The sequence below is a fragment of the Podarcis muralis genome, chromosome 11 (genome assembly GCF_964188315.1).
Source record: "Podarcis muralis chromosome 11, rPodMur119.hap1.1, whole genome shotgun sequence".
NCBI lineage: Eukaryota > Metazoa > Chordata > Lepidosauria > Squamata > Lacertidae > Podarcis > Podarcis muralis.
In genome coordinates, this window is record NC_135665.1 from 60012922 (window position 1) to 60301279 (window position 288358).

General features: G+C 45.6%; 1 protein-coding gene and 1 long non-coding RNA gene across 3 annotated transcripts; both read right to left on the reverse strand.

Moving 5' to 3' along the window:
- Positions 1–4823: 4823 nt before the first annotated feature.
- Positions 4824–125828, reverse strand: PIK3C3 (phosphatidylinositol 3-kinase catalytic subunit type 3). Of its 2 annotated transcripts, XM_028748636.2 has the most exons (26): positions 125671–125828; positions 122817–123005; positions 120839–120982; positions 117809–117938; positions 112776–112802; positions 106182–106268; positions 104602–104697; positions 101500–101571; positions 101016–101120; positions 99357–99449; positions 98473–98658; positions 96080–96234; positions 94615–94705; positions 93703–93770; positions 90237–90342; positions 87545–87661; positions 85054–85185; positions 80779–80907; positions 79105–79174; positions 78720–78784; positions 75823–75907; positions 73017–73091; positions 52433–52601; positions 46385–46475; positions 12193–12318; positions 4824–5348 (listed from the first exon to the last, which is right to left on the reverse strand). In XM_028748636.2, exons 1-26 carry the CDS (start codon positions 125736–125738, stop codon positions 5334–5336), a joined length of 2691 nt encoding a protein of 896 aa, XP_028604469.1. In that variant the 5' UTR covers positions 125739–125828; the 3' UTR covers positions 4824–5333. The 2 variants fall into 2 exon arrangements, with proteins under 2 accessions (XP_028604469.1, XP_028604470.1); XM_028748637.2 differs by lacking the exon at positions 112776–112802.
- A 44647-nt stretch (positions 125829–170475) lies between these two features.
- Positions 170476–192080, reverse strand: LOC144329159 (uncharacterized). The gene is made up of 3 exons (XR_013394582.1): positions 191251–192080; positions 185949–186059; positions 170476–172343 (listed from the first exon to the last, which is right to left on the reverse strand). It is a non-coding gene; the product is annotated as an uncharacterized LOC144329159 (long non-coding RNA).
- Between the last annotated feature and the right edge of the window lie 96278 nt (positions 192081–288358).

Consider the following 288358-nt stretch of genomic DNA (forward strand, 5'->3'; position numbering starts at 1 on the left):
TGCCCCACGCAGGGGAGTCTGAAAATGTGTTGTTCTTCTCCTGCCTATAGGGAAAAATCTGTGACTCAAATGGTAGGTGGTGTATACTTGCAAGATAAAAGAAGATAAAAGAAAGAACTTTGCTGCCAAAAATGTGGTCCAATATTACAGTGAGCACCTTATTTAATGATGTAGGTTCCCCCATTGCCTTACAACAGCTAGAATTTGCACAGCTCTCTTTGACATCACAACAGTTGAGCCAAGAACCTCAGCCAGAAGCATGATTCTTGGGCAAGCTGAGTCACTCACAGGAGCAACGAGGACCCACTGCAACACCAATGGATCTCTGAAAGACACAGAATAACTGTAACTGCTGGTGGTGTTTCAGCACTAAAAGCAAGAAATCACCCGCACCACTGTCTGGTCTTAAAAAACAAAACAAAACAAAATTTGACTGTTCAATTATCTACCTGCCCTTCCACCTTCCTCACGAAAGCATCATATTGCATTAGTTCCTCTAGCTAATTTGGTCCATAGCTGTCAAGCGTCCCTTATTTGGTGGGGCAGTCCCTTATCCCAGCGTCATGTCCCGCTGCTGTCCCTTATTGATGATGTCCCTTAAATTTCCCAGGTTTCAAAGGAAGCAGCTCCTCTCCCTCCCTCCCTGCCGGCCAGGGAGGAGGGAGTCTCCAACTGTGTTGCTTGGCTGCATTGCTCACCCAATAAGGAGTCTAAGAACGACTGCGGGGGTGGAGCTTGCATGCCTTGTGCCAATCAAATCGGCCGCGTTGCCTGGGGACTCGCCTTTGCTCAGTGCTTCCCAGCGGAGAGGTGACGGTGGTTTCCCTTGCTGCATCCCCTTTGCCGGGTTGCTGCACTGTGGGAACCACCGCTTGAGGCTTTGTTTGGCTGCTGGCTGGGCTTTCTGCCTTTGGCTTGGAGGGGCTCAGAAGTCGAGCATACCTGTGCTGGGAAAATCCCTTATTTTGGCTGCTGATCCCTTATTTTCAAGGTTACTGGTCCCTTATTTTCAAATCTGTAAGTTGACAGCTATGATTTGGTCACATTGAACACTTGGTTACCCCCCACACACACCTTGAAAAACAAGATCCCTTCTGCACTGACTTGACCTTTTGCTCTGTTGCCTCCATCAGCTTGCTTTGTACACCTGGGTACTGCCTTGAAATGACTCCCAGACATTCTGCTCAGATAGCGAGACTTCAAAGAGATGGAGAGCCGATGAGCATAGCTAGGTTTCTTTAGCAGCATCACCATTTTATTGTGGGGAGAGAGATACTATATATTAATGAAGGAAGGTATCAAAAATGGTGGGGTCTGAAACATAATGTTTCAGGGTCCAAACTCCACTGAAAATCTGGGGATGCCTCGACTGTTTCACTCCCCCGAGCTACAACCTTTCTCTTGCACGAGGTGACATGAAAAAAGAAATGTATCTATTTATGCACGGAACAGAGAAAGTGGAGAGAGAAGAGCTTTTCTCCTTCTCTCCTAACACAAGTGTGCTGGTCCCGTGGGTGGGGGTTACTGTGCAGGGGTTACTGAGTCCGGTCCTAGGTCGAGGGTATGGAGGCTGTCCATCAAGGGTGAAGCGGAGTCCAAGGCAAGGAGCCGGGCGTGATCAGGAACTCTGGAAGAGCAGGACAGGGTGCCGGCAGGAACAGGTTACCAACGATGTTGCTCCCACAACCTGGAACTGGGCGGGCTGACCTTTATCTCCTCTGAGGCATAGGGCAGCCCCAGTCCACAGGTGACTCGCCTCTCCTGGCCTGGAGGCGAGCACTCCTCCTGTGAGAACTTAGTTCCCTCCGCCTCTCTGCCCTGAGCCTGTGCAGCTCAGGAGAGGCTGGAGTGTTACTGAACCCAGAGGCAACCTCACCTTCCCCTGACAGGGCTGGGAGAGGAGCACCTGCAGGCAACGGGCCCTCAATCACCTCCGGAGCCAGAGCGGATTCAGCTGGTGTTTGCTCCTGAGGATCTGGCACAGGTGAGGGCCCTTCAGGTTCCAGCCCCTGCCCCGGCTCAGCTGGCCCTGAAGGCGGCGACTCCTCTGCAGGCTGGGATTCCTCAGGTTCAGCCTCTGAATCAGATTCCCAGGCCATCACAACAAGAACCCATGGAGCTGAATGCTGGACTATTCTGGAGAGATAAAAGAAAGTATTTCTTCATGAAGTGCACAGTTAAACTGTGGCGCTTGCTCCCACAGGAGGCAGTGACGGCCAACAGCCTGGGTGGTTTTGGAGAAATTCATGGAGAACAAAGACTATCAATGGCTCCTAGCCATGATGGTAACGCTCTGCTTCCATGGTTGGAGGCAATAATACTTATGAATAATGAGCGGCAGTGAACAGCCCAGCAGTAGAGGCTACCATGTGTTCCAGCCCACACATAAGGGACCACTGCACTGGAGAACAGGTCAATCATAACAAACCAAGAAGCTTAGCATAGGAAGGTGCCTTTTCCTACAGCAGTGCTGGCTGACGCTGATGGGAGTTGTAGTCAAAAATATCTGGAAGAGACCAGGTTGAGGAAGGCTGCCTTAAAGGTTTGTGGGCAAGCAAGAACATGCTATAAATACAATGCACAGACCCACGCAGGACAGGCTTCCTAGTTGTCTTGGCAGCAAAGTTATCCACCGTCAAGTAGGAGTAGGTGGTTTAACTCATTGAAATGTTTCTGATAAATCTGGAATAAAACAGTGGCCAATAATTTATCCCAACAATTGCATCTCAGGAGAGCCAGTGTGGTGTAGTGGTTAAGAGCAATAGACTTGTAATCTGGGGAACCGGGTTTGCGTTTCCGCTCCTCCACATGCAGCTGCTGGTGACCTTGGGCTAGTCACACTTCTCTGAAGTTTCTCAGCCCCACTCACCTCACAGAGTGTTTGTTGTGGGGGAGGAAGGGAAAGGAGATTGTTAGCTGCTTTGAGACTCCTTCGGGTAGTGATAAAGTGGGATATCAAATCCAAACTCCTCTTCTTCTTCTTATGTCTTTTGTCCATAGGTGTTGAAGAAATGGCTGCTGTCCAATGTCCTGAAACAGGACTTTGGTTTCTAGCCATGCTGCTATCCGAGGTGCTGAAACTCAATTGGATCCCTCCCTGGCATTGCTCAAATCCCTTGAACCAACTGAAACGAATAACCATTGGTGTCTCTTAGTGTGATAAGCTGGCTATTTTGGTTAGAAAGGTTGCCTTGTTCTCAGAAAACCCTTCAGTATTTCTGTCTGGGTTTTTATAGTTGGGGGAGAAAGCCTCTTTTGCAATTAAAATCTCTTCAGAAGCCTCTGCAGTGGCGGCGGCTGCTGAAAGCAGCAATATTGCTATATATAGCCCAGGAGAACAATCTAATTTTACAGTTTCCACTTCCACCCAAAGGCAACATGTTTCCAGCACTGGAGAAAATAAAGATGGCACAAAGGTGACACTTGGATAAGAGGGGCGGGGGGAGTTGATAATAGAACTATTACATTAAAAAACCCCAAAACCCACCCCAAAATATTTTGGATCGGTATGGAAGATTTTATACACACACACACACACACACACACACACACACACACACACACACACTGTCCTACAAATTGAAGCCTCGCAGTAGGTTCCCTACCCCATATTGTCCAGTTCATCTAATCCCATGGTTTAATAAGATTTTGATGCTGGGTTTCTCTGCCTCAGCTAACGTAGGAGGCTGCATTGTATCAAGTCAGTCTGTGGGTCCATCTAGTTCAGTACTGTCAGCACTGACAGGCAGTGTCTCTCCAGAATTTCAGGCAGAGTTCTCTCTCCCAGTCCTAACTGGCGATGCCAAGGGTTGAACCTGGCAGTTTCTTCATGTAAATCAAATGCCCTGCCACTGAGATATAGCTCATCTCTAACATAGTAGAGAAGTAAAATGTTCACTGCAAGACTGGCTTACAGTAAGACTGGCTCAGCTGTATTCAGAGTAGGCGCATTGAAATAAATGGACAGTAACGTAATTGCAGTGGGCCTAGTCTGGACAGAACTTCATTGGATACAACCTATTGACCGCATAATATACTCTGCTGGAAATATGAAATAAATCAACATTTACTGTGTTTTGCAACAGAGGGCAGATGCATACTGACAAATGAGCATGGAAAAGTTACAGGGATTTTTTTACAATGTGGCAACGTTCAGCTGTAAGATATGGTGGTGTAAATATTTTTCCATCTGGAATAGAGATCATCAGAAAATTTAAGAATTTCTACCCAAGAGCTGAGAAAGACCAAGGAGGAGTCTTAAAATAAGAGAACTTTGCTCCCCAACATAAAGGACTGGCAGATTAGAATGGTAAACTATGCTGAGCTTGACAAATTAACAGGTAAAATAAGAGATCAGGATGAACAGAATTTTCTGAAAAATTGGAGCAAATTTTGGAAATATATTGGAATAAATGTTTAAAGTGAACTGACGGGGTTAGAACAATACGACCAGCGAGTGAATTTAAGACTATAGATTGAAAATCAAATACGTAATGGAAGGAGATATTTGATGCTTATCAAAAGGATGGAAGGAAGTTCAGATTGTGTGTTTTTCTTTTTTCGGATGAGTGTTTTTTTTCCTCTCTTTTCTTTGTAATTTTCTCTTTGTATTTTCTTATATGTCTGTTTTTGTGTATAACTTCAATAAAAATGCATTAAAAAAATAAATAAATAAAATAAGAGAACTTTGCATCAAAAGAAATTTATTAGTCTTGGAATATTTAGTCAATGTACATTATTTTTTATTGAGAGAATGAAAGCATTGAATCTCTCTATCTTTAAGGGCTTTTTAAGACCATCAGTGATATTTAGCTTTTTCCCCCCATTGTGGGTGGGCTCTTGCTGATACTTTGGAAGACAGCTGTCGCCAAAAGAAAGAACCACACAGCTGCTTATTCCCAATGACAATTTGGACAAGTACTATCAGTGAACCCCAAACTTCAGTTCCCAAGTCCATAAACAGCTTCGACAATGCTTTTCTTTCCATTAATTAAAATGGACATTTTGTAACACGTGCTCCTATAGACACCAGCCAAGTTAAGCGCAGTAGTAAGCTTCAGTTTCTGACTCCAACATCAGGTGTAGAGAAACACTTAGAAGGCCATGACGCATTCTTCTTTTCATAGTATTTGCATTTGGAGGGATGCTGCTCTCTTTTCCAAACTTCATGGTGGAAATGTCTAGGCACCAAAACACATTCTTGAACTTGTCTTAATGGAAACCCAGACGAGGCAAACTATCTGAGCTGCTAAAATGTTCAGTACACTCTGCTGGGTGCCATCTTGAACAGCTTAACACACAGCCATGTGGTTTCCTCCAGAAGCTGATGGGGCTCATTTTCTCCAGTACTAAATAAGAGAGGGAAAGAGAGAAAGAAATCAAACATAAAGTAAGGCATCAATTTGGCTTGGATGTTGTAGGTCGCTTTACTTGTTGCCTTCCCCAAGATTAACTGCACCGGGGGGAAACGTTTATTGGGCTGGTTCTGAAAGACTTCAGAAAGGTGGATGGCAACCCACAAGTGGGTGTTCACGCACGGGTGTCTAATTTCCAAGGGAAGTCATCATTAAAAATCTAATGGGCTTAAAAATAATAATTTAACAAGGTTTATATATTGGTTAGTACTAACACCCACACCCCTAAAAGCAATTTATTTTAAATAATATAAAATATTGATAAGAAAATACCAACAATATCAACAGACTTGGAAAGCAAGCAGACATAATCTAAGTACCAAAACACAGTTAAAACCTACAGCTTTAAACAAGTATTGCACAATGAAATTATATGTCAAACAAACAAGCAAAATGGTTTTAGCAGCTGGTGAAAGCAACATAGCAAAGACTCCTGCCTAGTGTCAATGAGCAGGGAGTTCCAGAGGTGCTGCTGCACCAAAAGATTCACTGGAAGTGAAAAATAAACATTGTATGGCAAATGAGAAGGCAAATGTCCAACACTTTCAATAATAAGCTAGTTTTTGTGTCATCATGGTTTAGAGGACTTAGCCCTTTCTGCTTGGTTACCCTGTCCTTTGAGCCCTCAGTTATTTTGTAGATCTTTCATATTCTGGCCTTGGGGTGCAAGTCATAGTACACCAAGTCAAGGCACTTAGCACTGATGTAGCAGATTGAAGAGTCCAAAATGCTTCTTATGATTTATCTCAAAGTGGTTGTTGCAATAAACCTATGGAAGTAGAGCTGTGTTATTAACTCCACATCACCAACAAGTAAGGTAAAAAAAGAGAGGTAAAGGACCCGTAGATGGTTAAGTTCAGTCATAGGTGACTATGGGGTTATGGCGCTCATCTCACTTTCAGGCTGAGGGAGCCAGCGTTTGTCCACAGACAGCTTTCCGGGTCATGTGGCCAACATGACTAAACCACTTCTGGTGCAACAGACACTGTGACGGAAACCAGAGCACATGGAAACGCCATTTACCTTCCCGCCACAGTGGTACCTATTTATCTACTTGCTTTTGAATTGCTAGGTTTGCAGGAGCTGGGACAGAGCAACGGGAGCTCACTCTGTCACAGGGATTTGAACCGCCGACCTTCTGATCGGCAAACCCAAGAGGCTCAGTGGTTTAGACCACAGCGCCATCTGCCTCCCTGCACCGACAAGAATGAGGAATGAGGAACTGAGGAACAGTTGCTGGGAACTGGAGAGTGGAGACTGTTCTTGTGGCTTGATGGTTTGCCATTGGAGCATCTGCTTGGCCACTGTGAGAACAGGATGCTGGAATAGCCTTTGGTCTGATCCATCAGGGCTTTTATTATGAGGAGATGAGGCTGAGGGACAGCGACTCAGGCCAACTGGTGAACTCCCAGCAAAGCACACAAATCACTTGGCAGGGCTTTTAATTTGGGTCGTCTTACAATCCTAATGGGTAAAACTGGGTCGAATGAACCATTCAGACACATCCCTCATTTGCAATGCTGCTTAACCCAATAATTCTGGGAAGTAACCGAATCCGAGGATGTAATTTATCAATATCTATCAAAGACGGCAAATCAGTTTTGGGCTCCGTTCATTTGGGAATGGCAAAATCAGATTTAGACACCTCTTCTCTGTGAAAAGAACCAGCAGCGATACTAAAATGAAGAGAGTGGTAGATGGAGACTAGAATTTAACATTATTAACAACAGGTTTCCCACTTTTTTTATTGGGAGCGACAGCACAGGACTTGCCCAATAACACTAGCGCACAGCACCTCTTTATGCAGAGATTCCCAAATGGTATTCAGAGGCACGCACTTGTGCTGTGAGCCAGGTTTAAGTTTGCTATGAAAAAAGAAAAGAAAAACTAGGGCTGAGCTGAATATTTCCCCCCACTCTCAAGGGATCACTCACAAAAGCAATTCAGTTTTACATTGAAAGCTGGGAAGTGGCTTGCCTCTTCGGCACACGTGTTCCAAGCACGAAAAAGAAACTTCTGATCCTTTAATAGTTTCCTCCATTGCATTTGTTGGAAACTTTTGGCTCTCCCTGATGCTGTTGCTATTGTTGAAATCATTTCAAGAGGAAACACCAAGCAAAATAACTGAAACAAACCAGTTATAAAATACAGCTACCTACAATTAAAATACACAATAAAGCAACCACATTAAGACATCCATAAAGGTAAAGGAAAAGGACCCCTGACAGTTAAGTCCAGTCGCAAACGACTCTGGGGTTGCAGCGCTCATCTCCCTTTACTGGCCGAGATGCAGTTGTACATTGCGGATACCATCTCTTTGCCGTGTCCCTTTGTTGTTAGGAGGAGGTTTTCAAAGTACAAAATCCTACTCCAAAATCCCACAAACCCCCTAGTCCAGCCTTTCTCAACCTGTGGGTCCCCAGATGTTGTTGAACTACAACTCCCACCACCCCTAGCTAGCAAGGCCAGAGCTCAGGGATGATGGGAGTTGTAGTCCAACAACATCTGGGGACCCACAGGTTGAGAAATGCTGAATTCGAGACCAACTCCCTGCAGTGCAGGAATACTTTGCCCAAAGTGGGGCTTGAACCCACGACCTCGAGATTAAGAGTTTCCTGCTGTACTGACTGAGCTACTCCTCATCAATCAGGAGTTGTGTAGATGCTGATTTACACCCCTGTCTGTTTTGCCCTCTTTTCTACAAATCTGTAATAAAGGGATTTCACATTCTAAGTTGGACACATGGCAATTCCCCCAACTCTCCACTCTCAGTTTTAACCATTCGAAGCACATGCCTCCCCAGCACAACTTTCGTCTGATACCTGCATACAACAACTATATTTTGCAAAGGCATATGTTAAGATCTTTTGTATCTTTCGTCTGATACATGCATACAACAGCTATACTTTGCAAAGGCATATGTGGAACATTACAAAGAAAAAGTTCATTTCCTGCAAGCACTGCTTTTCAAAGTTGTTGCGTCTGACACTTGTGTCCATAAAGCCCTATGTGGAACACGAAAAAGCTTCTATTTGGACATTACATATATAAGAACTGAGCTATTTGTATTTCCTGTTCAAAATGTTGGTCTTTAATTGCGTCTTCTTAATTTGATAATGTGAAAAGAGGTATGTTTATATGCTGTATAAAGAATTCATATGGTTAAACACAGCCAGTTATGTTGTGGGTGTTATTATTATCCCCAGCACAACATGCAGGCCAGAGTGCCAACCACAAACTTTCAAACTTTGTTGCAGCTGTAGTGCGTCTCTCTGCTTTTTAAAAAGGCTGCATTATCTTGCAGGCGGGCTTCCAATGAGAAACCGTCAATGGTTGGTCATACTGTAGCACTGAGGCCACGTGGAACTTGATGCTTTCCAGTTAATTAAACTCGATACCCATCAGTAATAATATATATTTACTTCTGGAAAATAAAATAAAAAATAAAAAATAAAGAGCCTCGTAAAATGTGGTGATCTGGAATAATAGCTGGGGCTGCTGGTTTCGCCGGTTGAGATAAGAGGCTTTAATAATGTCAGCGGCTACAGAAGCCCATTGTATTTCAACAGCGTCACACGCCAATTTGCACAGGATTTAAAGCAGCAATTATTTTTGCCCCTAATTAATATAAGTCCTGGAGAAAGCCATGGGAAGCATATCCAGTCCCAAGAATAAACAACTGAAGCCTGTGGACTGGTACAGCAAACTTCTGCTACATCCTTCTTCCTTGAAAGATGAACACAAGTTGACTAGTTGTCATTGCCTTCATCATCCTGATGCCCTGTGTATGTCTTGGACTACAAACTCTCCCAACATCAAGTCATCTTCAAGCTCAGCCTCATCTACAGCACATTACAATAAATCAATCTGGAAGTTACCAGAGCATGGAGTACAGAGGACAAGTCACTTCTGTCCAAAAGGGGATCTAAGTGGTGAACCACCCAGGGGTGGAAGAAAGCTCTTCTAGCCACAGAGGCCGTCTGAGTCTCCACTGACAAGTGATGATTCCAGGAGCTTAGATGCAAGTAATGCTGGAGATCTGATGCTTTAAAAGCACCACCAACAAAACAGCAGCAGCAGCAGCAACCACCACAACAGAAGGAAGTTGAAGATCTCATGTACTAGCAAAGCACAGCCTGAGAAAACTTTCAATTGCACCATAACAGAATGGTTTTGCAGTTGTAAAACTCCTGGCAAAAGGAGGGAGTGAAATGTTATGAATGAATGAGACCGACTGGAAAAATAAAACACGAAGAAGCAAAAATGGATGACCAAGATCAAATCTGTAAAACTCTTGATTTATTAGCCCAACCTGGAAAGAACATTAATGTGCTGCTGGCACAAGAACTCTTGAGAAATGAGAACCCATCACAAAAGAATCTGCTACCTTCCACCCACCAACCCTTGGGGAGGGCAAATGGAGAGGACTGTGGGTAGCCTTTTTCTTTTGACCATTAGGATCTAATCCATGGTCTTTGGTGTGCCAATGTCATTTTTAAAAGGGGGAAAACAGGGCAGCACTTCATATCAATAATGTGCATATCCAGTTACTGCAGTTGTGTGTTTACATCACAGTGTTCGAGATACAAGTTGTTTGAGGACAAACAACAGGAAAAAGCTCTCACACTGTACTTAAGGTCTGCCTGGAAGTCTCTGGTTGGGCATTGCTGGAAATGAGATGCTGGTATAGAGAAGCTTTTGGTCTGATGCCGCAGGGATCTTTAGGTGTTGTTGCTCTGGTCCAAGATTCCTGCCATGGACTGAGATATAGAAGGCTAAGTGACCATGACTGCACATTCAGATGAAAGCTAACTATGCTGTAGTGTGCCACTAGAGAGCATCTTATGGGACCCTGAAGTAAAGGCAGGTTTTTCTCTCCTCTTTGGGGGGTCTCCATCTGGAACTTGAGGAGCAGGAAGCACTCAAATTTGCAAGGTGAGCCAGGTTGGGTGACCCAGCACGAGCTCTGGAGGCACCAAATTCCAGCTCAGAAAGTGAGCCTGAACATGACAGCCCTGGGCTAGGAAATCCTAGATGCAGCACTTCTGAGCTAGAATCCCCAGAGGAACCAGGGACTTCAGGGTTTCCAGTTCCTTGCTCATCACATGGGGGTGCCTCTTTAAGGCTCCCCATTACGCAGCTGAGGGACACATGTCATATGGAACCTGGGGAATGGTAGGAAGGATCAAAAGGTAGAAAAAATGCATTTGGGGGCAAGGTGCCTTCAGAACATGCAATCAGCTCCTAATGACCTGTCCAGGGTCCTGAAAGCTGGGCACCACCATGCCCTCCCCTGCAGTTGTGCTCCAGATCAGAGATTCCTTCCAGCCCTGCTGATTCCTCCTCATCTTCTTTGCTATGCCCTCTGCCTCCCCTGGGTGGCTCTGCTTTCTTGTGACTTGACATTCTCATCTGTATAGCCTAGTTGACAGAGACAGAGTGTTCTATTCTGGCTACGCCACAAGCTTCTCCTGGACAGGAAGAAATCAGACGCAATGAAAACAGCACGCCTGGATCCTCTGCCACAGACCTGCTGGGATGTGCAGTGAGTTACAATGCAAAATCTGACTCGGGTGCCAAAGAATCAATTGTCCCAATTGCTAAGCCAGGAGACCTTGACAAAGAGTTCTGTTGCCACTGTGAATGCTGGCAGACTGGAATTCTGTAGCTTGGCAAGGGGGCTGTGGAGACCACAGGGCCTCTGAAATATAGAATCATAGAGTTGGAAGGGAACCCCAAGGACCATGCACTGTATTTTTCGCTCTATAAGACGCACCAGACCATAAGACGCACCTAGTTTTTGGAGGAGGAAAACAAGAAAAAGAATATTCTGAATCCCAGAAGCCAGAACAGCAAGAGGGATCTGGCTTTAGGGATAGCCTCTTGCTGTTCTGGCTTCTGGGATAGCCACTGAAGCCTCTCCCGGGCAGCGGGATGAAGGTTCCCCCAAGAGCCCACTCCCTTTAAAGAGCGCGCGGAGCGTGTGTGCGACTCTTGGGGGCTTTCTCCCTCCTCGGGGAAAAGCCCCCAAGAGCCGCACACACGCTCCACGGGGCTCTTTAAAGGGAGCACTGAGCAGAGCCTCCCGCCTGCATTCGCTCCATAAGACGCACACATATTTCCCCTTACTTTTTAGGAGGGGAAAAGTGTGTCTTATAGAGCGAAAAATACGGTAGTCCAATCCCCCGCAATTTAGGAATATGCAACTGCTCCATACGGGGACTGAACCTGCAACGTTGGTGTTAACAGCACCATGCTCTAACCCAGTGTTTCCCAACCTTGTGCCTCCAGATGTTTTTGGCCTACAACTCCCATCATCCCTGACTAGCAAGACCAGTGGCAAGGGATGATGGGAGTTGTAGTTCAAAGACAGCTGGAGGCACAAGGTTGGGAAACACTGCTCTAACCAACTGAGCTATCCTCTGAAGTGATCTGCTTCCCAAGCTACTGTTTTGCTTTTTAGATGGTTGTGTTTAGATGAGTGAGAGTGTGCATGTTTGTGAGTGTGTGTGAGTGTGTGTCTCAACCAAATCAGCTTGAGTGTCTCAGGTGATAAAGAACTAAGATTATTCAGGGCAGACAGGGAACTGCATTTTCAAGTTTATACACTGTATGATTGACTTATGGAATTCACTGTTAGAATGGGTGAATAGGTACGGTATCCAGACAGCTTTTTTTTTTTTTTTTTAAAGGAATAAAATTAATTCAGCGAGGAGTGACCTACTGGCAGCTACTACCTAAAAAAAGAAAGACTTTTGGGCTCTTCTAATGTTCTTACCTGAGCAAACTTGTGGATCTGCTCCACCATCGCAGCAAAGAGAGCATGGACACTTTCATCTATCAGGCTCTGCATGTAGTGCACAGCCTCCTCGTCAGAGAGATCCAGGCGGAACTTATCTTGCACCTGGGAAGGAAAGAAGAGAGCAGGAGAATTTTAAAAAAGAAATGTGATTCTGTACCATCTCTTTGCCGTGTCCCTTTGTTGTTAGGAGGAGGTTTTCAAAGTACAAAATCCTACTCCAAAATCCCACAACTCCCCTACACTTAATCAAAAACAACAACAATGGGAGGACGACATAGGCTATGAGATTAACCCCACTCAGTGGACCAGAATGTGGTCTAAACCTGTGGTGGCTTGTGTATGCTCTTCACAATAAGCACCTTCTGCTCACTCAGAGAGATATTTACAGTTTTTTATTTTACATATGTACAAGCAGCACATTACGATCATGCATCCAAATTGTCCAGTTCAGATTTGGGGAGTGGTTTTCTCCAACTTCTCCTCCAACAGAAAAGGCGGGGAAGTTTCATGGGACATCTCTGATCCTTTCGTTTTAACCCTCTCCTTTCCCGAGCAGACGGCACGGGGACAGGCTCTCTGTCTGTTCCTGAACTTCCTGTGCGGTGCTGGGGCTCTGCTTCAGCATCGGAGAGCCTTCCCGCCTCCTGGCTCTCTCCCTCTTCCCCATCCATCACTCCCTCTGACTGTTTCCGCTCCTCAAAGGCGTTCCCTGGCAGCCCCGTGACAAAACCTCCCTTTAAATCCATATCAGCAAAAAAGAAATAACTTGCTCTGGAACTCCCTTACAGATAGTACCTAATACCAAGGAAACCAGCGCTAACACACCCAGGAACCTCACCAAAATGCTGGAGAGGATGCACCTCCACAGGAACATACTTCCACATGTGGTGGGAATGCCCCCAAATCCAACTATTTTGGACAACAATCATACAAGAAATATGCAAAATAACTAAGCAAGTATTAGAAGTCACCCCAGAACTGGCTCCACTAAACACCTTCCAAGATAATAATGCCCACTCACATCATAAAGAGCTCATAACCTACCTACTCTCAGCATCCAGAAACATCATAGCCAGATATTGGAGAGACCTGTCAGGAGTAAGCATGGACCAATGGTATCAAATAGTATGGGAAACAGCCTTACAAGAAAAGCTAACCAATAGACCGAAACTGACACGGGGACAAATAGAAGAAGATGCCTTCACCCTGGTATCACATACACAGCCCAACAGGACGACAAGAATCCACCAACAGCATGTGAATCTATATCGCTTACCTGATTCAAAAACACCCACCCACCCCACTCACACATGAAAACAAAGGTCGCCACAGCCAATCACAAACAAGCAACCACACCCAACCTCTCTCACCACCAAAGGAACACAAGCGAATAGTAAAGCGAATGTACCACCTGAAGACCTTGCCTTTTCAACAAGCCTTTTGAGTGGAGATCTTCATCTCCATTGGAGTTGAAACTGATTTTACATATGAAAGTTTCTTTTTAACATATGATTTTTTAAAATGGTTTTAATTGATTTTAAATATGAAATTGTGCAAGTGTTTTTTATTGCGGATGCTTTTATTGTCAAAACACATCAAGGTATTTTACTCAAAGCAATTCAGAAATGGAATTAGTGGCAGAAATACAATCTTGACAGGCAACACGCCAGGTGTATGGGCACAGGCATAGGCAAACTCGGCCCTCCAAATGTTTTGGGACTACAACTCCCATCATCCCTAGCTAACAGGCCCAGTGGTCAGGGATGATGGGAATTGTAGTCTCAAAACATCCGGAGGGCCAAGTTTGCCTATGCCTGGTTTTGCATCTACACTTAATAGCTGTACAGTTTTGGGTCTTGCTGGGGAGGTTGTGGTGGTGGCTTCACTCCTTGCCCCTAGATATCTTCCCCTCATGTAACAAGGGTACAAGGGACAGGCCTTACTCTACAGGGGATGGGGTCCAGTGGTTGAACATCTGCTTTCATGCAGAAGGTTCCACATCTGGGCATGTCTAGGCAGGGCTGGAAAAGACTCCTGGTCTGATATCTTGGGAGAGCTGCTGCCAATACTGCTGACAATACTGAGTGAGTTGGACCAAGGGACTGACTCAGTAGAAGGTGATATTCCTAGGTTCCTAAGCCAAGCAAATGCCATTTTCAGCTGGGATGGGGAAGAAGAGATGTTTGTTGAGGTTGGTCAGGCTGAAAATGCACACGCTGGAGCTTTTTTTTAAAATAAGAAAGTGCCTTTTAGAAAAAACCCTACGGCTGTTCAGGGAAGCAGCATGGAAGCAGCACATAAGAGATGACAACAACAGTTACACCAAAGCCATCTCTGTATGGTGGGCAAGAATTAGATTAGCGGGGATTACATTTTTCATCTGTGAATTAGTTACTACACTCATTCAGTTTCTTTCCGCTGACAGCTGGGAGGCTTAAAAAGACTGCTCTGAAAAGTGTCAATGCTGGGCTTACATGGTGCGCAAGCCAAATGCCTGGAGTCCTAAAACTAAAAAAAAAAGGGGGGAGATGCAGGAACTTCCAAGTGTTCCTGATTCGCCCTTGCAGGCAATGCCGTGACCACTCACTGTATGGAGGTGGTGGAGGAAAAAATATATCCATCAAGCGCTTTTCAAGGTTTTTGCATCCGAGGGCCAGAAAAGTGATCAGTAAAGTAACACCGGTCCTGAAAGATCTTCATTGGCTCCCAGTACGCTTCTGAGCACAATTCAAAGTGTTGGTGCTGGCCTTTAAAGCCCTAAAAGGCCTTGACCCAGTATACCTGGAGGAGCGTCTCCACCCCCATCGTTCTGCCCAGACACTGAGGTCCAGCTCCGAGGGCCTTCTGGTGGTTCCTTCATTGTGAGAAGTGAGGTTACAGGGAACCAGGCAGAGGGCCTTCTCGGTAGTGGCACCCGCCCTGTGGAACGCCCTCCCAGCAGATGTCAAGGCAATAAAAAACTGTTTTACTTCTAAAAGACAACTGAAGGAGGCCCTGTTTAAGGAGGTTTTTAATGTCTGATGCTGTATTGTTTTTAATATTCAGTTGGAAGCTGCCCAGAGTGGCTGAGGAAACCCAGCCAGATGGGCGGGGTATAAATAATAAATTATTATTATTATTATCACCACCAGCCGGCCACCCAGAATCTCATAAAGAACATGGAAGGTGTCTGCAGCAGGATTCCATTTTTTTCAAGGAATCTCAGAGCTGGTGGGAAAGTGTGAAAGGGCATCTAATGCAACCTCCTTCCCCCAACGGGTTTGACCTACACAATCCAGGTCAGGAGTTTGGTGAAGGAAGGAGACAGAGCAAAGCTCAGCCATATGGCTCCAGGAAAGGGCAATGGAAGCTCTGCACCAGGCTCTCTCTATATGCCTGCATTTTGAGTAGGCTTATTCACACATTGCGCCAAACACAGTGAAGAAGCTGTCTTGACAATGTACAAGTGCTTGTGTGGACGAGTGCACAGTTGTTGATTTCCACAGCTAAAATACTGGGGGTACGCTCTAAACAGACTGTACGGGTGCTCAACGTTACATGTGAACATTGGTGTGAGTGCACAAGTGTTTGCATGAAAGATCGCACCCCTACTATACAGCTGAACGTGCACAATGAGAGCCCCTGCTCCTCCCTCCACACACACCCATACCCTCCCCAGATCTGCTCCATAGATTTGGGGTTGTCAGGAGTTCAGACTGCACTTGAGTAGGTCCCTGGCAGAGACACATGCCTGACTGGCATGTTTTCTCCCTCCTGGTTGATCGTTCGGGAGCTTCATAAGCTTTCTTCAGCCTGAACATCACAGCGACCAATGCCAACTGACACCGGCACACTTAGGGATCAGCAGAGTTTGCGCACCTTGCATGACAGACCTCAGCGACTCTGCATTTTGGCTAATCTACTTTATTTACATATAAACACACACGGAGCACTGCAACATGGTTCCCTCTCTCTCTAGCATCAGACAGCAAAGAGAAAAGAACAAAAGACAAGAGTCCCACTTCAAAGAACACAGTAACACAAACATCCTGTCTTCGTCACTTCCCACTCTGTGGAGTCAAAATATACACCATCATGTGATAGACAAATATCCCATGACTGCAATCATAGATCAGGAATTCTAACAGTGGGAACCCCTAAAGCAGATATGGGGGTGCATCAGGCAGGAATCCTTGAGCTGATGGAACATTCACATAGGATGCAACAAATTATTATTATTATGGCTTTTCACAAAATATGCCCGAGTGACTTACAGGATGTGATAAAAATTCCAAGCACTTGTCAACCATTTAAAATCAGATACACAAGAAACAAATAAATAATAACCAAGGATTCTGGGATTCCCTCTGAAAGCCACAGGGAAATCATAAGGCTTCCACTCTGTATAAAACTGGCACTCTTATTGATTATCCAGTTCTGAAGGAGATGTCTGACCAATATCAATGTTTCACACCCGCCGTATAAGAGTTTCCCTCGTTGCGCCCCTTAAGGCAAGAACCCCAAGCACACATTTGCGTAATCCTCCATTTGCACAGAGGTAAATGGAAGAGCATCTCTGCAGCTTAGCATCTGCTGAGGAAAACCTGGCTTCGCTCATCCTGTTCTGTGCATAAGCCACACAACACATGCATAAATGTTGACTTATTGCTCCACTTATCGTACGTGACATCAGTGGCCATTTCAATTCAGCCCTCTCAGACCTCAGCATGGCTGTATTTTACTAGCCAAGTTTCACCACCGCGGGACAAAGAGAAGGTATCCTCACCGCTTGCTTTAACTTAAGATTCTGAACGTAAAGCCAGCCGTTCCCCGAAGAGCCTTGGTTGGGCAGAAAATGGTCTCGATTTATAAAGGTCTTGTCTGTTCCACTGTCCAAATATAAGACTTCTCTCCTGAGTGCTTTATTTTATTCCCGCTAATAGTGAACAGAGTTGAGCGAGTGAAAACAAGAACTGTAACCCAAAGAGGGACACTGATCAAGAATTAAGTATCAATATGCCCAGCTGGATGAAGACCAAGGTTAGAAGAAGTAGAAAGAAGCTCAACCTCCTTCTGAAATCTGAGCAGGTTGTGGTAAGCCCTAGAGCACATTTAGGGGGTGCACCAGGAGAGAATGTTCCACTGGGCAAACAGCACAATTAAGTGTGTTGGTGCTGACCTATAAAGCCTTAAACAGCCTTGGCCTGGATAACTGAAGGAGCATCTCCACCCCCATCGTTCAGCCCGGACACTGAGATGCAGCTCCGAAGGCCTTCTGCTTTGTTTCCTCATTGTTAAGTCACAGGGAGCCAGACAGATGGCCTTTTTGGTAGTGGCACCTGCCTTGTGGAACGTCCTCCCATCAGATGTCAAAGAGATGAAGAACCACAAAACTTTTAGAAGACATCTGAAGGCAGCCCTGTATAGGGAAGCTTTTAATGTTTGATGTCTTAGTGTGTTTTAGTTTTTGGAAGCTGCACAAAGTGGCCAGGGCAACCCAGTCAGATGGGAATAATAATAATAATAATAATAATAATAATAATAATAATAATAATAATACTGACATAACATTCACTACTTAGGGCTATGTAGGATGCAACCCACTAAAATTATTATTGCATTGGTTCATGGCTTTCTACAAAAATCCCCGAGGGGGTTACATAATTTTATAAACAAATTCCAATCCCTTCTCAGGTATTTAAAATCAGGTACCTAGAAATAAATAAATGATGATAATTAGATATAGATATAGACATAGATACAGTGGTACCTTGAGTTACATACGCTTCAGGTTACATATGCTTCAGGTTACAGACTCCGCTAACCCAGAAATATTACCTTGGGTTAAGAACTTTGCTTCAGGATGAGAATAGAAATCGTGCTCTGGCGGCGCAGCAGCAGCAGCAGGAGGCCCCATTAGCTAAAGTGGTGCTTCAGGTTAAGAACAGTTTCAGGTTAAGTACGGACCTCTGGAACAAATTAAGTACTTAACCTGAGGTACCACTGTATAGATATAGATAGGTGTTCAATACAAGAAGAACAAAAAAGGGGGGGAGAATATCCCACCTCTACCCACTAAATGACAGCAAAAGCAGGTCATATATCACACCAGAGTACAATTTAGGGCCAAGAGGAATGCATTATCCTGGTGAAGGGAAGCTGACAGGGCTGGGGCCAGGTGTGCTTCTCTGGGGAGAGCATTCCACAGCCAGAGGACCACTTTGCTGCAGATACTTTGAACACCTTTGATTCACTGCTTTGCTTTAAAACTGCCCTTGCCCTATCAGAACTTTTTATCTCTCTCTAGTGCCTTGCTCACTTTCAAGAAACATGGTAGAAAAGTTATTTTATTATTATTTTTAAAACAAGACTATTCTTCCCACTTGTGCTGCTAACATGTCTGCATTCTCTCTTCCTTTTGGCAAATGTGCAATTAAAAAGAGGAAGGGAGGAGGAAGTCTGTGAAGCCCAGAGAGGAAGAAGACTTGCCAAGGCAACAAATTATTTCTCGGGGTCATTGTACGACCAAGATTAATGAACACACGAGTCCCACTTGTGAAGTGATCCACAAGACAGGCAAGATCTCAGAAAAACTCTGCTCAGTGGTACAGGAAGTGAAACTAATTTTGTTTCGAATCTTTGAGCGTTTGCAAAATCAGTTTAGCCGAATAATTAAAAAACAACACACACACCCCAGTCATGTTGCAAGTGGTCAATCCCCCTACCCAAGCTCTTTGCTTTGCACGTGCGAAGTTGCCTGCAACTTTTTGAATTCCTATTAAAATCAGCCTTTGTTTGTGCAGCCGTTAAAATTATTAATGCCTCACAAGCAAACTGTATCTTAGATGCAGAAGATGGGGAAGAAATTGAGATATAATTTTCACATTGCTTCTACAGAGGCCCTTGCAATTATCTTTCCTCCAGCATCTAATTAAATATGGATTTTAGACCATTTGTAAGTCCTGAGACTAAAGTGGGGAGGCGGGAAGGGTAAAAACAAACAAACAAACCAGCACAAGAACGTAAGTTATTGTTCCAATATTGGTCCAAGAATAAATGTTAACACATCTTCCATTGGGCCAAATACCATTGTAGAAAAAACATAGAAGCATTTTCATTATGCTATCCTTCAGATGGCGCAGTCTGGTGTTAATTCACAAGCCCTCCTGCACCTAATACAAACTTTGCCCAGATGTTTTATTTTTGGACACCAATTTCCTCTGCATTCAAAGCAGAGGCACACTTCATGCTTAAGCCCAAACATGATTAGCTCTCAAAACAAAAGGGAGGAAGCCTCATTGTAGCCCTTGGGAAATCTGATTGAATCCTAGAGTTCGCTGGATTTAGTTCCATTCTGGACATAGGAGGAATAAGTTAACATTGGCAATTACAGCTTTTGCCAGAATAGTCTGGCATCCCTACCCACCTCTGAACGTATCTCCTGGGAAATTGCTCCTTTTCACATGTTATTATTGGTGCAATATGTGGACGGAGAGGTGTGTGCCCTATTCTGGTAGTGGCCCAAAGGGCCATAATGAATGTGATAAAGTAAACCTCTATAAATCCTTGAATATGCTTCTAATAGAGAAGTTATGGTAAAAAGGTAAAGGTAAAGGGACCCCTGACCATTAGGTCCACTTATGGCTGACTCTGGGGTTGCGGCGCTCCTCTCGCTTTATTGGCTGAGGGAGCCAGCGTACAGCTTCCAGGTCATGTGGCCAGTATGACTAAGCCACTTCTGGCGAACCAGAGCAGTGCACGGAAACACTGTTTACCTTCCCGCTGGAGCAGTACCTATTTATCTACTTGCACTTTGACGTGCTTTTGAACTGCTAGTTGGCAGTAGCAGGGACCGAGCAACGGGTGCTCACCCCGTCGTGGGGATTCAAACTGCCGACCTTCTGATCGGCAAGTCCTAGGCTCTGTGGTTTAACCCACAGCACCACCCATGTCCCTTTTATAAATCCTTGAAAAGATTCGACTGTAACCTACTGCTTTGCAATAAACAACAATGGACTCCTAACTCCTCTCATCTCTGAGTTTTATTGGAGTAAACTCAGAAGATAAGCCATTTTTTGCTTACAACACTATGATATTGTTTGGCATGTGGACTGGACCAGCATTGGAGAATCTGGCCTTGCAGATGGACTCCAGCTCCCATCAGCCCCTGCAGCCAGCATGTCCAGTGGTCAGAGTGGTAGCCCCAGGACATCTGAAGGGCTCCAGGGTCCCCTGCCTCATTTGCCTCCAGCCTAAAACTACAAAAGCCATACTTGGTACTTGTAACACATTGACGGGAGGAGATGTACTGCATTTTCTAAAGCGTTATCCCCCCGCCTCCCCCAGGGCTTTATGTGGACTTAGAAAGTACAGCAACCATGAAGGTAGTTCTTTAACTGATACGCATCAAAGCTCCCCAGGATGCATTCCATCAGTGTCAGAATAAACTGCAGATTCTCTTCAGTAACTCGGGAGATCACAGATAAAGCAGCTTCCTCTTTTCCGCTACTCCTAGCACACAAAACAAAGCTTTTGACCAAAAACTCTGCCGTCTTCTTCTTCTTCCTCCCCACCTCTTGGAAGAATTACAATGGAATTATTGAGATCAAAACTCCTTCTGCCTACCGTTAAAATTCCGGAAATGTAAACAGAATGGGTTTAGGCGAGGAAAAGTGGCCTGAGGTTTGCTCCACAATGAGAAGGTAAGGGGCACTTTAACTACTCCACCTGTTTCCTGGATATTTAAAGTGTTCGTTCATGAGCAATAACGATTCTTGAAACTCCAAGACTGTGTGCAAGGCTTGATCTTCTTCAGCCACTGCCGACCAAGGCATGTTATAAATATAAGAACCATAGTACAGTGGTACCTCGGTTTTCAAGCATTTTGGAACCTGAACGTTTCTGTTTTCGAATGATGAAACCCCAGAAGTAAATGCTTCCGTTTTCAAATGCGTCTCGGAAGTCGAACGGCTTCCTCTGTGCCCCCCCCCCAATTTTCTCCATTGACTTTGCAGACCACCCTTTGTGCCTCGTTTGTCAAATGTTTCAGAAGTCGAACGGTCTTCCGGAATGGATTACTTTAGACCAGTGTTTCCCAACCTTTTTTGGGCAAAGGCACACTTGTTTGATGAAAAAAAATATCGAGGCACACCACCATTACAGCCCCGTGACGTCAGCGCGCAGCGTCACGCCGGGAGGGACGCACGAAAGTGTAACTTTCAATTTTTTTCCCTCCCCCTTGCCGGGGAACCTCCAAGCTTTAGGGGTGGGGGGGGAGGAGGCAGCAAAGCGAGGGACTGAGGGACTCCTCCAACGACAAGGGTTGGGGAAGAAGAGAAAGTTATAGTTGTTTTTTAAAAAGTGATAATTTCATTGTTCTGTTTTTTTGTAAACCGCTTTGAAGGGTTCCTTCTCGGCACGCCCCCCCCCCACCCGACAATCAAGCAGCGTATCAATTCCATGAAGCACCAAATGCAGGCGCGCCTCAACTCACGTCTCGGAAGTGGGCGAGGCCGCGCTCGCCCAGGGCGCTGAGGCACTCGTAGGCCGAGCCCGCCTGGAGGAAGAGCTGCGCCCGGCACATCGCCTCGCTGCGGAAGAGGGAGCCCATGGCGGAGGGCGCCCAGGCCGGGCCTGAGGAGGCGCAGCGGCGGGAGCGGCAGAGGCGGCGTCACCGCTCTCCTCGGCGCCGCCTCCGCTCCACCGTCGCCGCTGCTGCCGTCCCGCTGCGGAGGCGGCTCCGGGGACTGGCGGGTCCCCCGCTGCCCGGTGCCATGGAGAGGAGGCAGGCGAGGGAGACGGAGACCCGAGTGGCCCCGAGTCCCGCGGCTTCCGGCTTCTCCTCGCAAGTCCAGGCGCCGCCGAGAGAGAAGGGGCGGGGAAAGCCTAGAGCGGCCAACCGCACGCTCACCTCGGAAGTTCCGGTCAATAAGACAGCGCCATTGGCCCGGGCGCTCTGCCCCTCGGCACCTCTATGGCTGGCCCGAATACCGAAGTGAGTGGGAGGCGGCGTTGCCGCTTTAACCCACGTTTCCTTTTTGAAAGAGAAACCAGTGTTTCCCAACCTTTTTTGGACTCGCTTGCGGCACACCAGGCAACATATCGCGGCACACTAGTGTGCCGCGGAACACCGGTTGGGAAACACTGCTTTAGACAACCGAGGTACCACTGTATTATTGTAGATGTCATCTTCTTAAATGTTAGGAAGAACTTTCTGATGGTAAGAGCTGTTTGACAGTGGAACAGACCACCTTGGGAGGCGGTGGGCTCTCCTTCGTAGGAGCTTTCTTAAGCAGAGGTTGGATGGTCATCTGTCAGGGATTCGTTAAATGTGATTCCTGCACTGAAGGCGGTTGGACAGACTCTATAATTCTGTGATTCCATGATCTTCAGTTGCTGAAGCCCCAGGTGCTTTTGGGCAATAGAGCTCCAGCCAGTCATCTCATGGCTAGATACGTATCTTGACGCAAACCTCTCCCCTTTTGCCTGATATCTGGCTCCGATGTGAGAAAGCTGGCTTCACCTATGGATATAAGCTCCAGTCTTGTGTAGAGCCTAGTCATTGGTCCACCTGGAATGCCTGCTCTGAGAATTGTCTACTCCAGGAACGGGGAGGTGGATCTGGCTGGTGGGCTGATCTGTATCTCACCCAAGAGCCAAAGCTGAATTGTGGGCAGGCCACTCGCCTGTCAATCACATGACACCACAATGTCATTGGGGGGCATTTGGGTACCAGTGGTCTATGGTCACTCCTGACAGGTCCTTCCGGTGTCTAGTTACGTAGAAGCAAGCTACACTGGAACCAGCTGAAATCAACCAGCCAAGCACTGGACCCCCCTAACCCAGCGGTGGCCAAACTCGGCCCTCCAGATGTTTTGAGACTACAACTCCCACCATCCCTAGTTAACAGAACCAGTGGTCAGGGATGATGGGAATTGTAGTCCCAAAACATCTGCAGGGCCGAGTTTGGCCACCACTGCCCTAACCTCTCGCAGTGATGCTGGCACAAACCCCTACACTAACATTATGCAACAGAACCAAAGAACAACCTCCATCTCTCCCTCCCTTCTCTTTCCCCCAAATCGCAAGATGACCATGATGAAAGCATCTCTCACTACATGTAAATGAACTGTGAAAAAAGACTCAATAAACTGAAAGTGGAGATGAAAGATGTACTCCCCCCTGTTTATAGCACAAGAAAATCCTTAAAAACCCCACTAATTATTTAAAAAAAATGACACCAGGAGACTTTTTTTTGCCTGTTTGGGTGATCAGCTCACTGCAGCAAACCTCCTTTGGCCCAGTCACATCCTTACTTGCCCCACCTCTGTAATGACCCCAGGTGACCCCAGGCTTGGCCCAAATGGCCTCGTAGCCCAATCAGGCCCCCAGGTTTCCCACCCCTGGTCTATTTTGCTCTCCAGGTTCCAGAGAGGGGCCTTTGCCACCACTCCCTACCTCGTTCTTTTCAGCTGGAGATCCTGAGCTCTGTCGCTGGGACCTCTTTGCTTGCAAAACACATGTTCTACTACTCTACCCTCTACCTTTAACCACCTAACAACAGTAGGGGAAACAATAATAACAGATGCAAGAGATTAGACATGGCAGTATTTGCTCCCAAGAAGCAAAAGCAAAACATGAATTTCCAAGGGTCATTCAACCAAGCCGGGGCAAGGATCTCCCCTTTTCTGGCTTCAGACATTAGGCTGCCCATAAGGCAATAACCTGCCCCAAAGGAATGAAGGATTAACAAGCTAGACTGTGTAAGCCCAGACCCTGCTTTTCTGAGGCAGAGGCTAACAATGCCTGAGTCAGCTACTCTGGGCAATTTGGTATCAATGTTTAATGACTACATGTTGCGAACTCAAGAGTTAGGTAGGTAGAAAGAAAGAAAGAAAGAAAGAAAGAAAGAAAGAGAGTCCACACCAAGTCCCAAAGCCTGTCTGGCAAGCTTCTGTTTTCCCACACCCCTTGATATTTCATTCACAAGACTAATTACAAGTCAACCATTCTGAAAGTTATCTGTTGCTACAGCGCTCTGCCTCCAGCAAGACTACCAGGCACTGCTGATTCACGCTATGATGAATGAACAGCTTAATAGACATCTCATCACTTTGCTCATTGCAAAGGCAGCAGGCCCCAACACTCCATCATGTCGGAAGGAAGTCCAGGGTTGTTTCCACCAGGGCTCAAAGTCACCGGGGAAGGGCCTTAGCTCAGTGGAAGAACATCTGGCCTGCATGCAGAACATCTCCAGTTCAACCCTTGGCAGCTCCAGGTAGGGCTGGCAAGCTGGCCTGGCCTGAAAAGCTGGAGAGCTGCTGGCAGTCAGTGTAGACAACACTGAGCTGGGTAGATCAATGGTGTGGTTGGTAAAAGGTTCCTATCACACAGTGTTCCTATCACACAGTGTCTTTCTTCTGGAGCGAGGGGTGGCAGCCTTTGATGGTTCAGGGGTCATGTTCCATTCTGGGCTGGGGGGATGCACAAGTCAGTGGTGACTGAGGCCAGAGGAAAAATGGGGTGAGTGCGGATCTACATTGGAAGCAAGGGTGGGAGAAGATCAGCAACACCTCCTCTCTCTTCTGAGAGCCAGTGTGGTGTAGTGGTTAAGAGCGGTAGACTCGTAATCTGGTGAACCGAGTTTGCTTCCCCGCTCCTCCACATGCAGCTGCTGGGTGACCTTGGGCTAGTCACACTTCTCTGAAGTCTCTCAGCCTCACTCACCTCACAGAGTGTTTGTTGTGGGGGAGGAAGGGAAAGGAGACTGTTAGCTGCTTTGAGACTCCTTAGGGTAGTGAGAAAGCGGGATATCAAATCCAAACTCTTCTTCTTCTTCTTCTTTGTGGGATGTAACATAAGCAGTCAAATACAATACTTCCTGTTTGCCCAGAGTGGACAAGCAGGGGGTGTTACTCTAGCCAGAATGAGACTTCCTGTCAAACCTGGTCTGGAGCTTCGTTCCCCTGTCTGTGACCAGGTAGGTGGGTGTGACTCTGGGAGACCCTATAAAAGGGGCTGATCACACAGCCATCGTTCTTCTTCTTCCATGTACTTCTCTTGGACTGCATGTGGGATGAGTTCTCATATGGGATGAACTCAAACCCTCTTCTGTAACTCTAAGCAAAAGCTTGCCTTCAAGGATCCAACTGTGAACTGAATGTGAGTAAACTTCTTGTTATACTTTTAAAAGAAGACTATTGTGTCTTTCTGGGACACGGGTGGCGCTGTGGGTTAAACCACAGAGCCTAGGACTTGCTGATCAGAAGGTCGGCGGTTTGAATCCCGCGACGGGGTGAACTCCTGTTGCTCAGTCCCTACTCCTGCCAACCTAGCAGTTCAAAAGCACGTCAAAGTGCAAGTAGATAAATAGGTACGACTCTGGCGGGAAGGTAAACGGTGTTTCCGTGTGCTGCTCTGGTTCGCCAGAAGCAGCTTAGTCATGCTGGCCACATGATCCGGAAGCTGTCTGCGAACAAACACCAACTCCCTCGGCCTATAGAGCGAGATGAGCCCGCAACCCCAGAGTCGGTCACGACTGGACCTAATGGTCAGGGATCCCTATACCCTTTACCTTTATTGTGTGTTTATTCTTTTTAGGAGGGATAAAAGGGGACTTCCCAGGAACAAAACCCAATCTGAACAAAGCCAGATTGGATTGCTTAAGTAAAGAGATTCAAACAAATCTACCAACGAGCTTCCTGCTATATATTGGAGAATGCACTCTGCTGCTGACTCACAAGCATGAGTTAGGAAGGATACTATTAAATCAATATATCCTCTCCTAGTGTCTGCAACATTCCCACACTCTTTGCCAAGAGGCCACTATAGTTGGCAGATCCGGCCCCCAAGGAGCTTGCCGCAGCTCTCAATGCCACAGCAACTGCGGCAGATGGTGCACTCCTTGGAGGCTGGATCTGATGCCCCTGTGGATCCTGCCACCTGAGGCAGCCAAGTCACCTTGCCTTATGTGTGGGCCGGCCCTGGATATAGGCTGAAACACAGAGAGACACAACCTCTCCTAATCAGGAGCCAATGGAAGGTAGAGCCAAATTAGTTCTAGTTTTGTCCCCATCCTCCTCCTTGCTTTGTTCTACAAGTGCAACACTGGGATGAAGTGCAGAGGAAGCTGTAGGGTAAAGGGTCCTTCTTCCTGCGCCTCCTCAGAGATGGAAGTAAATGTCAGGTAGAGAAACCTCAACTACCTCTTTGCCTTATTCTGGTAATTTCCCACCACCTCTCCTGCTCAGGTCTTCCTCAAAAACAAAAAGGAAAGCAGTGGAGAGATATGAGTCATTTTTTAATTTTATCTTTGCACGGGGGATTTGTCTGTGCAAAATGTTTAGCAAACGCTGAGCACCGTCATATCCTACGAGCAGAAACTTGCGGCTCCTTTGGGATCGCTTGAACCTTCCTGCTGTCACTTTCCGTCAAGGAAACGGATGCTATCAACAGTTAAAACAGGGCTACTTTTTCTATTCTTTTTTTTTTTTTTTACAGGCATTGCTGGGCTAGAAGAAAATAGATGGCCTTTATCATCCATCCCCGCTCCTGAACTCTCGATTTTTATTTTTATTTTTTTAAAAAAGCACACAATGCAGCAGCGGCCCCTGCTGTAAGTCCAGGGATGTTTCACCGGAGAGAGCCCAGGCGGTCAGAAGCATTATGTTTCTGAAACCCGCCTGCGTTTCTTTTGTCTGGCGAAGAAATCATTGGTCCCAGATGCTCTCTCATTTAAAGGTCATGTTTGCTAAGAAAGACACATGCTGAACTCTGAGGTCGCTTGGCTCAAAGGCTTGGGGAGGGGGGGAGGAGACTAGTTTTGTTTTGTCTCCTTTAGATTTGACAATAGGAAACTTGCATCCAAGCACAGAACAATACTACCCAGTGCCCCCAAGCACTTTCGTCTCCAACAACAACAACAAAATCTGTAGTTATTATCATCCAAACCATTATTCATCTTGGAAGCTGGAGAGGGAGACACTTAAAGGAGAAACAAAGAGGATATTTGCAAATCGCTGCATCGAATTCCTCACACAAGGCAGCGTTGGCTGAATTTCTTTTAATTTTTTGGTAAAAAAGGGAAAGTGCTGGAAAACTTCTTTTGCAAAAAAAAAAAAAAAAAAAAAGTAGAAACAACACATTCTTTTCCAGGAGCATTTTTAGAAAAAAAACCTGCCTTCTCCTGAGTCTAACCGGTAGTCCATCTAAGCTTAGATTGTCTGGACTGACTGCCTCCCCAAGGTTTCAGGTAGGGGAAGATGCTGGGGTACCTGAAGATGCTGGGGGCTGAATCCAGGAACTTCTGCATGCAATGTAAAATGGGGAACGTTAAAAACCACCCGCTGCACGTCTGTTTTTTGCACGTACCAATTTTGAGGAACTAGCTGGTGGTTAAAGGACGTGGGTGGTGCTGTGGGTTAAACCACAGAGCCTAGGACTCGCCGATCAGAAGGTCGGCGGTTCAAATCCTCGCGACGGGGTGAGCTCCCGTTGCTTGGTCCCTGCTCCTGCCAACCTAGCAGTTTGAAAGCACATCAAAGTGCAAGTAGATAAATAGGTACCGCTCCGGCGGGAAGGTAAACAGCATTTCTGTGCACTGCTCTGGTTGCCAGAAGTGGCTTAGTCATGCTGGCCACATGACCCGGAAGCTGTACGCTGGCTCCCTCGGCCAATAAAGCGAGATGAGCACCGCAAACCCAGAGTCGGCCACGACTGGACCTAATGGTCAGGGGTCCCTTTACCTTTTACCTAGCTGGTGGTCATATTATTTGTTATGACCTGACTGTGCAGGAAAGTGTGAAGATGTCTGAGTTGGGCTTGTAAGTTTCAACTGAAATAATACCAGCTGATCAATACCACTCCATGGACTGTCTCACCAGAATGGTGCATGCTCTAGTTATCTCTCGCTTGCGCTCTACGTGGGGCTACCTCGGAAGGTGACCCGGAAACTACAACTAATCCAGAATGTGGCAGCTAGACTAGTGACTGGAAGTGGCTGCCAAGACAATATAACACTGGTCCTGAAAGACCTGCACTGGCTCCCAGTACGTTCTGAGCACAATTCAAAGTGTTGGTGCTGACCTTTAAAGCCCTAAATGGCCTCGGCCAAGTATACCTGAAGGAGCGTCTCCACCCCCATCGTTCAGCCTGGCTGAGGACCTTCTGGCGGTTTCCTTACTGTGAGAAGTGAGGTTACAGGGAACCAGGCAGAGGGCCTTCTCGGTGGTGGCGCCTGCCCTGTGGAACACCCTCCCATCAGATGTCAAGGAAACACAAACAACTATCTGACTTATAGAAGACATCTGAAGGCAGCCCTCTTTAGGGAAGCCTTTAATGTTTGATCATGTTTTTAATCTGTTGGGAGCTGCCCAGAGTGGCTGGGGAAACCCAGCCAGATGGGTGGGGTATAAATAATAAACAATAAATTATTATTGTTATTATATTACACTGTCTATTACAGGGGAGGTCATATGAACTTGGGAAGTGTGCTGTTGGATCAAGTCAAAGGACCATAGTTCAGCATCCTCAAGCAGAATCCGAGCAAAAGAACAATGGGCTTTCAGGAGCATTGCTGCCTCTACCTGTGATATACAACCACATCACAATAAATTTTATATGGGGCGGGGGAAATGAAATTGCAGTGCAAAACTCTTCTGATTTCCTGTCTAATGGGGGTTCCAAGTCAATTTTTCCCCACCCTGTCCTAAGTGAATCAATGAGAGCCAGTGTGGTGTAGTGGTTAAGAGCGGTAGACTCGTGATCTGGTGAACCGGGTTCGCTTCCCTGCTCCTCCACATGCAGCTGCTGGGTGACCTTGGGCCGGACACACTTCTCTGAAGTCTCTCAGCCCCACTCACCTCACAGAGTGTTTGTTGTGGGGGAGGAGGGGAAAGGAGATTGTGAGCCGCTTTGAGACTCCTTCGGGTAGTGATAAAGAGGGATATCAAATCCAAACTCTTCTTCTTCTCTTCTTCTTGATTGGACATTGCTTGCTGTCCAGGGGGAGGGTCTACTCCCAAAGGTTCTGCAATACTCTCCAAAAACCCACAGGAAAATGGCAAAGCTCCCACTCAGTATAGTAACGATGCTGTCCTTGATTATCCATTTCCGAATGAGACGCCTGATCAATGCTGCACACCCACCGTATAAGAGTTTCCCTCGTTACGCTCCTTAAGGCAAGAACCCACAAACCCACAGCTGGTTCGTAATCCTCCATTTGCACAGAGGTAAATGGAAGAGCATCTCTGCAGCTTAGCATCTGCTGAGGAAAGCCCGGCTTCGCTTATCCTTTTCCACATATGCCATGCCACACAAAGCATGCTCCCTCTCTGTGCATCATTTCTTTGTCTACCCATAGGTAAAGGGACCACTGACCATTAGGTCCAGTCGTGGCCGACTCTGGGGTTGCGGCGCTCATTTCGCTTTACTGGCCGAGGAAGCCGGCGTACAGCTTCCGGGTCATGTGGACAGCATGACTAAGCCGCTTCTGGCAAACCAGAGCAGCGCACGGAAACGCTGTTTACCTTCCCGCCAGAGTGGTACCTATTTATCTACTTGCACTTTGACGTGCTTTCAAACTGCTAGGTTGGCAGGAGCAGGGACCGAGAAACGGGAGCTCACCCCGTTGTGGGGATTTGAACCGGCGACCTTCTAATTGGCAAGCCCTAGGCTCTGTGGTTTAACCCACAGCACCACCCGCGTCCCTTCTTTGGCTGACCATAAAAGATCTCAAAGCAATTTCGCAGTACATGGAAATGGATCCGAGGGCAGGTATTTTCTCGATCCAGCCCATGGGTCTCTAAGCACGCACCAGTAAAATGCGAGCAAAAGTGCCCTGCCTGCCTCACAAGGTTGTTGTTAAGGGCAACATGACAAAATCTTTTAAAATCACGGTGCAATTTAAACACAACTAGTTTATAGTAATAATCAAATGGAGGCCTTGCCCTTTTTACGCACCTCTGCATTGATAAAGGCTTCCCCTGTGCTGTAACAATCGCAGGAAACGGAGAGCTCTAATTTATTCACAATCTTTACTCTGTTGGTGTTTAAAGCTTAAGGGTAAGATGATTTCAAACGTCTTCAGTACAAAAGCAGTCCTCTCCGACACACTTCTGTCATTCTCCTGCCTTTGTCTCCATAAATAGGCTAATTTATACCCACTGATACTTAAGAGTGATGTAGGGTTTTGTCTACCAAAATATTTCTCTGCGTTGGATCACTATAGCAACTGTATCTTCATTAAAAATAATCAAAGCACATACAGTAAGCTGTTCTTACACACGACATACTCAGGTCCCTGCCCCCCCCCCCATTGCCATCTTCTAATCATCTTGATATTATTCCTTTCCAAATAATTGCAATAGAAATCTACTGTTTTCTTTGTTAATGTTAATGTTTATGACCCTGTCCTTATATTTGACAGGGATCTGCTCAGCTCTGACAGCGCGATAGCAAGATGGGACCTCCACGTCTGGCGGCTTTGCACCTCTGAATGACAGGGGCTGGAGTCAAAACGATGAAAGGGGCTGCTGTTTATGGGGCAGCAGTCTGCCCACCTGCGAACCCCAGCAGCTGGTATTCAGAGACATATTGCCTCTGACATCCTGGCCAGTAGCCACTCATAGCCCTCTCCTCCATGAACTAATCCAATCCGCTTTTAAAGCCATCCAAGTTGTTGGCCATCACTGTCTCCTGTGGCAGGGAGTTCCGTAGTTTAACAATAAATAATATTGTATAACGAAGCATTTTCTCTTATCTGCCCTCCAACTTCCAGCTTCACTTCATGTCCATGAATTGTAGAGAGGGAGAATTTTTTCCCCTCTCAATCCACTTTTTCCATGACGTGAATACAGTGGTGCCTCGCAAGACGAAATTAATTCGTTCCGCAAGTTTATTCTTCTTGCGAGTTTTTCGTCTTGCGAAGCACGGTTTCCCATAGGAATGCATTGAAAATCAATTAATGCGTTCCTAGGGAAACCGCTTGCCAGGCTGGCGGTGCGGAGAAGGGCTTTTCTCCCCACCGCAAGCCTTCAGGACAGGTACGGGAACAGAGGGGAAGGCGCGCAGCGCTTTCCCTCTGTTCCCGGGGCTTGCGTGGGAGGAGGGTTTTTCCTCCCCACCGCCAACATTCAGAACAGCATTCTGAATGTTGGCGGTGGGAAGGAAAACCCTCCTCCCACCCCAAGTCTTCAGGAAAGCCATCCGAAGCCGGGCGGCGGGAGAAGGTGTCCCCGCCCCCCCGCCCGGCATCGGAGCTTCGTTCCGATGGCGGGCGGCGGGAGAACGCGTTCCCGCCCCCCGCCCGGCATCGGAGCTTTGTTCCGATGGCGGGCGGCGGGAGGAGGTGTCCCCGCCCCCCCGCCCGGCATCGGAGCTTTGTTCCGATGGCAGGCGGCGGGAGAATGCGTCCCCGCCCCCCCGCCCGGCATCGGAGCTTCGTTCCGATGGCGGGCGGCGGGAGAACGCGTCCCCGCCCCCCCGCCCGGCATCGGAGCTTCGTTCTGATGGCGGGCGGCGGGAGAACGCGTTCCCGCCCCCCGCCCGGCATCGGAGCTTCGTTCCGATGGCGGGCGGCGGGAGGAGGTGTCCCCGCCCCCCCGCCCGGCATCGGAGCTTTGTTCCGATGGCGGGCGGCGGGAGAACGCGTTCCCGCCCCCCCACCCGGCACCGGAGCTTCGTTCTGATGGCGGGCGGCGGGAGAACGCGTTCCCGCCCCCCGCCCGGCATCGGAGCTTCGTTCCGATGGCGGGCGGCGGGAGGAGGTGTCCCCGCCCCCCCGCCCGGCATCGAAGCTTCGTTCCGATGGCGGGCGGCGGGAGAACGCGTTCCCGCCCCCCCGCCCGGCACCGGAGCTTCGTTCTGATGGCGGGCGGCGGGAGAACCTTTCCCCCCCCCCCGCCCGGCATCGGAGCTTCGTTCCGATGGCGGGCGGCGGGAGGAGGTCCGAGGACAGTGGGGAAGACACGCTGCGCTTCCCCGCTGTCCCGGAGATTTCCCTATGGGCTTTCGTCTTGCGAAGCAAGCCCATAGGGAAAATCGTCTTGCGAAGCAACTCGCAAATGCAAAACCCTTTCGTCTAGCGGGTTTTCCGTCTTGCGAGGCGTTCGTCTTGCGGGGTACCACTGTAATTCTATTTCAGTTATATTTTATTAAATTTTCAAAAAAAAAAAAAAAATCACATATACATTCCAATACATAATAATATATTTTTGCTTTGCTTTGTCGACTTCCCACCTCATTTTTGTGGTGTTTTTATTTATTTATTACTCCCTCTTGCTGCATCCTGTCTTCTCTCTCTTATATCATAACAATAGTACAATAATCTCGAATTCCTTATGTTGCTCATAGTTTAAATCCTGCTTGCAAATTCACCATACCATAATATTTCTTTAAATAGTCTGAAAAAGGGCCATGCATAATTTTATAAACTATATTATTATAAACCATGTCTCTAAATGGAAAAGTCACAATGCAACCTTTCCTCAAAGGTGGGTCGCTACAATCCCTTGGTCATTTGGCTGCCCTTTTCTGAACCTTCTCTAATTCTACTATATTTGGGGTGAGGGTGAGTGGAGTTACGGCCTTTGTATGTTACTATATTATGTATACATAGTATGCATGTGAAACATGGACCACTTATAAACACCATCTCCAACTCCTCGAAATATTCCATCAATGGTGTCTTCGAAAATTTCTACACATCACTTGGGAAGACAGGTGAACCAATACCAGTGTACTGGAAGAAGCAAAGATCACCAGTGTCAAAGCGACGATTCTTCAACATCAACTTTGTTGGACTGGCCATGTTGTGTGAATGCCTGATTATCATCTTCCAAAGCAACTACTCTATTCCGAACTTAAAAATGGAAAGCGTAATGCTGGTGGTCAACAAAAGAGGTTTAAAGACTCTCTCAAAGCAAATCTAAAATAAATGCAGTATAAACACCAACAAATGGGAAACACTTGCCTGCGAGTGCTACAAATGGAGAACAGCCTTTACCAAAGGTGTCATGGGCTTTGAAGACACTCGAACTCAGGATGCAGGGGAGAAAAGAGCCAGGAGGAAGGCACACTTGGCAAACCCTCACCGTGATCAACTCCTGCCCGGAAACCTATGTCCCCACTGTGGAAGGACATGTGGATCCAGAATTGGCCTCCACAGTCACTTACGGACTCACTGTTAAAACCCTGTTTATGGAAGACAATCTTAGTCGGCTATAAGTGATCGCCAAAGAAGAAGAAGAAGAATGTTACGTATGTCTGAGTTTTTATATTGTAAATCGCCTTGTGATTCTCGAATGAAGGGCGGTCTAGTAATTAAGCAAACACCGTTTTGGACTATTTAAAGAAACATTATAGCATGATGAACTTGCAAGCAGAATTTGAGCTATGAGCAACAGAAGTAATTAGATTATGATATTTGTGGCTACGATTTGATAGATAGAACAGCAACAGAAGGGAAGAGTAACAACAACTCTGTGGAAAATGGGGAGGAAAGTCAACAAAAATAAGAGGAAAGATGAAATTGTGTTATGACTGTAGATGTTAAACATGCTCAAGCTTAATAAAACTGGGGAAAAATAGAAATCATATAGTCATACCTCTTGTTACGTTTGGTTCAGGTTACATTCTTTCAGGATACGTCCCGCGGCAACCCGGAAGTAATGGAACGGGTTACTTCCAGGTTTTGCCGCTCACGCATACGCAGATGCTCAAAATGACGTCACACGCATGCGCAGACGTGGGTTGCATTCTGCTCATGTTGCGAACGGGGCTCCAGAACAGATCCTGTTCGCCATCAGAGGTACCACTGTATATATGCTTGAGGTGAGAACTATACACAGTATTTCAAATGCAGCCACACCATATATTTGTATAAAGGCATTATGAATCTACATCAGTGAAAGTTGTGCGACATCAGAAATATATCACCTGAAAAACGGGCCCTGGTCAAACCTGCAGCTGAAGTTTCTGAAGAGTCCCGCAAGCACCTGGAGTCGCAGGATTTTATTTTATCTTATTGTTTAAAATAATGAATTTCAGCGACTCTTTGTTTCCCTTTTCTGTCATCCTGGTGCTCTAGGGAGCACTTGCACCAGGAGATGAGAAAATTGACTTAGAACACCCATCTGCATAAAGCAAATAGCAGCGTTTGTCTTGTAGCCAGGCAAACATCGCATACTTTACAAGTCTTCGCCCCCAAGCCTTCCATGAAAATGATATTATGGCTGAAAATGGGCTATTGACTTCATTCAGGCACCGACAGGTAATTTAATTTTACAGGTCAAGGCAAAATGGATCCTTATCTTGTTTGAGTTTCTCGAAATATATATGGATTTCTTGTTTAAAGCTTTGAGGAGGGGGACGGGGGGACAGGACGAAAATCAATCAAGACACCGAAAACATCTGTTTAAATTCTCCTCAACACAATGTACGTGGCGTTATCTTGTTTAAATGAGTTTGAGCAAAGCTGCCCACTTCAGCCAGGAGAAGTTTAAGGCAACTGTCTCCGCTCTCGACTCCACTCACGAGAGCTGAAACGTGGCCTTGTTTACAACGCATGAGAATAGTCTCTTATAACAATGAGGAATTGATGCTTTTGAATTCTGGTGCTGGAGGAGACTCTTGAGAGTCCCATGGACTGCAAGAAGATCAAACCTATCCATTCTGAAGGAAATCAGCCCTGAGCATAGCTGTCAACTTACAGATTTGAAAATAAGGGACCAGCAGCCAAAATAAGGGACCTGCAACCTCACCTGTTCCAGGCACTCCAGTCTTCCTGTCCTCCTGCAGTCTGGTCAAACTCATGCTGGTAGCTTCGAGAACACTGTCCAACCAACTTTGTAACCAGGGGTTCAACTGAACAGAATCTGAATCACATGCACCACAAGGCCTATGCAGCCTCAACTTAAGATGGCTCCCCGGCCTGGCTTTGCACTGCAAAGTTTGCAGCAGCACGTGCAACAAAATGGTGTCCAGCGTTCAAAAAACCCCTCAGCTTGCATTAACTAGCCACACACAAGGCATGCAAGCTCCACCCCCCAGTCGTTCTTAGACTTCTTATTGGGTGAGCAACGCAGCCAAGCAACACAGTTGGAGCCTCCCTCCTCCCTGGCCGGCAGGGAGGGAGGGAGAGGAGCTGCTTCCTTTGAAATTTAAGGGACATCATTTAAGGGGCATTTAAGGGACATCCATCAATAAGGGACAGCAGCGGGACATGGTGCTGGAATAAGGGACTGTCCCTTCAAATAAGGGACACTTGACAGCTATGGCCCTGAGTGCTCACTGGAAGGACAGATCCTGAAGCTGAGGCTCCAATACTTTGGCCACCTCATGAGAAGAGAAGACTCCCTGGAAAAGACCCTGATGTTGGGAAAGATGGAGGGCACAAGGAGAAGGGGATGACAGAAGATGAGATGGTTGGACAGTGTTCTCGAAGCTACCAACATGAGTTTGACCAAACTGTGGGAGGCGGTGGAGGACAGGGGTGCCTGGCATTCTCTGGTCCATGGGGTCATGAAGAGTTGGACATGACTAAACAACAACAAAAAACAATGAGTTTGCCTGGATGGGGGACAAAGACGGGTGTGTGAAGAAACAAAGGCAAAATTCGCCTTTATTTGCTCCACCCACTTTTGCCACCGGCCCCACCCACAACTGGAATCTGGCCCCCGGAATACTGCCCTGAAGGGAATGTGGCCCTCAGACTGTGGAAAAAAAGTTCCCCAATCAGTTATATGGCAAGGGGTGATAAAATACTATCAGATACTGGAAAAATCTGGCTCTTTATTAGCAAAGAGATCCCAATTTAGATCTAGCCCAAACACATTGCTTCATAGGAATGATGTGCCAAGAATGGAAAATTCTCTTCTGTAACAAAGAACAAAAGAGAAAGAAAAAGAGAGAGAGAGAGAGAGATGATATTGCTGAAAATCAATGCAACTGTAGCATTAGATAAATATAGATTTTTCCTGATAGGGTTGCAGAAAAAAAAGCTTTGCCACAGGGAGCGGAAAAATAATATAAATTCGGTTTCAAATTTCTTCCAGAATACCTGATGATTTTACAAGACATCATTCTCACTTCAGACTGAGCAGCCCATACAAAGTAAAAGCTATTGAACTGGGGAGAAGTGGAAGTCCTCCTTGCGATCACCGTGTACTGAGATACCAGCCGTCACCTTCAAGACTTGGAAGTTTAAGGAGATTCAGCATCACTTGGGGACTCCAGCTATTTCAATGGTGATTTCAGCACAAGGCTTTTTGCTATTGGTGAGCAAGTGCAACACTTTCATTGGCCATGTTTGGGTCTAAACCACTGAGCCTCTTGGGCTTGCTGATCAGAAGGTCACCAGTTCGAATCTCTGCGATGGGGTGAGCTCCCATTGCTCAGTCCCAGCTCCTGCCAACCTACCAGTTCAAAAGCACGCCAAAAAGTGCAAGTAGATAAATAGGTAAAATAGGTAAAAAAGATAAATACCTTCCAGCAGGAAGGTAAATGGCATTTCCATGCACTGCTCTGGTTTTGCCAGAAGCGGCTTAGTCATGCTGGCCACATGACCTGGAGCTGTACGTTGGCTCCCTCGGGCTGTAAAGCGTGATGAGCGCCACAACCCCAGAGTCATCTGCGACTGGACTTAACTGTCAGGGGTCCCTTTACCTTTACAGTGGTAGCTCAGGTTAAGAACTTAATTCGTTCTGGAGGTCCGTTTTTAACCTGAAACTGTTCTTAACCTGAGGTACCACTTTAGCTAATGGGGCCTCCCCCCGCTGCCGTGTGATTTCTGTTCTCATCCTGAAGCAAAGTTCTTAACCCGAGGTACTATTTCTGGGTTAGCAGAGTCTGTAACCTGAAGCGTCTGTGAGCTGAAGGATCTATAACCTGAGGTACCACTGTATCTGACTTTTAGAAGACATCTGAAGGCAGCCATATATCAGGAAATTTTTAATGTCTGATGTTTTACAATTTTAATGTGGTGTAAACCACCCAGGGTGGCTGGGGAAGCCCAGCCAGATGGATGGAGTATAAATAATAAAATAAAATAATTAAAGCACATATGATCAAACTTTGTAAAAGACAGTGCAGCCTGGAGAGCTATGGAAATTAAATAAGAACATCATAACATCAGTAACCTTTCCAGATCTTCAGTCTTATGACATTAAGACAACATATTGTCACACAAGATCAAGAGCGACTCACTGTTCCAGAGAGAAATTGATTACTAAACTTCAAAGGCATCACAAGGTATCACACAAACTGATTCCACTCTCCCTATCCCCACCCCAGAAGAAAGTGCTTTGGGATTTATTCTATTAGACTTTCCATTAAAGTAGACTTTGAAAAATGGAAAGGAGACACCTCCATTAAAACAAAGGGAACAAAAAAGGCTGTGATGTGAAGGACTGACAACATAAATAAGATTCCAAATGCAGAAGCATAGATATAATATAATAAGATGAGTCTTTTACAAGATCGGCAAAACTCAGAAGAAGACGCAGCATTCGAAAGACCTCAGAAACGCTTCTTAGCGGGACTTCCGGCGGAGCGCGTCCTCGGAGCGAGAAGGGATTTGGCTGAGAGCGCGAATCCCGCCCTACAAGGGGAGGAAAAGGGGGGTGCTGAAGGGCGAAAAGCACCCCGGTACGCCTCAGGAGTACGTCCAGAGGTGCTGGGGGCCAGCGGAGACCTGTCGCGCCGTCAGGTAACCTCTAGAAGAGGCGAAGAGCACGGCGGTGTCGGGGAATAGGTCCGGCGGCCATTACTCCCTCCCAGGTAGCGGAAAGCCCTGTTCTCGCCGAGGGTAAGCGCTCCGTTCTCAAAACAGAAGGAACCGGGGAGTAAACCAGTGTTTGGGGATTAGTCTTATAGACAACAGAGAAACCCGGTGGAGATATTTTGACTGCTGAGTTCAGCCTTTATCCGAAATCAGCGAACACGCATAGAGGAGCAGAGCGTGAAAGAGAAGTGAATGCCCCTAGCGATACTTTGTTTCTTTGAAAAGACATTACTGTTACATTATCAGGCTTTTGACTAAAACAGAGAACAGAAGAGTAAAACTGCACAGCAATATTGCTGAAAGCAACTAAGGGGGAGCGAGGAGGGAAGCGAAGAGGAGATTGCCTGAGAGTAGAAAAGAGCTGACGCTGCCAGGAGAAGCGGAAGTGTCGCGGAGACCATTTTACACTGTACCTTAGCAGCGCGACTTCGGGCGTCCTCCAGCCTCTCTTGGCTCCCCACATACCCATTCTCTTGCGGACTTCATAGACTCAGCAACAATTTGGTATGGACTGTACATCTTGTGGATTTGGAAAATAGTCTCTCCGCTGCAGGCAGACCCTCCAGGTAACCACTTAGGTTGCTTTAGAGGATAGATAGATCTCAGTAAAGATCAGCAGCGCAATATCAGAGGGAGCCACCTGGTGGACGGAGTATAATATTGCAACTCTGAACCCCCCTTGTTACCTATTGGTATACTTCTGCTGTTCTGTCCTTGTTTTTCCCTCTGGTTTACTTTTGTTGTTTCTCTCTGGTTTACTTTTGCTGTTTGCTATTTCATAAGTGCTTACGAGTCTCTACATAAACGACAACTCCTAAAACCACTTTACCTCGTATACTTTATATATTCTATAATTACAAGAGAGTACTGAAATACAAGAACCTATCTCCTCCTCCAAAAAAAAGAGGTCATTGCAAAGTCATCGAGCCACCGAGTTGATGCTCCAGGTCAGCCTAAGGACAATTTAATATTTTGAAAATCTGAATAATCTATATATAATAGGTGGGAGTTATAAAGGATAAATGGACACTGTTCAACGAGTTCAACGGTCCAACGGCTACTAAAAATTTGGATTTTGGACATTTTGCTTTGCGTACCTCGGACTTATTGTATTGGGGGTGTATTAGAAACGCATATCTATCGTGTGTTGCTATAATTTAATTTATTGAGTATTGATACCTGTACGGTTACCCAATACCTACTTAATACTGGACACTGTTCAATACCTCATAATGTCTAATACGGGGAAAAGACCAGAAGGGGGAACACCAGGGGATAGGAAGGGATCGAAACAAGAAACTGATTTCAAAGCAGACATTCTAAGAATGTTTGCGGAGATCAGACAAAGCGAGAAAAACCTTGAATCTAAACTAGAACAAGTAGATACTAGAATTGGGAAGATGGACAAAAAGATAGATGAAACAGTTAATGAATTGAAAGGTCAACTGAAGGAGGTATTTAGGAGGACGCAAGCGGTAGAAGAGGGTCTAAAAAAGACAAGGTTAGAAATGAAAGATGTAAGACGAGAGGAAGATAAGATAAAAGCCGAGATTTTAGATCTGAATAAGAACCAAGAGGAAATGAAAGATTTGATTGCCATGAATGAACTAAGACAGAAGGAAGTTAATTTAAGGTTAAGAGCAGTGCCAGAAACCCAAGGTGAAAATATAAAAGCGAAATTAACAACAGAATTAGCTTCATGGCTGGAGATTCCAGTAGAAGAGATGGCAAATGCAATACAATCGGCTTTTAGATTAAAAACCAAATCAGCCAAGAATAAGAGGTTTGTAGGAGACTGTTTAGTTGTATTTAAAGAAAGGGAAACGAGGAATATGATTCTCAAAAAAAACAAGGAAAAAAGGCTGAATATTGGTGGAAACTACATCATAATCTTTAAAGACATTCCTGTCAGGCTGCTCAAACGTAGAGATCCATATAAAGAACTAGTACAGGCGCTGAAGAGGACAAATATTGAATTCAAATGGGAGTTCCCCGAAGGAATCTCATTTACCTATAGAGGTAAGAGGCAAAAATTAACGAGCCCAGAAGAGACTAGCAAATTCTTAAGGAAGTACAAAGAACTGAGAGTTCATAAAGAGGAAGACAAAAGTGAGGAGATAGAAAGAAAGGTAGATTCAGAAGAAGAAACAGAGAGGTCAGGGGGAGAGGAAGAGGAAGAGGAAGAAGGAGGAGAAGGTAAAATTTAAAGAGGGGCGGTAGACAGCTACACAGGCAACCAAAATGTCATTAAAAATTTGGAGCTGGAACGTTAATGGAATGAATGATAAGAAAAAGAGGAATAAAATTGAGCATATCTTAAAAAAGGAAGGTTTAGACATCATATGTCTTCAAGAGACCCACATAGCAAGGAAACATAAAAGAATTCTGATTAATAAAAGATTGGGAAATGAATTTGTATCGTTGGACAAAAGGAAGAAAAGGGGGGTGATTATTTATATAAGGAAACAATTGGAAGCACAACAAATATATAAAGATGAGGAAGGGAGGATAGTAGTAGTCCAAATTAGATGGCAAGGAGAAAATGTAATAATAGTGGGGATATACGCACCAAACAATAATAAAGCAGAGTTCTTTAGAATGTTAGAAGAGAAATTAAGCGAATATGCGGACCAGAAAATAATATTATTAGGGGATATGAATGGAGTGGTATCGCTGAATATCGATAGGCTAAGGGAGGGAGAAGGTATGGTAGGAAAACTACCACAGACATTCTTCTCATTGGTAAACAATCTCAATTTGGTGGATGTATGGAGATTTAAATTCCCCCTAGAAAAACAGTATACCTTTCACTCGGAGCCACATGATTCCTTTTCCAGACTAGATCAGATATGGGTATCGACAGAGCTAGTGCCAAGAGCTACTAAGGTCGAGATTCTCCCCAAAATGATCTCGGATCACAATGCAGTAAAACTGGAATTGAAAGGGTTGGAAGAAAGACCATTCAGATGGAAAATGAAAGATTATCTGCTAGATGATCTAGAGATCATAGAGAAAGCAAAGAGAAAGTTAAAAGAATACTTTGAGGACAATTTGGGTAAAGGGACTATGATGAAGGTGGTGTGGGACGCAGGCAAGGCGGTGATGAGGGGATTCTTCATCCAACAAAACGTTATTAAGAATAAAAAAAGAGATAGAGGGAAAAAAGAAATCTTACAGCAAATAATGGACAACGAACAAAAATTAGTTGAAAATCCGAAAAATAAGAGGATAAAAGAAAATATTAAGATCCTACAGTCGCAATTGGCATTGCTGATAAATAGAGAAATAGAATGGAAGGTCAAAAAACTAAGACAAAAAACATTTGAACACGCCAATAAATCAGGAAAGCTTCTAGCTTGGCAACTAAAAAAAAGGAAAGAACAGAATACAATAAATAAGATCGTGGTGGAGGAAGAAGTGAAAAGCAATCCCAAAGAAATAAGAAAGGCCTTTCTGGACTTTTATAAAGACCTTTATAAAAATAGTGAAAATGATAACATAAGAAGCATAGAAGAGTATTTAAAAGAGAAGGGCACCTACAAGATTACGTCACAGGAGAAGGAGAAACTGAGCGCTCCAATAGAGGCAGATGAGATTAAAGATATAATAAAGGATTTAAAAAAAGGGAAAGCGCCAGGCCCAGATGGGTTTACTGGGAGGTATTATAAAGAAATGGAGCCAATTTTGTTGGCTCCGATGCAAGAGGTGATGAATAATATCCTTAAAAAGAGAGAATTACCTGAGACGTGGAAGGAGGCTCTAATTACCCTAATACCAAAACAAGATTCAGACTTACAACAGATTAAAAATTATAGACCGATCTCCTTATTAAACATAGATTATAAGATATTCGCGGGAATCCTAGCAAAGAGATTGAAAAATATATTGAGAAAAAGTATTCACAGAGACCAAGCCGGCTTTTTGCCGGGAAGGCACATGAAGGATAATATAAGGAATGTGGTAAACATTATAGAATACTTATCGGACAGATGTGATAAACAAGGGATATTGTTATTTGTGGACGCAGAAAAAGCGTTCGACAATCTAATTTGGGATTTCATGCTAAAACAACTGGAGTTTATGGAGGTTGGTGCTGAGTTTTATAACGGGGTAAAAGCAATTTATACGGAACAGAAGGCCAGACTGACAATAAATAGTGTGGAGACCTCAGAAATAAGAATTGCTAAAGGAACAAGACAAGGATGCCCTCTTTCCCCACTGTTGTTTATTATGGTGTTAGAAGTTTTGTTAAACTCTATAAGAGGAAACAGAGGGATAAGAGGGATAACAGTTGGGCAGAATGAATACAAAACAAAGGCGTTCGCGGACGACCTGGTAATAACAATGGAGGACCCACTAAACTCAACAAAAGAGGTACTTGAAGAATTCGAACAGTTTGGGAAAGTAGCCGGTTTCAAATTGAATAAAAAGAAAACAAAAATCATTGCAAAAAATATGGAGACAGACAAAATTGAAGAAATACAAAATGCAACGGGGATAGAGGTGACCGGGAAAGTTAAGTATTTGGGAATATGGGTAACACCAAAAAACATAGATCTTTTTAAAAATAATTATGACATAGTATGGAAAGGGGTTAAGAAAGATATGGAATCATGGGGCAGGCTGAAAATTTCATTTTGGGGCAGAATAGCTATAATCAAGATGAGCGTTCTCCCAAGAATGCTATTCCTTTTTCAGAACATTCCTGTTATCAGGGGTACAAAGATATTTAAGGAATGGAAGAAGGTGATTTCGAAATTTGTCTGGCAAGGCAAGAAGCCAAGGATTCAATATAAGTTATTGACAGACGTGAAGGAAAGGGGGGGCTTCGCCCTACCTGATCTAAAATTATATTTCGAGGCAGCTTGCCTATGCTGGATCAGATCTTGGATCAAATTGGAAGACAGGGAGGTGTTAGATTTAGAGGGATATAATATTAGGTTTGGGTGGCACGCTTACCTATGGTATGGGAAGAGGAAAATACACAGGGGCTTTGGAAATCACACCTTCAGAGGTCCACTGATTGAGGTGTGGGAAAGGAACAGAGAGGTGCTGGAACCCAAAACTCCCCACTGGTTATCGCCGCTAGAAGCGATGAGTGTCAGCAAAATAAATAGAGGAGATAACTGGCCTACATACGAGCAACTGTTAATGAAAGAAGAGGGGAAATGGAAACTAAAGCCGTACGATCAAATTAAGGAGAAAGTTTATGACTGGTTGCATTACTTTCAGCTAAACGGAATGCTCAGAAAAGATATTGCAGACAAAGGGTATGCCGATAAAGACTCCAGATTCCAAACCGAAATACTGAACAACAATTATAGAACTCTATCTAAAATGTACAACCTGTTGTTAGGCTGGAATCTAATAGATGAAGAAGTAAAGGCAGTAGCGATTCACTGGGCGAGAGACATTGGCCATAACATATATGCTGAAGAGTGGGAGAAACTTTGGAAAGTACACCTTAAGTTTACAGCCTGTGTGACATTGAAAGAAAACTTAATGAAAATGTTCTATCGCTGGTATCTAACCCCTGTAAAGTTAGCCAAAATGTACGGGATCTGTAACAAATGTTGGAAGTGTAGAGAAAGGGAGGGGTCCTATTACCACATGTGGTGGGAGTGCCAAAAGGTTAAAGAGTTTTGGGAGGGGGTGTACAACGAATTGAAAAAAATTCTAAGATATACTTTCGTTAAAAAACCTGAGGCGTTCCTGTTGGGAATGATAGGGAGGGAGATAAGAAAGAAAGATCATAGGCTTTTTCAATATGCAACAGCGGCTGCAAGAATCTTAATAGCTCAAAATTGGAAATCTGAGAAACTGCCGACAATCGAAGAATGGAGAGCAAAACTGTTAGATTATGCAGAGATGGATAAGATGACAGGGAAAATAAGATACTCTAAAGATCAGAGGTTTATTGAGGAGTGGGAAAATTTCACGAATTATCTGGAAAACTTGAGTGAAGGTCAGATAACGCTAGTGGGTTTTAAAAGAGCTCTGTAAAAAGGAAAAAAAGGGTACTGTCAGAGAGAAAGAGAAGAATTACAGCGGTTAACGACAATACAGCATAAGAAATGCGAAGTTTTATAAGAACATAACGGATGATTCACGGGAAGGCTGAAGGAAGTTGTATTATATAATTTGTGAATATGAGAAGTAACTTTTATGTTTTGTATTTTTTATTTGCAATTTAATAAAAATTACGAATGAAAAAAAAAAAGAAACGCTTCTTAGCAAGTGGAACATTGAAATGTAGTCTGAATGGAGAAAGAGAAATTGGGATGGATGGCTCTCTCCAGCCAACACGAAAACGTGTATGCCGTTGCCCAAATCAAACATGAAAGTTGTTGCCCACATATTAATAACAAGCCGGTTATGTTCTGCCTTAATTGGCATGAAAACACAAAGGAAGAGACTCTCCATTTGATACAGGAAGAGTGTCAGATTGCTCGCAAGACAGAGTCCAGGCCAAACACAAACACCATCACGTCAAGCAACACTGAACTCCTGACAGAGATGAATGGGATTAAACTAAGTGGTAAGTCAGAACTTGAAGTCTGCAGATGAGGAAAAAACAAAAGAAAAGAAAATAAGCAAGACCCCTGAAATCCAGAACAACTGCCAATTTCGTTCTTTGATGGCCAGGTTTCTACCAATTATATATCCTTGACGACTGCATCTCAGTGCAGTGACGAGGGTTAGGAAACGTAAAACCCCCCACCAGAGAAATCAGAACGGTTTCAGAAGTGGCTATTCCCCCTCCTCCGTCAAATTAAAAAGAGACCAGGCTGGAATAAGATGGGTTTCTGAATCATCAGAAGACAGAGATGAGATTGCTCTTGTTTGGCAAGCTGCCCTCCTGCTTCTTTTATAGACTTCCTTCGGATAATGTCTAGGATCACTTCCAACATTACATTTCTCACTTCGCAAGGGTCCCTGGGCCAGTTCATACTGCTAGAGTGTTCTGTGTGCCTGAGTTCAAGCACACAGCCGCACAAGGGATTATCACAATCATCATCAACAACAATGACATTTCTACCCAGCTCTTCCTCTCAAAGCAGCCCAGGGCAGCAAACAACAATACAATTAAAAAACAACAACGCAATGCAATTAAAATAATCTGAAACATCTTTGAAAGACATAAAAACAAATTAAAAGAACATCTAAACTAGGGTTTACTGTTTGAAATATGGCAACCCTAATCTAAACACTTTCAAAAACACTATGAGCATCACAAAACATTTGAACACAGCCAGATACTCTCACAACCAACTAATCCAAGGTTGTCAGGAATAGCGTCATTCAACCTGAGAGCTGCATTTTCTTCTGGGTGATTTTCCTGGGGTGGAACAGCAATGATTGGCAGAGCCAGAGGCAAAAAAGAGGGTGGGACAATGGACGTGTCTCTTACCTTTGTACTGCAGGCGATACTGCAGTCACATAAAAGCCAGAGGTTTCGACAGAACCCCTTCACATCTCTCCAAGCAGGCAAGCAAAGGTAACTCCATGGCTTGAGGTGATATTCCAACATGAGGAGGAATGTGGAGCAGGATTGGCGAGGGCCTCAGCTTGGGAAGAGTTTCAAAGCTCAGACAGAGAAGCCTGGCCAGTGCGTTCCTTGCTTCTGAACCAGCAGAAGCGAGGAAAACTTGATTGGCACCCTAAGCCCTTTTTAAATGTGTTGTTGGGTTGCTGTTGTCTTTATTTTGATTATGCGTTTTGTGGTTTTAGATTCTGATTTTGTGGAATGATGTATGGAAGTGAGAGCTGGACTATAAAGAAGACTGACCGCCGAAGAATTGATGCTTTTGAATTATGGTGCTGGAGGAGACTCTTGAGAGTCCCATGGACTGCAAGAAGATCAAACCTCTCCATTCTGAAGGAAATCATCCCTGAGTGCTCACTGGAAGGACAGATCCTGAAGCTGAGGCTCCAGTACTTTGGCCACCTCATGAGAAGAGAAGACTCCCTGGAAAAGACCCTGATGTTGGGAAAGATGGAGGGCACAAGAAGAAGGGGACAACAGAGGACGAGATGGTTGGACAGTGTTCTCGAAGCTACAAACATGAGTTTGACCAAACTGCGGGAGGCAGTGGAAGACAGGAGGCCTGGCGTGCTCTGGTCCATGGGGTCACGAAGAGTCGGACACAGCTAAACGACTAAACAACAACATTCTGATTTTATCTCGAGAACCACCCTGAGACCTGCGGCTATAGGGCGGAATATAAATTCAATCAACAAATACAACAACCACCGTTTCATGGGAACAGTGCATGTGTGCTTTGACACACAATGGCAGGGGGCTGAGAAGTGAAGCACAATGGAGGGAAGAAAAAATGAAATGGGTTTGGGAGCCCTTCTCTATGGGCAGAGCACATCTCACAGTGCACACACTTTGTATTCAATTCTTACCTTCTTTACAGTCTTGTCTGGCTCAAGAGCTATGTCCGGGATGTTGGCATCGACCATGAGGGAGAACAGGTTCAAAATGAGGTTGGAATACCTGTGGAGAAGAAGAGGGCAGACATGGTAAGAAAATAATAACTCAGAGGGGAAGCCAATTTAGCCACAACCAGAGAGTATTGTGGCACAGGCTTATAGGGACTTGATGCATGAAGTGGATTCTTAATTGGCAGCCAGCCAGCCAAAATTTTAGATACAGTTGGATGCACAATGTGGACAAAATGAGACACCCGAAGGTCAAATTAATCGCACTCAAAAACGAACCTACAGCAAGTAGAAAATGAGCAACCTTAGCTTTTTGTTGGCATTAGCTGAAGCATTACCTTCGCAAGATGGGTGAGGAACTTTTTTCTTCGTCTTGTCAGATGCAGTTCCCAACGCTTGCATTACACCGCTTGTTTTGGGCAGTGCGAAATCCCTGCTGCCTTGCCCAAGGAGCAGACTCGGACGTGGGTGGCACTGTGGTCTAAACCACTGAGCCTCTTGGGCTTGCCGATCAGAAGGTCGGCAGTTCGGATCCGCGTGAGCTCTCGTTGCTCTGTCTCAGCTGCTGCCAACCTAGCAGTTTGAAAGCACGCCAGTGCGAGTAGATAAATAGGTACCACTGAGGCAGGAAGGTAAACGGTGTTTCCGTGCGCTCTGGTTTCCATCAAGGTGCTCTGTTGCGCCAGAAGCGGTTTAGTCCTGCTGGCCACATGACCCAGAAAGCTGTCTGTGGACAAACGCCAGCTCCCTCGGCCTGAAAGCGAGATGAATGCCGCAACCCCATAGTCGCCTTTGACTGGACGTAACCTTCCAGGGGTCCTTTACCTTTATACCTCTGACTGAGCCTTTGGGGATAGTTTAAAGAACTTTTCTTTAAAAGGGCGTTTCAGGGGCTGGACGGAAATATTTCTGGCACTTCCAGTGTGTGGACCTCAGAGCATGTCTCCTGTCCAACGTTAGCACCCGGCCAAAGTTCTGTGAATTATGTGAACCAACCGTTTTACACCTATAACTTTGGAGATCCAAAAGCCATTTGTAACCATTAAAAATGAACAGCCTGACAGCCGCCTTGAGCTTTACAACTGAAGTCTGTATGCTTGAAACAGCTGCTGGCATTTCAAGGGAATGCACTTAACATTTTACTTTCTTAAAAGTAAAATACAGTGTGTGGGCTTTTTTTATATATTAAATTTAATTTAAAAATTAAATTAATAATAGTACCAAGATTTGAAAGAGCTTCTACTGTGAGTGATTATTTGAACTGACCTATTTAACAGTAGAGGAGAAATCCAAATAAGGGAAAATGTTTTGTTTTGCTGTTTTAATAATAATAATAATAATAATAAATAATAATAATAATAATAATAATAATAATAATAATAATAATAATAATAATAATTTATTTATTTATACCCCGCCCATCTGACTGGGTTTCTCCAGCCAATCTGGGCGGCTTCCAACACAATATTAAAATACAATAATCTGCCAAACATTAAAAGCTTCCCTAAACAGGGCTGCCTTCAGATGTCGTCTAAAATTCTGGTAGTTGTTGTTCTCTTTGACATCTGGTGGGAGGGCGTTCCACGGGGCGGGCGCCACTACTGAGAAGGCCCTCTTCCTGGTTCCCTATAACTTGGCTTCTCGCAGTGAGGGAACCACTAGAAGGCCCTCAGAGCTGGAACTCAGTGTCTGGGCTGAGTGATGGGGGGTGGAGACGCTCCTTCAGATATATGGGACCGCGGCCATTTAGGGCTTTAAAGGTCAGCACCAACACTTTGTTAGGGACACGGGTGGCGCTGTGGGTAAAAACCTCAGCGCCTAGGACTTGCCGATCACATGGTCGGCGGTTCGAATCCCCGCGGCAGGGTGCGTTCCCGTCGCTCAGTCCCAGCGCCTGCCAACCTAGCAGTTCGAAAGCACCCCCGGGTGCAAGTAGATAAATAGGGACCTCTTACTAGCGGGAAGGTAAACGGCGTTCTGTGTGCTGTGCTGGCTCGCCAGATGCAGCTTGTCACGCTGGCCACGTGACCCGGAAGTGTTTGCAGACAGCGCTGGCCCCCGGCCTCTTAAGTGAGATGGGTGCACAACCCTAGAGTCTGTCAAGACTGGCCCGTACGGGCAGGGGTACCTTTACCTTTACCTTACCAACACTTTGAATTGTGCTCAGAAATGTACTGGGAGCCAATGTAGGTCTTCCAATCTGAGCACAGGTTCACCTGTCCGTAGCTGGGGTTGAAGAGCTGTCTGGGATTGATGGCAAGGGATGATAGGAATTGTAGTCCAAAACTTCCTGAAGGGCACCAGGAAGAGGAAGCTGGTTTAGATGAACTCAGGCTCTGATCTGCCAAGGTTGCTCTCATGTTCTTGTGCTTTTCAAGTGTCTCCTTGCACAATGGGTCATTAAGGTAAGGAAATGAACTCCTCAATAGATCAACTGCAGTTAAGCTGCATTTATCTTCCTTCTTCCTGCGCCACAGAAGACACAAAGCCTTAAAAAATTGAGACTTTTCGCCAGCCTTTGCTAAACACTACCAATGCTGAACTGAAACGCAATTAATTAGCTAGCAAAGAACAGAAAGCATCACCGTTGAACACTGACATTTCCCTGTGACAGGAGCAGGGGGTGGTGGGAATCTCCCTTGAAGACAGAAGATGAAGACAGAAAAAAGGCAGGAAAATAATTCTTTTAACAAATTATTCCCTTTCTTTTCTATCTCAGGGTGTTTTCATTTGAATTGTGTTCTCTCTTCCCCCACCAGCTTTCAGCATCTTTTTAATATATTTATACAGCCATTCAGAGTTATTTGAGAGACTCCCCAGACTGCAGTCTGGTTTTCAGAACAGATATCTCCCTGATTCTTCCTAGACGCTTTATATATATTTAACGGAAAAAGATTGTGGGTTTATTCCCCCCCGTCTCCCGCTACCTTCTTGAGCAAGCTTCTTCGTATCTCACCCCACCCTGAAACGAATTCCTTGGGCACAAATTCCAAGTGTCTTTCTCTCCAACTATTATCTTTAATATTCCTCACTTTTGTGCATTTTGTTCCACATACATCATAAAAAAAGATCCAATCAAGGTGTCGAGCCATTTAAATTCATTCCCGTTCAGGCTTTCTGGAGACAAAAGGCTGCGCCGGCAAAGGTTTTATTATTACACATTATTAGGAGAGTTTAGAAAGGCAATCAAGTTGTAAGCGCTAGATCCTCAACGCTCTTCACCTTTTAATCTTATTGTCTATTAGCGCTTCTTTGCACAACTCCGGACATCCAGCTATCCATAAATTAAGAGAGAAGGCAATTCCTCAGCACCTGGGACCTATTCGTAAGTAATGCCCCTTTAACCTTGCTCTGATCATCTCGTATCTATAATGTCCTCTCTGTGGGCCCAACCTCGTGGCACATCACTCCTCTTTAGTCAGCGCACAACAATTTTGCTCAAGTCATCTTTCTCTCCGGACGCTATCGCCACCATCACCTCTTCCCTGAAGACTGAACGGTAGCTCTCAGTCACTGTCGGCATCTATTTCCAGTTTGTCGTCTTCACCTTTAAAGCTCTTCACACCTGTTCCCTCTTTGCTCACGTTGTTCCTTAGACCTGTTGCTCTTCCCTATGAGTTCACCTCCCAGTGGAGCCCATCTGGCTCCCTTCCTGACACTTCTGGGTACATAGGAACACACCCACAAAGCTCCTTTATACAGTTAAGATTCATAGAACCGTAAGAGTTGGAAGGCACCCTGAGGGTTATCCAATGCAATGCCTTACAATGAAGGTGTCAAATTGCATTTCTTAGTAATAATAATAATAATAATAATAATAATAATAATAATAATAATAATAAAAGGCTGATCACCGAAGAATTAATGCTTTTGAATTCTGGTGCTGGAGGAGACTCTTGAGAGTCCCATGGACTGCAAGAAGATCAAACCTATCCATCCTTAAGGAAATCAGCCCTGAGTGCTCACTGGAAGGACAGATCCTGAAGCTGAGGCTCCAAGACTTTGGCCACCTCATGAGAAGAGAAGACTCCCTGGGAAAGACCCTGATGTTGGGAAAGATGGAGGGCACAAGGAGAAGGGGACGACAGAGGATGAGATGGTTGGACAGTGTTCTCGAAGATACCAGCATGAGTTTGACCAAACTGTGGGAGGCAGTGGAAGACAGGAGGGCCTGGCGTGCTCTGGTCCATGGGGTCATGAAGAGTCGGACATGACTAAATGACTCAACAACAACAACAACAACAAGAACAATTTATTATTTCTACCCCACTCATCTGTTAAACATTAAAAGCTTCCCTAAAAATGCTTGGGATGGGGGTGTATGTTTTTAAAAACATTGGAAATGAAATCTGACAGGTGTTGCCAGAGATACAGTGGTGCCCCGCAAGACAAATGCCTCGCAAGACGAAAAACCCGCTAGACGAAAGGGTTTTCCGTTTTTGAGTTGCTTCGCAAGACGATTTTCCCTATGGGCTTGCTTTGCAAGACGAAAATGTCTTGCGAGTCTTGCAATTTTTTTTCGTCCCCCCCCCCCTTTTTCTAAGCCGCTAAGCCGCTAATAGCCTTTTAGCCACTAAGCCTTTAATAGCCGCTAAACCGCTAATAGTGCTTATCCGCTAAGCCGCTAATAGGGTTGCTTCGCAAGACAAAAAACCGCTAGACGAAGAGACTCGCGGAACGGATTATTTTCGTCTTGCGAGGCACCACTGTAAAAGAAAATTCCGGACCTGTGCAAGGTGTACTTATTCTCTCTTTCTCAGACACACAGAAGCATTTTGTCTACCAAGTTTCCTATTAGGATATATGTAACTGATGCTCTGAATGTCACCTGCACAGGTTTATCCAGTTGCAATGATTCTTGGGAAAGATGGGAGTAACCGAGCTCTCCGATTAATAACTTTGTTTTCTCGTTCTGCTGAATTGCTTCTAATGCATTATCAATGACAGCTTATCAAAGGCATTTCTTTCTCCCTCCCATCTCTACTTTTCAAAAAGACGGAGCACTACTTCCCCAGACATCCTTTCACATTATCCCCTCACATCCGTCTCCCAAGGATCGCCACTAAAAGGCTGCGTTCAGGTATCACTTTCGTCTATCTTCCCGACACTGCCTTACCTGCTTAATTCCTAGTTTTACGTGACCTTTAATATGACAGAAAAGCCACTCATGGAAGTTTAGTGTAAAGCTTAGAGGACTGCTTGCAGTGATTTCCACGGATCATTCTTTCCAAAAATAAAAGAAAATAAAACCCACCTGCAACCCTGTTAATTTAAAAATAAAAATAAAAATCATGGGAGTTTTGCACCGTAGTAATTTCGTGGGATGAAATTTGGATCCGTCTCCATATCCCCCTGCGATTTAAAATTTAGCATGACCCAATATCGATCCAAAGGCCACATTTGCATAACAGGTAATGAAGTGTAAAAGGAAAATTTGAAATTAGGATGTTAGAATTATAACCACGATTTTTGCTTTTCACATTTTTTTGCTGTATATTTGTGGTCTGCCGCTTTGTTTTTTTTATGGAATAGAGCAGACATGTCCAACCGGTCGACCGGAATGTCCAACCGGTCGATCCCTAGGGTGCTTCAGGTCGATCACTGGATTAAGAAAAGTGATCACCTGTGTGCTCCTGATTAATCGCTCTGCGTCCCTGGCGCTATGTTCCATTTATGCTGCCGTTGCCATAAATGTTCCCCCCAAAAAGCTCAGCAACTTTTGGCAATAACAATGGGTAGATCACTGCCAGTTTTATTATACTAGGAGTATACCGTAGTCTCTAGAGAGTTGGATGTGCCTGGAATAGAGGAACATTTTTTATTTGTTTTTTTTTTTTTTTATAAAAACGATAAAGAAATAAAGCAAGAGCAGGGGCAGAAGAAGAGTGTGATGGTGAAAATGAAAAGATTGTGTTTGTGATTGTGATTGTGCCAGCCAGACAGCCTCTCTGCTCAAAAGCAAAGGAAGAGCCGGCTGGCCAGCCCAGCAGCGGAAGAACTTAAAAAGATTACCTGCGCAGGTGAAGGAAAGCTGTGTAGCACTGCTTGCGGAACTCCTGGTACTGCTCGCTTTGCGTCCCCCCCATGCCTTCTACCATCTCTTTGTTCAGTTTCATGGGTGGGGGGAGAGGTTTTGGGTCGCGGCCCAGGATGTAGCCAAAATCGATGTGGAAAAGTTTGCCTGCATTTGGAGAGAAGGCGGATCATCATGAATTATTATGGCATCTTTATTTATTATCAGAGCCCCACGCCAATCATTTGGGGGTTCCTTTTTTCAGTCAGCAGGAGGGACGCGGGTGGCGCTGTGGGTTAAACCACCAGAGCCTAGGACTTGCCAATCAGAAGGTCGGCGGTTCGAATCCCTGCGACGGGGTGAGCTCCTGTTGCTCGGGCCCTGCTCCTGCCAACCTAGCAGTTTGAAAGCATGTCAAAGTGCAAGTAGATAAATAGGTACCACTCCGGTGGGAAGGTAAATGGCGTTTCTGTGCGCTGCTCTGGTTCGCCATTAAAGCGAGATGAGGGTCGCAACCCCAGAGTCGGCTATGACTGGACCTAATGGTCAGGGGTCCCTTTACCTTTACCTTCCCACGTGGGAATAAACACCTCACCCATTCCAGTTATGCTTGAATAAATATGGAATAAATAAATGTTACAACGTATACAGCTACTGGTCTAAGGAAAATAAAGTAAAACAATGAAAGTGGAATGATTTCTCCTCTCTGCCTTTCAGCTGTCTGGACAGAATAACCAGCCTTGAACTCGCTCTCCTCTAGAGCATGCCTTATAAAGAAGTCTGTTGCCAAGGCAACCCTGTTGCCGGGCAAAACTTGTTGCCAGGGGCAAAACTTTTCAAGGATCATTTCAGGCCTTTAATTAAAAGAAGTCAGCTCCCCAAAGCCTTTTGGAACAAGGAAGTTTTCCACCTGCTGGCAGGAAAGCAAAAAGGAGGGAGCTAGTTTTGTTTATCCAGGGACAGAGTTCCAAAGTCTAGGAGCCACCACCAAGGAGGCCCGCTCCCACATCCCCACCAAGTGTGCCTGTGAGGAGGGGGGGGAGACCGAGGGAAGCACACCCCCAGATCTCAAAACCTGGGCAGGTTTGCACAAGGGAATATGCTCTTTCAGATAGCTTGAAATTGTCTCTGTGTATATGCGCGTGCGTGTGTGTTATACAAAACTTAATTTTGGGGTTGTGGATTCGAGAGCCATGTTGGACAAAATATTATTTCATGCCACACTTCTAAGGAATACGTCAGACAGAAAAATACAAGAGAAGATGAAGAAATCAGAAAAGAATATTCTACAGCACTGACAAAATAGGATTTATATTTTGTACATACAGTGGTACCTCGGGTTAAGAACTTAATTCGTTGCGGAGGTCCGTTCTTAACCTGAAACTGTTCTTAACCTGAGGTACCACTTTAGCTAATGGGGCCTCCCGCTGCCTCCGCTGTGCGATTTCTGTTCTCATCCTGAAGCAAAGTTCTTAACCCAAGGTACTATTTCTGGGTTAGCGGCGTCTGTAACCTGAAGCCTCTGTAACCACTGTATTGGACTTAGTGGTCAACTGAAAAGCTACATTTTAATATATTATGTCACGATGTTGATTTTGACATTATGAGAAGCTATATCTAATTTTTGAGAAGTAGCCTCTAGTAAATAACTTTGCGATTGTTACTATACGGCCTGTTCCGTTGACGTGTTTTGTCAATTGGATTTCGGTAATATAGGCATTCTGGTGGTTTTGGACAAAATATTCCTGCATTACAGGGGGAAAGACTAGATGACCCTGTCACTCCCTTACAATTCTATGATTCTACAATATGTGTGTGTTTCTCTGTGTTTTGCGTAACTGTGTGCACATGTGTATATGTATGTGTATGTATATTTATGTATGTATTTATTTGTGCATTGATAGATAGATAGAGTGGCCAGCCCTACAACAGACAGAGCACACAAAACACAGACAAAAGCAACAAAAAAATAACGAAATAAGATGCTGCTGCTGGGGTGGGGGCTACAGAATGAAAACTGAGGATTTCTTCATTTATATTGTCAGTTGGTTGACTATGAATCATTTATGAGAGCATTCCACCTTGGCTCAAAGCAATGAGAGCTCATTATTCTACCTGAAGTTGTGATTATTTTGCATTTTTCATGGGGGGGTGGAGAGCACACTATGCCCTTCAATCTCCCCACTCCCCCTTATGAGGCATACTCCTTTTCAAATGATAATAAACCAGCTGACTTTCAAAAGAGGAAAGGCCACGCCAGTTAAATGCAACACCCCAAAACAAATGAAAACGGAGGAGCGGTAAACATTTCCAGCAGCATGAAGAACAAACGCACGCACACACACACACACACGCGCACACATTGGGCACCACTGGCGCCAACTCCAGGGAGCCGTGGATGCTTTGGCACCCGCAATAATATATTTGTGGGGGCTGAGCCCCTCAGCCAAGTTGAAGCCCTTGGTTGTGGGCACCCACAATCTTTCACGCGAGATGGCACCTATGGTGGGCACTGGGGACGAGTTTATGGAACCAAAGGGGTGGCAGCCCAAGGTTTTTTTAATTATTATTATTTGGTAACCACTGGATTAGGCAAAACAGATGGAATAAAGTTCTGCCAACAGCTACTGGGGCAAGATTGCCAAGATGAACCAAGTTACGCAACGAACAGGATATTCCTGGTTGGGTGGCCAACTCCCAAGAGACTGCGATCTACAGTTAAAAACTGGCAGTGATCTACCCCCCTTGAGCTTTTTTTAGGGAGGAGGAAGGCCTGTTTTTTAGGGGTTCAGGTCAAAGTTGTTGAGCTTCTTTGAGGGGGAGCCAATAATCTACCAGTGATCTACTACAGACGTCCAATGATCTACTGGTAGATCACGATCTACCTGTTGGACGTGCCTGTCCTAGACTACAAAGTGCTTTGAGAGAACTACAAAGTGCTTTGAGAGGTCCACCTTCTCCATTCCCTGTTTGTGGGTTCCAGAGAGCATACAATTTATGCTTGAGGGGAGAAAGCTCTTAGACTGGTGAAGCAAAGGAGGAACATATTCAGGACCTTGGATAGCTCTAAAGGAACTTGCTAAGGAAACTACTAAGGGAGATGCTGTTTCTGCAGGGAGCTAGAGCCAACTGTAACCTTAAGTAGGCTGTCAAGGCCTGTACAGTGGTGCCCCGCAAGACGAACGCCTCGCAAGACGGAAAACCCGCTAGACGAAAGGGTTTTCCGTCGCGGAGGCGCTTCGCAAAACGAATTTCCCTATGGGCTTCCTTCGCAAGACGAAAGCCCATAGGGAAATCTCCGGGACAGCGGGGAAGCGCAGCGCCTCTTCCCCACTGTCCTCAGACCTCCTCCCACCGCCAGGCTTCGGAAGGCTGCTCCGAAGCCTGGTGGGGGGGCGGAGAGGTTTTTTAAAAACCCGGGACAGCGGGGGAGTTCTCCGCTGTCCGGGGCGATTTTAAAATGCTGCCGGGCGGCAGCGCTGACACCCGGCAGCATTTAAAAAAACCCGGGACAGCGGGTTTAAAATCGCCCCAGGCGGCGCGTTTCTCCGCTGTCCCCGACGGCTTTTGAAGGCAGGCGGGGGGAGCAAAGACTTTCACCCCCCGCCCACCTTCAGAAGAGGTCCTGGACCTCTTCTGAAGGCGGGCGGGGGGCAAAAGTCTTTGCTCCACCCTGCCTGCCTTCCCGGGAGAGCGGAGAAAGGCAGCGCGTTTCTCCGCTGTCCCAGACGGCTTTTGAAGGCAGGCGGGGGAGAGCAAAGACTTTCGCCCCCCGCCCACCTCTTCTGAAGGCGGGCGGGGGGCGAAAGTCTTTGCTCCCCCCTGCCTGCCTTCCCGAGACAGCGGAGAAACGCGCTGCCTTTCTCCGCTCTCCCGGGAAGGCAGGCAGGGGGGAGCAAAGACTTTTGCCCCCCGCCCGCCTTCAGAAGAGGTCCAGGACTGCCTTCCCGGGACAGTGGAAAAACGTGCTGCCTTTCTCCGCTCTCCCGGGAAGGCAGGCAGGGGGGAGCAAAGACTTTTGCCCCCCACCGGCCTTCAGAAGAGGTCCAGGACCTCTTCTGAAGGCGGGCAGGGGGCGAAATTCTTTGTCCCCCCTGCCTGCCTTCCCAGGGGCTTTTAAATCGCCCCGGACAGCGGAGAAGTCCTCCGCTGTCCCGGGCGATTTTAAAATGCCGCCCGCCAGCATTTTAAGATCGCCCCGGACAGCGGAGAAGTCCTCTGCTGTCCCGGGGTTTTTTAAAATGCTGGGGGTGGGAAGAAAAGCCCTTCCCCCCCTCCAGCCTTCAGAAGAGGTCGGGGGACAGACTGTCCCCGGACCTGGTCTGAAGTCGGTTTCCCTAGGAACGCATTAATTGATTTTCAATGCATTCCTATGCGAAACCGTGCTTCGCAAGACGAAAAACTCGCAAGAAGAAAAAACTTGCGGAACGAATTAATTTCGTCTTGCGAGGCACCACTGTATTGTGGTGGGGTCCACCTCCCTGGAGGAGCTGGCTGAAGGGCTGTTGACTTATTTTGTGCTTACAGGTTTCAGCAAAGGCTGTGGAGACTGCAGGGACCTCATATGCTGCGTCCAAGGACAGCAGCAGGCATGTGACCTTGTGGTTGGCCACAAAGGACTTAAATGAGGTAGTGAAGGTTCTCCCCCAAACCGAGGAAGTAGCTTGGGCCTGACACTCCATCTGAGTCTTTAGATCAGGCATCCCCAACCTTCAGCCCTCCAGATGTTTTGGGCTACAATTTCCGTCATCCCTGACCACTGGTCCTGTTAGCTAGGGATCATGGGAGTTGTAGGCCAGAACATCTGGAGGGCCACAGGTTGGGGATGCCTGCTTTAGATTGTGGACTATGGTAAGAATAGCCTGCTGGATCAGGTTGATTGTCCATCTAGTCCAGCATCCAGTTCTCACAGTGGCCCACAAACAGAACTCAAGAACATGAACACAAGAGCGCCATCCCTTCCTGTGGTTTCCAACAATCAGTGTTCAGAAGCACTGCTGCTTTCAACCATGGAGGCAGATCATAGCCATCATGGCTGGCAGCTATCAACATGCCTTGGTCCAGTATATCTGAAGAAGTGTCTTCACCCCCATCATTCTACCCATACACTGAGGTCCAGCACCGAGGGCCTTCTGGCAGTTCCCTCACTGTGAGAAGCCAAGTTACAGGGAACCAGGCAGAGGGCCTTCTCAGTAGTGGCACCCGCCCTGTGGAACGCCCTCCCACCAGATGTCAAAGAGAACAACAACTACCAGACTTTTAGAAGACATCTGTGGCTGGGGAAGCCCAGCCAGATGGGTGGGGTATAAATTATTATTATTATTATTATTATTATTATTATTATTATTATTATTTAACATTCCTCTTAATGAGCATATTTACTACGAAATAAATTATAGGGGACTCACTGAGTCTTAGTTCTAAGTAAAGATGCTTACATCAAGCTCCTACGTAGGGCTGAGAAAGAAGACAGTATGCAGTGGACGGAAAAATCTTGCAAATATTAATTCTATGTATGGATTGCTCTCCCAGCGGCCCTACTGTACATGCTGGGGGTCTTCTTTTGCCTCTGCTCTTCCAGGCTGCTCTGTGATTTTCCTTCCTAGCTTTTTCCCTTCAGCACTGTGTCTGAAGGGAAAACACACACAGGCTGGGTGTGTGTGTGTGAAAGAAAAACTGTTGTGTCTGAATTCTCAACTGGAAGGTCCACGCCTGCTTGGCTGGGAGGCAATTGTTGCTTGCTGCAAGCAACCAGTCTGAGGTTGAAGACAGTGGCATTGGCCTTGATAACGAACTGCGATATCCAAGTTCATGGTTGGGGAGAAACAGCAGGAGAGGGCTGTTGCCATCGTACCACCTAGACAACCACAGCTGGAAGCAGCATGCTGGACCAGACAGACCTTGAGTGGATCCAGAAAGTCTCTTCAGATGAAGGAGACTTGGTACGATGCCCTGATTGGAAATGAAAGCCTTGGATGGATGGTGATGAATTTACAGATGAAGGAGACCACCAAGTTCCATAGTTTAACTATGCAATGCACAAGCACTTTTAAGAGCAAGGTTTATATACCGCTTAATAATGCCATCTAAGCAGCTTAAATAAAGTTAAACATTGAGAAGAAAATACCAATAAAATGAATGGATTTAAAGGAGAAGTTGACAAAAGAAAATTATCAAAATCTGATAAAGTTCCATAATCCGAGGGGAGTATTTTCTGTTGAAAGATCTCAGCAGTGGGGGAAACCTCAGCTAGGAGGGCTAGAGTCCATGCTGCTCAAACATCAATGATGTAACAGGCATGGTTCAATAGGTGCTGATTACTTGCATTGCTCTTGAGAGTCCCATGGACTGCAAGAAAATCAAACCTATCCATTCTTAAGGAAATCAGCCCTGAGTGCTCACTGGAAGGACAGATCCTTAAGCTGAGGCTCCAAGACTTTGGCCACCTCATGAGAAGAACTAAACAACAACAAGTTGCATTGCTACATTCCACACTGCTGGCAAATGGCGTGGATCCCTATTACCTACTTTATAGGACCCATTTAAGGATGGGTGTGATTTTTAAAAAGGCACAATCCCACACACAGACAGATATGTTTAAGCCACACTAATCTCAAATTTTCCTGGGTTACCTCCACTCAAGAGCAGTAAAACATATTACCCACTTAAAATAACACATACATCTGAAAAAAAAATATTTGAAAATCAGCAGGCTTTGATCTATGTTGCAGAGTTACACTAGTTATTTAATTAAGAACATTTAGAGGGATTCTTCTCTCTACTCATTTATTTCAAGACTGTCATAATGATGAGTCTAGAGATACATGTATTAAAAAAAAAAAAAGACAGCAGAATAAGTCTTGTGGCTGCAATTACATTTCTCATCCAGTTCTGTACACAGGGAATAAGAGGTGTTAATTAATCTTAGCCTCATTTGCATATGTAGCTAGTTCAGTAGATCTGTGTAGCACACTTCAAAAGCCGTCAGATCAACAAGAAGGATTGGTGGAGGAGTGCAAAAATTAAGGACTGAAAAAAGAAATATTAATATTTCTCTCTCTGTCTGTCTTTCTCTCTCACACACCATTTGTGTACCTTGCAATTGCATTAAATGCTTGTTAGGCCATCATCAAACAGAATAGAACACGTTATACCTTCTGTTCCATAAATAAAAATAAAGATTTGCACCATGCCCAATCCTGCACCTTAGGTTACAATATCTGCACTGTTCCTTATGTTGCACAAATGCTTTTGTCTTGTTTTTATTTATTTAACAGAACTTATATACCACTTGGGACGCGGGTGGCGCTGTGGGTAAAACCTCAGCGCCTAGGACTTGCCGATCGCATGGTCGGCAGTTCGAATCCCCGCGGCGGGGTGCGCTCCCGTCGTTCGGTCCCAGCGCCTGCCAACCTAGCAGTTCGAAAGCACCCCCGAGTGCAAGTAGATAAATAGGGACCGCTTACTAGTGGGAAGGTAAACGGCGTTTCCGTGTGCTGCGCTGGCTCGCCAGATGCAGCTTGTCACGCTGGCCACGTGACCCGGAAGTGTCTGCGGACAGCGCTGGCTCCCGGCCTATAGAGTGAGATGAGCGCACAACCCTAGAGTCTGGCAAGACTGGCCCGTGCGGGCAGGGGTACCTTTACCTTTTATATACCACTTGACTGCAAGAAAATTTCTAAGCAGCGTAACCCCCCCCCCCCAAAAAATAAAAATAAAAATAAAAACCTGCTTGCCCCAAGCCTTTCTCCTCCCTGCTCAATCATAAAGCCATTTTAAAAGAAGGGGAAGAGTATCACAACAGTTTCCAAACCACTCTGTGAAGCACACCCCCCCCCCACCGTTAAACCTCACTGCAGGAATGTTTAACAGAGGGGAGGAGATGTTTCACAGTGCTCCCCCCTCCCCCAGTTAAACCAGCTTGTCTGGGCTGCCTGCCACCCACACAGTTTGCTTAACTGCCTGCTGTTCCTCAACTGCAGCGTGACGACAGCCTTCCCCTTTTATGTATATAGGAAGAAATGTTAAAAATCACTGACAATAAACAGATATTTGAAACTATTCAAATGGTGATTAGAACTAACGTTGGCTTAAAAATAAATGAAACAAGTGTAACTTCTGGGTGTCTTGACAGAATCATAGAATCGTAGAGTTGGAAGATACACCAAGGATCATCTAGTCCAACCCCCTGCAATGCAGGAATCTCAACTAAAGCAACCATGACAGGATAGGCATTCCTAAACTAATATATTTTAAGCAGCTGAGAAAAGAAGGTGCCTACCTACAATAGGCTCATATCTGCCATAAGGAAAGAGGGAAGAAGCTAAGTTGTAGATTGGAATTGTACCCCCTGATCTGCACGGCCCAGAAAGATGGCTTTTTTCATTGTACTCCGACTTTATCTTGTACAGTTGTACCTTGGAAGTCATACAGTTCGTTTCCGAATATTTTGGCTCCCAAACAACGCAAACCTGGAAGCGACTGTTCCGCTTTGCGAACTATTTTTGGAAGCCGAATGTCCAACAGGGCTTCTGTGGCTTCCGATTGGCTGCAGGAGCTTCCTGCAGCCAATCCGAAGCTGTGCTTTGGTTTTCGAATGTTTTGGAAGTCGAACGGACTTCCGGAATGGATTCCATTCGACTTCCAAGGTACAGCTGTACTGTAGATCCAGACATTTGCATTTCATTGCTTTGTCGCAGTTGTGTCTGTTGCATGTGTGTGTATTTGCATTTTATGTAAACTACTTCCAAGAACTAGCAAATGGTATAAACATGAGTCTAATCGCCGCAAGTCATCCTGCATGTCTGTCCACACATGCAGTCCAGGAGAATTGGTCTTCTGTTTCGAAATATTCATGAGCAGCACAACAGCACGACACATCCGTACTGAGTTAAGGACTGCAAATAATCAGCATTTCATATCGCGGGGCTCCCGCCGCCATTCATAGACCCCAAGATGAGAGCCTTTCCTGACCCCTCTCACTCTCAGCCGTCTCCCCGGATGAATATTTGCAGGGAAAGGGGTTAAAAGGGCCACCAGAAATGCCGCCAAGCTATTTGTCTCTGTCAGTTTAATCAACTGTTTCCTCCCAAAGAACGAGCATTTCTTATTTCAAATTTGTCAGAGTCAACAGTCATGACAATGCCTGAAAAACAGCTTAAAATAAAGAGGGAGAGGGGGCAAGCAATGGGAACTCAAGGCTTTGTCTTCTTTTTTTGCAATGAAAAATTTGGTTTAGAAGCAACAACAATATAGGTTACAGACGCTTCAGGTTACAGACGCTTCAGGTTACAGACTCCGCTAACCCAGAAATAGTACCTCGGGTTCAGGATGAGAACAGAAATCGTGCAGCAGCAGCGGGAGGCCCCATTAGCTAAAGTGGTACCTCAGGTTAAGAACAGTTTCAGGTTAAGAACAGACCTCCAGAATGAATTAAGTTCTTAGAGGTACCACTGTACTGTAATAATCTTGGCCGAGTGAATTTAATGGCAAGCAATGGGACCTCAAGGCTTCATCTTCTTTTTTTGCAATGGAAAATTTGGTTTAGAAGTAAAGCAACAACAATACAGTTGGAGTCTTGTGAGCAGGAATTGAGATACAGTGGTGCCTCCTGCTGCCGCCACGCCGCCGGAGCACAATTTCTGTTCTCATCCTGAAGCAAAGTTCTTAACCTGAGGTACTATTTCTGGGTTAACAGAGTCTGTAAGCTGAAGCATCTGTAAGCTGAAGCGTCTGTGTCAGGGCACTGCCATCGGAAGGACAGGAGGTGGAAGGGCTCACAGAGGTTGAGAGAGACTTAGCAGCTGAAGAGGGAACCAGCAGGGGGAGAGAAGGAACTCCAAGGGAAAGTGAGTCGGAGGGATGGCTCAGAGACACTTCCAGCGAAAACAGTGGGGAGGTTTCAGGACCTCCTATAGGGACACCCACTCCTCGCCGGAAACTGTCGCGCCGAGAGTCCAGAAGACGCATTTCCGTTAAGGAGCTTTTATGCTGGAAGAGATTCCGTAAGCGCCCACTGTCGGATTCTGCTAGCGACTGACGGAGCCATGCTTAAGGGGCTCTGTTATAGACAGAGGTTTGCGGACTTAACCAAACTCTGAGGGACTAGGATTTTACGCACAAGCAGCTCATCATCCCATTACAGTCTGTAACCCGAGGTACCACTGTAATAATCTTGGTTGAGTGAATTTAATCCAAAGACTCATGGCAGCATTTTTAGCTCATACAGAAAAGCTCAGGAACGTCAACACTGACCGGTTGAGACTCTGCATCCGACCTTGAGATGCTAGGAGTTGAACCCAAGACCTTCTGCAACCACGGCTGATGCTCTGACATTGAGCTACAGCTGGCAAATTTCTTAACAAATAAAATACCATTGTAAGACTCTAAGACGAGATTGATGCTTTTGAATTATGGTGCTGGAGGAGACTCTTGAGAGTCCCATGGACTGCAAGAAGATCAAACCTATCCATTCTTAAGGAAATCAGCCCTGAGTGTTCACTGGAAGGACAGATCCTGAAGCTGAGGCTCCAATACTTTGGCCACCTCATGAGAAGAGAAGACTCCCAGGAAAATACCCAGATGTTGGGAAAGATGGAGGGCACAAGGAGAAGGGGACGACAGAGGACGAGATGCTTGGACAGTGTTCTCGAAGCTACCAGCATGAGTTTGACCAAACTGCGGGAGGCAGTGGAAGATAGAAGTGCCTGGCATGCTCTGGTCCATGGGGTCACGAAGAGTCGGACACGACTAAACGACTAAACAACAACAACAAAGACGAGCCTGCTGGATCAGGCCAATGTTCCTCCAAGTCTAGCATCTTTTTCGCCTGGTGGTCAACCAGGTGCCTATGGGAAACGTGCAAGTAGTATCCGAGCACAGAAGGACTCTCCCATCCTGTAGCTTCCAGCAACTGGCATTCAGAAGCATTTCTGCCTCTGTCTATAATTTGTCTGGTATACAGGCTGAGACCCTATCTGCCTGCGGACTGCCTCGCCAGAGTGGTGCATGCTCTGGTTATCTCCTGCTTGGACTACTGCAATGCGCTCTATGTGGGGCTACCTTTGATGGTGACCTGGAAACTACAATTAATCCAGAATGCAGCAGCTAGACTGGTGACTGGGAGTGGCGGCTGAGACCATATAACACCAGTCCTAAAAGTCCTACATTGGCTCCCAGTATGTTTCTGAGCACAATTCAAAGTAGTGGTGCTGACCTTTAAAGCCCTAAATGGCTTCGGCCCAGCATACCTGAAGGAATGTCTCCACCCCCATCGTTCTGCCCGGACACTGAGGTCCAGCTCTGAGGGCCTTCTGGTGGTTCCCTCGCTGCGAGAAGCCAAGTTACAGGGAACCAGGCAGAGGGCCTTTTCGGTAGTGGCACCCGCCCTGTGGAACGTCCTCCCACCAGATGTCAAAGAGAAAAACAAATATCTGACTTTGAGAAGACATCTGAAGGCAGTCCTGTTTAGGGAAGTTTTTGATGTTTGATGTTTTATCATGGTACCTCAGGTTAAGAACTTAATTCATTCCGGAGGTACGTTCTTAACCTGAAGCTCCACTTTAGCTAATGGGGCCTCCGGCTGCCACTGCACAATTTCTGTTCTCATCCTGAAGCAAAGTTCTTAACCCGAGGTACTATTTTGGGTTAGCGGAGTCTGTAACCTGAAGTGTCTGTAACCTGAAGCATCTGTAACCCCAGGTAACACTGTATTTTGTTGGGAGCCGCCCAGAATGTTTGGGGGAACCCAGTCAGATGGGTGGGGTATACATAATAAATTATGATTATTATATCTAATACTCTCTTATCCACTACAGGAAATCCTATTGCCATTGCCGGTGCCAGGGATTGAAATTTGGGCATTGTGCATGAACAGTATACTTTCTATCAATTCTTTTGCCTCAAACTCCTATGCCATGCTAACTCTCTGAACCGCATATATACATACTTCGATGGTACTGATCCCCACCTTGATTATGTAATTAAAAAAACAAAACAAACCTGACTTATAGATCAATAAATAAATGCAAAGATCTAACATATATTGTAGCATTTTCAGGAGGACAGACATGTAACACACACAGAGGCTCATGTCTATGTCAGTTCAGTTGTGAAAGTGGTTCTGCAAATAGTAGTATCAGGCATCCTATTTCTACATAATACCCATCATCTCCCTTGTAAGATGTGGAAAGCATTTCACGTGTATCGTCTCAGCACCCCTTTCAACAACCCTGCAAAGTAGGTGAACGTTCTCCCCATATTGCAGACAGAAGGACTGAGGCCCACAGACAAGACACTGGCTTACCTAGTGAATGCATGGATGAATCAAGATCTAAGCCAGCCTTGGTCAACTTGGTGACCTCCAAGTGTTTTGCATTATGACTCCTAATACAACCAAGTTGGCTGTGGGGTCTGAAGCTAGATCTCTTGGACTTCCACAGAAGGCTAATTTAAGCTAAGGACTCCCCAGCTCAAACTTTTAGCGAAATCGCTGCACCAGGGAGAGAAGAAAATGCATCTCTAGATTGTTGCAGTGAAAAGAACGCTCAGCTTGGACTGGGCAGACCCTAGAGTTCAATTAACCACTCAACTCTGAATCTCACTGGGTGACCTTGGGGCAGCCATGAGCTCTCAGGCTAATCCACTCCTCAGAGTTGTTGTGATACAAACTACCCTGAATTCCTTGAATGAACAGGAAGATACAAGACGGGAAATATCTAAAATAAAAATAAAAATAAAAATTACCAATGATTTTTTGTTGTTGTTGAGAAGTCAAGGCTTGGAATAATATCTGAGCGGCTCTACAGAGGCTTGGGGAGCAGTTGTAGGACTGTGAGTTGACTTTTAGTTACCATATTTTTTGCTCCATAAGACACACTTTTTACCTCCTAAAAAGTACAGTGGTGCCCCGCAAGACGAATGCCTCGCAAGACGAAAAACCCGCTAGACGAAAGGGTTTTCCGTTTTTCGATGCGCTTCGCAAGACGAATTTCCCTATGGGCTTGCTTCGCAAAACGAAAACGTCTTGCGAGTCTTGTGATTTTTTTCGCTCCCCCCCCCTTTTTCTAAGCTGCTAATAGCCTTTTAGCCGCTAAGCCTTTAATAGCCGCTAAGCCGCTAAACCGCTAATAGCGCTAATCCGCTAATAGGGTTGCTTCGCAAGACGAAGAAACCGCTAGACGTAGAGACTCGCGAAACGGATTATTTTCGTCTTGCGAGGCACCACTGTAAGGGGAAATGTGTGTGCATCATATGGAGCGAATGCAGGCGGGAAAAGTCCCCAAGAGCTGCACACACACTACACACGCTCTTTAAAGGGCTCTTGCTGGCTTTTGCGGGAGGTGGGAGAAGGGACAGAGGACAGCCCCTCAGTCTCTTCCCCCACCTCGTAGAAAAGCCCGCAAGAGCGCTCTTGGGGGCTCTTGGGGGCTTTTCCCCCGAGGAGGGAGAAGGGCAGCCTGTCAGGGAAAAGCCTGCAAGGCTCTGCTCAGTGCTCCCTTCAAGGTATATATTTTTTCTTGCATTCCCCCTCTAAAAACTAGGTGTGTCTTATGGTCAGGTACGTCTTATGGAGCGAACAATAAGGTAACCAACATCGCGGATCCAGGACACACATTTACTCAGAAGTAAGTCCCACAGTGTTCAATGGGATTGCACTGGATGACAGCCTGATATCATGAAGGGTATGGCTGCAGCACAATGTTTCGTTCTATGCCACAAAAAAAGAGACGTAAGCTTTCTGCAAGCAGGAGCTTTCAAGATTTGCCTGGCAGAATCTATATGCCAGTGCTGTAAAAAACAACAACAGAGGCTTTACAGAGCCACTGCGCTCCCTGACTTTCTGTTTACTGCTACAGGCCAACACAACTGCTCCTCAGTAATCAGTAAAAAAAGAGAATTTTCTTCAGATTTATCATGTTCATGCACTGCCCCCTACTGTACTCTTTGTGGCTTCCCAGTGCAAAAATCAAAACACAAAACACGATGGGATGTATATGGATGTGTGTGTAGTAATTTGCTATGCAAATATACAGTGATCATCGTAGGAACATGGGGAACTGCTTTGTATCAGTCTGGTACAGTGTTTCTCAAAGTTGGGTCTCCAGATGTTTTGGGACTACAACTCCCATCATCCCTGACCCATGCTCCTGCTAGCTAGGGATGATGGGAGTTGTAGTCCAACAACAGCTGGAGGCCCCAGTCTAAGAAACACTGATCTAGTACCATGTACTGTGGCAGGGAGTAGCTCACAGCTTTCACCTGTGGTTCCTAGAAGCTGTCGCCATCCTTCGACTGGCCAGTTAAACCAGGTGAGGGTAGCCAATGGAACTTGAATACTTCGTGACTTGCGGACTTCCCCTGCATGCAAAGACACAGACTCTGGCAGATTGAGCAGACCAATAGTGGGTCCAATGGTCAAGAAGGTGGTTTCTGCACGTGCTGTAGAAGGAAGTGTGGGGCAGATGGGGTTTGTCCACCTGGGAAGGCAGCCCACCTAGGAGAAGGAAAACTCTGATCCTAAACCTCCTCTGCATTGTGGGAAAAGAAAACAGTAACGAGTAAACCCTACACAAATCTAGAGTGGAGTCCTTAAGTAAAAAAGGTAAAGGTAAAGGACCCCTGGATGGTTAATTCCAGTCAAAGGCGACTATGGGGTTGTGGCACTCATCTCGCTTTCAGGCCGAGGGAGCCGGTGTTTGTCCACAGACAGCTTGACTAAACCGCTTCTGGCTCAACAGAACACCGTGACAGAAGCCAGAGCACATGGAAATGCCGTTTACCTTCCCACCACAACGGTACCTATTTATCTACTTGCGCTGGTATGCTTTTGAACTGCTAGGTTGCCAGGAGCTGGGACAGAGCAACGGGAGCTCATCGTGGGGATTCGAACCACCAACCTTCTGATTGGCAAGCCCAAGAGGCTCAGTGGTTTAGACCACAGTGCCACCCACATCCCAGTCCCTAAGATGGTCTGTTGGCACCTTGTATGTCTCCTTCCAGCAACTCCTGCAGCCAAGCTGGTTACAAACCAGCTCAGCTTTCCTTTGGGCTGTATCAGCGAGGCCAGGATGGGGGTTTTGTCGTTTGGGCAGCCCAGGACCTCCATACACACTGCCCAGGCTTGTGTCACTACAGTGAGGTCTGACTTCACCCCGGCAGGTGAATTCTATTGCCTCTCGAGACAGACAGATGCCAACAACAGCAGACCAGATTCTCTGAAACACCGCTCTCCAGACAAACAAGAGTCCGGTATACTTCAGCCAGGAAAAAAGGGGGTATGAGAAATAGGGATAGTAAGAGATAGACCTGGAGAGAGAGCCAAATAGAGAGCTGGAGACCTGCATCTGGCCTCTGGGACTGAGCTTCCCAATCTCTGGTCAACACTTACCAGCCGGAGGTCTCTTAAGAGAAGCTGCATAGAGAAGCTGGAGCTAAACCTGGGTCTGCCTTACATGCAGAGCAGATTCTCTACAACTGAGCTATGACCCTTCTCTACATGCCAGGGGTTGAACCAGAAATCAACTGTGCATGTCTTCTGCCCCTGAGCTAAGGCAGAGTCCCACAGAAGTTATTTCTGTGCTTAGGGCCCTCATATTTATGGGACTGCCTCTCCTGGTATGCCCTGCGGAGGACCATGAATAACCATAGTTTAGAAGTCCCGGGCCCTAAGAAAGTCAGATTATCCTCCACCAGGGCCAGGGCCTTCTCAGTGATGGCTCTGACCTGGTGGAATGCTCTGTCCCATGAGAACAGGGCCCTGCAGGATTTAACTTCCTTCCGCAGGGCCTGTAAGACAGAACTATTCCCCCTGGCCTTTAATTTGAATTCAGCCTGATCTTTTATTCCCCTTCCTTCCCCCCCTCCCCTTTTTATGAAGATTACCTACTCTGGGATCCCACAGCTAATTCTCCCCTGGTCTCCTCGCTGGCCCAAATGGGACTAATCCACCCAGCTAGCCCTGGTGATCAACTAATGTTTATTGGATGGATTTCCCCCCTAAATTGATTTTGAATTCTGAATTTATTGTTATTCACATTTTATACTGTATTTTATGCTGTTTTCTGTTGCATCAATTAAGTGTTTTAAATTTGTTGTTAGCAACTTTGAGCCCAGTTTTCTGAACTGCGAAGGGCAGCGTATAATTTATTTATTTATTTATTTATTATTATTATTATTATTATTATTATTATTATTATTATTATTATTATTATTATTATTATTTCTCCTGCAGGTTGGGAGGGAAGCTGCCCACCACTAATTTGAAAGTCAGGTGAAATGCCCAATGTTCTCCTGTCCCACAGGGATGTAAATTCTCTCTCACACACACACACACACACACACACACACAGCAGCTACTGTCTTTAAATTTAAAAGCAGAAGAACAGCACAACCTTAGGCTTCGGAATTTTTTGGGGAGAAAGCTGCCGCCATTGAGAATGCTTATCTGTGCACACTTGGGGTGGGATCTGCTTTGGCACACAAATAGCGTACTGGCCACAATGGCTACGCTCTGCCTCCATGCTTGGAGGCAGAAATGCTTCCAAATGCCAGTTACTGGAGACCACAGGAGAGGAGACTGTTCTTGTGCTAAGGTCCTACGCTTGAAGGTTTTCCATAGGGATCTGTTTGGACACCACGAGAAGAGGGTGTTTGACTAGATGGGCCATTGGTTTGACCCAGAAGGTTCTTCTTATGCAGTAGTTTGGGCCACAACTCTAGCAGCGGACTTTTAAATGTTGGGATTCTGAAGGAAGCGCTCCATTTATAGGACAGAGAATTCAGCTGCATTAAGGTCTGATTAATACCATAATTGAAGATCCGGCGGAAAGGAAAGAATCTCTTTGTTCAGTACGAATGTGATTATGGCCAATATCAATCTAATTAACTAGTACTAATAAATGTTTTTAAATACACACTGTATTTGGAATGCAGTTGAGTGTATAATAGCTACTAAATCTGTCGAAGGCCTTTACAAAATAATAATAAAAAACCCACCACAAAGGCATATAATTAACAGATCTTGAAATTGCTTTTGTGATAGCTTGTATATATAAAAGGGTCTGCCAAACACCAATTAGCTACATTATTTTATAAGGAACAAATTAGGAGTTTTGGAAATGATACCAGCTTTACTTCGTTTATTTTGTGAGGTTTGGTTTTTTTACTTCTACTTTTTCATCTTAGCAGTTTAAGTGGGCTTACCAGTGTTGTCCCTGTAAGCATTTGACACTGGTTATGACCAGCTTTTCCACTTTCTATGTAAGTGAATTGATATTACATGCACAGCAAGATCCCATCTGTACTATACATTTAATGCAGTATTTTACCACTTTAAGAGTCCTGTGGTTTAACAATCAATCCCTCTTCCCAGGGAACCTTGGGAACTGCAGCTGTGGGAGGGCAACAGGGGTCTCCTAGCAACTCTCAGCACCCTTAAACTACAGTTCCCGGGATTTTTTGGGGGAAATCATATTTGTTTAAAGTGGTTTGATACGGCTCTTGATGCGAGGTGCAGGTGGGGCCTTATTGTTGCATACATTCAGCTCTTAAGAGGAGTCCGGTTTTTAAGGGAACAGGAGTCTTACAGACGAGATCTCAAGAGTGGGAAGGGAACTATACTTTCCCCCTGTTTCTGAAAACTTCCTCCTTCTGTGCTGTAACAGTGTCAAAGGGCTTTGCTTTTTCATGAAGCACCAGGAGATGTTGTCGAATGCTTTTTCTGCAACAATTAACATTAATGCTACCTGTTTGTCGCTTTTAAATTCTAAATATTCCAATATATCGACAATATTTCTTTGCATGGCCAGTTCTGAACCCGAGAGGTTTTGTACAGTGAACTTAAGAATATATGAAGAGTCTGCTGGATCAGGCCCATCTAGTCCACTATCCTGGTTTTACCATGGCCAACAGGGAAACCTGCAAGCAGGATCTGAGCACAAGAGAACTTGTGGTTTCCAGCAACTGGTATTCAGAAGCATTGCTGCGATAGTGGCTAGTAGCCACCCATAGCCGTCTCCTCCTCCATGAACCAGGTCCAATCCTCTTTTAAAGCCATCACTGCCTCCTGAGGAAGTGAGTTCCATAGTTTAAACTACACACTGTGTGAAGAAGTACCTTCGGTCACCTGCCCTGAATCTCCCGACATTCAGCTTCACTGGACGTTCATGTGTTCCGGAGTTAAGACATAAAGGTAAAGGGATCCCTGACCATTAGGTCCAGTCGTGGCCAACTCTGGGGTTGCGGCGCTCATCTCACTTTATTGGCCGAGGGAGCTGGCGTACAGCTTCCAGGTCATGTGGCCACCATGACTAAGCCGCTTCTGGTGAAACCAGAGCAGCGCACGGAAACGCCGTTTACCTTCCCGCCGGAGCGGTATCTATTTATCTACTTACACTTTGATGTGCTTTCGAACTGCTAGGTTGGCAGGAGCTGGGACCGAGCAATGGGAGCTCACCCCGTCGCGGGGATTCTAACTGCTGACCTTCTGATCAGCAAGTCCTAGGCTCTGTGGTTTAATCCACAGTACCACCCAAGTCCCCGGAGTTAAGAGAATGGGACCTTTCTCTACACGGTGCATAATTTTAGGGTGTGTGTTGGTGGTGGGTAACAGAGGTGACAAGAGCATGAGGAACAGAGGACAGCTTGTTTCTGCTTTCATGGTATGCTTCAACCCTTAAAACTCAGCTCCAGCATATGGCAAAGTGTGAGGGGATCAGCAAGGTAAATTCTGCATTTCCTTTCTCTGGTTACTTCCTCCCACCCTGCCTCTCTCTCTCTGCCTCTCTCGCTCTCTCATTTTTATTAAAAGGATTTTCATAGTTCTCAAAGGCACATATACACCTCTGTTTTCAATTCACAGAGTCCTTTCTACAGGTCAGTGACATTCAGTGTGAGACACTGTGAGGTTGGGAGGGAGAGTGGAAGAGAAAGAAGGTGGGGTTGTGATTTCTCCATTCTTTTGCTTAGCGTACATGCAGAGTTTTTGTGTCAGCGTTTTGCGGATAGGTTCTTTACTGAGCTGTTGGTTTCCGCTGGCGGTACGAGAGGTTGGAGAGGGGAGCCATGTCGGAGTGAAGACACTCTCCTTTATTTGTCTCCGTGTTAGTTTCAAATTTGTTGGTCAGCTTTTTTAGTAGGGCTGCTTCTCATACAGTTTGGTACCAGTGGTCCGTGTTTATTCCTGACAGGTCTTTCCAGTGTCTAGTTATGACACTCCTCGCTGCAGACAGCAGGTGGCTTATGAGTTCTTCATAGTGTGAATGTGCATTGTTGTGCACCCTACTTAAAGGTAAAGGGTAAAGGGACCCCTGACCATTAGGTTCAGTCGTGACAGACTCTGGGGTTGTGGAGCTCATCACGCTTTATTGGCCGAGGGAGCCAGCGTACAGCTTCTGGGTCATGTGGCCAGCACAGAGCAGCGCACGGAAATGCCGTTTACCTTCCCACCGGAGCGGGAAGGTAATTTATCTATTTATCTACTTGCACTGTGACATGCTTTCAAACTGCTAGGATGGCAGGAGCAGGGACTGAGCAACGGGAGCTCACCCCGTCACCTTTTTTAAAAAAGTAGATCTGGGGGTGAAATCCCCAAAAAGGATGTTACTTTTTTCTGTATGCCACAACATGTATGCGACAATATTACTAGCGAAGAATTGGAAGAAACAAGATTTGCCAACTATCGAAGAATGGCAGATGAAGATGATGGACTACATGGAACTTGCCAAACTGATCAGGAGACTCCGAGACAAGAGAGAAGAAACGGTGGAAGAAGATTGGAAGAAGATTAAAGAATATTTGAAAAAAAATATGTTAATATTTAAATCTTAGAATAGCTTTGGAAGTGGATATAGGCTGTAGGATTAGAAGTAGAAGATAGTGTATTTTAAAATAGTATTATCTGTAAGTGATAAAATGTGAAGATTTTTATGCTAAAAGTAAGTGTGATTAAAAAAATGGTTAAAAATTCTGATATATGTAAACTGCTAAAGATGAGGTAAAATGAAAATCAGATAGGGGGGACTTGGGGAAGCTCACTTAACAACGTTTAGATAAAATAAGGATAAGACAAGAGCTTGTTTGTATTGTTTGTGTTGTTTAGTTGTGTTATAAAATTAATAATATTTTTTTTGGGGGGGGACAAAAAAGCAGATCTGACTCCTTCAACATTTCACGAGTCCAGAATGTTTCAAAAGCATTCTAGTTACGGAAAAGCACTATGGAAATAGTTCTCAAATTTCCTTTTTCCCTGAGCCAAATATGCAACAGGTAAAATATAATTCAGTTTTATAGACGATTAGATTGTTAACCCTGCAGGCCCGGTTAATTCGATCTGTACACCACTCTTAGCTGTTCTTGTCATGGCAGATGTAATGACACTGAAAATTATTACAATTATGCCGGGGAAGGAACCTACCGAGTCTCACATATCCTTCCTTTAAGTGGAAAGCAGAAAATGATTTTGCAGCAAGATGCAAGCTTCACAAAAGCAATAATAGTAATAATAACAGTAAAAACAGCAATAACAAATGACAACAACAAATGACAATAACGATAATAATAAGAAGTAGAAGAAGAAGTAGTTACCTGTTTTGGTTAGCAACAGATTGTCCAAATGCCTGTCTCCAACGCCAAGGATGTATGTAATTACACAATATCCAGCTGGAAATTAAAAAAAGCAAATAATTGTCAACTGGCACAATCTCTCTCTCTCTCTCTCTCTCTCTCTCCCTCAGAAATCACAAAGAAAGGTCTACACTGAGACAGGATCACTGGGAATATTATGGAGCGAGACTCTGAAAGCTGACCAAGATTTCTGTCACAGGAAGGACCAGAGGCTTCAGGAATAGTTGTGTATACATGAGGTTACCCCACAAAATAGGCACATATGGCCATGTAGGTTTAGGGATAGACCAAAGGAAGGGTCTTCTCTGGAGTTAAGTCATAGAATTCGTTTCCGGTAGATGCAGTGAAGGCTACCCTAGTGGGTAGTTTTGAAAGGGTTTTTAAAATAAACTTATGGGGAGGATAAGAATATCAAAGGTTTCTAGCCATGATGGATACTGACTACCTTTACTATCATAGGCAATATCCCTCTGGATAACATTTGCTGGGGAGAAAAATGCGGAAAGGGCTGTCGCCTCCAAGTCCTGCTTCTGGCCTTCCCATAGGTATCTGTTTGGCCACTGAGGGACTTGTTCGTTTAATTTGTTTATATATATATAATATTTGTGTTCCGAAGATCACAGGGCACAACATAAAAATCCCGCAAAACAAGAACACAAACCACGGGATATTACACAAAACGTGCAATATAATCAATTTGTTTTGTTCAATGAAATCTGTATACCACCTTTCGCCCATAGAGCTCAGGGAGGTTCACAGCATAAAAATACAAGCTAAAAAAAAATACAAAATATGCTTTAAAAGCAAGAACAAAAACAAACCGATAACCCCCTCAACGCCACACATTTAAAAGAGCATTGGAAGTTCATCTGCCAAAGGCCTGTTCAAAGAGGAACATTTTCGTCCGGCCCTTAAAGGTGCATAGTGAAGGCGCTAGGCGAGCCTCCCTGGGGAGAGCATTCCACAGATGGGGAGCCACTGCAGAAAAGGCCCTGTTTTTGTGTTTCCACCCTCCGGACCTCTTGAGGAGGAGGCACACGAAGAAGGGCCTCAGATGTTGATCTCGGGGTTCGGGTAGGTTCATATGGAGAGAGGCATCGTTCTTTGCCCTTGCTAATAAATAACACCACTGATGTTTAGTTAGTTCTCTGACTTTGCTAGGAATACAGGAAGCTGCCTTGCACCCAGTTTGTTTGTTGGTTTTTGCTTTTTAAAATGCTTTATTGAAATTAGAAAAAAAGTATATAGCAAAATTATCCATAGAAAAAAATATAAAAATATTAGTGTTTGTTACATTGTATCGTGTTCTTCTTAAGATTCCAATGACTTCCCGTCAACCCCTCACGCTTCTAAACATTGTTCTACCTATTGCACTATTTATTTCCATTTTCTTTTCTTAGATTTCTTAAATATTATGTTTTCTAATACTCATCCAACATATCACAGAAGTTATTCAAGAGCTGCCACAGACTTCATGCCATTACAATAATCCTTGAGATACTTTTTAAACATGCCCCAATTCCTAATAAAAGTTTGTACAGCGCGATCTCTCAGTTTTTCTGTTAATTTTGCCAACTCAGCATATTCCAACAATTTATTCCGCCAATCCAGCTTTGTCGGTAATTTCTCACCCTTCCAATTCACAGCTATCAATATTCTTGCAGCCATCGTGGCATACAAGAATATTTCCCTCGCATTTTTTGCATAGCTGTCAACGTTTCCCTTTTTTTAAGGGAAATTCCCTTATTCCAAATAGGATTCCTTGCAAGAAAAGGGAAAAGTTGACAGCTATGATTTTTTGGTATGTCAGGGCCTAGAATGCCCAAGAGGAAAGCCTCTGGTTTTTATATCTATCATCTATCTATCTACAGTGGTACCTCGCAAGACGAATGCCTCGCAAGACAAAAAAACTCGCTAGACGAAAGGGTTTTTTGTTTTTTGAGCTGCTTCGCAAGACGATTTTCCCTATGGGCTTGCTTTGCAAGACGGAAATGTCTTGCAAGTTTGTTTCCTTTTTCTTAACACCGTTAATACAGTTGCGACTTGACTTCGAGGAGCAACTCATAGAACGTGGTGTGGTAGCCTTTTTTGAGGTTTTTAAAGACTTTGGTGATTTTTGAAGCTTTTCCAAAACTTTCCCGACACCGTGCTTCGCAAGACGAAAAAAATCGCAAGGCGACAAAACTCGCGGAACAAATTAATTTCGTCTTGCGAGGCACCACTGTATCTATCTATCTATCTAGATACACACACACACACACACACACCCTAAACATTCTTTTAAGTTCATTGTAGATTACATCCCCAAATACCTTAATTTTCTTGCATGTCCACTACATGTGTAACATTGAGCCTTCCCCGTCTGCACATCTCCAATGTTTACTTGGAATGTTCTTATGCATTTTAGATAATTTTAGTGGTGTCAAATACCAACGGTATTGCATCTTCGTAACATTTTCCCTCAGAGTGTAACCTGCGGTGAACTTCATGTTGACTTTCCATAAATTTTCCCAGTCCTCCATTGGGATGTTACAACCAAAATCCTGAGCCCATTTGACCATAACAGATTTTACCTTGCGCCAAGTTTGAACGTGCTCCATCTAACTCAGTGCTCCCTACACTGACTGACAGCAGCTCTCCAGAGTCACAGGCAGGAGTCTCTCCCAGCCCAGGGATTGCTTGCAAGGCAGACACTCAGCCACTGATCCACAGCCATTGCCCTGCTTTAATGCAATCTGTGCCCTCCTAATCTCCTGCCATCACTTACCACAGCTTTTGACGTAAGTGTCCATAACCTCTGCGCTTATTCCGTGGGGTCCCGTTTCGCTTGGTGCGTGTTTTCGGAAGAAGTTCTGAAAAAGAACATCACTCTAATGTTTATTTCTCCTCCCACGTAAAGCTCTGAAAGAGTCTCTGGGGGCTGGCTAAGCTCGTGGCTCGTTGGTGGCCTTGGATAAAATCCATTACTGAGTGTTACTGGTGAACACAGCCCCCCTCTCCTCACCCCGAAGTATCAATCTTGATATTTAAAAGGCGTCCAAGGCTCATTGCAGAAATAGCCTATATTTCTTTTAAAAACGGCAGATAACATTAAGCAAAGAACAATCAAGCAAATTACATTCCCCCCCCCCCCCTTAGTGCTAACATCGCAGCGCTCAGTTGATATCTGATGGAATTTTCTTAACCTCCGCAACGGAAAGATTTAAAATCACTTTGCATTATACACACACACACACACACACACACACACTCAAGGGCCTCTCGTTCTTTAAAATAATCCCATCCTGTTGAATTTCAAAGGCAAAGTTATTGCATAATTACAGAGAGTGCTAAATGCTTCAAAAGTAGATATATTCCTTTTGTGCCTGGGTAGCAAAATTTAAATAGCATTAGCAATTCAAAGCAATTGTGAATGAAGATAGAGGAAACGAATTGCAAAGTGGGCATTAATGTACTTTGTTTAGGGGGAGGGAGGGGGCTACAAGTAGAATCCCAAGAGTGAATTGGCCTAGAAATATGAACACGGCCCCCTGGAGAAGAAAATTCAGCTTTAAAAAGTAGGAGGTCAGAGGAGCAGAGGATCCCCTTTGCCCCAACACTAACATGTTGCTGGTCTTCAGCATATTAGTCACCACAACAAACAGATTTTTAAAACATGCAACTTTCAGAAAGGTTTTGACAAAGTCCCACACTGAAAGCTCCTGAGTAAGCTTAGCATTCATGATCCAGGTGGATGTGGTTATCAATGGCTAATAGCCATGATAGTTAAAGCGATGACAAACCTAGACAGCATCTTAAAAAGCAGAGACATCACCTTGGCAACAAAGGTCCGTATAGTTAAAGCTACGGTTTTCCCAGTAGTGATGTATGGAAGTGAGAGCTGGACCACAAAGAAGGCTGATTGCCGAAGAACTGATGCTTTTGAATTATGGTCCTGGAGGAGACTCTTGAGAGTCCCATGGACTGCAAGAAGATCAAACCTATCCATTCTGAAGGAAATCATCCCTGAGTGCTCACTGGAAGGACAGATCCTGAAGCTGAGGCTCCAATACTTTGGCCACCTCACGAGAAGAGAAGACTTCCTGGAAAAGACCCTGATGTTGGGAAAGATGGAGGGCACAAGGAGAAGGGGACGACAGAGGACGAGATGGCTGGACAGTGTTCTTGAAGCTACCAGCATGAGTCTGACCAAACTGCGGGAGGCAGTGGAAGACAGGATTGCCTGGTGTGCTCTGGTCCATGGGGTCACAAAGAGTCAGACACGACTAAATGAGTAAACAAAAACAACAAAGTTATGGTCTGCTTCCATAATCAGAGGGAGCACTGCTTCTGAACCCCAGTTGCTGGAAACCACAGGAAGAGAGAGTGCTCTTGTGCTTGAATCCTGCTTGCAGCTGTCCCACAAGCATCTGGTTGGCCGCTGTGAGAACAGGATGATGGACTCAGTGGGCCATTGGCGTGATCCAACAGGATCTTCTTCTGTTCTTGCCGATGTGGTCCAAAAGAAAAGAGAGCAAGACGTTTGGCACTAGCTTGGCTGCAGGAGTTTCCGGAAGGAGGAGCCTAAGGTGGTCTCCAACCATCTTTTAAGAACGCCACTCTGGATTTTTGTAGGGTTTACTCCTTAGCCTTTTCTTCTCCTGAAAATTGTTAGAATATTCCGTTCCACCTCAAGAGGAACAGGCATGGCTGTTGTGTGTCACTTGTCTGTTTACACTCCAGCACAGCTTGCTGGGAACTTCCGTTTCGTGTATAGCTATTGCTTATGCTGCTTGCTTGGACATGAAAGGGGGAAGACATGAAAGGGAGAAGAGGTTTACGATCAGAGGTTTCCTTCCCAGGCTGATAAGCCCCAACTGCCCCCTCCACTACTGCGCTAAACAATGGCATAGACCTACCCACCTAGGGTGGCGACCTGAATCTCACCCTAAAAAGGAAACCGGCCTTAAGGAGTACACATGGAGAAACATTAAAGGGACCCCTGACCATTAGGTCCAGTTGTGGCAGACTGTGGGGTTGCAGCGCTCATCTTGCTTTATTGGCCAAGGGAGCCGGCGTACAGCTTCCGTGTCATGTGGCCAGCATGACTAAGCCGCTTCTGGCGAACCAGAGCAGCGCATGGAAACGCCGTTTACCTTCCCGCCGGAGCGGTACCTATTTATCTACTTGCACTTTGACGTGCTTTCGAACTGCTAGGTTGTCAGGAGCAGGGACTGAGCAACGGGAGCTCACCCTGTCACGGGAATTTGAACCGCCAACCTTCTGATCGGCAAGTCCTAGGCTTTGTGGTTTAACCCACAGCGCCACCCGCGTCCCTATGGAGAAACATTACAACCAAGCAAAAGCATTTATTTGGGTCATTCCTTTTGCGGTCAGTTGTGGGTGGTGGGCAGCAGAAGAAATATTAATCAATAAGGGTCTCACACACACACACACACACACACACACACACACTCTACTCAGTTTTTATTTCCTTCCTTGGAATTTTGGTATCCTAACAGCCTTATACAATGCAGAGTTCCTTCTACACACTGCTTTATCCTTGAATCTCCCACATGTGACACAATCGCAAGGGAAGAAGGCCGCTGCCAACTTCAAGTGGGTGAAATGCAAGAACGAGCAGATGCTGAATCCAGTACAGGCAACCCAAGTCAAAACACAAACCTGTATACTTTCTTCGGTTGCAAGAACCTCAGCCACAGGGACTGACTGAATGAACTGCATGAAACCTGGAAAATAGCAGGGAGGGTGATAGAGAGAAAGAGACTCAGGGTCAGAAAATCTCAGGCGTAGGTGCTAAGAAGCCAACCTCAAATTCCTGTAGGCTTTTAAAAGCAGTGGGGTGGAATTACCGGTAACCAAGTCTTAATCAGGCTGGAGCACTGTTCTTTAGAGTTTGCATTTTATCAAATTTGTATCTTTGCTGTACCCCACTTTTAAGGGCACCAAAGCGATTGAAAGGTTGATTAAAAATAACATTTAGCACTGAGAGTTCCCTAAATACTCATCGCTCCTGTTATGATGAGTGTGTTTTGGGAGGTAGGCTTACCATGTTTTGTACTAGTGGCCAAGACCTTGTAAGGGGTCAGCTTCAAATCCAGATTCTCCTTGCGTAAGAGCTACAAGAAAAACAGAAGAGACAAGCATAAGGCAGGGGCGAGAGAGAGAGCAAAGAAATTATTGCTGCATTGGAAGACAGCATACAGGTATCTTCTATCATATGTGGTGGCAGTGTAAGGTAATCAAAACTTTCTGGGAGATGATAGATAATGAACTGAAAAATAATGTTTAAAATAACTTTTGTAAAAAAAACAAACCAGAAGCCTTTTTATTAGGAATTGTAGGTACCGACATCCCAAAGGAGCAGAAAAGACTTTTTATGTATGCAACAACAGCCGAACGGATCTTACTGGCCCAGAGATGGAAAGAAGACAAAGTCCCTACCAGAGAAGAATGGCAAACTAAGCTGTTGGGACTACGCCAAAATGGCAAAACTGACCAGAAAGCTCAGGAACCAAGAAGACAAATACTTCAAGAAAGAATAAATTATATAATTATAATTTATATAATTTATTGATATAAATAAATTATAATTTATTTAGGAGACCACTGTGAGCAGATGAAAACATTAGGAGGATTTTAACCTCACTTGTAATGTATCAAACTCTATGGATAATATGGATAGATCTAAAATATAGATTTGATATAAGATGCTGTCGAAAACACTGACATTAGGACCCACGGTCTTGAGATTCAGAGAAATCTCTGTATATGGAAATGTATTTGGTTTTGTTATAAATCTGTATTTGAAAAATCAAATAAAATGGCTTGCAGAATGGCTCAGGTGACACGTAAGGAAAGAAACTGGCTTTGGTTCACAGAAATCTCCTGCCACTGTTGATGTCTTGAAAAGGGGTTTGGACAAATCTATGGAGGACCGTAAGGCTTTCAAAAGTTACAAGCCATGCTGGAAGTTTGCCTCTGTATATCAGGTGCTGAGAATGGCAAGTGGGGAAAACGATATTCTGGTCCTGCCCTGCTTGTGGTCTTCCCATCTCTCTGGCTGTTCTGAAAACAGGGTCGGGGACTAGCTAGGCCTTTGGTTTGTGCCAGCAAGGCTTCTAGGTATAAAAACACCTCCAACGTCACATCTTCACCATTCCTGATTTAAAGGCTCACCTGCTCTGACCTTCCTGTATGGATGGGCTCCCTTCAACCATCACATTTCTAACCTTTATCCATCCGTGTGAATCATATAAAACCACAGAGTTCCTGAATTCCTGGAATCTTTTCTGCGCAACATGAGACTTGAACCCACAGCCCTGAGATTAAGAGTCCCATGCTTTTACCAACTCAGCTATCCAGTGTTTCCCTTTACATCCCTCCAAATATCTCCGTAAGACGCTTAGATCACTTTTAAAAATAAATTTTATTACGGTTTATAGAGAAAAATACTAAAATTTCCCTTTTTTTAAAAAAAAAACCAAACCAAGACTTTTATCTAGATACAATAAAAGCACAAAAGTGGGGGGGGGGGGCAGGGAGCAGGAAGGAAGGAAGGAAGGAAGGAAGGAAGGAAGGAAGGAAGGAAGGAGAAAAGAGAAAAACAGAAAAATAAAAGCACTCAGATCATTTTTTAAAAGTTGTATAAAGAATGAAATTCAGGCTGCCGTGTTTACAAAGACCTATTCACAATCTCCATCCCACCCTTAGCCATTGTCACCTTGTCCATGAGCGAAATGATCTGAAGTATCAGTTGATCCTGACGCAAATCATCCCCGTGTTTAAATATAACAGGATACTTGTCCCCGTCTTCAGTCTTGAAAAACAACTGGGCTGGCATTAGGGCGCTCTGGTTAGAGAAACGGAAAACGCGGCAAATTAAACCGTGACTATAAAAGGACGGCAGGGTTGGAGAGGGAAAGAGATACGGAGCTGAGGTTTCTTCAGCCTCTCTAGCTCAGAGGGAGAGCTTTTGCTCTGCATGCAGAAGGTCGTAGGTTCAATCCCTGGTATCTCCAGGTAGCGCTGGGGATATTCCCTGTCCGAAACCCTGGAAAGTATCTTGCAGTCAATGCAGAAAATACTGAACTAAATGGATTCTGTATAAAACAGGTTCCTCTGTTCCTAAGGCAGATCATGGAAATGTCATTTGCATGAAATGTATTAAGGGAACGCTATACATTCTTCTCTCCCACCAGCCTCACAAATCTGACCGTGGAGAACCTATATGGACTGCCAATTTCCCCCCCAAATTATTATTTTTTATTAAGATTTTACAACAAGTTTTAGCATAATCAAATGTTCCATTTTAACATTTTCAATTGAACACACACACACCCCGGCGACTTCCCCCAACTTCCCTCTCTGGTTTATAACATATTCAATAGAAAAATATAAATATATGGTTAAAATGTGAAGAATAGATCAATAAGGTACCATTTTAATTTCAGTACAGTATATGGACTGCCAATGTTTTAAGACCATGTAAAATGACATTTGCTTGGCACCTACTTCATATGATATAGGCAGGTTGTTAAAAATTTGTTTTGTTTTCTCTTTGGAACACCCTTACATTTACAGAGCAAAACATCCTCTTGAATTATATGTCCAGCACATGGAACCTTACAAAAGGACAATAGTAGTGGATTCTCCGTGTGCCCTTACCACAGCAAAAAGACTGATACTGATGAACTGGAAAAATAAAAATGAGGCTCCCTTCTACGATTGGATTGAAGACTTATATAAACTCGCAACCTATGAACAACTTGCATATAAACGCAGACTAGCCATGGACAAATTCAATGATATTTGGAATCCATTCTTACAATATTAAGGTTAAGATCAGGTGAAGTACAATAACAACCTTGTAAAAAATACAGTTTTGGGTTCCCCTCTCTCTTCATTTCCCCTTCTACACGGGTTCTGTTTCTCCTTTTCATTTTCTCTTTCTATTTATGCCTCACCATGTTCAGTGCACATATAATTATGTACTTTTTGAACTTTCAACTTTTTTTTATTTAAAAAAACCCTATTTTATTTTCTCAGGTTTTAATCAACACATTGTGGCTGGCTTTTTTCTGAGCTGCTTTGGAACTGCTGTTGTTACACTATGCATTGCTTTGTGCTGTGTTCTCTGTTATATTAATTAAATCTTAAAGAGAGAGAGGGAGAAGATACAGATAAGCAAATGATAAAAAAGGATGGAGAGGATGGAGGACTTCTGTATTGCACGATCAGGAGTGCAGGTCACAATCCATACTAGCTTTAACCACTCCTCAGTCTAGTGAGAAACATTCTAAATCCATTAAGCGGTGGAAGGCTGTGCTGACTCATCCCCAATCCAGACATCCACTGAGATGCCCTGAATATACTCCTGAACTACATCTCCCATCACTCCCAGGCAGAATGGCCAATAGTCCAAGGTGCTGGGAGTTATAGTTCAGCAATATTAGAAGGGCACCAGGTTCCCTATCTCTGCCATAAAGCAAAGGATCCACTCCTGTTAAGACGGTGACTGAGCTTGCTTTGGCCTGAAGGCATACAAGGCCACCTGCTTGATGAAGCTATGCAGATCTGGATCTTGTCAGTGTCTGTTGCTGTTGGTTTTTTTCTATCTTTATTTTAGACATTGTGATTTACATGGAAATTGTTCAGTCTGGTTTTGCATTTAATGCTTTAATGTACCGTATAGGACTATTTTTGTTATGTTGCAGTTATGTGTTTTTGTCACGTTGTAAGATGCCTTGAGCACTGTGGAAAGGGAACATACAAATAAATAAAAAAATTGTATATATGTATGCATGTATTTATGGGTTCCATCTTTGGCAGTGGCGTAGCGTGGGGGGCGGGGGGGGGCGGCCACACCGGGCGCAACATCTGGGGGGGGGGGGGCGCTCGCCGCCTCCGGAGTCGCCGAAGAGCCTTGGGCGCAGGCTGTAGCAGAGCCCCATGTCTCACGGAACCGACAAGCTGGCAGTGGCTCTCAGCGCTCGCCGCGGTCCCCGCGCGTCAGGGCCGCGGAGGGCACGCCAGGCAGCCCCTCCTCACAGCCCCACCGCCACCGCTGCTGCTGCAGCTGCTGGGCCATGTTGCATTTTCCTCGCCTCTCTGCCCTCCTCCTCCGGGCAAGCGGCGTCATTTGGGCGGCAGCGCCAACTCGCCTCAGATCACCTGACACGGACCCGCCGCCGCCGCCGTGGCTACCTTACCGTAAATACCCCAGCCCAGGCAGCAGCAAGAAGAAGCTGGCAGCGGTGGCAGGTTAGGGGTTAGGGGGCGCAAATTAATTGCCTTGCCCCGGGTTAGGGGGCGCAAATTACTTGCCTTGCCCCGGGTTAGGGGGCGCAAATTACTTGCCTTGCCCCGGGTGCTGACAACCCACGCTACGCCGCTGATCTTTGGTTCCAGGAAAGGTGGGATACAAACACGAGGAAAATAATTAATGTTTGCACAGGAGAAAACAAACGTACTCAGAAGTCCATCAGCTTCTGTGTGCATCCAATATACCCCCTATCATCTGAACAGTACTTGAAAGAGCGAGATAAAACAAGTGGCACTGAACTGAAACCTAAAAAAAATGCTAAGGGGAAGGATAGCTTTAAAGCAATTAGCTGCCCTCCCTAATTAACTTAGTGAAAATGGCAACTCTCTTTAAAATGCCCTTTCCGAAAAGGCCTGATTTGTTTAGCTGGCAATTCGTCCCTCGTGAAAAGGATGGGAATGAAACCAATTAGCCTCTACAAAATAAATATAGTTATCTTTTTTCTTTTTTTTTTACATTATCCAGTGTCCTTATTCTCTGTCGCTGAGTCTCAAACAAAAAAATATATATGCCTGCTTGCCCACATCTTTGCACAACATATCCAGGGTGAGGTAAGGGTACCACACAGAGGCCCAAACATACATGGGCCTCATTTCTGCTGTCTTCCCCCAACCCTTACTAAGGCCATACACCTTTGCACCATTCATTTAAAGCACCAGGGTGCCATTTTGAACAGTCATGGCTTCCCACAATGAATTATGGGAGCTGCAGTTTGTTAATGGTGCAAGGAGTTGATAGGCAATCCCTATTCCCTTGACAGAGCTACGGTGAAGAGAAACTGAATGTCAGACCACTCTGGGAACTGTAGCTTTGTGAGGGGAACCGGGATCTCCTAACAACTACGGATCCCATAATCCCTTTATCTCCTACTTCCTCATTCATCAACAGCGCCACCAACTTTACGGTTGCCGCTTAGGGCCATTTGTCTCCAAGCCCTTTGCTCTCCTACTTTTAAGGCTCACCAGGTTCTGGGAGATGGTAGGTCTGGAATGCTTTCTAGTGATAATGTGTCAGCCAGCTGCTCCGGCTCTGCCTCCTCCTCCTCCTCCCCCATTATTTCCCAACTTTTCTGCTCCTCTTCCTCTGAGCTGTGACCTCTCTCAAACCCCTATTGGGATTTGGAACTGTCTTCTTCTCTGGAAGGGTCAGGATGAGGAGGTGGTCTCTACCATTCTTCCTTGGCCCAGTCCCTGAGAGTTCATTTCTGAAGCAGTTCCTTTAAGAAGAGGGCACATCCCGCACCCCAACTGGCCTCAAATATGCCTGCTCCCACCTCCGAGCCCCACTTCTTCAATCTTCCTAAATGTGCCTTCTTAAATCTTCTTAAATGAGCCTAACCCCAGCCCTTCTTGCAAAAAAGAAAGATTCTCTCCAAGTGTACAAACTCACAGAATCACAGAACTGTAGATCTGAGAGGTTCGTTCAGCTGAACCCCTTACAATGCAGGAAGAACAGCTAAAGGATTCCCGGCAGATGGCTATCCCACCTCTGTTTAAAAAACCTCCCATGAAGGAGAATGCACCATCTTCCGAGGGAGTCGGTTCTAGTGTGCAAGCATAAGCTAGCAAGCTTTACCAGAGGATGCTAAAACAACAACAACAACAAAATCCTGGTTGACATGCTTGCATCCCGCTCACGGAACATGGACAACAGACAAGACGGTAGGTGATTTACCTTGAACAGTGTTGCTTTCTCCGGGATTATCCCTCGGATTTTCACCTGAGGTTCCAGGGGCAGGGGAATAGGCTCAAAATCTGATAGGGTCATCTTCTCGTTGTCTGCCAGGAGTGCCTGCAACCTCTCGTTCTAAAAGCAGAGCAGGGGGAAGGAAGGGACAACATGACTTACTGAACCACGTGCTAATGCCAACCACTCCAAAACCGAAGACATTCACTAGGAGCTGTTAGAAATCCTGCCCCATGATTGCAGTCATGGGATTGTTGTCTATCACATGATGGTGTATGTTTTGACTCCACAAAGTGGGAAGTGACGGAGACAGGATGTTTGTGTTACTGTGTTCCGTGAAGTGGGACTATTGTCCTTTGTTCTTTTTCTCTTTTCTGTCTGATGCTAGAGAGAGAGGGAGCCATGTTGCAGTGCTCCGTGTGTTTTTATATGTGAATAAAGTAGATTAGCCAAAATGCTGAGTTGCTGAGGTCTGTTACGCAAGCTGCAACGACTCTGTGGATCCCTAAGTGTTCCGGTGTCTGTTGGCATCGGTGGCTGTGATGTTCGGGCTGAAGAAAGCTTCTGAAGCTCCTGAATGATTGACCAGGAGGGAGGGAACATGCCAGTCGGGCATGTGTCTCTGCCAGGGTCCTACTCGAGTGTAGGACGAGCTCCTGACAGGAGCTGCAGCATGTAGGCTAACTCGTGAATGGAGGAAGGGAACCAACTGCAAAGTAGCTTGTTCATCAATGGGCAAACTCACAAAGACAGAAAGAGAGAGAAATTGATGAAAGTAGGTTCAAATGTGCCTGCTAACGGTTTGTCCATCACATGTTGTTGTTGTTGTTGTTTATTTGACAAAGTAATCATCATACATAAATAAGAATAAAAATGTGCACCCCATTACCAAGACCATTCCATTGTAACTATCCAAATTTGAGCACCTCTTGCGATGGTTTGACCCCTTTCCGTTTTAACAGTACAAATTTTACAAACACCCTCAATATCTCCTCAAAACCATTTCTCCTGCATATTCCCTGTCTTATCTTAATGGCACATGTTAATAGAACATAGCTATATACCACACTTCTCTATACCACTGATCTATTATTTTATACAGTGGTACCTCGCAAGACGAATGCCTCGCAAGACGGAAAACTCGTAAGACGAAAGGGTTTTTGGTTTTTTGAGTTGCTTCGCAAGACGATTTTCCCTATGGGCTTGCTTCGCAAGACGGAAACGTCTTGCAAGTTTGTTTCCTTTTTCTTAAAACTGTTAATACAGTTGCGACTTGACTTTGAGGAGCAACTCATAGCACGCGGTGTGGTAGCCTTGAGGTTTTTGAAGACTTTGGTGATTTTTGAAGCTTTTCCAAAACTTTTCCGAAACCGTGCATCGCAAGACGGAAAAATCGCAAGACGAAAATACTCGCGGAATGAATTAATTTTGTCTTGCGAGGCACCATTGTATTCTGCTTGCCCCTTCCACTTCCTAGCTGTCATAATTCGTGCAGCTGTCAATTGATTGATTGATTGACATGGCCTTTCATTAAACGTTCTCCGCAAAGCAGCTGGAAATCGACATGTACATGCACACAAACACACGCACCCAAAAATTCAGCACTGGGTGCAAAATCGTAGCTTCTTGGAGAAGAAAGATTAAGCAGGTTTCTAGTCCTTATCGCTACAAATACATGTGGGAAATGACTATTATTTCCCATAAAGATTTTTTGTTAGCATTTCTGTCGTTCTTACTGTTTACTGGCGGAGAAGGAAGGCTATGCTAAAAATCAGAATTCAGATCGGTTACTCCAAGGCTGGGGAAGGTGCAAAGTTCAACACCCTGGGTATTTGGTGCAGTCATGTGTCCAGCACAAATGCAGAAATTAACAGCAACGCGAACGGAATAAACAGCTGTGTGAATGTAGCCTATGGCTCTGAGTTCCAAACTGCACATTCTTTCACAAGAAACTCTCATTAAAAGAGGAATACATTTGCAATGAGAAACACAAGTATGGACAAAATGGCTTTTTTTGGGAGGGGGGAAGGAATATAGATATATGCATATAAGTAAAAAAAAAAAGATAAAGCACCCCTGACAGTTAAGTCCAGTTGCAGACGACTCTGGGGTTGCGGTATTCATCTCACTTTACAGGCTGAGGGAGACGGTGTTTGTCCGAAGACAGTTTTTTCGGGTCATGTGACCAGCATGAGTAAGCCGCTTCTGGCGAAACCAGAGCAGCGCACAGAAATGTTGTTTACCTTCCTGCCGGAGCGGTACCTATTTATCTACTCGAACATTTTTGGCGTGCTTTCGAACTGCTAGGTTGGCAGGAGCTGGGACGAAGCAATATCTATCTATCATCTATCTATCATCTATTTATCTATCATCTATCTATCTATCTATCTATCTATCTATCATCTATCATCTATCTATCTATCATCTATCTATCCGCATGTATATCTGTATGTATCCCTATACAATTCTGCCATTTTACCTTTTTTTTACGATTGCCACTTTCACGCTGCACTGCTTTCATGAGATGAACGAGCCGATCTACAAACGTCTGCTGGGCTGCCAGCAAAGACCGCATCACCCTGACAGACTTATCACCCTGCGTTAAATTAGAAGGCGGGAAAAAAGAAGGAGAAGGAGAAAAGAATTAGTTCTCTCTGCTGTAATTATTTTGCCTTGAGTGGAGCTCTCGGCAATCATCACGGCTCTCGGAGTGAGCGGATAATAAACACCGACGTTCGCTCAAAAAAAAAAAAAAAAAAAAAGGAAGTTTCTCCCGGGCAAACCCCCCCCCCCCAACCCTCCATAAAATGCAATCAAAGTTCTCTGTAGCAGGTAGTTGGTTCCCTGACCTTTCAGGGCTTTTTGGTTTTGTTTTTTTGTACAACTGCGCCAACAACAATCATTATGGAGGTGAGGACTTATGTGACACGAGTCAATTTATACAGCTGAGAGAGAGGGAGGGAGGAGAGACCCCCAGAGCCCCGATGAACGAGAACTCCAAACAAGCACAAGGCTCTTTTCAGGGATGAAGATGATAATTAGTATTAGTGTACCACCTTTCAACCGAAGACCAGAGGGTGGTTCAGAACACAAGAATACAAAATGAGAACTGTACTTTCAGTTTACTTTTAAAGAGTGTCATTCACGGAATTTCTAATTGCCCGAATAGCTTCCCAGGAGGACTCCCTGGTCCTGAATGGGGTAACTGCCCCTGAAGGACCAGGTGCGCAGCCTGGGAGTCATTTTGGACTCACAGCTGTCCATGGAGGCACAGGTTAATTCTGTGTCCAGGGCAGCTGTTTACCAGCTCCATCTGGTACGCAGGCTGAGACCCTCCCTGCCCACAGACTGTCTTGCCAGAATGGTGCATGCTCGCTTGGACTACTGCAATGCGCTCTATGTGGGGCTACCTTTGAAGGTGGCCCGGAAACTACAATTAATCCAGAATGTGGCAGCTGGATTGGTGACTGGGAGTGGCCGCCAAGACCACATAACACTGGTCCTGAAAGACCTACATTGGCTCCCAGCACGTTTCTGGACAGAATTCAAAGTGTTGGTGCTGACCTTTAAAGCCCTAAACGGCCTCAGCTCAGTATACTTGAAGGAGCGTCTCCACCCCCATTGTTCAGCCCGGACACTGAGGGCCTTCTGGCAGTTCCCTCACTGCGAGAAGCGAAGTTCCAGGGAACCCAGCAGAGGGCCTTCTTGGTAGTGGCACCCGCCCTGTGGAACGCAATCCCTTCCGATGTCAAAGAAAAAAAGACAACTATCGGACTTTTAGAAGACGTCTGAAGGCAGCCCTGTTTAGGGAAGCTTTTAATATTTGATGCATTACTGTATTTTAATATTTTTCTGGAAGCCGCCCAGAGTGGCTGGGAAAACCCAGCTGGAAGGGTGGGGCATAAATAATAAATAATAATTATCTTCTCTAGGACATTTAAAGCACCAATCCAGCCTAGGGTGTCTGTTATTTCTGAGTGTCCCAATGCAAAGTCTTACAGCATCATGTTGTTGTTTTTCCTCAGAAAGCTATTATCAGTCTTGTTCCATGGTTTAGGCTCCAAGAACATAAAACACAAATTGCTCGCACAGCATCACCACTACGGATTTTTGCCCCAGGCGAAGAGCAGTGCTTTTCTTAACCTGTGCAACAGCCTGCTATTCTTAAAATATTGTGCAGCTGAATAAATAATATAGAGAAGCATTTCATGTTTCCAAGGAAAGCATGGAACAAAACGACTTATTGTCCCAAATGGGGAATTCACCTTAGATGACCCCCGTGGTTGAAAGCAAGTGTGATGTTTATCACAATGCACTTTGTTTGCTGAAGTATTAAGAATCAGAGAAGGAGGGGGGGGATTTAACCCAGGGTTGTGGCAGGTGTTTTACAGAAACAGATGGGCATAAGTAAGCCAAAATATTTATTTCTATACTTTACTAACAGTGCTTCCAACTGTTAGCTTAGAAGCTTTTCCTTTTTCTTCTTTGCAGTTAACATAATAGAGAGTGTCAAATGTTTGGTCTAATGAGTAAAAGAGAGAGAGGAGAACTTCTTTCTATTCACATTCTCTGGGAATAATTTTATATACTTCTATTGTGTCCAGGGCCGGTTTAAGGTTTGATGAGGCTCTAAGCTACTGAAGGTAATGGGGCCCTTTATATGTCCACCTGTCCTTTGTCAACAACAAATTGTCTCTTGTTTTTTTTTTTGTGTGTTGAATATATGCTATATGGTAATTTATGGACCTAATAGTGATATTTTAGGGAGCAGACTAGCAGGCGGAGCCCATTACTTACATCATAGGAGCCTACACAACACAAAACACTGTTGCCGCATGTAGGTTTTATTTTATTTGTTTTTTATCTTATATTTTGGAAATATACACCCAGTATTTTTTTCCTTTACATTTTTGGGGGCCCCTAAGAGTGGGGCCCTAAGCTATAACTTGTTTAGCTCATACGTAAATCCAGCACTGATCGTGCCCTCACTTACCCACCCTTTCTCTGCGTGAAAAAAGGCCCAAATGCTGTAATGTTGACCCATATGGGCATTAATCCACCCCACCCACCCACCCCGATCTTTGGAGTTTCCCATTTTATTGTGAGGTGCGCATGCAACCTTTATAATTATGCTCCAATACCCACTAGCCTCCGCACGGCACAAATTTCACCTTTAGCAGAGCTTGGCTGAACCTCCTCATGACGTTCAAGTACATCTCGTGAGTTCTGGGGTCTCTCTGCTGGGTGTCCTGGTCTTCACACTCCACAATCACGTACCTTGCATGGAAGATGAGAATGAGTGAGAGCTTAGACTAAAAGGAACACCTTTTTGCCCTGGGCTTTTAATGCCCGAGATATAGATATCTATGGGCCCATCTACACGGTATATCTGAAGCAGTCGTGGCTTGTCACAAAGAATCCTGGGCACTGTTGCAAAGGGTGCTGAGAGTCGTTTAGAAGCCCCTGTTCCCAGAACAGGCTCCAATAAGTTTTGGAAGTGCAAAGAAAAAGAGGGCATGGTTGTTTTTTTTTCATATGTGGTGGAACTGTAAAATAATTAAAAAATATTGGGAAATGATTTATAATGAAATGAAAAGAATGTTTAAGATAACCTTTGTTAAAAGACCAGAAGCTTTCTTATTTTACTAGGCATTACAGGTGTAATGGAAATTGGGGTTGCTCGTGTGTAAGTTGCCGCCACTCTTGGCAAGGTTGCCTGGTTAAACCTTTCCCTGGCTGGACAGCCCTGACTCCGCGACTGTCTCAGTCACTGGCAGAATCCGTCAGTGGGCGTTTCCTGAACTTCTTCCAGCATAAAAGTTCTTTGACGCCAAGTCTCCGCCTAGCCTCCCTGCGCGGAAGTCTTCTGCGCAGGGTGGGTGTGGGCAGCGGAGGACCCGTGCTCTCCCCGCTGGTCTCTGGTGAAGAGTCCTGGAGCCATCTCTCCGAAGCCCTCCTCTGCCCCCCTTTCTCCCTGGTGTCACGTTGATTTCCTTCCCCGGCCGATGAGTCCCCTCTCTCCCTGCTGGGGCCTTCTCCGGCATCGCTTGGGAGCCTTGCCTCCACTCCTGGCTCCGATGGCAGTTCCCTGACAACAGGTCAAGACTTGCCAAAAGAGAAGAAGAAACTTTTCATGAATGCCACAACAACGGCTAGAATATTGCTAGCCCCAAAATGGAAAAATGATGAGATACCAACGAAAGAAGAATGGCAAGAAAAACTGATGGAATATGCTGAAATGGCGAAGCTAACTGAAGAGACAATAGAGACTTTAAAAAAGGCTGGGAACCATTTATGTTTTATCTACAGAAACGTTGTTAAGAAATGGACTCCCTAGCAGGGTTTGAGTAAACACTTACAATTTACAAAACAAAAATAGAAACTACAAACATTGTGTTAGAATGATAAGAACATAATAATTTTTAATTTAGAGAATACAATGTTAAGGCATAACAAAACAGGCAGGAGAAGTCAATATGTAAAGTTGAGGGAAGTCGCGGGGTGGGGGGGAATTTGGTTTTTTTCTTTGTATTTGATATATTATTGTGATGAAGATAAAAATGTAAAATTCAATAAAAAAGAGAGAGAGGGAGATGGAGAGAGAGAGAGATGGGGAGAGAGAGAGAGAGTGATGGAGAGAGAGATGGAGAGAAAGAAAGAAAGAAAGAGAGAGAGAGAGAGAGATGGAGAGAGAGAGAGAGATGGAGGTACAAAAACTGTCTCAAGGCAAATCTAAAAAAATGTAGTATAAACACTGACAACTGGGGAACACTGGCCTGTGAGCGCTCCAGCCTTCACAAAAGGTGTCATGGGCTTTGAAGACACTCAAACACAGGACGAAAGGGAGAAATGAGCTAAGAGGAACGCACACTTGGCAAACCCTCACCATGATCAACTCCCACTCAGAAACCTAACCTATGTCTTCACTGTGGAAGGATGTGTGGATCCAGAATTGGCCTCGACAGTCACTTACGGACTCACTTTTAAAACCGCGTTTATGGAATACAATCTTACTCGGCTACGAGTGATCGCCAAAGAAGATACTGTTTTAGATGGGGCCTCTGTGTATCCTCACTCTCCAGACTGAGCTCCTCTCTCTCCAGAGCCTTTCAAAATAAGGCTTTTTGTATCTCTAGCTCCTTTCGCCCTTCCCTGTATCCCAGCCACAGATTACAAATCAAACTCCAGGTTTTCATCAAGGGTTAGTACATCCAAACACCCCTTTGATTATTTCCAACTCCTGCTGAGGCTGGTCGGGCAAAACACACCATTGATCAGCAGACGCGAGGATTTATAGCTAAGTCTGCCAGAACTGTAGCTGTTGACATTCAGATTTTGGCACTGAGAAATGGAGGAGTCTGGATAGGGGAAAGTGTGTATTTGTGGGGTGGGGGAAGTATAATAATAAACTGGCCAATTCTGTCACCGGTAAAGGAAGCAGAAAGTGTTTGGGGCAGGGAGCCATGAATATGGGGGGTGGAAAGCCCCTGACTGATATCTCCACACAAGAACTAACGCTTAATTTTTTTTTAAAAATACAGCATTAGGTACATTGTGGAATGACACCTTCTTTTGACTACTATGCATTCAATGGACCACAACTGGGATTGTTTCTGTTATATTTACCCTTTGTGGTGACAGCCCTGTACTCTGACTTGTTGGTATTTTATTATTATTATTTTTTTATATTTACTGGTGCAACCCAGTCAGATGGGCGGGGTACAATTTTTAAAATCATCAACATTACTGGTCTTATCCCCCCACCCCACTCTAATTCATTTGTAACTGAATATCAATAAAACACATTTTTTTAAGAAAAGTGGTCAGAAATCTTTCCTGGGGGCAGACTGAGCACCCAGACCAAGTCTGAGGGAGAAACAGCAGGTCTATAGCACCTTTCTGACCTCCCGAAAAGGTTGGTGTTTAGGGAATTCAGAAGTAGCAAAACTATTGTCAGGGAACTGCCATCAGCTCAGAGGCGAGAGGTGGAAGGGCAGTTGGGTTACAGGGAGCCTCCGAAGATCGTGAGAAGTAGCTCTTCCTCCGTGGAGTAGGAAAGCCACGCCTCTAGTGGGGAAGAGATGCAGGGCTCGGAGGATGAAAGGGCACCGTGCATGAGCAAAGCGTGGGGGGGGAGGCAGGTCCCCCTTTAGCCACGCCCTCTCTGTGCAGTCGGTTTATGCGCAGAGAGGGGAGGCGTAGGATGGGGGTCAAGAGACTACACTGCTGGGGAAAGTTTAAGGACCGCCCACTCTCAGATTCTGCTAGTGACTGAGCAAGACATGGAATTGAGACGCTCTGCACTGTGAATGTTTTTGCACCGATAATAAAGCCATTGAAAAGACCTGTGTGAGTCTTGCCTGTTCGCTCTCGAGCAACCACGCCGGCAGGCATAACAACTATGGTATAAGAAACATGATCCAAACACTCAGTTTTCCTGAGGTCGAGGGGTCTAGGTTTGGTGAATGTCTGGGCTGGGTGGGGGATAAGGGTGAGGAATACTAAGCAGGGGAGAAAACGGAGAAGCTTTTGCTCTCCATCGCCTTGCTGGTAACGCACTGCGTCCCACTTGCCAGGAAGCTAGAGCGGCAACTGTTTCCGGCGCACAAAGGCATCAACCCCCTTTTCTGCACTTACCAATACAAGTAGTTTGCCAGCGTGGAATTCTTGCAGGCTCGCGAGATCAGAAACGTGCAAAGGTCTTGCTGAAAGTACAGGGAAATGTCGCTTAAAGGTTGTGAAACGGAGAAGGACCTTTACGTGTTTGAAACGCACAAACAGCTCTTTGGGATATTTATGTGATGGATATGTGCCACTCTGCTTTCTCCTAGGTAGAGAAAGCTGGAGGGAGAAAAGTCGCGCGCGCGCACACACACACACACACACACACACACACACACACAGAGGTCAGGTTCAAACATAACACCGGTCACAGTTTGGCACTAAAGAAAGCAATGTTGTGCTCAGAAACTCCCTGGATAAGGGATACCTATTGCCTTATACACTATACTGCAAACTATGAAACACCTAGGAAAAATATTTAGAGAAAAAGTTAGCAGTAGTAGCTCGACAATAAGGATAGGATTAAATATTTGCTGTCTGGTTCGGACAGGTTTGTGATGTCTAATATTCACAGTGAAGGTTGCTCAACTTAGGTTTCCCTCGTTATTTAAGATTCTGTTTTTTTATGCATGTTTTCTTTATTGCGTAGGTCAACAGAATTTCCCCTCCCTCTCCGCACCTGCCCTCTAAATCTGTTCTAGGGCTTTCCCCAACCTTTGGGGGCAGATTTGGGGTACATGGGGAGAGGAGAGGGCAGGGAACTTCCATCACAGAAATGGAAATCCTTGCAACTAGTAGGACTACTTTGTTGGAGATTGCCCTCTGAAACCCAAGGCCCCTGCAAAGTAGGCCACAGTATAATTCAGGTGGGGTTGAGGCTCCTCTGAGAGATCGTGGTGGAGCTCAGAATTGAAAACCGGAACCTCCCGGTCTCCAACAGAGCCCATTCGCTTATAACTTAAGGGTTCCTGTCAGTATTTTACTCACCTCAAGGTTTTCGCTGTCAGCAGGCTCCTTTGATTTTGCTGCAGAAGGTGGGGAGGAGATGAGAGGCAAGGGGCTCGTGATGATCTGAGAGCTGACAGGAGAATGGAAATACATGGTTTTTAAGGCTTCTTTCTCATGGGAGGCTGTCTTAACCCAAGGCAGACCCTTGAGTCCATGCAGTCTAGTATACAGTGGTGCCTCGCAAGACGAAATTAATTCGTTCCGCAAGTCTCTTCGTCTTGCGAGTTTTTCGTCTTGCGATGCACGGTTTCCCATAGGAATGCATTGAAAATCAATCAATGCGTTCCTATGGAAACCGACTTCAGACCAGGTCCGGGGACAGTCTGTCCCCCGACCTCTTCTGAAGGCTGGGGGGGGGGGGAACAAGGGCTTTTCTTCCCACCCCCAGCATTTTAAAAAACCCCGGGACAGCGGAGGGCTTCTCCGCTGTCTGGGGCGATTTAAAAGCCCCTGGGAAGGCAGGCAGGGGGGACAAAGACTTTTGCCCCCCGCCAGCCTTCAGAAGAGGTCCTGGACCTCTTCTGAAGGCGGGTGGGGGCGAAAGTCTTTGCTCCCCCCTGCCTGCCTTCCCGGGAGAGCGGAGAAAGGCAGCGCGTTTCTCCGCTGTCCCGGACGGCTTTTGAAGGCAGCCGGGGGGGGGGGCAAAGACTTTCACCCCCCGCCCGCCTTCAGAAGGTGTTCCCGCCGCTCGGCTTCGGAGCATCGTTCCGAAGCCGGGCGGCGGCACCAACCCCTCTCGCTCTCCAGGCTTCAGGAGAGCCCCAGCGCCAGCACCACAAGGTCGGGGGACAGAGGGAAGCGGAACGCCGCCATCCCGCTGTCTCCCGAAGTGGTTTGGAGGCTGACGGCGGGGAGACCCCGCTGCCTGCCCCGCAAGCTCCTGGTACAGCTGGGAGACGCAGCGCGTCTTCCTGCTGTCCCCGGACCTGATCTGAAGGCGGGCGGCGGGAAGAAGAGCGCTTCTCCCCGCTGCCTGCACCGCAAGCTCCGGGGACAGCTGGGAGGCGCAGCGCGTCTCCCCCGCTGTCCCCGGACCTGATCTGAAGGCGGGCGGCGGGGAGCCTTCCGAAGCCCGGCGGCGGCGAGAGGAGGTGTCCCCGCCCCACCGCCAGGCTTCGGAGGAGGTCCGAGGACAGTGGGGAAGACGCGCTACGCTTCCCCGCTGTCCCGGAGATTTCCCTATGGGCTGTCGTCTTGCGAAGCAAGCCCATAGGGAAATTCGTTTTGCGAAGCGCCTCCAAAACGGAAAACCCTTTCGTCTAGCGGGTTTTCCGTCTTGCGAGGCATTCGTCTTGCGGGGTACCACTGTATTTTATTCTACTTCTTATTTTTTGGGGGGAGAACCTCAGGTCCCACCTGCTCTCCCCAGGAAGACAGGATGCAAAACTATGCAGTCTAGAAAGTTGAGTAGGCAAGACTATGAGAGGTTAAGCCTCTCGCCTACCTGTCTATTTCTGCAGGATTTGCCCCAGACGTCGCCATGCTTTCCGTCATGGATCCCTGACTGTCTTTCTTCGTAGGTTCCAACCCATTCTTGATGTCGTCAAAGTTTTCATACTTCAAGGCCTGGACCAGCTGGAGCAGATACATCAGGAGATCCTGAATAAGGAAGAGGACAACAGCGATTTGTTAAGCTGCCGGGATCCCAGGAGTTTTGGAAGCTAACCTATCCTGCTTATTTCCTTGCTTCTTTCCCTGTGTGTTTAGGTAAAAAGTCCTTGTGCAGTTGGGTTTCCCAATGGCGCCTTCGGTTGGCCACTGTGAGAACAGCATGCTGGACGAGATGGGACATTGGTGTGATCCAGCAGGGCTCTAAATGCTATTGGACTATAACTCCCATCATCCCTGACCACTGTCCATGCTGATGGGAGCTGGTGTGAATTACAATTTGCATCATTTGGAGGGGACCTTTTAAGCCACCCTTCCATTAGGCAACTATACCAACTACAATCAATGGAATCAAAACCATCAAACCCCATTGCACTCAGGCATAGGGCTAGGGCATTTTAAAACCAGCATTGGGCACACGGCCCAATCGTTGGACACATGGCCCAACTGTCCTAACCCAACAGCTCACATTCTAATGTCTAAACACCACTCTGAAGAAAAGTATGTCTTTAGAGCTCGTTCCACAGAAGGCAGTAATGTAGCTCACCTGACTTCCCCTGGAACTAAATTCCATAAATATTGAAAATTAGGAAAGGGGTGGATGAAAGGGGATGGATGCAGTGCTGGAGATGAAAGAAGGAAGCAAGAGGGTAGGGAGGAAAGAGGGGAAAGGGAGAAAACACATACAGTCATACCTTGGAAGTCAAACGGAATCCATTCTGGAAGTCCGTTCGACTTCCAAAATGTTCAAAAACCAAGGCACGGCTTCTGATTGGCTGCAGGAAGCTCCTGCAGCCAATCGGAAGCTGTGGGAGACCCGTTGGACGTCCGGCTTCCAAAAATAGTTCACAAACCAGAACACTCACTTCTGGGTTTGCGGCGTTCGGGAGCCAAAACGTTTGAGAACTAAGCTGTTCGAAAACCAAGGTGCGACTTTACTGGGATAGCTCAGTCGGTAGAGCATGAGACTCTGACTGTCAGGGTTGTGGGTTTGAGCCCCACGTTGGGTGAAAGATACCTGCATTGTAGGGGATTGCCACCCGTCCATCAGATGTCAAGGAGATAAATAACTCCACAACTTTCAGCAGACATCTGAAGGCCGTGCTGTATAGGGAAGTTTTTAATGTCTGGTGTTTTATTATGTTTTTATAACTGTTGGTAAGCTGCCCCAAGTCAGATAGGCAAGGTACAAACAAACAAACAAAATGATCCTTGTGGTCCTTTCCAACCCTACGATTCTATGATTCAGGTGTGGTACGCTGGTTTGACATCAACTGATAGGAAGTGCCTACAGAGGGTGGTGAATACAGCACAAGATATTATGGGTTGTCCCGTGAATCCAGAGTGTGAGGGAAATTATCAGAGATGATTCACACCCTGGCCGGCACTTTCTTGATCTCCTGCCCTCGGGCAGAAGATACGGAAGCATGATTAGTCACACCAACAGGGTCAAGAACAGCTTCTATCCGTGGGCTGTTAGGCTGCTGAATGAAAAGATATCAACAGGGCAACTGACTTTCAGGTTTGGTGGGTGTGTGTCAGTAAACGAGGGGAATTAAGACTAAGAGAGTTGCATGGGGCGTGCTCGTGTAATCTCACTGTATACAAGTTGTACAAGTAACAATAAAGTATTTCAATTTCAAAAAGTATTTCAATTTCAAAAAGTATTTCAATTTAAATTTCAATTTCAACTTTAATAATAATAATAATAATAATAATAATAATAATAATAATATTTTTTTTATTTATACCCCGCCCTCCCCAGCCAAGGCCGGGCTCAGAGCGGCTTACAAGCAATAATAAAAACAAGAAGAATGATTACAACTTAAAAACAAAAATAAAATACAACATTAAAATAATGGAACATTAAAATATTAAAATGTAGCCTCATTGCAGGAGGAGAAGGAAAAGAAAAAAGAAAGAGAGGGAGGGAGGGAATCAAATTGGCTCCAAGCCAAAGGCCAGGCGGAACAACTCTGTCTTACAGGCCCTGCGGAAAGAAATCAGATCCTGCAGGGCCCTGGTCTCATGAGGCAGAGCGTTCCACCAGGCCGGAGCCAGTGTTGAAAAGGCCCTGGCTCTGGTTGAAGCCAATCTAACTTCCTTAGGGCCTGGGACCACTAGGGTGTTGTTTGATTCTACATGCCAACCTATGGAAAAAGTCAGTCACATGTGTCTGGTTGAATCTAACCGGAACGCAGCACAAGCAACAGCGGGGCATTCCCACACCTCGTCATCTGCCTGCTGCAACCTAGCGACGGCGTAACGCCGGACTGTGGTGTTGGTGAAGTGCGAGGACAAGAGCTCCAGCGAGTCCTCCACGTCCATCGGCTTCCACTTCCCCAGGAGCTCCAGTGCCTGCTTCGCTTCCTGCGGGAGGTACCAGTTGACGCACTTCAAGAACTTTGTCAGCGCCTGGAAGACAAAAGCTGCAATCACACAGGGCCTCCTTCCTCCTACTGAACTAGGCATTTCTAACTTCATCCCTGCCTTTAAAACAACAGCAGCAACACAGCAATGGCAACCATAAAGGCCCGTGAACAGGATCCGGACCACAGCGGGATCAAATGCTTTTTTATTGGCTTAGCTACAATCCCATGCAACTGTCCAAGAGTCGTTGTCGTTTTGTTTCTTTTCTTGTCTAGCTGCCCTTCTTTTTCCTCACTGTCCTTCCACCTCAGGTTGACTTCCAATCCCAGGGTACAAAGCCTACAGACTACAGGGGCTGTGGTAGGATATTCAGCGTTTCACATGGTTGCAGGATAGCAGAACATGCAGAACAGCAGAATATTTTAAAATATTTCAAACTGCACACATCCACAGAGGAAGGATTTTTAAAAACACCCACCCACATGTTTCCATGTTTTGATGCCTGCAGCATTAAAACACACATATAATTACAGTGGGACCTCTAGTTACAGACTCAATCCATTCTGGGGTGCCGTTCACACCCTGAAAAGTCCATAACTAGAGTACCGCTTCTGCATTCACATGCGGCGTCAATACAGAGCTTCTGCACACGCGTTCGCAAGCTGAAAAGACGCAACATGAACCCAACACAACATGAGTTATGACTGTAATTATAAGAATATAAATTTAATTCGGGCACTCGCCTTTTCCTGATGAGTGAGATAATATCGGAATTTCCAGACGAGGTCCTGCTCTTCGTAAGTCAGCTGCTTCGTCGGAGGATAGCTCACAATGATCTAAATAAAAAGGCACTTATGGGTTTCTTTTATTTGGACCCAAGGGGTGGGGTGTTGTGCGTCACGTCTTAAGCACAGAAACACCAAACCTCTAAAATAATACCTATTAATAACATGGAGGAGGTCAGAAGTGCCTCCTCATCTTCTGCCTCATTTGTATTTATTTATATACTGCTAATTCCTAAATAAAATATCAACGCAGTACACAAACCCATACAATTAAAAAAATATATGAAAAGTTAAAATCAGAAACCAGATTTTACTATTGTGGAAAGGTGTATTCTTAACTTGTCCGTATAAGCCTGACAAAAAAAGAGAAAAGTTGAGAACTGCACTTTCAGTTTACAGTGGTACCTTGGTTCTCAAACGCCTTGGTACTGAAACAACTTGGAACCCAAACACTACAAACCCGGAAGGAACGGTTCCGGTTTGCAAACTTTTTTCGGAAGCCGAACATGCTCCGTTTTGAGTGTCACGCTTCCGATTTGAGTGCCACACTTCCGTTTTGAGTGTTACGCTGAGGTCTGTCTGTTTTTGCTATTTATTTTGCGTTCTTGTGGCTCTTTTTGTTTTGTTTTTGTGACTGTGTGGAACCCAGTTCAGCTACGAATTAATTGATTCTGTGACTGCAGTACACGGTTTATTGCTTTCATTTTATGGATCCATGGTCTCGTTAGATAGTAAAATTCATGCTAAAGTGCTGTTTTAGGGGTTGTTTTTAAAAGTCTGAAACGGATTACTCCATTTTGCATTACCTTCTATGGGAAAGCGCACCTTGGTTTAAGAACACTTTGGTTTTGGAACGGACTTCGGGAACAGATTAAGTTTGAGAACCAAGGTACCACTGTTTAAGAACCGGGAACCTTCTGTTCTTCAGCCAAACAAAATCTGCATTGGGAGCTACTTGCTTCTGCTATGGGTTCTCTTTGCACCAATTAGCCCCACTTCTAGCAGGAGACTATCTTGAGCATTCTCCCCCAACCCGCAACTGCTTTCAGGCTGCTCCTTAGTCCTATCACCAGGGGCTTATCTCAGGTGGCCCCTTGAAGCTGATACTTCAGTTCAATTGTATTCTACATCCAAATAAACTGAAGTCACGACTCCAACATCTCCAATATCCAGGCTACTGAGACACCAGAGAAAAGCTGGTGCTGGATCTGCAATCAGCCGGCAAAATGTGGTTGAAGAACAATGTGGTTTGACGCAATGATTGCAAACCATAGTTTCGGCTAACTTTGAAGTCAGAACGAACAAACCATCGCCATGCCCTCTGGAAGCTAACCTCCTGCAGGACTGCGGAGAGGCTGGGAATTGCAAACAGATAAGGTGCTCTAAACTACAGCTTGCCTGCAGTGTTTAGAAGTCTTAACCAAGGTTTAGGTTTGCAAGCTGTGGTCAGCGCTAGCCATAAATCAGTGTGTGGTGCCTTAATCTAGTCAGTTTGAGAGGGTGAGGCTGAAAATCAGGGTACAGGTGGCACACACAATGTCTTGAGTTTGCATTTCAGGAACTGCCGGTCAATAATAGCCAGCATCCGTTCACAGGTGTGAGGGAACAGCAACATACGTTGAGCTGATCTCGGGTAGCAGCGTTGGGTTTGAGATCGTGGTCAGAAGGTCCGCTTCTTAAACTCCGAGCAAGCTTGTGGTGTTTCCTTTCCACTAGGTTTTCCTTCAGGAAACAAAAGTTAGTTGAGAGAGAAGGAAAATAACCTTGCATTCACACAACAGTTTATTCCTCAACGTTCCCCTAGTGCTAACTTCTGCATTATATCTGAGTGATTGCATGACTTAAAAGCCACCTTTAGAAGCTATCTGAAGACACCCCTGTACAGGGAGATTTTTTTATGGTTTATGTTCTACTGTGTTTTTAATATTTTGTTGGGAGCCACCCAGAGTGGCTGGAGCAATCCAGTCAGATGGGTGCCATATAAATAAGAAGATTATGATTACTTATGGAAAACTGAGGCATCCTCATTAAGGTGCATGAATACACCATTTCAGCATACCCTTGCCGTTCCATGGACTACGTTGCGCAGAAAACCACTCACCATAGACATCTGTGGATCTGGAACCTTGACGATCTCAGAGCTCGTTAAAATGGGCGATGACTCATCACCGTCCTAAGTCACAAAGAGAAAGGAACATTAAATCTCTCAGCTGATAAAGATCAACGCGGCTTGCCAAAGGGACTTAATGTGTTCCAGAGACAAGATTTGGAAACTCAGCTCTTAAGCCGCAGTACCTTAAAGAAAGCCACAGCATGGGTGGAAGTGAGGGGGAACATGGAAATCTGACCTTGTGGGGAAAGAGACAACACAACAAAGCAATGGAACGGAAACACATTTTGAAATATGCAATGGCTAGGATTTGTTTTTGAATAATCTAGCAGGTTCATCAGTATAAACCCAGGGTGAAGGCTATTTTAAGAGATTTCCCTTCCCTTCTGTTTTGAACAGCAAATCCCCAGCTCAGGCACATCTTGTTGCGCATTCATGAGAATGCCATCAGAGCAAAAACCACACGTTCCCTCTCCATTTTCATGACACAGAGAGCAGGACTATAGCAGAGCATGCAGTCTGTATTCTGGCCTTCCTCTGAAGGAGGTCCATAGGGGAGCGCCATACAGAAGGTGATCCCAGTCCATTCCCAGTTACATCAGCCCTGTAAGATAGGCTAGTTTGAGAGAGCGAGAGAGACTGGGTCTTCCAAGGCCCACCCGATTTGCTTCGCTGCTTGACAGGAGATTCAAACTCAAGTGTTCCTTTGGGCCCTGCTAGGACCACAAAACCATCAGCTTCAGCAAGCAGTTCAGGAGTCGCAATAAACCAAAAACAGAGGGACGCGGGTGGCGCTGTGGGTTAAACCACAGAGCCTAGGGCTTGCCGATCAGAAGGTCGGCGGTTTGAATCCCCGTGACAGGGTGAGCTCCCGTTGCTTGGTCCCTGCTCCTGCCAACCTAGCAGTTCGAAAGCACGTCAAAGTGCAAGTAGATAAATAGGTACCGCTCCAGCGGGAAGGTAAACGGCATTTCCGTGCGCTGCTCTGGTTCGCCAGAAGCGGCTTAGTCATGCTGGCCATATGACCTGGAAGCTGTACGCTGGCTCCCTTGGTCAGTAAAGCAAGAGGAGTGCCGCAACCCCAGTCGTCCGCAACTGGACCTAACAGTCAGGGGTCCCTTTACCTTTAGGACCACAAAACCATCAGCTTCATCAAGCAGTTCAGGAGTCACAATAAACCAAAAACAGATGTAAACTTCAACCCTCTGTCATCTTGTGCCGGCTGCCTGGAACTTTGTACGGAATTTCTGTGACAGTTACATGAGACCAATAGAAGTACACATATAAAAATACAAAGGGTAAAGGACCCCTGGATGGGTAAGTCCAGTCAAAGGTGACTATGGGGTTGCAGCGCACATCTCACATTCAGGCAGAGGGAGCCGTCGTTTGTCCACAGACAGCTTTCCAGGTCATGTGGCCAGCAGGACTAAACCACTTCTGGCACAACAGAAACACCGTGATGGAAACCAGAGCGCACGGAAACGCCGTTTACCTTCCCGCCACAGTGGTACCTATTTATCTACTTGCACTGGCATGCTTTCGAACCGCTAGGTCAACAGGAGCTGGGGCAGAGCAACGGGAGCTCACTCCGTTGCGGGGATTTGAACCGCCAGCCTTCTGATCGGCAAGCCCAAGAGGCTCAGTGGTTTAGACCACAGTGCATACTTCTGTTGTCTCTTCTGAGACAGACGAATGCCAACCACACCTGAGACCTTTGAATGAAGAGATTAAAGGAAACATCATGTAATTGGCATAATAAGATGCTATAAATTACTCAAAAAAGGAAACAACAATGGTTCCTTAGCCAATGTGAGGATGATAACATTACCGGACTGTTTCGGAACACAAATCCTGGACTATGTAAAAGTGACCAGAAGGAAGAAATATTATGGGGTCTCAGATACATTCTGCACCCCCAGATAGTTTAGGGACATCCATCGTCTGCCTACACAAGTAGTGAAAATAGCATAAATGAAAACTGCATCCCTTTAGTCCAGTTCCCAATCAATATAAGGTTTATACAATCATGTTTTCTTCTTGTCTGCTTGCTTACTGCTTATTTATTTCTTATCCAACTCTTCTTCACACACTCCTACCCAGCTGAAAAGAACAACAGGATTCTGGAAAGCAGTTACTGACTGGGCAACAATCAACATTCCTACCAAAATACTAGGATAATTGATTTTGTTAAGGGCTGAAGGAAGTTAGGAAGAGGCCAGATCTTCAGTTAGGGTGGGAAAGAGCAAGCACTTGATTTAATTGCTTGTCAATATATCTACCAGAAAATCAGTGCAACCAACACACCCCCAAGCAAATGCCATTTCTAAGCTATGTCATTTTCAAAGGTGCTACATTTTTAGATTACAATGCTTTAAGTTGCTTTTCCCACTCTTTAAATTTCATATTATGATTATGAAGGTAGTGAACAAGCCTTACAATTTTGTGTCTTTGGTTATAGTTATGTCTCATGCCCTGCCACTCTGGGTTTGCAAATGAGCAAGGTCAAACCTTGAATAGAGACCCAAATCAAGACCCAAATTAACGTACATCAATTGATTAATGAAATAATTAATTACTTTAAAAAATGTGTAAGAGCACGACCATGTAACATGGTCCTTGATCATAGCCCATGCATTTTTGTAAAATGCATCCTCTCCAACCCTCTAATCATTTGAAATAAAAGAGTCTTGCAAGACTTATCTGCACAAGTTTTAAAGTTGTGATGGTGGGGGTGTTTATTAGAAGGGGTTTTTGTGGGGGGGGGGGGTTGAGGGCAGGAAACAAAGGAGGAAAGCTGGGCCGGTGAATCTGAAGATTCTTAAAATTACTTGCACTTATCAAAATTCTATAAACCTGAAGTGCATCACATGAATGGCTGGAACACGCAATCACAAGACAGCTTCTGTATTTGATTTGCATGCTCACATAAGTGTCTGCCACCTGGCAGCTGTGTCTGCTAGGCTGTCCTGGAAGGGCGGGGGAATAAGTATTCCACCACCAGCCCCGGCACGAAGGGAAACATGCAAATTTGTTTGCCTGGCGCTTGAGATGCAAAAATAAACAAAAACGTAAAAGCTCGTGAAAGATGCGTACCTTCTCGTAATAAACTATCCCGTATTCTTTGTCATCGCATTTTGCGCAGCGGAATTCAATCATCAGATACATAAAGTTGGAACTGCGCTTCTCACTCTGAAAGCAAAGAGAGAGGGGGGAGGAAGAGATTTAATGCTAGGATAAACTACACTGAGAAACACCCGTTGTTTGTGGAATGGGGAAAGAATGAATTATCTCCTGCGCGGGCAACTTATAGATCAGATCTCAATGCTGTTGCTGCAGAACCTTGGTTTGTAGTAACCCAAAAATGGGACAGCTAAACTGACTGAAACTTCCAAAGTTGCTACAAGGAAGGGGTTTTTTTGGCGGGGGGAGAAGCACAATGATGACAGGCTGTAGATGTTATAAAGCATGGAGGTTTGGAGTCTCTGCTTCTCTGTAGACCCACTAATCTCATGTTTTGTGAACTTTGTTCTCCAGTTGTTGCTGGACTGCAACGCCCATCGTCCCTGACCACTGGTCCTGCTAGCTACAGATGATGGGCTAGACTTGGACGACAAGTCTAAGAAACACTGCACTAATCTGTTGGGTATTGGGGACCAACTATCAGGTCACAGCTGGATCTAAGTTGGGTTGCAAGAGAAGCACTATAATGCAAATATATGGTAAGAAAGGGGAAGAGGTGGGTCTCCAAATTCATGTGTTGATTAAAGATGGGCCCCTGGTCAGAAAAGACTGGGGACTACTGCACTAATGTGTCCCCTCCTTTCCAGGCTAAACATACCCAGCTCCTTCAACCTTTCCTCATCAAGCTCGGTTTCCAGACCCTTGATCATCTTGGTTGCCCTGCTCTGCACACGTTCCAGCTTGTCAATATCCTTCTTAAACTGTGGCACTCAGAACTGGACACAGTATTCCAAGTATGGTCTGACTAAGGCAGAATAGAGTGGTACTATCACTTCCCTTGATCTGGACACTAGACTTCTATGGTGCAGCCTAGAATCGCATTAGCTTTTTTTGCTGCTGCATCACACTGTTGACTCATGTTAAGCTTGTGGTCCACCAAGTCCCCTAGATTCTTTTCACATGTACTGGTAGTAAGCCAGGTGTCCCCCATCCTATATTTGTGCACAGAAACTGACCCATTTCCAGCCTTTGAACTGAGAAACCTCAGAGCCCGGAGGGCTGAGTCTTTAATTTAACACCCTAATCATCAGAGTTGCAGTTTTCAGCTCTATAATCAACTCCCAGCCCTTGTTTTTATCCCTCTCTTCCGTTTTACTTTTTAACTTTTTTAAGGGCTTCCTCTAGCGCTGCGTCCTGTTGTTTTAATATTGTTTTATCTCGTTAGTTTTATTGCTCTAACTCCCCCATATTGTGAGGCTGCAAGAAGCTGGGCTAGGCTAAGCACCTTGCCAGGCACTGCCAAATGAAAGGTCGTGTCAAACTTTATTAGATACAAGCTATAAATTAAAGAAGAGAAACACCCTAAACATTTGCATGGAGTGCGGGTGGAGACTGGGTGCACCCCCTGAATTACAGACATCCTGGTGCGCCGAGGTTTTTGCATCAGCAAGGCTCGAAAGCTCATTAGAAACTCAGTGCCCCCTATGACCTACCTCATTGATCATCTCGATCTCCCGAAAGGTCAGTCTGTCCAGCCAGTCGACTTTGACCATGTGGCCTTGTCGGTGAGATTTGGTGAGCTGCCATGGGTGGAAAGAGAAAGAGAGAGGAGTCATTCTGAATTCTGATCACAGAATCGTAGAGTTGGAAGGGATCTCCAAAGGTCATCCAGTCCAATTCCCTGCAATGCAGGAATTGGGTGTTTTGAAGACAACCGAAAATTGCTTTAAACTGACATGTATTTCAAGCCTCGGAAAAACAGTTCAGCTGCCTTTATAACAGCCAGAAGAAGAGTTTGGATTTGATATCCCGCCTTTCACTCCCTTTAAGGAGTCTCAAAGCGGCTAACATTCTCCTTTCCCTTCCTCCCCCACAACAAACACTCTGTGAGGTGAGTGGGGCTGAGAGACTTCAGAGAAGTGTGACTGGCCCAAGGTCACCCAGCAGCTGCATGTGGAGGAGCGGAGACGCGAACCCGGTTCCCCAGATTACGAGTCTACCGCTCTTAACCACTACACCATACTGGCTCTCTCAGAATGTTCCCAAAATTCAGAGCATGTTAATCAAAGGAGCTGGGGGGGGGGGGGGAGAGACAGTCAACCTATTCAGAAAGGTCACAATCCACCTTAAAAAACAGTGTTCAGTAACAAGGGTTTTGATGGGAGAGGTGCTCAGTGGAATTCCAAGCTTGCTTCCCCAAGAATTAATTACAGCACAGAAAGTGTGCTTAGCATTGCAACTTTGCATGCTCGATCCTCTTTCTGGAATCCATGAGACTGGGGGTGGGGGGGAGCATTCCCAAATTGTTCATTACAGAGAACCAAGGCTGCGTTGAGATGGCAGTTCGTTCCACTACTCTGACACTTCTCTGTCGATTTCCGCATCTCAGCTGAGCTTTCACACAACGCACCAGCCAACTCCTGCAAATATGGCAGAACGCAAAAGAAGTTGAGCACTTCCAGGGAACAACCTGCTTGCAAACTGGGCAGAAATGAGTGCTTAAGCTTGTGGAACATATTCCCAGGAGTAGCTTCTGTGCAGTGTGAAACCTCAAATACAATACTGAAATCAACAGCTGGGGGGAATGGAATAAACTGTTGAGTGGACGCAGCCAACGTTGGTGATGTCAGGCGTCACAGGGATAGTTTTCAATTAAATCATTGCATAGATTAGCATGAGTGCAAGAGGATTTTTCTCCCTCCTGCCTCTGTGCATTCTCTATGTGGTATCCAGATCTGCAGGAACTTCCAGCAGAGATTTAGGGGGTGCATGGGGGGCTGATGGAGGAAAACACTGTGTTGTGCACGGATAAATCTTTGTGCTGATGGGACGTTCACCTGAGCACTATGTTGGATAAAGCCCAATATTACTTGCAGTGAACCGGTCTCTGGACATAAATTACAATGGCAGGGAAAGTGAGCCGCAACCATCTCAGTTGAGCCACATTCATGGGTCTTCTCCAGCAGCTGGACACAATATCCTTTTGCAAGATACAGAGAGGTAAACCCACATTGTGTCTACAATCTCTGAATCTGAGGCTTCCTTTAACTCTCGCAAAGAGTGGGCTTTGACACACATACTGCCCTTATTGACGTTTTAAAGGAAGCTAAGTTAGCTCGGTCCCAGCACCTGCCAACCTAGCAGTTCGAAAGCACCCCCGGGTGCAAGTAGATAAATAGGGACCGCTTACTAGCGGGAAGGTAAACGGTGTTTCCGTGTGCTGCGCTGGCTCGCCAGATGCAGTTTGTCACGCTGGCCACGTGACCCGGAAGTGTCTTCGGACAGCGCTGGCCCCCGGCCTCTTAAGCGAGATGGGCGCGCAACCCCAGAGTCGGACACGACTGGCCCGTACAGGCAGGGGTACCTTTACCTTTACCTTTAAGTTAGCTTCAAAGGTGAATCATGTGTTGCGTCGGTGCAATACCTGGTGGTTGCAAGATGCGTGCAGGACCGGATTTAGGTTTGATGGAGCCCTAAGCTACTGAAGGTAAAGGGGCCCTTTATATGTCCAGCTGTCTTTTGTCAACAACGAATTGTCGCTGCTTTTTTGTGTTCAATATATGCTATATGGTAATTTATGTACCTAATAGGTATCTAACTAGTGATATTTTAGGGAGCAGGCTAGCAGGTGGGGCCCATTACTTACATCATAGGAGCCTACACAACACAAAACGTTGCTGTACATAGGTTTTATTTTATTTTTTATCTTATATTTTGGAAATGTACATCCAGGTGTTTATTCCTTTAAATTTTGGGGGGCCCCCCCAAGAGAGTGGGGCCCTCAGCTATAGCTTGTTTAGCTTATACGTCTGCTCAGTTGACAAAGAGGGTTTGAATTGCAACCTACCTAATGATTTCCCTTTTGCAGAAGATTGGAAAACATTTATTGAATACATGGGGAAAAACTGAAAACGCTGGCAGCATTAAGATAAATTCAACCGAGTAAATAATTTTTGATGGATGCAAAAGTGGGAAATTGATTTGAACGGTTATCCAGGGATGTAAAAGATGTAAAATGACCCATGGAAAGAGAAGAACGGAAGTCGTTGGGTATTTTAAAGTCTGCAAAATGTTTATTTGAAATTGTGAAACAGAAAATGTAATAAAAAATATTAAAGAGTAAAGGTTTTCCTTCTGCAAAACAAAAACAAAACAAAAAACACCCAATAACCCAGACACCAAGTCGAAAACAAAAGCGTGAGCTCGACCCTCTATAAAGATTTGCAGATCTATAATTTGTGGAAGTAAATTCTGTGCTGCAATATAACATTCACCTCAACTGTCCTCATTGCTAAGCACGATGGCTGAACCTTTAATATTTATCATTTACATTTTCAAGAGCTTCGTTAAGGTAGAACAATACTCAAAATTTACCGAATTAGGGGGGAATGGTATATAATGAGATGGTTCAATTTGCACAATGCAGCTCATCTGCAAGAATCCGCTAGGGCCAGAGGGTGCAGTTACTCAATCAAGAGTAATACACACTTCCAAAGGCCCCAGAGAATTGGGCAAAACAGCCTCAACGAACCCCCACTGTGCCTGCGTCTCAGAAGGGGACCCTCTCTTGGTAGCTTCGGACCCAAAGGCGGTCTACAGAGGATTTCAACAAAACATGCGAGACAGAAACACACATGCTCCACTCCCCACCCCTAGTGAACTCGGCCCCACCGGCCACGTATTATGCTTGACAACCGCTGGATTTTGCAGTCCCGGACACACAGCCCAAACACATTAGCATAATATCGCTCGAAACAAGAGGCACTCGGGGATAAGAAGCTCGAAGCAAACACAAATCCATACGGGTCAAGAAACCATGCATGCCACTTCTGGTGTCAGTTTTTAGTCTGTATTATTATAAAAGGCAACAAACCCAACGGGGAGGGGAACAACGACAAGGGAGGTACCACTTCGTTTAACTCTCCTATGGTGGTTTTTTTTTGGGGGGGGGGGAGGTCACAACTGACCCACCAAAGCGTAGACCAAAAGTGCACTGCTGTCCCCTGCGCCACACGCATTGAGTTGGCGCATTGGGTTGACCGTTCTCCGTGGTTTCGGGCACCGCTCCCATTTCCCATGTCGTGAAAATTAGATTTGGGCCAATCAGACCTCAGCTAAACTGAATTCGGGAAGGTGGAGTATTGGACATCAAAGGCGGACGGGGTCTGAATGACCCCCAATGTGGGGAATATTGTCCTTTAACACAAAAATCGCTATTTCACGTCGATACCGTAGTTGGGATGTTGGGAGTGCTGTATTTATCATCCTGATGCTTTGCTGCATTTTACTTAACATCCCATAGTCTTCTGAGTTAAAGGAGAAGATGTGTAAGTAATGGGGTCTGAGAGAGCCTACAGAAATTAGGCCAATTGAAGACCAACGGCATCCCTCTGTAGCGTTAAACCTTTCTGACCACAATTACCCATACAATATATCTTTTTCTTTTCACATATACAGTCATAAAAAGTAAAGGTAAAGGTACCCCTGCCCGTACGGGCCAGTCTTGCCAGACTCTGGGGTTGTGCGCCCATCTCACTCTAGAGGCCGGGGGCCAGCGCTGTCCGGAGACACTTCCGGGTCACGTGGCCAGTGTGACGAAGCTGCTCTGGCGAACCGGCACCAGTGCAGCACACGGAAACCCCATTTACCTTCCGACTATAAAGTGGTACCTATTTATCTATTTGCACTTTAAAGGTGCTTTCGAACTGCTAGGTTGGCAGGCGCTGGGACCGAACGACGGGAGCTCACCCTGCTGCGGGGATTCAAACCGCCGACCATACGATCAGCAAGTCCTAGGCACTGTGGTTTTACCCACAGCGCCACCCGCATCCCTATACAGTCATATCTCGGGATAAATACGCTTCAGGATAAGTATTTTCGGGTTGTGCTCTGCGGCAACCCGGAAGTAACAGAGTACGTTACTTCCGGGTTTCGCCGTTCGCACATGCGCAGATGGTCAAAAGGACGTCACGCACATGTGCGGAAGCGGCAAAACGCGACCTGCGCATGCGCAGATGCGTCTTACATTCTATTCAGGATGCGAACAGGGCTCCGGAACGGATCCCGTTCGCATCCCGAGGTACCACTGTACATAGAAAATTGGAATCATTGTCCAATGCACTATGCTTTAGACCAGAGGTTTTCAACCTTTTGGGGTCCATGGCTCCCTTGACCAACTATATTATTTTTGTGGCACCCCTGTGGGGCTCAGGAGCCCAGTTAGGACCCCCCTTGCCTGCAGAGCTGGCAGTCTCTTACCCTTTTTCCAACACCCTCCCTTGTGGAGTGTGCCTTCACCCTCTGTCCTTGGGAGTGCTTTGGGCAGCTACTGCCGCCCCCCCCTGCCCCAAAGACAGGTGCCCCCTCACACTGCCCCACAGGAGTCTGGGAAGCACCCTCTGGCCAGCCCCAGAGGCACCATTCGCCTGGGGACCTTGTAGCCAGGACTGCTGCAACAAACAGCTGTGTGAGCCTTTTGGAGACAGAGACACAAGAGGGTATCAGAGGAGGGAGGGAGGGAAGGAAAGAGGGACAGAGGCCAGTGTTGCCCACGGCAACCCTGACCATCCTTCAAGGCACTCCAGGGTGCTGCGGCACACTGGTTGAAAACCACTGCTTTAGACAACGCCACATCATGTCAGTTCTGTGACAATGAAGAGCATGGCATTTTCATGTGGAAATACCAATCTATGGAACTCCTTGCCCGTGGATAAGAACCAGTGAAGGTGGTGAATGTCCTGTGTGAGTGTCTGGAGGCGGTTGGAGGATGGATGGCGGCTAACAGATTGAGGTTGAATCCTGACAAGACAGAAGTACTGTTTTGGGGGGACAGGGGGCGGGCAGGTGTGGGGGATTCCCTAGTCCTGAATGGGGTAACTGTGCCCGTGAAGGACCAGGTGTGCAGCCTGCGAGTCATTTTGGATTCACAGCTGTCCATGGAGGTGCAGGTTAATTCTGTGTCCAGGGCAGCTGTCTACCAGCTCCATCTGGTACGCAGGCTGAGACCCTCCCTGCCCGCGGACTGTCTTGCCAGAGTGGTGCATGTTCTAGTTATCTCTCGCTTGGACTACTGCAATGCGCTCTACGTGGGGCTACCTTTGAAGGTGACTCAGAAACTGCAATTAATCCAGAATGTGGCAGCTAGACTGGTGTCTGGGGGCAGCCGCCGGAACCACATAACACCAGTCCTCAGAGATCTGCATTGGCTCCCAGTGTGTTTCCGAGCACTGGGTGCTGACCTTTAAAGCCCTAAACGGCCTTGGTCCAGTATATCTGAAGGAGAGTCTCCACCCCCATTGTTCTGCCCAGACACTGAGGTCCAGCGCAGAGGGCCTTCTGGTGGTTCCCTCATTGCGAGAAGTGAGGTTACAAGGAACCAGACAGAGGGCCTTCTCAGTCGTGGCGCCCACCCTGTGGAACGCCCTCCCATCAGATGTCAAGGAAATACACAGCTATCCTATTTTTAAAAGACATCTGAAGGCAGTCCTGTTTAGGGAAGTTTTTAATATTTAATGCTGTATTGTTTTTAACACTCGATTGGGAGCCGCCCAGAGTGGCTGGGGAAACTCAGCCAGATGGGCGGGGTATAAATAATATATTATTATTATTATTATTATTATTATTATTATTATTATTATTATTATTATTATTATTATTTATCTCATACATTTCAGGTGCTTTTGAAGGATGCAAGCTTTCCCCTGCACACAGCTGTATGCTTTTATGAAAAACAGCCTAAACACTTTCCACAGCAATTCACACTGTTCTTTTCACTTACATTAGCTTCCTTATGACTCAACCGTATATAAATTGGCAAATAAATACATTTCGGAAGGAAAACGAAACGCCCTGTGGTTAAATCCAGGCCTGTCTGACCCGTAACAGCAATTCATAAAGTTCATTTAGAAGCATAGGTGGGTTAATACGCACTAAGGCAGCTTCCAAGCAGTATCTTGCAGCATAATATATGCAGCACGGAGAAAGCTTTCCAGTGATTAAGACGTTAGTCACCCAGAAGTTGCAACATGCATTTTTTTTTTCCAAAGACAGGCGCCAGCAAACCGTGGCTTCTTGGTGTTGCTACTTACTTCCTCCAAATGTTCCTTGCCAGAGGCCTACATTAAAGAGACCCATTCATTAGTTGTGAGCTGTGAAGGGGCAGCCATCTCTAGACCATTAACCGGAATCTACTATTCTGCTTTCTCAGAAATTTTGCATCACAGCCTAATTGGCAAAAGGGAATTCCATCTCAGCGTAACTCTATCGCAGCATTAACAGAGATATGAAGGGAGTCGAAAGCGTGAGAAAATAGGATGTTGCTGTACATTCACAACCATCCATTTAAAGAATTACTGTATTTTCTCGTGTATAAGACTAGGTTTTTTTTTTATTAAAAAATAATGTTTAAAATTGGGGGTTGTCTTATACACGGTTATATCCTCCCCCTATTTTCCTAATTTGGAGAACCCCAAAATAGGGGGTGTCTTATACACGGGAGCATCTTATACATGGAAAAATGTGGTCATTTATAGTCGTATATAGTATATAGTCATAGTTCCCCCAAAGAATTATGGGAAGTGTAGTTTGTTAAGGGTGCTGAGAGTTATTAGAAAACCCCCATTCCTGTCCCACAGCTGCAATTCCCAGAGTGGTTTAACAATCAATCTTTCTTCTCCAGGAACTCTGATGGCTAAATCGCTCTGGAAACTGTATATCTGTGCGGGGAACAGAGATGGGTGTCCAAACATGTCTCACCACCCAAACTACAGCTCCCAGAATTCTTTGGAGAAAGCCACATATGTTCAATATGGTATCATAGTGTTTTAATACTGCAGAACCTCGAGGAACCAAAATGCTTTTCCTGTGCAGCATGAGCAGGAGCAGTGAACGATGTCCTAGTCAACAGTTTTTGCTGATCTTCACTTACCCCAAGCTATTGCCCTGCTCACAGCTGTGAAGAATATCCCTCCGTTATGAATGGTCCATGTCACCATTAAGAAAAAGAGGTAGGGACGGGCCAATATATATGTGGAGTGACTTTTGAAGGTCTCAGAATTCTTAACCTTGCTCAAGGTTGTCTTCTGAACTAGCCAGATGTTTAACTGAGAATCAACCACAGTCTGTCCACCATTTGAAGAATAAGCCTTTAGAGCTGTCTTTCTTGCCCCTAAGTGGCAACTAAACATTCTGTTTTGCCGACTGCAACCTTGGTCTAAGGAGCCATTTGGTGCCTAGCTGTCAGGGAACTGCCATCAGTGCCGGAGGGAGAGAGCAAGCTCCAGAGGGATCCCAGAGAGCGTCCCGGGATTGGGAGAGGCAGCCCATCTTCTGGGGAAGGGAATCAGCTTAGCTCCAGTGGAGAAGGGGGGCAGATGGGGGAATCAGAGAGGCGGTCACACGACTCCTTGCCGGGGACCAGCGGGGAGAGGAAGGGTCCTCCGCTGCCTACGCCCTCCTTGCGCAGAAGGCTTTCGCGCAGAGAGAGTAGGAGGAGACTGGGCGTCAAAGAACTTCTTTGCTGGAAGAAGTTTAAGAAACGCCCACTGACGGATTCTGCCAGCGATTGAGACAGCCACGGGTGAGTGGCTGTCCGGGCAGGAAAGGTTCACTCAGGCAACCCAGCCAGGTGTTGGCACAGGCTTACGCACGAGCAACCCCTAGAACCATTACAATAGCTTATATATCTGAGTTTCTAACACTGAATAGAATCATAGAATCATAGAAAATAGATGATGAGGAGGACCCAACCAAAGAAGAATGGCAACTGAAGTTGACAGAATATGCGCAGCTTGCAGACTTAGCATACAGAATAAGAGAACAAGAAAAACATACGTTTAGAGAAGATTGGAAAACGTTTATTGAATGTATGGGAAATAACTGTGAACAGCTGAAAACGCTGGCAGCATTAAGGTAAATTCAACAGTGTAAATAAGTTATGATGGATGCAATAATGGAATGCTGAATGGCATAGTTTCTGTAAAATATGCAGGGATTTATTATATGTAAAATGAACCATGGAAAGAGAAGAAGGGAAGTCACTGATATTTTAAGGATGTAAAAATGAATACTTTAAATTATAAAACAGAAAATATAATTAAGAAGTTGTATACAAAAGAAAAGAAAATAGATGATGATGATAAATGGACGGCATTGTTGTTGTGTCCTATGCCAAACCACCTGCCCATCTATCTCAGTTCAGAAACAAACCCTGTCTGAGTTTGGTAGCATGTAAGAGTAACTAGACTGCTGTCTCCCTCTCCTGTTCATAAGCCAACTGACACAGCTGCACATAGACTTCACATCCTCTTAAAGAGGGACTGTGGCGACATCTTAAGGAGAATCCCAAAATCACACGTGCTTCTGTGGCTAAGAGTCAGCTACTGGGCGGGACAGAGAAAACGTCCTCCAGGCAGCAAAGTCCTTGTCACCAGTTCTGGTCCAATTGCTTATTCTTTTAAAAAGTCTGAATGTCAACCGAAGGTCACATACGTCTCCTTTGGACAACATCGTTCTCTCTAGCTGCCCAGATGGCCTTTCGTTGCAAAATGGTTCGCTTTCAAAGCAAAAAAAACTTCTACTCTGCTTTAGGGAACGGACCTTCCTCCGCAGGAATGCTCCAGCTGGCGAAACTATAAATCTTATACCCTGCTAAGAATGTCGCCCAAGGCAGGCAGAAAGTGCAGTGCTACTCAGTTTGGTGCTCCAAAGGCACCCCTCACCTGACAGGAATGAGGAATCTGAGGCCCTCCAGAGGACCGATGGCCAGGATAATGGGAGTCATGGTTTGCCAAAATCTGGATTAAGAATCACATAGCTTTGCATTTGTGTTGTGTGATTTATGCTGGCATGGAAAGGAGAGCGAAGGATCTCCACAAGTCAAGTCAGTTTGTAAGAGTCCTGATTTGCCACACTCCTGTACAACAGCTTGCCCAAACGCTTTGAAGTCTACCACTGCAAGAATACAAAGGGACTAGCCACTTACTTTTTTAAAATCGACTTTTGCTAGACACCCTAACCAGCTTAAAATACTTTTAGTAGATTTTACAGTTCCTCCAATACTAACTTGTTATATTTGTTATACAGTTTCTCCAATACTATCTGCCAGCACAGAGTGGGAACAGGGATTGGCTGGCCGATGCCGCAAATATTTTCTCTCGAGTTCAACCTCGGCAATGTCGCAGTGACCTACCGACTAGAAATGTGTGGATTATAATGCTTTTTTTTTTTTGTATTAGAATCCCAAGGTAAACTAGCTTTATAAGAGGTATGTGCAACTTTAATGCAAGTTAAGTTTATTGCCATGGTAAATCTCCAAAAGATCAAACTGACATATTTATAGCCCCGTTCCAGATATTCACTTCAATTTGCACAAAGCCATGGAGAGTTGCCTTGAAACCATGAAATCTGACATCCATATTTTGTAAAAAGGAAAAAGGAAGGGGGAAAAAAGATTTAACAAGGTCTATTGAACTTGGTGCCAAAAGTGAACGATATCAAACTGTCACAAAAGCAGGAATCAACACCTCCCAGAGCGCAAGGGGAAAACACTGCACCAGATCTAGGACCTCAGACCCAACGTGCAGGGTGGAAGGTGTTACTACAGCTCAGAACTTCCTTTCCAGACTGGAAGGGGAATAAGGAGAGTTCCTATAGTTCAAACTTTCTAATATAGGGTGTAAAGTTGAGTGGCTAGAGAGTTACTACAGCTCAGAGCTTCCTGCCCAGGGTAGAACGTAAGAGTCAAGGAAATTGCTACAGCTTAGAACTTCCTTTCCAGACTGGAAGGTGAATAAGGAGAGTTACTACAGCTGATCGCCATAGAATTGATGCTTTTGAATTCTGGTGCTGGAGGAGACTCTTGAGAGTCCCATGGACTGCAAGAAGATCAAACTTATCCATTCTGAAGGAAATCAGCCTTGAGTGCTCACTGGAAGGACAGATCCTGAAGCTGAGGCTCCAGGACTTTGGCCACCTCATGAGAAGAGAAGACTCCCTGGAAAAGACCCTGATGTTGGGAAAGATTGAGAGCACAAGGAGAAAGGGACAACAGAGGACGAGATGGTGGGACAGTGTTCTCGAAGCTACCAGCATGAGTTTGACCAAACTGCGGGAGGCAGTGGAAGACAGGAGGGCCTGGCGTGCTCTGGTCCATGGGGTCATGAAGAGTCGGACACGACTAGACTAAACAACAACACTACAGCTCAGAGCTTCCTGCCCAGGGTAGAACATAAGAGGTAAGGGAATTGCTACAGCTCAGAGCTTCCTTTCCAGACTGGAAGGAGAATAAGGAGAGTTCCTACAGCTCAAACTTTCTTATCTAGGGTGGAAAGTGAGTGGCTAGAGAGTTTCTACAGCTCAGAGTTTCCTGTCCAGGTTAGAATGTAAGAGACAAGGGAGCTCATAACTTCTGATTCGGGATGGAAGGTGAAAAATGAGAGTTACTTCAGTTCAAAGCTTCTTACTAGGGTGGAAAGGGAATGACTGGTGTTACTACAGCTCAGAGCTTCCTGACCAACACACACACACACACACACACACACACACACTCCAGGCAGAGCTACAATACAACATATGGTCTGAGTGGTTGCTAACCCCAGATCTCTCTCGTGTAACATTAAATGAGGGAGGGAGGCATTAAATACTTCCCATGGAAGCTAGCCTCCCCCAACCTCACCTACTTTTATTAAAATTGATAAAGAAACTATTTTTAAAGGAAAGAAGGGGAGTGTAAAATAATCTGAAACGTGATAGGAAAGATGTAGCGCTGTATCACACTATAATGGGACTTAATGATAATCACTGTACATATTTAACCAGAATGACAAAGAGACTCTCAGGGAAAGTTTGAGACAATTGCTGGTAATTGAAAGATGAAAGTATTAAGACACCAATCAACGACAAAAGAATCCTATCATCTTGCTTATTAAGGGCATGAATTTGTTTTTCTTAGATATCCCATTAGAAACAAGGACCATTTTTGCCTGTGCTGTCCTTCCCCCATCGGGTGTACAGGGTGCATCACACTAAAATTATACTTTCACACACGGAGGAAGTGCACTGCAGAATAGCAGGACACTGAGGACTAGCGCCACAAAAGCAAAAGCCGAGAACTTCCCCTCACCTTGGCAAGTCGACTCATTTGATCCTCCGAAAGAGTGCTGCTGGTCCTCCCAGGGGTCTTGGTGGGCTCTGAACCGTCTGCCTCCACGTTGGGCCAGACCTTCAGATCGTGCATTCCCTGGCGGAACATCCTGTGAGAAAAGTGCAGATTTAGGACAACACCCACACGAGCACAGACAGTGAGCACAGGGACGCGGGTGGCGCTGTGGTCTAAACCACAGAGCCTAGGACTTGCCGATCAGAAGGTCGGTGGTTCAAATCCCCACGACGGGGTGAGCTCCCATTGCTCGGTCCCTGCTCCTGCCAACCTAGCAGTGAAGAAGCACCTCAAAGTGCAAGTAGATAAATAGGTACCACTCTGGCGGGAAGGTAAACGGTGTTTCCGTGCACTGCTCTGGTTCGCCAGAAGCGGCTTAGTCATGCTGGCCACATGACCCAGAAGCTGTACGTCGGCTCCCTTAGCCAATAAAGCGAGATGAGCGCCGCAACCCCAGAGTCGGTCACGACTGGACCTAATGGTCAGGGGTCCCTTTACCTTACCACACGAGCACAGACAGAACACCCACATGCAGAAAGATCACCGGAGGATTTGGTACGACAGCAGCAGATCACCGCAGGTGTTATTTCCTTACTATTCATCATATTTACATTCAACCTTTCATACAAGGAGCTGAAGCATGGTTCTCCACGCTCCTAATTCAAAGCCCACAACAACTGTGTAAAGTAGGCTAGGCTGAGAGGCAGTGACTGGCCCAACTACTTCTTACGGATTGTGCCAATTACCTAAAAGACCTATGCCCCGCGGAGGACCTTAAGGTCCACAAATGACAACATTTTGGAGGTCCCAGGTCAAAAGGTGGTTAGATTGGTCACAACTAGGGCCAGGGCCTTTTCAGTACTGGCCCTGACTTGGTGGAACGCTCTGTCACAAGAGACCAGGGCCCTGCGGGACTTGACATCTTTCCGCAGGGCCTGCAAAACAGAGCTGTTCCTCCTGGCCTTTGGTTTGGACTCAGTCTGACCCTTAAGTTTCCCTCCCCTTATGGTCTTTGATTTATCAGCTATTTTAAAATGAGGCTGCATTTTAAATTGCATTTTAACCTGTATTTTAAATTGTGTTTTTTTCCCCTCTCTCTCTTTCCCCCACCCCCATTATGTTTTTACTGTGATTTTATTGGTGTTAGCCGCCCTGAGCCTGGCTCTGGCCGGGGAGGGCAGGGTATAAATAATTTATTATTAGTAGTAGTAGTAGTAGTACTACTACTACTACCTTCCCAACGAAGAGCTTTTATGCTCACAAGACTAAATGCTTTCCCCTCCACAGTGACCACAGGTAAAGGTAAAGGGACCCCTGACCTTTAGGTCCAGTAGTGGCCGACTCTGGGGTTGCGGTGCTCATCTCGCTTTATTGGCCGAGGAAGCCGGCGTACAGCTTCTGGGTCATGTGGCCAGCATGACTAAGCCGCTTCTGGCGAACCAGAGCAGCGCACGGAAACGCTGTTTACCTTCCCGCCGGTGTGGTACCTATTTATCTACTTGCACTTTGACATGCTTTTGAACTGCTAGGTTGGCAGGAGGTGGGACCGAGCAACGGGAGCTCACCCCGTCGCGGGGATTTGAACCGCCGACCTTCTGATCGGCAAGTCCTAGGCTCAGTGGTTTAACCCACAGCACCACCCAAATTCCTTATCAAGCCCGCCTGTGTGTCTGCAATCAGGGAGTACCAGATTCACTGGACCATATTCTTTTTGGACTGCCCTTTGCACAGCAGACTCCGCAAACAGATGCTGAGCAAGATGTTGGACCTGCCACCCACAGCTCTGAGAGAAAGTCAAATGAGGTTCCTCCTAGCAGATAGGGACAAGGACGTTACTGCCCCAGTGGCTTCCTTTCTAACCTTCATCTTACCCAGAAGGGTTCTTAATGAATCATCCCTCTAGGGAATGGACAGGGTGAAGCAGAACAATCAAGTACCTTGTGATCATTGACAGCCTCACTCCTGTGCCTTTTAAATTTATCCTAGTGTTTTGAAATGTTTTAACTCATAATGCCAATAAATGTAACCTGGAAGAAGGTACAGGGTTATAAAGACTAGGACTAGCTGCCTGAGAAACAGTATCTATCCAAATGTGATTTTGGTTTTAAACACAGTGTACGGAGTCTCTATGGGAGTATATTGTATTTAAAATGGGGTATCAGAGTTTTTAGGGGGCTAACCAGGTTGGGATAGCTGGGATGGCAGGCTTGTTGGTTTCTGAATGTCTTATGTAGATTTTTTCAATTTCATTGTTCTGTATGGAACAATGACAATAAAGATTATCGAATCATATTTGTATTTGTATTCGACTGGCCCAAGGTCACCCAGCGAGCTTCATAGAGAATGCGGCAGCTACACTGGTGACTGGGAGTGGCCACTGAGACCGTATAACACCTGAAAGTCCTATATTGGCTCCCACAATTCAAAGTGTTGGTGCTGACCTTTAAAGCCCTAAACGGCCTCAGTCCAATATACCTGAAGGAGCATCTCCACCCCCATTGTTCAACCACTGAGGTCCAGCGCCAAGGGCCTTCTGGCAGTTCCCTCACTGTGAGAAGCCAAGTTACAGGGAACTAGGCAGAGGGCCTTCTCGGTAGTAGCACCCGCCCTGTGGAACGCCCTCCCATCAGATGTCAAGGAAATAAACAACTACAGTCATACCTTGGAAGTTGAACTTCCGTTCGACTTCCAAAACGTTCAAAAACCAAAGCACAGCTTCTGATTGGTTGCAGAAAGCTCCTTCAGCTAATCAGAAGCCGCGTCAGATATTCGGCTTCTGAAAATTGTTTGAATACCAGAACACTCACTTCCGGGTTTCGATCATTCGGGAGCCAATTTGTTCAGGAGCCAAGGCATTTGAGATCCAAGGTATGACTGTATCTGACTTTTAGAAGACATCTGAAGGCAGCCCTGTTTAGGGAAGTTTTTAATGTTTGATGTGTTTCAGTGTTTAAATCTGCAAGGCACAGAACACATGAAAGCCGAGCCACATACCCATACTTTCCGAAGAGCGAGACAGTCGTTCCCCCGACAGGGATGGCTTTGCCAGGTCCATAGACATCCCAAATTGTCAAGGCCACTTGGGCATTGCGTGGCAAGTCCGGATACTTGACCGGCAGTTTTAACCACTCGTTCCAGCTGAGGAGAGATTGTGGGTATTAGTTTGGACTTACAAAACCATACTATTGTGGAGCTGGTTAATCTAGTCCAACTTGCTGCAATTCAGGATTCACAGCTAAAGCACCAATGGCAGATTAAAGCCATCCAAACTCTGTTTAGAGACCTCCAATGTGGGAAAGCCAACCACCTTTCACCAGTGCCGGATTTATGTATAAACTAAATCAGCTATAGCTTAGGGCCCCACTCTCTTGGGGGCCCCCAAAAAAAAATTAAAGGAAAAAAACTGGATGTACATTTCCAAAATATAAGATAGAAAACAAATAAAATAAAACCTACATACAGCAACAGTGTTTTGTGTTGTGTAGGCTCCTGTGATGTAAGTCATGGGCCCCGCCTGCTAGCCTGCTCCCTAAAATATCACTGGTTTGCTCATTTCTATATATAGGGTGCCTACATTCTGCATGGATTGGTTGCATGGCAATATGTGCAAATGGCTTTAGATACCTATAAGGTCCACAAATTACCATATAGCATATAGCAATAGTGACAATTTGTTGTCCAGCTGTTGACAAAGGACAGCTGGACATATAAAGGGCCCCATTACCTTCAGTAGCTTAGGGCCTCATCAAACCTAAATCCAGCCCTGTTCAAGGTGGTCTGTTGTTGTTTTTTGTTTTTAAATCAATAAAAGCAATCAGTGCTATAACCCCATAGTGTTGTTTCTCCCATAACAGCCCCCTAGATTGATTCAAAAGCACTTTTTCAGGTCATAGATTTTTTTAGGCTCCCAAAAATACCCTTCGAGAGTAGACTTTGCTCTTGTGTCATGAATACACCAGATAAAATATATCATTTTTTAAAAAAAAAAAATTTTTTTTGAATGCCCTGCCTTTGACATTCTTCAGAGAGAGATCTACTGGCGACTCCCTTGAAGCTCAAAGTATCTACTTGCAAAGAATCTGTAATCCAGTATCTGCTGAGGGATGATATTCCTGAAACTACTGAGATTGTTTCAGGATATTTAGCCGAGATTTTTAAAGTCAAATCTAAAGCTACTTAGATTTACTTAACGGTGGCTACTAAGTCTTTTGTATGTTTTATGTGTTTAATATGTCTGGAGGTAGTAGGTAGTAGGTAGCCGTGTTAGTAGGTAGCCGTGTTAGTAGGTTGCCGTGTTGGTCTGCCATAGTCGAAACAAAACAAATAAAATAAAATAAAATAAATCCTTCCAGTAGCACCTTAGAGACCAACTAAGTTAGTTATTGGTATGAGCTTTTGTGTGCATACTTAGTTGGTCTCTAAGGTGCTACTGGAATGATTTTTTATTTATTTATTTTTTTATGTTATTTTATTTTGTTTTGTTTGAATTACTAATGTTCCATGGAAGACTTTTCTCTTTCTCATCTATGCCAATTTATGCCAATAAAGGCTGAATGATCGAGGGGCAGGGTCTGTACCACTGTCAAACAGCTCTTACTGTCAGAGGGTCACCAACTTGGATGACTTTGAAAGAGGATCAGACTAATTCAAAGGAGAGGGCTATCATCACTGGCTACTAGCAACAATGGCTATGCTGTCTCCATGGTCAGAGCCAATAAGGCTTCTGAATGGTCACAGGAGGGGAGAGGGCTCCTTCGCTCAAATCTTGCTTGTGGGTTTCTTACAGGCATCTGGTCGGCCACTGTGAGAACAGGAAGTTGGACTAAATGGGCCACTGAGCCAACAGGCTCACTTATGTTCATTATGACAGTGGAGATCATGGCTAATAGTCATTGCTTACCCCAGGGTCAGTTAAGTCTCACAAAGAGGTACGGCAGCCAGCTTTCCAAAATGAAAGGCGAAAGGCACTTACTTCCACCTGGTGCTAAAAGCTTTGTAGGACGTCCGAACCGGAAGGGCAAGAGGTTTGCCCTCTGCAAAGACCTGGCAGGTGACGTACAAGTCGGAACAGGTCTCCTGGTACAAGCCTGAGAACCTCAGCATGGGATTTTCCAAAACCGCTTTGTAGCTCTTCTGCTCTCTTTTCCCCTCCAAGCTTCCTCTAAGGAAACAATGAAAAAAGAAAAAGATCACAGCAACAAGATTTTCACACAGCCAGAGGTAAATACAGTGAGGGGGGGAAAGTATTTGATCCCCTGCTAAATTTGCCCGTTTGCCCTCTGATGAAGAAATGACCAGTCCATAATTTTAATGGTAGGTTTATTGCAGCTGTTCGAATCCCCGCGGTGGGGTGCGCTCCCGTTGTTCGGTCCCAGCGCCTGCCAACCTAGCAGTTCGAAAGCACTCCCGGGTGCAAGTAGATAAATAGGGACCGCTTACTAGCGGGAAGGTAAACGGCGTTCCCATGTGCGGCTCTGGCTCGCCAGAGCAGCGATGTCACGCTGGCCACGTGACCCGGAAGTGTCTCCGGACAGCGCTGGCCCCCGGCCTCTTGAGTGAGATGGGCGCACAACCCTAGAGTCTGTCAAGACTGGCCCGTACGGGCAGGGGTACCTTTACCTTTACCTTTTTTACTAAGTCATCTTGCCGACAAAGGTCCGTATAGTTAAAGCTATGGTTTTCCCAGTAGTGATGTATGGAAACGAGAGAAAAACATTGGCGGAGGCAGTGGAAGACAGGAGTGCCTGGCGTGCTCTGGTCCATGGGGTCACGAAGAGTCGGACACGACTAAACGAGTAACAACAACAACAAAGTCATATTTTGCAAAGGGATCAAATACTTATTTCACTCGTTATAATGCACACCAATCTCTGACGTTTGTCTTCTGGGTGTTTTCCTGTTGTTATTCTGTCTCTCACAGCTACAATAAACCTACCATTAAAATTATGGACTGGCCATTTCTTCGTCAGAGGGTGAACGTGCAAATTTAGCAGGGGATCAAATACTTTCCCCCCTCACTGTAAGTCCATCTACTGGAGAATTGTTCCTTGCCTAAAGTAGGCTTGTGCAAGAGACAAGGTAGCAAGCCTATGTCTAAGACCATTCCACTTCCGACCGTAGGTTATGGCTCCAGTGTCTGAACGGGGTGTGCGCGAGAACTCCCTGCATGTAGAAAAGTAGCAATAAAGGGGAAGGGTTGACCTTCTTGATAAGCTAATTTCTATGGGCAAGGCCCATTATGCTTTTAAATGGGAAAGCATTCAGACTCAAAAGGAAAGGAAAGGAAGAAGTCGCTGTGCATTGCTCACATGGACAGCAGCAAGTTCTCCAGGCTGTCAGGCAGGGGACGTTCCCAACTCTACTTAGAGGTGCCACTGGGACCCTCGGCTTGCAAGGTAGGTTGCTGCCCTGCTAATACCTCTTGCTGCAATTCAAGCCTTGTTTTAAAGTACATTTGGAGCCCTTGAGCAAATGTCGAATTAATCGCACCGACAAATTATTTGTTTTAATAATAATAATAACAAAACAGACAAGGGAAAAAAGATGCCTTTGCCCCAAAAATGTCCCGTTCCTTATATCAGCAAGCTGCATTATACCGAGCCCATCCAGAACAGCATTGCCCACACGGACTGGCAGCAGCACCTCTCCTAGGTTTCAGGCAGGGGACGTTCCTAGCGCTCCATGGAGGTGTGATTGGGAACTGAACCCAAGACCTCCTGCTTGTAAAGTAGGCGCTGCTCTACTGATACCTAATGCTACAGTTCAAGCCTCTCGGCGCTGCGGTCTAAACCACTGACTTGCCGATCAGAAGGTCAGCGGTTCGAATCCCCGCAACGGGGTGAGCTCCCGTTGTTCGGTCCCAGCTCCTGCCCACCTAGCAGTTCGAAAGCACACCAGTGCAAGTAGATAAATAGGTACCACTCTGGTGGGAAGGTAAACAGCGTTTCCGTGTGCTGCTCTGGTTTGCCAGAAGTGGCTTAGTCATGCTGGTCACATGACCCGGAAGCTGTACGCCGGCTCCCTTGGCCAATAAAGCAAGATGAGCGCCACAACCCCAGAGTCGGTCATGACTGGACCTAACAGTCAGGGGTCCCTTTACCTTTACATTTGGAACCTTCGAGCAAATACAGAATTAATTTAATGTAATGACAATAATAAAACAGACTAGCAAAGAAAGAAAGAAAGATGCATTGCAGAACATTAGCAATCTTCACTTCAAAAACATCCCATTCCCTACATCAGAAAGGAGCATGGTACTGAGTTGGATTATTGGTCTGTCCAGTTCAGCATTGCCCACAGGGACTGGCAGCAGCACCTCTCCTGGGCAGGCAACGTTCCCAGCACTTCCTGGAGGCGCCACTGGGGATTGAACCTGATGCTTTCTGCATAATAATAATAATTTATTATTTATACCCCGCCCATCTGGCTGGGTTTCCCCAGCCGCTCTGGGCGGCTTCCAGCAAAATATTAAAACGCAATAATTCACCGGATATTAAAAGCTTCCCTAAAGCAGGGGCTCTGACACTGAGATGATGACCCATTGCCCCTATGGCAGACAGAGGCAACATTGGCCCTCCAGATGTTTTGGGACAACAACTCCCATGATCCCTAGCTAGCAGGACCAGTGGTCAGGGATGATGGGGATTGTAGTCCCAAAACATCTGGAGGGCCGAGGTTGCCTCCCCCTGCCCTATGGGACTGCACACACCCCCACCAGCACCCATATATCTTGCCCACCCCCCCAAAAAAGCAAGCCTCTAGACATGCAGATAAATGTGCACTGATTGATTGATTGATGCATGCATGCATTCCTCCCTCCCACTCACATCTTGAGCTGCACATTGATGTCCAGGTCGCAGCTGTAAACATAATAGAACTTCTCTGCCTCCCCCATGGCGGCTGCTCCGGGATCCCTCCCTCCTCGCTCGCCCTTCTGCTCCTTTCCAAGCAGCTGGTGGCTCCTCGGGAGCCCCGCCCACAGCCCGCCCCCCGCGCTTCTCCAATCAGAAGTCGCCCGGCCTCGGAGCGGCCGTCTGGTTGGAGCAGGAGCTTCCTCCGCTGGCGTTCCAAAAGGGCACAGCGAAGCCTGCCCGGAAGTTTCCTGCTCCCTTCGCGGCCGGCTTTACTGCCCGGAATAAAGATGGCGGCGCCGCGTACGGAAAACGGCGAGGAGAATGATAATGATGGCCGCGCCCAAGGATGGAATGGGGCGGGGCAAAGATGGCGGCGCCCTATGGGGGAAGCTTTTCGGTGCTGCTCAAAAGGGGGGAACGTTGAAGGTGAGGGACTTGGGTGAGAGGGGCTTAGCTTTCGTCGGAGCCCATGAAAGCTGTGTTAAATTATGCCGCACACCCATTCCATCCCAGTAAATGTGTTGGAAGCCGCCCAGAGTGGCGGGGAATAAATGAGAACATTATTATTATTATTAGTAGTAGTAGTATTAAAATAAATAATGTAAGTAAAATGTTTAAACATAATTAAATAATAATATATTGTAATATATATATTAATATATACACACATATATATACATATATAATGCTAGTTTTTACTTGCACGGGAAAACTAAATATTTAGCAAATTAAATATTCACAGTACACTCCTGTGCTTTGCAAGCTCCAAAACTCCACTGTGGCACAGAAAAGTTAAGATCTCAAATTTAAAAAAAATCTAATTGCGTGTTTAACGTCTTGGCATTTGTGGCAAGGCTTGCTAGCTCTTGTTCACGTGCTGCTTCTCCCCCTCCCCCCCCCCTTTATATATAATGGAGTGAAAATATCTATCCTCAGTGCTTTTTTTCAAAAAAAAAACTTTGTTTAGGGGTACTCTCATTTTGACTCAAGAAAATCACCATTTTATAGTTCAGATCGGGGAAAATAAATACAGTAAATGGACAAAAGTACAAAGATTCACAAAATGTTTAGGGGTATGTGTACCCCTGCGTTCCCCCAGAAAAAAAACACTCTCTATCCTTATCAGAGCAACGACAAATTTAAACAGCATCTTAAAAAGCAGAGACATCACCTTGCCAACAAAGGTCCGTATAGTTAAAGCTATGGTTTTCCCAGTATGTATGGAAGTGAGAGCTGGACCATAAAGAAGGCTGATCACCGAAGAATTGATGCTTTTGAATTATGGTGCTGGAGGAGACTCATGGACTGCAAGAAGATCAAACCTATCCATTCTTAAGGAAATCAGCCCTGAGTGCTCATTGGAAGGACAGATCCTGAAGCTGAGGCTCCAATACTCTGGCCACCTCATGAGAAGAGAAGACTCCCTGGAAAAGACCCTGATGTTGGGAAAGATGGAGGGCACAAGGAGAAGGGGACGACAGTGGTCGAGATGGTTGGACAGCGTTCTCGAAGCTACCAGCATGAGTTTGACCAAACTGCGGGAGGCAGTAGAAGTCAGGAGTGCCTGGCGTGCTCTGGTCCATGGGGTCACGAAGAGTCGGACACGACTAAACGACTAAACAACAACAACAATCATCCAGAGATTTTCCCAGTATGTATGGGTCACGAAGAGTCGGACACGACTAAACAACAACATCCTTATCAGAATATTGGGAGGGGAACGGGACACACAAACAATATATTGTTGTTGATTTCCTCACAGAAATACAGATGGAGAAGCAAGACAGATGGCTAGTTTGTGAGTTCAGCCTACTCACTAAAAGAGGGGAGGACATTCCTGAGATCTTTTAGACTGATGGGAGTTGTAGTTTGAAACATCTCTAGGGCACTAGGCTGGGGGCAGATGTCTTTGTGGACGCCTCCAAGCAACAAAACAGCAGCAATGCAATACAAATGTGGTGTCCAAAAGTCTACAAAATCTCCCCAGTTGCTCATATAAAAGTATAGAATTGTAGAGTTGGAAGGGATCCATCCAGAGGTTCTCAACCTGTGGGTCCCCAGATGTTGTTGGACTACAGCTCCCATCATCCCTGAGCTCTAGCCTTGCTAGCTAGGGGTGATGGGAGTTGTAGCTCAGCAACATCTGGGGACCCACAGGTTGAGAAAGGCTGATTCTAGTCCAACCCCCTGCAATGCAGGAATATGCAGCTGTCCCATGCGGGGATCAAACCTGCAACCTTGTCCTTCTCAGCAACCTTGTCCTTCTCAGTCCTTCTCTAACCAAATGAACTATCCTGTTGTGTTCTAACTCTTAGCTATGGCTGCTAATTAAAAAAAGTTTTGCAATAAATTGACTAAGGATTCCCCGATCAGTCCACAAGTCGTAACAATGAAATGGTGAAACCATTTTTTTTTTAAAAAAAAGGCACCATCATAATATCACCAGCCTAGAATGCAAAATTACACAGATACCACTAGATGGGGGTAAAACACAAGAGTTGGGACCTTCCTCCACCAGAAGGGTCCTCTGCTAAGAAGGCAAGTCATTCATAGATGGATAGATAGATAGACGTTTTTCAAACTTCACATCAAATGGGGGAAGAAGAAGAAGGCAGGAAGGAAGAAAAACAACCCTAACTAAATCTCTTCCCTGCCTTTTTTTGACTTCGAAAGAAAAATGGGCATTTCAAAAATGTTCCTGATTAGATTGGAACAAAAAGATGATGCATCCGTTCAGGATGAATCACAAGGCGCGAAGCTTTCTGTCACCCTGATATAGACCTGAAATGCTTAGCTTGGATTTATAGTGCCGTCTGAGAGCCACAAGACTCTGTTTACTCATATGGGAAAACTGGGCTCCGTTTCCAGCCTCTCCTTCGGCCTGATCTGTTACTTTATCACCTTGATGGATCCGGAAGATACAATAACTCTCCCTTCTAATACGCGGGGCTACAATAGATTCTTTATCAACTGTTTCTGGTTTTAATCTCATCTCTTGGGGATAAAGCCCCCCACCCCACACTACCGATCTCTCACTTTGAAATGCAGACACATTAGTGCAGCTCCTTGTGGCAGAATAATCCATTTTTTGGATGGCGAACATGAGGATAGGTCCTCTGCTACCAAAATCAGAGGTGGACCGTTTTGCTGCCTGAGGAGTTAAAAGTAGATTGCATTCAATGGGTGGCCCCATAGCTCTGTGGCCAGACACAAGCCTTAGAAGGACAAAGTCCCAAATTCAGCGTTTATTTCATTTCATTTATTTATTTACTCCTATTTAACTAACTGTATGTAACCACTTAAGAGAAAACCACAAAGTGTTTTACAGAGGAGGGTGTAAAAACATATGCAAACATTAAAAACTAGTTAACATAAACCTTACAGAATCAGTAATGTCCAAATGTAATAAAATCACATGTGGTGAAATTACATGTGAAAAATCTAAGATTGCAGGGTGGCAAAAGCCGCCAACTGATGACCACCAACCGGAGGTCTTTAAAAGATGATGGCTATGGTCTGCCTCCATAGTTGGAAGCTGTGGTTCTTGCAAATACCAGTTGCTGAGAAAGCACATTGCTCTTGCGCTTGGGTACTGTTTGTGAGTTTCCAATCTGGGCATCTTGTTGGCCACTGTGAGAACAGGATGCTGGACTAGTGAGGCCATTGGTCTGACCTAGAAGGCTCTTCAGTTCTCAAAGAGCTCTATCTGAAACTTTGCACTGACACCAAGCAATCAGAGATAGAAGGACCGTTCTGATAGAAGGATGTTCTGATATCATAATATCACATCTTTTTAACTGGGTGCAGCCCTGTTGCCTAGGTCAAGATGAACCTACTAGAACAACAGTTAAGTGTTCCTTGACACTGAAAATGGAGCAAGAAGCAAAGTCAGGAATCCAAGGGTACCCAGATCACTTTCAGCACCACGGAGAGCTCCCAGAGGCATCCAATTACCAGGGCTGGCTTAGGAATTTGTGCAACTTCAGACAAAACAGAAAATGCTTCAACAAACACACATGGCAGGTGTGGTGGTGTCTGCCTGCTGTAATGGAGGTGGAGTGGCAGGGGTGTGCAAGGGCAAAGGTAGCTGGACTTGCCACCTGAGGTGACTGCCTCACCTTGCCTCATGGGCAGGCCAGCCCTAAAATCCGACACTGTCGAGAACGTGATGCTAGACTCGATGGACCAGCAAGGCTGGAGGCAGTATGACTGTGAATGACAGAAGTGCAGTAACCTACTGCTGCTGGGTAAATCTGTGGTGTGATTGCATTTGATATTGCATAGAGTTCTGGCTTCCTAATACGAAGAGGGTATTGTAGAGCTGGAAAAGTGGCCACCAAAGTGATTGTAGGGCTGGAGAAGCTCCCCTGTGAGGAAAGGTTACAAGACGAAACAGTAGGAGCTGTTTGACAGTGGAATGGACTCCCTTGGAAGGTAGTCATGGCTCCCAATATGGATAGCTTTAAAAGCGGTTTAGACAAATTTGTGGAGGATGAGGTCATTGCTGGTTGCTATCCATCATAGCTCTGTGTACCATCTACTACTACTACAACAACAACAACAACAACAACAACAACAACAACAACAACAACAACAACATAATAATAATAATTTATTATTTATACCCCACCCATCTGGCTGGGTTTCCCCAGCCACTCTGGGCGGCTTCCAACAGAACACTAAAATACAATAACCTATTAAACATTAAAAGCTTCCCTAAACAGGGCTGCCTTCAGATGTCTTCTAAAAGTCTGGTAGTTGTTTTTCTCTTTGACATTTGGTGGGAGGGCGTTCCACTACTGAGAAGGCCCTCTGCCTAGTTCCCTGTAACTTGCCTTCTCGCAGGAAGGCCCTCGGAGCTGGACCTCAGTCTCTGGGCAGAACGATGGGGGTAGAGACGCTCCTTCAGGTATACTGGATTGAGGCTGTTTAGGGCTTTAGAGGTCAGCACCAACACTTTGAATTGTGCTCGGAAACGTACTGGGAGCCAATGCAGATCTCTCATGACTGGTGTTATATGATCTCGGTGGCCACTCCCAGTCACCAGTCTAGCTGCCGCATTGTGGATTAGTTGTAGTTTCTGGGTCACCTTCACAGGTAGCCCCACATAGAGCGCACTGCAGTAGTCCAAGCGAGAGATAACTAGAGCATGCACCACTCTGGCGAGACAGTTCACAGGCAGGTAGGGTCTCAGCCTGCGAACCAGAAGTTTGAATGTCAGTTGCTGGAAACCAGAGGAGGGGAGAGTGCTGTTGAATTCTGGTCCTGTTTGCAGGTTTCCCACTAGCACCTAGTTGGAAGTAGAGTTGGGACTAAATGAGCCTTTGACCCCATCCACCAGGCCTCCTCTGATGTCCTTATATTCGAATGCATTCCTTTCTTTCCCCAAAGTCTCCCCACCCACACGGATAGGTCCTCCTGCAAAGGGTTTCCAATGGCACAATTTATTTGTCCCCTTCCTCCCTCTCCCCCCTCCCCTCCTTTTTTGTGTTTGCGCTAATGTTCTGAACATCGACGCCGCATAGCCGATGATTATTTGCCAGACAGAGTGACTTAACGCAGATCTGCAAGCTGTTCCCATTTGTTAAATGTCAGAAAAACACATGCGAGTCAGTGGCTTTAGCACTTAGCTGCCAGCTGGTTCTTCTGAAAGGAGGGGACGGGTGACACTCTATCAAACAGCAGGCTTTCAAAAGAAGAGGAGACCTCTTCCAGAACTGCGGTTCAGATGTTCTTTTAACAACATAAGCAAAACAAGGCGCTCGGCTCCCCTCCCTCATTGCACACACAAACACATCAAGTCTCTCACCCACTATTTTCTCTTGAGATCTGATCTTCTGTTGCTGTGGGGTTTCTTAGCACCCAAAGTCTTGCACAGCAGGGAGGAGAGTGTGTTTGACATCATTGCACATATACTTAAGAACATAAACCGAGCCTGCTGGATCAAGCCAATAGCCCATTCAGGTCCAGCATCTTTTTCTCACAGTGACCAACAGGATGCCTGTACACATGCCCTCCAGCATTTCTCCAATGAAAAGAGGGGTGTCCTATCCCTTCTCCTTCTTCCTCTTCTTCCTCTTCTTCTTCTTCTTCTTCTTCTTCTTCTTCTTCTTCTTCTTCTTCTTCTTCTTCTTTATATCCCAACCTGACTGGGTTGCTCTACACTCTGGACTACTTCCAACATATATAAAAAACATATTAAATCATTAAACATTTAAAAAACTTCCCTACACAGAGCTGCCTTCAGGTGTCTTCTAAAGGTTATTTATCTCCTTGGCTCAAGGACTGCATATCTCCAAATCCCCCAACATTGTTCCAATGAAAATAGCGACGTCCTAAGGAAAACCGGGAGATTCTGGGATCAAATTAGAAACTTAGAGGGCTTCTGAGAGCCAGTGTGGTGTAGTGGTTGAGAGCGGTAGACTTGTAATCTGGTGAACCAGGTTGTTGTCTCTGCTCCTCCACATGCAGCTGCTGGTTGATCTTGGGCTAGTCACACCTCTCTGAAGTCCCTCACTCACCTCACAGAGTGTTTGTTGTGGGGGAGGAAGGGAAAGGAAAATGTTAGCCACTTTGAGACTCCTTTGGGTAGTGATAAAGCGGGGTATCAAATCCAAACTCCTCCTCCTCCTCCTCCTCTTCTTCTTCTTCTTCTTCTTCTTCTTCTTCTTCTTCTTCTTCTTCTGTAAATCTGGGACTGCAGAGACTCCAAGTGTCCATATTTTCCAGGGACAGTTTTATATATGTTGGAAGCTGCCCAGAGTGGCTGGGGCAACCCAGTCAGATGGGTGAAGTATTGTTGTTGTTGTTGCTGCTGCTGTTATTATTGAATAGGACATACCTATTTTCATCGGAGAAATGTTGGGATGGTATGGGACTGCCCCTGGAAAATATGGACACTTGGAGGGTCTGCTGTACGAGGCCTGCAAGCTAGACATGAGTGCAACACTTGCACTCTCCCTGCCCCACACCTCCGTGCTTTCCAGCCAGTGGTATTCAGAAGCATTGCTGCAATTTAATGTTGAGGCAGAGCATGGCCATCATGGGAAACCAGTTCAAGGGAGAAAGGTGAGACACAGATGCAGAGGTAGACATATGAGGAACATAATATATAGACAAATTCTCTATACGTGGGGGAGATATTTTCAGCAATATGGCTTCAAGATCCCCTACAAAAAGTAATCTCACTTCATTAAAGTGACGAGGGGAGGCAGAAGCGGCCCCTTCTCTGCACTCCCCCAATATTTTTAAACTCCTGACAATCCTCATAAGTCAAGGGAGCATCTGCAAGTGGGTAAATGTTAAATAAGTGTTCACAGTTAATTTTTAATCAACCAACAACAGCAATGTGTTAATTGAATACCATTACACAAATGTAACACGATGCGTCAGCTATGTTCTTAAAGCGGGGAGATGTTACCCTTTTGTTTATCATTCCAGGCTCCTTGGAGAAATAAATGAATGTGTTGTTTATCTGATCTGTGTCGACTCGGAAAGCTGGGCCAATTTCAATCCTGAAGTTCTCGCTCTGCTTCAGAGAGGTGATGATGCAGCTGCCGGGAATAGACCAGCTTGATTGGTTTAAAACAAACTGAACTTTCTCTCTGAGGGGAGCTGTGAGTATGAAGCCTCCTGCTCTAGCAAAATGCTCAGGGGTTTGGCACCAACGACCAAGTGTTTGAATCATGCTTCAAAGGCGACCTGAACAGATTTCTCTGGGCCTAATTTTTAAACATAGCTTCCGATTCCCTTGCCTGTTTCGAAAAATTAGTTGGTAATTTGTGTGTGTGTGTGTATGTGTGCTACTTATTTAATTACTTAGTTCATCATGGAATTGGAGAGTTGAATGGGACCCTGAGAATCATCTAGACCAACCTTCTCCAATGCAGGAATCATAGCTAAAGAACAGTGTTCGAAATTCCCACTGTTCTATGCACGTTTTGCGACAGGGAGTTTCATTAGGGCGAGCAGTTTCTGAGCTGCTGCGCATAAGATTTCAGATCAAAACTGCAGGGTGGAAGGAAAGGAAGACCTTTTTCTGCCTCCCCACTTCCAGCTACTCTCTGAAGACTGGAGGAGAGACCCTCTTAAGAATATTAGGGGAATGGGCCAGGGGAATGACTAGACTATGTGAAAAATGAACATAATATTTTAGCTGGAGTTCATTCATCTTCAGCTTTGTATTCTTCTTATAAAAATGTGAACCTAGACATTCTGTTGTTGTGCCCATAACCAAGGTTAAAGGTGCCATTTAGCTTCTAGCTTTCATAACTCACTTTCTAACACTGCTAAATAATCCTGGAGAGATGGCAGTGCAACTGTTTAAAAACCTCTAAGAAAAGAGAGAAAAGTTCTTCCTAAGGTTGCATCAGAATCTCATTTCTAGTGTTATAAGAATTTTAAGGTCTTAGATATGTAATAAATGTTCATAAATGTACGAAGCAAGCACGTACATAAATATATAAACCACATGACTGAAACCCCACAGAAAAAAAGTCCTGAACAAATATTTCTCTGCAAGGTCAAAGTGGGAAACCTCCGCATTGTCTCTTTCCTTACAAATCCTGTCTTAAGGGCACATTTAAGATATGAATAGGGTGTGAGCCTGTGACCTGGCTCAGGAACTTAGTATTTATCATTACAAAAGACTGGCCAGGCTCCCCAGGCAATCCAATCAAGTGACCATTAAACAGGTAACCTGCCAGACAGGAAGTAAACAACACACTCAGATTTCTGTTGTAGACCACCTTTTCTGTGATGTAGGTATGATGTATCTGGGGGGTGGTCTTGGGCTATACCCCTTCTGTGATGTATGTATGATGCTTCTGGGGGCGGTCTTGGACTCAAGGGTGGGCAATTTTAAATGTCTATATAAGGGCAGGCACGCTTTTGTTAGGGGTTCCTCCTCCTTTCTCCTGTGTGTGAGAGGGCACCCTGTTGCAATAGTTGAATAAAGATCAAGCTTACTAGCTGCTTTGCTTCTCAGTATTCTCTGGTTGGCCTCTGTTATTTTCTCCTACCGATGGAGAACCCACAAAAGACTCTACAAGGGCTCTTGTGTACCCCATAAGGGAATAAGGGCAGAGTTTGTTTATTACACTAGTCATTTGAATCCATTGATTCAGGTCCTATCCTCTGGAGCAGCAGAAAATAAGCTTGCTCCATCTTCCATGTGCATCTCCATCCTGGCCTAAGAAGATTGTCAGTTCTTGGCAGATGTTCCTTTCCTCTTGACTTCTTTCACCTTCTCTGCTTCTCTACTCACACTGGATATTTGTTTTCCCCAGCAAGAGTGGGTGTTGGACCATTGTCAGGTTAGGATTGGGGGGAAACCAAAAAAAGGTTCTGCAAATAACAAAAGACAAAATTCCTCAGAGCAGAGGTGAGCTTCCATCTTTGCTTTGTATCAGAAGCAGACTCCCAGTCCTCACCATAACTTGAGAAACCTCGCCCGGACAGGAGCTTCCCTCCCCGCACCCTTCCAATATTGGTCGCTTGACAAAAAGCCCTGTCTCTCCTCGGCTCCACTCCAGGAGATGAAGCTCTGTCTGATAATGAGACCTCTTCTCTCTGTGTCCCTCATTCTCTGACAGTGCTATTAACAGCTACAAAACACACCTCGGCAGCTCAGATTTAAAAATAACCCAGTGTTTTCGCCCACCTTTCATGCTTGAAAAGGAATTTGTAAATTGTCAGGTTGACTTAATTTTTTCCTCTAGACTCACACCTATTTTCTGTAATAAGAATTTCCCCCTTGAGCTTCACTCAGCTTGCAGAAGGCGGTGGGAGAATTGGGATTAGGGCTGGTATTTGTCTACCTTTATTATTATTATTTTTCTTATAAAAAAAAAGCTGCTACTCTTTCAGCAACTCGGCTATCCATTCTGGCTGCCAAAACAGCATTTTAATATTTTGCCTTGAGGGTCAAGTGCTTTATTTTAAGTTAGCTTTATGCCTCTGCCAATGTTTTTCTCCCTGCACTATCCTGTTTACTTCAAAAGCTCGATTCCTTGCCACTCTGCTTATTATTTTCCAGGTAAACAAACACACAAATCTTGATTAATATTTATTTTTTCGTTGCTAAAAGGCAGTGTGCATTTGGGCACAGGGGTGGGACAAATCACCACTCACCTGGGTGCTGAGAATCCTTGAGAGGTTCCTTCGTTTGTTTTTAGGTGCTTTTAATTTTGCTGTATTTTTAATTGTTACTACTTTGCTCTTCTTTAGGCCCAATTTGGCCTGACATTTCCTGAGATCAAGGAGGAGCTTTTCATCTATGTTTGGATACCATTTGACGCCATCTTGAATCAAGATGGCAGGCTGAACCTTTCCAGTTTTGGTTACAAGCAGTGCAGGAGTTGACAGTATCTGTCAGCTTTCCCTCTCCCGTGTCTCGGTGTTCCATTCATAGAAGTACACAGGGAGACTCTGCCTGTCATTGGCTCTGGCGCCACCTACTGCTAGCCTCCTGCCTTACACCTCACCAGGCCCACCAGGCCCACTGTTCAATGTTGTGTAAACACAGGTCTCGCTATCCGAACACTATGCATTCTCAGGAAACTATACGTTAGGCAAGCATTTGCATAAAGAGTTGAAGATTTCCACTGAGTCCTATGGGGAAAGTTCTAATTCATTCCCGACCACAGAACTTTCAACACAATGATGGGGAAATCCACGAAAACCTTCTGAAACCTTGCAAAAGACAAAGAAGGAAGGAAAAAATGTTTCTCTTTTTTGTCCAATCATTCCCCTTTCTCCCCAGTCCTCGCATGGTTTCTGGTGAAACTGCTGCCACGGACCAATAAAACACACAAAGTAAGGCCTGTTTAATACTGCTTATTTGTACTACACACAGGTCTGGCTGTTTGCATAGAGATTCATAGAACTGTAGAGTTGGAAGGGACACTTAGGTCTGGCTGTTTGCATCATCTAGTCCAACCCTCTGCAATTCCTTCTTGGAGCTCCCTCTGGTGATAAAGAACTACACAACTTTTAGAAGACATCTGAAGGCAGCCCTGTATTGTGCAGTTTTTAGTGTTTGACATTATATTATGTTTTTATATTTTGCTGGAAGCCTCCCAAAGTGGGTGGGGTATAAGTAAGGTGATGGTGATGATTAAGGAATCTCAGCTAAAGCATCCAAGACTGATGGACTTCCAACCTCTGCTTAAAAACTTCCAAAGAAGGAAAATCCACAACCTCCTAACAAAGCCCATTCCACTGTTGAACAATGGTTGGTCTAGACCACTCTTGGGCTTGCTGCTCAGAAGGTCAGCAGTTCAAATCTGCGTGATGGGGTGAGCTCCTGTTGCTCTGTCCCAGCTCCTGCCAACCTAACAGTTTGAGAGCATACCAGTGCAAGTAGGTAAATAGGTACCTCTGTGGTGGGAAGGTAAATGGCATTTCCATGCACTCTGGCTTCCGTCACGGTGTCCCATTGCACCAGAAGTGCTTTAGTTATGCTGGCCACATGACCCGGAAAGTTGTCTGCAGACAAACGCCGGCTCCCTCAGCCTGAAAGCTGAAAGCAAGATGAGAGCCTCACCCCATAGTCGCCTCAGGAAGTTGTTCCTGATGCTTAGTCAAAATCTCCTTTCTTGTAACTTGAAGCTACTGGTTCGAGTCCTACCCTCCAAAGCAGGAGATCTGTGGTATGTATAGGGAGGTTCTGGGTACTCATTTGTCATGTTGGATAAGTAGTTTTACATATAATGAGTATTTGTAGTACAGGACCTGTGTGCATTTCACAAAGCCACTCCTGACATAAGGAGGGGAGGGTTTGCGGGCTCACGCCCACCAAAATCAGCGTGTGGCTGGCTGCGGCCCTGCGCGACCTGGGGAATCCTCGGGCCGCGTCAGCCCCAGGGTCAGCCAATCGGCTGGCTGCAGGGGCGGGGCTTGGGCCACTTAAGGTTGGCACCGCCCAGGATCGCCCCTTTTCCTTCTTCACCCCAGCTGTGGTTTCCCACCCACCCTCCCGCTAGGTTTTCCCTCGGATTTTGCTATGGACCTCGGTTGGTCACCGCAAGGGGCCTGGTAGGAATTTTTCCACTTGGCTAATTGGCATTGATTTAAAGCCATTTGCTTTTTTCGCCTACCTCGTAGCAAATTGTCACAGTGCCTTTGCTTTGGCGGTTAGGCATTGGTAGGGACATTGTTATGCAGATGAGTTGGGGGGAGGAGCGCCATCACCTCCCCCAAATATTTAAGGGTAGTCCGATAAAGGATTCCGGGGGCGTTGCTTTGTCTGAAACCTATGGAGGCTAGGGCCTAAAGCGCCCCCCCCCCGAGCGGTGACCCCTCGGGGAGTGCCTAGGGATGTGCATCTCAGGGGCTCCCCCTGCTGTTGTTAACCCTTTCCGGTTCTCATACCGGATAGTCTGTTAGGACCAATGCCTAAAGCCAATACCGCTCTTACCTGTAACCAATAAAGTTGTGGCCATTTTTCGCCCATTAACCTAAAACCTTGGTGTCCTGTGTCTTTATTTATTCCAACTGGTGGGGAGCGGGAATCGCCACGCAAAGTATGGTTCTTCTTGGTGCTACCATTGAGAGTGAAAAGAGGGATCCAGCTCTCCAACACACACTTGCTGTGAATTCTGGTGCTGGCTGCACCCTCACTGTCAATCATCTCATAGCGACAAGAGGCTCTGCTTTTCCAGCCTGGCTCTGCAGAGATTGTCAACCTTGACAAATGCCTGACAAATGGCAATTGCAATCCAGGGTCTTGATTTAGAGAATGGAGAAGGTTTGCAAAAGGAGCTCTCCCTCGGGGGGTTGCTGGCCAGTTCTATTCTCTTTTTGTTCAGGCCCATAGTTTTCCAGCCACAGATGAATGGCAGCTCACTATCCAATAACTCATGATCAAAAGCCAAAGCTTTCTGACTCAGCACAATGAGAATTTCTTTCGGGGGTGTGTGTGTGTGTGTGTGTGTGTGTGAAAATGGAGCATAACCTTTCACCCCCTCCACCTAAAGAAAGAAAGAAAGCTATTTCCAATATCTCCAAATCAAACAGGGTTGGGTACATTTTTTTACATTAATTGCCTGACTGAGACGGACAGAAAACAAATATATGCACCATTCAGTGAAAGAGATGGAACCCTACCTGAGTGGAAGATGTAGTAACCTAGATGGAGGGATCCTGCATTACATTTCACTATGATGCTGTCTTGAACTATGGAATTTGCTCCTCTGGGAAGCAGTGGTGGGCACCAACTTGAATGGCTTTAAAAGAGGATTAGACAAATTCATGGAGATGAAGGCTATCAATGGCTTCTAACCATTCTCTGCCTCCACGGTCAGAGGCAGCAATGCTTCTGAATGCTATTTGCTGGAACCCACAAGTGAAGGGAGTGTTCTTGTGCTTTCACGTTTCCCAAAGCCATCCAGTTGGCCATTGTGAGAAGAGGATGCTGGACTACGTGGGCCATTGGCCTGATCCAGAAGACTCTTCTTGTGTCCCGAGATGATCAAGGTTCTGGAGACTAAGCCTTATGAGGAACGGTTGAATTTGCTGAGTATGTTTAGCCTGGAAAAGAGGAGACTAAGAAGAGATATGATAGCTATCTTCAAATAGCTGAAGGGCTGTCCCATAGAAGATAGAACAAGCTTGTTTTCTCCTGCTCTAGAGAGTAGGACTCAAACCAATGGCTTCAAGTTACAAGAACTAACTTGGACTTCGGACTAAACATACGGGAGAAACTTTCTGGCAGTAAGAGATGTTTGACAGTGGAACAGTCTCCCTCATGAGGTTTGGACTCTCCTTCATTGGAGGTTTTTAAGCAGAAGTTGGATGGCCATCTGTCTTGGATGCTGAGATTCCTGCATTGCAGGGGGTTCAACCAAACAACGCTTGGTGTCCCTTCCAACTCTACAATTCTATGATTCCTTAGGTAAGAGCTGGGGAAACATTTTCAGCCTGAAGACCACATTCCATTCTGAGCAACAATCAAATCTACGCTTCCAGGTGCCATAAGAAAGCTGCAGAGATAGCGCAGGACAGTGCGCACCCCGGAAATGATCTCTTTCAGCTTCTGCCTTCTGGAAGAAGGTACAGGGTTATAAAGACTAGGACTAGCCTCCTGAGAAGCAGTTTCTATCCAAATGCGATTTTGGTTTTAAACGCAGTGTAAGGATTCCGTATGGGAGTATATTGTATTTAAAAATGGGGTATCAGAGTTTTTAGGGGGTTAACCAGGCTGGGATAGATGGGATAGCAGGATCGTTGGTTTTTGAATGTCTGATGTAGATTTTTCAATTTCGTTGTTCTATATGGGACAATGGCAATAAAGATTATTGTATCGTATCGATGGATGCTGTTCCATCACCAGTGTGGGAGTCGGATTCAGCTACCCATCTGATCAGCTTCTCATAGAATCATAGAGTTGGAAGAGACCACAAGGGCCATCGAGTCCAACCCCCTGCCAAGCAGGAAACACCATCAGAGCACTCCTGACATATGGTTGTCAAGCCTCTGCTTAAAGACCTCCAAAGAAGGAGACTCCACCACACTCCTTGGCAGCAAATTCCACTGTCGAACAGCTCTTACTGTCAGGAAGTTCTTCCTAATGTTTAGGTGGAATCTTCTTTCTTGTAGTTTGGATCCATTGCTCCGTGTCCACTTCTCTGGAGCAGCAGAAAACAACCTTTCTCCCTCCTCTATGTGACATCCTTTTATATATTTGAACATGGCTATCATATCACCCCTTAACCTCCTCTTCTCCAGGCTAAACATGCGCAGCTCCCTTAGCCGTTCCTCATAAGGCATCGTTTCCAGGCCTTTGACCATTTTGGTTGCCCTCCTCTGGACATGTTCCAGTTTGTCAGTGTCCTTCTTGAACTGTGGTGCCCAGAACTGGACACAGTACTCCAGGTGAGGTCTGACCAGAGCAGAATACAGAATTCTGTACAAGGTTGACCATTTTACCTTTTCCGCAGGCAACAAAATGTATTGGGTGAGCCTTGAGTAAGACACATGGCCGTTGTAACTGTGTCGGATGTTGAGGGCAGGGCTTGGGTCCCCCGAGAGGGGCTGAGTTTGGACAGCTGGAGATCTTGCCAAACCTAAGACGCAGCCGTGTCATCTGTACTTCTGCAAATGTACCAACACAGCCTCTGTGGTCAACATATGCATTTCTGGGTCTTAATGGCGTTCTCGAGGAGTGCTTAACAGGACCTATTTTACAAGCTGGCTGAACTGCACCACTTAAATGCTATTATGTTGATGGATCCTGCTGACAATGGTTTAGGGAAAGACGAGGCGTCAGACAAAACAGAATGAATGTTTTATTGCAGCGGGGGTAAGGGGGAGCACGGGGGATTTAATATCATTGTTCCTTGGAACTTCCCCTTCTGCTAACACAGCACAGGAACCTTTTCACCTCTCAGTGAGTGTGCTCTTCCACTTTTAAAGATGTGACACATTTGCACAAAAATCACCTGTTTTGTCATGGAAATGGAATGCATAAATGAATCCAAAGTAAGGCACTGACAGCTCTCCAACATCAGCGTTTTCAGAATGCAGGCAATTGTGGTCCTTAAAAAAAGAAATGAGTAGCTGTATAGGCAATATCCCTATTTACTCCAGGGTAGCTCTTTAAAATGGGACGCGAGTGGTGCTGTGGGTTAAACCACAGAGCCTAGGACTTGCTGATCAGAAGGTCGGCAGTTCAAATTCCCGTGACGGGGTGAGCTCCCGTTTCTCAGTCCCTGCTCCTGCCAACCAAGCAGTTCGAAAGGATGTCAAAGTGCAAGTAGATAAATAGGTACCACTCCGGCGGGAAGGTAAATGGTGTTTCCATGCACTGCTCTGGTTCGCCAGAAGTGGCTTAGTCATGCTGGCCACATGACCCGGAAGCTGTACGTCGGCTCCCTCAGCCAGTAAAGCGAGATGAGCGCCACAACCCCAGAGTTGTCCATGACTGGACCTAACGGTCAGGGGTCCCTTTACCTAGTTCTTTAAAATGTGCTTCTCCATCATCACCATCATTGTCATAATTCAACTTTTCTTCATCCAAGGCCTTCCTCTCTTCCCAATTCCTCACAACACTCCTGTGGAGGAGGCTAGGCTGAGAGAACAGTATCAGCAGGTTTCAAACCGGTGTTTTCTTTTATTCTAGCGGAAACAGAAAGTACAGGCTTCTGGCCGCCAGCATTGTGCCACGCAGCTTGCTCAATATCAGACATCAAAGCGTCTGCTGGCCCTAGTCATTTGGGCACCTGAAGCGACCCACAAAATGGTGCCTGCCGCTTGCCAGACTAGGGAAGGAGAAGTGGGTGAAGATCTACATTGGGAACAGGATGGAAGCTGAGTTGGGAACGGAAGATCTACATTGGGAACAGGACAGAAGCTGAGTAAGCTTCAGCTTCAGGGGCCCTGATCCCAGAGGGGCCTTAGAAGTGACTTTAGTCGACACTGCTTTTTTTTAATAAAAAAGAAAATGGGTCGACTCAAAATTACACGACTCAGATTGATCCATTTTGTATGTATTTCAATAATCCCAAGAATTTGAGAGTCAGTAGCACAGATGTTCTAAACAACCCAACTGAAGAAAATAACAGTGGTTACCCAGAACTTGTTGCTGGTTTCAAAGGGATCCCTGTAACAGTTCGAATTTAAGCACCCCCAAAACTGATTGGAAACAAACGGGGAATCAAATCAACCTTACCCTCTGGTTGCAGTGGGAATCAAAGGCTGTGGTGGTGGTTGGGGGGCATGTGACCCGTTCTGAATCATACTGGGCAGGTGCAGGAAACCCCAAACGGCAGCCCCTTCCATTTCCTCTCTAGGGATGAGAGAAGGGCAAGAGGCTGCTGTAGAGGCGGCATTAGTTGGGCAGCTGAGAAGGTAGCAGATCCAAGCCTCTGAGCAATGTGCCACTACTATTGCATTCCTTGGAGGCTGGATCCGCTGGATCAGCTGGATCCACTGCTCCTGTGGATCCTGCCACACCTTCCTCATGGGTGGACCAGACCTCGCTTTAAAGCACCAAGTGTTTCAGTGAGCCAGCGTGGTGTAGTGGTTAAGAGCGGTGGACTCGTAATCTGGTGAACCGGGTTCGCTTCCCCGCTCCTCCACATGCAGCTGCTGGGTGACCTTGGGCCAGTCACACTTCTCTGAAGTCTCTCAGCCTCACTCGCCTCACAAAGTGTTTGTTATGGGGGAGGAAGGGAAAGGAGATTGTGAGCCGCTTTGAGACTCCTTAGGTTAGTGATAAAGCGGGATATCAAATCCAAACTACTACTCTCCTCTTCTTCTTCTTCTTCTTCTTCTTCTTCTTCTTCTTCTTCTTCTTCTTCTTCTTCTTCTTCTTCTGTGTGGAGGCCACACAATATTTTACAAGGAATTGATAGCTGCCTCTTATAGGAAGAAGAAGAGCCCGGCGGCAGATTTTCAAAGAGAGTGAGAGGTCAATTGGCTTGAGCCGCAGTTGTGGCAACGCTGATGAAATACACCACTTGGGCTACATTTACATGACAGTTTGTTCCATTTTGCTGACATGTCCCTAACTGTTAATATCTGAGCTTTCATGTTATGTAAAGCCCACTTCCAGAAATGTGGTGGAATAAAGTGGGAGTGTAGTGCTCATTTCTGTGTTAATTGCTTCCAGGGGAAAAAAAATCTCCTTAACCTGGAGAGCAGTGGTGAACTTGGGGTTGGTATACTGCCATGCAGTTATTTCCTGTCCTTTTCATGGGCGAAGCATAGAAACATGCATGTTCAGAAAGTGTGAGGCCATTGCAATGTCCTCAAATGACATCCGTTGTTTTATCGCACCACACCCACTGGTGCGAATGAAATTTAGCACAAATGTCAGCATATCAGTCAAAGAAAACCACAGTTCCATAGGACAGCAGGTGCAAAAAGAACATTAGAAAACAGGGCAGAAATGCTAATGTATAATCAGGAAAGCTAATGCAATATGCCCCATATCTGAATGCAATATAACTAAATATAAAACTAGCACTACATTTCTAACTGTGGTACTCTGAGAAACTATATACTTCCCCTGGTTTCACAGTGCAGTCTCACAACTAACTATTGATGGTTGCTCTAGTTTTGTAGCTGCTAGTATCATGAACCTTATTTTATGTAGGTCGGTGAAATTTCCCCAAATATCCAGTGATGGGAATTGAAGCTTAAAAAATGACCCTTTGTTTTCCCTTTGTGTTTTGTTTGTTAGATTTTACATTATTGCATTGTTTATTCCCCTCCTGCCGCAACAGTGATAGTCTTGGGCGAGAGAGGTAGAGGGAATAGCTTGGCCTTTGAAGGAAGGCAGTTGTTGCAGGTAATTGTTGAAATATCAAGGGTATTGCGTCCTCCATTACTTAAACTTTCATTTGTGGCTTCCATGGTTTTGAAGAATGTTTATGACTGACAATCCTTTCTTTACGGCTCTATCCTTCAAGCTCCGTCTGATACCATGGAGAATGACTGCATGAGTGCTTGATAAAATGTCAAGATGCCATTATTTCCAGGAGCAATGAGGTCCCCTTCAATTTATCTCAACCAGCTGACTTTAAGGCTCTGGGATTTCACTTCCTGGGCCACTGGCACAGACGCACAGAAAGGAAGACTTTCCGTCGCCCGCTGCACCTGCTGCTATTGTGGTGCAGGTGGGTAATAACCAACAGCATTTGCTTCGGATTTCAGGTAACAATATTTGTGTTTTAATTAATCGCCCGTGTGAACAAGAGTTTGTGCATGATAATAACCACATTTTAACACACTTGAAATGCCAATGAAGAAGAAGAAGAAGAAGAAGAAGAAATAATCAGGCAAGGCAGGTGATAAGACCTGAGTGTGCAGAAGAGTGGAAGAGATAGATTTGCATGCCGCCCCAGCAAATCTCCAAGTGCAATCTCAAGATTTTTGCCAATCTTGTTTTCCCCCCACTGAGTTGGTATCACGTTTGGGGAGCGCACAGAGAATAAATAATTTGTTTTCGGGGTGGGAAGCCACCATGAATTATTTCCCAGGGCAATTAAAGCAGCGGAGTCTGGTCCATTTGGGTAAATTACAGTCTGAGCCCAGTTGGTTAGACTTGAGCATGGTGGTGATAATGCCAAGGTTGCAGGTTTGATCCATGTATGGCACAGCTGCATTTTCCTGCATTGCGGGGGTTGGACTAGATGGGCATCAGGGTCCCTTCCAACTCCACAATTCGATGATGATGATGATTGATGATGATTATTTTATTATTTGTTCCCCACCCATCTGACTGGGTTGTCCCAGCCACTCTGGGCAGCTTCCAACAAATATTAAAGCATAAAAAAACACCAAACATTAAAAGCTTCAAGATACAAGGCTGCCTTCAGATGTCTTCTAAAAGTTGCATCTTTATCTATTTGACATCTGAGAGGATGGTGTTTCACAGGGTGGGCACCACTGCCAAGAAGACCCTCTGCCTGGTCTCCTGTAACATCACTTCTCACCGTGAGGGAACCTACAGAAGGCTCTCGGAACTGGACAATAGGGGATAGAGATGCTCTTTCAGGTATACAGTGCATTCCCTCATCCCAATATATTGACTCAGATAGATTGTGGATCAGGCCGTACATCACCTTCTCCCAAAGGAACACAGAGGTTCCGAACATTATTTGGAATCTGACCCTCCTCAGCCTTTTACTCCATAAATACAACACTGTCTGAAGCTCTAGATGTGTATCCAGCCTCCCACCTCAAAATGCTTTCAAAACCAAGTAACTAAACAACTAAAAAATCTCTTATATGAACAAAGGTTGGGGGTGGGTTGGGGGGGGGGAGAGAAGGAAGGGGAATGGAGGATGAAAAAGCACTTACCTGGTCAACATTATTTCATAAGATGCCAGGATATAAATCAAGAATGGGTCGACCTTCAGAGAAATTTCAGACTTATTTACAGTAGGATGCACTGATCACTTTATCTACCCATAGCTCTGTTTCCCTCCCCCCTTCCCTTGGCGACTCATAAGTAATGTGGTCCACACAACCCCCGTGTAAATAGACCCAATATTTCAAGGAAGGTCATGGTATATACTCCTTTCCTCTCTTATGAATATATGATGGTGTACTGCAGGCCTGCTACAGCATCTGTCTTCATGAGCAAGGAGCTCGGTTGTGTGACTCCTAATGCCAGTAGGCATGGCTAGTGGGCTCCGGAAGAGAATGAAGTATGGGCCAGGAATGTGTCTCGAGAGCCTTGTACCCTGGAGACTGAGATAGAGGAAGCTCTGCTGCAAAATTGGGGGAAACTGAACCGAAACAAAATGGCAACTTCAGAGCAGAAGGAGGGGAACTGCAGGCCAGATGCCATCCTCTGAGCCACAGCTGCTACCAACCCTCTAAAATGTGTTTTTGCCTGGCTTAAATATGTAATTGTTCTCCGATAATGACTCTTGCTTGCCTGGATGGAGGACGGTGACAGAGGGTATGCTACCGCCACCCAGGATGGGCTTCTGGGTGGCAAGGCACGCAGGGAGCCTGCTGTGCCCCCAGATCAGAACTGACCCAGGAGTGGAGTAGCAGCTAGACACAAGAAAGCTGCCCATCTGTTAACCCTCTCTCTCTCAGTGTTTCTTCTCCTAGCTGTTTCCCATCCAATATTTCCCAGCTTCTGTCTTCTGAACTATGCCCCTCTGCAAACCACTGTTCCAAATCTATACTGTCCTGCTCCTGGGAAGATTCAGGAGCAGGAGCAGGGGGAGGAGGAGGCTCCCACCATCCCTCCTCAGTGCAGCCCTCCTCAGCACAGTCCTGAATGTAGAGATGCATCCAGGGAACGGGGGCAACTCACAGGCCCCCAGCTGGCTCCAGCCCTCTGGCTGGCAGCCGGGCAAACTCTGGTTCCCTTGGAACAGCATCAATCAGTGACTCATAGCTTCAGAAGCCTTCAGAAACTTGAGCACGCTCTAATCAGCAGATTGAATAACTCTTCACAACAGAAGTGGCAGACAGAGGCATATGTAAGCATATTTACAGCATTTTATTCAGCAGCAGGACAAAGGAAAAACATGTCTGCTTCCCTTCGTGTCCAAGCAAACAGCAGGATAGGCAAAAGCTGTATACAATGGAAGTTCCCAGCAGACTGTGCTGGAAGTAAACAGACATGTGACATACAACAACTCCACATGCCTGTTCTAAAGGTGGAACGGAACTATATCCTAACATCGGACACATGAACTTCAAGGGCAAGTACAGAAGCAGACTGCATCCGCTCCCCCATTCCTGCAGCCCCACTTCTGGAGCTTCACCTGTGTCAGGAGCTGGCAGGCTGCCAGCTTAGATAAACAGCACGCAGTGGTGGTAATTACAAGAAGAGTTATTGTATACAGTCATTAGCCTCAGAGCCACTCCCACTAGCGACTATCCATCACAATTCAGTTGACGCACCTGAGCTATCATCGCGTCTCCAACAGGAAACACTAAAACGTCTGCCCCTCCTCCTTTTTGATGGATGCCTCTCTTTGACCTTTGTTCTTCTGCGAACCCTTGGACTTTCAGGGTCAGCTCCCACCCCTTCCTCTGCCGAAGATTCTCCCCTCCCCTGAGATGTGACTAATGGCTGCTCTACAGAGGGTTGGCCTCCGTCCAGCCTGCTCTCACTGTACTGATAAGGTACTGTCTCTCCTCCTTTGGGAAAGGGGGGCTCTAGCCCACTGCTTTTGGCTGGCTGAGAGAAAGGCATGTCTCTCTCTTCCCCTTCTGAATAACTGCCCCCTCCCCGACTGGTCCTCTGGACTGTGGGAAGCTATGTCCACGACAACCTGAGTCTGAAATGGGCTGGAGTGGATGGGTGGATGGGGACAATTCTTTCAAAATGGCAACTCTCCAAAAATGCCGTTGAGACCCCAGAGCTGCTCAGAATGTATTGGAAATGCCACACTTAGCCAAATGATTAAAGCCTACATCATGCAAATCCACCCAGGCTTTGATGGCTGTTGATAGAAGACAGTTAGCTGTAGGCAGTATCAATCCCTGCCTGTATCTGCTTGAGGACTGTGCCTGCAAGGCCAGAGAGATGCAAATACCCTTGTCGTATGCTATCCATCAATCCGAGAAGCATGTACTTTGTAGCCACCCCCGGCAACAGAGAATCAATATGTATGAATTTTTGTCACTCAGCTGGTATTTATCTTTGAGGGAGAGAAGACAAACACCAGGGCTGTAACTCCAATGCTCAGCATCCGAGCCCGGGTCAGAGTTGCGAGATGGCGTTAGCATCGCTAAGGGAAAGCAGGTTGACAGCTGGCAAGGAGAGGGGTCAGGTGCTGTTGACTAGCTGGAGGTAAAGGGGGAGAGGAGGAGGGAAGATCAAAGGTGAGCTGGGAGCCTGGAGGGATGGAGCCGGTGACCTGAAGGTGAGGAAGTGGGAGGGAAACTCTCTTCAAAGCAAAGATTCGTGTCCAGGACTGGCACACATGACCTCTGGAGTGTCAGCAAGTTCCCCCCCCCCTTTCCCTGGAAAAAAATGGCAACAACCTAAAGGCAAGCACTTCGGGAAGAAAATGGCTGAGTTCGTGGAAAGGATGATAAGATAGTTTGGTGGAAGAGTTTTCAGGTGCAAATCCCAATGATGGTCAAAGCATGGAGGTAAATTCTCCAGGACTGGGGACAGGGAACAAGGATACATCAACTGTTCTGAAATCTGCCCCCTCCCCCTGGTTTCTCAGACATTTTCGTCTCCTGCAAAATAGACTTTCATTTTTCTGCCTTGTTCTCAGGGCACTGAATAATAAAATTCCGCTTGGTGTTTGAGCTTATCTTATTTTTGCAAAGTGGCAAATTTTGCAAATTTTTGCAAAGTGGCAAAGAGTGGTTTTGTCCATGGAGTTTTCTTGGCAGGGATACTGGAGTGGCTTGCTGGTTCCTGCTCCAAGTTTTGAATTATGCTTTTGAATTATGGTGCTGGAGGAGACTCTTGAGAGTCCCATGGACTGCAAGAAGATCAAATCTAACCATCCTTAAGGAAATCAGCCCTGAGTGCTCACTGGAAGGACAGATGGTGAAGCTGAGGCTCCAGTACTTTGGCCACCTCATGAGAAGAGAAGACTCCCTGGAGAAGACACTGATGTTGGGAAAGATGGAGGGCACAAGGAGAAGGGGATGACAGAGGACGAGATGGTTGGACAGTGTTCTCGAAGCTATGAACATGAGTTTGACCAAACCGCTGGAGGCAGTGGAAGACAGAAGTGCCTGGCGTGCTCTGGTCCATGGGGTCACGAAGAGTCGGACACAACTAAACGACTAAACAACAACAACAAAAGAGTGGCTGATGTGCTTTCCTTCCCTAGTAAACATATTTTCTAGCATTTTTCTACCATTCTCCTATACTTTGCCTTCCCAGTCAGAGGCAGTGAATACCAGTTGCTGGAAACCACAGGAGCTCAGATTGTGCTCAGAGCATCCGGTTGGCCTCTTGTGAGAACAGGGTGCTGGACTGCACAGTAGATGGGCCACTGGTCTGATGCAGCAGGCTCTTCTTTTGTTCTTATGCAGCCTCCCTGGGTGCTTTCAGATCTGGAGAAGCCCCATAGGAGCAGCTCCTTTATGAAGTCTCCTCCTGGGCTTTAACTGAAGCTGGAGCAGCCAGGAGGGCTGCAGGATGCAGACGGCTGGTGAGATGGTTTGTAGAATGAGAGAAAAGACACAAGCACCCCAGGGCCAAAAGTAAGGTAAGCAAGACATAAATGTTTCATGCCACCCATGAGAACTAAAAAAAAGAGTCTCCCTTTGAGTAGTTCTGTGAGGGACATAGAAGTATCCTAAACCACAGAGCCTAGGACTTGCTGATCAGAAGGTCAGTGGTTCGAATCCCCGCAACAGGGTGAGCTCCCATTGCTCGGTCCCTGCTCCTGCCAACCTAGCAGTTTGAAAGCACAAAGTGCAAGTAGATAAATAGGTACCGCTGTGGCGGGAAGGTAAACGGCGTTTCCGTGCGCTGCTCTGGTTCGCCAGAAGCGGCTTAGTCATGCTGGCCACATGACCCGGAAGCTGTACGCCGGCTCCCTCGGCCAATAAAGCGAGATGAGCGCCGCAACCCCAGAGTCGGCCACGACTGGACCTAATGGTCAGGGGTCCCTTTACCTTTACCTAACAATACTCAGCACCCACAGTGACAGCTCCCACAGTTTTGGGGGGAAACCATGGCTGTTCAAAATGGAATGATACTGCTTTAAATGTACTCCCCGCCCATGTGAACCACTTTAGGATACAATAATTGGAAAAAAATGGAGTAAGAATATAAGGTTTTTTTTCAACTATCTAGCTAGAGCTGTAAACAAGGTGCTGGCCTGAATGGACCTTTACTCTGAGCTAGCCAGGTTCTCTGCATTCTTAATTGCGCAGAGCTGATTCCTCAGCACACCTAAGTTTTCTGCTGCCCGCTTCCGACTCACAGAGTGGAACGGCTGCCCTCTTCAAGTATTTTAAAAGGCGTAATGATTTTTGCTCCCCTTTCCCCAGTAGAGAGTACATTCATCCAGGCAGATATGATTTAAATATAAAGGAGAAGTTTACTAGAATAGAATTTAAGAATATTAAGAAGGGATTTGGTTCTGAGAGAAATATTAGCAGCGGAGACATGGATAAGGATTTTGAAGGAATTTAATTAAAATTTAATCTTCTTTCTAATTAAATTTCCTTTTAATTAAACTTAGAATTAAATTTGCTTTGTTTAATTGGAGGAATTTAAAAAGTATTACCTTGGAGTGTCAATCAATTATTTTAAATATATATTTAAAAGTTGACTTTGGTTCACCCGGTTTAGAAGATGAGATCCCACATTGATTTTATTATTTTTTTAAGGGAGGGAAAAGGAAGAAAATTAAAAAAATGTATATTTCTCCATTTTGTAATTACTCTTCCTTCCGTTTACCTTCCCAGCTCAGTGAACAAAAATGTGTTTTGCCCTCGTTTATTGACCGAATTCTGCAAGGTGTTTAAAATTATGTGTGGTATAGAGAGGGAGAAGTTTTGCTCCCTCTTTCACAATACTAGAACTAGGGGTCATCCAGTATAGCTGAAGGTTGGAAGACTCAGGACAGTCAAAAGAAAGCCCTTCTTCATACAGCTCATAGTCTATGGAACTCACACCCACAAGATGTGCTGATGGACACTACCAACTTAGATAGCTTTAAAAGAGGGATTAGACAAATTCATGGAGGATAAAGCTACCAGTGTCTTCTAGGCCTGATGGTTATGTTCTAATCTATGTCTACGGGACGAGGGTGGTGCTGTGGGTTAAAGCTTCAGCGCCTAGGACTTGCCGATCGAAAGGTCGGCGGTTCGCATCCCCGCGGCGGAGTGCGCTCCCGTTGCTCAGTCCCAGTGCCTGCCAACCTAGCAGTTCGAAAGCACCCCCGGGTGCAAGTAGATAAATAGGGACCGCTTACCAGCGGGAAGGTAAACGGCGTTCCGTGTGCTGCGCTGGCTCGCCAGATGCAGCTTGTCACGCTGGCCACGTGACCCGGAAGTGTCTGTGGACAGCGCTGGCCCCCGGCCTATAGAGTGAGATGGGCGTACAACCCTAGAGTCTGGCAAGACTGGCCCGTACGGGCAGGGGTACCTTTACGTTTATGTCTACCATCAGAGGTTGAATGTCTCTGCTGGGTGAGAATGCTGTTGACATGCTCCTGTAGGCTCTTCTTATGTTCTTATGTCAAAGGTTAACCTGGCTTGCTGGCCTCTATACAGACCAGCAGCCTGTAGTAGCTGGGTGGGCTGCTTCTCCTTTAACTCATCCTTGCACGCTCATTTTGACCCTCTCTCCCACTGTGCGACTGAATTCTCCCCCACCCTTTGGAGAACTCCCAATACATCAATTGGCAAGGCAACAGAAATCCCAGGCTTACAGATTCCACTTGTCCTCCATTCTTTCCTTCTGCCTAAATCCAGGAGAGTTAATTTTTTGCTTCTGCTGTCTAGACTTCTGCATCTCCAATCTCCTCCTCCTCCTTTAATCTGCCTTCTTCCCTACACGACAGACTCACAGATGAAGGAGATTAAAGCCCTCCTTCCCATTTAACAAACACCTAATGGAATCTTGCTTTCCTCGGTCTCTTCCTGCTGCCTTCACTCTGGTTCATATCCTCTTGCTTGCAATCTAGGACTGTCTAAGGCAGTGATCATCCCTAGCTAACAGGACCAGTGGTCAGGGATGATGGGAACTGTAGTCCCAAAACAGCTGGAGGGCCAAGTTTGGCCATCAATGGTCTAAGATTTGTACATACTGTATGGCAGATCTTCAGCCTTTGGTCTCCAGGTGTTGCTGCATTCACATCATCCCTAACCATTTGCTGTGCTGGGCGAAGATGATGGGAGTTGTAGTCCAACAACATCTGGGGACCAAAAGTTGAACAACACTGCTTTAGGGCAGGCCACAAGCCCGGGTCTGGCCCTCTGGATGCCTGGCTGCCATTCCCTGCTCCCTAGTATCTGCCACCTGAGGCAGCTGCCTTAGTCTGCCTGATGGTAGAACTGGCCCTGTCTGGCTCACATGGGTCTGTGTTTGCACAGGGGGAAGGAACCACAGCTACTTCCTAAATCAGGGGTTGGCAACCTAAGGCCCATGAGTCACAAGTGGCCCACGGGGGTTGCTTAACCGGCCCCTGAGCCACCCCCAAACTGAGCCACCCACTCGGTGAGTCCCTGCGTGCTGCTCTAAACCGGCGTGGCACGGTGTGTGGACTCGCTTCCATGGCACCGGACATCATGTCTGCGCAGACACAGATGCCAGAAATTGCCTCTGCACAGACTCAGATCCCAGAAACCACCGGCGCAAGCACCCACGTGCCTGCGCTATCCAGCCCACGGAGGGATTTCTGCTGTTGTGAACCAGCCCAGGCGAGGTAAACCTTGCCAGCCCCTGTCCTAAATGATCAAAAATATTCTTTTGGAGCCAGATCTGCTCACCTACTTCCTGTACCTGGGTCTTGCCCAAGCCTGCACTTTTTATATAGAAAGGTATTGATGGCACAAATGGCATCTTCTCAGGTTTGTCCTGAACTCTGCCTACAGAAAGAAAGTGGTCATAATAATAATAATAATAATAATAATAATAATAATAATAATAATATAATAATAATAATAATAATAATAATATAATAATAATAATAATAATAATAATAATAATAATAATAATAATAATAATAATAATAATAATAGGACTTGGATAATAGGACTTAGGGCTGAATAAAGTCCTCCGTATTTTGTTATATTAACTGTCAGCTGAAGGAGGCAGAAGATGCAGGTGATTTCTTCCCCTTTAATCGGTGAAATCAGCCTCCCCTGCGATCTAACCTCGGTCATTGCTTATTAGAGATTTCAGGCACCAGGATGGCCTCTTTGCACTTGAATATATTTTCATAAGAAAAGCTCTGGCCCCACGTGCAAGGATTAAATGAGGGTGGCGTAGCTCTTCTATGCAAATTTTTGACACCTCCGCATTCATAATTTATGGCAAGTTGTTACAAAGGTAAATAGATTTTTATTTACCGTGGTTCCCCCCACCTCCCCACCAGCTGGGAGCCCTCTCATTTGTTTTCCATCCCATCTTAGGCGGGAAGCTAAATAAATAATTAGACTCTCTCTCTCTCTTTTTGTGGCACGCAACATCTTTTCTTACCCGTGTGCAGTATAAGTTACATGTCTCAGGGTGGAGACATGTGTAACATTTAAAGCAGGCATCTCCCAAACTCGGCCCTCCAGCTGTTTTGGGACTAGAGTTCCCACCATCCCTGACCACTGGTCCTGTTAGCTAGGGATGGTGGGAGTTGTAGTCCCAAAACAGCTGGAGGGCTGAGTTGAGGGATGCCTGATTTAGACAGTCACTTGTGGGGAGGCGGAACTGCCTAGCTTACCTGGATAGGACCATGATAAGGCATACTGGAAGCAAGGTCTCAGCTTTGTGAGGGAACCAGTCCCTCATTCTGATTGTTGTGTCTTCTGAGCCCAAACTTGCCTCTGCTCCTGAGACCCTTCCAGGTATTATTATTATTATTATTATTATTATTATTATTATTATTATTATTAGAGTTTATATACCGCCCTATACAGTATGGGACATGGGTGGCGCTGTGGGTTAAACCACAGAGCCTAGGGCTTGCCGATCAGAAGGTGAGCTCCCATTGCTCGGTCCCTGCTCCTGCCAACCTAGCAGTTCGAAAGCACGTCAAAGTGCAAGTAGATAAATAGGTACCACTCCAGTGGGAAGGTTAGGGTTTTCTTCTAGAAAAAAGTGCCGGTACTGTATACCCTTTAGGACCCCCAGGAAAGAAAAAAAGCAACGAGAATACCTCTGGTGGATCAGGTCCCCAGTGACCCATCTAGTCCAGCGTCCTCTTCTCACAGTGGCCAAGCAGAGCCTGAGTGAAGCTCACAAGCTGTCCTGGCCCTCGGTGCAGGAGGAAAAACTCAAACTTGGGCTTCTGCTAATTTTCAAAGCAAATTAAGCAGCCCTGCAGTAGCTCAAACACACCAGGCCCAAGCACCAATCCATTAACCCTGTAGTATGGACTCCCAGATGTTTAACAATTATATGATAAATGTAGGACTCACATGTCTCAGGCTCCTTCCTTTTGTGGAGAAATTGGTTTCTTAAAGGGTCAACGCTCTGTCCTGAAGATGGACACTCTTTCACAGCCTTTGCTCCATGACTGGAGAGGTACTTTGGGAGGTATTTGGTTCCTGGGGCTCAGGGGAAGGCAGATCTGAGGGTCCTTACTCTGGGTCTAGAGATGCGGGTGGAGCTGTGGTCTAAACCACAGAGCCTAGGGCTTGCCGATCAGAAGGTCGGTGGTTTGAATCCCCGTGATGGAGTGAGTTCCCATTGCTCAGTCCCTGCTCCTGCCAACATATGAGTTCAAAAGCACGTCAAAGTGCAAGTAGATAAATAGGTACTGCTCCGGCGGGAAGGTAAATGGTGTTTCTGTGCGCTGCTATGGTTCGCCAGAAGTAGCTTAGTCATGCTGGCCACATGACCCAGAAGCTGTATGCTGGCTCCCTCGGCCAGTAAAGCGAGATGAGCGCCACAAACCCAGAGTCGCCCATGACTGGACCTAATGGTCAGGGGTCCCATTACCTTTGCCTTTACTCTGGGTCTACAGGCCCCATTGCTCTGGGAGGTTTGGGGTCCTGCCTGTGTCAGCCTCATTATCAGTGACCTCCTGATTTCCAGAGGAAGGTGCAGACCCCCTGAATCTGATCTGACTACTTATAGCATGTGACTTGGCAGCCTCCAACTCTCTATCTCGATCACTGCTGGACCCTGGAGTCACACCAACAGGGCCTCTGTTAATTGCCAAAGCAAATTCAATTAGGGCTGCACTAATTTGGACATGCCAGGCCCAAACACCAATCCATTAGTGTAATGGCCCTCAAAAGCTTAACTTCAAAATTTTATGTAGGGGGTGGATCAAGCTGTGGGTCCTCCTCCATCGCCAGAAAGCAGACAGCTCTGCAAGACAGGGCCAGCTGCCATTTTCTTTTGGGTGGTGCAACAAGTCTCCCTCCTCCCACCAACATGCTGAGACTCCAACTTTCCTCTATCAAATGTTGGAGACCCTGATTTCCCAAACCTCCTTTGAGAGGTCTTCACACAGTTCCTCAGCACAAGTGAAGCTCAGAACAAGGAACCACCACAGAACTTGTCCCAACAAGCAACTAAGGAAGCCTTTTCTTCTTCTTCCTCTAATATCTCTCATCGTTTTGCTCTGGAAGGAGAAGAAAAATAACTTGCAACTTCAGCACCTAATTCCATAAAATTATCTGTCAAAAGTTGATATTTAATTCCCTAAGCTTGCATTTCTTTTGTAAGATCTTGGAACATTAGGCTACATTTACCATTAAATACTTGCTTTTTCTTTTCTTGTATATGTCAGAAATTTATCTCTATTACCCACAAAGTGGAAAGGGGAAAAAAATCTTTAAACTGCTCCAACAGAGGCTAGTTCAAACCCAAGGCTTCCTGCTGTCTTCACAGAATATTCTCCACAGAATGGGGCAACCCAGACTCCTGATGCTGCATTTATGTGCACGAATAACTTTATGCAGGCTAAGGAACTTTATTCTTTTTTGCTGAGTTCCAGTGGAACTTGAAGTTGAAATACTTCTCTTCCGCCTAAGTCTGCTTCAAAATGGAGGCGGGAGGATTAGATACAGAAAGTTTCCCATCCAGTTGGCATAACTGCCTACAACAGCGAACATTTTTCAACCAGCAAAAAGCATACATTGTGGACCGTCTTCTTGGGGCAATAGTGGGTGGAGCAACAAGGGAGATGTTTGCCCCTGAACAGTAGACCACTTTCTGAATGTACCAACATACCTGTCTCATAGGAACACAGAAAGCTGTCTTACGCAAAGTCAAACCATTGGTCCACCATTCTCAGGACTGCTTACACTGACTGGCAGTAGCTCTCAGGGATTTCAGACAGGAACATTTTGAAGATGTTGAGGGTTGAACATGGGTCCTTCTGCAAGTGCTGTGTTACAGAGCTATGTATCTTCTTCATCATCCATCCATCCATCCATTGGCAGATGAAGGTGGGGACGGGGGGGGGGGGCAGTTCGCCCCAGGTGCTATCCATGGGGGTGACAGCGTGGCCACCCCCCCAGAATGCTCGGCACTCATCGTGCCCCCCTGGATGCTCGGCGCGCACTGCGCACCCCCAGGACACTCGCTGTGCATGCCCCGGGACACTTGCCACTCACCGTGCAGCCCCCAATGTGCACCACCCCCCCGTAGGTGGAACGCCACACCTCCTGGGGTGAGCGCCAGCCATGTCCCCAGATGTACGCCCCTCCCAGTGCCAGAGCAGGTAGCTTTGCCACTGCATCCATCCATTCAATCAAAATCCCAGGATACAATCTCAGCAAGGCCAAAACACTTGAGGATTGATGGAGGGCCAGTGAAAGGAATTCCAAGAGCACTAGAGGGCCACATTCAGCCACATGGCCTAAGCGCACGCCACCCCGCTGGACTGTTCCCAACTTTGCCCCTGTCTCATTGTAGGAACAGACAGAGAACAATGTCAGTTTCATACAAATTTATTCAAAAGTTCGTTCCCCAAAAGTTCATTGGTCAGATCTAGCAGGGGTCTTCTTCCGTTAATTTCACTGACTTCACCAGTTTACTCCCAAACCCAATTTAAGGTGCTAGAAGGGACTACGGGAGAAAAATTGCCTTTGGGGGTTCAGTATGAAGGCTTGCACCAGATTTGCAGCTTGTCAGACTTCTTTCAGTAGCACATGTTAGAGCATCCCATTAGCACATACCCTTATAAAGGAAAAAAAATACTTCCCCCTGGCTGTATATTCTCTAGCCAGACACTTTCTGCCACCAGAACACATCTCCACTTCTTCAACCACTCACAGTCTTTGAAAACACTTACTCAACCCTAGTTTTTTGCTATATGTGCAGAGTCCTCCTTGCACCTTATGTGGAGATGGTTTTTTCCACTCTGTTAGCATCAGGCTAACTACTGGGCAGAGACATCACTATGCTGACAAAGGTCCACATAGTTAAAGCTATGGTTTTACCAGTAGTGATGTATGGAAGTGAGAGCTGGACCATCAAAAAAGCTGATCACCGAAGAATTGATGCTTTTGAATTATGGTGCTGGAGGAGACTCTTGAGAGTCCCATGGACTGCAAGAAGATCAAACCTATCCATTCTGAAGGAAATCAGCCCTGAGTGCTCACTGGAAGGACAGATCATGAAGCTGAGGCTCCAAGACTTTGGCCACCTCATGAGAAGAGAAGACTCCCTGGAAAAGACCCTGATGTTGGGAAAGAGAAGGGGACGACAGAGGACGAGATGGTTGGACAGTGTTCTTGAAGCTACCAGCATGAGTTTGACCAAACTGCGGGAGGCAGTGGAAGACAGGAGTGCCTGGTGTGCTTTGGTTCATGGGGTCACGAAGAGTCGGACATGACTAAACGACTAAACAACAACAAGCATCAGGCCCTGCCTTAACTGGTTGTCAACAGTTTTGTGGTCAGACCACACTCCTGTGTGGTGACACTGGCCTTGCTGATAATGGGTACTGTGGAATTTCTCCCTCAGAAGTTACCTTTAAAGTCAAGGTCTGCAACCTAGTATGTGGGGGGGGGGGGAATGGCTGCCCACGAAAAAGTGGCCCCTGGAAGCAGCTAGGGAAGTCCCTCCAAGGTCATTTTTATAGCCTGGTCCATCATTATGAGGGAGAAGATCACTCTCAAGGGACCTTTCAGATCTGGAGCTGGCGTGGAATTAAACTGAGGAGAATGGTATGATGTAGCCAGTGAATTGCCCTGCGGTCAAATGGAAGGCCTATTACTATTTTTTAACTAGATCCACAGTCAAAACCTTGGGCCCACATCTGCCCTTGGAATATACGAATATTGTAAGCGTCTCTCTCTGTTCTTTTGGCATTGCTTCACCTCAGAGGAGACTTCTGAAGGGGCGGGGAAGGAGAGAGATTGATTTAAATGGAAATACATTCAAATAAATGGATTTTTGGTTTGAAGGTTGTTCCTGAGCAGACTTTCCTGTGTGGGTAAAAGGCCCATTTGAAAGTATGATGCCTGATCTGCAGGGGCAATGCTGTATCTTAATTTCTTCTCATTTCAGAGGGTATTTTTATATAAAGTTTATTGAAATGTTATGCAAAGCAGGGGCTGCTAGCTGTAAGACAAGACAGGGAGGGAATTGCAAAGATTTGATGGTTTTTTCGGAGCTATGTGATGGCGAGGCTTATGATTTCTTCATGTTTGCGGCCAATATTTCATTTCCCAACTGGAACCGCACGAGCGGAGCGGCTTCATATCAAACTTAAGCCCGCAACCACAGCCGCCTTCTTCAGAGAGGAAATAATAACCTCACTCAAGATGAAGTTGGATGCAACAGTTCACCAAAGGTCTTATCAGGAGTGTCCTGGTTTCCCTTGCACATGCACATGCACACCCTAGCAAACTGAATGTTGGTTCAGCCAGGGGCCTACCATGGTTTGCTGGTGCCCGGGGCAGGACAAATGCCATGTTCCCCCTGTGGATTGGGCAGCAGTCAATCCCTTCACCATCTAATCAAGGGAGTCTCTCCTTGCAAACTAGCCCCAACCTGGGAGCAGAGAAACGTGAAGACAGGAGTGCCACTGTGTCGCCTCGCCCTCTGGTCCTTCAAGCAAGGAACTCTGGGAAATGCACGTGGCTCTGGCGGTACTTTCCCACCTTCTTCTTCCTTCTTCCCTTCTTAGTGGGTTACCTCTTCCTCTCTCTCAGGGAATGAGAGAGGTGTCCATGGTGAGTTCTGGCACTTCTTTTTCTAGAAAAATAGCACTGGATGTACAGTGGTACCTCTGGTTACGAACTTAATTCATTCTGGAGGTCCGTTCTTAACCTGAAACTGTTCTTAACCTGAGGTACCACTTTAGCTAGTGTGGCCTCCCACTGCCACCGGGCCGCCAGAGCACGATTTCTGTTCTCATCCTGAAGCAAAGTTCTTAACCTGAGGTACTACTTCTGGGTTAGCGGAATCTGTAACCCGAAGTGTTTGTAACTCGAGGTGTTTGTAACCTGAGGTACCACTGTATTTATTTATTTACCAATCAATGTACATCTTTCTCTTCATCAGATTCATTGTTCCCAAGGTAAGGGTGACATTGGAATAAATTATACAGCACTAAAAGCGAAAATTTCAAAGAAAAGCCATGTTTCAATAAATGCAAATTAGGTGGCTTCTCATCAAAACAGAAGGGGGAAGAAATCAAATTCCTCCCTCGTGTTCATGTATTTTTAAACCATATTCCAGTAGTGTGGGGATGGACAGCAGGACAACAAAAATGGATGTCGCAAGCCCTTATGGTCACCAAAAATCTCAAGGGAAGGCTGGAAGAATGAACACCCATCATGTATTCCACAAAGGCCTGAGGACCTAGCTGCCCTCACTGTGCTTTAACACAACTCTTATGGATACCAACTTTCTGTGGGTGCCTGTCAGGACATTTGGATGGCTTGTAGTGATGTTGTGGTTAGACTGTTGGACTAGGACCTGGGAGACCAAGGTTCATATCCTCACAGGGTTGTTGTGGGGGGCGGGGGGCAGAGAGAACCATGTATACCACCTTGAGCGGCTTAGAGAAGAAGATCAGATATAAATGTAATAAATAAATAAAGATAGCTGTGTTGACAGTTATTGTAAATTAGGTGAGCTGATGGGTCCTCCCTCCCTTCCTATTCTGTGGTGTAGTGGTTAAGAGGAGTGGACTCGTAATCTGGTGAACGGGGTTCGCTTCCCTGCTCCTCCACATGCAGCTGCTGCATGTCACACTTGGGCTAGTCACACTTCTCTGAAGTCTCTCAGCCTCACTCACCTCACAGAGTATTTGTTGTGGGGGAGGAAGGGAAAGGAGAATGTTAGCTGCTTTGAGACTCCTTAGAGTAGTGATAAAGCGGGATATAAAATCCAAACTCCTCCTCCTCCTCCTCCTCTTCCTCTTCTTCGCCTTCTTCTCCCCCTCTCCCCCTCTCCTTCCTTCCTTCCTTTCCTTGTTAAATTCTTATTTTTAAAAACCAATTAAAAAGGCAAACAAAACCAAATTTCTCAATCCAACTAGAATCTAGGTTTCTCCACCTTTCCTTTCCTTTCCTTTTGGTATTGTTTTTTGTTATAGGACACAGGGAAGATCTGCATCCAGAGACGCGGCTGGTTTTAGCATGTAAGAGGCGCCAAGCAGAGTGAGCATGTAGGCAAGTCAAAGACAATCGCATCCGGCAAAGGCCGACAGCTTGGGCTTCCCATTAATAGCCTCAGCATGTCACTGAGTAAGACCCGGAGGCAACGCTGCTGCCAACATGACTTGCCTGAGGAGCTTGCCAGAGACCAGATGATGCTCTGTGTGTATGTGTGTGTGAGAGAGAATATATATATATAGATACATCCCCCACAATATTTCTTTTCTCATTTGGCAGCCAATATCTTCTTCTTCTTCTTTTTTAAAAAAGAAAGCATACAGAAGGGGGAAAGAAGTCAAGAACACTGCTGTTGATTCGAGGCTTAATTGCTACCAGCAAGCAACCCCAGAATATTATTTTTTAAAAAAAATAAAATAAAATACCAGAGGATTTAGGGAGGAATGATAAAGATGAGTGGTTCAGAGAATCCACCAAGTTCCTTTTTCTTCTTCTTTCCTGCAGAGTAACCTCAGTCCATACCCCACACACTTAAAATTCTGGAGCCATGCTTGGAGGGGAGGAAATGAACAGTGCCTAAATCATGCACGGACACATTCCCCGTGTGCCTGAGGGCTTCTCACACTCCCGATTTAAGATTGTATGTTCCTAGGGGGCAGAGATGCGCAAGGCACTTTTGAGGAACAGGCTGCTGGTTCATATAGTGTATTAACACCCGTTTGCACTGCAGAATTTATGTCACATCCGACTCTGGTTGCTATACATTAAAGGTAAAGGTACCCCTGCCCGTACGGGCCAGTCTTGACAGACTCTAGGGTTGTGCGCCCATCTCACTCAAGAGGTCGGGGGCCAGCGCTGTCCGGAGACACTTCTGGGTCACGTGGCCAGCGTGACATCACTGCTCTGGCAAGCCAGAGCCGCACACGGAAACGCCGTTTACCTTCCCGCTATAAGCGGTCCCTATTTATCTACTTGCACCCGGGGGTGCTTTCGAACTGCTAGGTTGGCAGGCGCTGGGACCGAGCAGCGGGAGCGCACCCCGCCGCGGGGATTCAAACCGCCGACCTTTCGATCAGCAAGCCCTAGTCGCTGAGGCTTTTACCCACAGCGCCACCCACGTCCCTTCTATACATTAACAGCTGACAAACAAGACAGATTTATGTGTGTTTTAATTGCTGGTCTTGAGTGTTAACAAAATGAAGTATTTACTTCTTTTTACGGAATTCTGTAGAGCCATGTATATATCCATGGTGACATTGTTGTTGTTTAGTCGTTTAGCCATGTCCGACTCTTTGTGACCCCATGGACCAGAGCACGCCAGGCACTCCTGTCTTCCACTGCCTCCCACAATTTGGTCAGGCTCATGTTTGTAGCTTCGAGAACACTGTTCAACCATCTCATCCTCTGTCGTCCCCTTCTCCTTGTGCCCTCCATCTTTCCCAACTACAGGGTCTTTTCCAGGGAGTCTTCTCTTCTCATGAGGTGGCCAAAGTATTGGAGCCTCAGCTTCAGGATCTGTCCTTCCAGTGAGCACTCAGGGCTGATTTCCTTCAGAATGGAGAGGTTTGATCTTCTTGCGGTCCATGGGACTCTCAAGAGTCTCCTCCAGCACCATAATTCAAAAGCATCAATTCTTCGGCGATCAGCCTTCTTTATGGTCCAGCTCTCACTTCCATACATCACTACTGGAAAAACCATGGCTTTAACTATACGGACCTTTGTTGGCAAGGTGATGTCTCTGCTTTTTAAGATGCTGTCTAGGTTTGCCATCGCCTTTCTCCCAAGGAGCAGGCGTCTTTTAATTTCGTGACTGCTGTCACCATCTGCAGTGATCATGGAGCCCAAGAAAGTAAAATCTCTCACTGCCTCCATTTCTTCCCCTTCTATTTGCCAGGAGGTGATGGGACCAGTGGCCATGATCTTCGTTTTTTTGATGTTGAGCTTCAGACCATTTTTTGCACTCTCCTCTTTCACCCTCATTAAAAGGTTCTTTAATTCCTCCTCACTTTCTGCCATCAAGGTTGTATCATCTGCATATCTGAGGTTGTTGATATTTCTTCCGGCGATCTTAATTCCGGCTTGGGATTCATCCCAGTCCAGCCTTTCGCATGATGAATTCTGCATATAAGTTAAATAAACAGGGAGACAATATACAGCCTTGCCGTACTCCTTTCCCAATTTTGAACCAATCAGTTGTTCCATATCCAGTTCTAACTGTAGCTTCTTGTCCCACATAGAGATTTCTCAGGAGACAGATGAGGTGATCAGATTTCTGAGCAGAATTTAACCAGAATGGAACCAACCAGATGCCAAAATCTTGGAGATACCCTCTCCTGACTGGTTTAACAACCAGTCCCCCTTCACAGAGAATTATGGTTATGTGAGGAGGGATTAAGTCTCTGTAACAGAAATTCCTCCTTTGTTTTGGACATACAGGTGCCCCTTACTTTCTAAGTTTGTTCAACTCAGCTTGCAGAATAGAGGGTTTGTGTAGGGTTAAAACAAACAGAGTGAGGAGCCTCCAGATTCCCAGACTGCCCCTGCTCTGTGTACTTCTCTCTGTGTCTCATTATTGTTTAGGCTGATACTTCTTAGGTTACAACCTGCTTACAACTTCTTCCTCACGCTTCTCTCTCAGACCTCAAAATCAAAGGTCATCTTTAAGGATGCTCTGAGAGAACAAGGCCTGGCTCCTTGTGTCTTTACTCTTAGTCTAAATAACTTGCTTTCTTTTATTTCCTACAAGCGCATCTCTGCATGTAATTGCGACTGGTAGAGTCATAGAATCGGAGAATCATAGGAGGGACGCGGGTGGCTCTGTGGTCTACACCACTGAGCATCTTGGGCTTGCCGATCGGAAGGTTGGCGGTTTGAATCCCCACAACCGAGTGAGCTCCCATTGCTCTGTTCCAGCTCCTGCCAACCTAGCAGTTTGAAAGCACACTGGTGCAAGTAGATAAATAGGTACTGCTATGGCAGGAAGGTAAATGGTGTTTTTGTGCACTCTGGTTTCTCTCACAGTGTTACCTTGCACCAGAAGCGGTTTAGTCCTGCTGGCCACATGACCCGGAAAGTTGTCTATGGACAAATGCCAGCTTCCTCAGCCTGAAAGCAAGATGAGCGCCACAACCCCATAGTCCCCTTTGACTGGACTTAACCATCCAGGGGTCCTTTACCTTTTTTTACCTAGAATCATAGGATTGCAGAGTTGGAAGGGACCCCAATGCAATGCCCAATCCCCTGCAATGCAGGAATCTCAACTAAAGCATCCACCACAGATGGCCATCCAACCTCTGCTTATGAACATCCAAGGAAGGACAGTCCATTCTCTAACCAAAGTCTCCTACCAAGTCTGCTCTCTAACCAAGATTCACAAGCCAGATGCTGCTTTCTCTGCATATTAAAGAGCTGATATAGTAGCCATCTTCAAATGGCTGTCACATTGAAGGGCTGTCACATTGAAGATGGAGCAAGCTTGTTTTCTCCTGCTTCAGGTGTAGAACCCAGACCAATGGCTTCCAGTTGCAAGAAAGGACATTCCAACTAAACATCAGGATGAAATTTCTGACAGTAAGAGATGTTGACTCCAGAAGAAGAAGAGGAGGAGGAATTTGGATTTGAGTCTCAAAGCGGCTAACATTCTCCTTTCCCTTCCTCCCCTTTTACGTAGCTAATTCGAGCTTTGCACGATAAAAGGAACCTTTTTTAAGCTCCCTTTCCGAATGCTTCTCGCTTATCAGAGTCTTTGCTTTGATCCAAGCAGGGTCGGGAGACTGACTTCCTGTTTCACGTCTCCCGTTTTCAGCCGAATTTTCTTTAAATTTTAATCCCAACCAATTTCTTATAGTCCTTACTCACGAGTATGTAGGTTTAGAGCCGGATGTTTCAGAAAGAAAGGACAGCGCTCATCAGCAGCAGCCGCGCGGCTTCGCTTCCGCGGAAAGAGCGATGAACTCACAGCACCGCTCCCCCTCTCACGTTCCGGGGCTCCTTACGGAGTCCCTTCTCCGTTTTCGGGGTCGCTCCTGGTGCCCGCCGAGTCCCACGGCCACGAGCTCACTCTGCCCGTGGTTTTTCTGGATGGGTCGTCGCTGTGCCGCAGCGCACGACCCTTTTCCGCGGAGCCCCTCTTCAGAGACCGAAGAGGACCGCCATTGCCGTTTCGCGCCGCCTCCGGAAGTCGCTGCAACAAACACTCTGTGAGGTGAGTGGGGCTGAGAGATTTCAAAGAAGTGTGACTAGCCCAAGGTCACCCAGCAGCTGCATGTGGAGGAGCAGAGATGCGAATCTGGTTCACCAGATTACGAGTCTACCGCTCTTAACCACTACACCACTCTGGAAGGAGATGGTGGAGTCTCCTGCCTTGGAGTTCAGTTCCTGGCATCTCCAGGTCAGGCAGCAGAAAATCAAACTCTGAGATCCCAGGGAGTCTCTGCAGTCAGTGTAGTCCAGTGAATGGTGATAGATTTCCTGGGGAGGGGACACTAAGAGACAAGGGGGCAGAAGCAGGGCAGCAGAGGTGCAGATGACTACCAGACTTTGAAAAAGCTGTTGCCACTGGACCAAGTTAATCCATTTTGTTGGATTCATTAAACTGAATAGTTTCAACTGGATTTTGGATAAACGTGCAATTAATGGTTGCTCCTTTGAATTTTATTCTGTTATTATCTTCCTTAGTGGATTGTGCAAAGTGCAATTCTGACTAATGATTTATTATTATTATTATTATTATTATTATTATTATTATTATTATTATTATTATTATCATTATTATCATTATTATCATTATTATCATTATTATGACTTTTCAACAAATTTTAACATATTCAAAAATTCAAATTGCATTTTACAATTTCAATAATCCCCCCCCCCAACTTCCCCCAACTACTCTTTCTGGTTTATAACATGTTTGTTTGTTCCGCTTGTAATTTTATATACCTTATATACTAAAATTAAAATTGTATTCTTAATCTATTCTTAACATTTTTACCTCATATCTGTGTTCTCTATTTATATTTGTTCATTGTAAGTGTATTACTCGAATCCTGCAAGTGAGTTCATTTCAATGCATTGTTTCTGTATATACATCATATAAGGTTCCCAATCTTTTTTTGAAGACATTGTTGTCCTTATCTTTGAGTCTCTCAGTTAACTTCTCCATTTCCGCGTATTCCACCAACTTTTCTTGCCAATGTTCTTTCGTTGGCATTTCGTGGTTTTTCCATCTTTGAGCTATTCTGACTAATGATTTTTATAGGGATGGGTAGGTGGCACTGGGGACGAGTTCATGGCACCAAGGGAGCTGGGGCTCAAAAAGTTTGGGAAGCACCAGTCTAGAAGAAGAAGAAGAAGAAGAAGAAGAAGAAGAAGAAGAAGAAGAGGAGGAGGAGGAGGAGGAGGAGTTTGGATTTGATATCCCACTTTATCGCTCCCTTTAAGGAGTCTCAAAGCAGCTAACATTCTCCTTTCCCTTCCTCCCCCACAACAAACACTCTGTGAGATGAGTGGGGCTGAGAGACTTCAGAGAAGTGTGACTAGCCCAAGGTCACCCAGCAGCTGCATGTGGAGGAGCAGGGACGCGAACCCGGTTCCCCAGATTACGAGTCCACCACTCTTAACCACTACACCACACGGGCTCTCACACTGTCTAGATATTTTCATTGCACCCGTCTATTCCATGCCCTTGACGGGCTTTTGTTGCCTGGCCCATTTTGCAGCTTGCCCTGGTCTCACTGAGCTGAATTGCCGAAGCGTAGTTACAGATCCAGAATGCTCTGTGCGAGATGAAAAGGATCCCAGTTCCCTTTCAGTGCTTCTTTAGATCCTACCCTCGGCATCCCTTTACTTTCATTAAACTTTTTTTTTTTTTTTTAAGAGCGAAGAGAAAAAGGTGAGTGTATCAGCTCAGTAGGCTTTATTTGTCTCCAGCAGCAGTGGCCTCAAGATTGCCACTAATTTCCCCGCATAGAAGTTCGCTCTTTGAAATAATACCATACAACACAGCTCTTTTCTTCTTTTCCTTTTCTCTCTCCCCAGCTTCACCCCCTCCCTTCCGTCTCCCGTGCACGAAAGTCTGGCACTAGGCCTTCTCCATACATCTCCCCCAAAAGAAAAGCCCTCCACCAACCACTAAGTGCCGTTGCGTTTGAACGCTACAAGGTAAATGCTGAAAATGACAGCTTAAATGGAATCATTAAAGGAGATGTGGGCATTTATCTGGATGTTTTTGAAGGCTTCTTTTGCAAGGCAATGGCACCTTTATTTTCTCTCCCGGTGCCTGCTCTTTCATAAAAGGCTCTGACAACCTATTATTTCTTACTTTCTCTGTTTCCGTGCGTGAACTCGGGGGTGATATCCAGATCCCGTGTAACCTGTTGGCAGGGGAAAGGAGGGGGAAAGAGAGAGCAAATTGTCCTGGGAGGGGGGAAGGCGGCAGGAATGATCCAAAGCAGGAATGATCTATATTGATGTGCGTAGGCACTGGGACTCCGCTGCCGCATGTTAAGGAGATTGTAAACAGGTTGTTAAATCTCAGCTTCAAAGGAGTGCAGTGCAGCACCGCCTAGGAGCAGCCGGGAATTATTTATTTGGATTTAAAGGAAGGGAACTGCCTTCCGCTGAATTGGAGCATTCGTTGGTCCACCTAGCAGCTGAAGCTGGCAGTGGGCCTCTGGGGTTTCAGAAGGGATATTCCCAGCCCTTGATGGAGATTCCAGGGATAAAACCTGGAACTGTCGGTATGCCCCTGTTCTGCCACTGAGCTGCAGCCATCCCCATCCTGTACTGGTTGCATGTAAGGGTTTGCTCACCCTTATGACATACCACACAACAATCCTGTTTAAAGTGGGAAAACCCACATTTATAGAAGCCACTCCAGCTTCTGATTCTGTTCCTGGATGTGCTGTTTTGGCTCCTTCCCTCTGGCTGCAACCAGGGTCAGATCTACTACAGTACACATCCTTGTGCGATCAAGACTCTTGCCACTGTTGTAGCATACATAAATAAATTCTTTCTTTTCCTTGGCAGGTATTTTCCTACAATCCCTTGCAAAATGGATAGAATTCCTGTCAATTTGTTTCCAACATGCCAAGCACCCCTTCTCTCCCTTCCAAGCTCACTGGGTGACCTTGGTCCAGTCCCTGCCTCTCATCCTAACCTGCCACACAGGGCTCGTTTATTTATTTCTGCCAAAAAGGCTCTCAGAGTGGTTTATAATCAATTAAAACAAGCCAGTCCCTATCTACAGGCTTAAAAACGACACCTGGGAGAAAGGGACATGCAGGTTGAGTGGGGAGAAGATGGAAAAAATAAACAGAGGGACCAGTTCTTAAACAGTTCTTCTTATGACAATCAACTGGTGTTGGAAGTTCCTGATGGAGCTGATCTTTCTTTCTTTTTTTTTTATATAATTTTTATTAAATTTTCTGTTTTACAATTTAAAGTACTCATTTTTACATCCTTAAGATATCACGACTTCCCTTCTCTTTCCACATTTTATTTTACATATCATAAATCCCTGCATATTTTACAGAAACTATACCATTCAGCATTTCATTATTACATCTATCATAACTTATTTACACTGTTGAATTTATCTTAATGCTGCCAGCGTTTTCAGCTGTACACAGTTATTTCCCATACATTCAATAAATGTTTTCCAATCTTCTCTAAATGTATGATGTTCTTGTTCTCTTATCCTGTATGTTACGTCTGCAAGCTGCGCATATTCTGTCAACTTAACTTGCCATTCTTCTTCGGTTGGGACCTAGCTCATTTTCCATTTTTGGGCTAACAGAACATAGGCAGCAGTAGTAGCATACATAAATAACCTTTTATTTATTTAATGCCCTTGGGGGGGGGGTTAGGGGGGAAGGGACAAAGTTGTTGAGCTTTTTAAAATTTTGCCAACAGTTTAAAGAGAGAGAGAGAGCTTTTGTGATATTTGTAATGAAATTCCTCAAAATCTACACTACCAACATGAGCTGCCATACGTCCGGATTTTCCCAGATATTCAGTGATTTCTGCCCAGATGCTGCTTACGAAGGCTGAATACCCGCTCTGTCCGGGAAATTTCGTATGTATGGCAACACTACTTTATACAAATCTGTGGAGTTAAAAGGGAATTAGGCAAGTTCATATACTGAGAGCCAGTGTGGTGTAGTGGTTAAGAGCGGTAGACTCGTAATCTGGTGAACCGGGTTCAATTCCCCGCTCCTCCACATGCAGCTGCTGGGTGACCTTGGGCTAGTCACACTTCTCTGAAGTCCCTCAGCCTCACTCACCTGACGGAGTGTTTGTTGTGGGGGTGGAAGGGAAAGGAGAATGTTAGCCGCTTTGAGACTCCTTTGGGTAGTGATAAAGTGGGATATAAAATCCAAACTCTTCTTCTTCTACTATGGCTACTGACCGTGATGACTATATGCTCCTGCCACGATGAGGGACGTGATGTCTCTAAATACCAGTTGGGAGTGAAGGACAGCAAATTATTAGCTCAATTAACTTCATGGGGTGCCTCACTGTGGAAATAACATGCTGGACTACATTGGTCTGCTCTAGCACGGTTGTTCTATGTTCTTATTGCTAGCCATTTGTTTAGGTGCTGGCAACTATGACGCCAAACAACTTTTTCCAGCATCCAACTCGGTGGACCTAAACAATCCACAGTTGGTGCAGCATTTGGGAGGCTGCAAATGCTGATCTTTTGGCCAAGCAGGGCAGAACAGGCATAGGGTTGTTGGGGAGGGGGGGTTAAATGGGGAGAATAAAGTATGCCACCTTGAGCTCCTTGGAGAAAAAGGTGGGATATAAACGCTAGCCTGGATGGCTCTGTTGGTTAGACCATGGTGCTAATTGTTAGAATTCCTGTTCCATGATTGCAGTCATGGGATTGTTGTCTATCTCATGACGGTGTATGATTTGACTCCACAGAGTGGGAAGTGACGGAGACAGGATGTTTGTGTTACTGTGTTCCGTGAAGTGGGACTATTGTCCTTTGTCCTTTTTCTCTTTGCTGTCTGATGCTAGAGAGAGAGGGAGCCATGTTGCAGTGCTCCGTGTGCGTTTATATGGAAATAAAGTAGATTAGCCAACATGCTGAGTTCCTGAGGTCTGTCACGCATGCTGTGCAAACTCTGCGGATCCCTAAGTGTGCCGGTGTCGGTTGGCATCAGTTGCTGTGATGTTCGGGCTGAAGAAAGCTTATGAAGCTCCCGAACAATCGACCAGGAGGGAGAGAACATGCCAGTCAGGCATGTGTCTCTGCCAGGGTCCTACTCGAGTGTAGGCTGAACTTCTGACAACGCCAAGGTTGCAGGTTCAATCCCCATATGAGTCAGCTGCCTATTCCTGTTTTGCAGGCAGTTGGATTAGATCATCCTCAGGGTCCCTTCCAATGTATGATCTATGAAGTATCCCTGCCTGGAAACACTTTGTTTTCTCCACCTGTTTGTTTCCCCCCAGGGAATCTCAGCCCTGGGAAGGATGCACTCTGCTGAGATCTGAGCACTGAGGCTGGAGGAGGTGATGGGGCAATCTGTAACTAAGCACTCCATTATGCATGGAGCAAGCGCCGCAATGCAATTACGGCTTCCTAGAAGGCCCCTTGCAGTATTTGTTTGGGGAGCAGGCAGACAGACAGCACTGGACAGCCTTTTTTCTGCTTACTTGGCTTGTGCTTATTAGCTTCTTGTCTTACAAGCGCAGCGACTGAAGCAATTAAGGACGCCCATTTAAAGCAGGAGCTCATAAATATTGCACAAAGGTGCCGCTGACATGCCTAAACTTTGAAAGGAGAACATGCAACTGTTGGGGTAGGGGTTTTGAAGTTGTAGAGAGGTGTTTTTTTTAAACGGGGGTTGAAGGACTAAGAAACAAGCGAAGATTCCCAGATGTCACACTCCTGGTTTCTGCTGTGTGTATAAATATCCATAATCGAAAAGGGAGAGCGCGGCTCAGCCTCGCTTCTGTTCCTCGCTTGATACGCCAGCCCCCCCCCCCCCGCTCCCGCCGTCACCGCATCCCACTTCAACACAAAACCACGCAATGATAAACCATCTGGATTGCTAAACGACACCGCTGTGTTCTAATTCCTCTGGAATGATAAGGCCACCAGAACGCTCCCTTCGTGTTTATTAGGATTTATCGGCGGCAAACAGCGAGAAGACTTAATTAATTCTGGTTACCGGCCCAGGTTGGCGCATCCAAAAGTTGTCAAAAGCGCTCAGCCTGGCTTCCGCCGGCTTTGCTCGTCAGATCCGAATGCCGAGCCGGTGGCAGGGTGCAGATGTTCCTAAGGAGCAATGCCACCTGGGCCCTTGCCTCTTAAAAGCGCCGCTTCCTGCAGATGTGACGGGCTTATTCATTTATTTGTTGCACTTTGCTGAGAAGTCGCCAGCTAAGCGATGAAGAAGCAAATGGACAGAAGCTGCAACCCAATTGTGGTGTAGTGGTTAAGAGAGGTGGACTCGTAACCTAGGGAACCGGGTTTGCGTCTCCGCTCCTCCACATGCAGCTGTTGGGTGACCTTGGGCTAGTCACACTCCTCTGAAGTCTCTCAGCCCCACTCACCTCACAGAGTGTTTGTTGTGGGGGAGGAAGGGAAAGGAGAATGTTAGCCGCTTTGAGACTCCTTCGGGTAGTGATAAAGAGGGATATCAAGTCCAAACTCTTCTTCTTCAATTTGGCAGCGTAGAGAGTTCCTGTTCAGGATGCCAGCTAACCAACCACGCCCTCTTTCGGTATACCTCATTCCGACTCCCACCCCTTCCTCGTGTTTCTTTTACCCATCTCTCAACAGTGAATTAACATTCCACACCCATTGGGCATGCCCAGTCCTCACTGGGATATTTTGAGGTCTCACCCTTTAAAGCAAGCATCCCCAAACTCGGCCCTCCAGATGTTTTGGGACTACAACTCTCATCATCCCTAGCTAACAGGACCAGGGATGTTGGGAGTTGTAGTCCCAAAACATTTGGAGGGCCTAGTTTGGGGATGCCTACTTTAAAGGGTGGCTGCACTAGTGGACGCTTTGAGAAAAAAGTCATTGACCTCCATCATAAGCTAGATGCTATTTACTTATTTTGCCTGGCATCTGTCTGTCTCAGGAGGCAATGGAGTGTACTGGGCCCAGGGGTAACCCTTGAAACATGGTCCAGGACCGGTCCAGAATCCAAAGGTTCCACTAGGAGTCAGTCTGACAGGGCCAAGGCAGGACACGAGGCAGGAAACCAGGCAAGGACAGGTACAGGATCTCAGGCAGGATCTGGCATACAGCAATGTTGCTCGTACAACTTGGGGCGTGGTCAGACAGCCTTTTATCTTTGTCGGGGTAACGGCTGGTCCTGATCCCCCGGCGACTCACCTCCCTGTCTCTCCCAGAGGCGAGCACTCCTCCTGTGAGTACTCAGATCTCTCCTTCTCTCAGACCTGAGTCTCTGCAGCTCAGGAGACGTCAGCGGGTTACTAGACCCAGAGGCTGCCTCAGCCTCTCCTGACCAAACTGGTAGTGGAGCAGCTCTAAGTGATGGCCCAGCTGAAGGCAACAAGGTAATCCCCACATCTGGAACCAGGGCTGGCTCAGGCCCCTGACTCGGCCCAGCTGGTGTTTGTTGCAGGGGAACCTGTGCAGACTGGGACTCTTCTGGATCAGGCTTCAGACTTGGTTCAGATGATGCCTAAGGAAAAAGATCCAGTGCAGACTGAGACTCCTCTGGTTCTGAGTCCAAGCCTGAGTCCCAGGCCATCACAGGAGTGTGCCTCCAGTGGTGAGGTCAAACCACTGTGTTAGTGTATATGGAGGTCCTGGGCTGCCCAGACTACAAGACCCCCATCCTTCCCTTGCTGATATGATCCAAAGGAAAGCTGAGCAATACATTTGGCACCAGCTCGGCTGCAGGAGTTGCCGGAAGGAGGTACGCAAAGCACAATTCAACCACCTTAGGGACTCCACACCAGATTTGTGGTGGGTTTACTCCTTAGCCTTTTCTTCTCCTGAAGATATCCTGCAAGGCAACGGAGGTATAGGATCAGAGTTTTCCTCCTCTGTGGTGGGCTACCTTCCCATCTGCCCCTTGCTTACTTATATGATACTACCATATAAGACCCAATGTATGACATATACCAGGCTTCCTCAACCTCGGCCTTCCAGGTGTTTTGAGACTACAATTCCCAGCATCCCTGACCACTGGTCCTGCTAGCTAGGGATCATGGGAGTTGTAGAACAAAAACATCTGGAGCGCCGAGGTTGAGGAAGCCTCACTGCAGTAAATCACTGCAGTTCATTGAAGACAATCCCTTGTAAGTTCCAAAGACCTCAGAAGCTTGCTTCACCATAACTCAGAGCAGTGTGATTTCAGTGTGGCTGCCTCTGCTTAGTGGAACAATATTCTTATCACAGTTTCCCACTAACCGTACTTTATGGAAACAATTGAAGACATTTTTGTTCCAGCAAGTTTTCCCGGCAGGATGAAAAGTTCCCTGAATTAGGTGTTCACTCAGTATTATTTTGAAACCTGCCTTTAGCCATTTTTGTACTGTTTTTTAGCACATGCTTGCAATTTGCCTTGATGCACGTGCGGAAGACAATTCATAAATAAATCAATAGTGTCACTTGATGGCTTGCCGCTCCGTGATTTATCTCTTGATGGCACAGGGCTGTAGGTGTGAACCGTTTTCTTTGGGGGGGAAATAAATGAAAGCATTTGTAGTGATGTGAATGTCACCTCAGATCTCTGGCTGTGGCGCCCAGACCAGCAACAGTTTTAAGAGAAAGCAGGCAGACGTTTGGCAGGAAAAAGCATTGACATAATGGCAAAGCTTCTTCTTCTATTGGTTATTAGAAGGAGTGCTCCGAGTGGGGAGTGGGGGATAGAGAAGGCAATCTCATTTGCAAAGAAGAGAACAATGAAGCAATAAAGGAAACTAATTTTGCGAACTTCTCAAGGGTGCACAGGATGGGTGATGAGTTGTAGACTGAAATTAAAGTGGGTTGATAAGAAGATTAAGCTGAAACCTTTGAGATTCGACACAGGAGTGGAATTTTGTGCAGGATGGGGAGGGATGAGGTGAACAGCTGTGGCCCAGAGAGAAATGCTAGGGAGTTTTGTCCTTTGCTACTGTCCTTTTATTTCACACACAAACACACTATGGTCAAGTAGAGCAATTACCGATAGTAGTAAACACAGTGAATTTATCTTCTTTGGCCTCACTATGATACTGCTTTAAACGGTCATGGCTTCCCCCAAAGAATCCTGGGAACTCTGGTTTGTTAAGGGTGCTGAAAGTTTGTCTGCACTACTCCCTCACAGAGCTATAATAACCAGAGTAGATCAGCAGTTAAACCCTCTTCCAAAGGAACTTTTGAAATTTTAGCTCTGTGAGGAGAGCAGGGGACCTTTTAACAACCCTGATTCATTTGTGAGCAGGTGAGAAGACATTGCATTGATACAAGCATTAGGCCACACTTTCTGGTACATTTCCTTATCACAGAGAAACGAAACAAAACAAAACCCACCCATTTTTGGGAAGCAGGTTGGTTGAGCAAGGCCTTCCAGTCAACTACACTTGTGCAGCTTGAATTTGATGGTGTGTGGTTGAATCCCAGCCCCAAACAGCAACATCCCGAAAGCACATTGACTCAACGCTCCCACCCCACTTTCACAAAAATATAAGAAGAACTTGTGAGATGTAATCCATTGGAGCAGACAAATACAGCATTCCTTGTTTCCCTAGAGTGGACGCAGGCAGGGGCATGTTACTCCAGCCAGTATAACTTCCTGTTCCTCTCGTCTGGAGCGTCCTCCCCCTGCATGTGACCAGGCAGGTGGGCATGACCTTTGCTGACTCCATAAATGAGCCAAATCATGCAGCCATCTTCCTCTTGATGCCACGCTGCTCTCCTGCAGCCATTTTCTTCTCTTGATGCTATTCTCTGAATGTATTTTGCTGTCTGCCGGCTCTCAGCTAGCAGTACATGGGCTCAAGCCCCCTATGGGATAAACTCACACTATGTTCTGTAACGACTAGCCAAAGCCTGCCTTCAGGGATCATATTGTGAACTGAATGTGAGTCAACTTCTTGTTACTTTTAAGGAAAGACTCTTGTGTCTTTATTCTTTTAGGAGGGATAAAAGGGGACACCAGAAATAATCCATCTGGGCAAGGCCACATTTGATTGCTTAACTAAAGAGATTCAAACGAATCTGGAAAGTAGCTTCCTGCTGAATTGAGGGGAATCTGTTCTGCTACATGATTCAATAGCGTGGGTGAAGGAAGGATAATATTTAATCAATATATCCTCTCCTTCTATCACATTCCCACAGAACTGACAAATGTACGTGCACATGAACAAATATCTAGAGTTTTCCCAGGATTCTTACTGAAGGATTTGAAAACACCAGTTGAATTTAGGTTGGCATGAGCCAGTGTGGTGTAGTGGTTAAGAGCGGTAGTCTCGTAATCTGGTGAACCTGGTTCGCGTCTCCGCTTCTCCACATGCAGCTGCTGGGTGACCTTGGGCCAGTCACACTTCTCTGAAGTCTTTCAGCCCCACTCACCTCACAGAGTGTTTGTTGTGGGGGAGGAAGGGAAAGGAGAATGTTAGCCGCTTTGAGACTCCTTAGGGTAGTGATAAAGCGGGATATCAAATCCAAACTCTTCTTCTTCTTCTTGATTGGAATGACTGCAGACCCCAGCTGGTTTAAGGTGACCAGGACAGGGGGCCTTTATGCATGATTCCTAGACAGGCAGCCAACGCAACAGTTTTACCAACCCCTGTTGGGCCCTCATATCTGATTGTTGGGCCATGTATAGCTTGGGACTTCACAAGTTACGCTGAGTTGACAGATCACAGGATGCCTGGTCTTCAAACCACGCAATGCAGAATTGCACAAAGATAAGCAATATCCCTTCATCTCTGGATTTTAAGTCCATCGATTGTTCCTATTCATATTTATATGAGGCGAAGGCATAATCCTTTCCTCGCAGCATCCTATTAGGCTCAGGAAATCAAAAGCGTACTGGATACTGGTTTGCATACCTCTGGCAAATTAAGGGATTACGTCAATTGCCCAAGTCCAGTCTACCTAACAGCACAACATAGCAACGGGGCAAAAGGTCTGCAGGGATGTGATAAGATGGAGGAGGTCGGATGACAAATGAGAAGCACGGTGAAAGGAAATCATTACCGGGGAGATGTAGACAAACTGGGAAAGAGTTCAGAGGAGTGTGGCAAAAAATGATTAGGGAGCTGGAGGTACAGATTTGTAAAAGAAAGTGTGTGTGTGTGTGTGTGTGTGCGCATGCAAAAACAATAGCTGCAGTAAATTTGCACAGTGGGGCGAAGAAACGGCCACAGGGAATGTGCCAGCTATAAAAGATCTAAAGTACCAAAAGGAAAGGAAGGATTTCAAGGAAACCCAGCATGGAATAGCCAGGAGAAGTCAGAATCTATTTTTTTTAAAAGGGAAAGAAGAAACAGCAGGATAGAAGTAGGAAACATTCCTCCAACATAAACCGAGAATGTGCAGTCATGAGAGGAGACTGATGAAGGGGCCTGCCTGTACAACCAGCAAAACTGAGCTGAACAGACGTTCCAGGGTTCCACTATTTCAGTCTGCAGGTCTCTCTCTCTCTCTCTCTCTCTCTCTCCCTCCCTGGTTGTCTGAAGACCAAAATGATCAAGGGGACAAAGGAACTCCCCTTCCGAGGGAAGGTTGCAAGATTTGAAACTTTTTTTAAGTTTAAAGAAAAGGCGAATGAGAGGGGGCATGGCAGAGGTCTACAAAATTATGCAGCGTTTAGAGGAAGTAAATAGAGAAATGCTTTCCTCCCTCTGTCATAACACTAGATCTCATGGGCATCCAACAAAGCTGAGTGTTGGAAGATTCAGAAGAGACAACAGAAAATGCTTCTTCACACAGTTCATAGTTAAACTGTGGTATCCTCTCCCCTGAGAAGTAGTGGTGGCCGCCAACTTAAAACATCGCCACCCACCCCCACCCATCTTCCCTCCCTCCACCCCCCCTTTTTTCTTCTTCTCCCCCTAATGTCTCAACAAATGAAACGGATTTGTAAAAATGTTACATGGAAAAAATACGAGGCATTACACTTACTTCTTTAAACAAGAAAATCCTTAATAATATTGCATCGTTGTTGCACTGGAAAAGGTACTCTGATACATATATGGTGGAATTGTTTAAACATCAAACAATTTTGGGAAACAGTATATAACGAAATGAAAAAAATGTTCAGATATTCATTAAGGAAAACACCAGAAGGTTTTTTATTGGGAATAGTACCAGGAAGCCTAAAGGAAGAAGACAAGACCTTATATTTATACGCAACAGTAGCCGCAAGGCTATTGATTGCGAAAAATTGGAAAAGTGGTACTGTACCAACAAAGATAGAGTGGCTTGCCAAATTAATGGAGTACTACAATTTATCCAAAACAATGGGAGAAATTGGAAGGATCTCAAAAGAGAAGGCAGACAGGGACTGGAAGGTGTTTAAAAGATACTTGCAAAACTATATCGAAAAATCATAACTCCTATTACAATAAACAAGTTTCGTTTCAAATATTGGAATACTAAATAAGATGGATAACAATGTGTAATAGAAAAAGAAGTATGAAATTAGGTTAAAGGTGTGTGAAAGAAAGTAATAGAAGTGGAAAGAAATTGCAATTGAGTAGATTGGAAGTCTAACACAAAGGGTGAGGGGTGGTGGATGGTGATGGGAATTATCTGTGGGATTAAGTGTAGGTATGTTGTAGGTATGTTGTATGTATGTAGGTATGTTGTATGAAATGTTTGTATGTTTGTATGTGTATTAATGTTGAATTATTTTAACAATAAAAATTTATTATATATAAAAAAGAAAATCCTTAATAATAAAAAAGAAGCAAAAAAAAAAAAAGATTCTACAAACGTTTGCATCTCATTTTTATATGAAGTGAAGTGCTCCATTGGGTCACACCAAAACCCATCTAGTCCCTAGAGAAGTGGCTCCCCCCTTCTGCCAGCAAGTGAAGACTTTCTTGTTCCAAAACGCTTTGGGCAATTAGGGAAATTAGGTAAAGGTAAAGGGACCCCTGACCATTAGCTCCAGTCGTGGCCAACTCAGGGGTTGCAGTGTTCATCTCACTTTCAGGCCGAGGGAGTCGGCGTACAGCTTCCGGGTCATGTGGCCAGCATCACTAAGCCGTTTCTGGCAAACCAGAGCAGAGCACGGAAACACCTTTTACCTTCCCGCCGGAGCGGTACCTATTTATCTACTTTGAACTGCTAGGTTGGCAGGAGCAGGGACCGAACAACGGGAGCTCACCCCGTTGTGGGGATTCGAACCACCGACCTTCTGATCGGCAAGCCCAAGAGGCTCTGTGGTTTAGACCACAGCGCCACCCGCGTCCCTTCAGGGAAATTACGGGGCTTTTTTGGGGAGGGGGGTAATTATTGGTATGGGTTTTAATAGATTTTATATATGTATATAATTTTAATTCCATCAGTTGAAGAAGTAAACAAAGAAGTAAATAAAGTAAATCAATCAAGTAAAGGGCATTTCTGTGTGCTCTGGCCTCCGTCACAGTGTTCCATTGCGCCAGAAGTGGTTTAGTCATGCTAGCCACATGACCCAGAAAGCTCTCTGTGGACAAACATCAGGTCCCTCAGCCTGAAAGCAGAAATGAGCGCCGCAACCCTATAGTCGTGTTCTACTGGACTTAACCATCCAGAGGTCCTTTACCTTTTAATTTCATCAATGTTCAATTGTTTTTTAATTACTGTTTTTCCTATGTTCTTAACGGTTCTTATTTTTATTTGCAAGCAGCCTTGAGTTCCATCAGGGGCAAAGGTGGGGCATGAGAAGATAACTCTGAACCCAAACCTCCACTGCCTTGTGGGATATCTTCGGGAGAAAATAAGGCTAAGGAGTAAACCCTACACAAATCCAGAGTGGAGTCCTGTCAGCGGCACCTGGCTGGTTGCCCAGGAAGTATAAAGACAAGGGAAAGTTTCTTACAGTTCTTTTTTATTTCAAACTTTACAGAGAGAAGCTATAGATCCCAGCCTCTTGGATAATGACATTGTCCCGAGTGAATCTCCACCCTCCCTTCTCTCCCACTTCCTCAATCATCATCATCATCTCCTCTACGGGTGCTGCTAAATTCTTTCTGTCTTTGAGCTTTTTGCTCTCCTACTTTTAAGGCTCACCGGGTTCTGGGAGATGGAGGGTCTAGAATGCTTTCTAGTGACAACATGTTAGCCAGGTGTTGCTCTGGCTCTGCCTGCTCCTCCTCTCCCATTTTTTCCCTAACTTTCCCCTGTTGGGATTTTTATCCATCCGTGCTGCTCCAGCAGAAGCACTACGTTTTGTCTACATCATGTGGGTATCTGAGTGAGCGTGAGACAGGAAGTCTCAGTACTGTTGGAAGTTAGTTACACTTCTGTTTGTGATGCTGTTCTGTACTGGTGCTCAAAGAGCACAGATGTTCTGATGGAGTCTTTGTTTTATACACTGTAAATAAAGTAGTTTTAGAGCTACTGATCGAGTCTTTCTTCTGCAATGATATGCCAGAAGACGAGTGTGCTCCTCTCAGGTGAGAGGGGTCGCTTATCACCGGTCTCTCTGGACTGAGGGAGATTTACGGCCAGGGAGGATGACTGGAGAGACGCTCTGGTGTCTTGGGAAGTTGGCGGCCTTCCCGGGCCTGTTTGCAACATCCCCCTCATCTGCCTCTGAGCTGTGACCTCCCTCAAACCACTGTTGTAAATCTATACTGTCTTCCTCTTCCTCCTCCCTGGAAGAGTCAGGATGGGGAGTCGGTCTCTACCACTCCTCCTCCTCTGCCCAGCCCCTGACAAGTCCCTGTTGTTGTTTAGTCGTTTAGTCATGTCCGACTCTTCGTGACCCCATGAACCAGAGCACGCTAGGCACTCCTGTCTTCCACTGCCTCCCACAGTTTGGTCAAACTCATGCTGGTAGCTTCGACAACACTGTCCAATCATCTTGTTCTCTGTTGTCCCCTTCTCCTTGTGCCCTCAATCTTTCCTAACATCAGGTTTTTTTTCCAGGGAGTCTTCTCTTCTCATGAGGTGGCCAAAGTATTGGAGCTTCATGATCTGTCCCTAGGATGGTTGAATGGCACATTGAACATCTCCTTCCAGCAACTCCTGCAGCCAAGCTGGTGCCAAACGTGTTGCTCAGCTTTCCTTTGGACCACATCAGCGAGGCTATGATAGGGGTCTTCTTGCCTGGGCAACTCAGGACCTCCATGCACATTGTCCAGGCATGGAGGTCATTTCAATGAGGCTAACACAGTGGTTTAACTTCACCCCTGGAGGTACACTCCATTGTCTCTAGAGATGGTTGGATGCCAACAAGTAATAATGATAGTCCAGGATTGTGTTTTCCAGCATGGCCAACCAGATACGTATGGGAAGTCTGCATGAAGGAAATATGGAGAAAGGCTCTCTCCTGCTGTTGGCAATTCAAAGGCATACTGCCTTCGATCCTCTAGCAGCTAGAGATTGGTGGGTGGAGGGAATTTGATGAGTTCACATTGAAAGTCAAATTCACACTTTCCCAAATGACACGGGAACCAGTAGATGGCTAGCCTTCAAAACCAACCCTTATCTGAATTTTGTGGTGCAGTTCTCCAGCGCAACAATATTTACGAAAAGGCACATGAGAAGGGAAAGTGAGCAATGAATAGAGTTGTGAATAAAGGTAAAGGGACCCCTGACCATTAGGTCCAGTCGTGGCCGACTCTGGGGTTGCTGCGCTCATCTCGCTTTATTGGCTGAGGGAGCCAGTGTTCAGCTTCCGGGTCATGTGGCCAGCGTGACTAAGCCGCTTCTGGCGAACCAGAGCAGCACACGGAACATACAAAAAAGCAGTATAAGTGGAGAAACTACTTTCAAAAAATTATACCTTAATCAATAAGATGTGTTTATTAAGGGGGTGGGATTCACACTACAATGCTGGTGAATTTTCATGGGGATTTTCTTTTAAAAGAATTTGCAGATTTCTGCAGAAATGTGGAAAACTGAATCTAAGATTGGAAAAATGAGAAACCAAAAGAACCCTAATCGATGAGATCCTTCCATTCTTAGTAGTAGCCATTGACAACTAGTCATGGCTACTCCAAAGGAAGGCCACAGGAAGGATGAGGGAGCAACAGCACTCTCCATGCATGAAACATATTCATAGGCTAACTACCTCTGATGCATGCAGACATAAAGGGCCATCATTGCCAATAGCCAATAGTCTTATCCTCCAGGAATTTATAGCTCATTTTTAACATCGTAAGAACATAAGGAGACCCTATTGGATCAGGGCAAAGGCCCATCTAGTTCATATCCTGTTCCCATTGTAGCAACAAAGATGCCTATGGAATGCCTGAATGCAGAATCTGTAGGTAACAGCACCCTCCCCACTTGGTACTGAAAGACAGGCTGTCTCTGATGCTGTAGATAGTATTCAGCTACTGACATGGTTAGCCTCAGCCTCCACGAATTTGTCTAAGCCTCCTTTAAAGTCTACGACCATCACATCAGTGTTGTTCTTGATTTCCTTCTCTCTGCTATTCTCACTATTCCGTGCTTTAGACTTAATCCCAAAAGATAGCAACCTCTCAAAGAGAACAAAATTAGAGGATCTCGTTTCAGAAAGTAACACTCTGAGCTTTGATTTCAGTTGTTCTCCGTATCTTGCCAGAAGGAACCAGAAACCTAGAATGATTTTTTCACAGAGAACAGCAGTTCAAAACCCCACTAAAGTCCACGGCAGTTTTTTGTGGGGATTTTTTTGGCTGAGTTCAGTGAACCTTGAATCCAGCCCCCGAGACCAACTCAATGCCAGGCAGTCTGACCTGCAGTGTGCATCTGAGCTCCTTCTTCGAACAAATTGCTGTTTGATCTTGGACTGGCTGAAATATGTCCTCATCTAGCAGTATAGGATGAAGGAATGTTGTACGGGGAGTGGAATAGGGAATTGTCAGACCCGCAACATTCAGGGGTCAATATGGAGGAGCCCAATCCAACAGAAAAAATGCATAGGAAAAATAAGTAAAATATTTGGAAGGAGGAGAAAGAAGAAATGAATGATACTATAAAATAAAAAAATAAAAAAAAATCTTCAGAGGAATTTCACATATTATGTTTCAAGTATCTCACAAAATTCATTGCACAGAAAAAACAACAACCTCTTACTTTCCTTAACTAGAGATTGCCAGCAGAATAGGCCTTGATGGATCTGTGCTCATCTCCTTCCTGCACCCCTAGAAGTATAGGTGCCAACCATGCAGGGGCCATGGGAGCCCAGGCACCCACAAATTTTCAGCCTTCTTCTTTGACGACCACTTGTAGCTGAGTAAGATTGTCTTCCATAAACACAGTTTTAACACGTAAGTGACTGTGGAGGCCAGTTCTGGATCCACACATCCTTCCACAGTGGGGACATATGTTTCCAGGCAGGAGTTGATCATGGTAAGGGTTTGCCCAGTGTGCCTTCCTCTTAGCACGTTTCTCACTTTCATCCTGAGTTCAAGCGTCTTCAAAGCCCATGACACCTTTTGTAAAGGCTGTTCTCCAATTGGAGCACTTGCAGGCCAGTGTTTCCCAGTTGTTGGTGTTTATACCACAAATTTTCAGTGAAGGGGTGTGGCCCCCAAGGTTCTATGCTGCGGTGCATGTTTGCATCACGTCAACATGCAGCGAGGCGTCCACACATCACATCAACATGTGTCTGCAACCAGAGTGACGTCAGCATGCCCTGGGCACCCTCTATAAGAAGAGCCAGCTTCATTGGGCCAATGACCCACCTAGTCCAGCATCTTGTTCTCAGAGTGACCCAAAAAATGCCCATGGGAACCCCACAAGGGGAATAGCATTCTGCCTACCTGTGATTCCCACTAACTGGTAATCAGAGGCATGCCACCTGCTGACAGCAGAGGTGAAACATCGTCATTGTGGCTTGTAACCCTCCATGAATTTCCCCAATCCTCTTTTACAGTCAACACAGTTGGTGGCCGTTACTGCCCCCTGTGGGAGCGGATCCCTTACTTTAACTACACACAGTGTGAATTAGTGATTCTCATCTCCCCTAACTACTTCCTAGAAATACAAAGCCATTCATAAGGATCTCCATGAGGTGTGGAATGAGCCAGAGCTGCAAAAGAGCATGGTACATGACATTGGACGCGGGTGGTGCTGTGGTCTAAACCACAGAACCTAGGGCTTGCCGATCAGAAGGTCGGCAGTTCGAATCCCCACGATGGGGTGAGCTCCCATTGCTCAGTCCCAGTTCCTGCCCACCTAGCAGTTCGAAAGTACGTCAAAGTGCAAGTAGATAAATAGGTACCACTCCAGCGGGAAGGTAAACAGCATTTCTGTGCTTCTCTGGTTTCGCCAGAAGCGGCTTAGTCATGCTGGCCACATGACCTGGAAGCTGTCTGCGGACAAGCGCCAGCTCCCTTGGCCTATAGAGCGAGGTGAGCGTGCAACCCCAGAGTCGTCCACGACTGGACCTTACGGTCAGAGGTACCTTTACCTTTACCTGAAATTGGTAAGCTACCTCCACCTTCTCCCAAAGGAATGTTGGATCCAAACTACAGTATTATGTACATTTAAGTGAACAAGATCACAGATGAACCTGTGGCGTGGAGGAACATAGGAAGCTGTCTTCTACTGAGTCAGACCATTGAGCTAAGTAGCTTAATATTGTCTACACTGATGGGCAGTAGATCTCCTGGGATTCAGGCTGGGGTCTCTCTCAGCCCTACCTGGAGATGCTGGGAATAAAATCTGCAACCTACCACTGAGCTATGGCCCTTCTTCTAGATGTAAACCTAAGTCTAGGGTTGGGGAACTGCCCCTCTCTCTGTGGACGGTGGCATCAGGCAAGTCAACTTTAAAGGAAAAATCAGAAAGGCACTCCAAGCGCATTCCAAGCATTCTTCTTTCCATCCTTTGCATTTCTGGTTCTAATTTAAGAAATCAATCCCTATCTGCAGGAATCACATTCGAACAGAGCACACTGTTCTTTGAATTTATCAGCTGTTTAGCCTTCATGGTGTGGGTCAAACCTAACTAGAAGACTTCTTCCTTCCCAACGTACCTGTCACAATTCCTCAAGGTGAAGATAGATGTAGCGTATTAACAGGATTCACAGTGGGTCCTTCACCCACAGTGTGATCTCTGCTACACAACTTGCATTGCAGGCATGCCAACCAGGAAGTCAAGTGCTGGTTCAGCTTCACTCTCTGTTCAATTCTCATGCTTTGGCAGGTTTCCCATATATATATTAACACAAATTATTAGATTACATAAACCACAGAAATAGATGTAGATCACGAGTTGGGAACGTCAGGCTCAGAGCCCAGATGTGACCTGCTAGGGACCTCTGCTAAACCCTTGGCACTTTGCTCAGGTCACATCTGGGCTGCACCCTAACTTGTTCATAAGATACTTGGAACAGAAGTTAGATGGATGCAACCCTATTGTATCCTGTTGCTCTGTTCATGCAGCAGACTTGCTTTTCTTTTTTGTGATTGAAGTTCCTCTCTCTCTTCTTCCCTTAGCAGACACTCAAAATCTGCTCCAGAAGGTTGGGAGTTTCAGTTGCTGGAAGTCACAGAAGGGGAGAGTGCTCTCATGCTCAGGTTCTGCTTGCAGGTTTCTCATAGGCACCTGATTGGCCACTGTGAATGGGCTGGATGATGGTGTCAGGTGTGCATGCAGGAGCCAAGCCCTGTGACCAATAGGACTGGGGCCTTCCTAAGTTTGCTCTGAAGAGGCAAGGTGCGGCCGCACAGGTGAGGCTGATTGGGAACCACACAGCACCTGGTGGCAAGACCCGGGAAGGGATATAAGGTCAGCATTTTCCCTTCGGCTCTTTGCCACAGCCACACGCTTCCTGCCTTGCTGTGTTTGACTCCTTCCTTCTTGATCCTCGGACCCCTGACTTCATGACTCCTTGCTTCCTGACCCTCAGACCCTTGGCTTCTTGACTCCCGGCTCTCTGACCCTCAGACTCTTGGCTTCCGGCTTCTGGACTCCCATTCCTGCTCCCACCCCGCCATCTTGCCCCCAGTCCTGATGTCCCCAGCTGGGATTTTTTGCCTGGTGCCAATGTAGCAAAGGTGGCAGATGAGCTTCCCTGAGAAGGGCATTCCACAAATGGGGAGCCACCCCAGTAAAGGTCCATTCTCGGGTTGCCACCTTCTGAACCTCTCACAGAGGAAGCACAACAAAAGGGCGTCAGGTGATGGTCGCAGGGTCTGGATCAGTTCATATGGGGAGAGGCAGTCCTTGAGGTATTGTGGCCCTGAGGCTTTCAAGACTTTATAGGTCAAAAACAGCACTTTGAATGGGGCCTGAAAACTAATTGGTAGCTGGTGCAGTCGGGCCAGGACACTGGTGGAGGAAGAGGGAGGAGGGAGGAGCACACTGCCCCTGGCAGCGCGATCTCGGTGGGGTGCAAAAATGGTCAGGGAGGAAGATGGCTGCTGAATGGTTGAAGCAGGGTTTTGAACTCTAAGGTCAACTCTAAGGCAAGTTTCTGCTCTATAACCAACCCTAGGACACGCCCCACGCCCCTGCGGACGGTGTGCCACACCCCCAAGACACGTGCCACGCCCCTGGGATGCACGCTGGCCACGCCCCACCAGTTCTTTGATCCCCCAGTGCTGGAACATGAAGCTCCACCACTGAGCCTGGATTGGCATGATATACTCAAACCATCTTTCCTCAGTGAGCAACCTGGACAATGAATTCTGCCATCTTCAGAGGCAGCCCCACGTATAACACATTGCAGTTATCTAACCAGAGCATAGACAACAGAAGTTAAGACTATCCATGTCCATATAGGGGAGCAGGTGGGCAACCAGCCAAAGCTGATGGAAAGCTCTCCATGCTACTGAGACCACCTGAGCCTCAAGTGACAGCAATAGGTACAGAAGTAACCACAAATAGCACACCTGATCCTTGAGAGGGGGTGTAACCCCATCAAGAGCAAGCCTTGAGATCTCTTACCTTGGAGAAAGGAAGAGGAAGAGGAAGAGGAAGAAGAAGAGGAAGGAGAGTTTGGATTTGATATCCCGCTTTATCACTACCTGAAGGTGTCTCAAAGCAGCTAACATTCTCCTTTCCCTTCCTCCCCTACAACAAACACTCTGTCAGGTGAGTGAGGGACTTCAAAGAAGTGTGACTAGCCCAAGGTAACCCAGCAGCTACATGTGGAGGAACGGGGAATTGAACCCGGTTCACCAGATTACGAGTCCACCACTCTTAACCACTACACCACACTGGCTCTAATCACACTGGAAATAATCAACCTCAATTTTCCGTCCTCCTTAAAAGAAGTGCAATTATAACAGCTCACATTATGCAAAGGTACATTTAGGGCTTTGTGTCTGCTCCCAAGTAAACCGTGGGACCCCTTTCCTTTCGAAGCTACCAACGGGACCAGACACACAGAGGCAAAAGTTAGTTAGAACAGCACTATTAATTTATTCCTCAGCAACAATGGCCCCCAAGACGGGAAGAGGCGTATATTAATTTATTTCCAGCATGTAACATTGCTAAGCTAACGCATTTAGCCGTGAACACTTACCTCACCTCCTGCTGCGAAGGCAAATGAAGCACTTTTCGGAGGAAGGGGGATTTGCATCATAAAGCCACTAGATGGCAGCTTATGCTTAGGGATGCAGGATTCTGCAGACACCTTTGAGGAAAGAAAGAAAGAAAGAAAGAAAGAAAGAAAGAAAGAAAGAAAGAAAGAAAGAAAATAAATCTTTCCCCTCCCCACACCCATTTCCTCCCTGTATCTCTCACACCTTATGGGGCAAATGCCCAGCGATGCCCCAGAATACATATTCAACAAGGGACCACAGACAATCCCGGCTCTGGGATGAGCCTACCTGGATGAAGGTCCAAATTCACAGGCAGATTTCTGCAGCTGGGACAGCTCAGTAGGTAGAGGGTGAGATTCTTAATTCAGGGTTATGGGTTTGAGCCCCATGCCAGGCAAAAATATTCCTGCATCGGTTCCCTCCAACTCTACGATTTATTGCTTATGCATTGGTGAAATTCACACATGACATTCCCCTGGAGTGCATTTAAAGCAATTTATGCATACACCAAACAAGCGAAATGTGTGACACAGTGTGTGAAGATGGCCCTTCTTCCACCTGAACTGTAAATTGTTGAGGTGTATGCCAGCAAACAGGAGGCTGAAGGAGTAGCAGCTGTCCTAGAATCATAGAATTGTAGAACTGGAAGGGAGCTTAAGGGTCATCTAGTCCAACCTCCCTGCAATGCAAGATTCTCAACTAAAGAATCCATGGCAGATTATTATTTTCATTTATTAGACTTATTGGTTGCTTGTCACCCGAAGGTCTCCAAGCGATTTAGAGGAAAAGAAGAAGAAGAAAAGATATACAATACATAATTTATGCCCCCAACCAGATACGCAGTGTATAAATGATAAAATAATTTTAAAAAAGATTGTTAAGGGGGAAAGAGGGGGAATCACGCAATTACTGTTTCATATAACATAACATGGGACGCGGGTGGCGCAGTGGGTAAAAGCCTCAGTGCCTAGGGCTTGCCGATCGAAAGGTCGGCAGTTCGAATCCCCGCGGCGGGGTGCGCTCCCGTTGTTCAGTCCCAGCGCCTGCCAACCTAGCAGTTCGAAAGCACTCCCGGGTGCAAGTAGATAAATAGGGACCGCTTACTGGCGGGAAGGTAAACAGCGTTTCCGTGTGCTGCGCTGGCTCGCCAGATGCAGCTTTGTCACGCTGGCCACGTGACCCGGAAGTGTCTCCGGACAGCGCTGGCCCCCGGCCTCTTAAGTGAGATGGGCGCACAACCCTAGAGTCTGTCAAGACTGGCCCGTTCGGGCAGGGGTACCTTTACCTTTATAACATAACATCCATAGAAAGCAATGAATTATGCATTTAAAAGATGTAAATCCCACAAAGATTAGGGGCAGGACCTACAAGCTTCACCCTCTTCTGGGTAAACTTCTGGGAACCACATGTCAGGGGTGGGTGGGGCTGATTGCAAATGTGGGCAATGCAAATGCAAATTTTTTGTTTCTGCAATAGGGTGGAATCTCAAACACTCGCAAAACATCAGAATGCAAGGACACATTCCAGACAGGCAAAAATATTTGAGGAGGGTGTCAGGCAGGTTTGGGTGAAGGGGAGGGGGGCTTGGGAGGGGGCTTGGCCTGAGGAGAGGCCTGGGGGGTACATCGGGCGTACAGGCTTGAGTCTCCTCATCCCTGGTGCAGGCAAGGGACACCACACACCCAACTCTAAAGTCAACAGCATTAAACAGTATTAAATGAAACAGTGCTCAGTAGCTATCGCAGACGAAGAATAAAAGGTCAGCCATACCTTTGGTAAACAACTTCAGAAGTTGGTGAAATTTCTCAGGACTTTAGAGAAGAAACAAGCAACACAGCCCCTTCCATTCTTGTCTGGTTCAGATTGGAATCTAAACCTGAGAAGAATTCCTGGTTGGTTAACCCCTTCTCGGTCACCCAGCCCTGAAGGTGGGTAAGAGTGTTTATAGAAACCAGCCTACTGTGCAAACGGGAGAAATATTTGTTGCTCCATCCAGTTTTGTTGATGAGTCTTGCCTCCCACTGGTATGTGGCCCTCGAAAGGTTGTGTGGAAGGGAATGTGGCCCTATTGGCTGAAAAAGGATTGCCTACGGCGGGGTAGGCATTAGTGAGGTGGATGGATCAATGGTCTAACATAAAATCATAGAATTGAAGAGGTGGAAGGGAGCCTGAGGATCATCTAGTCCAACCCCCTGCAATGCAGGAATATGCAGCTGTCCCATACGGGGATCGAACCTGCAACCTTGGGTTTATCAGCACCGGCCTCTGGCTACCTGAGCTATCCAGGGTCAGACATACCCTCCAGCATTTCTCTGAGGAAAATAGGGAGGTCCTAGTCAGTTGTTGTTGTTGTTGTTGTTGCTGCTGCTGCTGCTGTTGTTGTTGTTTTACTATTTAAACCCCACCTCTCTGACTGTGTTGCCCCAGCCTCTCTAGGCGGCTTCCAGCAGATATAAAAACATAATAAAACATTAAACATTTTTTAAAAGCTTCCCTATACAAGGCTGCCTTCAGATGGCTTGGGGGTTGCCCTCCAACATCTCTCTGATGAAAATAGGAATGTCCTATAGACTAGAAAAAAGGCTGATCGCCGAAGAATTGATGCTTTTGAATTAATGGTGCTGGAGGAGACTCTTGAGAGTCCCATGGACTGCAAGAAGATCAAACCTATCCATTCTGAAGGGAATCAGCCCTGAGTGCTCACTGGAAGGACAGATCCTGAAGCTGAGGCTCCAATACTTTGGCCACATCATGAGAAAAGAAGACTCCTTGGAAAAGACCCTGAGGCTGGGAAAGATGGAGGGCACTAGGAGAAGGGGACGACAGAGGACGAGATAGTTGGACAGTGTTCTCGAAGCTACCAGCATGAGTTTGACCAAACTGCGGGAGGCATTGGAAGACAGGAGTGCCTGGCGTGCTCTGGTCCATGGGGTCATGAAGAGCCGGACATGACTAAACAACAACAACAAGAAGGAAAAGCGGGACATTCTGGGATTAAATCAGAAACTGGGATGGCTTCTGTAAATCAGGGATGTCCCTGGAAAATAGGGACGCTTGCAGGGTCTGGTCTGATAGGGTAGCTTCTTATGTTCCTAGCAGCAGACAACAGCCACCAGGTTTGATCCAGTTGCTCAGCTTTCCTCCCTTTCCTGCTCAGCTGTGCTGCCTAGTAGGTAGAGGCCAAAGGGCAACACCAAGGAAGGAGAGCAGAAAACATCCCCTGAACAAGGCTGGCACTGTAGGGGAGCCACGTGATTCTTGTTCCTGATGGAGGACCTGGATGTGACTTTACTTTTTATTGTGAGAATCTTTTTGCAAGCCACTTCATTGGGGCTTGGGGTTATAAAGTGGGATATAAAAGTTCTAAACAAATTAATAATAGTATTGGGATTGGCTCTGGTATCTCACATGACTCCCAGGATCTGGTCCATGGTGGTCGCATCCTGGCTTCAACTGCCTACTGTTTCTGCCAGGAGGCAAGAAGTCCAGTAGTGATACGGAGTGGTAGACCACCTCCATACCTGTGAGGCTCCTGGTTCAAGCCTAGGGATGGGGAAGAAATTTGATTCGGTTTGCACTGAAAGGTGAATCTATCTTATTTCCACGTTCCAAAACAGTGTGTGAACCAAAACACAGTCTTTCCCCCCAAAATTCCCCAGATTTTACTGTCCAGTGCTCCAGGCAACTCATGTGTACAAAACGTGCATCTAGTAGAGAAAAGTCTGCATTAAAAAAAGACATATGTAACATACAGAAATGCATATAACTTACCCCACTCAACCATTTTGATTGGCAGAACTGGCACTGTTATAGGGGCCATATAATACTCAATCTTTTAGCACCCAAACTTTGGAACTCCCTGCTTCTTGCTTTCAGGCAGTTGCCTTCATTGCACTCTTTTCGGCACCAGTTTTGTTTAGACAAGCCCACCCAGATGTTTAGAACATTGGTGCAAGTCTTGATTTGCTTTTAGTCTATTGCAATTTTCGCTTCTTGAAAGTTATTATTAATCTGTCTTATTGATCATTTTGGGACACGGGTGGCACTGTGGGTTAAACCATAGAGCCTAGGACTTGCCGATCAGAAGGTCGGTGGTTTGAATCCCCGTGACAGGGTGAGCTCCCGTTGCTTGGTCTCTGCTCCTGTCAACCTAGCAGTTCGAAAGCACGTCAAAGTGCAAGTAGATAAATAGGTACCGCTCTGGCTGGAAGGTAAACGGTGTTTCTGTGCGCTGCTCTGGTTCACCAGAAGCGGCTTTGTCATGCTGGCCACATGACCTGGAAGCTGTACGCCGGCTCCCTTGGCCAATAAAGCGAGATGAGCGCCGCAACCCCAGAGTCGGTCACGATTGGACCTAATGCTCAGGGGTCCGTTTACCTTTACCTTTATTGATCATTTTGCTTGAGCTTTCTTTTTGGTAAACTCCAATCAGGCTTTCACAATGAAGCAGGGCACAAATTCTTTTGCAGAAATGTTTGCATTCGGCAAAATTGCATGCCAGAACGTGCAAATTAGGAGCCATCAGCACTAAAATAATAGAATCATAGAGTTGGGAGGGAGGGTCATCTAATCCAACCCCCTGCAATGCAGGAATCTCAACTAAAGCATCCATGACAGATGGCCGTCCAACCTCTGCTTAAAAACCTCTGCTGATGAATGCTGGAAAGAAAGTAAAATCTCCTGCTGATGTGGAGAACTGAACCCGAAAAATGAGAAAAGGAGAGAAACCAAAATTGACCGATTTCTCCGTCCCTGTTCTAGACTTATGGTCTTATTCAAGAGCATGGGTTGGCAAACTAAGGCCCAGGGGCCGGATTCGGCCCAATCGCCTTCTAAATCTGGCCCGCGAACGGTCCGGGAATCAGTGTATTTTTACAGGAGAAGAATGTGTCCTTTTACTTAAAATGCATCTCTGGGTTATTTGTGGGGCCTGCCTGGTGTTTTTACACAAGTAGAATGTGTGTTTTTATTTAAAATGCATCTCTGGGTTATTTGTGGTGCATAGGAATTCGTTCTTATTTTGTATCCTCTTCAAAATATAGTCCGGCCCCCCACAAGGTCTGAGGGACAGCGGACCAGCCCTCTGCTGAAAAAGTTTGCTGACCCCTGTTCAAGAGAGTGACATCTCTCAGCTTTCATTTCCATGCAAGAGAATTTAACCTTGCCAAAAGTGTGCCTTTCCACTCCTGCTCACCTTCTCTTTCCCTTGATTTGCATCATCATCACCCTCACACACCATAATCTAATCCATGGGGTTTCTTTTCCCTTTCTCCCCCCACTCACCCACAGCCTCTCCTCCCCCTCCCCATCATCTCAGCCTGCTTTGTGCAACTATCTGCTGATGGTCTCCATGCAGAAGTGTTCATGTGGAATCTGCTTCGCCGAATCCACCACTGTCCTCCCTCCTTTGGAGCATCTAGGCACTCTTCCCTCCCTACTGAGACAGCTGACGTTCTTCCCCTGAGGGCATCCATCGCTGACTGCTGCATAGGAGCTTCTCCTGTGGAGAGGGAAGAGAAACATCTGCAGCAGCATTTGAGGCACTGATACAGCTATCGGCCCTGGTTGGCATTAGTCAGTTATGACAGAAAGCCTTCTGGCGAGAGGAGATGGTAGATATTTGAACATCACCCTAAGAACACAAGAACCTGCCATGGTCTGTCTAGCTTGGTATCGTCTACCATACCAACATTTCTCCAATGAAAATAGGGACATTCTATTCCACATTAGGGACGCGGGTGGCGCTGTGGGTTAAACCACAGAGCCTGGGACTTGCCGATCAGAAGGTCGGCGGTTCAAATCCCCGCGATGGGGTGAGCTCCCATTGCTTGGTCCCTGCTCCTGCCAACCTAGCAGTTCGAAAGCACATCAAAGTGCAAGTAGATAAATAGGTACAGCTCCGGCGGGAAGGTAAACGGTGTTTCCGTGCGCTGCTCTGGTTCGCCGGAAGCGGCTTAGTCATGCTGGGCACATGACCTGGAAGCTGTACGCCAGCTCCCTTGGCCAATAAAGTAAGATGAGCACCGCAACCCCAGAGTCAGCCATGACTAGACCTAATGGTCAGGGGTCCCTTTACCTTTACCTTTATTCCACATTAACAACAACAACAACAACAACAATAACCCATCTGACTGGGTTGCCCCACCCACTCTGGGTGGCTTCCAACATATATAAAAACATAATAAAACAGCTCTGAGGGCCTTCTGGTGGTTCCCTCGCTTGGAGAAGTGAGGTTACAGGGAACCAGGCAGAGGGCCTTCTCAGTAGTGGCGCCTGCCCTGTGGAACACCCTCCCAGCAGATGTCAAGGCAATAAAAGACAACTGAAGATGGCCCTGTTTAGGCAAATTTTCAATGTCTGACACTGTATTGTTTTTAATATTTTGCTGGGAGCCGCCCAGAGTGGCTGAGGAAACCCAGCCAGATGGGCAGGGTATAAATAATTTATTATTATTATTATTATTATTATTATTATTATTATTATTATTATTATTATCCTACATACCAGTTCGTCTTTCATCTCATGCAGCAGAAAGTTTGGGCTAACCCATCTTCTTCCTGCTTCTGTATTTTACCACCCACCATGCAAATGAGTCAGGTCTCCTGTTTACCAATGGTTGCTTTAGACCAGAGTTTCTCAAACTGGGGTCTCCAGCTGTTGTGGGACTATAACTCCCATCATCCATAGTTAGTAGGACCAGTGGTCAGGGATGATGGGAGCTGTAGTCCAAAAACAGCTGGAGACCCAAGTTTGGGAAACCCTGCTTTAAACTTGTATTTAATTAAAGTACCACTTAATGCCAAAATAAGGGGCCTACAAGTATATAAAGAAAAACCCAACAGCGCAAACCCAATCTATAGGTACGTAATTGAAATACAGAACAGAATGATCCCATGGAAGCATGAAGATTTGGGAGAAGAAATCTGTACACATGATTAAAAAGTGAATTTTAAATGAAGCCACCTTTTGATTTATCGAGCGCCATCTGGAGCTACTTCTGGCCATAGGAGGAAAGCCAGAGACATCAAGGAAGACCGGGAGCTGGAGGGGAGCCAGCTTCAGGAGCTGAAAAGGGAACAGAGAGGAAACCGCTTTACGTGAGGATATAACAAGAGCTCTGTTGGATCAGGTCAATGACTGACCCAGTCCAGTTCTCACAGTGGCCAACCAGATGTTCCAGTGGGTAACCTGGAAGCAGGACATGGGAACAAGAGCATTCTCTTCTCCTGTGGTTCGTAGTAACTGGTATCCAGAAGTATAATGTCCCCAATGGGGCATGGATAACACAGCCATCAGGGTCTGTAAAAAAAGGTAAAAGGTAAAGGACCCCTGGATGCTTAAGTCCAGTCAAAGGCAACTATGGGGTCATCTCACTTTCAGGCCGAGGGAGCCGGTGTTTGTCCACAGAGAGCTTTCCAGCTCATGTGGCAAGCATGACTAAACTGCTTCTGGAGCAACGAAACACCGTGACGGAAACCAGAGCACACGGAAATGCCGTTTACCTTCCCGCCGGAGTGGTACCTATTTATCTACTTGCACTACTGTGCTTTCGAACTGATAGGTTGGCAGGAGCTGGGACAGAGCAATGGGAGCTCACCCCGTCACAGAGATTCGAATCACCAACTTTCTGATTAGCAAGCCCAAGAGGCTCAGTGGTTTAGACCACAGTCCCACCTGCGTCACAGGCCTGTAGCATGTGACAGCTAGGGTTGTCAGCCGTCCCTAGAAAAACAGGATTGTCCTGTGTTTGGACAAAAGTGTCCCCTGCCCTGTTTGGATTTCAAGTGGGGCATCTTTCCCCCATACAGTGGTACCTCGGGTGACAGACGCTTCAGGTTACATATGCTTTAAGTTACAGACTCCACTAACCAAGAAATATTACCTTGGGTTAAGAACTTTGCTTCAGGATGGGAACAAATTGCGTGGTGGCAGCGGGAGGCCCCATTAGTTAAAGTGGTGCTTCAGGTTAAGAACAGTTTCAGAACAGACCTCCAGAACTAATTAAGTTCTTAACCCGAGGTACCACTGTATTCGAGATTGGCTGGCCCCAAATGATGGTTGTGTTGCTGTTGGTGCAGCTGACGAGGAGCCTGGCCCAGTGCGAGCGAGTGATAGAGAGAAGGGGGAAGGAGCGACCTCTCTCTCCCTTTTACCCCTGTTTCACTCCCTCTTGCTTGTGCTCAGCCACTTCCCACCAGCCTAGTGTGGTGTTCGTCCACCCTTGGGCACCCTGATCTGACCTCTCCTCCTCCCTCCCTCCTCTGCGCTTGAGTCCCTCCTGACACCAGGATGGGTGAGAGGCTGGAGATGCAGCTCAGTTGGCCTCTGGGAGCTGGTCATCTTCCCCTGGCCCCTGCCTGTCTACATGAGTCTTCGGGAACAGCAGAGCCAGGGTGGTGAGGGGGGCAGGAGACTGAACCCCCTCCACAAAGTGGGCGGGAATATTTGGTGTCATAAGACTGTGTGTTCTCCTTAATCCCCAAGCCCTGCCCTGCCCTGTATTTTCCCAACCAAAGGTGGCAACCCTAATGACAGCCTTATCTTCCAAGAACTTCAAAAGCCATCTAAGGTTGGCAGCCTTCACTGCTTCTTCTGAGAGAGAAATCAATAGTTTAACTAAAAAAAACAGTCAGTCCCCAAAGGCCTGCTGCAAGAAAGCAGTCTTTGCTTGCTGGCAGAAGGACAATAAGGAGAGAGCCAGTTCAGCTTCTCTAGTGAGGAAATTCCAAAGTCTGGGAGCAGCCACCAAAAAGGCCCTTCCCCATGTGTGGCTGTGAGAGTGGTGGGTGGGACCAAGAGACGAGCTTCCCCCCGTAGATCTCAGAGTCTATGCAGGCTCATATGGGAAAATATGGTCCTTCAGATAGGCTGGTGCTAAACCGTATACTGTGTACAGTAAACAAAGAATACTGTGGATTACTGTGAACTGCGATGGTCACCCTGCCTTTAAAAGCACACAGCAAAGCTTGGAAAGAGGGATAAAAGGGTAAACAAACAGGCCAATTTCCAGAGGAGGAGCTGCTTTCATCTTTTGCCTCACAACCAGCTCAATTTTTATGGCCTACACTTTCATGGTGTTTCACCAAATGCATGCAATGTTATCCTGTGCTGCAGTATGCATATATACATGGCTGGGAAATGAAATGCAGAACAGTTTAGGCAGTGATAATTATGTGGCGATAGAGAGGGCTAAAGGCCCTGAAGGCCGGGGTTTATCCTTGCCCTGAGCGTGGAGCCAAGAGCCGCTATTGGTCAGTTGTTCCCGTGCCCAGGGCAACACCCCCAAATTCCTGCCGCCATTGGCCAATTTGGCAGCAGGAGGACAATCTGACCTGCAATAGGCCAGTTCATAGTAGAGGCCCGAGGCCTGCCCACAAAGCCACCTGCCCAAGAAGGGGCAAACGGACTTAACAAAACAGTTCTCAACGACACATACATCCTGGCATTGATGAGCCAACTAATGCATCTAATGTGCTAAGTATCCACTTCAATAATCACACAAATGCTTGCACTGGGTTGCAAAAAGTGAAGCCAGAGGGAAATGGAATGCAGAACATTAAAGACCATGATAATTATACATTTAACAGCGGCAATTCACAAAACGGTTCTCAGTAACACAGACATCCTGACATTGGTAAGCCTAGTGCATCTAACACAGAACTTTAAAATTGTAGAGTTGTAAGGGACCCCGAGAGTCATCTAGTCCAACCCATTTCACGGCAGGCATCTTTAGCCCAACATGGGCTTCTGCTATTAATAATAATAATCACAGTCAAATCCGACATTCTCAAAAATTCAGTGCATTTCATGTTGCAGTCCTGGAAGGAACTGAGAATAGCTTGGGAAGCAGAAGGCTCAGAGCTCCTTTATGAGAATGATGGAGTAGAGGAATAATAATAAACAAACACAAGAATCCATGGCGCCATTGCTGAAGACTGAATTAATGGCAGAATGTGGCTGCTGTGTTTTAACGCGACACACTATGTACATAAGAGGGTTCTCTGTGTGGGTACCATAGATGGAGCATGCTGGCAAAGATCTCATGGAGTAATCTGTCCCGTTAAGAGTCCGTCAAGGCTGCAGACACTGGGACTGTTGTGGCATCCAGTCAGCCTGGATCAGCGGTGGACTTGTAATCTGGTGAACTGGGTTCGCTTCCCCTGCAGCTGCTGGGTGACCTTGGGCTAGTCAAACTTCTCTCAGCCTCACTCACCTCACCTTGTGGGGGAGGAAGGGAAAGGAGAATGTTGGCCGCTTTGAGACTCCTTAGGGTAGTGATAAAGCGGGATATCAAATCCAAACTCTTCCACTGTGCCAACCTGCACAGAGTATCTTGTGCAGCAGTGTGCCTGTGTGGAAGGAATCTCAGCCATGCAGTAAAACTCTCGTACAACAGCTTCTCCTACTCTATGAAGCTTTATTGTACAGAAGCAAAACAACAACAACCAGGAGACCGCGATGGCATGGTGCTTCTCCTGTCGCAGCCAAAACAGAAAGTAAAAACATTCACATAACAAAGTACAAACCCCATATACGAACACACCCCAGTGACAAGGCGTCATTTCCCTTGAGCTGTTAACCCTGTAAGCTCTGGATATCCTCACATAATCTCCCCACCCTACGCAGTGGTATTAAGCGGTCCTGGCTTTATGTTTTGCTGATGCTGCTGCCGTGTTGGGGTAGGGGGTGAGTGACATTCATAAGAACGTAAGTACATAAAAGAAGAGCCCGCTGGATCAGGCCCATGGGCTACCTAACCCAGTGACCTGTTCTCACAGTGGCTGACCAGATGCCTATGGAAACCCTCAAGCAGAATTTGAGCACGAAGCACCCTCCCCTTCTTGCAGTGCTGGCAAGTGGTATCCAAAAGTGTTGTGTATTGAGTCAAAGGATTTTATATCTGTATTATTATTGTCTGTATTTGCATTAGAGTAAAGTAACTGCCTTTTGGTTTCAGAGGGTACAGCTACTATTGGTTCATTTAAACTGCTGTATTTGGATCCTCTGTCTTATTGGTTCCCTCCAAAAGGCAGGACTGTGATTGCCTGATATTGTTCCCTCCAAAATGTATCCTTTCTAGCTAGTCCCCTGTCCCTATAAATGTAGCTTTCCCCTCCTCAGGTTTCAGTCTTGTTGCTTAAATAAAGAAGTGTTACTAGAGACCTGTCTCCAGCATATTATGTCAAGAGAGCTGAAATCACAAACCCCACGTCACAACAAAAAGCATTGCTGCCTCTGAGAGCCAGTGTGGTGTAGTGGTTAAGAGCGGTAGACTCGTAATCTGGTGAACCGGGTTCGCGTCTCCGCTCCTCCACATGCAGCTGCTGGGTGACCTTGGGCTAGTCACACTTCTGTGAAGTCTCTCAGCCTCACTCACCTCACAGAGCATTTGTTGTGGGGGAGGAAGGGAAAAGAGAATGTTAGCCGCTTTGAGACTCCTTCGGGTAGTGATAAAACTGGATATCAAATCCAAACTCCTCCTCCTCCTCCTCCTCCTCCTCCTCCTCCTCCTCTTCTTCTTCTTCTTCTTCTTCTTCTTCTTCTTCTTCTTCTTCTTCTTCGAAGGCAGAGCATAGTCATCCTGGCTAGTAGCCATTGGCCACCCTCTTTTCCACCATGAGTCTGCCAAATCCTCTTTGAAAGCCATCTCAGGTGGTGACTATCAGCCTCTCAGAGTGGCCTTTGCCTTTACCTCATCAAAGATTTAAAGAAGCATAATAAACATGTGTGTGTGTGTGTGTTTGTGTGTGTGTGTGTGTGTGTGTGAGAGAGAGAGAGAGTGAGAGAGAGAGAGAGAGAGAACATGGAGGGGAGATGGAGAAACAGAAGCTGGTGGTAACACTGCATGCCTGTCTAATGGGCTTTAATAGGCAAAGCAAACAGTTAAATAAAAGATGCATGCCGCTCGCTGAAACTTAAGGAATGCATATTCAACGTGTTGCATTATTAAATACAGTGGCAAGCATATGGGTACCTGCAATTAATGTATATAAATAGCTGATAAAATTGCTCAGTATTAGAAAGCTAGCGGCAAAAATGACCTCATATGTCAAGCAGACAAGCAGGCAGTTACCATTTTCTTTGTACACCTTATGATAAATTAGTTTTATGGTCTGCAAGGGGCCTTTATCACATTACAGCACCAAGTGTTTGATAAAAGGGGGGGAAATATGCCTCAGCTAAAAATCGAAGCGAAATTTGGAGTCCCTGCGGACCTTGGGATATATATTTTTTTTTAAAAAAAGCATTATCATTATTTCCATGTAAAGAATTTTAAGCAACTTCCTTTGGGGGAAAGACTCGTTACTATCAAAAGAAATGCACATCTCTGTCCTGTTGGCAAACATTCCAGCTGCTCCGTCTCTACCTCTATTTTCTTTGCCTCCTCTTCGTCCTTCTTTTAATCCCTTCTCTCTTTGCTCTGCTCAAGGAAGTAGGGTATGGTCTTAAGGCATGTGAGGACACGGCCAAAGCTAAGCAGGTCTGGGCTTGGTCACTGTGTTGGATGGGTACATGCCTGGGGAACCATGTGGAGAGTGCCTTAGGTTCAATGGGGGAAGCTGGATCGAAATGTAAGAAAATAAAATAAATAAAATTGATGCAAAGAAATTAGTGTCCCCAAATATGTGCCAGAGCATTCTCTGGCCCTGTGAGAAGACAACTGGGATGGTGCGGGACATGAAGAAACACTGGGGTGTTATGAATCTTAGTCCCAGTAGCTGAATGTGATCCTCCAGGTTTAGGTCTTCCTGACGGATTCTCCCTGGTGACTATTTGAGACTTGATGGTAGTTTTCTAAAACTTCTGGATCCAGAGAGGATCTCTTCAAGAGGGGCTGCAGCACTGTCTCTTTCAAGGCAGTGAACATAATTCCCTCCTTCAACAGTGAGACACTGACCACACCTAAGATCCTCCTATTAGATTTCATCAGACATGATGAACAGGGACCAAGAGCGCATGTTGTTTGCATTCAGCACTTCAAGAGATCCTTGACCATCACACACCTTCAAAGACATCTATGTCCATTTCCTTGGCATCTCCGCCTGCCATGTTTATCACAACTACACAGATATATAATCGTGACTCTCCCTTCTGGGTCATGACGATATTGAATGACCGAGGAACCTCAAGATAGTGCATCAGAACTTATCGTTTGCAGGATGAGTCAATATTTCCACACCTGACAATAAGAGTGGAGCAGTCAGTCTTTGGCATATTGCACAGTACTTCAAAGGGCTGGCATATTGCTCTGCAAAGTCAAAGATCACTGATCCATGTTGCCCAATGGAAAAGAGCTGAGCTTCACCAGGCTTTATAACCCATAGTGTTGTGTGTTGTCAATGGATCGAGCCCAGGGTAGGAGAGGCACCCCAGATCTGGAGAGGACATATGCAGCCCTCTCTACTTGACATTTTTTACTCTTCCCAGGCCACATCCCCAGTGGTCATGCTCCACACATGCATGGTTTTACTTGGCCAAAATGTGTCCAATGGCCATGAAAATGTCTCATCATTTTCTGGATTGAAGGTGAGAGGGGTATGTGTAGAAATTAGTCAAAAGGCAAAAATTGTCTTTTTTGCTCTGCCCAATTTTGCTTTTGGCCTGGCCCACCCCCAGCATGTGGTCCCCAGATAATTCACCAAAAGGTTTATGAAAAAGGTTCTCCTGCCCTGAAATAATATACATGAGGCTCCATGTGACCATACACAGACGAGGCTCCTTACCACTTCTGAGTCCTGACTGCAGACTTGCAGCATTGCTCAGCCACGGAATCCAGCAAGCTCTGTCAGGCGAGATCCTCCATACCTGTGGAGCATCTTCTAAGAACACCTCTCTGCACATCTGACATTTGTTTGTTCGTTTGCTTGTTTGCTTGTTTGTTCGTTTTATGGAGCTTTAAGTGCTCTTCAACAACTGTTCTCAAGGCCAATAAAACAGCTAAAACCAATTAAAATCCAAATCCCAGCAACACAACAAATATGAAAACATCAGTCACAAGAAAACCCAGCAGAATCCACAGGACTTAAACTCCCCAAAGCACAGCAGAACAACAGTGTCTGTACCTGTTTACCGAATGACATGAATGATGAGGCCAATCAAACTGTCTACAGATGGTTCTTCCAGAGTATTTGGGCTAGCAAACCAGAAGGCTTTTCTCCTTGTGGATACCAACGAGATAGCCAGCTGTTCCTTCTGGGAATGTTTCATTACACATAATAATAATAATAATAATAATAATAATAATAATAATAATAATAATAATTTATACCCCACCACTCTGGGCGGTTTCCAACAAAAGATTAAAAATGCATTAGAACATCAGTCATTAAAAACCTCCCTAAGCAGGGCTGCCTTCAGATGTCTTCTAAACCTCAGATAGCTGATTGCTCTTACAGAGAACCTAAGAAGAACCTACAGGATCAGGCCAATGGCCCAACCAGTCCAATGTCTCACCTCACATTGGCCAACCAGATGCTTATGGGAAGCCTTCAAGCAGGATCCAGGCCCAAGAACACTCTCTCCTCCTGCTGTTCCCAGCAACTGATATTCAGAAGGGTTTCTGCCTCTGGCTATGACAAGGCTTACCCTCCAGGAATTTGTTCAATCCCCCTTTCCAAAGGAACTGAGTAGGAACAGCAAACCATCTCTTGCACACTGTGGGTTTTTTGTTGAAATATTTACTGAGACCTCTTGTGGTGGGCACCATAGGAGGTATTCATAGACCCACTGACAGCACATTGAAAACCCCTTCTGTAGAACATCACCACCCGCAGTGTCTCTGCTGCAAGAGAGCTTGGGAAAGCAGTGTCAGGGCACATCACACACCCCAAGCCCATTAAAGTTTTCAATCATCATCATCATCTCAGTAGCAAACTCAATAACAGGTTATTTTTGTTATTTTTGTTTTTTTGTTGATTCATTGCTGGACTCCACTTGCAGTGAAAGTAAAGTTCTTTGGGACTGTGAATTTAGTTGCAAACCTGGACATTCTTGATACCCTTTCTTTGAGTTACCACAGAATGAACCTCTCTCTCTCTCTCTGCTCTTCTATTAGCAACGCTTAATAGCTTCTTTTTCTTGTTAAACTTTAGGCTCTCTCGCACACTTCTGTTAATATCTCCAAAAGGTATTGAGGGTTTGCTAACAGCCAATTTATTTTAGTTTAATCAATTAATTAATTTGTCTGTTGAAAGGCAGATGATTAATCAGCTAAAAATCTTTAATTGTTAAAAAGTTCCAGCAATGAACTGTATCGTGGTCTCCTCCTCTTCACCATCTTCTCTGACCTTGTTGGAGAGATTTTACAACTTCACCACAGAAATGACAAACTACGAGAGGACAAAAAGGGCTTCAAAAGAGTCTGGGAAGTTTATTTGCAGAAACAACAGAGAATGGACTGGATTCACTGGCAGGATTTGAATAAAGTTTTACAATTTCATTTGAGTAACAGATATTTCAGAGAAATGATAAGGGATTTTATTTTTGTGTAGGAAAAGCAGGATACAATAAATAAAGCTAAATAACTCAGCAGAGGGGGAGTTGAGGGAAGTTTTTAATATGTAACGCTGTACTGTTTTAACACTGATTGGGAGCCGCCCAGAGTGGCTGGGGAAACTCAGCCAGATGGGCGGGGTATAAATAATAAATTATTATTATTATTATTATTATTATTATTATTATAAGTCCAGAGGAGGGGAAGGAGAATAATTGTAAATAACATGATGAATGAGATTTGTATCATTATTTGTTATAAAATTCAATAAATATTCCAAAAATAAAATAAAAATAGATCCCACCCTCCGGAGCAGCAGAAAACAGGCTTGTTCCATCTTCCAGAGACACACAGATATCATGCACAGCCCGCCTCCTCAACTGATACATGCAGGTCACCTGAGCAAGGGGAGCGATCAACTCTTCCCAGATCATCAAATGATGTATCTGATGAGTGATGGGGTGGGCAGCAATTACCTTCGCCACTAGGGTGCTGGGCAGGGCAAAGAGATTTAAACTTCGCCACTACCTCCAGTGCTGTGCCGACTTTTTCCTTTTTGTGTGTCGAGGTCCCCAAGCCACCCCAAATTAACTCACACTTCACACAGAAATTTTTGTTTAAGGTTTTTGGCATAATTTTGGCCACACCTTTATTTAAATACACAAACGTGAGTGGTTGCTTAGGCACTGGTTATGACTATCTGTCCCCACGCCCAGGGACAGAACTGACTTCCGGATTCCAGCGGAAGCCAGTCAGGGAAAACAATATTGGGGATCAATGAAGCTGGGCAACAGACCCTCACCTCTCCCCGCATGCTCCCAGGGGCTTGTGCGGCCCAAACCTGCTGCCAGGGATTTGGACGAAGGCATGGCAAGCCCCCAGATTCCTTTAACAGAATTCCCTTGCAGCACCAGCATTGGAGGGGTAGGCACTTACCCCTCCAGCAACCAATTTTTTAACCAATGCCTAACCGCAAACATTACAAGTTGTGACGATTTGCTACGCAGTAGGCAAAAACCAAATGGCACCAGCCAATCAGCCAAATGGACAAAATTCCTACCAGGCCCCTGCCCCAAAAGCAGACGACCCCATGACAGGCATAGCAAGGTCAAGTGAAATAACCCTCATTTCAGGGAGGGTGGGCGGGTGATGCAGTGCAAGCAGCAAAAGAGAAAGTCCAAAGCTGTGTGACCTGTATTTAAAACCTTTGTGTCCCACCCCCCAATTGGCAACTTAAAAATCCCCCCAGAAACTCAACTGCCCAATGACTGCCTGTGGCCATCCAAACAGATCTGCCCAGCAACAGTGGGGTGGCCTGCTAGACCCCACAGCAACACATGCTCTCTATTAGGGAGAACATGCTTTGCCACTGTAGCCGAAAATTTTAAGGTCTTGGTTGGGAGATAGGGATGAAGAAAAAATGATGGGTGGCCAGATGAGGCTCCCAGGCTAAGGTTTAACCACCCCTGGTGCATTTTTTCATCCACAGTGTATTCAGAAAAAAAGTGGATTTAATTGTAAAGTTGTTGCAAGCCACTTCAATACAGTGGAGCCTGAGTTCATTTTAAAACAAGACTTTCTTTGGAGGTACACAAAATTAATAAAGCACCAATATTGACTGAAATGAGCAGCGAATCACAAGCTGTGTCATATTATTCTTTGGCTAATTAAAGTGGGGGGAGATTCTGAAGAACTAAAAAAAACATCTTGAGAGATGTGCATCAAGGTAGCTGTTCCCGCTGTTGCTGAATAATTTCTGATTAATATCTTATCTCTTTGGTGGACATAGATTTTTTTTGTTGTTGTTATCTCCTGCAATGAGGCAGCTAGATATTTTTTACTGTTAAAGCCCCGCTATCTCACCATCGAGTTCTTTCGTCCAGCTTATACCCCCAAGATGTCTGCCCTTCTGTACTTTGGAAAGGACAGAGAAACAAGGATTACAATTTGGTTTCAGGGCAGGGATTTGAAGGCCACAAGGATAAGAAATCTGCATTTCAAAAGAAGGAGAGATGCAGGCCAGTGGATATTCTCTCTAAGCAAACTCCACGGGAATCAATGAGAGCTGCAGAGAAGAAGCTGAGTGGGTTGCATCTTTAAAAAAAAATCTGTATTTCTCTATATTGTTGTGAGGGGTGGGGTTTTGGGGGGAGGGGAAGGGGAGTTAGGCTGTATGTCTGAGTTTTTTCCCATTCTTGGAACCAGCAGGGATTCATACTGCTGAAATAGCCAGACAAGTTTCTTGGTGGCCCAAGTATGGGCCGTTAAGGTAACAAAGGAAGTGGCTCTGTGCCAGAAGTCAAATGGGTGGGCACCCCTCCCATAATTGCCTGTTAGTTGGGGGGGGGGGGAGTTGAACTGTGTGTGTGAAAGAGAAGGCAGTAGCAACAAGTTGTAGGTTGGGCAGCTGAGAGACAGAGCCATGCCTGATTTCTGCTTCAATCCAAGGTTGTGGCAATGTGAGAAGCAAGTCCTTTAGTAAAGGTAAAGGGACCCCTGGCCATTAGGTCCAGTCGTGACCGACTCTGGGGTTGTGGCACTCATCTCGCTTTATTGGCCGAGGGAGCCGGCATACAGCTTCCGGGTCATGTGGCTAGCATGACAAACTGCTTCTGGCAAACCAGAGCAGCACACGGAAATGCCGCTTACCTTCCCGCTGGAGCGGTACCTATTTATCTACTTGCACTTTGACGTGTTTTCAAACTGCTAGGTTGGCAGGAGCAGAGACTGAGCAACGGGAGCTCACCCCATAGCAGGGATTCGAACTACCGACCTTCTGATTGGCAAGTCCTAGGCTCTGTGGTTTAACCCACAGCGTCCTTTAGGAATATGCAAAAATGGCGAAACTTACCAGAGAAAAAAAAGAAATCAAGATAACAAATTTTTATAAAAGAATGGAAATGGTTTATCAAATATTTACAAATAAACTGTAAACAGATAAGAACACTGGCAGCGTTATTGTAATAACCTGCAGTTGTATAAGAGTATATATTTAAAGTAGATGAATAAATGAGTAAATTAAGTTAATCTGGAATATGCAGAAGATATATTAAAAAATAAATTTAAGGGATCGCAGAAAGAGGGGGAAGGAAGTCGAGTTTCAAAATGTTAAAATGATTGTAAAATTATTGAAATATATAAAATTGAAAATCATACATTTTTTTAAAAAAGAGAAGCAAGAGCTTTTGGGGGTGTCAATGCTGTGATCCCCTCTACTGGAGGCTCAGGTTATATATATGTGTAAATAAATCAGAAAGACACCACAGTCTCCACTGTCCCCCATTCCAAGGAAACAGAACCCTGGGGAGACACCTGGAACTGCTGGAACCTCACACTGCTCAGAGATTTGGGTGGCGCGTAACAATATAATAAAAATGGAAGGCTGTCACCATGCAGTCCTCATTGGAAGATCTGTGCTGCGTCACAATCCTGGGACATGCAAAAAGGCAAAAAGCAGGCACTCTTGCACTGAGCTACGGTCACATTACCCCATGAGAGAAAAACGTCATGCATGTTCAGAATGCAGTTGTCTGTTTCAAGTTCAGATACTACCTTGACCTCCCCCCACCGTTTAAAGTTGGGGGACAGAGCAGGTCCCAGAACACATTACAGTGGACCCTCTGGATACAAATGTAATTCGTTCCAGGGATCTGTACGTACCCCGAAAAATCCACAAGTAGAGGTGCCGCTTCTGTGCATGCATACGGCATGATAGAGCGCTTCTGTGTATGCACATGCGACGAAACCCAGAAGAATGTACTTCTGGGTTGGCTGCGTTCACAACCCGAAAGTTACGTTACCTGAAGGTTTCATAATCCGAGGATCTACTGTATTAGCAGGCTATATGAAGTGAGGCCTGTGGACGATTGTGGTTTATTCATTTATTTAAATGTACTCCCCACCCTATCCTGAAGGCTCTGATTGGGTAATGAAAGATGGGCCATGCTGGCTGAAGATGATGGGAGTTGGAGTCCAAAAGCATTCAGAAGGCCATCACTTCTTCAGCCCTGGTCAGTGAGGCTCTGCTTAAAGTATTTGCATTGCCACCTCAGGCTCAAGTTGCTATTGCTAAAGATGAGCCAGTTTTGCAAATGGTTAGCAGACTGTGCACATATCATTAAACCCATGCCTCTGCGTATTCTTTTGGAAAGTTGCACACTCTACCAGTGATCATCACTTGGCATGAGGAAAATGTGCTCTGAGGGGCATAACAGCCTATTTTGGATGGTGATCAGAGCAACTGTCTTTCCGAGGCACGGGCATGCCAAAGTTTTAATGGGAAAATTACTTATGCTCAATATGAATCAATCATTCACTCCAGATTGCACTACTGGAGAGTAAGGATTGAAGTTCTGAATGGGTAACCAACAAGGGCAATCAGCCATAGTTCAGGTCATTGTTTGAAGATCCTGTAGGGTTGCCATATTTTAACAAGTGAAAATCCAGACACAAAAGCTGTTGAGCTTTTTTTGAGGGGGGGGAGGCAAAAGTTGATGAGCATTTTTTAAGCAAAACCTCAAACAAGACAGAAGTTTTAAAGCTTTTAAAAAATGAAATTCTCCCCCCAAAATCAGCACTTCCGATATGGGCTGCCATATGCCTGGGATTCCCCACACATTCTAACCGACGGATGAATATATATTCCAATATATGTTTACCATTATGTATTCATATAAGAAGAGTCCTGCTGGATCAGACTTAAGGTATATCTATTCCGACACCCTGTTTCCTACCAGGACTGGCCCTACCATAAGGCAGAGTGACTCATCTGCCTCAAGCCATTCCTTCTGAGTTTTCCAGGATTCTCATATGTTGGAAGACAGAGCTGTGTCTGTTGGACACTCCGCCTTGTGTTCCCTAAGCTAGCCCACTTTCCTCAAGTGTGATGTGGGATGCCATTCATCATCAGTGTGGAAATAAGATTTCCGTGTGACTTCAGCTGGCTTCTCTAAATGGAACTGTGGGCAGGGGCACACCATCTTAGGAGCATGGAAAGCTGGACACAGAGGAATGGTGGGAGGAACCAGCTGGGCAACCAACAAGGGAAGAAGGCTCAGGGCCTGGGGAATGGTGGTGGAATGTCAATGAGAGGTCAGAGGGAGAAGACTGGGGAAAAGAGGTGTTGGAAGCTGAAGCAGGTACAGGGCTTAGTGAGCTGGGAGAGTTTGTGGCAGAGATCAGTCCAGATTCAGAGGCTGAAGCAGGAGTGGGATGAGGGTGGCCAAGAGGCAGACATGAGTCAGGCTGGTGAAGAGTCATGGTCTCCCCCTCCTGATGTGACAAGCTCCCCTCCCACCTTGTCTTCCAGAACCAGAAGAGGCATGAAAAGGGTGGAGGTGAGGTTGACTGCATGCAGGCACAGTCTCTGATTGCTTGGGGAAAGCCTTGATGAGGAGGTGGGGACTTTCAGTCTTGGCAACTGATTTTCATGGAGGAAGACCACTCGGGATGAATGTCTCTGCTCATTAGGCCTGACACTCAACCAAGTCTGTGGAGATCATGATTTTGCTAGGAAAGAGTTATCTCTGACCGGTTTACTGACTGGTACACTCCTGTGACAGAAGCTGCCTATACAAAGCCAGAGCATTGGTCTATCCAGCTCAGTGCTCTTTAGATCACTTAAAACCCACCACTTTTGGGTAGTACAATGTAAGACCCTCTAGGAATCTTAGTAGAGTACCCAAGCAGAAAAAGAGAACACTTTTCCAGAAGCCACTCAAACCTGTGGTCTGGCTAGCTCCTGCAGCATTTAATAGTACAGTCCTGGAACAGGTTTTGCCATGTGGTCAGCTGTTTGTACAGACTTGCTGGGACTGGATTCCTTTCCTTGAGAAATAGGGTAAAGCTCTCTGTGGTTACTAACCACAACAGCGATGTTCTACCTCCATTTTTCTGAGGCAGTAGTCCTCTGAATGCCTTTTGTTGGGAATAACAGGTAGGGAGAGCATAGCTGTCAACTTTCCCATTTTTTTAAGGGAAATTCCCTTATTCCAAATAGGATTCCTCGCGAGAAAAGGGAAAAGTTGACAGCTATGAGGGAGGGGGATCTTGTGTTCAGGTCCTGCTTGCAGGCTTTCCATAGACTTCTGGTTGGCCTCTGGGAGAACAGGATGTTGGACTTTTGCTCTGACTGTGACCTGTGGCTTCTGTGAGCAATATTCAGGTTCTCAGAAGTACGGAGACTCACTTCTGTCATAACACTAGAGCTCACAGCCATCCAACGGAGCTGAACACTGGCAGATTCAGGACACATAAAAGAAAGTGCTTCTTCATGCAGCACACAGCTGAACTATAGAACTATATGACCACCTACTTCGAGGCTTTAAAAGATGATTAGAGAAATTCATGGAGGAGAAGGTTTACAATGGCTACTAGTGATTATGGCTGCGCTCTGCCTCCAGGGTTGGAGACAGCAATGCTTCTGGAATACCAGTTGCAGGAGACCACAGATTCTGCTTTCAGGCTTCCAAAGGGCATCTGGTTGGCCACAGGATGGTGGACCAGAAGGGCCTTTCATCTGATCCAGCAGGGACCTTCTGATGTTCTCATGCAGATTTGTCTCAGGCAGCCTTCACGTCACAAAGAAACATGAAATTCACCTAGCCACAAACTTTATTTGCCTTCCCAAGGCAAAGGCAGCTTTTTGAAAAGTTCTAATCGCACACATCTGTGGCAGAATCAATATACAATATTAGCCATTTGTCCTTGAAACTTTGTAGTTTCTACTTTAGACGACTGGTTAATATTGCCTCCATGTGGGCTGAATTCCCAAGACAATGCTTGGAATTTGTGCTTATTACGCAGGCTGCAATCAACTCGCCCTCACCTTCTGCTCTTCCCATCTGCTTCCTCCAGCCACTGCCGTTTCCTTTCATACTTAATGGAGTGTGGTAGCGCAGAATGAGAGCTGGCTTTGGTTGCGGAAGGCTGAGGGTTAAATCCTTGCTTGTCCACAAAGCTTGCTTGGGCTCTCAGCCTAACCTACTGGACAGGGCTACCTGAGACACTTCAGGGCTACCATATTCAATGGCTTCAAGACATGTGCTTCATCACCCAGTGCAGAATTAACTTGTGGAACTCCATGCTTTCCTGTTCTCTTTTTTTTCTGCGCACCCTTCTCCAGTGCCTTCAAATGTCCGAATATCCTTCGGTTTGTTGAGAAGGAGAGGATAAACAACAGCTTTCCAACCAATCAGGAACCCCAGTCATGCCAGCTCGCTGAATGTGCACCTGCAACATGCGCAAGGTCTCAAATCCCCTCTGTCGTATGCTCAGAGGACTTATGAGCAAATAGAAGAAAGTACTGGAACTAAAACAAATATAAGTGTGTGGGGGGAATTCAGTTGATCAGATTCTGAATCTTAACCTCAAAATAAAAAAGATAGACCAGTGGACTTCAAAATTCCAGTTGTGAAATTTGTTGTGCCAGCCTTCATGCCACGTTTACAGACATCTTTGTAACACAGAGTTGGTCTGCCAATGGGCCTGGTACCTGAAGCCAGCTCCCCATAGAGCACATCCTTGGAGATCCTGCCACCTTCCATTTTATGGACAGAAGCAAGCCAGCATATAAGTCATTGAGACAGGAGTGTATTGAGGCAGGAGTTTGGGAGAGCACATCTTTGTCTGAGGCTCTGTCCTGCCATGTGATGCCCAAAACCTTCCTGACACAGCACATGTGGAAGGTGTTGAGGCGTTGCTCCTGGAGGTTGTAAGGGGCCCACTAGGCACTTGTCTACTTCAGCCACTTCCACCCTGCAGAGGAGGTGGGATTGCGGGTGTCACAGCCCCCACACGATTGGGGGAATCCCCGGTCGTGTCACCCCCTGGCGAGCCAATCAACTGGCTCTGGGGGCGTGGCCTGCCCTATTTAACACAGGTACGGACGGGGATCTCCCTCTTTTCCTGCCTATCAACTGTTCCTGTTTCCCACCCTTCCGCCCTTTAAGGTTTTCGTTCATTGACCTTGCTATGGACCTTGGCTGGTTGCCGTTGAGGGGCCTGGTAGGAATTTTTCCACTTGGCAAATTGACACCAGCCACTTGGTTTTCGCCTACCTCGTAGCAAATCGTCACAACTTTCTTGGTCTTGGCAGTTAGGCATTGGCATTGGTATTGGTATGTAGATTGAAGAGGGGAGGAAGCGCCATCACCTGCCCCGCATATTGAAGGGTAGTCCGATAAAGGATTCCGGGGGGGGGGGGCTGTCCGAAGCCTATGGAGGTGAGGGCCTAAGGCGGTGACCCCGGGGGAGTTCCTGGTTGATGTGCATCAGCAGGACTCCCCCTACTGGTGGTTAACCCTTCCTGGACTTCAAGCGGATGGACTGAAGCCGGATAGAGTCAGTTAGGACCAATGTCTAAGCCAATACCGCTCATCACCTGTAACCAATAAAGTTGTGGCCTTATTTAGCCCATTAACCTTAATAATTGTGTCGTGTGTCTTTATTTCCACTGGGGGGGGGATGGGAACTCACCACACAAATAGTTTTGTTACTCTGGGACTGCCCCCAACACAAAAAGCTTCATCAATCCTTTGATGGGCCAAGGCTGCAAAGTTGTATCAAGCTCAGAGGGTCACAAATCGAGTGGGTTCTCATTCCAACCAACCCCTCCTCACCACGGCAACTTCTTAACAGGGGGAACATGTCTTGTATCTTGACGTGACAAACGGCATCATGCCTGATACCTGGAGCGATGTGTACCCTCTGCCGTTTCTAACCAGAGTATCTGTCTTCTCCCGTGTAACCTAATCAACGAAAGCTACTGGATGGACTAATAGCAGCTTCCCCATCTGAAAACATGTGTATTATCTCTTTACATTTTCCGAAGAGAGGGAGCATTCCATCATTCCAGCGCTCTCCATTGTTATGTTCTATTGTTTAATGTAATAGAATGACATGACACTGGAGCTCCAGATATATCAGAATTATGGACACCGCCAAACGACAGTGATAAAGTGTTTCGAGACGTGTGCGATCCAGATAGCGCTATGAGTTTCTGCAATTGATTAAAGACATTCCTCCCCCCCCCTCCCCTGTGCCACCTCATTATTACACATCAAAGAAAGGGGGAAGAAAAACACAATGACAACTGAGTTGGGGAGGAAGGGAATGGCATTGCTTCCTCTGTAGAACTGAACGTTGCAGGAAAGCTCCTGTAGCTTTTCAGAAAGCAGATGACTCACGAGCAAAACATGGAGGTACTCATGCTTGTGAGCTTTAGGTAATTGCCTAATAAGTCCAGGAACTGACGTTGCTCAATTCAGTCAAAACCAGTGGTTCCCAAGCTTCTTAAGCTTGGTTCCATAGATTAATCCCCAGTGCCCCATACCCTATCAAAAGCATTATTCAGAGTACAGTGGTACCTCTGTTTAAGAACTTAATTCATTCTGGAGGTCCATTCTTAATCTGAAACTGTTCTTAACCTGAGGTACCACTTTAGCTAATGGGGCCTCCCACTGCCACCGCACAATTTCTGTTCTCATCCTGAAGCAAAGTTCTTAACCCGGGGTACTATTTCTGGGTTAGCAGAGTCTGTAACCTGAAGCTTCTGTAACCTGAAGCATCTGTAACCAGAGGTACCACTGTACCACTAAGGAACATAACACACACACACACACACACACACACACACACACACACGTACGTAACAATTCATTGCACATTCATTCAAAATCCAGTTAAAACTATTTACTTTAATGAATTCAACAAAACTAATGGACTTGACCCAGGGATGCCAGCTTTTCAAAGTCTAGTCGTTATTTGCACCTCTGCTACCACCTTGCCTCTTAGCATCCCCCTAAGTAATCCTATTGCCACCCACTTTGGGAACCACTGGTCTATACTCACAGCGGAGGCTGTCTGGTATTTGAGACTTGGATTCTCCCCTGCCAGGCCTGGAGAAACGTCATGGACACTTATCAGCATTTTAATGCAGATTGCTCCCAAAACATGTTTTTGTAAGCAGTTTGATGTATTTCTTATTACATTTACAGACACCCCCCCCCCTTTCAATCAAGGACCTCAAGGTGACACACAGAGTCCTCCCTTTCCCCTATTTTGTTCTCACAGGTGGGTTAGGTTGAGAGTATGTGACTGACCAAAGGTCACCCAGTCTACTTCTATTCATTCCTGTGCTCAGATATGAAACTCCTAGACCCTAGGCAAACACTCCAACCACTATGGCACACTACTACATATTTGCAAATATTTTCTTTTCTAATATAACACCATTTTGCATGCTATCTTCACTAAGATAGTCATTTTTATGCACTGTTTCTCCCTTATATATGCATTTCTGTAGAATTGGTGTTTTGTTTTGTTTTTGTTAGGACAAATGTGTGCATTGCAGGGGGTTGGACTAGATGACCCTTAGGGTCCCTTCCAACTCCACAGTTCTATGACCCTATGATTATTTGCTTCTGTAGGTCAGGGAAGAGAGAGAACAATGGGGGGGGGACTCACTCAATTTAGGAGGTAGAATGAAGCAGCAGACGGTCCTTATCAAACCCTCAAAGACAAAAGATTATCTATGTGCCTGGATAGATCATAGATAATATGGACTGTTCCAAGAAAATCAGACCAAAAAATCAGCCAGGAAGTGACACAGTGTTCATATCTAGACACTGACAACAACCAAGTTCTAATATTGTACTCTGACTCACCCTCTGAGCTGCATCATAAAGGGATGACAATCAAGAGGGCTCTCATTCCTAGGTCAACAGGAAGCAAGGGGTTGTATTCAAAGCCAGGGGGTGGGACAGCCAGTGTGGTGTACTGGTTAGAGTGTTAGACTAGGGCCTGGGAGACCAGGGTTCGAATCCCCTCTTGGCCATGAGACTAGGTGATTTTGGGGTCAGTTATGACCTGCATCATAAGGTTGTGTGGATTAAATGAGGAGGGATAGAATCATGTATGCCTTGAGCTCCATGGTTGGGGAAGTGAGATATAAATGAAATCAATCAATCAATCAATAAAAAAACCAGCATGCTGCTCCTGACTGAGGTTCTACCTAATTCAGCATCGTGTTTCAATGGCGGCCAGCCAGCCAGAGGCACTTCAGAAACCCATAGGCAGGGCTTGCTGTTAATAGCCCTCTCAAGCTAATAAGCAGGGCTTGCTGTTAATGCACCTCCCACATGGAAAAGCAGGACTTGCTGCTAATAGTTGTCTTATGCTGCTGCTTCCTCAGATGAGTGGTATAATGCCATTGAACATGGAGGTTTTATTTCTTTGTTGATAGACCATCCATAAGAAAGGGTTTTGTCTTCCACCCACCATTTCTCCCTTGCAAACCTCTTCCCTACTCATCTGCATTCACGTTAACAGCTGCTAAAGTGCAATGGGGTTATTGTTGCATGCTATATGCCCTATCTTCAAGTTTGAGCAACTCTCTTTCAAGAATGTTTCAGAGAAGAAGGCTCGGAGAGGCAGACACGTTCCGTCTGCAGAGGCCAAGGCTAAAGGGAGACATGATGGATGTCTGCGGATGTATGAGGGGATGTCCTGAATAGGAAAGGGACCAATTATCCTCATTAGTCAATGAAGACAGAGAAAGGCACCAGCTGAAAGATGGACTTTGAGCGTCAAATGCTGCAGGGAAAACTTCACAACTTTTGCAACACTTCTGGAGATAAGCTGGGATGGGGGGGTGGGCGGTTTTAAAAGCCAATGTATAACAGCCCCCCAATTTAGACTTGGCAACTTGTGTTGACCCCCCCACCCCCCAGTAAGAATTTGCTTCATTGAACTCAATGAGTCATTAGCAATAGACATGGGATTGAGCTATAAGGCTGGAGAGAGACAGGGGTTTTTAAGTGAGTTGGTCATTGTTTGAGGGATGCATCGTTTCCTACCATGCAGGTAAAGCCCTATCTACTCATGGTAGTACAAGCGCATGATGAACAGCTGTTGAAGAGAAGGTCTCAGCAGTGGAAGATCTACTCTTCATTCAGAAGGAGCCAGATAGGGATGGGCGAGTGAAGATAAAGCTGAGCTCAATGGATCAATGGTCTGACTCAAAATACGGCACCTTCTTTTGCAGCCACTTTGGGGAAAGACCTGGTTAACAAATGCAATAGACTATTAGGGGACAATAACCAGTCAGGTTCCCTCCAGATGTTGTTGGTCTACAATTCCTGGGAAAGAGGAGAAATGACGTTGTTGTTGTTTAGTCGTTTAGTCGTGTCCGACTCTTTGTGACCCCATGGACCAGAGCATGCCAGGCACTCCTGTCTTCCACTGCCTCCCGCAGTTTGGTCAAACTCATGCTGGTAACCTCGAAAACACTATCCAACCATCTCGTCCTCTGTCGCCCCCTTCTCCTTGTGCCCTCCATCTTTCCCAGCATCAGTGTCTTCTCCAGGGAGTCTTCTCTTCTCATGAGGTGGCCAAAGTCTTGGAGCCTCAGCTTCACGATCTGTCCTTCCAGTGAGCACTCAGGGCTGATTTCTTTCAGAATGGATAGGTTTGATCTTCTTGCAGTCCATGGGACTCTCAAGAGTCTCCTCCAGCACCAGAATTCAAAAGCCTCAATTCTTCGGCGATCAGCCTTCTTTATGGTCCAGCTCTCACTTCCATACATCACTACTGGGAAAACCATGGCTTTAACTATACGGACCTTTGTTGGTAAGGTGATGAGAAATGATAGCCATCTTCAAATATCTAAATGGAAGAGGGAGCAAGCTTGTTTTCTCCTGCTCTGGAGGGTAGGACTCAAACCAATGTCTCCAAGTTACAAGAAAGGAGATTCCGACTAAACATGCAGAAAAAACTTTCTGACAGTAAGAGTCATTTGACTGTGGGATGGACTCCCATGAGAGGTGGTGGACTCTCCTTCCTTGGAGGTCTTTAAGCAAAGGTTAGATGGCTATCTGTCTTGGATGCTTTAGCTGAGATTCCTGAATAAATAACTCTTGGTGTCCCTTCCAACTCTACAGTTCTATGGTTCTATGAATTCCCATCATCCCTATCATGGGCTACGGTCAAGGTTGATGGGAGTTGCAGTCCCACAACATCTGAAGGGCAGCGTATTGGCTACCCCTGAGCTGTTGAATTCTCCCCTCAAATACACAAACACACAAATAAAACCCATGCAAATAGAAAACTAGTACATAATGAAAAAGGTTGTTGCTCATGTCTTTTTCTTCTTCTTTCCCATGTACGTCACTGTGTGCTAGTTTTCTACTTGAGTGTATTATTCAGTGAAGTGTACTGAGGCACAAAGCTCCAGCAACCACAGTTTGAAGTGATGCAATCCCCTCCACCATTTCCCTACTTTTTCAGTTGCCTTTTTCAGGAGGAGGAGTTTGGATTTGATATCCTGCTTTATTACTACCTGAAGGAGTCTCAAAGTGGCTAACATTCTCCTTTCCCTTCCTCCCCCACAGCAAACACTCTGTGAGGTGAGTGGGGCTGAGAGACTTCAAAGAAGTGTGACTAGCCCCAGGTCACCCAGCGGCTGCATGTGGAGGAGCGGAGATGTGAACCTGGTTCCCCAGATTACGAATCTACCGCTCTCAACCACTACACCACCCTGGCTTAGAACAAGAAGTTAGATTTACCAGAAGGCCACTGTTCATTCTGGGTAACCTTCTGAAGCTCACATGCAAGTGGTGGGTGGGACCATGGGCAAATGTAGTTGGAGAAAGGAATGTAAATTTGACCTCTGTACAATAGATTAGCTTCTATAAATGTTTGTACACCCCTCTCCACCATTCATCCAGGCAGGGAAGAAGTGTTATCAGAGTTGAAGGACACATTCCGGCCAGAGAAACTCACTCCAAGAGGCAATGAATCAGAACTGGTGGGGGTGTGGCCATGATTGAAAAGACTCAGCCCCCATCCCTGTTTGAAATAAAGAATAAATGGATTAATAGCTCCCAGGTGCATCAAATAATGTCAGGCTAAAGTAGATTCCTGGACAGTCATAACCTATGCAGGTGCTGCTAATAAATTTCAATCAATATGGCCCTAGTTCAACCTGTGTCTTGCTTTTAATTACCAACGTCGATGTGCAAACAGGTTTGGGTTTATAGTTTCTGTAGTAAAGCCCACTTTCCTCCAGGAAAATGCCCATGAATATCATTTAGCTACCTGTACATTCATCTGCTGTTTATCTCAGGAAGAAACTGACCAACAGCTTTTGCCATGTTGGCCTGATCTTGCCCACTTCTGCTCAGTGCCGTAGCCAGGCCTGTGAGATTCCAGGTGCACCACAAACATACTGCAGTCGTGCCACGAGGCAGTGTGAGGTAAACGTGAGTTGTAAAGTCATTGGTGGAATTTCCTGCTTTAAAAAACAACCAAAAAAGCCAGGTGCTCTCCAAAGGCTCTGCATTAAAAAAAAAGGCAATTAAAACTTTGCCGAGCAAAAGTTTTCTCAAAGGCGACACTGGAAGGAGCTCGGCACGCTCAGCCTTGATCTGCACGTCGGAGGGTCACCTGACTCAAATGGGCAGCCTTTGAGAAAGGAGGGCCCCTATTTCCGTTCAACAAAAGGGCTCATCTCCTGGCCTCTCTGTGGAAGCAAAAGAGACCAAATGAAAATATAATTGGATAGTTTAAATCCAATTTGAGCAGGGTCAGCAGCAGACGTAGATATATGGAAATCTTTTTTTCCTACCTCTTTGTCGCCTGCTATGGCTATCCAGCATGGGACCAGCAAGGCTGGGTTTCTCCAATGCCCCACAAGCCCTTGTGTCTGTTAATTAAGGGGGCATGTTAGACAAGGTCAGAGAATCATAAAGTTTGGGGCAAAGGGGGATCCATAATTTTCTCCCCCATTCTTTAAGCAGGACTAATTGAGTCCTCACTTCCTTCAACAGATACAATCTAATTTTTTTTATATTGTGTTAATATTGGGTTTTCTTACTATTCTTCGCAAGTGTCATTATATTTCATTTCCAGATTCAGCACACTCCAATCAATTTAACTCAACTGTTTGCCATTCCATTTGTTTGCTTGCTTCTTCGTTAGTAACATGAGATCTTCCTTGAACATAGTGCTATTGGAACGAAATGTGGCATTCAGGATGCTGTTTGACCATTCAGAGGTAGAGGAACAAACAAAGAGCTCTGTTGGAGTCACAGCCTTCTCTTCTCATAGCGGCCAACCAGATTCCCAAAGGAAGTCCACAAACAGAACCTGAGTGCAACTCTACACTCCTGCGGTTCTCAGTGACTAGAATTCAGAAGCATAAAACCTACAAAGTTAAAGTAGCACACAGGACCCCAGATGTTTAAGTTCAGTCAAAGGCAACTATGGGGTTGCAGCGCTCATCTCACTTTCAGGCCGAGGGAGCCAGCATTTGTCCACAGACAGCTTTCCGGCTCATGTGGCCAGCAGGACTAAACCGCTTCTGGCGTATGGAGGACTGTGATGAGTGCCAGAGCTCACGGAAATGCCGTTTACCTTCCCGCCACAGCAGTACCTATTTTTCTACTTGCACTGGCATGCTTTTGAACTGCTCGGTTGGGACAGGAGCTGGGACAGAGCAACGGGAGCTCACCCTGAATCAAACTGTCAACCTTCTGATCAGCAAGTGGTTTACACCACAGTGCCACCTGGTAGCACACAGTCATTGTATAGAATCATAGCATAGAAAGGGACTGTGCAGGTCATCTAGTCCAACTCTCTTCAATGCAGGAATCCCAACTACAGCATCCATGACAGATGACCATCCAACCTCTGCTTAAAAACCTCCAAGGAAGGAGAGACCACCACTTCTGAGGGAGTCCGTTCCACTTAACCGCTCTTCCTGATGTTTAGTTGGAATCTCCTTTCTAGTATTCATTGATGGCCTAATCCATGAAATTGTCTAATCCTCTTCTAAATCTAGATTGGTGGCCATGATAACACCCTGCAGGAGCAGATTCTTGAGTTCTTCCTTTCATCTGATCTGAATTTTCCAACATTCAGCTTCATCGGATGGCTTCACTTGGTTCTAGCATGACAAGAGAGGGAGGAAAGCTTCCTTAAACCTTACCCGAACCATAAAAAACAGCAACTTGAGCCATAAGAACAGCTTTCCTCAACCTGGTCTCTTTCAGAATCTTTGTGAACTGCAGCTTCCATCACTTAGTGGGACCTATACTGCATAACCTCTGGAGAGTAACAGGTTGTGGGAGGCTGTATAAAAATGTAAGGAGGAACCCTTTTGGGTCAGACCAACAGCCCATCTGATCCTGTTTCCTACAAAAACCAGCTAGGTCCATCCCAAAACTGTACAAGCAGAGCAGGAAGGCATTCAGGAAGGCCTGTTTCCTGCTCACTCACCACCAGAAGGAAAGGGCTACTGATGGCTACTAGCCAGGGTGGCTGTGCTTTTCCTCCACAGCTGGAGGCAACAATGCTTCTGAATACCAGTTGCTCGAAACCGCAGGAGGGGAGGTTGTACTTGTCCTCGAATCCTGCTTGTGGTTTCCCCACAGGCGTCTGGTTGGCCACCGTGATAGCAGGATGCTGGACCAGATGGGCATTGACCTGATCCAGCCAGGTTGTTCTTATGTTCCTATGTTAATCACAATTCAGAAGTGCAATTCCTGTGACTGTAGAGGTATCATTTATCAACCATGGGTATTAACCACTGGTATAAGATAAAGGTAAAGGTACCCCTGCCCATACGGGCCAGTCTTCACAGACTCTAGGGTTGTGCGCCCATCTCACTCAAGAGGCCCGGGGGCCAGCGCTGTCCGCAGACACTTCCGGGTCACGTGGCCAGCGTGACAAGCTGCATCTGGCGAGCCAGCGTAGCACACGGAACGCCGTTTACCTTCCCGCTGGTAAGCGGTCCCTATTTATCTACTTGCACCCGGGGGTGCTTTCGAACTGCTAGGTTGGCAGGCGCTGGGACCGAGCAGCGGGAGCGCACCCAGCCACGGGGATTTGAACCGCCAACCTTTCTATCAGCAAGCCCTAGGTGCTGAGGCTTTTACCCACAGCGCCACCCGCGTCCCAATACAAAACATACTCTACTGCAATAACTTTATCTCATTTCACCTTTTCGCCTTTAATTTGTATACCACCTTCCTATACTGCCATACACAAAGCAGTTTACAAGCTGTAGAAACAACAAAACATAGAACGAAGATCACACATTATATAACAATCTGATCCTATAACAGTCCAAACTTCATTGAGTTTATAAAGTAAGGAACATAAGCAGACAGACACGTATGGGCATCCTTAGCATATTTTTAATTCCATATTTAATCGAGCCACAAACTTTATATCTGCCCCTTTTCTGTTAAAAATTGGAAAGTTGAATGATCTCCTGTACCATTAGTGATGGTGGTTTTGCTCAGTTTCCGGAGACCTCAGAAAACAAACCGTTTTAAACCAATGGAATGAAGAGTCATTTATTCTTCCTCACACAGGTTTCTTCCCCCTCTTTTTAATCCGCTTTGTGTCATTAATGCTGAAGAGTGATTAAACCCCCGTCCTACAGGCAGTGACCCAGTCTGCCGGTGCTTTTTAATTTTTCATCTCTCTCTCTCTCTCTCCCCTCCCCACGCTGGTCTACAATACCCCCAGGTTACATATTGCATCAAAGGATATATTATTTGTTCTTGCTATGTTCTGGATGCTGCCCCTAGGCTAAGAAATTTTCAGAATGCAGCTACGCAGTGCCAGCCATTTTCCTTTAGTCAAATGTTTTTTTAACTTGAAAATGTCAACACAAAAAGAAGTCATAAGATCAACTCATAAATATTCAGAGGCACACACACACACCCCACCAGAAATTTACTAACTGCTCCCTCCTTAATCCTGATACCTGTCTCACACATCTAATACTTAGACATTATTTTGAGACATACATTTTTGGGAGGGGAAAGCCAAAAGAAGAATTATCCTGCTATTATTATTATTATTATTATTATTATTATTATTATTATTATTATTATTATATATTGCTCTTCCCCCAAAAGGAGCCCAGGGAAGCAAAAACTCTAATGATAAAACAATAGACACATCCAAAAACATTCCAATACATAAGTGAAGACTGGGAAATATCTCAACTTCAAAGCTTTGTTGAAAGGCACCACAAAGGTGGTGCCTGTCTAATATTAAAGGTTTGATTACAATATTGCGTGGAGAGAACCTCATTATGGGATGCTTCCTGCAAGTGGCAGATTTAGTATATAAGGTCCCTGGTCTGTAGGACTTTCAGGTATCCTGGTCCCAAAGTCTACGGTGTGTTATATGCCAGAACCAGAACCTTAAAAGGTAAAGGTAAAGGTACCCCTGCCCGTACGGGCCAGTCTTGCCAGACTCTAGGGTTGTGCGCCCATCTCACTTAAGAGGCCGGGGGCCAGCGCTGTCCGGAGACACTTCCAGGTCACGTGGCCAGCGTGACAAAGCCGCATCTGGCGAGCCAGCGCAGCACACGGAAACGCCGTTTACCTTCCCGCCAGTAAGTGGTCCCTGTTTATCTACTTGCACCCGGGAGTGCTTTCGAACTGCTAGGTTGGCAGGCGCTGGGGCCGAGCAACGGGAGCGCACCCCACCGCGGGGATTCGAACCGCCGACCTGACGATCGGCAAGCTCTAGGCGCTGAGGCTTTTACCCACAGTGCCACCAGAACCTTAGCCAGTGCAATTATTTCATCAGTGATTTCATCAGCGGCATAACAAGGTGGTGATATCCTGGCCAGGAGGTTTGTAAGCAGAGGTTATATGGCCATCTGTCATGGATGCTTTAGCAGAGATTCCTGCATTGCAGGGGGTTGGCCCTTTGTGTCCCTTTCTTTTCTTCTATGAGTCTATGAAAGCCACCTAGGCTGGTGGCCATCAAAGCCACAGGTGGGAGCGACTCCCATAGTTTAACTATGTGCTACCTTCTGGTTGGAAAAAACCCCCCAACAACAAATCAATCTGGTGACCCTCTGGCCTGATAGGGTAGAGAGAAAGGAGACCAAGGTGGAATCTAGACACATATAAAAAATGCTGTGAAAATGCTAAAAATAAAATAAAATACAATGGAAAAATACATTAATTTGGCAAAGCTCACTGTCACCTAACCCTAATTCTTACCCTAACCCATGGGTAGGCAAACTAAGGCCCAGGGGCCAGATCCGGCCCAATCGCCTTCTAAATCCAGCCCGTGGACGGTCCGGGAATCAGCGTGTTTTTACATGAGTAGAATGTGTCATTTCCTTTAAAATGCATCTCTGGGTTATTTGTGGGGCCTGCCTAGTGTTTTTACATGAGTAGAATGTGTGCTTTTATTTAAAATGCATCTCTGGGCTATTTGTGGGGCATAGGAATTTGTTCCTCCCCCTTCAAAATATAGTCCTGCCCTCCACAAGGTCTGAGGGACAGTGGACCGGCCCCCTGCTGTAAAAGTTTGCTGACCCCTGCCTAATTCTAACCCTAACCAATCCAAGCCCTAGCCCTAACTCTAGCCCTAATTCTAACCTCAGCCCCAACCCTAACCCTAACTCTAAACCTAAAATGTTTTATTAATAGCTGCAGTCAGAGCTAGGCAGAACCCATTTAATTCTAGTTTATCCCCACCTGCCTCCTCCCTGCTGATTCTTACAGTGGTGAAACTGAGAGTAAGGAAGAGGATGCTATCAGGCAGTGGTACCCACTGGAGTGGATGTCAGTAAGAAGGCAGGCAGGTGGGGACTGGCTAAGGTTGGTGAGACGATGCTGAGTTTGCCCTAATGGACCAGCTTCCACTGTTTGTATCTTTCTCAGATCTGCGATGCCCCTTTCCAAGTTCAGAGCTCATTGTGATGCTGTTATATAATGTCAAAGTTCTGAATTGTGAAAGGGGAGGGGGCGCTAAAGTTTCCAACCAGCATGTTTATTTTTCAGTAATTAATATCCCTTACCCCTCCACCACTGGAATAAATATATATAACAAAGAAACCATCTCACCAGCTGGTTTATTTAATAGAAATATTCCAACACAGAAGCCCTTTATTAAACAGATTGGAAGCCATCAGCTTCATTATTATAATCAAGCAAATACAGTATCTTGATTTTCAATAAAAGTGCCAGAAAAGGAACAATCTGCCATACGCCACCCGGATTGCTGTCTGTTGTGATACCATATTACAAAGAAAATAGAAATTTGAGCAGAATGCCTTGTAGCTTTGCTGGGAATTAATAGAATTAGTAGCACCTACCATGAGGCAGGAAAGGGGTAAAAAATTCAATTGAATTATCAATTAAAAAGCCATTGCAATAAAGGTAATCGGCTTCTTGGAAATGAGCTGAAATTGCACACCATTTCCCAATTTCTCATATTAGTCTTCATCGCAAGTGCAGAATAAAAATTTGAGAGAGTAACAAGTATGTAACGACTCGACGTTTTTCTTCTCCGAGACAAATCACGCCACCGTAAGTGCTGCTCTTCACTTTCATAAACTGGCAGCCTAATGAAGAAAACACCATTTATTTATTACGTCTCAAGTATTCATCGAGGTTCATCCCTGTCTGAAATATTGAGGCATGGATCATATTTTTCTCTCCTCAGCAATTCTGCTCAATGGTTTCATTCTACTGGGAGAGATATTGAGTTGAATTTGGGTTTTTCAAAAAGTTAAGCTGGCCAGCAACATAGTCAGGGGTGACATGTCCCATTTAACCCTGCCTTGCCACCTCTGCCATTTTTGGGTGAGACTTTTCCTGAAATTGTTGTTGGTGCTGTCTCTGCTTCTTGGCTACAGAAGAGGCAGTGAGACAACCAGGACACTCATTGGTGTGCTGCCTTGGGAGCTTTCGCTGCCTGAAGTGGTGGCCTCACCATGTCAAATGGCTGGGCCAGCTCTGAGTGTAGCAGCAAATGCCTTCAACTTTCATCTAGCCATATTGGCAAAAAGCTCTTAGTAGGTTTCTTCCTTTATGCGCTGGGATGGAAACTTTCATTGCTTTGATTGGTAGATTAAAAAACGGGTTCATGGCCTTTCTGGTCACTGCTATGGACACATGGCCTGTCTGTCTTTCTCCAGGCCAGTGGTTGTCTGCAAGGGATTCCCACACAGCGGGGTTGATGTTACAGGCCTCCGTGTCATGTTTGCAGACCTCTTGGAAAGCACAGTTGACCTGCCAATGGGCCTGGTGCCTGAAGCCAGCTCCCCATAGAGCGTGTCCTTGGGGATCTGCCATCTTCCATTCTGTGGACATGTCCAAGCCAGTGTAGACATCGCTGAAACAGGAGTGTCCTCCACACACATTTTATATTCATGGTGGGGGAAAGGGAACGACACCTGCAAGTCTCATTTTCTTTTTTTCTGCACACCCTCCTCCAATGCCTTCAGATGTCTGAATATTCCTTGGTTCATTGAAAAGGAGAGAATAAATAAGCATATACAACTTTCCAACCAATCAGGAACCACAGTCATGCCAACTCAATGAATGTGCATCTGCAATATGCACAAGAGAGCAGACAAGGTCTCATCTCTGCTATATGCATGAAGGACTTATGAGCAAATAGAAGAAAGCACCAGAATGGGAACAAATGTAAGGAGAATAAATTTCAATTGTTCAGATTCTGAGAGCCCGATGTAGAGGGACTGGACAACTGCTATGAAACTGAGGCAGCATCTGGTTCCTCTCTGCCAGAGTCTGCACTCAAATTGAGATCCTCAGCACCCAGCCCTGTCCTTGTCTTCTTCTGACTCCCTGTGTTCCCTTAAGTCTCTGCTTCTACCACCTCCCAGTTTGCCTCCCCCTGTCGCCACCACCACTGCCCTGGCTCTAAGTCTTCTTCCTCTGTGTAGACTGGTGTCTCCCACCACTCTTTGTCATCCAGCCAGTCTCTAACACATAAGATTCTGCACCACTTCAGAAAGAAGCTGTTATCCCATTTGTCCCATATGTTGTGTTGCCCCAGTGCATTCTGGGAGGAAATGGTTGTCTACCAGGGGAGACAGCCACACACCCCAAATGCCCTTGAATACCACAATGCTGAGCATCCTGGGATAATCAAATGCAGTCTCTTTGGAGATGGCTGCCCATAGCAACTCTGCCGCAAAGAAGTAATGGACATGATTGATGTTTCAATAATGAGAATGAATGGAATAAAACAAAAGCAAAATACATTCACACTGTGGAAAAGCTCATGCCACAACAACTAGGGATGGGTGAAGCTGTCATTTTCATTTTCTGTCAGAGTCCCTCCTTCTTTCCTTCTTAAATTCAGTTATCCATATTTCCACTACAGTTTAACTTTTTTTAAAAAAGAAGAAGTAAGCCTTCGTGAAAACTTACCAGCATTTTAACAACAACAGTAAAAATCCCTGACACATTTTTGCAAAGCAAACTTTCCATTGATAAAATAATTTTTTGTTATTTCTTTCCTTAAAATGCACATTTTAGTGCAACCTTGTAGTGTTTAAGGAGCCATAAGAGCTTTTGCAGATTTTGGTGAAAGTAACAAATGCAGCCCCCCCCCCCCCGTTGAATTTGTTATGCAAACGGTAAACTTGGACGCTTACAATATTCTCTCTCTTTTTGTGTGTGTCTGCGTAAATTCTCTCATGCAATGGAAAATGACTTTTGTTTGAGACTGACTTTTGTTGCTTTTTAACAACTTTGTTTTTAAAAGCATTGGCATTGCTAGAAGCTGTGCTGGATTACCTTCCGTCTTTGTGCTTCTCAGTTCCTAGTTACTGGGATAACAAGCTTCCACCAAACTCTTGAGGGAATGAAATTGGGGGCCCTTGCACTCTTCTCCCGTCGGTCTTCCTGCTCTGACTCCTCTGCCATAATGAAATGTTGCTGCCCAATAATTCATTAAGAATTTAGGGATGCCACAGAGCTCCCATCCCTGGGCTCCCATGCCAAAACGGCCTCGGGGCTTGCCGCACACCTGCATTCGATTTCAATACATTTGTGCCCAAAATGGAACATGCTTCCCACCCCTGCTTTCTCTCTCTTTCTCTTTCCCCCCAAAAAAGAGGAACACTACCTGGTTTGCAAGTAGTGCCTAGCAGCTTCCTTAAGCACATTAGGGCTGCAGGGGAAAAATTAGTCCTGCTATTTTCTTCCCCGTGACTCCTTTGACCTTGAGACTTCTAATGGCATCTCAGACAAAATGAACATAATCTAATGGACAGCGGGGAAGAGGGAACGGCTGGGTACATCTGTCGTATTACTGGGCTGTCTGAACAGTCAATGAAGCAGGTACAAACCATAAGAGGCCTGTTCGGTTTAGCTCCGGGGTCTGCAGAGAAGGAGCACAATCATTTATCTTTATTTACTGAACTCTGCTTTCTGTTTCAAAAAAAAGGATGGGGGAATAGGGGAGGGGGAGAAGGGGAAAAAAATCCTGACAGGTTGACAAAAGCCCAGCTTGCTGGTGCCCACTGCCATGAGATAAATGCTCGCCATCAGCTGCAGAGACAAGGATAGCTTCATATGCCCTTTCCCCTCGTTCCAGTAGGCACCTATTACGGAGAAAATAGAAGCCAGGTAAAACACCTGGATGCTGTTTACTGGACCCATTCTAGTTCATCTGCTCAGCTGAGATGCTTTCCTTTCCACTCCATGCAGAGAATTCCAAACACATTTTGGCGCGTCCGCAAAGGCACGCTTCTATTTAATTTCCCCTTCCCTGGGAAACACACAAGCTGAAATCAGAAAGCAAAACTAACAAAAAAGGAAGCCATCATGGGCCAGACCAAGACTTCAAGGGCAGCCGGAGAAAGGGAGTTTCAGCAGCTCCTCCTTTTTTTAAAAAAATAAATAAATGCCAGAATTATCTTCCCTCGGAGATTCAGCAAGAAACATCACTGTTCGCAAGGAAGCAGAAGAAGATCTCAGTGAGATGGGGTTTTTGGTGGTCAACTTATGGTGGTGGAATAGGACAAAGTGTGGCTTCACCTGCTGAACTCGGTATTTTGTATTCTGTAGGCAGCTGTGAAAAGAGGGGTCCGGGACTGGAAATCAGGAGCCAGGAAAGAAACTGGCAAGGATATCAGAGTTGGGAGGACAAAGTTGTCCATGCAAGAATCAGTGCCAAGGACAGGGGTGGGGAACATTTTTCAGACCAAGGTTACCTTCTGGGCAACCTTCTGGGGGGGCACATGGCAGTGGTGCGTGGGGCCAGAAGCAAAAGTATGTGAAGCAATGAATGAAAATGTTTACCTTTGTACAGTAGGATATTTGTTGTTGTTGTATATACACACACACACACCCCACCCATCTGACTAGGTTTCCCTATCTGGGCGGCTCCCAACAGAATATTAAAAACATGATAAAACATCAAACATTAAAAACTTCCCTAAACAGGGCTGCCTTCAGATGTCTTCTAAACATCAGATAGTTGTTTATTTCTTTGACATCTGATGGGAGGGCGTTCCACAGGGCAGGCGCCATTACCGAGAAGGCCATCTGCCTGGTTCTCTGTAACTTTGTTTCTCGCAGGCAGGGAACCGCCAGAAAGCCCTCAGAGTTGGACCTCAGTGTCTTGGTTGAATGTTCGGGATGGAGACACACCTTTTATATACAGTTGCCTGTATCTTCCATCCAGGAAAACAAAGTTCATTGTGCCAGTTACAGATAGGTAGCCGTGTTGGTCTGCCATAGTCAAAACAAAACAAAAATTCCTTCCAGTAGCACCTTAAAGACCAACTAAGTTAGTTCTTGGTATGAGCTTTCGTGTGCATGCACACTTCTTCAGATACACTGAAGATACACAAAAGAAGTGTATCTGAAGAAGTGTGCATGCACACGAAAGCTCATACCAAGAACTAACTTAGTTGGTCTTTAAGGTGCTACTGGAAGAAAGTTCATTGTGGTTAGGCAAAACATCTGAGGAATATGTGGAGCAGGGCTGGGGGAGAGGTGTGGCCAAGGGCCACATGGAAAGCTTGGAGGGCCTGAAGGAGTGAAGCAGAGGCCAGGCTCAATGAACAAATCAAAAGACACCAGAGTGAAGAAGAAGGTTGTCGCATAGTCAAAGGCCGCTAACCCAATAGCTGGGCAGTCTAGAGCCTGTGAGGATATTTCACTGTCCAAGAGGGCATCCCAGACTGAAATCCTGCTGTCTCACCACCACACAGGACAGCCACGCACAGCACTAAAGATCTCGCGTCCAAATCATGGTGGCTCTTGGTGTTATCCACCCTGAGTCCTTGGGATGGGGCAGGCTATGTGAACTGGATGAAATAACGCATTGGTTTCAATTATTCCTATTGATATGTTATTGGATGATTTCAATCGTTTTAGTAGACTTGCTTAACTGAGAGCCATTGTGGTAGATTTGTAGAGCTCAGAGTGTAGACTTCAAATCCTCAATCAGCCATGAAGGCTTACTGGCCAATTGTTGACTCTCAGCCCAACCTACCTCAGCAGGCTGTTGTAGGGATTAAATGGGGAAAGGCATGACCATGTAAGCCACCTTGAGCCCCATGGAGGATAGAAATGAAATCAATAAATAAAGCATGTCTTAACACCTCACTCTGGCATCTGTGGGTGAAGGGTGCATTAGAGAAATCCTTACCTATTATTTCAATTATTTCATCTACTACTTTTCTCAAAAATAAAATAAATATTAAAATGGTTTATGAAGGGAGGAAAAACTAAGTTAAATAATACAGCATATATAACAATAAAACAGACAGAACAGCAAAATCCATAAAATAGGATTATACAGAGGTTGTGGGGAAAGGGGACATTCCTCGCAGATGAACCATAATCCCCATATTCTGAGCTTTCATTTTTTAAAGAAGAGCAAGTTTCCAGCATTTCTAGAACCTAATATACAAGACGAAACTGACATTCGCTCTCTCTTTTTCTTCTTTGCAAGAATTTAGCCTACGACCCACTTTCAATGTTTTTATTCCCCGCTACTTCGAAAAAAATCCTGTGGACACTCTCTCATTCAAGATACTTCCACTCACAGTTTCAACAACTACTAACAGCCAACATTTCCCCGACACTTAGCATCCAGACATAGACCCACAAATGTCCTCTCCCATAACAATTAATGGTCCTAACAATCCACTGAGCACACACAGAGAAAGACAATACTGTTACCATTCTATGTACTGGACCAGAATCAAGTTGGGTTTAGTTTTGCCTGGTATACCCCTCTCCTTCCCTCTCTCCCATTTCACTGAGGAAGAAATGGAATAGCAGGGAGGGGAGAACAGAAGCAGAGAAGCCTGTGGTAAGTTGGCGACAGATTTGAATAGCCTGTGACCCATGGTGTCTCTTGGTTTGTAACACCTGGCTGAACCAACTATGCCACGTTTCATGGAGCTCAGTTTGAATAATGCAGCTGGTTAGGTGGAGGCCCAGTTCCACTTGGCGCTGCAGCAACCCAGGGAGAAGGAGTGAGGCAATTTTCTCCTAACATGTTAGACCACTCTGTGAACACAAAACAGCCACAAATCTCTGACTAAGGGCAATTGATTTAACTGCACGGGATTGGTCTTCCGCTCCTTATTTTAATTCCATGTGGGATTTTCTCACTCGTATTTAAAGCCATGGAGATGGAACAGTTGCCCAACCACTATCTGCTGGAGGTCTTCATGCAGAGGCTACTTAAGGAAAGCCTTGCAGCTGGGTCAAGTCAAGGCCACTGCAAGTCCATGCACTCCCAGTGGCCAACCAGATGCCCCTGGGAAGACCATAAGCAGGAACTGCTAGTCCAATCCAGAAAGGCTGCCTAGATGTCATGGACTGACTGGACACAGAGGAGTGGTGGGAGGCACTGGCTGGGGAACCCCCCCAAGGGAACCCCCAGGAGAAGCCGGCTCAGAGCCAGGGGAGTGGTGGTGGGATGGCAATGAGTTGGTGCCATGCTTCCAGGTGCCATAAGAAAGCTGCAGAGATAGTGAGGGATAGTACACACCCCGGAAATGATCTCTTTCAGCTTCTGCCTTCTGGAAGAAGGTACAGCCACCTGAGAAACAGTTTCTATCCAAATGTGATTTTGGTTTTAAACACAGTTTAAGGAGTCTCTATGGGTATCAGAGTTTTTAGGGGGCTAACCAGGCTGGGATAGCAGGCTTGTTGGTTTCTGAATGTCTGATGTAGATGGCATGTTCTCTCCCTCCTAGTCTTTCGTTCGGGAGCTTCATAAGCTTTCTTCAGCCCGAACATCACAGGGACTGTTGCCAACCGACACCGGCACACTTAGGGATCTGCAGAGTTTGCACATCATGCACGTGACAGACCTCAGCAATTCAGCATGCTGGCTAATCTACTTTCTTTACATATAAACACACACGGAGCACTGCAACATGGCTCCCTCTCTCTCTAGCATCAGACAGCAAAGAGAAAAAGGACAAAGGACAATAGTCCCACTGCATGGAACACAGTAACACAAACATCCTGTCTCCATCATTTCCCCCTCAGTGGAGTCAAAACATATACTGTCATGTGAAAGACAACAATCCTATGACTGCAATCATGGAGCAGGAATTCTAACAGGAAGGTGCTCTTCTTTTTTTTCATGTGAAGGAACAAGAAAAACATGGTTCATCTACCACCCAAAGAGGTCCGCTGAAGCCAATGTAGATTCTGCTGCTTCATTCCATGGGGTGTGTGCACCTTGACCAATGCAAAGACTGGCTTGTACGTAGACCCCACCATTGGACAAAGCTTGTCTTAATTCGCTTTCTTAATCCTCCGACCCCATCACCCCCATGGTGGATTCGCTGATTCCTTCCTTAACAAAATTCCCTGCCCAAATAGTTGTATGTGGTGGAATTTGACCTAAAATCTCACAGTAAATTCTTGCCCTTGGTCTCCACTAAAGAAGCAGGTTCCTCTATGGTGAGAGGACTCATCCCCTTCTCCTGCCATTTAAGGATCCGTGCACAAGATCCCCCCCACCCTCTAATTAATTCAGACCCCAACAGCGTGAAGATGGAAAGGAAAGGACCCTATTAAGAGCTGATATTAAGTTAATAGCAGGTGACAGTGACTTCATCAAAAATGAAGCCTGCGCAACACATCAAGGAGATGGGAAATTCAGTTCTGGTACATTACTCAGATACCTTTCCTAGGGTCACAAAGATTATTTGTAATTTTTAAAAAAAGAAAAGAAAAGAGAATAGGAAGGGGAGAAGAAAGAGGAGGGAGAGAGAGACAGTCTGTCAAAGTCAGTGGGAGAGTTAAATGTGTTATATTTTATTTATTTATTTATTATTATTATTTCAAAGTTGTCACCCCACCTTTTCTTGACAAGCTCAAAGTCACCTACAGAGTGAATTGAAAGAATTGCTTAACAATTGCTTAACAATTTACAGAAACATTGCACTGTGCATTATAGCAACTATTAATATCAAGCAGGTACCTGCATTGTAATGTTTTCGATGCCGAAAACATCTTTCTTTGGGCAAAACTAAAAAAAAAATACCTATGCAGACTGGTAATTTTATTATGCATATATGTTTTTAAAAGTGTTGACTTCATCAGTATTTGAATAAGTTTTTTTAATCATCTCTAGTTGTGTGCAATGTCTGCTGAAAATAATTTATATTATTTTTTGTAACCCACTTTGAGTGTGTGTGTGTGTGTGTTAAATAATAATAATTACGTGGTATGGGTAAAAAGAAGACAATTTCAGCTGTGAATTGAGAAAGGGTTAAGCTCTAGTTCCTGGGAGACCAGGGTTTAGTTCCCCACTCAATTATAAAGCTCTTCAGGTGACCTTGGGGCAGTCAGTCCCTCAGACTAGCCTACCTAACAGGGTTGCGGTGAGGATAAAATGGAGAGGGGAAGCCACCTCAAGAGGGTATTGCCACTTTGAGCTCCTTGGCAGGGGAAAAAGGTGGGTCAAAAATGTAATAATAATCCAGGCAGGTGTGTGTCACGCGAAGTTTGTTTCTTGCACTGTAATTATTTTCTAGTTGTCAGCTGGTAGGATCAGAAGCCCTATCAAACATTTGAATCTGAGAAGAAATGATTCGTTTTCTTTTGGAACCTGCGAAGTAGACAGTCAAAAGTTAGAAAGGGAATCCTTTCTCCTGATATGCTAGTTGTCTAAGTGCAGGGACAAGTGTGGCACCATCATAAACTTGAACGAATTTGTAACCCAGATTTCCTCTTTAAGGTAAAGGGACCGCTGACCATTAGGTCCAGTCGTGACTGACTCTTGGGTTGTGGTGCTCATCTTGCTTTACTGGCTGAGGGAGCCAGCGTACAGCTTCCGGGTCATGTGGCCACCATGACTAAGCCACTTCTGGCAAACAAGAGCAGCGCACGGAAACGCTGTTTACCTTCCCGCCAGAGTGTTACCTATTTATCTACTTGCACTTTGACGTGCTTTCCAACTGCCAGGTTGGCAGGAGCAGGGACCGAGCAATGGGAGTTCACCCTGTCGTGGGGATTCAAACCGACGACCTTCTGACCGGCAAGTCCTAGGCTCTGTGGTTTAACCTACAGCGCCACCCGTGTCCCCAAGATTTCCTCTTAAGTGGTCTTAAATATATAAATTTGGAGATGGGATGAAAATAGGGCAAATACTGGATTTGGCAGTGCACTGAAAGGCAAGGGGAGATGTGGAATAAGAATGAGCCCCCAGTCCCACAATCTAGTCCTCATTTCTCAGCCGGCTGCAGGAACTGACTGCGCGTGCATTCCAACAGAATCCCAAATGGTTCCTTGACAACCATATGTCAGGAGTGCTCTGATGGTGTTTCCTGCTTGGCAGGGGGTTGGACTCGATGGCCCTTGTGGTCTCTTCCAACTCTATGATTCTATGATTCTATGATTCTACCCAAAAGGAATGGGTCTGGACTGAGATACTTTCTTACTGAATCATGATTACAACCTCTCGTAAATCTGACCGCACACCTGCTTTGCTCCGAAGCTGCTCCCATGGAGGTCGTCAGCTTGAATAGATATGAACACTGGCTCTCCTGTTCAGCTTATCTGTCTGTCTGCAGGCCAGCCAGCCTCTGCGCTCAGCCATAGGTGTAATTTTTGCTAACCTGATTCTATGAACAGATGAAAACGGCCTTCTGCTGAGTTAGACCACTGGTCTGCTGAGTGCAGAATGATCTCTTCTTGACTGGCAGTAGCTCTGCAAAGCCTTGGGCAAAGCCCTTCTCCAGCTACACTTCCTGAAACGTGTTAACAGTGGACTCCAGGATTTCAAGGTGGGGGTATGTGCCCAGTGTAGGGATGGATGAATCTGTCCATTTCAGTTTCTTTCAAAAAAATTCTCTCTCTCTTTTTCTAATCTTGTCCACCAAGATTCCACATCAGTTTGCAATTATTATTCCCCTTCCCCCTGAAAAATAATAATAATAATAATAATAATAATAATAATAATAAGAAGAAGAAGAAGAAGAAGAAGAAGAAGAAGAAGAAGAAGAAGAAGAAGTCCTCATGAATCTTTCCTACATTTTACTTGGGGTGTCTCCTAACATACCTTTCAAGTGTCCTATTTTCCAGGGATAGTCCTGGAATTACAAAAGCCACCCAGGCTTCTGATTTGATCCCAGAATGTCCCAATTTCCCATGCCAGCCTGCCACTGCTGAATTTGGGAAGAAGGATGAGCCGGCGTTTGTCTCAAGCAATGACGACAGTGGCGATGATGGCTGCAAGGGAGCTTCATGTTGCCTCTCCCTGGCCTCCAATGCCGGCCTCCTCCCCTGGACAGCTTGTAGCTGGTGAGTGGGCAAGGAGGAAGGGAGACTGCCATCACGGAGATGCAGCCCTGTTTGACATGCCAGCATTGAGGGGCAGGTAGAGGGCAAGGCTGGGAAGGAATGAGAGAGACGAGAAGGGCAAAAGGAGTCTTGGATACTTAAAAAAATGCTTTGTTCATCCACGTCTAATCTTGCCCCTTTCTAAAATTTATCTGTTGGTGTGTGTGCTTTTCTTTTTGTAAATCTACCAAGGATAAAATAAAATAAAAGGTGTTTTTTTTTTTTGTTAGGAGTCATTCTGCAAGGAAACAGAAAAGATTATTGTAACTTTAAGAACTGTTTCTGTGAGTTCTGGGTGTGGTTTTCTAGGCTGATTAGGCACAGCTGGCGATGAGTAGAAATGGAGGAGAAGTTGCAGTCTGAATTTGCCTGCAAAAGAGAACACCCACATGCTTTGTGTTTGTAAGGTTGTAAATAAAACTCTTCCTTGAGTATTTCACACCTGTCTCACGGTTCTGTCGTCTGCTGCCAGGAAGATACAACTCCAATAGTTTTCTCAGGATGGTGATGGGCATGTGTGCTGAGTCCTGTTGGTGGTGACACTCACTCTTCCTCTGGTGGGGGAGGCTGCATGGGGGCTGTGAGGGACCAAAATAGGGAAGGGGTCAATAAGGGTCAGCTGGGGGTATTGAGAACTCCTTGGGGAGCATCGGCAGAAACACAGATGCTGAAAGGACAGCATACTCCCCCTCCATTCCTCACATGAAAAATGTCCCTATTTTCATTTCAGACATGTTGGAGGGTATTTCCTAATACAGTGGTACCTCGGGTTACAGACGCTTCAGGTTACAGACACTTCAGGTTACAGACTCTGCTAACCCAGAAATAGTACCTCGGGTTAAGAACTTTGCTTCAGGATGAGAACAGAAATCGTGTTCCGGCGGTGCAGCGGCAGTGGGAGGCCCCATTAGCTAAAGTGGTACCTCAGGTTAAGAACAGACCTCCAGAACGAATTAATTTCTTAACCCGAGGTACCACTGTAAACACATTTCTACATGCATATTTTGTCTAAATGAGACATTTTGGCAATCAGTTCCCAATAATGTCATGAATTCTGTGACCTGATGGTTGAAAAAGGAGACAGAGACAAGGGCTCAGTTGAACCAGAGTCACTTTATTTAAGAATAATCCCAGGAAGAAAACACCTGCAGAGGGAAAGAACTCTTGGTGCGGAACTATCTGTGACATAGAACTGTTTCTGCAGCCAGTAGAGTGGCCAATCTCCTGCCTGCGGGAAATAGAAGCATGGCCATCCAGTTTATAGCCTGCTTCCCAGGCCACACCATGAAGCTCAGCCAGTAGACTGCTACATCCCCCCCCCCACACCCAGGAGCCTGTACCTCCAGACAGATGAGGCAGGTTTGCCTAAAAAGGTGGCTCCTATCCCACCCCAGATTCCAGAAAGAACGTCTCAAGGCAGCCCTGAAAGATGCCTAAGTAGGGTCCCCTAGCAGGATCATAATTACTCATCTTCCTGCACCTAACCACCAAAAGTGACTGAATCAAAGACCAAACTAATCTATTTAAAGACCCGAACCAATGGATTCAAGTGACAAGAAAGGAGATTCTGGCTAAACATTAGGAAGAACCTTCTGATGATAAGAGCTGTTTGACCATGAAATGGACTCCTTCAGAAGGTGGTGGGCTCTCCTTCCTTAGAAGTTTTTAAGCAAAGGCTGGATGTCCATCTGCCAGGGATGCTTCAGCTGAGATTCCTGCATTGCAGGGGGTTCGACTAGATGACTCTTGGGATCCCTGCCACCTCTCAAATTCGATGACATGCTGTCCTGGCCAGTCCTTAGGAGGTGATGATTCAAGCTCACAACCTCACAAATGGAATTCTGCATGGCACAAATCTCTGAGTCATGTTCCCACATGGCTTATATTCTCTCTTAATCACATGGATGCCCACTTCGATATCTGACTCCAGTTTCTCCCCTTTGGGGGGTGAGTGGGTTGCTGCCCAAATAATCCCTGCTCTGCAAGCTCTTTTTCACCCCCTTCTTTGGTGGATGTGGTCGAATTGGAGCGGCAAAGAGGCCAAGTTCAGCCTGGGACAATAGAGTATAGATTTACCACTGTGTTAACTGTTAACTGTTTGCATAACTTTTGGGGCATGCTTCCTTCCCACTGTACTGTATAGGAAAGCATACGACAGTTCTGAGTAATACAGTAATTATATGGTTATTAAAAACAGCAATCATGCTAGAAATATCCAGTGCTGTTGTTAAAAAAAATAAAATCCCATCACGGGGAAATATATGGACATTTTTAAAATTGAACTTCCCAATTGTCTGCATATGCAAGGAGCAGAGGAGGGGGAGGAGATGCATAAAGAACCCTGAAGATCCCACGGAGACCCTTAAGACTAGTTTAAATGGTCTCCTCAATCAGAATAGAAGGTAACCATACCAGGTCCTATGGAGGTTGCTAGGAGCTAAGGAATGGTTGTTAATAAAGAACCATCTTTATAGCGTGCATTAAAAACAAAACAAAACAGAAAATATCGAAGCCAAGTGTCTTCCGGTTCCCCTGCCCCTTCCAAGGTTTCAGATCCAGTTTTAATTTGTTATCAAAGTAATCTCCTTCCCCAGCTGGAGCCGAGCTGCGGTTTTGTTGTCTAGCAAGCTGCCAGCTTGTTTGCTTTGAATAGAGCTCGTCGAGGCTCACCTGTTCTGCAGCCGGCAATGGTTGCAGGTGCCAGAAGTGGGACGGGGGGAGAGGGGGCTGTTGGGTTTGTTTGTTTTATTTTGCTTCAGATGAGGAGCGGCTGAAAGGAATATGCAGACGCGGCGCTTCTCTGCCACTTTTCGGAGCGACGTGAGCTTCAGAGGCGACAAAGATTGTAAAAAGAGGGGAGAAAACAACCCGAGTCTATTAACAATGTGGCAGTCTTCTCCAAGGCCCCTTCTGAGCCATAGAATAGCATGAACATGGCAGCTTTGGAGCTATCCTGAGTCCTGAAAAAGGCCGGCTTGGCATGCAAGGCAAACAGCAATCACTGTTAAGCATATCTCCATCGACACACAAAACTGTCATTTAAGGACGATTAGGCTCATCTTGGGGACAGAGCAGAGATGTGCAGAACTGGGCTGCAAAAAATTTACAAAGGTTCCTGAAAATGCACACAGAGAGACATAAATTTATCACTCCCTCTACTTCCTTCACTTTCCCTCCCCTTCGTGTGTCAAATTTTAGATTGCACATTCCTGGAACTGCAGATCAAAGGTACAGTATATCTCCCACCTGCCGCCAGAACGGCACAGCCCACCTACAGATTTGCCCACTCACTGAGAACTAAGTCTTTCTCTGGTCCTTAAAACCGCATCACACTGGTTCTCTCCACATGCCACTTGCACACAGGGGTCTCATGAGTTGAATCTGAAGAGGGGGTTCGATGTCCTCTGCATCACAACCCATGGCCACCCTCCGCCCCTGACATTTGGGTATTGATACAGTGGTACCTTGGGTTACAGACACTTCAGGTTACAGACTCCGCTAGCCCAGAAATAGTACCTCAGGTTAAGAACTTTGCTTCAGGATGAGAACAGAAATTGTGTGGCGGCAGCGGGAGGCCCCACTAACTAAAGTGGTACCTCAGGTTAAGAAAAGTTTCAGGTTAAGAACGAACCTCCAGAAGAAGAAGAAGAAGAAGAAGAAGAAGAAGAAGAAGAAGAAGAAGAAGAAGAAGAAGAAGAAGAAGAATTTGGATTTGTATCCCACTTTATCACTACCCGAAGGAGTCTCAAAGCGGCTAACATTCTCCTTTCCCTTCCTCCCCCACAACAAACGCTCTGTGAGGTGAGTGGGGCTGAGAGACTTCAGAGAAGTGTGACTAGCCCAAGGTCACCCAGCAGCTGCATGTGGAGGAGCGGGGACGTGAACCCGGTTCACCAGATTACAAGACTACCGCTCTTAACCACTACACCACACTGGCTCTCCAGAATGAATTAAGTTCTTAACCCGAGGTACCACTGTATCTCAAAGCGCATAAGCAGCTCCACATAGAAGGGACATACAATTGTGTCATGCTCCTACATACAAACATCATCTGATCATGCGCAGGAATGCCACACAATACCTGGATGTCGGAGTCAGAGCTAGGAGAAGAGGGACAGCCCTGCTTCAGCATTTGAGTGTCCTGCTCCTGTGTCCTAATGAGCCAGTGGTCATTAGTGGTTAAGAGTGGTGGACTCGTAATCTGGTGAACCGGGTTCGATTCCCCGCTCCTCCACATGCAGCTGCTGGGTGACCTTGGGCTAGTCACACTTCTCTGAAGTCTCTCAACCTCACTCACCTCACAGAGTGTTTGTTGTGGGGGAGGAAGGGAAAGGAGAATGTTAGCCCTTTTGAGACTCCTTCGAGTAGTGATAAAGCGGGATATCAAATCCAAACTCCTCTTCTTCTTCTAGCAGGGCACTCTGACATCACACCAAGGAACATGACCTCAAGGAATGGGGAAGGGGGATGTCTGGGTGCTGACTATCATTGGGGAAATTGTATTTTTGCTTTCACATCGACCAGTATGTACCCAAAACATCCCTCCAAAAAGAACACCAGCAGATTAAAGTATAAAGATGCAGTATCAAAACCACAGAGTTAAGGATAAGCAAGAATAAGAAGCAGAAATAATAATAATAATAATAATAATAATAATAATAATAATAATAATAATAATAATAATAAATAAATAAAGCCTCATGCAAATGAATGGCTGCTAATCACTCCTTCAAGTGAGCTAGGTGAGTTCAGGCTACCTATGTGTGTGATTCTACATGAAAGAAGAGACTCATAGAAGGAAGCACCAACCCTCTTCAACCTTCTTTTATCTCTGGCGCCATCTGTGTACGCCAAGAATGCCCAATGTGGTGCCCGCCAGATGTGGCTGGATCACAGCTTCCATCTTGCTAGACCACTGGACACACTGGGAGTTGGAGTTCCACAGCACCTGTAAGACCTCATGGTGGCTACTCCTGCCTATAGGGAAAGCTCAGTGTTAGAGCACCTGCTTTCAAGAAAGAAGTTCCTGCGATCTATCCCTGGTGCCTCCAGGCCTGGCTACAAAAGACCCCTGTCTGAAACCCCTGTCTGAAACCCTCCAGAGCTACTGCCAGTCTGTGTAGGAAACTGTGTAGGGCTAGATGAATCCGTTGTCTGACTAAGTCAAGCACCCTCTGATCCTATCTGGGTGTCTGGGAGCAAGTCTCACTGACTTCGCTTCTCTGCCAGGAAATGTTTTCTCCCACTTCTCTGAGGCCCAAAGCACTTTTCAAAAATAAATAAATAAATGGACATTTTTTAAAAGCCTCAGCCTGGCATTTAAGGCAATCTATTTCGAAAAGCACACTTTGTTAATTTCACGAGAAAGGTTCACTTCATTTAGTAAATATCACTTTGTTTGCTTGTCTTATTGTTCTCGCTGCTGCCTCCTGAATGTCATAAAAAGCTTTAGCAGAACTGAAAACAACGCATTACAGGGTTCCAGTAAATGCTAATGATAGCAGGTGGTAGGGATACCAGATCGGTATAATTGGAGAGCCAATCTGAATTGCCGGTAGCAAATTGCAGGATTTTCATCCTTTTCTTTTTAAGACGGAAGAAGGAAAATATTTCATCTCAAGGACAATGGAGTACAAGGAACTCAAAACTGTTGTCTCAGAGAACCTTTCACAGAAACTTTCACCAGCCTGGTGACCTCCAAATGTTTTGGGTCATGGTCAGAGATGGTGGCAGTTGTGGCCAAAACATCTGAAGGGAACAACTGGCAAAGATGGAAATAGAAAAAACGGCATTTATGAGCTGAAATTTCTCTTTTGTCTTCGCCACCTTTTTTTGCATGCTGTGTTGGGGGTGGTGCTTCAATGATTGGGGAGAGGTGCTTTGTGGGTAGAGGATGGCTGAAACTGCTGCAAATTTACACTGGCTGCAATGACAATCCCAAGAGATTTTGATTGGCTTTGTGCAAGTGGCAGTTATTATTCCACAAGTAATCTCTCTCTTCTTTTCAAAGAAGCGGCGCGTCAATTTACTGTCCTGATGATTTTTTGCTTCTCTTTGTTTCTCCTTTTTAAGTATTCTTTGGCTGAGGAAACACATCGCAAAATCTGGAGAAGCAAACGAGTCAATGGCTGTACAAAATTGTGTTTGAATTTTCACATAGATATTTGAAAGCAATAATAATTAGAAACTGTTGTGGAAGTTTGGATAACTGAACTTTTGATAGGGAAAACTGAGAGAAGCCAAGACTGGCAGATTTCTCCACCTTTATCTGGACAAAGATAAGGAGAAACTATACACCTGTATCTTGCAACCCCTCTCATGCAGCACTGGAGGTGATGCCAATGACTTAGTGATGCATATTTGGGCTATATAATTAGTTACAGAATGTACACCAAAAGTCCCTCCAGATGGTGATTTTTGTTTCATTGATGCAATAATAGTGCATTAGTGCTGAGTTGATACTGGATAATCCACACATCATTCTGCTTTATTGGGTGTTCTGTGATGCTTCCCTAATATAATCACATTAGTGAAGTCTGGAGAGGCACTCTTGTGCTATAGGGCAATGAAAGCAGGACGCACTTCTCTTCTCCAGAATAATTTGTGATAGGAGAAGTTACAGAATTTTAGCAGGAAGCTACAGGTCATTCACCGGCTGGAAACGAAGCAGTGTGTCTGCCCCCAAACCTTTTGTGATGGCCTGGGATTCCGATTCTGAGAGTGAACCGGAGGAATCCCAGCCGGCACAGGAGTCCCCGCCTCCAGGGCCAGCTGAACTGGGGCAAGGCCTAGATTCTGAGGAGCCTGCACCTGTGCCAGATCCTCAGGAGCAGGCACCAGGTGAAACCATTCTGGCCCCAGAGGTGCTTGAGGACTCAGTGTCTACAGGTGAGCCTCCCCCGGGGCCCAGTAACCCTTCGGCCTCTCCTGAACTGCAGAGGCTTAGGGCAGAGAGGCGAAGGGAACTGGTTTCTCCCAGGAGGAGTGCTCGCCTTAAGGCCAGGAGAGACGGGGCTCCTGGGGGCCGGGACCGCCCCTGGCCTTAGAGAAGATAAAGGTCAGTCAGTCCGGTCCCAGGTTGCGGGAGCAACGTCGTTGTGGAGTACCTGCTCTTACCCAGACCTAGACCTGCACTTCCAGTGTTCCTGTTCCTCACCCGGCTCCCTGTTTCGGACCTCGCGTCTCATCTTGTGAACTTCTACCAGGCTAGTGACTCAGGACTGAACTTTGGCTACGGTAATAGTACCTTCCCCCCCAGGACCAGCACACCTTTACAGTTGCAAACAGTATTGGAAGTGGAATCATGCATAACTGCCTCAAGACCATCATGAGCTCAAATAATCAGGAATGCACAATTAAAAGGATGTCTGGAGGGGCCATAAGTGAAAAGGATGGTGCCGACCTTGCACTCAAAATGTCCTGTGCTTAAGCCAGAAGTCCTGGCAACCGTCCCAGAATGTCAAACTTTTGCACTAAGAACTCTTGGCAACCAACCCAGAGGTCACACAGTGCAAATTCACAAGCGACAGACTAAAGACAGACCCAAAAAAGAGGACTTATTTATCAAGGCATCAATCATCTACAGTGTTTGCTGCAACAGGTAGATGTTCCTGAAACAGGGTGCAGCAAATTCATGAAGGACAGACCTGCCAAAGGCTAATGGCTATGTTGATTACTCAGAAGCACTTACTGGAGCAGGAATGAGTAACACACACAAGGAACACAGCTCCCATCTAGCAAGCATGGGCAATGAGCAGGAAGGATGGAAGTTTTAGTTCAGCAGTATCATCATCATCATTAAAGTTATTACTCGCCCTTCACCAGCAGGAGGTTCCAGGGCAGGTTACAACTATTTAAAATTTGGAATTTAAGACAGTTAAAACAGATTGCAGTCACAGGAATAGTGTGGGCTCTGAAAACACACATTTCCTTCATGAGCGTAAAAATCACCTTATGGATGAGATAAGCCAACAGGTACAAAGTTAGCCAAGCCAGTTACTATGGTAATGACCCAGTGCTGCCTATATAAGTGATTAAGACATATCAGCTCATTTGTGAAATTAGTGAGTCTGACTGGAAGTGTTCATCGGTGTGAGTCAGAATCTGTGTCCTGAATTTCTGGAGCAACAGGATTTTTTTGTACTTTTATGTATCTCCATCTGCAAAGCCTACAAGCTCTGTGTATGCATCTATCTCTTGAACTGTATTACTGAAGCCTTATCTTTTGCAACAGTAAACTATTTTGGACTGTATGCTGTCTCTGTGAGGTGACTAGAACAGGGGGCAACTTCTTCTATGTGGACATCTCACCTCAGATTCCCAACATTAGGCAACTACAGCCAGTAATCTGGTAGCTGCATTTTGGACCAATGGAAGTTTCTGAACTGTCTTCAAGGACAGTCCCACATAAAGTGCATTGAAATAATCGCATCTGGAAGTTACCAGAGCATGGAGAAGTGTGTCCAAGTCATCTTGGAGGAACCCAATGTCTGGAATGCCACAACATCCACACCCCTGTCCTAGTGGGCAATTTACAGGAAAGATCTGTGTTTTTGTGTCCTGCCTGTAGGCTTCTCAGAAACATTGGATTACTCACTGTTAGAAATAAGAGGTAGAACTATATGGAGATCTGGGTTTTATACAGCATTTAATAACCAACAGCAATACCGTTGTTTCTATTGTTTTAAAAGTGAAAGGAAAGAAAGAGTGGGATTTGCCATTTGTTCCCCGGTCAGTTTGCTTCCTTAGGCAGCATGGCTAAATCTGCAATCCTAACCTCACTTACCTGAGAGTAAGACCCATTGATTTCAATATAATTTACTCCTGGCTAGGATTGTGCTGTAAGGCATTGCATAGAGGTTGCTTCCAAAAGTTCCCAAATGATTAAAAAATAATAATAGCAAGGTTTAGACCAGTCTGCGTTGGGCTGCCTGTATGTCAGGATATATCCATCGTTAAGGAGAAACACGGAAGACTTGCCAAAGCATTAACCCCAGTGTGTTTCATCAGGAGCAGAGAAATTACTCTTCCATTCCCGAAAGCCAAAACACGCCATGAACATTCCTGATTGTAGCAAATTAAGCTTTTAATGGTGCCTTCGGGGTGGGCTCGTGAACTTGTAACCCTCCTGTTTACTTATCCATCTTCCTGCAACTTTCTGCTTTTAATTGCTCTCGTCCGTGCTGGCTTGTTTACTAGCCTGACGCGTCTGCCTTGGTTTTGCTGGAAGGCGTAATTTCCCCTCCTGATCTTGATGACTCCTTCTCATTGTTGGTTATTAAATGTTCCACCTCCCTGCCCCGCTCGAATGTTGGACTGCACATCTGGTGGGGGGATTAGGAAAATTAGAATGTGGACCCAATGCATGGAATTTTAGACTGGAACGTGGGTTCAAATTCTAGCCATAATCTAGGATCCTGGTGGAGACATAAAAATATGGGGATATTATTTATTTCATAAAAATTTATATACCACTTGACTGAAAAAAACCACCACCACCAAACAAACCTCAAAGTGATTTTTAGAAAAAGTTTCAGGGTAAGGTGAGCCAGGTAATGGAGGGAATCATAGCTGAGTAGTAGAGTTTATGATTTGCCTGATACTCACCATGTGACAAGCAGATAAAGGATGCTTGGCATGGGCCACTATTATGCAGGTACCATCAGTGTTACATTTTAGGCACCTGCTAAAATGGATTATCACTTCCAGGTTTCCCTGATGTGTGGATCTGGAGTCCCTCCAGACATCCTTTGAATTGTGCATCAATGATTATATGTGCTCACACATGGTATCAGATTGGTTATATACCCAATTTCATAGGGACGCAGGTGGCACTGTGGTCTAAACCACTGAGCCTCTTGGGCTTGCTGATCGGAAGGTTGGTGGTTCGAATCCCCACTACAGGGTGAGCTCCCATTGCTCTGTCCCAGCTCCTGCCAAACTAGCAGTTCGAAAGCATGCCAGTGCAAGTAAATAAATAGGTACCGCTGTGTCGGGAAGGTAAACGGCATTTCTGTGCGCTTGGGCACGCATCACGGTCCTCCATGCGCCAGTAGCGATTTAGTCATGCTGGCCACATGACCTGGAAAACTGTCTGTGGACAAACGCCAGCTCCCTTGGCCTGAAAGCGAGATGAGCGCTGCAACCCCATAGTCACCTTTGACTGGACTTAACCGTCCAGGGGGTCCTATACCCAATTCCACTTTCAATACTTTTTGTGCCTAGAAAGGTTTCAGACATACCGCTCTGTCTCCAATCTTTGCATGACCCATAACTTCCTTTTGAAATCCAGAAACGTTTTATACCACAAATGTTCTGGGAGGAGAGGGTTGACTTGGTAACCTTAACACAGTGATGGGGAATTTTTGCCTGCAGAGAAATTTGAGCATACTAGGCTCCCCCATTTTGAGTGCTGAAGCATTTTGGCCAAGCCACATGAACCTGCCCTGTAGGACATCAATTGCAGGGTAGGTCAAGATGTGGTTTGGCATCACCAATCAGCTAATTGGTGGCACATACAAAGCTGTGGATGAAAGCCAACATGGGGCTTTTTGCAGGCCCCCCCCCCATATATCAGCTGGCCGTTGAAATTTGCATTGTGCCATGCTTATGCCTGCATGGTTTGCTTGTGAACTGAAAAGGCAAAAGCAAATGGACATTTGACATCATTGTAATGTCAGACAATTGACAGAGGGGCATCCTGCCCACCTCTGACACTTGGCCCACAGGAGTGGGGGAGATTAGGATCTGGCCTGACAGCCACCCCTGCTCTAGCATAACAATGTCACAGCCCACAATATCAGATGCCTTGCCAAATCCATAGAACTGACCATAGCATACACACACTCGTCAAAGCCGACTGGTGAGGTCAATTTGAAATTAATGAGGTTGAAGAGGGTTCTGCGTTGTTCCTTAAAGCCAGGATGCATCCCTCCACCTCTCTGTGCCAAAGCTACCAACCTGCTGAATGCATTGATAGTCTCACCGGTTGAATCCGTTCCCGGGGCAAAGCTTCCAAGAATCATCATGAAAGTGTTCTCTTTTTTATATAACATTGGCTTCAGCCTTTTAGCAAGAAGCCAAGTTTGAAACACAATGCGTCAGCCAGGATGCAGGGAAAGGTTGGGGAAGAGCAGAACTGTTCTTTAGAGAGGGGACGGATCTGCTCAACAATCATATTTCACGGCTGCTGAAGGGCCAAAGCAGAGGAAGAGACTCCTGGTGACATTCCAATTTTATGACCAAAAAAGAGAGAGAAAGAAATTGTTTTATTTCTACACCTGCTGCCTTTGACACTCTCCATTCCATCCTTCCGCTTACCCAAGTCCAGGCTTGGGCTTAATGCTCAGAGCTAGCAGTGCCCATAAGAGCCTGCTCAAATCAAAATTTCTATTCCATTAAACGTCTGAGAAATATGTTGCATTGCATATAGTTGGTTGGGGAAATCTGTTTTTATCCATTCTGCCCAATCATCCATAGTAACCGCAGCTGCCATAGGTGGCACAGAGGCAAAAACCTATTTGCTCATTCCAAGTTTTGCAAAATGGAGTGTTCGCCTGCAGAAACCTCTAAGCCGGGATACTGTATTCGCTTCTGCCACCGCAACCAGCCTGGCAGGATTGATTATTGGTAGGGAAATTAAGAAAACAGTGAGTGCAGCAGAAGAAACACTGATGCTCTGCGAACCTGCTAGGCTTTGGTTGCACCGTGAATGGCTTGGCAATCCAAACACAAACCTTTAGCTCTGAGCAACAAATAACATTGTTCCCTATGCCTGGCTCTTTTGAGGTTTTAGCATGTGTTCATTGCGATCCACAGAGCAGATTGCCGATTTTTTAATTCCCCCCACAATCTCTTGCCCTGTTCACTCAGTGTTGTTTAGAGCAAGTGTCACAACTGCAGGATCCTGCTTGCAGGTTTCCCACATGCATCTGGTTGGACACCATAAGAACAGGATGCTGGTCTAGATGGGACAATGGCCTGATCCAGGAGTCTCGTCTTCGGTTCAGGAGTCCCAAATCTCTTTAGGCAGCAACAGCTCCTGAGAAGACCATCACAAGGCAGGTTAGAGACTGCGGGTACAGGACTACAGGCATTTAATGTGCGTGGCATGGAGAAAGTGGATGTAGAGAAGCTTTTCTCATTCTTTCATAATGCTAGAGCTCTTGGACATTCAATGGAGTTGAATGTGTGAAGATTCAGAATGGATAAAAGAAAACACTTATTCATACAGCGCTATGGAGTTTGCTCCCACAAGAGGTAGTGATGGCCACCAACCTGGAAAGTGTTAGGAGCTCATCTTACACTTGAGTAGGACCCTGGTAGAGACACATACCCAACTGGCATGTTCTCTCCCTCCTGGTTGTTTGTTCGGGAGCTTCCAAAGCTTTCTTCAGCCCGAACATCACTGCTACAGACATTGGCACACTTAGGGATCCACAGAGTCTTTGCAGCTTGCGTGACAGACCTCAGCAACTCAGCATTTTGGCTAATCTACTTTATTTACATATAAACACACAGGAAGCACTGCAGCATGGCTCCCTCTCTCTCTAGCATCAGACATCAAAGAGGGAAGGAACAAAGGACAATAGTCCCACCTCACGGAACACAGTAACAAACATCCTGCCTTCATCACTTCCCACTTTGTGGAGTCAAAACATGCATCGTCATGTGAAAGACAACAAACCCATGACTGCAATCGCAGAGCAGGAATTCTAACAGAAAGCTCACAGAAGGGAATGGCAACTAACCCTGTTAGTGGCATGCAGCTGTTTTCCCCCCATAGGGTAACAGTTAGGGCCAGAGGCAAGGGTGACGTCGCACACGTGATGTTGCGACACCCTGGAGTCGCATGTCTTAGCATGACGCCTGCCTCCCTAAGCTGGGCAGAAGCTTCCTGGGCTTTGGAAAGGAGGCTCCGGGGCTCAGACAGGATTTGGGAAGGTGGAGAGAGGGTTCTTGGACCCATCAGAGCATTGTGCTTCCCTCTCTAAACCTGGCAGAAGCTTCCCAGGTTTTGGGAAGGAGGTCTTGCTTGTGGGCTTTCCACAGGCATCTAGAAGACCACTGCAGTAACAGGATGCTGGGCTAGATGTTGGCCTCATCTAACAGAGCTCTTCTGTTGTTCTTATGTTTGGCCCTCCTGCTTTACTGCCTGATGGAAATAGTCCAAAACATCATTGGGGGGGGACAGCCCAGTTTACACCCCCTAAACACACATGCACCAGTTTCTGTATTCCCCAGATTCAGGGTTTCCTTCCCCACCTGCCTGCTCCTCATACAAGAAGAAGAAGAAGAGTTTGGATTTGATATCCTACTTTATCACTACCTTAAGGAGTCTCAAAGCGGCTAACCTTCTCCTTTCCCTTCCTCCCCCACAACAAACACTTTGTGAGGTGAGTGGGGCTGAGAGACTTCAGAGAAGTGTGACTAGCCCAAGGTCACCCAGCACCTGCATGTGGAGGAGTGGAGAATTGAACCCGGTTCACCAGTATCTACGGGACCGCCTCTCCTGATATGGCCTGCGGAGGACCTTAAGGTCCACAAATGACAACGCTTTGGAGGTCCCAAGTCGCAAGTTGGTTAGATAGATCTCAACAAGGGCCAGGGCTTTTTCAGCACTGGCCCCAACTTGGTGGAACGCTCTGTCACAAGAGACTAGGGCCCTACAGGACTTGACATCTTTCCGCAGGTCCTGCAAGACAGAGCTGCTCCTCTTGGCCTTTGGTTTGGACTCAATCTGACCCTTATGTTTCCCTCCCCTTATGGTTTTGATCTATGGCTACTATTAAAATGAGGCTGCATTTTAGATTGCAATTTAACTCATAATTTAAATTAGGTTTTTTACCCCTATTATGTTTTTATTGTAATTTTACTGCTGTTAGCTGCTCTGAGCCCAGTTCTGGCCGAGGAGGGCAGGGTATTATTATTATTATTATTATTATTATTATTATTATTATTATTATTATACCGCTCTTAACCACTACACCACACCAGTGGCGTAGCATGGGGGTGCAGGGGGGGCCGGCCACACCGAGCGCAACATCTGGGGGTTAGGGTTAGGGGGTGCAAATCCACGGGTTAGGGGGCGCAAATTACTTGCCTTGCCCAGGGTCAGAGGAATGTGCCACAGCGTAGGCACCGGCAGATATTCCTTGTCGACCTCCTCGCCTGCTTATCAGCAGAGTGGCGCAGCGGGGAGGTCGACAAGGAATATCTGCTGGTGCCTACGCTGTGACACATTCCTCTGACCCAGGCAGCATTCCAACACTGACAACCCACGCTACGCCACTGCACCACACTGGCTCTCAAGAGTCAACCTCTGTCCCCTCCTTCTCCCTTCCATGTTTCACTCTGAGACTTCTAAGCAATTGGGAGGGCTTTGGAAGCTTGTAGAATCAGCTCTGTCCCATTCCCTGTCTGAATTGATTGCTGGTCAGGATTCTTGTGAATAAGCAATTGGGAGGGCTTTGGAAGCTTGTAGAATCAGCTCTGTCCCTTTCCCTGTCTGAATTGATTGCTGGTCAGGATTCTTGTGAATAAGCAGCTGGTCTAGTCACTTTTCATCCCCACACATTCGTTGGTGTGTGTTTGTGTATGCAAAGCACCTGCCCGCTCTGTCTCCGTTGAAGACAGCCCCTGCAACCAATTCCATTCCAATACCACCAGATTTTTGCCTGTCATCAGTGAATTTTTTTTTTCTGATCTAGGTTTGTAGGAGAAAAGAAAACTCAGAGCCAGGCTATGGTGTCCTCCTTCCCTGGCGATCTTCACATGCGTGACATTATCAAAGAGACACACATCTTAAACTAGGTCATTTATTTCTTAAATTAACCTACAGCCCTCGCACCCACCCCACCGCCCCACATTGTTCCCAGTTCCCATTTTCCATAGAGCAGTCAAGGATTTATTTAAAATCGTGCTATCCCTAAAATAATCATTATTTCCTATATTATGGTTCGAATTATATCCCGTGCACTTTCACTTATAGGCATGTCTGTCAAAGGGATCATTTTTCAGGCTTGGCGGTTCCCAGGGCTCCGTCATTTTCTTACTTACAGAGGTCCAAAATGGAAACTATTTTTCTTTTCATTATGAGCTGTCACTTTTTCATCTTGGCACTCAGATGATAGACTTTCATTCATCTCCTATATTACCTTCCCTGAAGCCTCTGACACAGACTGACACAATGCAAAATGCAGGAGATTTTGGAGCATACGTTGGCAGTTTCTGGGGGGAAAGGCGCCTGCTTGTCTTGCTTTGTTATTTTAAATATATATTGAAAATGCCGAGCCGTGTATTGGACTCGGATGGAGGGGGGGGGCGTGGAGGATGTTAGCAGGGGCCCTTTTCTGTTTGCGGTGATCATTACGTCCCCATATCCAGAATCACTGTGACCTGATTTCATGTAGGAAGCAACCTGCAGCTGCCTTCACCTTTTCTAAGGGCAACCATGAAAAGTTTGCTGCAAATCAAGGCTGACATAAAAGGAATAAAAAAAGAGGGTGGTGTGTGTGGGTGTGCGAGAGCTTCTGTTATTGTCCTTTAACAAGCACACGGCAATTACGTGGCCCCATGCAAGGGAGAGATGGGCTAAAAGGGTTTCACCAACCACAATGCTGTCAGCTGCTAGGAGATGGAAGTCTCAAACAGAGGCCCTTCAGGACCTTGGACAGCTACTCCACCTAGAAGTCAATGCCAAGCTGAACAATGGAACAATGAAATATTTGTCAAAGGCGATGCTTTGTGGGTCTCAGTCCCCTGCCCTTGCCCCCTGCCTGTCATCACCCCATCGTATTTGGAGTTGGCATCAGGAGCATTCGTCACCTGTGGAACATAACATTGTGTTTGCACTCACTGCGAGGACATGCATTATTCAACTTCTGGACACCCTGAGCTGATGAGAGACCATGGCCTGGATTTTCCACAATGTGTCATTTAATTCCCAGAAACCAGAGTTGGACAGCACATCTACATGCTGTGAGTTTTAATTTGAGACTTCAATGGTATACCTGTGACACTAGGCAGCGTCCTAATGGTGCGCTAGCACATGGCTGCGATTTCATTATTGGGATTGAGATGAGTCACTTGCATTGCACAGAGTGTTTTGTACCTTCCCCCATTTAGTTTCAAAACACACCTGTGGAATAGGCTAGGCTGTCAGATAGTAAGTTCCATAAGGCCAGCTTATTAAGAAAGCAATTTCCTCTATTACTTTCTCCTTATTAGTATGTTCTTTAACACGCGCACACACACACACACACACACACACACACACACTCCAAATGAAGCATATTTCAACCATGTCTGAATGTGCACAGGTGAGCCCAAGGTGACTGGCAGTTGAATGTATGATGTGACCCAACAGCAAAGCTTTGCTTTTGAAGTAATGTGAGATGATAGTTCAATCTGTGGTGTTACATTCACAAGAGATAGTCCATACATGGGAGCTGTTACCTGGTGCTGTAAACACCAAGTGATGAATATTATGGAAGATGCATGTTTTCATGGCTGAACATGAAGTTTTTGTGAAAAACATCCCAGGCTGAAAGTCAGTCACTACATGGTAAGATATTTCTCCAACAGCAGTGCCGGGAAAAGGACCTGTGTGAGATGTAGATAGCAATTCCTGGCCACATTGAGGTAGCTGGACCATTAGTTTTGACTCAAGATATAGAAGATAGCTTCCTTCAAGTGACACAGAATTGAGTAGCATGAATGTGTTGGTGAGTCCTTGCCGAGTCCTTGCACAGGGCCCACATCTGCAGGGAAAGAGCTCCTTGATCTTGCTCAGTTTAATTCCTTTGTTGGCATTTATTTAATTCTGATTAAACATGAGAGCCTCAATGCTTCACTACTTGTTATATTAAGACATGGTCTTGGCATCTGCAGCCTGCATTCACATGTGCTTTAAAAGGCAATTAGAGTCAAATAAAAAAATGATATACTTGATTCTAATGAGCCTGTTCTTTCTTAGAAAGAAAGGGGGGGGGGACTCAACCAACTGTTTGGAATGATTTTCTATCAAATTCTGTTGGAGTTCTGCCACTGGGTTTTAATTGGCACCAATTTGAGGCCAATCGCATGCCCATTGACATAAACCCAATCTGCTAAATTCCATGATGGGACTATTTCCTCCCATTATGATTCTATTAATTCATTATCAGGGCATGAGTATCATTCGAGAGGTTACTCAGTCTTCAAATCATATGCCTTAAACACCTGGGACTCTTGCCTAGTGATAACTGAGCCCAGGATGTTTGGAAATCTGCCATCAAATACCTTAGTTACTTGGAAGTAAATCCCAGTGAAATCAATGGGACTTGCTGCTGAGTTGACAGAGCTCCTGCCATGGCTGCAAGCTTCTCGGCAAACTACAGAGCAAAAACTCATAAAATGAGGGAGAATGAAGACGGATGCAGTATTTAAACAGCAGTCATGGAAATTTGCTCACCCACAATGTGAGCTCAAACTTGCACTTATATGACAGGAAGCATGAGAAGAGACGTGGGGATCAAAAGCCTATTAGTTCAGGGTGTTATTTTCATAGGCGCCGACACCATGGGGCCTGAGGGGGCTCGAGCCCCCTCAAAAAATTTTTTGGGGGGGCTCAGCCCCCCCAATAATCTCGGGCGCCCTTCCAGCAGAGCGCCGCCGCCGTCCCCCGCCTCCTCCCCACCTGCTCCCTCGCCAGCCAGCCAGCCAGCCGCGCGCCCTAGTCGGAGAGCCCCGGCCGTCCCCCGCGAGATTAGGGAATCCCCGGGGGCGGGGGCTCCTGCCTCGCTGCTTCGCAGCACCACCGCCACTGCCAAGGCACTGCCGGGGGGAATTTCCTTCCTCCTGGCCCCCGCGAGAACAGGGGAATCCCGACTGGCCACACCTCCCAGCCAGCCGATTGGCTGGCTGGGGGGCGTGGCTTGCCCTATTTAGGGCCGGAGCCACTTTATTTGCATATTCATGAGCTTATTTATTATTCATGAGCTTTCCCGGGCCCCCCCAATATTTTTTATAAGTCCGCGTCCCTGGTTATTTTACACAGTAGTCAACCAGTTGCTAGAGATGAATAACCACTCTGTGCTGGGGCTGAATAATAAGGTGAATTGGGGTGATGTTACCCTTCCCTGAGTCGAAGCATATGGGAAACTCAGCTTCATGATTAAGAATGAAAACATTTCCTTAGATCTGAAAGCTAAAGTATTCAGTCTGCATATGACATGTGATGTGTTATGGAGTGGAGAACTGGACCATGACATAGAGAAATGTGAACAGCTTAAGAACAACCCAACATGTCGTGGGGCATGCAATGTTAGGGATATCATTAAAACATAGAGAAACTAATAATTGGGTATGACAAAGATAAAAGGTTATGGGGTTAAAATGGACATATGCCGGGTATGTGGCAAGAGATGACTCAGGCCAATGTAACATAGCAGCATTAGTGTGGAGACCATAGAATTTCAAAAGACCTAGTGCATGACTACCTATTTGATGGGCTGGTGATCTAAAACTAACAGCAGGGCTTATGTGTATGCAAACATCCGAAAACAATTGAAAACAATGGAGAGAACTTGAAGATGAATACAGTGGTACCTTGGCTTAAGAACAGTCTGAATTAAGAGTGATTTGGTTTACAAACTCCGCAAAGCTGGAAATAGTGTCTTGGTTTGAGAACTTTACCTCGGTCTAAGAGTGGAATCGAACAGTGGAAGGGCACCTGCGGCAGGAGGCCTCATTAGGGAAAGCGCACTTTGGTTTAAGAATGGTTTTGGTTTAAGAACGGACTTCTGGAACGGATTAAGTTCGTAAACCGAGGTACCACTGTATATCCAAAAGTAGAGTGGGTCTCTGTGGAAGAAGAAGAAGGAAAAGAAGATGGTTTCATATGTACATCAGCTTCTTGTATTTTTATTTATTCATTTCCAAAAATGTATATCCCACTTGTTTGTAATAAAATCTCAAAGTGAGTTACAAAACTATGAATTAAAGCATTAAAATTATTGGTGGTGGTGGGGTTTACGGTTAAAAGCAGGTGTTTAAAATATTTAAAAGATTATTAACATCAATGGTAACTAAAAAGTAATAACACATGGAGCTTCTAGATAATAGAATCACAAAACTATAGAGTTGGAAGGGAACCCAAAGCTCATCTAGCCCAACCCCCTGCAATGCAGGAATCTCAGGTAAAGCATCCATGACAAATGACCAGCCAACCTCTGCTTAAAAACCTCCAAGGAAGGAGAGTCCACAACCACCTGAGGGAGTCCATTCCACTGTTGAACAGCTCTTATTGTCACAAGGTTCTTCCTGATGTTTAGTCAGTATCTCCTTTCTTATAACTTGGTTTGAGTCCTACCCTCCAGAGCAGGAGAAAACAAGCTTGCTCCATCTTCCATGTGAATGGAAGATGTCTGGATACGCTTGCATAAATGAAAATATTTTAATGTGGTGTCAAAAAGAGTAACAACAACAATGACAACAACAACAAAATTATTTATTTATACCCCATCCTCCCCGGCCAGGGCCAGACCCAGGGCAGCTAACGCCAAATATAAATTACAATAAAATGTAATAGAAAAAACAACAACAAACAAACAAATGGTTAATTAAAATACAGCTTAAAATGCAGCCTCATTTTAGTAGTAGCCCATAAATCAAGGCCATAAAGGGAGGAAACATCAGATATTCACCTGAGCCAGTTATCCATGCTGGTCCTACATGGGCCAGCAAAAAAGCCAAGGGAAAATTTATACACCAAATCCCATAAAAGGGGTCAGAGTGAGTCTAAGCCGAAGGCCAGGTGGAACAGCTCTGTCTTGCAGGCCCTGTGGAAAGATGTCAAATCTCACAGGGCCCTAGTCTCTTGTGACAGAGCGTTCCACCAAGTCGGGGCCAGTGCTGAAAAGGCAACGAAGGCTGATGAAAATAGCCAGGGCGTTCCATAATGTAGGTGCTGCCAGACTGAAGATCAATTTCTTACAAGTCCAGAGCAGGTATTATGTTATACCTGTAATGATGACAGCTCTGAATTATATCTTTTATGCATTGTGTAGTCAATAAAGTAAAAAATAAATGCCATTGATCAGTTAGAACTTTATTTGTAGAAAGAATATACGGTAGCTTTTTCTGAAGTGTTCCATACTAATAATGAGTCCATTTGACTGATCTCCAGTGGAGCTAGCTTGCTCCAACGCACAGAACTGATCAAAAGCACTGATTTAACCAATTGGTCGTCTCATACACATGCATCAGTTTGGGACACTGATGAATTTGGATTAGACTCCTAAATGACTGATGGCATTTTTTAAACTTCATTAGCAGCTGGATACAAAATTTATTTTTTATGATGCAAGGAAGATATACAATTAAGTAGCTGACATGTACAAGGCCAAAACGGTGGGATATATGAAGATATGAAATAGCTTTAGAGTAAGTCAGAACACTGGTCCATCTTGCCACAGAAACAGGAAATTTCTGAATGAAACCAAGGGCCTATCCAGTCTTGTTTCCCGTTCTCATAGTGTCCAACCAGAAGCCTAAGGGAAAGCCACTTCTGCCTTAAGGAGGAGGTGGGGTTGCGGGCTCCACGTGCGCAGGGGGTGGGAGGCTGGCCCTGCGTGATTGGCTATCCCTGGCCGTGTCACCACCTGGCCAGCCAATCGGCTGACTCTGGGGGTGTGGCCTGCCTTATTTGAAGCAGGACGTGGCCTGGGATCTCCTTCTTTGCTGCTTACCAGCTGTTCCTGCTTTTCCCACCCTCCCACCCTTTAAGGTTTTCATTCTTGGACCTTGCTATGGACTTTGGTTGGTCGCCATTGAGGGGCCTGGTAGGAATTTTTCCACTTGGCAAATTGGCACCAGCCACTTGGTTTTTGCCTACCTCGTAGCAAATCATCACAACTTGCTCATTATTGGCGGTTAGGCATTGGAATACTCCTGTAGATGGAAAGAGGGGAAGTAGCGCCATCACCTGCCCCACATATTGAAGGGTAGTCCGCTAAAGGATTCCAAGGGGCGTAGCCCTGTCCGAAAACTATGGAGGTGAGGGTCTAAGGCATGCCCCCTATCGGTGATCCTGGGGGAGTTCCTAGTTGATGTGCATCAGCAGGACTCCCCCTAATGGTGATTAACCCTTCCCGGACTTCCAGTAGATGGGCTGGAGTCAGATATAGTTAGAGCCAATGCCTAAGCCAATACCGCTCATCACCTGTAACCAATAAAGTTGTGGCCTTTTTTAGCCCATTAACCTTAAATAATTGTGTCATGTGTCATTATTTCTACCGGGCGGGGGGGGGTCGGGAACTCGCCACGCAAGCCAACAAACTCTGAGCATAGTAGCACATTCCTCATTTATGATTTCCATTAACTTGTGTTCAGAGGCATAGTGCTTTCAACAGTGAAGGTAGCACATAGCCATAATGGCTAGCTGTCAATGATAGCTTTATTCTCCATGAATTTACCTAATCCTATTTCAATGTCATTTCAGTTGGTGGCCCTCACTACCTCCTGCAGGTGCAAATTCCATAGTTAAGGTCCCATGTGACCATTTGTCTGTCCTGAATCTTCCAACATTCAGATGCATTGAATGGTCCCAGAGTTTAGAAATATGAGAGACTATGTTCCCAACAATGTTGGTTGGGCTGAAGAAGAGGCAAGATCACAAGCCGCCTATTATTATTATTATTATTATTATTATTATTATTATTATATCCCGCCCATCTGGCTGGGTTTCCCCAGCCACTCTGGGCAGCTTCCAACAGAATATTAAAATACAATAATCTATTAAACATTGAAAGCTTCCCTAAACAGGGCTGCTTTCAGATGTCTTCTAGAAGTCTGGTAGTTGTTTTTCTCTTTGATATTTGGTGGGAGGGCATTCCACAGGGCAGGTGCCACTACCAAGAAGGCCCTCTGCACAGCACTGCTCACTGATTCATTTCCTGATAGCTTGACAATGCATATTGCGAAGTACTGCCTTTCGCCAATTATGAATCTCCCAACATTTAGTTCCCATTTAGAAGGTGCTGGGTTCAAATAGTCTAAGAGCACTGCCTCTTCTGACCATCAGCAACTCCCCAAGTCAATGTCTTTCCCAATTATCCAGTGTTGGCATAACCTCCATCTATGTGGGCCCGACATAGTTTATTCAGAATTAAACTTGTTAAGATTTGCACTCAGAAGTGTTTTGTATTTGTTTAGAAACACAGTTATTCAGAGCGATGCAATTGCCCACATACTGCTAGTGCACCTAAGTAGTCTATTTAATACAAGGACAATGAGGCAAGAGTGTCCCCCGCCTCCAGGTTATTCTTGCTTGCAAAATGTCTTCCTATCTGGTGCTTGAGACATTCCTATAATACACCAGGGGGCTGTAGTGTAGTGGCTGCTTCAGAATCACCCCTCAGCAGACAACTTTAGTCCCAAAGCAACAGGACGAGATGACACACTTGAAAATAGGAGCTTGAAGGGCACTGCCTTATAATAACAACGCAAATGCAGCAAATAAGACTAGATATACAAAAATATATTTCCCAAACCCTGTGCTAATTAACTATGCATGCACATCAATTCATTTTACCTTATAGAAGGTGATAAGGGCCCAGAAATATTACTTAGAAATATTATTTCTCTCTCTCTCTCTCTCTCTCTCTCTCTCTCTCTCTCTCTCTCTCTCTGTGTGTGTGTGTGTGTGTGTGTGTGTAACTCTATACCTGCAGAGGTAATCAGCATCCAGCAATTCTGGGTCTGAGCAGTCTCACAGGACCCAGCACCAACTCCTTCCTGAGCCCACCATTAAAATTTCCTTTAATGCCTCAGAATACCCCTGATGTACCATCACCAGGGATAGAGGAGAAATTCAATTTGGTTGGCATTTTAATGAGGAGCTTCCCAACTCACACTTCTTGAACTAGCCACGCAAAAGAGAATACGGCTAGCCTTCAAAAACGGAGTTCACAGAATCTTACAGTGCAGTTTTCCAACTGATGTGTACACGTTATCAGGTGAAAGTGTGCGCTAAAAATGCATATATCTATGCAATTAACATGCAAAAATGCTTTATATTAGGGATCATTGCTTGCGAGGAAATGTGCATCTTAATCAAAACTGTGTACAAAAATGTATTTATAAGGGAAAAATTCACACAAAACTGTTGGTGAATTTTCGTGCGAATTTTAAAGAATAATAATAAATTGCAAATTGCCATGGAAATGTGAGGGATGAATTTAACATTGAGGTAAATGTGAAGCTGATGGATTTGTCCATCATTAAGCACCACCATGCATCATGGTGGAAAATTAAAATGGAAGTCTATTGTTGGTGCAAAATTCAGTAATGTGCATGTATGTATGTGAGTCTACCCTAATGACACCGTGATGGATAATGCAGTGAGGACAAAATGTGGGTTTCTTTTTCTGCTGAAGGGTTTGTTATTCAGACTGGAACATCATGCAGAATACAGAACACACACACCACCCCCCTCCGTTATATGGCAAAGCAGAATAAAAGATGCTTTCTAGGGGCCATTGAGGGCCTGCCTTCTGAAATCGCCATTGAAATGAAAGCTGACAGAAAGTCAGTGAAGTAAAGTGCAGGGACGCTCCTCTGACTGCAGCCGAGGCTGGTTGCCGCCACGTCTCCACTTGTAAATAAACCTGTGAAGATCGCCAAAATAGAAACGAGCAACAAAAAGGATCCTGTCATCATGGATAAAAATCACAGCCGCCCGCCAGGGAGCAAGTTTCAATCTCTGCAACTTTCTGGTTAGTTAGCGTCCAAAACAAACAGCCGATGTTATCCGTGAAAATGACCAAATAGAGAACGGATTGGATGAGGACAATAAAAGTTTGACACCGACAGATTCTGGGCAGGATTATAAGGCTGCGAGATGGATCCTGGCGTTTGCAAGATCAGTAGCTCTATGATTTTTGAGGAGCTCACTCAAGGCACGTCAGTTGACACCCCCTTTCCCCCAGCCACACAGGTTGTAATCTTCAGACCACGCTACACTTGGCATGAAGTGTAGGGGAAGTGTGGGGCAGTGGTTAGAGTGTTGGACTAGGACCTGGGGGGATCTAGGTTCAAATCCCCCACACAACCATGGGGCTCACTGGGTGGCATTTACTCTCAGCATGACCTGCCTCACAGGGTTGCTGTGAGGACAAAATGGGGAGGAAGAGAATCTTCAGCTGCTTGGAGAAAAAGGCAGGATATAAATCCAATTAATTAAGTAAATAAATCTATATATTAGAACATAAGAAGATCCCTGCTGGATCAGTGCAAAGGCCTCAATGTAGTCCATAGAGCTGCCATGACTGGTAGTCAGGTACATGCTAAATGTTCATAATAGACTCAAAGGTTTGGATCAGGCCCATGGGGCTGTCGAAGTAGCACTAACCTTGTCTCCTGTGCTGTGTTCCCAATCAAAATGTCCCCTACACAAATGGCTGTTTGTCCTACAAGATGAAATATGCAGGTAATGTGCACACCAGTGTATGTGTAGATCCCGTTCAGCTCATATGAGCCACATCCACACATTCTAAACAGTCACAATGATGCCACTTTAAACAATCATGGCTTCCCCCCAAGAATTCTGGGAGTTGCAGTTTGTTAAGGGTGCTGAAAATTGTTAGGACACCCCTATTCCCTTCAGTGAGCTACAATTTAATACTGGGCTTCAGTTTAATCATCAATCCCTTTTTCCCAGGGAACTTTGGGAATTGTAACTGTAGAAGGGGAATAGGGATCTCCTAGCAGCTTTCAACTGGGCTGGGCTTGATGAATCCCAAACCGGAATTAAGGTTGCCGGATGAAATATCAACAACCTCAGATATGCAGATGACACAACATTGATGGCAGAAAGTGAGGAGGAATTAAAGAACCTTTTAATGAGGGTGAAAGTAAAAGTAAAGGTACCCCTGCCCATACGGGCCAGTCTTGACAGACTCTAGGGTTGTGCGCCCATCTCACTGAAGAGGCTGGGGGCCAGCGCTGTCCGAAGACACTTCCGGGTCACGTGGCCAGCGTGACAAAGCTGCATCTGGCGAGCCAGCGCAGCACACGGAACGCTGTTTACCTTCCCGCTAGAAAGCGATCCCTCTTTATCTACTTGCACCCGGGGGTGCTTTCGAACTGCTAGTTTGGCAGGCGCTGGGACCGAGCAACGGGAGCACACCCCGCCGCGGGGATTCGAACCGCCAACCTTTCGATCGGCAAGTCCTAGGCGCTGAGGCTTTTACCCACAGTGCCACCCGCGTCCGAGGGTGAAAGAGGAGAGCACAAAATATGGTTTGAAGCTCAACATCAAAAAAAAACAAAGATCATGGCCACTGGTCCCATCACCTCCTGGCAAATAGAAGGGGAAGCAATGGAGGCAGTGAGAGATTATACTTTCTTGGGCTCCATGATCACTGCAGATGGTGACAGCAGTCACGAAATTAAAAGACGCCTGCTTCTTGGGAGAAAGGCGATGTCAAACCTAGACAGCATCTTAAAAAGCAGAGACATCACCTTGCCAACAAAGGTCCATATAGTTAAAGCCATGGTTTTCCCAGTAGTGATGTATGGAAGTGAGAGCTGGACCATAAAGAAGGCTGATCACCGAAGAATTGATTCTTTTGAATTCTGGTGCTGGAGGAGACTCTTGAGAGTCCCATGGACTGCAAGAAGATCAAACCTATCCATTCTTAAGGAAATCAGCCCTGTGTTCTCACTGGAAGGACAGATCCTGAAGCTGAGACTCCAATACTTTGGCCACCTCATGAGATGAGAAGACTCCCTGGAAAAGACCCTGGTGTTGGGAAAGATGGAGGGCCCAGAGGATGAGATGGTTGGATAGTATTCTCGAAGTGGGAGGCAGTGGAAGACAGGAGTGCCTGGTGTGCTCTGGTCCATGGGGTCACGAAGAGTCAGACACGACTAAACGACTAAACAAGAACAACAGCAGCTTTCAACAGTGCAAGCAAAACACTTGTATGCATGCATTATTAGTTATCAGAGGGGTGTGTGTGAGAGAGAAAGCACATTAGTGAAAGGGATCCTATGTATATTTACTCAGACATAAGACTCACTGAGTACTTTGGGGCTTCTTTCCTAGGAACTGAACCATGACCTTAATGTGTGTGTGTGTGTGTGTGTGTGTGTGTGTGTGTGTGTGTGTGTGAAGTTAAATAGTTCTGTGTGGTTTGTGCAAGGGCAAATAGCAGTATACAAGCCAAACATTCTAGGCTATCAAGATGATAATTGCTTATGGACTTGCTAGAGCATGGCATCACTTCAGATGAGTCCACCTGAGAAATTCAACTTCAGAAAGCCCAAAGAGTGACTGAAATAAATTAGGGGATCTGAAAGATTCAGAATTGCATCAAGCCTAGATGAGCAAGAGGAAGCGAATCAGATAAATACATTAATACACACCCGGTGATGGGCACAGCAGATGACATTTTATGCTCCTTTAAACTGACTGATGAAGATCAGACAAATTAGAAATTGCTGTCGACAAGCTCAAGAAATGTCTTCCGGTGTGCACTGAAAGGGAATTTTAAGGAGGGAGAAGATTCTGGTTGTGAGGCCCTCCTAGAGAGAAACACAGCAGGATAGACAGCCGTGCTAATGCAAAAAGGAGTTCCACATTCTCGTAGTCGATCCCTCAAGTTGGTGGCTTGAAACACGTGCGCACATGCATATACAGGTTCTAAGGCCTAACCTGGTGTCCTCCAGAAGTTTTGGAAAACTCCCACCATCTGGAAGTCCTTCAACTGCGGAAGGCTGTTCTAAGATGTGGTTGAGAAAAATGGAAGATGACAAGACTTGGACAGGGTGGTGGTGCGAGTAGTATCCATTACTGGGGGAGATGTAATGGTGGAAGGGATTCTGTGGTGCACATGGAAGTGCTGGGTAAAAGTGAACTAACGTCCCTAAGTGGATATTGGCTGAAGTACTCCATACTGGGAGAAATAGAAGGCTAGTGCAAAGATCTGGAAGGCAACCATAGATATGGTGAAAGAAAGTGACAGGTGATTGATGCCCAACTTTTATTACACAGCTAAGCAAACTAATTTCCCAGGCAACCTGGAAAATTAATTTAGACACTATGATCAGCTGCAAGATTGGGGCTGGTGTCTTTACAAATCCCAAATGTTGTCAGCATTTATATGGTTCTGAAGTAAGCAGCGCCGATCCCACTGTCTTGGTCTTGGGCTACTCATGATGGATGTTGTGTTCAGAAGCAGTAACACCTCTGAATACCAGGTGCTAGAAGCCAAAGGAGGCAAGAATACTTTTTTGCTCAGGTCCTGCTTACAGACATCCGACTGACCACTTTGAGAACACGATGCTGTACTTGATGAGTCAGTAACCTGATCCAGAAGTCTCACTGCTAAAACAGTGGTACCCAAGCTGCACAAAACCTGAGCAACTGCAGCCCTATCGACTCATCTCCCACCATCTGGTTCCAAATGCATGAGGAGGCAGGAATTAATTCAGTCCATGTTTTGCAGCAACTTACCAAATCCTGCATTTGTTCATGCCATGGTACCCATGAGACACTGGGATCATCGAGTGGTTGGCATAGTAGTCATGAAACCCTGAGCTGATCCTATTTAGCTTTGATTCCTGCATTACAGGGGGTTGGAGTAGATGACCCCTGGGGTTGTCTCTGCAGTTCTATGATTCCATCAATGCAGCTTGGCTTCGGTGCTGAAATTCCCCAGAACACAAATTCTGGCAGTCTCCATACCATGCTTCTCTCAGCTTAAATAAACTGTGAAACCAGCAGAATGACCTACAGTACACGAGCAAACTCTCCTGTCTTTCCAGGGGGCCTCCACAACATGTACAACCCTGGAAGCTCTCTGCACTGGATTTCTGTGCCAGAGTAGAAAATGTCTTGTCTTTTCTTTTCTTTTCTTGCAAGATAATCTTTATTGGTATTTTAGTTACATACTATACACACACATAAAGGGACGTGGGTGGCGCTGTGGGTTAAACCACAGAGCCTAGGATTGGCCGATTAGAAGGTCGGCGGTTTGAATCCCTGCCACAGGGTGAGCTCCCGTTGCTCGGTCCCTGCTCCTGCCAACCTAGCAGTTCGAAAGCACCCCAAAAAGTGCAAGTAGATAAATAGGTACCGCTCTGGCGGGATGGTAAACGGCATTTCCTTGTGCTGCTCTCGTTTGCCAGAAGCGGCTTAGTCATGCTGGCCACATGACCTGGAAGCTGTCTGCAGACAAACGCTGGTTCCTCGACCTATAGAGCGAGATGAGCGCGCAACCCCAGAGTTGGTCACGACTGGACCTAATGGTCAGGGGTCCCTTTCCCTTTATACACACACATATTACATTGCATTTTACATTTATACTTGCTCCTAAGAGCTGACTTCAGTCCTTCCTTCTTCAGGTTTTTTTATGTTGTCTCTTAATTTTTCTCGTTGTATATAGTTCTTCTTCTTCTACATTTGTCCATAAAGTTTCTGTAAACAAATAAATCTTTCCATATGTACAATTCTTATTGTCTATCTATATCCATTTACAAATACTGTTAGTTACATTAGTCACATTATACATTTTTATTTCTTATTGTTGTTATTGTCCCATAAATTTCTTTGTGTTTTCCCATTATGAGGTTTATTTCAGTTCTTTTGGTTTCACTATTTCATCTTATCTTTCCTATATATGACATAACTTTTTCCCATTCTTTTTGAAATGTTTTGCCACCCTGTTGTCTAATTTTCCTTGTTAATTTGGCTATTTCTGCCTATTCCATAACCTTGTATTGCCACTCTTCTACTGTTGGCAATTGTTGCTGTTTCCAAACTTGGGCCAGAGTAGAACATTTCAGTAAAGTCTGGCCGCGCTACCTTTCTGATTTAAAATGCAGGAAATTGCACTTTTGGAAAAGAAGGCTTTCTTTGTATCAGTCTGTATTTCTCTATAAAAGCTAGCTCTTGACATTCTATCATTCTCTAGCATAACCAAGAAACCGAAGCAGAATGCATCCATGCAGAAAGTAGCTGGGTTGATTCTCAATGGCTGAGCTCCCTGGAGGTTATCAGGGACAAAGGCATTAGAGACCAACTCCGTGATGTCCCTGAGTTAAAGGTTTCTCTCCATATATTCTCTCAGGAAAAGCAAAGGAATGCTTTCGGTACCAACACTTGTCCTTCACTCATTACACAATGTGGGCCCAAACCTATGGACAGGGATCCTGTATGGGGGTGCAGTGTGCTAAAGAGGGGCATGGGTGATTTTTTATATATATTTTTCTTTAGGCAAAACGCCATGCATTCCTGCAAAACATTCCACCACATTCAGTTATCATTTAGGGAACCAAGAAACAGGGAGAGAATGTTCTCTCATTGCCCTCTGTCTGAAGTGGTTTTTATCATGTCATTGTGTAGCCAAAACAGATTGGCTTCATGGTGCTGTGATGACATCTAACTGGCTACAGGATCCCTGAGTGTCTAGATCATGTAGTCAGTAAGAGGAAGAAAAACCTATATTTTGCAGGAGGGAGGGTATGTCAAAGAAGCTTCAAAGGGGGACTGTGAGCAGGTCTAAAATGTCACAAAAGGTCAATGTTATGGAATGTCTCATGGAGAAAACTTAACACAACCCAAATCCTCATTTGCACCCCAAATGTTTGCACCTGAACATTTAGCTCTGGTGTAACAAGGTGACCCACTCTCTAACTCTCTACAGGTCCTTTCAATATGCAAATTCTGCCTTAATTCACACCTTGCCTTTAATAATGACAAGCATTTTCCTAATCATGTATTGTAAAGAGCAAACATGGCTGGTAAGTACTCATACAGATAACTCGGCAGGAGAAAGGCAAAATCTTAGAAGATAGTACAGCTGACTGGCTGGAACAGCAAAGCTTCACGCTGCAACATTTTGCTGCAGGCCCCTCTTGTTCTAAACAAATCCAACAAATTTCATCTCTTTGCTTATTCCATCCTTGTGGGGAAGTGATAGTGCTCTCTAAGGAGGGGTACTGTTGGTGGTGTGTTTTTGTCTATGAAATGACTCACTGCCCATGGATTTAATGGACCATACAAAAAATAGCAGTGTTGCGGTAAACATTCCTTACTTGTATTTAAACAGCAGACAAATAATGTCACTTCTGTATTTTATGATGTTCCCTTGAATGCCAACCTTGTCTGAGGAAAGAACGTAAGCTGGTTGAGTCATCCACATATCAACGTTTCTCATTTACCTTCTTGAGTTGGTGCAGCATCTAAAGAGTTTGTCTCTTGGAGGTGCTGATAATGTTGGGGAAACTGTGACCCACCAAATGTTTGCTGGACTCCAGCTCCCATCAGCCATAGCCACCATAGCTGATGGTCAGGGATGAGGAGAGCTGTAGACTAGCAACAGCCAGATTCCTCTTCCCTGAACTAAACAGGAGCTGGAGAACTTTAGAGTTGGTTCTGCTTGTGCACTGGGATGTTGCAGTGCACAACAATTTTCTAATCATGTTTCATGATTACCCTGCTCAAGTTACCCTTGGACACCTCATAAGAGGATGGAGCCAAATGCAGAAATGAAGGAAGCATGTTTTTATTTCTCTTTTTTCAAAAAAACTATTTTTATTAGGAATTTCAACATAACAATTTATCAAAAACATATCATCCTCATCATTTCCCCCCTATTTTCCCCTCCCCCTCCCCCAAAAAGAAACTCGCCCTCCCTCCCACCCCAGACTTCCCTCAGCTTCTCTCTCTGGTTTTTCAGCACATGTTGTTCTCTGCATATTATAAAATTGTAAAGATCCTTAATTTATCCATCTATATGTTACCAATAATAAGTTTGTGTATGTTTATTCAAAACCTGCCAAGGAGTCCAGTTCAGTTTGTTGTTTCTTTAAGTACTTTGTAAAAGGTTCCCATTCTTCTTTAAAGTCACAGTTGTCCTTATCACGCAGTTTGTGTATCAGTTTTGCCAATTCCACATAGTTAATTCTTGCCAAAGTTCTTTGGTTGGGATTTCTTCGTTCTTCCATCCTTGTGCTATTAAGACTCTTGCCGCCGTTGTTGCATACATGAAGATGTTCTTCAGTTTCCTTGGCAGATCTTTTCCTACAATCCCTAACAAAAATGCTTCAGGCTTTTTTACAAATGTTAATTGGAACATGTTCTTCAATTCATTGTATATCATTTCCCAGAATTTTTTCAGCATGTTTTTCTTTCTCTAACTTAAGAAAAGCCTGCTGGACCAGGTCAATGGTCCATCTAGCACAGCATCCTGTTCTCACAACATCCAGATGTTTGTGGGAAAACTTCAAGTAGGAGCCGAGCACAAGAGCATGCTCCCCTCTTGTGGTTTCCCACAACTGGTATTCAGAAGCATCACTGCCTTGAAAATGTTAATGAGAGGCCTGAGAGAGATGTCAACAGTGGACCTTGTTGTCACACTAAGGCCCCTGGTGTTGCATTTGCAAAGTAAAGGAAGGATTGGACCCTGATTAAAAAACAAGACATGAGGCTTTGACCAGCAAGGCTGTCAGAGAAAGTGCGTTCCCCACACCCCTCGCCAGGCCATTTTATTAGCAAAATAATCTTTTACACAGTGCTCGTAAGAACCAATCAGATTTCCTCGGAGCATTCAAACAAACCTCAAGTGGGGACAAAGTTAAACTATAAACACTAGTTAGGCATACATAAAAGGTAAAAGGTAAAGGTACCCCTGCCCGTACGGGCCAGTCTTGCCAGACTCTAGGGTTGTGCGCTCATCTCACTCTATAGGCCGGGAGCCAGCGCTGTCCGCAGACACTTCCGGGTCACGTGGCCAGTGTGACAAGCTGCATCTGGCGAGCCAGCGCAGCACACGGAACGCTGTTTACCTTCCCGCTGGTAAGCGGTTCCTATTTATCTACTTGCACCCGGGGGTGCTTTCGAACTGCTAGGTTGGCAGGCGCTGGGACCGAACAACGGGAGCGCACCCCACCATGGGGATTCGAACCGCCGACCTTTCAATCAGCAAGTCCTAGGCGCTGAGGCTTTAACCCACAGCGCCACCCGCGTCCCTGAATGAATACTACAAAGGAGCAAATACAGCAACCCTGGAGGTCATAAAAAATCAGTACACATGATAAGAAGGATGGCCAGGAGGACAGTGACCATTATCACCTTAATGTGAAATCTGTTTCCTGGCTCCAAGATTAACATCTAAAATTATATATAAGAAACTACATCAAAGAACCTATCTTTATGGCACAGGATGCCTGCCTGGCAAAGCAACTGCTGCATACGTGACATGTGGGGAAGAGAGGAATGGAACGGGGATGCAGGGGTGTAGATTGATCAAGAATCATATAAAAATAGTTTAAACCCAGTCAACGCAATGCTTTCATTGCTGACACAGATGGCTTAGTCTATATTTGCTATAATTCCTCATAGCAATCCCACCTGATCACTACACCCTGGCAGCTGCCATAGGATATCAGGAATGGTCATTGATGCTGGAGCTGTGTCCATCTATCTCCAAATGACCACAGGTCACTAGGGCCTCAGGCAGCTCAGCTCAGCCTTTCCCAGCTCTTGGACTTTTTAACTGGAGAAGCTGGGGACAAAACCTGGGACCTTCTGTTTACAAAGCATGTCCTCTGCCATTGTGCCAGGAACACACACTCTGTAGAGAACATGCTCAGTGTCCTGTTAAGTCTTCCTTTTGTGTGTGTGCCTACCCTCTTTCATCAGCAACACCTCCGCTTGCTATTTAATGCCTGCTCTTGCATCTTTCAGCAGGGGTTTTCTGCATGAGCGCAACCTGTTTTGCCAAATGTGATAATGGGCAGAAGCGCGCTGCAGGAGCAGTCAATGTCTTGACGTCTTTACAGAATTTCCCTGATCTTAATGCAACCAAACATTTGCCTTACACATTCCAAGGCCCCTTCGAAAAGGGCAATGTCATTGATTGCTTAAACTCTGCATTATTCGCTCTGGTAGGTCTTGTTGATAAAGGCTTATGGACATCGTTCCAGAACTAAGCAAATGTGAGCCCTCAAACCCAGCCGCCTTAGCCTGAAGGAGAACTGCCTTTCCTGCCATAAAATGGTGCATTTGGAAGTTGCCCAAGAGATCGCAAAGTCCCAGAACTTTCAAATTCCTTAGGGTCCCCCTTTAGTCTTAAGACAGTGGTGCCTGGATCAGATCAACCTGTGACACAGAACCTAACCTGTTCATGAAAGCTCCCATTTCACTACTCATGACATACTTCAGAGGGTATCAGGCAAAGCCACTTGCTTTGCAAACATACCTGCTGGGGTGCAAAAGGGAAGAAATAAAAAGGTGTCAAAGGCTGAGGAAAATGAAGTGTTGCCCTCTCTGGCATTATTATCTTTTTGGAGGAATCTTGGAGCTAGCTGAGTGCTTCCATGCTTCAGAGGTGCAGGGAGAAAGTATTTTTCACACTTTAAAGCAATAATAATAATAATAATAAACATTTCAGGGGGACTTAAAAGGAGCTGGAATTGGAGTGCTTATATCACTGGGCACTAATGTTTCACAGGTCCTACCTCCCACACTACCACACATCCTTAACACGCACACACACACACATGCACGCACATACGCAACAATCTTGTCCAGGGAAGCAGAGGTAAATATTCAACTCTTAGTAACCCCACTCAGATCTCACCTTCATTTTGTGTGTGTGTGTGTGTGTGTGTGTGTGTGTGCACGCACGCACACACACACACACACACACACACGCACACACACTCCAACTCTCTTTATCAGTCCTGACTATGCAAAACATAGTTCAGTAATTCCAGTAGAAGGTGGCCAATCAGACCAATACGTAGCTGAAATGCAAGACCTGCCTTCTATGAAGTCTCAAACTTGAAAATGTGATTGCATCCTGAAAATTGTATACATGCAATTGCAAAAGGCATGGAGTACAGTTTGCAATGATCTGATGAAGCTTCCCCCCAGCAGCAGAATTTCTCGCACAGGAAGTCTCTGCAATGGCACACTTTGCACAGAAAATTTATAGAACTGGAGAGTTGGAAGGGACCCCAGGGGTCATCTAGGGTCATCTAGCCAAAGCCCTCCACCCCACTCTCAAACTTAACACCTGATGGCTGGGTGGCAACCCAGAGAGAGCACATCCAGCCCAAATTCCAGAGGTTCCCCATACCTGTTTGACTGGTTAAACCAGTAAAACTGCATCCGGTATAACTGTGTCCAGTCAGCTAACCAATGCTGGAATCCCAAAATCCAGCAAACTCCCAATTCCATCCATATGGCAGAATAAGCTGTGACCCTGTCCCAGTTAAATCAAGGAGAGTTTTGCGATTGACTTCAGCAGGAGCAGGATTGCACCCACAGGACGCTCAGGCGGGCGGCAGCAGAAGAGCGCTAATCCATCTATTTAAACAAATGTATGTCTTCTTAATGTGTTTCTAAAGGAGAGAATGGGGGGAAAAGGTGAACCCTTCCAGATGTAGCCCGCAGTAAAGCATTTCTGGCTGTTAGTTCCAGTAGGTCATTACTGCATTAATTTGGTGTTTAATTAAATGCCTGTGCAACAGACCATTTATTTGTTATCTAATATTAGCTTTACTTCTTATCAATTAAATGCTAGCTGAGGGCTTGATTCACTAACGCTCTACGTCCCCTTATGCCTTCTCTCTCCCTCTTTTGTCCCAATCAACAAAGCAGGGACTAAGTGTGTATTTAGTCCAACAAATTTCACCAGGTGTTTGTGATACACACACACACACATATCACAAATGGTAACCTGGAACCAAGGTGCATTTGCAAACTAATGGGGCTGAAAGCTTAGTGTTTCTCCACAAGTTGCATTTCCAGTAGCTTCAGCCCATATTGACAGACTTGTGTGTTTATGCATCTGTATGCCCTTCTGGGCACTGAAATACAGTGGTACCTCGGGTTAAGAACTTAATTCATTCTGGAGGTCCGTTCTTAACCTAAAACTGTTCTTTACCTGAGGTACCACTTTAGCTAATGGGGCCTTCTGCTGCCGCTGCATGATTTCTGTTCTCAACCTGAAGCAAAGTTCTTAACCAGAGGTACTATTTCTGGGTTAGTGGAGTTTGTAACCTGAAGCATCCGTAACCTGAAGCGTCTGTAACCCGAGGTACCACTGTATAATATTGGGCAAATGTGAAGAAGAAGAAGAAGAAGCTAAGCTTTGATATTCTTAAATTAAGAGCCAGACAATCCAATAATGAAAAAGAACAAAAGGGCATGTAAACCCATCATAAGAAAAGGAGCAAAACAAGAGAGTTATGAACCTCACATATTTTTTATCATCCCTTGTCTCCTAAAAGCTCAGATAGGCATACATGGTGCCCACTCCTCATTTTATTCTCACAACAACCCGGACAGGTAAGTTGAAGAGAGAGAGGGTGAGTGGTCAAAAGTCACTGAGTAAGGATTTGAACCTGGAATGTCCCTGGCTTAAAACCAACACTTTAATCCAGGGGTAGGGTACCCTTCTCAGCCTATAGGTCACATCCATTCATAGAAAGCCTTCTGGGAAGGGGGGGCATGTGCCATTTATGGGCAGGGCAGGAAACAAAACTGCGTGGACACAGAGGCAATAGATGGCAGAGCAACAATTGTGATTCTTGGCTTTGTACAGGATGCTGCATTCCATCCACATAAAAAAAATAAAAATCAAGGGACAAACCTCAGTTGCAGAACATCTGCTTGGCAAGCAAATGTCCCAGGTTCAATCCCTGGTGTCTCCAGGTTGGGCTGGAATACCTCTACCCAAAACCCTAGAGAGCTATTCCCAGTAACTGTAGACAATATTGAGTCGGAGGGACCATTGGTATGCCTTGGTTTAAGGCCGTTCCCTATGTCCCATAGGTTTACACACAAACACACACTCTCATTGCTCCATCCAGGCAAGGAGAAGTATCTTATCTTGGTGCTAGAGCATCTGAGCTGCATGCAGTAGGTTCCAGGTTCAATTCCTAATATCGCCAGGTGGTGTCGTAGAAGAACCTGTTCAGCAGGTAAAGTCAGCTTCACCTGCTGAACAGCAGCCTGAAGAGGGAGAAGGGGGAGCCACTCCACCTGCAGCTGATCAGCCTTCCCGCAGGAGAAGGCATTGATGAGAACCAGTCGGCTCCAGCCTTCTCAAACAGAGCTCTCAGCAGCAGTCAGATGCTGGAAACAATGCCAGTGGTTTCCAGGTCAATCTTGCTGCTTGCTTCTGTGATCAACTGGCTGCTGGACCTGTCTGACTTCATATGTGGATTCTGCTCTCAGGCAAGCGTGCCTCAAAGACTCCTAGCCCCTGCAATGGGACTCTGATGGAGCTACAATAGGTAGGACTTGTGAAAAATGTCCTTGTGAAAGTCTGGAGAGTGATGCTTGTCAGCATGGGGAATACAGAGATAGGCAGAACCATGGCTTGACTCACTATATAGGGCTGTACCCTCCAACATTCCTCCATTGAAAACCAGGACATGTGTCTTTTGGTGCTGTGAGTTGGCTCGCATGTGTGTGTGGCACCACAGCAAATGGCTGCAAGTGATGGCTCATTCTCCTGAGCTCAGTGCTGGCACTGGAGGGGATGGGGGCAGGGACATTCCAGGATCAAATCAGAAACTGCGATGGATTCTGCAATTCTGGGATATCCTGGGAAAATCAGGACACTTGAAGGGTATGCAGGACAACTGCCTAGGTTCCTTCCTAAGCAAGAGACCCAAGGGCCAGACAGAGAGGTTTGGAGGGCCATATTTGACCCCTGGGTCTAAGGTTTCCTACAACACAACTAGATATGACAGGTGCATATCTTCTTCATTTGGCTGTCCATTCATGTCTAAAAGAGGTGTGCATGTTTCTAGTTGTAAGATCAAGAGGGGTTGCAACATTGCATACAGAAATGGGTATGTTATGCAAAATTCACACTAAAATGCTGATCAGTTTTCATGAGGTGAGGCTTTTTACACACACACACACACACACACACACACACACACATCACAAGTAGATGTGGACATATGGAGAATTCAACTTAATACTGGGTAAAATGAAGAAAAAACTGAGAGGAACTAAAATTGACAGATTCACCCATCCCTATCAGAGTCACTGGTCTGGAAGAACCCAGCAGAGAAAAACAGTGCACTTTGTGATGAATAAAAAAGGAAAATGAAACAATGCACTTCCTTGGAAGGAGTGAGTTCACAACTTGGGGGCACTCCTGGATCCAGCAATGTTACTTGAGACACATGTGGCCTCAATGGCTAGCAGACTTGCCTGTGGTACTCCATGCTCTGGTAACTTCCAGATTGGATTATTGCAATTCACTCTACATGAGCCTGCCCTTGAAGATGAAGCAGAAACTTGGACTGGTCCAAAATGCAGCAGCCAAGTAATGGGCAGAAATTTGCCTCCAGAGCTCATATAACCCCTTTTCTGAAACAGCTTAATTGGCCACCATTTTGCTTTGGGGTTTAATATAAGGGGCTTACACTAGTGAGACCCTCTCAGTTTCCAGAACAGAAGAGGGGACCCTCTTGGTCATTTCACCTCACTCAGAAATTTTGGGGCATTCTCCGTGGAAGCCCCTAAGTTCTGGAATTTCCTTCCACAGAGGTGGATCTGGTACCTTGACTATACAACTTTGGGTGAATGCTGGAGACACATCCCTTTGCATTTGACACCTGAGATATGTGTTTGCAGGACCTACCCTATTACTGTGACTGCAGTTTGTTTTGCATTGCTTTTAATACTGGATTTTAAATAGTTGTAACCTGCCTTGGGACCTGATGGTGAAGGGCAGGCAGGCAGGAAGAACAACAATAACAGCAGCAACTCTGAAGGCAGCTGAGATCAACACAAAATAATGAGCAAGGAAACCTATCTTGAAATGTACATACAAATATTTATGCTAATTTCAGTTTAGTTCTAATCCAGAGTACTTCTGTAAAAGTTCAGGTCTCTCGGCATCTAAAAAAATGAAGAATAGAGAAAGAGAAAGAGAAATGGTCATTTTGGCAACTTTTAGAGCCAATAATTTTGTGCCTGAAACATTGGAGTTAAGAAAAATCAAGGGGCGGTGGGAGTTCTCCTACCTATTGCCAAGACTCGGCTTGAAAAATGAAAAGTATTGATTATTTTATCTTCTTTTCACCCTCTGATAGATAAAGAAGAGACCCAGCCAGGCAGTAATTCAAGTATTGGTGGTGTTTTGTGAAGCAATTTATTGCACAACAAGAAGACATTTTGAGAGTTTGCAGAGATTTGTGGGGTCTTTTTGAACAAAGCTGGGATGGTTAATGGAATAAGCCCTCTTTTTTATTCCATGGAATATTGTTGCTACTACTACTACTAAACATCCATGCACAGGAATGAGAGGTTAGCTCCCTGCTTAGAAAACAAAGGCTTCACTTGGGAGTCAAGCTGTGCTTGAAGGACCCAGCTGCAATGGAGAGTGAGGTCTTCTGTGGACCAGAGACATCCCCTTTCCCTCCAAGAGGGTGGCAAAACTGCTACTTCAGGGAACAGAAGAGCCCCAAGCAAGCCACATATAATTACAAAATTCCATAGTTTAGATATATGTGCATTTATATATCTGTACTAGTATTTCCAACTGCCCAGGCTTAAGAGTTCTAGAAGGTGTCAGAAGTTCCCAATGTCTATCTCTGCCTTTCTCCAAGTTGGCCATGGTGATGTACATGGAATCCCCTCCTCCCATTTCAACTCTCCACTGTAAAATAGGTAGAGAGACAGCAACTGGCCCAGCGTTTCCCTAGGAGCTTTGTGGCTGAGTATGGATTTGAACGACAAACCTAGACAGCATCTTAAAAAGTAGAGACATCACCTTGCCAACAAAGGTCCATATAGTAAAAGCTATGGTTTTCCCAGTAGTGATGCATGGAAGTGAGAGCTGGACCATAAAGAAGGCTGATCGCCGAAGAATTGATGCTTTTGAATTATGGTGCTGGAGGAGACTCTTGAGAGTCCCATGGACTGCAAGAAGATCAAACCTATCCATTCTTAAGGAAATCAGCCCTCAGTGCTCACTGGAAGGACAGATCCTGAAGCTGAGGCTCCAATACTTTGGTCACCTCATGAGAAGAGAAGACTCCCTGGAAAAGACCCTGATGTTGGGAAAGATGGAGGGCACAAGGAGAAGGGGACGACAGAGGACGAGATGGTTGGATAGTGTTCTTGAAGCTACCAGCATGAGTTTGACCAAACTGCGGGAGGCAGTGGAAGACAGGAGTGCCTGGCGTGTTCTGGTCCAGGGGGTCACGAAGAGTCGGACACAACTAAACCACTAAACAACAACAACATGGATTTGAACCAAGTCCAAGGTTAAACCACGGACAGGCAAAAAGTAGATTAGCAAAGGCTGTTGCTCATTGGTAGAGCAACTGGTTCTTATGCTGGAGGCCGCAGGTTGAATCCCTGAAGTCTCCTGTTGAGGTCAAGAACAAGGTCTATTGGGGTTATTGCTATTGTACATATGGATGCAAACTGGATGAATAAAAATGGACTCCTTTTGAAATAAAAATTGTCCACTGCAAAAATATGGTTCAAAAGCTTTACCAGCAGAACTTTACTCCAAAACAACTTAAAAACAACAGAGTTACATTCAGAAAGATGCATAATATCTTATGCTTGTCTGAGCATGGGGCACTTTTCTTAGATTATGAAATATCTTATGCGCAGACCTAAAAAAAATCAAAGCCCTGGCTCTTCCAAACAGACTTGCATTGGCCTGAGCTGGTTTTCTTCGAGAGAGATATTAGCACTCCATTCTCTTCAGCAGCTTCAGAACAAAGACTCACTCCACCCAAGATTGAAACCAAGAGATTAGCATATGCATAACCTTGTAATTGTATACAGTGGTACCTCGGGTTAAGAACTTAATTCGTTCTGGAGGTGTGTTCTTAACTTGAAGCTGTGCTTAACCTGAAGCACCACTTTAGCTAATGGGGCCTCCTGCTGCCGCCGTGCCGCTGCTGCACAATTTCTGTTCTCCTCCTGAAGCAAAGTTCTTAACCCGAGGTACTATTTCTGGGTTAGCAGATTCTGTAACCTAAAGCGTCTGTAACCCGAGGTACCACTGTACTTTCATGGGGTTTAAGTTAAACATCTTGTGAGTGAGGCACAGAGATACAACCTTACTTGATCATTGTTAGGCTCTCTGCATCTCTTCTTCAGCTGCAAGGGAAGTTTCCATGCTATGCTACAGAGTAAACATACAGACATATTTCCGTGTTATTTTCCATTTCAATGTACAAGCCAACAATGATCTAATAATACAACAGCTAAAATGTTTAGCATTCCTCCTATCCCGAAATAGGTTGTTGTAAAAAATGTCAGAGGTGTGTTTAGTTTTTGGTTTTTTTGCATAAAATGACATGTGAGGTTGGTTTGATGGGCTGGATATGTCCCAAGAAACACACTGTTCCTCAATTCTTGCTGTGTGTTTGTTCAGACCCACTATTACGTATCTGGGTCTGCTTGATGGACTTCAGGAGTCTAGTAAAAACAAAGGAGAGCCCACAAGCCTGAGGTCTGCCCAGCACTGAATGGTTCTTAGCTTAAAATGGGGCAGTTGGTAAAGGAAAGAGAACATCAGATCAGGTCTCAGAAGGACGTCATCGCAGAGCCATAAGAAAGGAGCCCGATGTTACTAGACAGCTTTGATTGCCTCTCCCCCTCCCTTTCCCTTTCAAATGAGTTGTATAACTAGCATCTGAAGGAATTTAATTCAAATTGACATGGAGATGAACACTCTCATATCTGATAATTGCCCGGAGGTCTGTAAACAAAGGGTAATAACAAATCAAGCTGAGAAGAAGTGGATTTTTACAGGGTTTGGTGCCTATTTAATATCTTTGCTAATGGTCTCGACTGAGAAAGGTGCAAACATCACAGTAATGAATGCTGCAGGGGAGACAAACATCTCGCTCTTTAAAAACTGCTGCTGTGCTTTCCTGAGCTGACTTGTGCGCTGAGGGTTTTGAGAACCAGGAGACGGGTGCAGTCCTCCCCTGCTGTCCCTAGGGGGCAGACACCTGCATTTTATTTAACGAAAGGGCAAGCTTAATGGGTAGAGGGTTTGGACTGGAAGACGCAGGTTTGAACCTTTGCCCGTTTAGGGATCTCACTGGGCAACCAATTATTCTCTCTCAATCTAACCTACCTCATATGGTTATTGCAATGGGTGGGTGGGTTCAGGTAAGGGCCATAGCTCAGTGAGGTTCAATCCCCAGGTAGGGCTGGAAGGGAATTCCTGCCTGAAACCCTGGAGAGCTACTGTCAGTCAGTGCAGACAACACTGAACTTGATGGACCAATAGCACCTCTACGTACCCCTGATATATGCAACTCAAAAATGGGGGGTCTGCAGGATTTATTCCACGGTGTGGGGAGGTTAAAGTAAAGCAATGAAAGTGGTAGAGTGGTTCAACCTCTCGGGGGGGGGGAGGAAAGATAATAGTGCCTATACATTTTGTTTCAGGTTCTATAAATGTAAATATTGACTGTGTTAATATGATGAGAGCTGTCTTGAATCCCAACTTGGGAGCAAGATATCCAATAAATAAATAAATAAATAAATAAATAAATAAATAAATAAATAAGAAAGAGAGAAACGGAATCGAACCATAAGCAACAGATTTGCACACTCCCTGGTCCCATTCTAGTATATCTGCCTCATTTTCCCAGCCTGATCCACAGAAACTTGGCTGAAGAACTTTCCCCTAAGCTTCTCTGTCAGACTCCCCACCCCCACCCCCAAAGCTAAAATACAGAAGCTTATCTTGAAACAACAAAGCCACAAGGCTGCTGACAATTTTCCTCTTTCGGCAACTCTCTCCACCTAATCTAGCTCGTTTTCTGCCGTTTGCCTTAAACACACTTGTCTCCAAGCTCTGCTTTACCTTGACTCACCGAACGGACTAAAATTACTTTTCTGTCCGTCCTGATTTATTTTCCCATTTTAACTTTCAAACTTATCTTTCTTTCTGCTTCTATGGTGACACTTTCCCTCCCCTCCTCACTTGTTCTTTTTAATTGCCTCCCTCTCCCACACTGCTTTTCTGCATGGTTTCTACCTTCTCATTTGCATATTTACTCTCTGGAATGTCTTTGGCCACAAAACCTAACTAGTCTGTAATTTTGCTTGAACCACAAAGTGTTCTACCACCCACCCACCCAACCTTTATCTGGGTTAAATACAGATACAGTCATTTAAGACTGAACACGAGACCTGCTGAATCTGGTCCTCACAGTGGCCAATCAGGTGCCCCACAAGCAGCGTCCAATGACAAGAGCCCTCTTCCCTCCTGTGGCTTCCAACAACTGGTATTCAGAAACACTGCTGCCTTCAGCTGTTGAGGCAGAACATAGCCATCAGGGCTAGTAGCCATCAGTAGCCCTCTCCTTCATGAATTTGAGTATTTTTCTGAATGATCCGCTCCCCATAACACTTTCTCAGTCCCTTCTGGAGACGGAAAATTTCAGAAAGGGGATTTGTCTATTTGGGAGAAGGGCTAAGGGTGTGAAACTCACCCCATGGTTACTCAGCCAGTTGACTCTCCCAACCATCTTGAGATTGTTGTTGTTGTTTAGTCGTTTAGTCGTGTCCGAATCTTCATGACCCCATGGGCCAGAGCACGCCAGGCACTTCTGTCTTCCAATGCCTCCTGCAGTTTGGTCAAACTCATGCTGGTAGCTTCGAGAACACTGTCCAACCATCTTGTCCTCTGTCGTCCCCTTCTCCTTGTGCCCTCCATCTTTCCCAACATCAGGGTCTTTTCCAGGGAGTCTTCTCTTCTCATGAGGTGGCCAAAGTCTTGGAGCCTCAGCTTCAGGATCTGTCCTTCCAGTGAGCACTCTGGGCTGATTTCCTTAAGAATGGATAGGTTTGATCTTCTTGCAGTCCATGGGACTCTCAAGAGTCTCCTCCAGCACCATAATTCAAAAGCATCAAATCTTGAGATTACCCCCCTGAAAAATGCTGTGCAGGAGAAGTTGGCTGAATTGGGGAGGCCCTAATTCTGGAGATGGGAACCTCAGGCTTGCATATCAAATGCACCTCTCAAGGCTTCTAGGTACCAATAGCAGACTTCGAAGGACATGATAATAGATTTGGACGGCATGCCTACCTCTGGTATGGAAAAGCAAAAGTACTTAAAGGATTCCACAATCATTTAATTAGAAGATCGCGGTTTAAAGTATGGGAGAAATACAAAGATTTATTAGAACCCAAAACACCATGGTGGCTATCACCTATCGAAGCACTATCACTTAAAATATTGGGGGGGGGGGGGAGAGAGTGGCCAACATATAGAGAACTGCTGGTGGAACAAGAGGGAAAGTTAAAACTGAACAAATACAATGAAATAAAAGAACATCTTCAAAGTTGGTTTCATCATAGCCAATTACAGGACATATTTAAGGAGGATAACAAAAAATGGCTTCTCATATTCGACTTCCAATTTCCAAAGGGAAGGGAAAACACAAAATTATTTAAAAAAAGGCATATAACATCCTTTTGGAATGGGAGACCAAGGCTTCTAGGTCAGCTCATTGGAATCCTCCACAGGCCACACCCCCTCTCCACAGGCCACACCCCTTTTGCAACCTTGAGTGTTTCAGTCAGGTCATAATGTGTTCTTGAACTTTGATAATTTCTCTTGCTTCCCTGGACAGAGGATAGAGAGGGGCGTGCAAGTGTGAATATAAACTAGCACATGGTGTTTGCATTGATTGTCTGCTCACTTTTGCCTCTGGCCCTGCACACCTCTGGTGTGTGCCCCCCCCCCCCGAAGGTTCACCAAAAAGGTTTAATAAATGCTCCTCACCTCTGCCCTTTCTGTAGCTCCAAGTGTCTTCAAATTGCTCCAAGGACTCTGGAAGTTGAGACAGGCCGAATCTACACATATATAAAAAAACACTATGGAAAATGCTTTTTAAAAAAGTTTTTAAAGCTATATTGAATTTGCCATTAGCTCGCCATCTAATGTCACATTTGTGTGCACTTGTTGTTGTTGTTTAGTCGTTTAGTCGTGTCCGACTCTTCGTGACCCCATGGACCAGAGCACGCCAGGCACTCCTGTCTTCCACCGCCTCCCGCAGTTTGGTCAGGCTCATGTTTGTAGCTTCGAGAACACTATCCAACCATCTCATCCTCTGACGTCCCCTTCTCCTTGTGCCCTCCATCTTTCCCAACATCAGGGTCTTTTCCAGGGAGTCTTCTCTTCTCATGAGGTGGCCAAAGTATTGGAGCCTCAACTTCACGATCTGTCCTTCCAGTGAGCACTCAGGTCTGATTTCCTTAAGAATGGATGCGTTTGATCTTCTTGCAGTCCATGGGACTCTCAAGAGTCTTCTCCAGCACCATAATTCAAAAGCATCAATTCTTCGGCGATCAGCCTTCTTTATGGTCCAGCTCTCACTTCCATACATCACTACTGGGAAAACCATGGCTTTTACTATACGGACCTTTGTTGGTAAGGTGATGTCTCTACTTTTTAAGATGTTGTCTAGATTTGCCATCGCCTTTCTCCCAAGGAGCATGCGTCTTTTAATTTCGCGACTGCTGTCACCATCTGCAGTGATCATGGAGCCCAAGAAAATAAAATCTCTCACTGCCTCTATTTCTTCCCCTTCTATTTGCCAGGAGGTGATGGGACCAGTGGCCATGATCTTCGTTTTTTTGATGTTGAGCTTCAGACCATATTTTGCGCTCTCCTCTTTCACCCTCATTAAAAGGTTCTTTAATTCCCCCTCACTTTCTGCCATCAAGGTTGTGTCATCTGCATATCTGAGGTTGTTGATATTTCTTCCGGCAATCTTAATTCCGGCTTGGGATTCATCCAGCCCAGCCTTTCGCATGATGTATTCTGCATATAAGTTAAATAAGCAGGGGGACAATATACAGCCTTGTCGTACTCCTTTCCCAATTTTGAACCAATCAGTTGTTCCATATCCTGTTCTAACTGTAGCTTCTTGTCCCACATAGAGATTTCTCAGGAGACAGATGAGGTGATCAGGCACTCCCATTTCTTTAAGAACTTGCCATAGTTTGCTGTGGTCGACACAGTCAAAGGCTTTTGCATAGTCAATGAAGCAGAAGTAGATGTCTTTCTGGAACTCTCTAGATTTCTCCATAATCCAGCGCATGTTTGCAATTTGGTCTCTGGTTCCTCTGCCTCTTCTAAATCCAGCTTGCACTTCTGGGAGTTCTCGGTCCACATACTGCTTAAGCCTGCCTTGTAGAATTTTAAGCATAACCTTGCTAGCGTGTGAAATGAGTGCAATTGTGCGGTAGTTGGAGCATTCTTTGGCACTTCCCTTCTTTGGGATTGGGATGTAGACTGATCTTCTCCAATCTTCTGGCCACTGCTGAGTTTTCCAAATTTGCTGGCATATTGAGTGTAGCACCTTAACAGCATCATCTTTTAAAATTTTAAATAATTCAGCTGGAATATCATCACTTCCACTGGCCTTGTTATTAGCAATGCTTTCTAAGGCCCATTTGACTTCACTTTCCAGGATATCTGGCTCAAGGTCAGCAACCACACTACCTGGGGTATATGAGACATCAATTTCTTTCTGGTATAGTTCCTCTGTGTATTCTTGCCACCTCTTCTTGATGTCTTCTGCTTCTGTTAGGTCCTTTCCACTTTTGTCTTTTATTATGGAAATCTTTGTACAAAATGTTCCTTTCATATCTCCAATTTTCTTGAACAGATCTCTGGTTTTTCCCATTCTATTGTTTTCCTCTATTTCTTTGCATTGCTCGTTTAAGAAGGCCTTCTTGTCTCTCCTTGCTATTTTTTGGAAATCTGCATTCAATTTCCTGTATCTTTCACTATCTCCCTCGCATTTTGCTTGCCTTCTCTCCCCCGCTATTTGTAAGGCCTCGTTGGACAGCCACTTTGCTTTCTTGCATTTCCTTTTCATTGGGATGGTTTTAGTTGCTGCCTCTTGTATAATGTTACGAGCCTCCATCCATAGTTCTTCAGGCACTCTGTCCACCAAATCTAAATCCTTAAACCTGTTCCTCACTTCCACTGTGTATTCATAAGGGATTTGACTTAGATTGTATCTTACCGGCCCAGTGGTTTTTCCTACTTTCTTCAGTTTAAGCTTGAATTTTGCTATAAGAAGCTGATGATCTGAGCCACAGTCAGCTCCAGGTCTTGTTTTTGCTGACTGTATAGAGCTTCTCCATCTTTGGCTGCAGAGAATATAATCAATCTGATTTCGATGCTGCCCATCTGGTGATGTCCATGTGTAGAGTCGTCTCTTGTGTTGTTGGAAAAGTGTGTTTGTGATGACCAGCTTGTTCTCTTGACAGAACTCTATTAGCCTTTGCCCTGCTTCGTTTTGAACTCCAAGGCCAAACTTGCCAGTTGTTCCTTTTATCTCTTGACTCCCTACTTTAGCATTCCAATCCCCTATAATGAGAAGAACATCCTTCTTTGGTGTCACTTCTATAAGGTCTTGTAAGTCTTCATAGAATTGGTCAATTTCAGTTTCTTCAGCACCAGTAGTTGGTGCATAAACTTGGATTACTGTGATGTTAAAAGGTCTACCTTGGATTCGTATCGAGATCATTCTATCATTTTTGAGATTGCATCCCAGTACAGCTTTTGCCACTCTTTTGTTGACTATGAGGGCCACTCCATTTCTTTTACGGGTTTCTTGTCCACAGTAGTAGATATGATAGTCATCCGAACTGAATTCGCCCATTCCCGTCCATTTTAGTTCACTGATGCCCAAGATGTCAATATTTATTCTTGCCATCTCATTTTTGACCACATCCAACTTACCCAGGTTCATGGTTCTTACATTCCAGGTTCCTATGCAATATTTTTCTTTACAGCATTGGACTTTCCTTTCGCTTCCATGCATATCCGCAACTGAGCGTCCTTTCGGCTTTGGCCCAGCCACTTCATCAGCTCTGGATCTACTTGTACTTGTCCTCCGCTCTTCCCCAGTAGCATGTTGGACACCTTCCGACCTGAGGGGCTCATCTTCCAGCGTCATAACTTTTATATGCCTGTTGTCTTTGTCCATGGAGTTTTCTTGGCAGGGATACTGGAGTGGCTTGCCAGTTCCTGCTCCAGGTGGATCACGTTTCGTCAAAACTCTCCACTATGACCTGTCCATCTTGGGTGGCCCTGCACGGCATAGCTCATAGCTTCTCTGAGTTATTCAAGCCCCTTCGCCACGGCAAGGCAGTGATCCATGAAGGAGGATCCATGTGTGCACTTAAAACACACTTAAAACCTTATATTTGCAGCTGTAGAGCTGAGTCCACAGCGAGTAATCCAGGCTTAAAATCCAAGTGGAAGGTGCATGAATGGAAGGATAAAGGCTTCTGGTGCATTTCATTCTACCTAGCTCCTAGTCCTTTCAGACTCTTCAGTTGGACATCTCCCTCTTGCTTCAGCAGACCTGCTCCTCATAATGATCAGTCCCTGGGCTTTGTGGGAGAAATTCTCCTTCACGTACGGATGCTCACATCCAGTTGGTCAGACTTTATTCAGTAACACATCACCAGACAGAAAGTTTGAGAGAGCATTTCCATAAGGACACACACCATATAGGCACAATATACATCTTCTTACCTGCTAATTCTCTACCCAACCCCCTTCTGCCACCCCAGCACTTGGCCATCTGTCATCCAACCAAAGTCCATCAAAGACAAATTACTCATCCCGTTTTTTACTATATGGATTCAGCTACACCCAATTATATCATCATAACTTTGTTATAAACATGTGACAACAGATGCCGCTTCAGAGCAGCCCAAATCAATTAAGAGATTTTACATTATGAGCTTTTTAACTCATTTTCTTGTAACATTTTCTAAAAGTGTGTCGCAGAACCCTCCTTGTACCTTATATGGAGCTGTTTTTTACTTGAACATTCAGCTGCTAGGTTGCTCTTCAACTGTTCCATACCAGTCTCATGGTTAGGTCAAATGATTTCATATTGGATGCTGGCTACACTTAATAATGGCCTAACAAAAGTTCACCCTGTGGTAATAGAATTCAAGCTGAACAAGGGAGAATGAGTGAATTTCTGAAGGATAGCTTCAGAAAGATAGATAGACGGATAGATCGATAGATAAAAGTAAATTTTCTGTTTTACAATTTAAAATACTCATTCTACATCCTTAAGATATCAATGACTACCCTTCTCTTTTTACATTTTACATATCATAAATCCCTGCATATTTTACGAAAACTATACCATTCAGTCTTCCATTATTGCATACATCAAAGCTTATATACAGTGGTACCTTGGGTTACATAAGCTTCAGGTTACATATGCTTCAGGTTACAGACTCTGCTAACCCAGAAATAGTGCTTCAGGTTAAGAGCTTTGATTCAGGATGAGAACAGAAATTCTGCTCCGGTGGCGCGGTGGCAGCAGGAGGCCCCATTAGCTAAAGTGGTGCTTCAGGTTAAGAACAGTTTCAGGTTAAGAATGGACCTCCAGAAAGTACTAAGTTCTTAACCTGAGGCACCACTGTACACTGTTGAATTTATCTTAATGCTGCCAGCATTTTCAGCTGTACACAATTATTTCCCATATATTCAGTAAACGTTCTCCAATCTCCTTTATACATATGTTCTCCTTGTTCTCTTATTGTGTACGCAAAGTCTGCAAGTTGTGCATACTGAAGGATAGCTTCTCTATCCACACAAATCTTCCTAGGGGCTGAACCAAAATACTTTCCCCGCCCACCCAGTTTTCTGTTCCGTTTTTGGTTGATGCATTGGGGGAGGGGTATCATTTTAAGCAGTTGGGGAATGTGCAAAGAAAAGAACCCTGGGAGCTACAGTCTGCCCATTGCAGAGCTACAGTTCCCAACACACCTAACAAACTATAGCTCCCGGGATTCTTTCGGCAGGGGAAAGTCATGACTTCCCTTCGATTCTTGCACTGCCGGGGGTTGGACTAGATGACCCTCGGGACACCTTCCAACTCTACAATTCCAAGACTGTGTGACTAAAAGTTTTATGGATTCATTTGGTGTGGATGTGACCAAGGTCACCCTACTTCTCTCTATGCTGTGCTTGACTGGTCTGCATTTTGGTCCCCTATCAGAATCTCAAGCCTGTGAGTTTACTTTGGACACAGAAGTTTCATCTAAATGGCAAAAAAAAAAAAAAAAAAAAAAAAAAAAACCCAAAAAAACCACCACACCCCCCCAAAAAACCATGCCATGCTTTGAAATCTCATTTTCGTCTGTGAGTACCAGAAGAAGTCATTTCCTTGCAGGCCTATATTTGATTTCAATTAAAAGAAAGACGGCTCGCTTAATCTTTTCCTCAAAGTTGATATGCTGTATATACCTGAGTGAACTGTCCAATTTCTCTCTCTCATATATATATATATATATATATATATATATATATATATATATATGGGGAGGGGGACCTCCACAACTGCAGACACTCTCTTAGAAACTCACAAGGAAAATTCAATTTCTCTTTAGCTTTTTTCTTCCTCTTGTGGTTCTCCGGATATTCATATTTGACTCTCTCTCTCTCTCTCCGCCTTCCCTCATTTTTTTCATTTTTTTTATATAACAAACGTCTTATTTATTCAAGCTCTTCATAGAGAGAAGTAATGCCATGCATTGCTGATTTTATTACTTCGGACAGCTTATGATATCTCCTCAGAAGCTAACATGTTAATTGATTTTAAAATTCCTATAAATTTGAGCGCTGCTATCATATTCTACATACTGATGCCGACGCAAGCTCATTTGAATGTCCTCGCCAGCCCTTCTGAGTTACTTTAGATAAACACAGCTGTACCTCGAAATGGGTGGAGGGAAGGAGGATGTGAAGAAGCGAACAGAGCAAAGTTCCACCCTTCTGATTTGGGCAAAAGCTGTGGGAAAATTTGGTCTCTTGAGCAGGAGCTAATGGCCCCCATTTCTATCCCTCCACCATAGCTTTTGAAGTCACACACAGTGGAGCCTAGTGCTATTCCCACATTCATCTGTATGGAATAAGGGTGGAAGCTAACTTCCAGGGTGGGTAGGGGGGCATGGCAGAGGTGGGCAGGACCCAATGCAAAGATGAGTGGAGCAGTGAATATGGGTTTTAATTTTGTGCAGTAGTCTAGCTCAGTGCTTTCTTCTGGGGGTATGCAGGGGCAGTGGCGTAGCGTGGGGGTGCAGGGGGGGCCGGCTGCACCGGGCGCAACATCTGGGGGGGCACTCGCCGCCTCTGGAGTCGCCGAAGAGCCTCGGGCGCAGGCTGTAGCAGAGCCCCATGTCTTGCGGAACCGACGAGCTGGCAGCGGCTCTCAGTGCTCGCCGCGGTCCCCACGCGTCAGGGCCCCGGAGGGCGCACCAGGCAGCCCCTCCTCACAGCCCCGCCGCCGCCGCTTCTGCTGCAACTGCTGGGCCATGTTGCATTTTCCTCGCCTCTCTGCCCTCCTCCTCCTCCGGGCAAGCGGCGTCGTTTGGGCAGCAGCGCCACCGGCAACTCGCCTCAGATCACCTGACACGGACCCGCCGCCGCTGCCGTGGCTACCTTACCGTAAATACCCCAGCCCAGGCAGCAGCAAGAAGAAGCTGGCGGCGACGACAGGTTAGGGCTTAGGGGGCGCAAATTACTTGCCTTGCCCTGGGTTAGGGGGCGCAAATTACTTGCCTTGCCCCGGGTGCTGACAACCCACGCTACGCCGCTGTGCAGGGGTATGCGTACACCTAAAGATTTTGCGTTGCCCTGACCAATGGATGGATGGACTGACATGCCAGCTGCAGGGTCAGCATGGACTGGACCTCCATCATTCTCCCTGCCAGTGCCCAGGGAGGAGAGTCTGGAGCAGTCACAGTGGAGGCATTGGACTAGAGCTAGCCAGTGAGCGCTCGTCCATCCTCACTCAAGCTGACCCTGCCTCCATCATTGCCAAGTCCTCTCAGCATCGCCGCCTCGAGTCCCTCGTCTGGGGGTTGGGGGGAGGAAGGGGGCAAGGGGAGGGGGAGCACCCAGAATAAGAGTACCCTTAAGGGACACTGGTGGCCCTGTGGGTTAAACTAGAGAGCCTAGGACTTGCCGATCAGAAGGTCGGCGGTTTGAATCCCCGCGATGAGATGAGCTCCTGTTGCTTGGTCCCTGCTCCTGCCAACCTAGCAGTTCGAAATCATGTCAAAGTACAAGTAGATAAATAGGTACCACTCCGGCGGGAAGGTAAATGGTGTTTCCGTGCGCTGCTCTGGTTTCAGATGTGGCTTAGTCATGCTGGCCACATGACCCGGAAGCTGTATGCCGGCTCCCTCGGCCAATAAATCGAGATGAGCACCGCAACCCCAGAGTCGGCCACGACTGGACTTAATGGTCAGGGGTCCCTTTACCTTTAAACATATATATATATATATATATATATATATATATATATGCAGGTTTTGGTGTCCTCGGGTATCTTCCCGTGTAAAAGTTGGGGTGTCTAGGCGACGTTTCGACGAGGTCTCACTCGTCATCTTCAGGCTGGTGCTTTCGGCTTCTTGTTACTGGAACAGAGGCTCTGTTCCAGTAACAAGAAGCCGAAAGCACCAGCCTGAAGATGACGAGTGAGACCTCGTCGAAACGTCGCCTAGACACCCCAACTTTTACACGGGAAGATACCCGAGGACACCAAAACCTGCATTCCTGTACCCGTGAAAATCTACGAAAGCATATATATATATATATATATATATATAAGCATTGGTCTAGCTTCTTTACTCCCCTCTCTATCCTTGCATCCAGGGAAGCAAAGGGCAGTATCAAAGCCAACCTCAGGCAGAGCCCACTAATTCTCTGTTTCTTCTCTTCCTCCTCCCTGCTGAGTTCTTCAAGGGGCAAAATTGAGACAGAGGAAGGGGGAGCCAACAGTTAGTGCCAGGCCCTGGACTGATTGAATGTAAGAAAGAAGGTAGGTAGGTAGGTAGGTAGGTAGGGGGGTGAGGTTAGTGAGGTTGCTGTAATGGACCAATCATCACCCCACATCACTGCTTTCTCACTGCCTTGCCCCTCACTCTGCAGTGACGATTATGAAAACTGCCATTATTATTATTGACTATTTACAGACCACTTTGAGGCCCAAATGTCCACCACAACTTTGCGTGCAGCATATCGACACAACAAGAGATATAGTGAAGTAGAATGAAATGGCATGAGTCCACCAAAACCTTCCATTTATTTTTTTAAAAGATATTTATTAGAATTTTACAAAATGAAAAAACAAAAAAACAAAAAACAAAATAAAAATACATTTAAAAAAAACAATTCCATCTTTCCATCACTTTCTTTCATTTGCTTATTTCTCGGACCTCCTCACACCTCCCTTTTTGTATTCCAATTCAATTTGTTAGTTCAGCAAATCCTTCCCCTCTTTGTTTATCCTAATCTTTAATCTTAAAATAATGTAACATTAAATTTTTGTCTGTTAATAACCTATTTTTTTCATACTCCTTATAGCATTATAGCTAAAAACCACATAACTTTTCATCCAACATCATTCTAACATTCATTAATTTTACAATATTTCTCTAGGTAGACTTTAAATTTCTTCCAATCTTCTTCCACCGACTCTTCTCCCTGGTCTCGGATTCTGCCGGTCATTTCTGCCAGTTCCATGTAGTCCATCACCTTCATCTGCCAATCTTCCAGGGTGGGTAGCTCTTGTGTCTTCCAATACTTTGCGATAAGTATTCTTGCTGCTGTTGTAGCATACATAAAGAAAGTTCTATCCTTCTCTGGCACCAATTGGCCGACAATGCCCAGGAGAAAGGCCTCTGGTTTCTTCAGAAAGGTATATTTAAATACCTTTTTCATTTCATTATATATCATCTCCCAGAAAGCCTTAATCCTTGGGCACGTCCACCAAAGGTGAAAGAATGTACCTTCATTTTCTTTACATTTCCAACACTTATTATCGGGCAAATGGTAGATTTTGGCAAGCTTGACTGGTGTCATGTACCACCTGTATATCATTTTCATAATATTCTCTCTTAAGGCATTACATGCCGTAAACTTTATACCTGTGGTCCATAACTGTTCCCAGTCAGCCATCATAATGTTATGTCCAACATCTTGTGCCCACTTGATCATAGCTGATTTAACCGTTTCATCCTGAGTATTCCATTTCAACAGCAAGTTATACATTCTTGACAAAGTCTTAGTTTTGGGATCTAACAGTTCTGTTTCCAATTTTGATTTTTCCACCTGGAATCCAATTTTCTTATCCGAATTGTATGCCTCCATTATTTGATTAAAAACCTTCTAAGGTAGGAGGATGAGAGCAAAGCCTTCTCAAGATAGAGGGTTCAAGAGTGCTCCTGCCAATAGTCCATTGCTCACACTGAAGGGCTACAAACTGATATGGACAGTAAGGAACAGCAGCAGCAGCAAAAGCAGCAACAACAACCACTGGAAGAATTAAGGTTGCTATCAGCACCAAAAGGTTAGAAAATTTATCAGTACACAAAGAATAATCAAATCAGAAGGGCAATCTTTCTCAGACAGGACCAAGGCATTTTGCCATCCCAAGCCAAAGACCAGAAGACAACTTTTCCCCATTCATAAGATCCCTTCTGTATCAAGCCAGTGGCCCATTTGGTCTGACAAGCTGTCTCAAAGTAGGTATCCAGATGCCCATGGTAAGCACATTCTGAATACAGGAGTCAACTGGGCTGGCTGTTGAATTTTCATTCAATTCTGCTAGGGTTGTTTTGTTTTGTTTTGGTGGAAGGAGCAGGATATACTGTCTAGCAAAGCACAGCTTTATGTTTTGTCCTCTGCCAGGGGACTGCCATCGGAACAGGGAAGGGAGACAGAGGGGCAGTTGGGATATAGGGAACCTCTGAAAATCTTGAGAAGCAGTTCCTCTTCCTGCAGTGAGGAAAGCCACACCTCCAGTGGGGAAGAGGGGAAGGGACCAGAGGATGCTGTCAAGCCAGCCAGGAGGGAAGCACGCCTCTTCCGTTGTGCAGAGCCAGGAGGGAAGCACACCTCTTCCGTTGTGCAGAGGTGTAAAACGCAAAGAAGGAAGGAAAAGTCTGGGGGTGACTAAGCTCTTACATTGGGGGAGGACCCAGAAACGACCACTCCCGGATTCTGCTAGTGATTGAGGCAGACATGAACTTGTGGTTCTGCACTATAAATAGTTCTGCACCAAAATAAAACCTGTAAAAGACAGGTTGTAGTCCTGACTGGTTACTCAGGAGCAACCACCACTACCATCTGACATCCTCCAACAGAAGGGAATGAATAACAAGGGACTGCTGATGCCACCCGTCAGCATCTGCCAACTGAGGCAGTGGTCTCACTTTGCATGATGACAGAGCTGGCTCTGCTCTCAGTGTGACAAAAAACGTAAGAACCACTGGGGCCAGTGGCCAAACTTAGATTTCTTTTCAGGGTGCTTTCCCAACCTTTGCTTTTGTTCTTTTGCTCTTAAAAAAACAACAACCAAAAACAATAACCCATTGGAGTTCAGGTGATTTGGTGCTGATCATTCTGCAAGCTCTCTTGGGAACCTGAGCTGCTCCACTTGTTTGGTAATATTCCAGCAGACTTATATCACTATTAGCACTGCATTCAGCAGGTCTGCATTCAGCATTGTGCTTTGCTAGTGGAAATGGAAGAGGGCAATTCCAGCATTCCAACTCCAGAGTCATTCTATAGTGCATGTTCCATTTAATTAAAACTCTATTTTATCCCTGAGCACCACATTGGCTCTATAATGTCTTGGCGGCCACCTCTGAGTCATAGGATGACCTTTCCCCTTTCTTATTTCATGGGTTTGCTTTCTGCATTTGTTCCTGGTTGACCTAGGAAATTGCTGAACGCTGGGCTTTTCGCTGCCCATAAATATCGTTGGTCATCCTGTGTGAGTAGAGACGTTTAACTAGGTGCTGGAAGCTCCTGGAGAATTAGAAGAAGGGATTTAACAGCATCTGCAGCAATTGTCTTCAACTACAAAGAGGTGAAATCCAATTCTGTTTGCATTTTAATGCAAATCTTCCTAATTTTCACTTCCTGAAACACTACGGAAACCAAAACGCAGTCATCCTTCAAAAGTCACACCTGTTTGAATTTTGCAGTGCAGTTTGCCAGACAAATAATGTGGGCAAAGATGCATTTACTATGTACTGTGTGAGTAACAATGTATATATTGGTGAAAATAGCATACAAAAATGCTTTAGATTACAGAGGTTGCTGTGTGAAAACATGTATCTTAGGAAAAGTCTGTGCTAAAATGCTGATGAATTTTCGTGATTTCTTTAAAAATCACAAATTGCCTCAGGAATGTAGAGAACTAAAATTAAGAATGGACAAATGAGAAAAAGACAGATTCGCTCATCCTTAGTTTGCTTATTTGCACATACTTATTCTGTATGTATGGTAGAATGAACACATGTAGTTTAGGGGTAGGGTTTGCTCCTGAGGACTGTTTTCCTGCACTTTTAAACAGCCAACATTCCCTCATCTGAAAAGGAAAATCCTGGATTGCTGAAGCCAAACAAAGCTATGGGATGCTACAACCAAATCCAGACCTGGAAAAATATGTTCTCCACCTCAAGACTGACTAACCGTATTAAAGGCTAGAAGTGATGGAATCTTCAACCTTATGTGAAGCCAGCAAATTGAGGTCCAGCTCTGTCAATCAGGGCAGAAGACTTAGACAACTCAGAAGCTGCCATCTATGCTCCTCAGCTGTCGCTATTGACTCACAATACTCCTAATTTTCTATTAGATGTCACTGGTAAATCACTGTTCCTATTCTGCCTATTTGCTGTGAATGTCTAATTAAAATGTCTTGCAATTTGAATCCATTGGTTCAGGTCCTAGACTCCAGAGCAGGATAAAACAAGCTTGCTCCATCTTCTCTTTAGATATTTGAAGTTGGCCATCATATCTGCTCTCAGTCTCCTTGTGCTGGTCCAGGGGGGAGGTTACTGTGGGGCGAGGTCCAGGACCTGAGTTGAGGGTCGGCAGACAGTCCTCCACGGGTGAAGCGGGGTCCACAGTGAGAAGCCGGGCAAGGACAGGAACTCTGGGGGAACAGGACTGGATGCTGGCCGAAACAGCTCTTCAACGATGTTGCTCCCGCAACCTGGGACCGGGCTGACTGGCCTTTATCTTTTCTCAGGCCAGGGGCGGTCCTGGCCCCCAGGAGACCCGCCTCTCCTGGCCTTAAGGCGAGCACTCCTCCTGGGAGAAACCAGTTCCCTTCACCTCTCTGCCCTGAGCCTCTGCAGTTCAGGAGAGGCTGAAGGGTTACTGGACCCAGAGGGAGACTCACCTGTAGGCACTGA

Excerpts from the sequence above, each read along its gene's own strand:
- PIK3C3 (XM_028748636.2), bottom strand. The coding sequence starts at position 125,738 with ATGGGGGAGGCAGAGAAGTTCTATTATGTTTACAGCTGCGACCTGGAC. Across the intron at positions 112,803-117,808 it reads AAATGAGTCGACTTGCCAAG|GCCTCTGGCAAGGAACATTT; the intron begins GTGAGGGGAAGT and ends TCTTTAATGTAG. Across the intron at positions 78,785-79,104 it reads GGCCACTAGTACAAAACATG|GTTTCATGCAGTTCATTCAG; the intron begins GTAAGCCTACCT and ends GCTATTTTCCAG.